The sequence below is a fragment of the Lactuca serriola genome, chromosome 5 (genome assembly GCF_051521515.1).
Source record: "Lactuca serriola cultivar US96UC23 chromosome 5, Lser_US96UC23_V15, whole genome shotgun sequence".
NCBI classification, from domain to species: Eukaryota; Viridiplantae; Streptophyta; class Magnoliopsida; order Asterales; family Asteraceae; genus Lactuca; species Lactuca serriola.
Genome location: NC_136412.1, coordinates 188,311,937 through 188,600,294, shown reverse-complemented (window position 1 = coordinate 188,600,294; position 288,358 = coordinate 188,311,937). Strand labels below are relative to the sequence as shown.

At 37.1% G+C, this 288,358-nt stretch overlaps 1 protein-coding gene across 1 annotated transcript; it reads right to left on the bottom strand.

Moving 5' to 3' along the window:
* Window positions 1–81,407: 81,407 nt before the first annotated feature.
* On the bottom strand, window positions 81,408–84,521 carry LOC145053379 (uncharacterized). Its single transcript, XM_079001417.1, has 3 exons — window positions 84,075–84,521; window positions 83,619–83,694; window positions 81,408–83,514 (listed from the first exon to the last, which is right to left on the bottom strand). The coding sequence occupies exons 1-3, from the start codon at window positions 84,102–84,104 to the stop codon at window positions 81,821–81,823; spliced, it is 1,800 nt and encodes a 599-aa protein (XP_078857543.1). The 5' UTR covers window positions 84,105–84,521; the 3' UTR covers window positions 81,408–81,820.
* Window positions 84,522–288,358: the final 203,837 nt, after the last annotated feature.

Sequence of the window (288,358 nt, the reverse complement as noted above, 5' to 3'; positions counted from 1 at the left end):
TATTTTCCTCGCCATTTTCTTTATGCATGCCAATTGTACACAATACAAGACTCAATAAACATTCGAATAAATGATTCTACCTCAAATCCACAGCCAAACGAGGAACAGGAAGAAAGGCTAAATGAGACATTCTAAGGCTATAAAATCCTAACTATGTATAATTATGTAGCATACGCCAAGGAAATAGCAATGACATATTCAATCCCATAAGAATGAAATGCTAGGCTAAAGGCATCAAAAATCAGGCAACACTATCACATCGTTCTTGTAGGACCTTTAGCTTTCCATTAACTAGCATGCAATTCGATCAGCTCTACACTACTCTTAATATAAATTGAGGTATTTTGGGAAACTACCACTTCAACTTTGGTTGATAGTACACATTGTTTCACTGGGGTTTTCTTCTGCAAAAATCTTAATTTATTTGAAAAGTTTTTATGAAAATCTTCAGATCCTTACTTTGAGTTTGGAATTACCCTAAAGTTCAACCAAATCCCTCAAACCATTGCTCTGATACCAATTTGGAACACCTTCAAGTTCAAACCAAATTTTTCACTTTTAAATTACCAAAATAACGTACATAAACCAAGTCATCAAAAACGTAAATGACAAAAACAAACATCATCACAAAATATCATAGGATCTCAAATTGTCCCAATAACAAATCTCCCAGCGAGTTGATACAATCATACCTTTGCCTTCCTACGATCCTCAGAAGTACATAAAACTCATAAGTTAACAATTATAAGCAAAAAGTTTAGTGAGTTCCCCAAAGTAGCACATACAAAAAAACATAAATAAACAACTATAGGTTATCAGTAATCTTGGGGACTATCAGCAGCCTTATAGGTTATTAGCAACCCTAGAGACGATCCACATTCTCAGTCACACATAAACGACATCATACAAAATAACAATTAGACCTAGTTGGTCACCACAAATATAATTATTCTACCACAAAGGTAAGAACACATGTGGAGACTCACCTGATACTGATGACAGATAAATCTCGCACCTGAACTACCGGAACTAAACTTTTCCTAATAACACAATAAATAACCCTAATTAATAATTAAGTTACATTAATCAACTTGCGAGTCCAAAACCTACAACTAAAACCCCTTAAGGGAAAAAAGACCATTTTTCCCCTCCCGTGGTCCAAAACCCTAAATCTTGACTGATGGTCAAAACTCAGCAAAAGTCAATTACCTAGAATATACATTAGGTGTACTCTCTTACTATACAGGGCATACTCAAGAATCAGGTGGGATCGGGGTCACACCTGGCTACACTAGGCATAGCCAGTAGTATGCGGGGTGTACACCGTCTGACCCCAAAAACCAATCCAAAAGGGTCTCAATCATTAAGACATGTATTAAAATGCAGACCTAAACTTCTTGGAACATCTTAATCCATAAAGTAAAAAACTATAAGCCTTTGTATGACTGAAAAGAGCTTGAACCTTAAAATTCTGACTTAATCCACATTCAACACCACCTAACTCGTGTATGGCTAGACAGGGACCCTCATGAAGCCATTTTTATGAATCTACAAGATATAACATGCATGAAAGGATAACTAAAACGCTCTGGAGTGCCCCAAACTCATAAAGGTCCAAACTTTGGGTCAAAAAGCTCATAAAAACCCGTCTACGAAGATCAAAAAGGAAACACATCAAGGAATCGACTTTGTACCTTCAAAATATGCACAAGGAGGAGGAGTTTATGCATCTATAAGCTCCAAGGAACACCTTCTTCTCTAATAGTCATCTTCTTAAACAAATAAGCACCAAAAATGACTAATAAGCTCCAAACTCTCACAAACAGGGCTTAGATTCGAGATTAGAGTTTATGAGGGAAGGTGGCTAATAAGGAATGCCCAAAGGAGGCATGAGGTGGTTTAAATAGGAAAGCAACCCCTTCAAATTAGGGTTATGAGACTAAACTAGTACGCCCGACGAAGCACACGTACAACCAATGTACTATCATCGCTTCTGGGATCCATTCTCATGAGTATGCTGCATGTTCCCACATATACGCCCAACGTACGGGTGTTGGATATGGTGTCTAAGTCAATAACTATATTTGGTATGTAGTTGAGCCGAACCGGTATGGTGCATTTGGGTTGCATGGCATCATGCACTTGGATAGACTAAATGAGAGAAATAAGACACTTATGGGTTATTAATATATTAAAAGTTCTAATATATTAATAATAAGATTAATAATATTTAGTTAATATTGATCAATAATTAATTTAGAATTAATTATGTGATCAAAAGAAGACTAATTAAATATATGGGTTGATTGTGTCAATCATCCATAACTTATATAGTGGGCCAAGGCTCCATGGATTATCAAGTTGGGTTAAACCCATAAGATGCTCCATGGATGCTCCATTGGGGTTACATAACCTATGGGTCATGGAAATGAAAGGTCATGACAATTAGGTTTTACATGGTGTAACCCTAATTGTAACATACTATATAAAGAAGCTATTCTTCACCATTTTTGGCCACTAGAGTGAATAAAAGAGGGATAGCCGAAACACTAAGTGTTCTTATTCTCTTAAGAGTTTATTCCAAGTATAGTTGGTGTTGTGTGAAGCATTTGAGGCATCACACTTGAGGTGCTAGGCTGACAAGCTTTCAAAGGAATCCAAGTTACAAAGATATATGTAATTCTTACTAACTATTAGAATAAAAGATCCCCATGTATGCTAGATAGGATTATGGACCTTGGAAAATCATTTTGCAAGTATCTTAGTCAAACATAGATCCAAGGTTTCTAGGGTTGCATGTACACCATAGGAGTGTTAGAATGCCCATAACCCAACAATGGTATCAGAGCCTAGGCTTGTTTGTTTAATACTTGATGAAAAATAGCTGAAAAACGCAGTTTTTTGTTCACTGCCCGCATGAACTCGCCGAGTCCAAGGGGAGACTCGACGAGTCCATGAAGAAATGCATGCTACTCGTCGAGTCAGTTCATGCACTCAACGAGTACATGATGCAGTGTTCAAATTTTTGAGTTATGCTGCTGGAAATGGACTAGAAACATTACCCTAAAATGTTTTGGTGTTTTATAACTTGTTTTTAGTTGGTGTAATATTTGTGCTAATCAATTTACAGTGGCTATTATAAATAATTACAAGTTTTATATAAGTTTGTTATGATTCTTGAAATTCTTGATAATCATGTTCTTGAACTTATGAATTTAGATGATCATAGAAATTATTTGTAACCTCCATGTTAGTTAATTCTTGTTCGTTATGTGTTTTAATGGAGTCCATAACTTGTCCTCAAGTTATGGAAAACCAAGAGTCACACTTGAATTAAAACCATTAAAAGAACACAAGAGTTATGAAAATGAAGAGTCGTCATTTTAATACTCTAATAAACTCATAAGTTATGAGAAATGAAAAGTTTTGAAAGTTTACAAAACTTGCCCTCAAGTTTTGGAACAAGTAAAGTCATATTTAAAAATTTAGTTCCAACCCTTAGAATTTTAAATATTAAAATTCAACCCTTATACTTTATAATATTATAAGTGAATAATGATTAGATATGTATAAGATAAAAGTCGTTTTACCATTAGTAGGCCTCATTCACGAAGCCGGTCTATAAGGGGGTATAAGGTTGTTGCCTATAAAATGGCAACTTAATGGGTGTCTATTCTCACCCACCGCTTCCTTGATCGGTGGAGGGTCGTTAGCCAAAAAGCTAGAACAAGGACTATAATTCTCATAATAAGTATTATGAATATACTAAAGTAACTAAACTTTTATTAATTCCCAATCTTAGTTACTTTAGGAAAATGTGAATAAGGTGCTAATCCATGAAATTACACTTTGCACTTTGATTAAGTCGTTAGTGGAGCGTGTGTGGTTAACGGGCACACTAACTTGGACTTATCAAGGTAGGCAAAGGGTGACTTAATGTTTATCATAGTATCGTTAGAGTGTGTGTGGTTAACCGGTACTTCGATTGAGGGGTAATACATTAAGTGTACCAAGTAATTTGCATGGTTACTTCAAACCTTGTTTTGTGATCCTCGGCATCCCAACCACAAAGCTTGAAGGCCACACTCGAGATTGAAACATGCCATTGAAAAGTTCAATGAATCTCAAAGAACCTAGGAATTTCTAAACCAATTAAAACCTAATAAGATTTATTCCGTTTTATGGTGGAAATTGGTGAATCATCATTCACCTACCTTCAATTATTTTATAGCTTGGATTACGGGATCCCTCTTCTAAGTTATAAAATATTGTGTTGGGTCCTAACCTTAATATAGCATTTGGGTGCATTATTAAGGACTATCCTGAAATCTAATCTAAACTTATTCTTTCTTTTCAGATGTCTTCTAATAACAATGCTTCTGGCTCAAACCCTACTTGCTCCTTCTCTCTCATGAACCTTTGTGGGAGAGTCATCTTTAATGGATCCAATTTTATGGATTGGATCAGAAACATCAGGATGGTCACTCGCTATGAGGACAAAGAATATGTCCTTGATAGGGAGCTGAAGGAGATTGATGAGTCAACTGCTAACCCAGAGGAGATTGCTGCATTTCAAGCACATGAAAGGGATGCTACCAAAGTAGCATGTATCATGACTGCCACAATGACAGTTGAGCTCCAAAAGTCCTATGAGGACTATTACCCTTTTAAGATGCACATCGACTTGATGGAGCGATACCATCAAAGTGCTCGTCAAGAGAGGTATGAAATAATCTCCTCCATGATAACCACTCAAATGAAGGACAACGGGTCCCTCATGACCTACTTACAGAAAATGCAAAGGTTTGTGGATCGCTTGAAGAAACTAAATGTTGACTTTCCAAAAGAGTTAGCAACAGATATCATTTTTCACTCCTTACCTTCTTGTTATGATCAATTTAGAATGACATACCACATGAATAAGGAAGAAGTTACACTTAGTAAACTTCAAGGACTATTAAAGACTGCAGAAAGTAGTCTTAAGGGTAAGTCGGGTGTTACTACTCCTCCTACTCCTACTGTGGCCAATGTCTTGGCAATCGGGCATTGGCAAAGGGAAGAAGAGAAAGAACCCTTCTAAGGGTACCAAGGGTAAGACCCTTGAAGGCTCCTATTCAAGAAAAACTAAGAAAGGTTTTGTCACTCCTTCTGCTAACCCTAATGAGGTTGAATGCTACTATTGCCATGAAAAGTCGAACTGGAAGTGAAACTGCCCTAAATACCAGCAAGATCATAAGAATGGGAAAGTAAAACCCAACCATGCATGTATATACACTATATTGTCTAATAACTCACCTCATTCTAAGTCTTGGGTCCTTGATACAGGTTGTGGAATTCACATATGTTCTGATTTGCAGGGACTAAGAAGAAGTAAGGATTTAGAGCATGGAAAGATAAACATAATCATGCCGAATAGGAAAGTTTCACATGTTACCAAGATTGGAGTTAATTCCTTGTTACTAGATAGTGGGTTTACATTAGACTTGAATAAATGTTGTTAGTCTCCATAAATGGCAAGAAATGTTTACTTCCTTTCATGCATTGTATAAACAAGGTTTCACCTTTTATTTTGATAATAAAAGTGGTGGTATTAATGCTTTCTATAATAGTGTTCTTTATTTTAAAGCATTACCTTGTGATGGTGTGTATGAAACTATATTTGTTGTAGATAACTTAGGAAATAATGTATTGTGTATCGATTCTTCCACTAACTAAGATAAAGCATCTTTATGGCATTGTCGTCTTGGACATGTAAGCAAGAAACACAAAGGTCAACTCCAAAAGGATGGAGTCTTGGAATCATTCGACCTAAATTCGGATGATAGTTGTGAATCTTGTCTACTTGGAAAAATGACAAAGTCACCTTTTACTGGCAGTTGTTCTAGGGGTGAAGGTTTGTTGGATCTCATACACACAAATGTGTATGATATGTCTACTAAATCAAACATAAGTTGGAAACCTTTGATAAATTCAAAGAATTTACGCAAGAAGTGGAGAATCAGTTGGGCAGGAACATTAAGATGCTTCGATCTGATCGAGGTGGTGAGTATCTTAGTACCGAGTTCCTTGACTATCTTAAGGAATGTGGGATAGTCTCACAATTGAAACCACCCAAAACACCACAGTTGAATGGTGTAGCTGAGAGGCGCAATCGAACCTTGTTGAACATGGTTCGTTCCATGATGAGTCGAGTTTCTCTACCAATCTAATTTTAGGGGTATGCCTTAGAGACTATCGCACATATCCTTAATCTAGTCACTACAAAGAAGTTTGCTAAAACACCTCACGATACGTGGATTGCAAAAGTTCCAAATCTAGAACACGTCAAGGTTTGGGGTTGTGAGGCTTTCATGAGACGCGAGACTCACGACAAGCTCGAAACTCGAAGTGAGAGGTGCATTTTCATTGGCTACCCACATAAATCTTTTGGTTATATCTTTTACAGACCCAGTGACAATGTGGTCTTTGTAGCAAGAAGAGGAGTCTTTCGAGAGGTAGAACTCATAAGCCAAGGAGATAGTGGGAGGCAAGTGGATCTTGAAGAAATTCAAGAGTCGAGCGCTGAAGGAACCTCAAACCCTAGCCCTCAACCTGAGGAGGAAACTCATGTTGAGCCGACTAAAGAGTCCGTACCTCTGAGGCGTTTCACTAGAGTCAGGAATGCACCTGAGCATTATTATGGTTTCCATATTACTACAGAAGGTAATACCTTATCAGTGATATTACACTGATAAATCTGAAAGAGCCTAACAGCTACAAGGAAGCCATGGCATGCCCTGAGTCTGCTAAATGGAAAGAGGATATGGATAGCGAGATACGGTCCACGTATGACAATCAAGTTTGGAACTTGGTTGACAATGTACCAGGTCTTAAGACAGTAGGGTGCGAATGGATCTTCATGAAGAAGACCAGCAGGGATGGTAATGTACACACCTATAAGGCACGACTGGTTGCAAAGGGTTATTCTCAAACTCCGGGAGTTGATTATGATGAGACCTTTGCACCAGTGGCCAAGATTAAGTCTATTAGGGTTCTGTTAGCCATTGCTACATTTCATGACTATGAAATATGGCAAATGGATGTCAAAACCTCTTTCCTTAATGGAAAGTTGGCTGAGGATGTTTACATGGTTCAGCCAGAGGGTTTTGTAAGTACAGAATACCCTAATAGGGTGTGTAAGCTTGAAAAATCCATATATGGATTGAAACAAGCACCTCGCAGATGGAATCTTTGCTTTGATAAGAAAGTCAAAGAGTTTGGCTTTTCGAGATGTGAAAATGAATCTTGTATATATGTCAAGGCTAGTGGGAGTATAGTTAGCTTTTTGGTATTGTATGTGGATGACATACTGCTCATAGGAAATAACATCCCAACCTTGCAGGAAGTGAAATCCTGGCTTGGGATGTGTTTCGCTATGAAAGACCTAGGAGAAGCTGCCTATATCCTCGGGATAAAGATTTTGAGAAACAAGAGTAAATGACTAATTAGACTTAGTTACAGTACTTACTTGGACAAAGTGCTGAAGAGGTTCAGTATGGAAAATTCCAAGAAAAGAGATTTACCTATTTAGTGTAATGGCAGACTGAGTAAAACTCAGAGCCCGAGTACAGATGAAGAGATTGCTGAGATGAGTCGAGTCCCATATGCTTACATTTTAGGCTCGATCATGTATGTTATGACTTGTGCTTGTCTTGATGTTGCTTTTGCTTTAAGCATGGTTAGCAGATATCAGAGTAATCCTGGCAAGGTTCACTGGACTGCAGTAAACAATATTCTCAAGTACCTGCGAAGGACTAAGGACTGGGACCTTACTCTTGGTGGGAGTGATGACTTGAAAGTAGCAAGGTATAGTGATGCTAGCTTTCAGACTGATATGGATAATTTCCTCTCTCAGTCGGGCTGGGTCTTTACCTTAAATTGAGGGGCAATTACTTGGAAAAGTTGCAAGCAAGATACAGTGGCTGATTCCACTTGTGAATCAGAGTATATAGCAGCAAGTGAAGCAGCAAAGGAGGCTATATGGGTAAGGAACTTCATCGGAGACCTTGGAGTTGTACCAGCTATTAAGGAGCCCATGGAAATTTTCTGTGATAGTGAAAGTGCAGTTGCCTTAGCAAGGGAACCAAGGGATCACGGGAGATCTAGGCACATCGATAGAAAATATCATTTCATCAAACATCGAATAGAAGAAGGAATCCTCGTGGAAAAGAGGGTATCATCAGATGAGAACCCGGTAGATCCCCTCACGAAGGGACTGAGTAGGGTTAAGCGTCTTCAGCATGCTAGGAGCATAGGGCTAAGAGATGATATTAGTTTTTAGAAGTTAGATAATTTTGAAATATGTATAATGTAATTGACATTTGATGATAAATAAAAGTTGTTATTTATGAGTAAAGTGTTGTTATCTCTTGTCAATCACTTACTAGTATTTCTTTTTGCATGTTTTGACTTCCAGAATAATTATGTTATGGTATATATCATATTATTCAAATTCTCCACAGTCAATCATATGTTGGAAGTACATATGAATCAAGACTATCATGGGTTAGTTTGTAGAGGTCCAAGATGTTGGATAAAGGGGGCTACAACACTCATGAGTGCTCATAAGTTCTGAGTATTGGATTCATCCCATGCTCACTGGTATCACTTCATGGAATTTATCTCGAGTGATCATGATACAGTAATATCATATAAGTCTTCAAACCTAGACATATGATTTGTTACCTATGAGTTGGTTATGCATTGATTGTACGAAAACACATTGGTAACTCGATGTTATAAAATGTACATTTGTGTGTAATTCAACAAGTAGTAGAGCAAACATATGAGTCAAAGTTTATCTGTTCCTTCTTGGATTAAAAGCGATATTTGGGCCCCTCGATGATTTTTTACCAATGTACCGGGCCCGGTCAGAACTAAATTGATGTGTTCAACTAAGTTCTATGTCAAACAAATCGGAAATCGAGAAACAACCGCTAGAAAATAGAAAGACATTGTTCCATGTGTTTGTCCGACTGATATCTAGAACAAAGGATTATATGATCACTTAGCTAAAATGGCACACCATCATCTTCTCAGTTCCGAGAGACCTTGAAAGAGATACGATTGTTGACGGGTTCCTGAAGTCATACTTGCAACTATAGTTATTAGACTTATCCAAGTGGGAAACTGTTGGATATAGTGTTGTAAGGTACTGGGAATGGATCGTATCGATGATCAATAGCAACACAATCATAGAAACGAAAATAAGAGTAGAAAAGGAAAAAGGAAATCAAGCTTGCACACATTCTATTACTGAAGACATCTGGTACAACTCGATATACGACCGTGAACAACTAGGCATCAACAACCAAAACACTACTGACTAACCCTCTATATATAGGGAACCACGACTGGAAAGAGTTTATGGCCGTAAGGTGTTTACGGCCGTAAACTCATTGCAGACTCGTAAACAAACAGTAAACCTACCAAAATACTCTATCAACCAAAAACCACTATTACAATGCAAAGCCTAGACCAAACCACTAATTGGGCCCTTCAATCTACCCATTGGTTTGGTGCTAGCTTGAAGTTAACCTTTATTGAATTCCATAACATCTGCTTGCCCCATCGCCCCATTGCACATACGCTTATTTAGAATCTCAGCAACCATGGTCGTATATACTTTCGCAGCATCCTCAAAAATATCCTCTGCAACCAATATCTGAAAATTACTCAGGTGATGAATGTCCCACTTTCAAAATTGTAACAAATCTCTACGATCATAGAGACAGATGCATCCATTCTTGAGCTTGATTACAGCAGCTGATGTAATCTCATCGAATACCCAACACTCCATTGAGCCTAGAGATCCATCTTGATAGTTCTGAAGCATAGGGAACTATTTAACCTGTTTAGTTGCAGGCCACATCACAACTTGCAGAGGTTTGTCAGACTTAGGATCAATAATATGAGGATGCTCCAACATAATGGACTCAACAGTGTTCATGGCAGGAAATCCCTTTTTAACTTCATCCTCAAGGAAGTGCTTGAACTGGTTCGCCTGTGGATTATCTGTGAGATTCGAAAAAGGAGCTCGTGACAATTCAGTCAAATCTATCCTAGTCCATGAGTTGAAATCATGACGATCTTTGTAAAGCTCAAAATTGCCACTCTTTCTTAGCACAATCCACATCTTAAGAGGATCATGAAATCCCCAAGAAGCAATTCCAGATCTATCACCGAATGTATCTCTAAACCGAACAACCTCAAGATCAGTAACAGTAATTGTTGGTTCATCCCAAGAAGCATTCTGGTTAGGGTTTCTTTTAAACAACAGTTTTCCCCTCTTAGAAACTTCTTCCTGCGCATCACGTATTATTGTTGAAACATGAGGAGCTTGGGAAGGCTCCTCCTCAACGCTATTAACAACCCTTGATGTCTGAGCAGTTGGCATGGTAACCGGAAAGGCTTGAGTATGTAGCTTAATTTTATATTCATCAGCACACGTTTGATATTATTCGCCGAGGTCTTCTTCAAGCTTCTTCTTTAGCTTAAAATAACTTGAAGTCAAAAGATTGAAATAGTCTTGAAGATCATAAATCTGCTTTGACTTTAGCGCTTTGTCTTTAAGAAGATCAGCTACTTGCACACCAAGCTTTGAATTGTCTGATTGAAGTTTAGAGACTTAAACATTGAGCTTTGTATTTTGCACTTGGAGATCTGAAACACGAATATCAAGCTCAATATTCTTCTGACTGAGCACTGATATCTCCTTCTGCAACCCATGGATAGTGAGATTTTCTTCTCTAGAACTACCGTCCCCAATAGAAATACATTTACCACGAGGGGGAGGCATTAAAAATTGCTCTTCAGCCAAATGCATGGCTAACATTTCGAAAGCAGCATCATGATCAGGTCGAGGAGGAGAAAACCCTGGTGGAAAAGAAGATCCACCAACTTTAAAATTGGTGTCTGGTCCTACAGTAAAGAGCTTGGTTGTAGTAAGACTAGGAGTAGTGGTAGGTGGTACTGTGTCACACCCCGAAAACCAAAGGCGGAAACATTTACGGGGTTGACTCCGCGTTGAGTATCGAATCCAATGCACATGGTAAAGTAGTAATCACAAAACATTACATTACACAATATTGTTTACATCTGTTTGAGAGTAGAGTTTTACATGTGTTTTACATATGTAATATACAAAAAAAGTAAAGACGAGTCTTCGGAACGCTCCGTCTTCTCCAAAAAGATTGCGGTGTACCTGTCTATCGCTGACCTGAGAATACAAGCAATTTGAAAATCAGCATAAAGCTGGTGAGTTCATAAGCGGTTTAGTTTTGAAAAGACGAGTTCCTTTACGTTCTGGAAAAGTTGTTGATCAAGAAAATCCCATATTTTCTTATGAAAACAGTTTAGTTATCCTTTGTTACAATTTCGAAAACAGTTGGCTATGTCGATCCAGGAAAATCCCATATTTTCCTTATAGTTTTAGTTATTTGTTTGTTATTTTATCCGTTTATGTGCTGTTGTGTTACCCAGGAAAATCCCATATTTTCCTATGTGTTGAGTTGTCTATTGGTATTTAGGTTCGCTACTTATTGTAATATTATCCCAGGAAAATCCCATATTTTCCTATGAGTTGTGTTTTGTTCTTAAGTCTAATTTCGAAGTACTAGTAATTACCATGTGAGTAGTATTAGTTATGTGTTCTACTTCCTTAGTTATTCTACATTCGAATAACTATAATCTACTAACTTAGTTGTAATTTCGAATATTTGGAATCACACAGAAGCGTATATTTCAGTATTTTCAAAGTTCTGCTGAGTTCCAAAAGAGTATATTAGTTATGTATTCGAAGCTCTGTCGACATTCTGAGGCGGATATATTAGAAACTCAGTAGAGGTCCAGAGGCGTATTTTCGTAATAAATTCGAAACTCTGGTGACACTCAAGGAGCACACTAACTGTATATTCGAAGTCTTAGTGTCAACTAAAGGCGTCATTTCGTATTCGTAGTTGTATTCGCATTCATATTTGTATTTGTATTCGTATTCGTATTCGTATTCGTATTCGTATTCGTAGATCTTAAATATGATTAGTATGATTTCTTATTCAAAGAGAATATAGTTATAACATTCTTATAAGAAACCTATATTTAACCTGCAATTCGAATCGTCAGTTATCACAAATCTTTGGAAATCAAAACATTTAGTAAGTAAAACCGATGAGTTGAAAATTAGTTTAAGTACAAAATACACTTGTACTTTTGCTTGTATTCCCCCTGAAAACATTGAAAAACCATTGAAAACATAGAAAAAGGGTATGGGTATGAACTCACCGGACTCGAAAATGTGACGATTTCAGATACTAAACGTCGGTTCGGGGCTTGATTACTCGTGATGTCCCTATGTAAAATGAAATAATGTCCATATATATCTAATTAGATTTACAATCACTAACTATATGGAACATTACACTCCAATGAGATTAAACACCTCAAAACGAGTGTTTGGAGTGACCGGGGTGACATCTACGGATGTGAAATGGTACTAGGGACTTGGGATTTGAGTTTACTCCCCAAGAGTAAACATTTTAGGGAGTTTACAACCATAAAACACTTACATACATGAGTTCACGGCCGTGAACTCATGTTGGTGTGATTTTGAGTGCTTAATGGTTTGTTTGGACTTGGGAAATGTTGGAATCGACTTCTAAAATGTCTTGGATTAAATTAAAGGGACATATACTATGTTTAAGGGAGTTCACGGCTATAAAATTGGAGTTTACGGCCGTAAACTCTCCCATGGTCATGAGAAATTGATTTAAGGCACATAGGGAAATCACATGTGATTCTAGTTAATTTTCCAAGCCTTGATATGATTTAATGGCATCATTTAACACATATTTGGGAGTTTACGGCCTAAGGGCATGATCTATGGCCATAAACTCTCATATCCCCTTGATCAAGTGTTTTTAAGGTTGCAAAGTTAATCACATGTGATTCTAAAAATTCTTACAAGCCTTAAAATGATTTTTGGACATAATTTGACATACTTTTAGGAATTTACAGCCATGGAGCACCTTCTATGGTTGTAAACTCTCAAATGAAGAGTTTTGATGTGTTTAAGGTCCTTAAACTATTTTTGGTTGGTTCTATGATTTATTCCAAGGCTTTTGGTGGTGTTGGATGGCTTTCTAACACCTTAGAAGTGAGTTTACACCCATATTAGAGGAGTTTACGGCCCAAGCACATGCCTTGGCCGTAAACTCATACAAACCTCTCAAAATTCATCTTTGAAGTTTTCTAGTTCCATAACCAATATTCTAAAAGTCGTATCCATGTCTTGTTTGAGCCATGGAAGGGTTTTAGGGCTTAAAAACCCTCTAAGTTAGTGTTTACGCCCTAGACACCTTCCAGGGCCGTAAAATCTTAAACATGGCTCTAAATCATGTTTCAAGGCATTCTAAGCTCATTCCATAAAGTAATCTAGCCATATCTAAAGTCTAATTGTGGTTTGGAAGGGTTTTGTTGCTCCAAAAACCCCATTTATATGAGTTTACAGCCTAGGATAGTTCTAGGGCCATAAACACATGATAATGGTCCTAATCCATAGATTATACTCGAATTTGAAGGCTAAAGAGGTTGTATAGCATGCTAGGGAAGTTACCTCAAAGATTTGGAGCCTTAAACTTGAGATTTGGACCTTTAATTCTAGTTTGAGGAGAGAGGTTGGGGTGATAGTTGTAGAATGAAGCAAAAGCTTCAAAATGAAGTCTTAGAACACTTTAAATAGTGTTCAGGATTTGGACACGATGAAATTCTACCCGATACCGGCTTTAGACGGGGCTTTTGGTCGCACCCGGCCAATTTGCCGTAATCCGATATGGTTGATTTTAAACATGTTCCGATCACCATTACGAGGCGTTAAAATGAGTTCTAAGGGCATTTGGGCACTCATTAAGTCCTAAAATAAAATATTCAATAATGACTTAATAAAATGCCGAAATCGGAAACGAAATCAGAAACGGCGATTGGATGATTGGAACGAATCGCGAAAAGGGTTACATTTAGGTATATGAATTTCGGTTTGTTACATTATCCCGCCCCCCCCCCCCCCCCCCGTTAGAGGGAATTTCGTCCCAAAATTCAATGATTACGATACAAGTCATGAACTTGAATGAGATACGGGTGGATTCGCTGCTTCGGGTTTTCGTGCTCCCAAGTGGCATCGGGTCTCCGCTTGGCGTCTCAGTGAACCCTCACTATCAGGACGCGTCTTGGTTTTGTTGGGTAGACACTTCTCAAGACTGAGACGTGAAGTATCAGACGGGTGCTACTAAGTTCCAAGGGTAACCGGAGTTTCAAGCTTATGAAATCGTTCTTACAAGTATCGCATAGGGTCTAATGTACCATGAGGGAAATATTTCGCTTTTCCAAAGCATTCCATGTTTTCCCTAGGATAAGGCTTCCAATAGAAAACAAACTCCAGCAGGAAGGTACATCTTCATGTGGCAGAGTAACTAAGGGTTTGATGATCCTGAAAGAGAATTCTGGGACCTGTGGGTTATGGGCCCACGGGTATGACTGCTTTGTTTACTACAAGATCAAGGAAAATGATTTGACTGAAAGGTACTACTATGAACTTGTGGTGATCATATCAGATCCTGATCGCGGTATTGGATACATGATCTTCCAGAGGTTCGGCTACGAGGTAGCTCCAGGAACTAGATTAGTACGAGACTTGACTAGACGTTCGGAAAAGAATTTTCGAGGATTCTTGGAAAGGCATTAGGGAAAAAGTTACAGACTTCCCGTTTTTCCCGAATATCATACGGACGGGGACTGGATGGAAAACTTTCTAAGCTTTTGATGCACAAAGAATATGAGAGTTGGGTCGAAGGAAAGTTAAGAACAGACGACCCTTTCGAAGACAAGACTAACCGCATGAATGAGACTAAGTCATTCCATGCCGAGTTTGCATCAAAGTTTTCCATTTCCATTAAAGGTTTACCTTTAGATTAAATGGAAAGGGATAACCATCCGAATTAAGAATACGATCTAAGGGTATGACGTTAACGCTTTCTTTCTCACTGGTTGGTCATCTCGACGGTGCACGTTTCGATTATTAACGAAGGATTTAATTTAGAAAGATATTTGAATGAATGGTTATCAAATCATTTTATCATTAGAATCGAAAAGAATTACGGGCACAAGATTTACCGAAAAGAAGTATACATGTGGCAACGGTGCGATCGGCGGTTGTCCTTTCTTGCCCTATAGTTAAGACTCTCCCGGTGTTGCCAGACGTTACCGTCTTCAGACAGTTTCGCTTATAGTGCCCGACCTCTCCACAGCTGTAGCAGGTTTGACCAATACCTGCTCTGGAAGCTTGACTAGTTGACGGGGTTGGGGTTTTGCAGGTTCGTGCGAGATGACCTTCCTGGCCACAGCTTCTACAGAACTTTCCACGATAAGGGCCAGGGATGCGATGGTGGTTGTTACATCGGTCGCACCAGGGGAGGGTACCGGCGTAACTGGTAACAGGTGCTTGAGATGTGGAATTTACAACAGAAACAGCAGCAGGGATAGTGGCAGCATGGACTGCTACTATTTGCTGTTTCTTCGAGGGTTCTGGGGAAGACTGACTCTTCTTCTTCCTTCTCCAAAACTTTCTTTTCTCGCCACTCTTTTCTGTTGGCTCGGGAGTGGTGTCTGCTTCTTCTTGGTTATCATTGTGATCGATCAAAATTTGTGCCAAACATTTGGAGCTGTCATAGGTATCTGGCTTTGCTGCTATAACATTCCCTTTGGTTGGCTGAGTTAATCCCCTTATGAACCTTTCTACCTTTTTGCTTTCCGAGGTAACCATTCCCGGACAAGGGAGTGCCAGGTCATCAAACCTTGAAGTGTAAGAGACGATATCAGAACCTTTCATCTTCAGGTTCCACAACTCATTTTTCAGCTTCTGGATTTCACCCCGAGGGCAATACTCCGCACGTAGTAGTTCGTTCATAACTTCCCATCCCATAGCATTGGCTACAGGTAAAGTCAGGGATTTGACTCGGCCGTTCCACCAAGTCAAAGCCTTATCGGTAAGCGTACAGGCGGCAAATTTTACCTTATCGGATTCCGAACAGGCGCAAATCTCGAAGATAGATTCGATTTTCTCTAACCACCAAGTCAGAGAAATGACACCTCCTGTGCCATCGAAGAATGTGGGTTTTACATTCATAAATTCTTTATAGGAACACTCCTTCCGGTGTCCTTGATTATCTTCCGTGTTTTGGGTACCACCCCCTGAACCACTAGGGTTTAGTTGAGGTAGGAGAGCTGATATGGTGGCAGAAATGGTTGCCTGAAGTGTTTCTAGATCGATTTGGATAGGAGGTGGTGGCGGCGGAGGGTTGTTGGTCTTTGAGCTGGGTCTTTTCCTCGGAGGCATCTTGATCTAAAAAGATCAGGAAAGAGAGGATCATAAATCCTCTGAATTGAATCAATAGATATGGATCAGGGGATATCTGATCAATACAGATATAGCACCATATTAAGCGATAAAGCAGGAAAGAGTGATCAAGGCAGAAAATTTTATCGCTAGAGGAATGATCAAGGAACAACATGTATACGAGGATTTCTACAAAGGATCGGCTCGAGAAATATTCCCATAGTATTTCATGGTTCGCTGCAGCGACGACTCGTTGTTTGGGATATTAGGTAAGTTTTAGGTATGTTGTGTACCACAGTCACTCCCAAGCACATGTTGGCCGTGTCTCGAATGAATATAGTTGGCCAGGATATATTGATCCTAGACACGACTACATAACTGCCCAGGTTTAACCGCAGCGTACAACACCCATTTACTTATATTTTGTTCTACTTGTAATTACGGATTTCGAAGGTCGGTATACTAGTATACTTTAGAAAATACTTATATTCGTAGAGTATACTTTTAGTTCAGAGCACTTAGGCCCTTTAATGTTTATAGTCTTATACCATGTAAGCTTTGGTATACCAGCTCACAATAAACAAGGGCACTGATACCAATCTGTCACACCCCGAAAACCAAAGGCGGAAACATTTCCGGGGTTGACTCCGCGTTGAGTATCAAATCCAATGCACATAGTAAAGCAGTAATCACAAAACATTACATTACATAATGTTGTTTACATCTGTTTGAGAGTAGAGTTGTACATGTGTTTTACATATCTAATATAAAAAAAAAGTAAAGACGAGACTTCGGAACGCTCCGTCTTCTCCAAAAAGGTTGCGGTGTACCTGTCTATCGCTGACCTGAGAATACAAGCAGTTTGAAAATCAGCATAAAGCTGGTGAGTTCATAAGCGGTTTAGTTTTGAAAAGACGAGTTCCTTTACGTTCTGGAAAAGTTGTTGATCAAGAAAATTCCATATTTTCTTATGAAAATAGTTTAGTTATCCTTTGTTACAATTTCGAAAACAGTTGGCTATGTCGATCCAGGAAAATCCCATATTTTCCTTATACTTTTAGTTATTTGTTTGTTACTTTATCCGTTTATGTGTTGTTGTGTTACCCAGGAAAATCCCATATTTTCCTATGTGTTGAGTTGTCTATTGGTATTTAGGTTCACTACTGATTGTAATGTTATCCCAGGAAAATCCCATATTTTCCTATGAGTTGTGTTTTGTTCTTAAGTCTGATTTCGAAGTACTAGTAATTACCATGTGAGTAGTATTAGTTATGTGTTCTACTTCCTTAGTTATTCTACATTCGGATAACTATAATCTACTAACTTAGTTGTAATTTCGAATATATGGAATCACACAGAAGCATACATTTCAGTATTTTTGAAATTTTGCTGAGTTCCAAAAGAGTATATTAGTTGTGTATTCGAAGCTCTGTCGACATTCTGAGGCAGATATACTTGAAACTCAGTAAAGGTCCAGAGGCGTATTTTCGTAATAAATTCGAAACTCTGGTGACACTCAAGGAGTACACTAACTGTATATTCGAAGTCTTAGTGTCAACCAAAGGCGTCATTTCGTATTCGTAGTTGTATTCGCATTCGTATTCATATCCGTATTCGTATTTGTATTCGTATTCGTTTTCGTATTCATATTCGTATTCGTATTCGTATTCGTATTCGTATTCGTATTCGTATTCGTATTCGTATTCGTATTCGTATTCGTATTTGTATTCGTATTCGTATTCGTATTCGTATTCATAGATCTTAAATATGATTAGTATGATTTCTTATTCAAAGAGAATATAGTTATAAGATTCTTATAAGAAATCTATGTTTAACCTACAATTTGAATCGTCAGTTATCACAAATCTTTGGAAATCAAAACATTTAGTAAGTAAAACCGATGAGTTGAAAATCAGTTTAAGTACAAAATACACTTGTACTTTTGCTTGTATTCCCCCTGAAAACATTGAAAACCCATTGAAAACATAGAAAAAGGGTATGGGTATGAACTCACCGGACTCGAAAATGTGACGATTTCGGATACTAAACGTCGGTTCAGGGCTTGATTACTCGTGATGTCCCTATGTAAAATGAGATAATGCCAATATATATCTAATCAGATTTACAATCACTAATTATATGGAACATTACACTCCAATGAGATTAAACACCTCAAAACGAGTGTTTGGAGTGACCCGGGTGACATCTACGGACGTGAAATGGTACTAGGGACTTGGGATTTGAGTTTACTCCCCAAGAGTAAACATTTTAGGGAGTTTACAACCATAAAACACTTACATACATGAGTTCACGGTCGTGAACTCATGTTGGTGTGATTTTGAGTGCTTAATGGTTTGTTTGGACTTGGGAAATGTTGGAATCGACTTCTAAAATGTCTTGGATTAAATTAAAGGGACATATACTATGTTTAAGGGAGTTCACGGCTATAAAATTGGAGTTTACGGCCGTAAACTCTCCCATGGTCATGAGAAATTGATTTAAGGCACTTAGGGAAATCACATGTGATTCTAGTTAATTTTCCAAGCCTTGATATGATTTAATGGCATCATTTAACACATATTTGGGAGTTTACGGCCTAAGGGCATGATCTATGGCCATAAACTCTCATATCCCCTTGATCAAGTGTTTTTAAGGTTGCAAAGTTAATCACATGTGATTCTAAAAATTCTTACAAGCCTTAAAATGATTTTTGGACATAATTTGACATACTTTTAGGAATTTACGGCCATGGAGCACCTTCTATGGCCGTAAACTCTCAAATGAAGAGTTTTGATGTGTTTAAAGTCCTTAAACTATTTTTGGTTGGTTCTATGATTTATTCCAAGGCTTTTGGTGGTGTTGGATGGCTTTCTAACACCTTAGAAGTGAGTTTACACCCATATTAGAGGAGTTTACGGCCCAAGCACATGCCTTGGCCGTAAACTCATACAAACCTCTCAAAATTCATGTTTGAAGTGTTCTAGTTCCATAACCAATATTCTAAAAGTCGTATCCATGTCTTGTTTGAGCCATGGAAGGGTTTTAGGGCTTAAAAACCCTCTAAATTAGTGTTTACGCCCTAGACACCTTCCAGGGCCGTAAACTCTTAAACATGGCTCTTAATCATGTTTCAAGGCATTCTAAGCTCATTCCATAAAGTCATCTAGCCATATCTAAAGTCTAATTGTGGTTTGGAAGGGTTTTGTTGCTCCAAAAACCCCATTTATATGAGTTTACAGCCTAGGATAGTTCTAGGGCCGTAAACACATGATAATGGTCCTAATCCATAGATTATACTCGAATTTGAAGGCTAAAGAGGTTTTATAGCATGCTAGGGAAGTTACCTCAAAGATTTGGAGCCTTAAACTTGAGATTTGGACCTTTAATTCTAGTTTGAGGAGAGAGGTTGGGGTGATAGTTGTAGAATGAAGCAAAAGCTTCGAAATGAAGTCTTAGAAAACTTTAAATAGTGTTCGGGATTTGGACACGATGAAATTCTACCCGATACCGGCTTTAGACGGGGCTTTTGGTCGCACCCGGCCAATTTGCCGTAATCCGATATGGTTGATTTTAAACATGTTCTGATCACCATTAGGAGGCGTTAAAATGAGTTCTAAGGGAATTTGGGCACTCATTAAGTCCTAAAATAAAATATTCAATAATGACTTAATAAAATGCCAAAATCGGAAACGAAATTGGAAACGGCGATTTGATGATTGGAACGAGTCGCGAAAAGGGTTACATCTAGGGATATGAATTTCGGGTTGTTACATACTGGAAGGCCACTAACAAGATTCGCAATTAGATCACTCTACCTTGGATCCCTTCTTCTTCTCTTCAATGAGGGTTGACCAGTCTGCGTTATTGTAAGATCACTCACAAATGGCTCTATAATAGGAGGAATAGAAACAGGAGGAGGAAATCCAATAACCGTCTCCATTGGAGTGGAAGTAGTCGCCATTTGGTTTGTGGTAGGAGGTGTAGTTTCAAGAATTTCATCAGGCTTCCTTGTCTCGGTCGTTAGAGGAACGACTTCATCGACGTTGTTGAAGATCGAGTCAAGGTTCTCATTTATCACAAGATTAGAACTACTTGCAAGAGACGCAACAATATCATCATTGTCAAATCCGGTAAGATCAAGATCGTCAAAAGAATAATTTTAATATCTTTCAGCTTCCGTCTCAGTTCCCACAGTCCTTTCTTCATAATCAATTTGAACATGAGCAGGTATTAAATCATGTTCTTCCGCCACATTAGCTTCAGGAGTCGGAGTCTCTTCTTCTTCCTTATTCTCATCATCAGATATGGTAATAACATTGTCATTTGGAGATGATTTCTCTGAAGATGCAAGCTTAGAAGATGCCTTTTCAGACGATCCATAAGACTCCGAGGACTCAGTTAGTTCAGTAAACTTTCCAAATTTCTCCAGAGGATACTTTCCTTGAAAGGTAATTTTTCCTTTACGGTTCTGCTTGATGAGCCCTATAGTGTGAGGACCCAGAGATTTCATATCAAGAGTATCGCCTTCCTTCACCATATCTGGAAACTGAGTATTGATAAACATTTGAACGAACCTAGGATACAATAAGAAAGTATCCTGGGTTGAGGCTCTAATGATTATAACAAACTCATCCAAGATAAATCTTGAAAAGTTGAACTTTACTCCAGCAGCAAGAGAAATGAACGCACCAGTATTCCTCAGAGAAATTTCATCAGCTCCTGGTCTTCTTCCAGAAATGCAACTAACGAACACATGGGCCAAAAATCTCCAGTATTCCTCTGACAAAGTTCTCAATGATCACAATATTGCGTCCTTTTACGATGGATTTAATAGTAACAAGACCAGTATCATCCATTTCCATCTTAGCAGTCGACCAGAACTCTCTGATCAAATTCTGGTAGATAACCAAATTCACAGTGATGGCTGATGCCAGGCAACATTCCCTGAGTCTGTGGATCATGGACTTGAAGTCAGAGTGTGCAACTGCTGGATCCGCCAAAACAATAGCCAGATTATGCATGTCTGCAAATTTAAGGTTCGCCATTGATCTGCACTAAACATGCGAAGTAAGACAAGAGAGCCGAACGAGCAATAAAAATTTTAAATGATTTAATTTTGACCCCCAAAATGAAACAACAATTTTTTAAAAAAATTAGGTCAAGATCAAAATTGCAGTCAACGTCAGAGTTTGCGGTCAACAAGGGTTTACGGCCGTAAACCCTTGGTCGTGAACTAATGACCATTTGGGGAATTTACGGCCGCAAACACCTTCCGGCCGTAAGCTTCGACCGTAAAATCCGAAGCCCATTTTTTGTCGATTTCAGCTTTAAGAATCGGTTAAACACAGAACGAGATGCATTTCCCAAGTCGAAAACTCATTACCTCCTACAGACCTAGTTTATGAGAATTCCCCAGTCACCCCATCCAACCGGAATTAAGGACAAAGTCCGCACATCGAGGAAAAGTGAATCCACAGTTCTAGATACAGGTTATTTTAATGTGACCGGTAGATTCCCATGTATATCTCCCTGCTCAACCTATCCGAGCGTCGTTATGTCAGGCTAAACAGATCTAACTAGGTCAAAGTTTGCCAAGTCCTTAAACTCATTTGGTTCAACTATCCCTAGTCAAGTCCATTTAAAACTTTTCGTGCCTACCAATGCATCGAGCACAGAACGTAGACGATTCAACTTAGGTACGTTACGCAGATTCAGATTGCCCGTTATCACTTGCAAATTTCATTTCCCGTCACAACACCTACAAACAAGACTAACAGCAATTATTTTTAATTTTCCGGATTTTTAATGTTTTTGGATTTTTTGATTATTTCTCCCCCTAAATTTGGGCATGAGTGAGAATTAAATAAAATAAACTAAAATAAAAATAAAATGCGCAAATTTAATCTATCCTACCAAAAATAAAGATGAAGAATTAAGAAAAAAAAAACTTAGTCCTCGAAACAAATCATTTTTAGAAAACCCACAAGCACATCGAAACGAGCTTTGTTAAATAGCTTTGTGAACAAATCGACCACATTATAAGCAGTAAGTGTTGCATTAATGTCTAAGTCCATAATTATAATTGGTAAGACTTGACCCGACCAGGCATGGTCCATTTGGGTTGCATGGCATCATGCACTTGGATAGACTAAATGAGAGAAATAAGAAACTTATGGTTATTAATATATTATAAGTTTTAGTATATTAATAATAAGAATAATAATATTTAATTAGTATTGATCAAGAATTAATTTAGAGTTAATTATGTGATCAAAAGAAGACTAATTAAATATATGGGTTGATTGTGCAAATCATCCATAACTTGTATAGTGGGCCAAAGCTCCATGGATAATCAAGTTGGGTTAAACCCATAGGATGCTCCATGGATGCTCCATGGAGGTTACATAACCCATGGGTCATGGAAATGAAAGGTCATGACAATTAGGACTTACATGGTGTAACCCTAATTGTAACACACTATATAAGCATCATATTATTCACCAAAATCGGCAACTAGTGTGTGTAAAAGAAGGGCTAGCCGATTTCATGAGTTGTGGATTTCTCTCAAGTTATTCCAAGTGTATTTGGTGTTGTGTTAACCATTTTAGGTGTCACACTTGATGCACTAGGCACTCAAGCTTCATGAAGACATTCTACATCAAAGAGGTATGTATTCTATCTTGTTATATTCATTGTTTTGTATGCTAGATTAGGATAATACCTTGGATGTTCATAATCGCATGTATAATTGAGAAAACATAGATCCAATGTATTTAGGGTTTCATGTACACTTAGGAGTGTTAGAATGCTCAAAACCCAACAGTGGTATCAGAGCCTAGGCTTGTTTTCTTGTTATACTTGCAAAACTGCTTAAAAACTCGAAGTTGTTTGCTGTCTGATCATCAGACTCGGCGAGTCCATCAAGAGACTCGACGAGTCCATGCCTAAAAAGTGATCAAAACGATCCAACTCGCCGAGTTGGTTCATGCACTCGACGAGTTGGACCCCCAGACAGGATAAATTCGATTTTTTTGGCTGGAATTGGACTAGGAACTTTACCCTAAGATGTTTTTGAACTTATAAACTTGTTTTTGATGTGGTAATGTTCATGCTAATCCAATTTCAAAGATAGTTTTCAATAGATTCATATTTTGTATTAGTTTAAGGTTTAGACTAATTACATGAAAAAGTTTGATTTGAATTATCATGTTCTTATGAGTTGCTTAGATTAATAGGAAGTTATATGAAATTGTTGTTCTCAATCCAAATTAATCTAAGAGTTGATTCTAAAATGTGTTTTTGTAACTTGTCATCAAGTTATATGAAAAGTCACATTTAAGTTTCATAAAACTCATAAAAGTTGGCAATGGTTACAAAAAATGAAAAGTCTTGTCCTCAAGTTATGGAGGTTCAAGAGTAACTTCATTAAGTAATAAAATATGTAACCTTAATTAACTCCATAAGTTACAAAATAAAGAAGAAGTTACATTCATTAATAATTTAAAGTCTTCCATAACTTGTCCTCAAGTTATGGAACTTGAAGAGTTTTTTAATTAAAACTACTTTAAACACATAAGTTATAGAATTAATTAGTTTTGAATAGTTTCAAAACTTGCCCTCGGGTTTTGGAATTTGAAAAGTTTTCACTTATGAATACTTTAATTCCAAGTTAGCCCTTAGAATTTTAAAAAAGTTAAAATTCAACCCTTATACTTTATAATATTATAAGTTAGTAATATATATATATATATATATATATATATATATATATATATATGTATATATATATATATATATATATATGTATGTATAAAAGTAAAGTCAGTCTTACTATTAGTAGGCCTCATTCACGAAGCCGGTCTATAAGAGGGGTATAAGGTTACTGCCTATAAAATGCCAGTTTAATAGGTGTCCACTCTCACCCACCGCTTCCTTGACCGGTGGAGGGTCGTTAGCCGAACGGGTAGGACAAGGACTAGAATTCTCCCTTCATTAAAAGTATTAATGATAAATACTAAGTACCTAAACCATTTATTAATACCCAATCTTAAGTACTTAGGAAAATATGAATAAGGTGCTAATCCATGAAGTGTCTCCAATAAGTCGGAATATCTCGAGATTTGCTCCCGCGATAACCAATACCGAAGTTCTGAAGCACTTACAAACTCCTAGCATGAAGCTATACGATGGAACTACATATCCTGAAGAGCATATAGCCCAATACAGAGAAAGGATGGAGATCATTCCCATCCAGGGAACATGAAGAAAGCTTGACTATGCAAAGGATTTGGTTCGACCCTTACAGGATCAGCCCTCAAATGGCTGCTAAATGTTCCCCAATACTCTATTACTTCATTTGCACACTTAGTCAACATCTTCAATAACCATTATTCTTATAGTAGAACCTTCGATAAGATCACTAGTGATCTCTACCGGGTGGTTCAGGATCCTATGGAAAAACTAAGGGATTTTGTTAACAGGTTTGGCAGAGAAGCTCTGAGCATCCCCAACATCGACATGGCCACCGATGTAGAGGCCTTTAAAATGGGACTAAGAAAGGACTCACCTTCTATAAAGACCTTCAATGACCCCATGCAAAAGATTGGATGAAGTCAGGTGCCGAGCATTAAGGTTCATAAGGCTCGAAGAGGATATAGAAATCCAGAAGAGTAGCAACCCTTTGAATCAATACGAGAATCCCAATAGAAAGGCCGAATCCTCGACGTCAAGATCCTACAAGTCGAAGCCTTATTCCAAACCGGATCGTCACAGGGTCAATGCCCTCGAAGATGAGGGGGAAGAACAATAACTTCCTAATATTATTGACTATTGTTTTTCTGTGGATGTTTCAAGTGTAATTATGCTATGCAGGATCTCAGAGACAAAGCAAGATGGCCAAAGAGAGACAACAAGTCCACCACATGGAAAGATACGTCCAAATGGTGTGCTTACAATGAAGACTTTGTCCACGTGACAAAGGACTACATAGCCCTAAGAAAAGAAATCAACTACCTCCTTAGTAAGGGACACCTCAAAGAGATCCTCGGCAGAAAAAGAGGAAAACCTAAGGAGAACATCCAGGATGGTCACAGAATCCCAGAGAAACCAGGATCTCCGCCCTCTGACGCTAAGATAATTAACGTTATATCAGGCGGATCTAACATTTGTGGTACCTCTTATTCATAGGCTAAAAGAGACACCAAGGTCTCTAAAACAGAAAAGGAAGATAGACCACGGAAGAATACCCTGGTTAGCAGTGAGAAGGAGATCACGTTTGATGAGACGAACAAGGAAGGAATTCAAGATCTCCACCATGACGGACTCATGATAACACTGTACATGGCCAACCATTTTGTAAGAAGGATCCTTGTTGACGGAGGATCCTCGTTCAACATCGTACTCCTTGACGCACTAAAAGGGATGAACATCCCAGAAGTAGATATAATCAAGAGATCCTCGATCCTCATAGAATTTACCGTGGAAACAAAACACACGAATGGAGAAATAAAGCTACCAATATACATATAAGCGGTAAACTATATACAAAATTTTTGTGTTATTAACACCTTATCTTCTTATAATGTGATACTAGGCAGACCGTGGATCCACGAGATGAAAGCAGTGTCATCAACCTATCATCAATGTGTGAAATTGCCTACTCCATGGGGAACAGTAAAGATCAGGAGATACCAACAAGAATCGAAAGAATGTTATAAGACCTCTATGAAATCTATGACCAAATCTCAACAACCATAGAAATTAAGGCAATTTCACAACACGTCTTGCAAACGAAGAAACAAGATGTGAAGGAAGTGCCCCTGGGCATCAAGGATCCTGAATCTAAAGTCCTCATAGGATCCTCAATGCCTAAGCAGATCGAGTAGGATCTATTGAATTTCCTAAGGACCAAAAGCAAGACATTCTCATGGAAAAACGAAGATATGACGAGTATAGACAAGAGTATTATCACTCACACACATAATATTGATCCTTCTTTCATACCAATACATCAAAAGAGAAGGAAGTTTGCACCCGAAAGGAATCAGATCATCCAAGAAGAAGTTGAGAAGCTCCTCAAGATAGGAACGATCAAGGAAGTGAAGTTCCCAAGGTCGCTAGCTAACATGGTTGTGGTACAAAATAAAAACAGAAAATGAAAGTATGAATAGACTATACGGATCTCAACAAGGCTTTTACTAAGGATCCTTTCCCTCTACCACATATTGACTATATGAGAGATGCGACGGCTAGCCATGAACTCCTGACCTTCATGGATGCTTCAGCATGATTCCAACAAATTTAGATGGAACCATCAGACCAAGAAGATACAACATTCATAACACTAACATGTATATATTGTTACAACGTAATGCCTTTTGGTCTTAAAAACGTAGGTGCAATATATCAAAGATTGGTGAATCAGATGTTAAAAGACAAGATGGGTGACACCATGGAAGTCTATATCGATGACATGGTGGTGAAGTCAATGAAAGTTGAAGATCATCTCATGGATCTTAAAGAAGCATTTGACATCCTAGACAAATACAACATGAAGTTAAATCCACTCAAATGTCACTTTGGTATGAAGTCGGGAAAGTTCCTTGGATATATGGTAACCAAGATAGGAATCAAGTCAAGCCTGGAACAGATCAAAGCAATCATCGAGATGAAATCTCCATCTTCAACGAATGACATGCAAAGGCTAACCAGAAGGGTAGCGGCACTCAACAGTTTGATTTCATGATCCTAAAAAAGATGTAAACCCTTCCACGACATCTTGAAGAAGAAAAAAATGTTCAAATGGGTTGAAGATCACGAAAAATCCTCTCAGGAGCTCAAAAAATACTTGAGTTCAACGTCGTTACTGGTAAAGCCCATAGAAGGGGAACCACTCCTCCTCTACCACTCAGTATCCTCAAACGTAGTAAATGCTTTCTTGGCCAAGGATCTTAACGGAGAATAACATCCTATCTACTTTGTAAGTAAGAGTCTCCTGGATCTTGAAACCAGGTAGTCTCACCTCGAAAAATTATTTCTTTCCTTAGTAACTGCTTCTACTAAATTAAGACACTATTTTGAAACATACACTATACATGTAAAAACTAATTATCTTATTAAGAATGTCATGAGAAAACTATAAATGTCAGGAAGGATAGCAAAATGATTAGTGGAGTTAAGCATGTTTGACATCAGATATGAACCAAGATCAGCCATAAAATCACAAGCATTATCAGACTTTGTGGCTGACTTTAGTGATGATCTACAAAACGAAGTAGACATCGAAGCCAAGTAACTCCTAGAAGATGAACACTTGGAAAATGGACATTGTTCACAGATGGAGCTTCAAATCAAAAAGGAACAGGGCTAGGATCATACTAAAGTTTCCACACGGGGGACATCATGGCCCATGCAGTTAGTAGTGAATTCAACACTACCAACAACGAAGCAGAATATGAAGCACTCATCATGGGACTACAATTGGCTAAGGATCTTCAAATCATGGATCTTCATGTTTGATTCTTTATTACTAACCAATCACTTTAATGGATCTTATGCAGTGAAAGGAGAACGATTAGCATTATATTTAGAGATCCTCAAAAAATTAGCTTCTGATTTTGAAAATTTTAGCCTCACCCAAGTTCCCAGATAAGAAAACATTGAAGTAGATGCGTTAGCCAATTTGGGATCCTCCTTTAGGATCCTACTAAAGATGAAAATTCATATAACCTATATAATAACACCAACCATAGAAACCCTCTCCGACAAAGCAAAAGATCCCAAACATCCGACAGGTGTGACAACTCGATATTTTGAGACAATAAAATGTAACACCAGTCAAATTTAGGCCAAAATATAACTTTCCTAAAAATCTTATTTGGGTTAAATAAAGTAGTAGAAATCGTATCAAGGTTTTCGTACATATAAAGAACACTAAAATCCGAGTTATAATGAAGAAGTTATGATCAATCTAAGATTCACGGCAAAAACCGGCAACGCTGATAGACGTAAAACGCAAAGTTTCGATACAATAATTTTTAGCCTTATGTATCTAAACAAAAGTCGTAGATTACATTAAACTGTGATCATGCATAAAAAGAACACCCAAAACGGACTTCGTATGAAGAAGTTACAAATTTTCTAAGTTTCGTAACAGCGGTAGACAGCTAAAAACTCAAAATAAAGATCAAACGATTTTTTAGCCGACACAACTTAAATGAGAGTTGAAGGTCTCGACAATAGTAGTTCGATGGTAAAAAGATAAACGAAAACGGACGTCGGATAAAAAAGTTATGGATTTTTAATGCAGTTATCGTGTCCTGGCCTATTAATTAAAATATAGTTAAAAATAAAGTCAAAATTAGCCGACGGAGTCTAAATGAAAGTTGTAGTGTATTTTCTCACCTTCGTGTGGATATAAAGAATGTCAAAAACGGAGCCCGTATGTGAAAGTTATGGATTTTACAAGTTCGAGGCACACACACCAAGACGATTTACGCCCAGCGTACTCGGGTGCTAAGCCTCGGTTCATCCACGTCGCTCCGGGTCCCATCCAATGCTCCACCCGAGGATCCGGTAAGCGCTGACGTCGCGTATGCCCAGCATACTCCGAAATTACGCCCAGCGTACTCTGAATTTACGCCCAGCGTAATCCCTCTTTCAGCACCCTATAAATAGAATGCGAGGGTGCCGGCCATCCTTGCTCATTTTCATCACTTCTCTCACATTTTAACCTCGTTTTTTGTGCCAACCATATCCCGACTTCCCGGTTTCATATCTAAGCCCCGACAAAGGTCCGAAGCCTCAAGATTCCCGAGAATCTCGTCACTTTCCGGTCGAGGTGCCGCCCGAGAAAATCTCGTTTTCTTCAAATCACGCGCTTTCTTCGATGAGTTCATACCCCTATAAACTACATTTTCAAATATGTTATCAATGCTTTTTATACACTTTTAAGGGGGGGGGGAATACAAGTAACCACACGGTTATTATCGTGTGTAACCTACAGTTTCATTATATACTCTTTTTATCAAGTAAACCATATGAGATTCATAACTACTACATAGAAACTTTCGTACACAAAATATATCACGATAACATCTTGTCTTTTTGAATTAGATATGTTGTTATACATATACGAATCAAACACTTTATCTATACTTTGAGTATATATGTTCATTTATATCACTACAAAAGTTACACTTTACATAATGAGTGAGCATTTCACTAGGGTTTACCATACAAATGAAACAAACTTTTGGAAAAACTATAATAGTTTACGACAAACATTTTTACATGTTAAAAAACTCTTTCTCAAACTGTATTATATACTTTATGATTCCTTTCAAACGCTGTTAGAATCATGTTTCTAACAAAGGTCTTCCTATATTTAAAATTGTTCTTATCAAACAAACTGCTTTCAAATCATTTTATAAACTGACATCAAGTCATCATTTCTTATTTATCAAACTTTTCAAAGGTTTTACAATACTTCTTTTATATTTTTATATTGGCAAATGCATACCTATATATGTATAGTTATATAAGTAATGTTTGAAGGACTTAGGACGACTAGCTGGCTTTATTTCCTTTTCCTCGTTGGGATGTGGCCTTAGGGCATCGGTTATTCGTCTGAATGTCGTCTAAATATTAGTTATATATATCATATGTACATATATAGATATAAAAGTTTCCGTCAGTTGGTTCAGTACCTTTGAGTAGCAATGGCATATTTCGGTTATACACATACAATACTAAAAACTATAATAGCTATATTTAGGAGATACTACTTACCATTCCAAGTACAAGGGATCACACAAGAGTCAGTTTATTCATGAGCCTATACAAATACATTACATACTATATGAGGAGATACGATTACATACAATTACAAGGCATACAATTTCAAGACATACAATTACAAGAGATACGATTACATAAGATAGTGTACTAGATATTCATGAAATTTTACATACTACAAGTACCAAATCAAAGAGATATTTTCATATACAAGAACAAATGGACATTTTCATACGTAAATCTGTTTTATACTAGGTTTTGTGAGACATTTCACGTACTTTTGAGTATGCATTATTAAGTCCTGTATTATATACCATAATCCCTTGTAGGGGGAGTGTGATACTTATGTATAGATCTATACGGGATTGATAATCCCGCACCTAAACTGTTAGGTACAGTTAGACTGGCAGGTCTGGGGTGACAAACGTCATAACTTTCCAACGCCTGAAGAATGTTGTTACAGGCAGTCTGGGTCATTAGCATGGTTATAAAACTCACATGGAGTATTAAAAACACGTTGATTTTAGGGTTATCAAATACCTTAGCGATTATATACGTACACAAATCTACTATTTTAGACATGAAAAACACCATGTTAGTTCATTTTTGGGACTTTTAAACTACCAACCACTTATAAGAAAATATTGGATTTCTAAAAGCAAACATTCAAAACATTCGGGTCTTGGTAGAAGGCTACTTTTTATACTAGTAGAAAATATGGGATTTTCGAGGGTTTTCAAATGTTTACAATTACTTACAAACATGTTCATTGGTACAAACTTTCCTTCAGACATTTACAGGTCTTTCTTTATAGCTTTACAAATCAAAGTCACATAAATACTTATGAATTCACCAGCATTATTGCTAATACTCGCTTTCAAAATAACTTGTATTCCCAGGACACAGATAGACAGGTACGACTACCAGGTTCTGTGAAGACGGAGCGGTCAAGATTCGTCTTTTATTTTGAATATTCATTTTCTAGAATTATACTATGAAAGAACTCAAATGTAAATAAATTTTTCTATTAATACAATGGATGATGTTGTTGCTTGGTTACTACTTTGCATTGTTGTGATACATTACATGACGTCCTTCGCCCCAGAACGTTTCCGTCGTTCTCGGTTTTGGGGTGTGACAACAGGTGTAGTAACTATTGATGATCCTGACCCTTGGATCCCTCCTCAAAGGGGCCTAGACGAACAGGATACTCGAAGAAGTCCACGATCATGGACCCAACCCATTATTGAGTATCTCCAAAATGGCAGGTCCATAGATGCTTGGAAGATCTTGAAGCAACAGAATTCTTGAAGGACCTACATGAAGGAGATTATGGCAATTACATTGGGGGCAGATCCTTATGCTCCAAAATACTAAGAAGAAGATACTACTGACCAACCATGAAGAAATATTGCTTTCTACATGCCCAGAAGTGTGATGCTTTCCAGAGACATAGCAACATCCTACATCAACCGGCAGAACCTCTATATCCTATTATCTCTCACTGGCCATTCATGAAATGAGGGATGGATAGTGTAGGAAAATTACCAATGGCCCCAGGAGGAAAAGTCTTCATGCTGGTGATGACTGATTACTTCTCCAAATGGATCGAAGTTGAAGCCTTCGTTCAGGTAAGAGACAATGAGGTAGTATCATTTATTAAACATAATATCTTGACGAGGTTCGGGATCCTGTCCGAAATCATATGCGACAATGTATCCCAATTTATAAGTAAAAGGACAATAGACTTTTGTACAAGTTGGGGAATCAAAATGATAATGTCCACTCCTGTTCATCCCCAAGCTAATGGTCAAGCGGGGTCTAGCAACAAAATCATAGTTATCAATTTGAAGAAAAGGCTGGACAAAATGAAGGGAAGATGGGCAGAAGAATTTCATTTCGTTTTTTGGGCATATAGGACCACTTCCAAAGTGGCCACAGGTCAGACCCCTTATTCTTTGGTGTTTGGGACAGAAGCAATAATCCCTTCTAAAGTAGTGATCCCGATGGCAAGATACTTACTACAAGACCAAGAGAACAACGATAGGATCCTAGCGCAGGATCTTGAAATTATTGATGAACTTAGAGATCTTGTCAAAATACACATGGTTGCCCATCAACAAAGGATCACCAAGGCTTATAATAAAAACGTAAAAGTCAAAAGGTTTCAAATAGGGCACTTGGTATTGAGGAAAACATTCCAAAACACCAAGGATCTCAGTGCAGGTAAATTAGCTCCCAAATGGGAATGATCATATCTTATAGATGTTGAAGCAGGTAAAGGAGCATATGAGACGCTCGTATGCGAGAGTTATGATTTTTCTAGGTTCGAAGGCTAACACGCGATAGGGGTGACGTGGCACCACCCAGAATTTGACACGTGGCACCACCAGAAATCCGCCACATGGACCAACTCGGCGAGTAGGTGTCCCCTACTCGGCGAGTATGGACCAACTCGGCGAGTAGGTGTCCCCTACTCGGCGAGTACATCAGATATTTTCACTATAAATAGGATGCGAGGGTTCAGGGTTTATTTGCTCATTTCTTCTCATCTTTGTGCCGAAGCTCTGCATTTTTATACCCCGAAGCCCCGGTATCATACTCTAGCCCCGAGGCAAGTCCCGAGATACCGAAGATCCCGAGAAGTGCGGTTCCCGAGTCGAAGCTCTGCCCGCGAGAAGTTTGATTTTTGAGGAGATCTTCCAGATCTGCTGTGGATTACTACTTCTGCAAGTCGTAGTGTTGTCCGATCGTCTTCTGATCAAGTGAGTGTATACTACCTTTCATAAACACGATAATAATACAAGTGCGGTTTGAGTGTATTAAGTAAATTGTGGTTTATATGTGTGAGGGTATAGTTACTTTCTTCTAACGAGTAACTATGAAGTATCTTATATGATATACTTGTTATGTGTATATTTTGTGATTGTACGCGTGAATGGATATTCACTTTATTCTATCTCATAGATCTGAATTGTTTTCTATGGAATACGTGTTATGTGGTATGCCTCATCTGTTATGTGGAATATATATTGAATGAAAATGATATACAGGTTTTAAACTACGTATCAAAATATATATTCTTATCTACTAATATGTTGGGTAGAACATGGGTAGATAGTTGGTGTGTAATAAACAGATGAGAGGCCTCGATGTTGTTGTTGTTGTTGATCTAGTTATTCAGCGGAGTATGGATAACGACCACGGACTCTTTCTAGACAGTCCAGTGGAACGCTAGCAGGTTCATAACCTGTAGGTGTTGTGAACGATGTGTTCATCGGTGTACTCTATCCCCCTCATGGTTGCCTTTAGGATATCTATTGTTGAGGAAACCCCTTCGCAGTGATGTCCGTCCCGATGAAAATCCTAGATTAGGTCCCTTGAGATAGTTGTTGTTTTAGGGACGTAAAGTGAGGATAACGGGAATGGGTAATCGGGATAGTGATTGGTTGGTGAAATTAAATATAATTTATTTATTGTGGGTTGAAAACCCTATATTGTCACCACGCTCCCAAGCCTGACCCACTCAGTTTTATTTGTATTACAGGAAGTGGCACAAGGGCGTAAGATGGATGGATCATCTTGTTGTTTTGTTTACAAGTCCGTATATGTATATATTTGTTGAATGACTTGTAATGTTTATCGTTTATGCTTTATGGTATGTATCGGAACATGACATCCCGAGTTTTGATTATATAATGAAATGCATCTCTTGATGAAATGCTTTGATAAATATTATTTTATCATGTTTTGTTTTGGGAACAAATTCTGCAACTCTTTCAAATCAAAAGGATTTACTCTGAAATTATTTAAAAGCATAAATAAAAATCGGTCTTTTCTGGCTGAGATTTTGGGGATGTCACATAAGGTTTATAACATTTTCATGCTATCAAAGATTGGGATCTTGCCCAAGAAATTACATAAGATCTATAACATCTTCATGTCACACCCCCAAACCGAAACTGCAGAAACGTTCTAGGGTGGAGGACGTCATGTATAGTATCCAGACAATTGCATCAAAGTAATCAAAGTAAACACAACTATTACATTGAAAATATAGATATTTACATCGGTTCATTTCATAGTTTGTATACATCAAAAGTATCACAAAATGTAAAGGTGTGACTCTATACACTCTATCTTCTCAAAATGTTGCGGGAGTACCTGTTTACTGATTTCTTTAGAATACAAGCACTTTTGAAAAGAGTATCAGCGTAAAGCTGGTGAGTTCATAAGAATATTTTGTAATGAAAACCTACCATTGAAATCTGTATAAAAGTGTTTGTATGCTTTAAAAGAAAAATCCAATATTTTCTAACATATAAGTTTGTTACTGTGCTTCATATAGTATTTATTCGCATGCCTAGTTACTACCAGTTGTATTGTATATTGTTGCTTTGAATGAAATCCTTTGTATGAAAACCAAGGTTATTGCCAACAATGTATGAAATGTTCTAATTGAAAACCCTGGTTACCACCAGTATGTATAGTAGTTTTATTACTTAAAGTAAAACCATGAATTGTATTCCCTAGAATCCTCCAGTATATTATATAATAGTTTTATTAATTACAATAAAACTAATGAAGAATGAAATCTCGTAAACAATGGTTAGTTTATACTATTGTGAGTCGTATAACCATGCTTGATATTTCTGATGACCTCTATGACGTTATTCAGGCGTCGAACGGTATGATAATTGTCACCCCAGGCATGCCTGCCTAACTGTAGCTAGCAGTTTAGGTGTGGGATTGTCAGTCCTGGATAGATCTATTCATAATTCTCACGCTCTCCCTCCAGGAGACTCTGGTTACACTAAATGTGAGGATTTAACATGTACCCTGAAACATACATTTGAAGAGTTGTTTCACAATCCTATATTAACTAGTTTACGTGTGGTTTCGTATCGTTCTCTTGTATTTGAATTCATTTGTAGAGTAGTAAATAATAATTTAGTAATGTACTCTTGATAACAGAAGTATAGCATTGAATATCATAAAATAAGTCAATCATAGTTTATATGTTTATTAAGGTAATTTCGTGTATTGAACACCCAAACTATACCTATTATAGTTTGCATAAATGTTTGTACTTGATTTGTGTTTTGATTCGAAAACTATGAAATCCTGATTGTAAATTTGAAAACGTCCCTTATGCTCAGCAAGTTACAAAAGGGATAAACATCCAAATATTTTATAAAAATGTGGGAATCCTTTGATCGTCTCTATTGCAAAAGTTTAAACAGTTGAAATTCTTTTATATACGTTCACCAAATCATTTGTTTTTGGCTTGTATTCCCCCTCCCCCGCTGAAAACGTTAAAATAGTAAAAGCATAGGGGTATGAACTCACAGATAGATGCGTGAAAGTGTCGAACAACGAAACTGGAGATGAAGGTCCTCGAGTTGTTGTACGCGGAACTTAACGAGATCCTAATAACAATTAAACACATATATTCATTTTATTAGCGAAAACATTATTTATAGTGTTGGAAAAACACTAGCTTTTGGTTTAGGAATGTTACCGGGACTTGAATCGGAGATAGAGGGTTTTCAGCCATGTTTACTACTTAGTAAGGGTTTAAGGCCGTGAAGGAGATTACGGTCGTGAACTGTTCTCGGTCGTGATCTAATCTCGGCCGTGAACGGTTTACTGCCCTTGAAGGGTTCACGGCCTAAAATATGAAGATTTGAAGGGTCCTCGGTCGTGAACTCAAGAACATCAGCACTTGATTGTGATGAAAAACTAATGTTTTGATGCTCCAAAACGAGTTCAAAGGCGGATAGAGTGATAGATGAAGAGAAATCTCGTGTTTTCTTGGGTTTTCGGGTGAGAGTTTTTAGAGAGAGAAAGTGTGTTTGCTACGAGAAAATATGAATGAGGGTAGGAACCACGTATTTATAGGGAGGTTTATAGTCGGTGGTGGGGTCCAGCCGTGAATGGTTCATGGTCGTGATCGGGTTTACGACCGTGATGTTGTTCATGGCCGTGAACATCAGTCAAGCCGGTTTCGCTGATTTTCTAAGTATCTCGGGTTTTCGTGTGATTTCGGTTCCGACTCTTATACAAAAATTTAGGTATATAACTTAAATGATTTTCTAAATCATAAGTATTTAACGGAACTAAATAACATTCAAATTTATTTAACAGAATCAGCTAATGTTAACTGAAATATATTCGGGTTGTCACATCATTCCCCTAATCGAGGGAATTTTGTCCCGAAATTCTAACACATAATACAAATCATGGACTCGAAAAAAGATGTGGCTACTTCTATTGCATTGAATCTTCTCGCTCCCAGGTGAATTCATGTCTTCTCTTGGCATTCCAGTGGACCTTCACTATCGGTATCCGACATTGCTTTGTTCGCTTGACTTCCCGATCCATGATTTCAATTGGTTCTTCCACGAAATTTATGTTCTCATTGATCTCGATCTCATCAAGAGGGATCACAATGGTTTCTTCAAATAGACAATTTTTAAGGTTCGATACGTGGAAGACGGGATGAATGTTGCTAAGCTCTTGGGGTAGATGAAGTTTGTTTACGACGGGACCGATTCTAGCGAGAATCTCGAACGACCCAATGTATCTCGGATTCAGCTTCCCATGCTTCCCAAAGCGTATCACGCCCTTCCAGGGTGAGACCTTCAACTTAACACTATCACCAACCTGGAACTCCAAGTGTTTTCGTCATCTATCAACATAACTCTTTTGTCTATCCCTGGATGCTTTTAGTCGTTCTCTAATTAGCACAATGTTTTTGGTGGTTTCACGAATGATTTTAGGGCCTATGAGGGTGTTTCGGGGACTTGAACCTTAGCCAGCTGTGTGTTTCCCATCTCAGCCCAGCACATAGGCGATCTGTACTTACGGCCATAGAGGGCTTCAAACGATGCAGTCTTGATACTAGTATGATAGTTGTTGTTTTAGGAGAACTCGACCATGGGTAAATGGGTGTCCCACAACTTACCAAAATCTATAACACATGCTCTAAAAATGTCTTCCAGTGTCTAGATGGTCCTCTCACTCTACTCGTTGGTTTGTGGATGGTAAGTTGTGCTCATATCCAACTAAGTTCCAAGAGCCTTCTGTAGTGACTGCCAAAATCTCGAGGTGAATCTTTTATCCCTATTGGAGATAATGGATACAGGCACACCATGTAGACGGACTATATCTTGAATGTAGATTCGTGTTAGTCTCTCCATCTTGAAGGTTTCTTTGACTGGAAGAAAGTGGGCAGATTTAGTCAATCGATCGACAGTTACCCAGATGGTATATTACCCACTCAGAGACTTGGGCAATTTAGTGATAAAATCCATCGCAATCCCTTGCCACTTCCACTCAGGTATTTCAGGTTGAAGTAGACGTAAGGGCTTTTGATACTCCACCTTCATCTTGGCGCAAGTCAGGCACATGCCCACGAAGGTAGCGATTTCTGCTTTTTGAGATCCAGATACATCTTATCCGAACCTAGGTTCATGATATAATAGACTCCGTATCCCTTGATCTCTAGGTTCCTTTCCATTCCCCTTAAACCTTCATCTGACATGTTCTCTGGTTTCAAGGCTTCCAGCTGTGCCTCTCTGATTTGATCAGATTGATGGGAGTGGATGATCATTGTCAGTGCCTTCACCCTACGACCTAAATATTCTTTTCGGCTGAGAGTCTCTGCTACCACATTGGCATTGCCGGGATGATAGCGTATTTCACACTCATAATCATTGAGTAGCTCCACCCATCGTCGTTGCCTCATATTCAATTCCTTCTTATCAAAAAAAATTTGCAGGCTCTTATGGTCGGTGAAAACAGTGCATTTGGTTCCGTAGATATAGTATCTCCATATCTTTAATGCAAAGACCACTGCTCCCAACTCTAGGTCATGAGTTGTATAATTGGCTTCGTGTGCCTTCAGTTGTCTCGAGGCATAAGCGATAACCTTTCCTATCTGCAGGAGCACACAGCCTAGGCCCTGATTAGACGCATCATAATAGACAACAAAGTCTTTTATCCCTTCTGGCCGAGACAGGATAGGTGCGCTACATAAGGCCCGCTTCAATGTCTCAAATGCAGTGCCTTTCTTTTCTCCCCAACAGAAGGGTGCACCTTTCTGAGTTAGGGTGCTCAGAGGCTTAGCAATCTTGGAGAAATTCTGGATAAATCTGCAATAGTAGCCAGCGAGACCCAAGAATTAACGGATTTCTGTGGGCGTCTTCGGTGCTGACCAATTCTCAATCGCCTTGATTTTGGAAGGGTCCACGTGTATGCCTTCCTCGCTAACCACGTGACCAAGGAAGGTTACCTTTCTGATCCAAAATTCGCACTTTGAGAATTTAGCATACATTTTCTCTACCCGCAAGGTTTCTAGCACTAATCTCAAGTGATGCATATGATCTTCCTCGCTTCGATAATAGAAAAGTATATCATCAATGAATACTATCATGAACTTGTCTAGAAAGGGGCGGAACACCCGATTCATCAGATCCATGAATACAACCGGTGCGTTGGTCAGTCCAAAGGGCATTACTACAAACTCGTAGTGATCGTATCGAGTCCGAAAGGTCATCTATTGAATCTATGGTGTTACACAAGACTTTTTCCAAAGTCCATAACCTAAACAGGTTATCCTAAGGAGAAATTTTCCACATACGACCTGAGATCCTTATTTTTAAGGATCTCTGACAGTAAGGATCCTTGCCCTTAAGGATCCTCATTGACCTTCATTGGTAAAGAACCTCATTCTTAGCAGTGAACCAATGTTCTCTCCTAAATTGGAATTTATCTTCAGTAAATTATAAAATTCGAAGACTTATGAAGCTCAAAGAAAAACTTGAAGACAATCAGGTTCCATCTTTCCTTGTTCTTAACATTAAAATTTTAAGTAAATCAAAGATCCTAAACTTTCCAGGATCCTAAATCAATCACTTATTTATGAACTTTCATCTTTTAAATTGATATCTTTAAAGAAGTTTTAAGGATTACGAGTTAATCATCAAACTTCTAAAGAAAGTTTTAAATTACTTAAAAATTAAGTTCTTGTTCAAATCCTTATCAAACAGTTTCGTCTTAAAAATTATCCACTATTTTTAGGATCCTAATTATGCAAAGATCTTAGTATTGTATTATGCAAGAAACATAGAAAGACAAAAGGAAGATTAGCCATTATATTCGAAATAAAAGGCTTACAGCCTTACAGGAGTCGAATTGTTACATCAAAAAGCTCCCCTAGTCACCTAAAAAGGCCTAGACCTTAGCCGGCTCATCATCGGCCTTCTTCTCCCCTCCCTCAGTATGTTGCAGTACATGATCCTAATTGGTAGCAGTAGGCTTTCCAGTCATCTTAGCTAGTGCCTCGCGCCAACTGTCCATGTCCCAGGAACATGCATTTTTAAGATCCTCCGAAAGACGGATCTTGGCCTCCCAAATAGCCACTGCAACGCTAACCTTTGCGTCGGAGATCACCACCTCCATCTCATGTGCATGCTCATCCTCTCTCTTAGCCTTTTCTTTGTTGAGCAACTCCACCCTCTTTAGAAGATCCTCATCGTTCGCCTTCCACATCCTCTCCTGTCCCTGAAACGCTTGTTCATCCCCCTCCGCCCAGATCCTTAGATCAGCAGAAACATGATCAGAGACCTATGGCGAAGGTATAATGAGTTAGCAAAAAATGAAAATTTGAGCAAGAATGAAGTCAACACTTACAGCTTGGGAGAATGAGACTAACTTCTAGAGTTCTTCCTCAGCTCCAAGGGTCTCCGAAGATAGACATGTGGACTCAGCAGTTTTCGTTTTTCAGGATCCCAGAGTCTTCACTATCAAGTCCACGGTTGATCTTTTAGGAGGCAGAGAGGACAAACTCGTCTCCTTCTTCATCACCAGTTGATCCCCTTACACGGCCGTATCAAGATCAGCAAGAGTGAAGCGAGCACTGGAACAAATGACTTTGGATCCTGTACATAGCAAAATATTGTTAAGATTGCTCACCACATACAAGAAAAAATTAAGGATCCTTACCTGTCGACATAAGGTCAATAGCGGAGGAGCTTTCCTGCAGGATGGCTTGACCAAATCGGAAGGATCTCTCAGCTTCAGACAAGGTCAAGAACTTCTCAATCTTCTCCTCAGAATCCTCAGTGACGGGAACAAGTTCCTCGAATTTGAAGGCTGCAAAGAAACAAATAAAATAAGAATAAGATTCCAGGATCACAAGGAAATGCATTGAAATCCTACCCTTCTTAAGCCAATATGTGGGTAAGAGATCCCCATTGGGAACAGAGTTATGCCTCAAAAAGAGGTATCTCCCTTTCCAGGCTCCATCATTGTGCTAGGTTTTCAATACTAGAGAAGAATCTGAGGGTTTTGACCTTGAGGAGGAAATGAGAATTCCCAAAGGTTGTAAAATTGTATACGCAAGCCAATTCAGAAAGGCCTATGTCTAGACCTTTTGATTGATTTATCTTGTCGACCCAATATAGGATCCTCCAAACAATTGGAATGGCCTAGATATACAAAATCGCAGTCGCCCTGAAAAAATCAGAGACGATCTTGGGGAAAGGTTATTTCAAGCCCAAGGAGAAAGGGTACTCAGGAAAGCAAACCCAAGTGGGAGAAACGAAATCAGGCTGAATGAGAGGATTGAAGGGCCTGAAAACATCTTCGGGAGGAAAGGCTCCATTGAGTCTTAGAGACTCAATGTCATCATCGCCAAAAGAACATGTCTCCTCGTAAGAGAGGATCCCTTGGTCGGTAAAATCATCATCAGAAAGGGCCAAAATGCTTTTACGAAAGACAGCTATTTTTCAACTCATGGTAAAAAGAATAAAAGCCTGGAAGAAAAATTACCTTCTAATCGCAAGATAGCACGAGAAAAGCGAAGAAGAAAGGATAGAAGATTATGGAACTAATCACTCATATTTATACTGGACCGGTGAATATGACTCGACTGTTAACGGCTAGTAAACTATCTGTTGGATTTCAAAATTACCTAGCCGTTAAGCGTTAAAACTGAAAATTACTATTCTCTCTCCTTTTAATCACTCTTATTTATACTGGACCGGTGAATATGACTCGACTGTTAACGGCTAGTAAACTATCTGTTGGATTTCAAAATTACCTAGTCGTTAAGGGTTAAAACTGAAAATTACTATTCTCTCTCCTTTTATCTATGCACTTTAAGTTATTCCTTTAATATTCACGAAACTAACTCCTATATTTTCAAGAATAACTTGGGGCCAATTGTTAGGGCCAGGATCCTTGCAATATTTTGGATCCTCAAATATCCAGAATCCTAAGCTACCTCAGGATCCCGGTTAATTACCGTTATTATTTTTATTAATATTTATAAAGGTCATATTTTTTTATATAACTAACACGTGTGGAGAAGTAGTCAAGGGAACACCAATTCTCAACGAAGAATCATCTCAACTATGTTAAAGATCTGGAGTACTTGGTCAAATAACGTTCATGAAGCTAGTCATAGAAGATCCCGGAAATAGCGTACATCTTGTTGGCTAGGTTAGACTATAAATTGACACTTGTACTCTGTACACAATACATCGTTCTCTAGTCTAAACTTACTCTACGAAATTTTTCACCTATTCTTACTAAGAATTCACTATAATCATCATTTTATATCAATAAAATCGTCAAGACATGTGATCATTATCACCTCCCAAGGTTTTATGTCGGAGATCCTAGCAAGGTTCAAGTGCTTTCCTTGTAAACCATTGTGTCACTTTCTTTTATCATTCGTCATTACATTAATCTGAACATCACAGCCTCTCATTCAAATTGGATGATTAATACTTGTGTAGTTTTTGATCAAAACATATATATGTATGAATATATATATATATATATATATATATATATATATATATATATATATGTATATATATATGTGTGTGTGTGTATGTATGTATGTATGTATGTATGTATGTATGTATTTGAAAGACAAAACATGAAAAATAATCTAGAATGTTGATTCTGACCCTGGTATAGAAAAATTCTAAGAAAATGGAGTCGAAATTAGGATCCATTAACTCTCAAGGTTTAGAAATTGAGTCCACTTTGACTCCAATATTTTCCCTAACCTGATATGAACCCTAACTAAGGTGTAAATGACTGTTTTTACAGACTGGTCCGAAAAAGGACTCTAATGATATGCACTTTTTGAAAAATGATAATATGTTGTATGAAAACTATATGAACGTGCGTGAGTAGTCCTTGAAAAGGTATCAATTTGAACTATATGCATACACAATAGTTTAGCAAACCATAGGGTTTAATATGGGCAAAATAGATATTGAATGGACCATAATTTTTTACATAAAATCATAGCATTTTGCAGTATGTTTCTCAAGTATTTTTGCATAAAAGAAATATTTGAGCACATGTATCCCCCCCCCCAAAATATATATATATATATATATATATATATATATATATATATATATAATGGGTCCATAAGCACTCTCCTTAATGTGTGGTTTCCAATTTTGAGAATGTAATTTTTTCTGGAAGCACCACGACATAGCACCGATTAGTAACTAACTTTGAATCGGAACTTTGGACTTGAAACACCCACCAAATTAAAAATAAAACTGGCAGAACATAGAAAATTCCATAGAAAATGGCAGCAACGTGGTGGCCATGGGTGGTGTTTGATCGCCAAAACCGTGGGGAAGAGGGTGGGTCCGGTGGTGAACTTCGATGGTGGAAGGGTGGTCCTCGGTGGTGTTTCTAAACTGAAAGAGAGATCAAGAGAGTGTGAGGGTGTTTAATAGATCTTGTGTCGGATGATTTTTGTGGAAAATAGGAAGCCAAGGGCTTACTTTTATAGCCCAAGGAAGCCTCACATGTCCATGCAAGGCCATGCCTCCTTAGAAAGTCAAACACTTCATCACACCCATACTTGTACACTTGTTTAAGTGTGCACTCAACCAAGGAGGGGGGTATCTTCGACATAGGGAGGAAGGAAAGGATATAGTTGGCTGATTTTGATCATGTAATGCTAGCCTTGCAAGTACAATGGTGATGCCACACCCTCAGAAAGTCCCAAAAATGCTTCTAGATTTGTTTGCCAAAATCCAAAAGTCTAAATTTTTCTTCAAAGTGATGTATGATAGAGTAAACATGTACTACGAGATTAGGATTCCAAAAACCCTAACAGATTAATTTTTCGAGTTTTATAATTTCGGGATATTGCGTTGAAATATTTGCATCGAATTGACCCGAAACATCCTTCGACTTTTTCAAATATTTTTACTAAAAATATTATGAATATGGAATTAAATATTAGACCATAGTTTGAGTCAATAAACACTCTTGGAATTTCCATCTACGGTGTGCCAGTACCTCAACGGATAGAAACGGTTTTAGAAGTTTTAAGAAAATCAATATTATACTCGTTTTGTGTCCTATAACGGCCGTATCTTTTGCATACAAACTCCGTTATGGACGTTCTTTATATTTTCAAAAATAAGTAAACATGTACTACGAGACTAGGGGGTTTGCTTCGCTCACAACTGCTTAATACGAAATTTCATTTTCCAAACATATTAACTAGGGTTGCAGTTTGATTTGTTTGATGTGTTTAAGATTTTCCACATTTGGAAGTAAGATACCATATGGTATCTTATAATATTTCTAATGAAACTATATATTATTCAAAATATACAATAAATATCAATAGGTCAAATTACAAAGAGGTTAACAGTGAACTGATTGTCTATAGTTTAAGACCCAACTCTCAGGATGTCACAAATAAGGATGTAGGTGGTCCTTTCAATCCCATGAATCGATATGGTGATAGATACTTAAGAGACTTCACTAAAGACTTTTATTCATTATTGTTGGAGCATTGATATCTTCAAACTGTTTCATATTGAAAATGAAATAAAAATTCAATGAGACCATCAAAACCCTTTATTCTAATAAAGGAAACAATTTTAAGCCAAGGTTTCTTGGATCATCTTAGGAGTTTGGAATTGGATCACAAATTATACCATCTAGTACGTCTTTTATGATAGAGATAAGGAATAAGACCTTATAAGATGTGGTCTACCTAATGATGAATAAAATAAGTTTTACTTTATAGATTTGGAGTTATGCTCACTCCAACATACATACGTTGAATATGTTTTCCAACCAAACAAGTAGATAAAATATCTAGAAGAGACTTAAGATGAAGTTTTATGTACTTATCTAAAAGGTATAGAGTTACGAATCTTATGTAAGACGAGAAGCTGAAACTAAACCTACCACATTCAAAGAGCATTTATGAAGAATATCCTAAAGAATTTAGTACGATAAATTTTCTACAATCCCCCCCCCCCCCCCACAGTAGAAAGAAGATTGCAATTGTCATTCCAGAAAACTAGTTCTTAAAAAGCAAGCCTCCAATGGGATCAATATGAAACTTAAAGAAATTTAAGAACCATAAGCTAAATGCATTTGTTTTGTCCCTAGCAAACAACAATAGTTTGTTGAACATGTTCAATTAGTTGATCAAAAAATTAATAAAAGGCCAGGTGTTCATACATATTGTAGAATTAATCAAAGCACAAAGATATTTGGCTTTAATCCATGAACACTGAGATATAATCCATAAAAGATTATCAAGTATAAGACTTGATTGATCTTTCTACCTATTTTAAGATTTTCAAGGTGAAAATGACATGGATGAAAATTGTGTTTACGAGAAAGCTAGTGGGAGCACAGTTAATCTTGTATGTGAATAACACAATAATTGTTGGAATAAAGATCTATACAAATAGATCATGGAAACTTAATGGATTCAGTAAAGCTGCATTGATTGTCAATATCATGAAAAGATTCAAGATGTAAGACTTTAAGAGGGGTTTTCTTTCCAATGCAACATGACGCGATTTTGAGCATACCTCTTAATCCTAACATAAAGGTTGAGCTAGAAAGTATTAATATATTCAATATGATGCTACAATTGGATATATTTTATGTCATTTTATACATAAAGACCAGATATGTCATATGCTAGGAGTATTACAAAGAAATACCAGTATAATCTAGGAGTAAGTCATAAGATGGCTGATAGGAACATTCTAAAGTACTTATAAAGAACTAAAGAAATAATCTAGATCTACGGAGTATTTAAAAGAAAACTAAGTTTAAATTATTACACTCATGCTAACTTCCAAATAAATTGAGATGATCATCGATCACAGTTAGGCATATCCTCATAATGAATAGAGGAACGAATTCGTGGAAAAGAGTTACTAGCACGATATAGTTATGCAATACACTATATAGTCAGAATACACCGTTGCATAGGAAGTGACACAAGAAGCTACTTAAATGAATAGTTCATTAGTGATCTTATGGTTGCTATTGATATTTAGGACCCCATAATGATCTCTTATGACTATGTGAAATCCATTATGCAAGTATTGGTACCAAAGTCATATCTAAGCACCCGAAACATTATCGGGAGTTTTCAATATATTAAGATATATGTGAAGAAAAAAATGTTAGCATTCGCAAAATTTATACAAATCGCTTTTCAAGAATCTTTTAACTAAATCACTATAACTAGTTGAGCATGAAAGTCTTGTTAAAGCTACAAGACTTCGTCATTCTAGTAATTGGATTTGATTCCAAATTAGTATTTAAATATTAGAACAATGTACACAACAACTATTACAATGATTTGATATATTAGATATGTTCTTATCATTAAATACTTGTGTTCTATATTAACATGTTTATTCCTTGAATAATCTAGATATTATGAATTTCCATAGTCATTCATAGTTGTAGGAGAAAATATGATATAAGACTAATATGAGTTAGATTGTTTCATTATCATGGAGATGAAAATAGGAAATGGTTTCAACGAAGTCCATAAAGAAGAAGTATTAGACATGACTCGCTTCAAGATCACTTCATGGATCGTAATCATGAGTGATGCTTGATCAAAGTTACTATCTTTATATTCTTCAACCTGAGATGCATATTTGGGATTTGAGGTTGGAGATACTTGTGATTTAATATGGTTAACCGTTGTTAATAATAATTAAAAAAAAAGCAACCACAAAGGTCGTTATTGGGTATAACATGAACTACATGAGAGGCGTATGTAGTCAAGATCACATTTGTTCCTCTTATTTATTAAGAATTAGACATCTAAGGCCTTACTAAAAGATGAGCATCATATAAGATTGATTAGTGTAACACTTGTTTTATAGAGCAGGTATTATTATGAGAGATGTATCTCATGGATGGGGTAAGTGAGACGCAACACAATGAATTACCAAAGAGAATGGTAAAAGCGAGTTTCTTTAATAGAAGGAGGGCAATACAATTCAGGTTCGCGATGTAATTGAGAAGTGATTCACATCACAATTAAGAAGTAGGTCGCCATATTTAAAAGACTAATCAAAACTCGCGACGCAGCTTCGAGCATTATTGCAATGCAATGATGCATTAAGAAAGAGAGAGAGAGAGAGAGAGAGAGAGAGAGAGAGAAAGAGAGTGTGAGAGATTCATGGCGGAAGAAGAATGACACGTGGAAAAAAAATATGGCACACATGTGACATCACTACGCGAACTTGTGATACGAGATTGCTGCATATACCCACCATAAATAGAGTTCACATATTCTTTTGTAAATTTATTTGACAAAACGGAAACTAGAGCCTATAAAAATGGTTCATAGTTGGATAAGAGAAATCATGATGTTGGTATATGAGTGTATGTGAGTACCAAGTGAATTAAGGTATTGTCTTATATCATTTTTGTAATCATACTTGCATAATAATATTAAGTAATTGAGTATCAGATAGAATTATAAAGTTGAACACATACACCAAAGATATTCTCAGAGAAGAACCATATCCTTCTATGGATGATTGTAATTAGATATTTAATATTTTATATGTATATAAACTATAATATATAAGTATTGTCATTTGATATTATATGGGTTGACAAATACTATAACTGATAATTGTAGTTAGCTAATGCAATATGGGTCATTGAGTATTGTAGTTGAGAATTATAGCAATTTATTGCTATTTGAGTAAATAAGTGAATGCAAATGAGCTATGCAATTAAGTATTACTATGCCGGTTATTAAGCAAATACCATCTATAGATATATATATATATATATATATATATATATATATATATATATATATATATATATATATATATATATAGTGTTATTATGAGTATATGGAGAAAATGAAAAGATATAGAGATACAAAGAGAAAATGATAAAGAGAGAAAGAAAGTAACACAAATAAAGACATAGATAGACAAAGAGAATAAGAATGAGTAGAGAAAGATCATAAATAGAGTTAAGAGAGTAAGAGAAAGAGAGAGTATGAGAACATTAGAGAAAGAGATTGAGCAGAGAGAGAAAGAGAGAGAGAGAGAGAGAGAGAGAGAGAGAGAGAGAGAGAGTAAAGAGAGTAGGTGAATGAGAGAAAAAGATAATAAGCATAAAAATTGTAGACAGAGAGAGAGAGAGAGAGAGAGAGAGATAGAGAGAGAGAGAGAATGAGTATGATTATATATATATATATATATATACAGAGAGAGAGAGAAAAAAAAAGAAAAAAAAGGAGAAAGAAAGAGGGAGAGAGGGAGAGAGATGGAGAGATTATGAAAGAGAGAGAGAGAGAGCTTGAATACAAACAGAGAAAATTTATGAGTTCAAACAAAGAACGGGAAGGAGTATAGATTTTGAGATAGAGAGGGAGAGAGTATGTATGTGTGAGAAAGAGAGAGAAAGAGAAAGAGTATGTGTATAATAAAAAGAGAAGGAGTACCTTGTGAGAGGCTAATGGTAACTCGTGAAGCTATACACCCATTATTTTTGTCATTATAGAAATCATAGATTTGTGAACTTTAAATAATAAAATAATTTTGAGACACTATACATAGTGTATTCGAGTGTTATATACATTATGATTATATAATGAGCTGTGTGAAAAGTATCTATAGATTAGAAATGAGTTTTTGTCATATTGTTCATATAATCATTGTTATGATTATTATTATTATTATGTGCACTGTTGTTAGGGGTTACTCATTAATCTCTTTGTAGCTTACCCTTTCGATGTGTTCTTTGAAGGTAAATTTATTAAGAAGTGAGAATTGAAGAAGAAAAGTTGTAATACCCAAATTAGATCATTTTATTTTAATTCTTTGATGTGATTATGTTGATAACTACCCGTGTTGGATTGTTAATGTAAACATACACCAATATATTTTATAAATATAAAGAGAAAATATTAGGTGTGAATTGGGTTTAAAAGTTAGGTGTTACAAGTTAGTATCAAAGAAGTGGTTTGAGTGAATTAGGTAGAGAAGAGGAGTATAAGTTGACTTAACGATATGAGTATAAGTTAGTTAACTATTATATACAGTTAGAGAATCTTTTGGTGTTTATGCCTTAATTCTTATTGAATTGTATTCTAAATGTGAGATTTGAGTAATAAGAGTAGGAGTTTTAGTTAATACTATAATAAGAGTACGATAAGCACAATTTGAGCCATCTGTGACAATATCTGGTGAGTAGGGAGAGTGAGTTTGGTAACATACATGACAAGTACTTTGTGGCAATACCATTTAAGTAAGTGTGATGTTGCTATATTGTAGCTTTATTGTACAACGAATTGAGTATGACTACTATACGTGTTAAGAATAGAGAGTGTATATTGTATATCACGGTGTAGAGTTATTAAATACAACATATCATATAACGAGTTTCTTGGGATATCGAGTAACAAGAGAATTAAGGTCACATAATGAGTATCCTATGACGATTTTAATGGTAGCTTGAGTAGCTTTAGATCCATTACTGATAACTATTAAATAAAATGACGGCTTAAGTAGCCATAAAAATGTTACCATTATAAACACATTTTTGACATCATAGAGTTGTTTCCTAGACTTATGTGAACATTATGTGTTAGTGACATTGAGATATTAATTTGACTATAAATGTGATTTAGTCATTTCTGTGAGTATGTGAATCAATTTTGATATGTTTAAAACTAGTAGTAGTGAGAATATTTTATAGTTATCTTAACTTGTTTTGATAATGAGATTAATTTGTTAAGAGTACAAATACAATAGTAGAGTTAAAAAGTGACAATATACTTTAGTATAACACGATGTGAATAGATTTGGCACACAATGTGTCTAAAGTAGAATGTTATAGAAGTATAATCCAATATCTGGCACATACGGAGAGCATACGCAACACCTCTCACGTATCTGAGTAGGTGGAATAACTTTTCATTATCAAATTTTCTAAGTTGTGATGTAATTATGATTTCTACGGGTTGTACATGAGATAAATTATTTATATTTTGAGTAACTAATAAAACTAACATATTTTAATAGAGTGAGGAACATGCTCTAAATATGGTCAAGTAGAGGTGATACTATAAATTTTGGTCATGACAGTTAAAGTTACCAAAAAAAGAAATGAGTATATTTGGGTTAGAGTTACTGAATGAACATACACATTGAGCTATATTTTTTGAGGAGTATATTGAGAATGATGTGTTTATTTTACTACATATTTAACTAGATTTATATGTTGAGTCGAGATGAGTGAATAATAATGGCTAAAAGTTGTGGCTAATAGTTAGAAAAATGCTATTAGTTGAGAATAGTCAGATGTTATAGTTGATTGTGAATGGTAGTAAGAGAAATAGTACCACTTTAGAAGAGTCGGTAGTTGTGATTGATAGTTAGAGAAATACTATTTGTGAGAATAATTAGAGGCTGAGAGAAATGAGATATTGAGAAACTCTGGTGATAATAGAGAATAAACTTCAAAACCCTCAGTTGGGAATAGTTTGCTAGTTTATATCCCTCTATGTATGGCTGATTATAATCCTTGAATTATGGTCTTATCACATAGGGATATTGGTTATTCTTAATATTGAGAAGATATAAAGAGTTGACCTTTCTTTCGTAATTCTGATAATGCTTAAATGGTATTGTTGAAGAGTTGTTGCAGTTATGTGTTAGTTGATTTAACTACATTGTAGTCATGTTTATTTTTGGAGGTTTACCTTTGAAATATCATCAGTTGATTTACCAATCATTATGCTTTTCAATTGTAGAATGGTTTTTAATGACCAAAGTTCGGAGATTAGTGAGTATGTTTGATATACATATAACTTATTTGTGATAGAGTGAGTAGTGAATAATTATAACTTATAAGTCGAAGAGACAACTTATTTAAGTTACTATCTAAATAGAGAAAAATTGCTAGTTAGTTACTTGGAGAAAGTTTAGGAGAAAATGATTTTCAATTCCCTACGAGTATCGTATGGTACACGAAAATCATTGAATGTGTGAGAAACTTATGTATTTTGATGAGACACGAGAAAAATCTCATATAAATATAAAATGAGATCATGACTTGAGATTATGATAAGGGACTGAGATTGGAATACCCTTACTTACCAAGATTCCTAGGACAAGGATTAATAAAAACAAAAATTGTGAATTAATCTCACATCAAACAACAAAAGATCAATCAATTCTTGATAAACCAGTCAAGCCTTGAAGTAAATAACTTAACAAAGTGTTTAAGATAATTAATATAAAGTACAATGAATGAAAGTAAAGAAGAATAAGAAGAATGTTAAATAGAAATGATTGAATGAATAATTCTTGATTTGATAGAAGTGAAGTAATTCTCAAGTTGCACACATATTACAAAGGTTGATAGTCCTTTTGTAGCCAAGGAGTAACTAAAGACAAATTCTTGATAAAGTGCGCGTGGACTGAAGATTAACAACCTGACACAACAGTTTCTACTGATCTTCTCGGTTGTACTATACTACGTTACAAACAGAAAAAAAAAAAAAAAACAACCAAGTAGTTTCACTTCTTACACATTGACTAAACTTAAACAATATTATTCAGAAATCTAAACATCTCAGAAACTACTCTTCGTCTTGTAGTATGCACCATCTCGGAAAGGCACATCTTATCGGATTGACTAAGGTTCACTTTCATGTACTAACAATCTCCCCTAATTGTACTTATCAATCCTTAGCAATCCTACTTTGATTCTTCAAAGGAAAAGAGGTAGGCTTTCTACACCTAGCTTCGAACTTCAATATACCACTTCAGTTGATCATCAAACTCTTTCCAGATTTCTTTGGAAGTTGTGCTCTTTTCTGTTTTGGAAATGAATCTCTAAAAAATTATGGTAGGAACAAGATGCTTGTCTCTTACTCTGAAAAATTCCTTATTGCCTAAGATTTTCTTCAAGTAAACAAATACGAGCTCATGTTCTCTGATAGGGCCTTCATCAAGGAGATCAACTCCATCACGATCAGTAGAGACAACAACAAGAATATTGTCATTTCGGAATAGGTGAGCGAAATCCACATTTGATATTCCGAGCTCAGCAACATAGTCTTTCAAGTAGTTGAAGTCAAGTTGTATGTTCTTGTACTAAACTTAGATGTTTTTCGGTCCTTTAGGTGAGCTGCAATGACAAGAATGTCATTCATATTTATCGAAGGAAAATCAGCATTTGAGATCTTGATTTTGTCTTGAGTGTTCTGGTAGATGTAGTAGTAGTAGAGAATGTAGCCAATATCAAATTTTCTGAGGATCTTCATTCTGAAACCACTAAACTTGGTGATCATGTACTTACAACAAGCTTTATCTTGAGGAAATGCATTGGTGGGATATAATGTGTTTAGTCTTTCTCTCTCAATTCGGATAGGAGATTCTTTGTCGTCAGTGGGACGAAGAGGAGAAAACTTAACATAGAACTGGCTATGATGAGAAATTAGAAGATCTAGTTTCTCGAAGGTGTTAGATGGAAGAGCATATCTTTTGTAAGGAAAAAAGTGATCATCATATATCATTCCTTGAGGATAGTAAGGAGAGATGCCATAGAAAGGATACAGATTGTCCTTCAGAGCTTGAATTCTAAGGCTCTCTTCCACTGATTTGTTGAATTAATCAAGAGACCAACCATCTTTTTTTCTTAACGTCTTCACAAGACAGATTCTTCAGAGAGAGATTCCATTTCCTTTGTCTTTCACATAGGCGTTCAGAGTGATCGTGCAAGAGATGATCTTTTGGCCGATTGGTGTGATGAAAGTTTCCGAGGGAGGAGGAATCAGAGGCTCGATAGGAAAATCATATGTTTTCTTCATTCGAGAGCCTTCATCAACATGAACGATTCTCATAGTAGGAATAGGAGGAGGCATTGTTGAGTAGCTTAGAACGTGTCAGCAACCAACTTCGTTTTTAACTTAGCCATTTCTCTGGTTTGTTTAAACATTTCGGCAAGATTTTATGGCCAACAAACAAATTGCCATTTTTTCTTATCCTCTTTTAAGAGGGTTTTTCTTATACAGGGTTACTCATTGATAGCTCTTCATCCTTGAATTGCATTGATCACTTGGTCATTTTCATCAAAATCATCTTCTTTTTCACATTCGCCCTCAACAACTTCAATTTCTTCATCCGATGTTTCATCTTGGAGTTTGAATTTCAAGCTTGGTTTTTATGTAGTCATCATTTATCCCCCTCTTGAATTGGACGACCCTACTTCCGATGCAAGCAACGCATCAGGATTCAAATCATCAAGCTTTTCGAACACCGGTTGGAAGCTCATATTGATTTTCTTGGTGAGTGTGTCATATGCATCAATCGTCGGAGCCTGGGCTTTGAAGGTGTCAAGGTTTCTTCGATTATTAGAACCTCGTCAAACTTGTGATTCAGAGTTTCCATAAAGTGTTGTGCAGACTGAATGACCTTAATTAGAACCTCTTGAATTATCATATTCATTCCATCATTTTATGTAATCTCCTTCTCCAATCATTGAATTTGTGTTTCATGTTGGATATAAGTTTGCTTAATGAGTTCGCTGGTAGTAGAGATCATGTGATGTGAGTTCGAATTGATAAATGAACACGAAATCAATCAAATAAAGAAGTAACAACACATCATGTAAATAAGATCTGGTTGGCTCGTATTAGTCTAAAGACAGTACAAAGTATTCGAGAGTGTTTACAAACTAAAGAGCACAAAAGTTACTCTCAACTCTAGTACCTACCCTATTTATAGGGTAAAATAGACTTAACAGAAAAATACAAGGACTAAACGTTCTAACTTCGAATACAAACAATGCCTTGTAAATACATAAAGAGTTGAAATCATTTTGGATTTCATACCCTTACAGACTCAACCTAATTTGGCTCCTCACTATATACGTTTCGACCCCTACAATCACCTCTTTAGTGAGAGTAGTCTAAATTATCCCATAAGCTTCAAAGTTTGAAGAAGTACACTACAAACCTCCATATACCACAAAATAGTCTTTCGTATCACTGCATCGTCTTCAACATCATTCTTCTTGCAGTTGTTAATTTGAACGAGTAGATTGGAATATTGAGCATTCATATACCTCTCTAAAGCACGTACTTGAATAAAAAAAATTGTAATCTTCCCATTCATGTTCTTCCATTGAATTATGACCCCAAGAGGCTAATGAATTATTTCCCCATCATCATACTTTCCAATATTAATATGTCCTTTCAGCAAAGATTGAGGGACTTTCGAAGGCTTTTTTGCAGCTAAAGCAAGCTCAATATTCGTGATTCCAAAGTGATCATAGAAGTTGTTTATGAAAACCTTAATATGAGCAAAACCAATGATGAGATCATCCTATTTTGTTTCAGTTAGCTTTGAAACATCCACATTACTCAAAATCCTTGTAACAGTGATCAAGTCGTTTAAGTTCATCAATGGGAAGTCTGCAATAGAGAACTCAGAAGCTACATTGTTAGCTCTTAAAACCACATAGCAAAAATTTTGCAAAAGACCTTCGAACAGGTTGTCACACATTATGGTCATCACCTTCACAATCTTCACAGATGACCATACCTCTTCTTTGCTTTTTCCCATGATTGCATGGAAACAAATATCCTGTCTTTTGAATTCATCTTTATCATTAAAATTTTCAACAATCTTGAATTGGGAAGATGTGACCAACATGTGGTGTATTGGTAAGTCAAGCTAATAGAAATCAGAATTCTCAATATCATAGCTCTTCTTAGGAACCTTTCAAATGTAGTCATTCAACCCAATCAAAACAATATCCTTAATCATTTCGTAACACCACTGCTTGTTTGCTTCTCGATTTATAGAGTTTTTTTCTTTTTTCTTTTCTTCTTCTAAAAGAACCACATAAATAGATTTTCCTTTATTACTTGGATCAACATTCAAATTTAGAGGAAATGAACTTAAACTTGAATATCCCATTCCTTCATTTATTAAGATCCCTTTTGACAGTGGCCGTGTAGTTGTTGTTGTAGAAGTCGTGGTCAACGATATGGGAAGTGAAGTTGAATTTGAATTAAACTCACCTTCCCAACAACAACCCCTTTTTCAGAATCTTTTGAGGAACCAAATCCAGCACATCCTTTCTCTTACCCTTGTGACACTTGCACCGCACGTTGAGCATTAGTTGGCAATCGAAGAACCAACACAAGGATGGGAGCAAGTTCTGCTTTGATATTGGTCTCAATAGTCGAAATGAATTGAGAAATTGACTCTTAAGAAACTGATGATTGATTCGAAATATGAACTTTCACAATAGAATCCTTGATAGTGGTAAAAACTCTTCCAACTTTTCAAACACCTGAGAATCCTTTTCTAACTTCGCTTCAAGCTTGGTTGAATACTCAGTGTTGAAATCAACTAACTTTGTGACAACAGTCACAATGACATCGACTTTTCTATGCAACAAAGTGTAATTTTGATCCCTCTTTTGAACTTCTTTTGACATCTCTAAGTTAAGTTCAAACTGTTTTAGATCCACATATTCCTTAATCTTCATCACTTGTTCAACAAATATATCAAGACGTTCATTTTCAACGTCACGAAGCTTCTGAATCTTGTAGTCAAAGCTTTTGGAATGAACTGCCAACCTTTTGACTTGTTTCTGCTCAATTCTTTCAACCAAACTTTGAAAGTGATTTTCTTGAGATAACAACAAATACTCCATCTCAACCCCGGTAACAAAATTCCTTCCCCCAGTATCTGGTTGTATTTGAAGAAGAGAATTTATTCTGGAGTTGAGGATTTTGAATTGTTTACCTGACATAATTAAATCATCAGGAACATTTTCCTCCTCAAGATCGAATTGAAGATCAGAAAAAAAAACCCCATGATCTCATCATCATTTAGTTCTTCTACATGGAGCATTCTCTCAGCTTCAGTAGATTGAGAAGGAAAGTGGGTGGTAATTGGTTCATGCATGATCGTGGTGTATGTTGTTGAGATAGTTGAAATAGGAACTGAAATTGTTACAAGTGATGAAATAGGTCGTATAGTTGTGGATTTGTCAACTATATAAATTTCGAGTGTAGATGAAATGATGGTTGAAATGGGAATGGTGGATGTTTCAAAAGTAGAAGTAACAAAGAATTCTTTGTTCTACATCCCTTCACCCATGTTGACATTTTTGTCCTTATCAAATAAGTTTGTGGGGATTTCTAGAGTTCGAACCTCCTCCATATTGGACTCGGTATGCAAAACCTGGGTGGGATGACCTTATTCTACTCAAGGATGGATGTTGTAGTTTGATCATTCGAATTGATGTTCTTATCCATATTAGATACGTTTACAGTGACATCAGGATCCCCTATCGCCTTGAAATTCGACTTGAGAGGAGAATCCCTTCGAGGTGATCCAAGCACAGAATCTTCTATGTGAATATCATTGTCACTGTAGTTATCAGTTTCGACTGTGACTTGGTAAAGTGGATTTTGGTGCTTTATTTTCTTCTTTTGCAGATTTTTAGCTATATTTGGGGCTTGACGCTTCTTTGACGCATGTGAGACTGGAACAGATACTTCTTGAAACACACTCCTTTCCTATTGAACTAAGGCTTTCTTATCTTCTTGATACCCTTCTGAGAAGAATGAGTATGTGAATAATCAACATGCGTTTGCTCAGTAGTCTCGATTTCTGGTTCTGGAACAGATTGTTTGACTGGGGAATCATGGGATTTCTTTTCTTGTTTCTTTGTATGCTTGAAAATTCTTGATTGCAAAGGAAGAATTGCTTTCATAACATCCTCTAGCATAGTTGGTGGTTTCTTAGCTTGCTTTTTCTTCTTTGGAGCTTTAGAAGCTTTCCAAGAACCTATAGCCCCCTTTGACGGAAAAACACCAATAGACATAGTAGAGTCAATAGAAGATAAATATTACACAAGAATGTGATTTTAAGGGTCAACTAGCTTGAGCATGGCATCCGGAATTCGAGCAACAGTAGGAAACACAGTTGGATCATCAATGAATATCCTTAGGGTAGCCATAATCAGAAACTCAACAGTTTCGACAATAAAAGGAACCAAAATTCCCTCTTGTTGATAAACCTCTTTCAAAATCAAGCTCCAATATCTAGCACTCGAGCCACTATTAGCAAGATTGGTGTGAGTTATTGGACGTCCAAATTTTCAAAGGACATGGAGAGGTGCTTTAACTTGTTTAGTCAAAAGTAATAAGAATCAAGGGGGACAATCTAACTAGTAGTTGCATGGGTGCTTAATGGTTAAAGACCCATTACATGCTTTAAAAAGGTGGAGAAGGATTTAATTTCTTGTTGGTTCTTCTCTTCAAAACCATAACATAAAGACGGTAAACACTTTCTAATCTTTTGTTCATGCTTTTAAGATTACTTGCATATCTTTTGCTCTCTTGGATAAAATACTTGGTTGTTTTATCATAACCTTAAAATTTCACTGCCCCTAACAACATATGATTTTGAACCATTCTATCAACTCCAATTTCCCAAAAGCAAAGGCTACAATTGGTGTATATGGTAAGTGTATCAGTTATCCCTTTATCATAGACATCATATTGAACATCAGATACAGATCGCGATCAATCTCAATAGGTGTTCAAATTCTGTTAAGGCGTCTTAGATGTCTAACTCTCAACACATAAGAGGAACAAATCCCACCTTGACTATATAAGCCTCTTTCATAGTTCACACCATACCTAAAAAATGGCTTTTATAACTGCCCAGTTAAGGATCAACATTTGACCATATCAAAGAACACATACCTTATACTTAAGTCCCACTATGTATCTCATGTCTTATGGACACAAAGATAGTACCTTTTAATCAAGTATCATTCATGATAGTGATCCATGAGAGGATCATGATGTTTGTCAGTTCAATACTATTTCTATGACAAGTACCTATGAAACTTGGTTACAACCCATTGCCTACCTTCATCTGGTGAAATTCAACCAATCAAATCCATATTAGTCTTAATTTATAATTTCACCCATAATTATAACTGACTTTGGACTTTTAGAATAATATGATTATTCATGGATTAAACATGTTAATTGTTTTGGTCAAAAAATACACAACTACTAATCAACCAAATTGAATGAGAGGTTGTGATGTTCAAATTGTGTAATAGCAAGTAGTAAAAGAAAAATGACACGATGGTTTACAAGGAAAGCCCTTGATCCTTGCTAGGATCTCTGGCATAAAACCTTGGGAGGTGATAATGATCACCTACCTTGATGATTTTATTGATATAAAGTAAAGCTTACAATGAGTTCTTAGTAAGAATGAATAGAGAATTTCGTAGAGTAAGCTTAATCTAAAGAACAGTGTGTTGTGTGCAGATTACAAGTGTCAATTTATAGTCTAATCCAGCCAACAATATGTCTGATATTTCCAGGAACCTCTATGACCAGCTTCATGAATGTTATTTCACCAAGTATTCCGGGTCTTTAGCATAGTTGATATGATTTTTCGTTGAGAATTGGTCCTCCCTTGACTAGTTCTGCACACGTGTTAGTTATAGACAAAATATGACCAATATAAATATCGATAAAAATAATAACGGTATTGAATTGGGGTCCTGATGTTGCTGAGGATCCTGGATATACTAAGGATCCTGGTCCCAACAATTGCCCCCAAGTTATTTCTGAAAATATATGGGTTAGTTCTGTAAATATTAAAGGAATAACTTAAAGTAAATAGATAAAAGGGATTTACATTTAATTTTTGAGAGATAAGTCTTATCTTTATTGAGATAATCAAGAAATGGTCAGATCATCTCCGTCATCTTTATCAAGCTCTAAATGAGTGCTTTCACTTACTCCTCTTTTTACTCTTTCAAGTCACTATCATCTCCTTGTGAAGGTAATCCTTTTTCCCTTTCATTCGTTCTCCCATTCTTTTGATTTTCCTTGTCACGGCTAAGAAAATCAGCCGTTCTCAAGCTGGCATTGTTATTCCTTCCGAGAATGATTTTAACAATCAAGGAATCTTAAGCTATGACGAGGTTTTTTCTTTTGACAAGGAATACATGGAATCATTGAAAGCCATCGAGGCTTTCCCTTCTTATGTGGTTTTGTCCTTTCAAGGCTTCCATTCAACCTAATTTTGTGTCTCCAACATGGTTTTGTTTTCCTGAATACACATTCACTCTAGGTTTAACCTATCCTTTTACTGGTATTGTTCGTGATTTCTTTCTGTGTACCCAAATCTCCTATATCCAAACTATGCTTGTAGTTTGGAGGATCCTCTATTGGATTGATCTCCTGAATCAGTCCAAAAATATAGACATTGGATTACCTGATTTGGCCTCTATCTATCATCATTCCACTTTTGGTTCTTCTCGTTTCCTATTAAGCGTTAAGACAAATAAACCCCACCTCATTCTGAAATCTAAACAAAACGACGGCGCTTGGAAAGAATCAAAATTCTTCGTGAGGGGCGATTCGATTCCTTAGGGGATTCCTTACCAAGATCATGGGTTAAAAAGGGTAGGAAATAAATTTAGATATCACAGATCCTGAAATTTACTTCCCTTATTTTCTTTGTTTCGATGCGGTGTTTAGGTTTGAGGAGCTAATTCCTGCCACCGGCGATTCTGAGGACAAGATATCCAAATTCATCACACTTCCTTCGGTGGAGAGGTCGTTTAGGCGTGAATATTCCATTCTTCAAGAGGGTTCATCCACTACTAATTCTATGGCCACTGGTAACACTATTTTTCTTGGATATATCTTTTCATAAGATCCTGACTTGATAGGGATCTCTGGCAGGTTGTAAGACTACCCGGTCCAAGGCCCGCTTTGGTTTGGCAGATCTTCAAGATGATATGACCAGTGGCTCAATCAAAGCTAAACAATAAAAAGGTGCCATTATCCTCCTCCGAAAAGATCTCATATAGATCTTACGGTTAAGGCTTCGGGATCCCAAAAACAAAAGACTTCTGAGGCTGTAGATTTCAGCTTAGAGAACCTCAACATCGAGGATGCTCTAAGGAAGCTATCTTCGCTTTCTCAAGCTGTAATAATAGAAACTATTCTTATTAATTTATCATACCTGTTATTTTTCATGCTGATGTTTATGTTTCCTCTAGGTCTTCGCTTATGTTTCTCATGTTACCAACGACCTTAGGGTCCGTGCTGATATAGTCGAGATTGTTCTAAAAGAGTAGGAGGAGACATGGAGGGTCGCCAATGAGGATGTTCTCCAAAGCGTGGAGTTATTGAGCAAGCGTAAAGTCGAAAAGGAAGAAAAGCATCTGGCGGATCTAGAAGAGGTGATTGCTTATGCCAAGATAAGCGCTGCAATAGCTATTCTACAGGCCAAGACCAAGCTGGCTGAGGATATGGAAAATGCAAGTTCCTAGGATGTGGAGGGATGGCGTGAGGCGTTGGCTAAGCTGATTGATAAGCCTATTGTCTCCAGTCAGGATCCTATGTTGATGTTGACCGGAGGAGGGGAGAAGGAGGTCATGGTCGATGATCACCAGACTAAGGTCTAGGCCTGCAAAAAATAGGTTTGAGTAGTTTTTCTTTTGTTAGTGATGTAATACAATTAATCTTTTTCTTGTGTTGATATACAAATCTTTTTTCTTTTGGATGATATGGTAGCATTTTCCTTTTGCATCTCTCCTATGGTTTTTCTGCATGGCCGATTGCCTTCGAGTTTCTCTTTAAGCTTCATGAGTCTTTGAATTTTAGAATTTACCGAGGATAAATTCCAACTTAGGATAGCACTTTGGTACAACGTTAGGAACCAACAAAGGTTGATGAGGATCATTAATGGTAAGGATCCCTACTGCTAGAGATCCTAAAGATTTTGGATCTTGTAAAGGAAATTTCGCCTTAGGATAACCTGTTTAGATTATAGACTTATATAAAATAGATAACACGTCAATGTTATATTATAGGGAGGATCCCTACTTGAAGTATAATTCATTGGGTAGCTAAACATGAAGATGTTACTATCTGACCTGATTTTCTGGGGAACATTCCCAACATGTGATAACACGAAGTTGGTATAGGTCTAGTGTAATTTCTGGGGAAAAATCCCAATCTTTGATAACATAAAAATGTTATAAGCTTTAAATTTAACACTAGGGTAGGATCCCGATAACATGAAAATGTTATAATTCTTAAGTAATCACTGGGGTAGGATCCTGATAACATGAAAATGTTATAATCCTTAAGTAATCACTAGGGTAGGATCCCGATAACATGAAAATGTTATAATCCTTAAGTAATCGCTGGGGTAGGACCCCGATTTCTGGATAACATGTAAATGTTATAAACCTTAAGGATCTCAACTTGTGTTCAAAGATAAGAGGGTTGGCAAGCCACTGATTCGTGAAACGATCCTTGTATCAGTATCCCACAGTTACATATCACGCACCCAAGCAAGGTGTATAAACCTTAGTTCGTGTGAAAGAGGTAATTAGCTCTTTAAACCTTAAAGGGGATTAAGTACCCTAATGCGTAGGAGAGATGACCAGTCTCTAGCTTACGTACATGATACTTTAGGGATTATATTCTTAAATAATGGATTTTACCAAGTATTGGGATCTTTATGTGTCAAGATCCTTGTACTTCTGGGTGTTCAAAATTTAAGGATCTGATCGTTTCGGGATCTCCGATTGTGAGGATCCCGATGTCTCAGGATCTTCACTCTCGAGGATCCTCAACCATATGTTTCTCTGCATAGCAAACGTTAGCTAAGGTGGGCATTAGTCTAGCTAACGCACCTCCGATGCTTAAGTTAGTAATGTGTTCGAGGAAATCAGTGATAATAAAAGTTTTAAGGTAAAGGAAATGTGTACCTTGGTTTTGTTGTGGATCATTTGATCCTACTTACATGTAGTATGCTTTAAGTTATATGGCATTCCATGATCTTGGCAGAATGTCTCCTTCAAGTGTTGTTAGCCAATATACTCCTTTTTCCTGCTTCAGCATCTACAAGATATGGTCCTTCCCATTTGGGAGCCAATTTTCCTCCGCTAGGATCCTTGGTGTTTTAGAATGTCTTCCTTAATAACTAGTCCCCTATTTGAAACCTTCTGACACTTATATTCTTATTGTAATCCTTGGTAATTCTTTGTTGGTGAGCAGTGATGCGTATTTTGGCAAGATCCATAAGCTCGTCAATAGTGTCAACATCATGTGCTAGGATCCGGTCATTATTTTCTTGGTCTTGTGGCAAGTATCTTGCCGTTGGGATCACCACTTTAGTAGGGATTACTGTTTTTGTCCCAAACACCAAGGAATAGGGGGTCTGACCTGTGGCCACTTTGGAAGTGGTTCTATCTGCTCATAAAACGGAAGGAAGTTCTTCTGCCCATCTTCCCTTCTTTTTGTCCAACCTTTTCTTCAAATTGATTACAATGATTTTGTTGCTGGACTCCGCTTGAAAATTAGCTTAAGGATGAACAGGAGTGGACATTATCATTTTGATTCCCCCATCTTGTGAAAAAGTCTCTTGTTCTTTTGCTAATAAATTGGGATCCATTGTCGCATATGATCTCAGTCGGGATACCAAACCTGGTCAAGATATTACATTTAATGAACAATACTACCTCTGTGTCTCTTACCTGGACGAAATCTTCAGCTTCGATCCATTTGGAGAAGTAATCAGTCATCAACAACGCGAAGACTTTTCCTCCTGGGGATACAAGCAATTTTCCTACAATATCCATCCCCCATTTCATGGCAATGAGGAGATAATATGATGTAGAGGTTCTGCCGGTTGGTGCAGGATGTTGTTGTGTCTTTGGCGAGCATCACATTTTTGAGCATGTAGAAAGGAGTATTTCTTCATGGTTGGCCAGTAGTATCATGTTCTCAATATTTTGGATCATAAGGATCTGCCATCGGTGTGATTTCCATAATCTCCTTCGTGTATATCCTTTAAGACTTCCGCAGCTTCAGGATCTTCCAAGCATCTTAGGTATGGACATGCCATAGATGTTTTTGTAAAGTTTACCTTAGATTAACACGAATCTTGAGACTCTACTCCTGAATACTCTCACACTTTTTTCTCTTGTCGAGATTATGCCATTTTGGAGATATTCCATAATGGGTTGGGTCCATGATGGCGGACTTCTTTTAGGATCCTGTTCATCGGGATCTCTTGGAGGAAGGATCCTAGGGTCAGGATCTTCAATAGTTTTTATGTGTGTCGGACGCTTAGGATCTTCTGACTTGTCGGAGAGGGTTTCTATGGTTGGGGTTATTATGTGAGTTATAGGAATATTCGTCTCTGGTGGAATCCTAAGAGATGATCCTAAGTTGGCTAGTGCATATGCTTCTGTGTTTTCCTCTCTGGGAACTTGGGTCAGGCTAAAGTTTTCGAAATCAGAAGCTAATTTTTTGAGGATCTCTTGGTATAATGCTAATTTTTCACCTTTCACTGCATAAGATCCATTGTAGTGATTGGTTAGTAACAAAGAATCAACAAATACCTAAAGATCCTTGATTTGAAGATCCTTAGCTAATTGTAGTCCCATGATGAGTTCTTCGTATTCTGCTCCGTTGTTGGTAGTGTTGAATTCACAACTAATTGTTTGGGGTATGATGTCCCCCTGTGGCGACTTTAGTATGATCCCAAGGCTTGTTCCTTTCTAATTTGAAGCTCCATCTATGAACAGCGTCCATCTTCCCAGGTGTTCATCTTCTAGGAGTCGCTTGGCTTCCATGTCTACTTTGTTTTGTAGATCATTACTAAAGTCAGCCACAAAGTCTACTAATGCTTGTGATTTTATGAAGGATCTTGGTTCGTATCTGATGTCAAATGTGCTTAACTTCACCGACCATTTTTCCATCCTTCCTGACATTTCTGATTTTCTTATGACATTCTTGATAGGATAGTTAGTTTTTACATGTATAGTGTGTGTTTCAAAGTAGTGTCTTAATTTGGTAGAAGAAGTTACTAAGGCAAGAATTAATTTTTTGAGATGAGAGTGTCTGGTTTTAGGATCCAAGAGACTTTTACTTACATAGTAGATAGGATGTTGCTCCCCATTAAGATCCTTGACCAGAATAGCGCTTACCGCGTTTGAGGATACTGAGAGGCAGAGAATAAGTGGTTCCCCATCCATAGGTTTCATCAGTAGTGGAGCAGAGCTTAGATATGTTTTGAGTTCCTGGAAGGCTTTTCGTGTTCCTCCATCCACTTAATTTCTTGTTCTTTTTCAAGATATCATAAAAGGGCTTGCACCTTTCTAAGGATCTTGAAATGAACCTGTTGAGTGCTGCTACTCTTCCAGTTAGCCTCTAGATGTCCTTTATTGAATACGGGGATCTTAGTTCCATGATTGCTTTTATTTGTTCTGGGATATCTTATATCCCTCTTTTGGTTACCATGTATCCAAGGAACTTGCCTGACTTCATTCCAAAGTGACATTTGAGTGGGTTCAACTTCATATTGTATTCTTCTAGGATGTCAAATGCTTCCTTGAGGTCTCTACTGTGATCTTCGGCTTTCATCGACTTCACTACCATGTCGTCAATATAAACTTGCATGGTGTCCCCCAGTTTGTCTTTAAACATCCAATTCACTAATCTTTGATATGTCGCACCTGTATTTTTAAGACCAATAGGCATTACGGTGTAACAATATATACCTACACATTCATCGGGTGGGGCTCACTCATCAACAACTCGGCCTCCGTCACGTTCTGTTTCTAAATCAGGTTAGGATACGGCTCTAGAAGCTTCTGCTTTCTTGTCTCATGAGAGGCCGTATAAAATGCTTCCGTGAATGGAGCAGCAGAAATAGCTAAGTAACACTTTCATCGATGATTCCTAAAATCCTCTCAAGGCTTAGAAGGGAGCTGAACCATTTATCTCTATGAAATTTTTGGCAGAGGGACTCTAAAGGGAGGACGTGAAGCTACTACGGGAGAAAGGCAAGTAGAAGAGGGCTTATGCTTGATTGTAGAAAGTAGAACTCCCAGCCAGTAAAGTGAGACTTCTTGTTATCAACTGGATTATGTAGCTGCTACCTTATTTTTCAATATATGGTGGTGACTCCACTTTAGTAGAAGGTCTACCTCCGGATCTGTTATTGTCCATGCCCTAACCGTTGCTTCCGCTAGATCAATGGGATCCCATAGCAGTAGTTCTAGATCTACATTAGGAGTAGGGGGCTCTATCTTAAGGAGGTACGGACCCCTCCCATAATACGGTACGATGCAGCTGAAAAACTTAATAGGCTACCGTGGCTCGCTTCGCTTTTGTTGCGGAGCTCACTGCTTTTGGAGTAGTGCTTGCAGCTTGCTGCTTTCTGTTCAAGCAGAGCTCGCTGTCTACTCTACGAGTTGCCACAGCTTCGCCTACGCCACTTGTATATAGATAACAATAGCGCCCAAGATTTCCCCTTCGCGTAGTTCATTGAACCTTCTAACTTCACTCTGTGGCCTGTGCTAAAGAAGTGTGTCTTAACTAATTCCTTTGAACTCATTTCACCTATTCTACCTCTCGATATCGCCTCACCTTGCACCTTTTCTTTCTTTTCCTCATCCCATGATCCTTTCCCATGTCGTGGAAGTTTTTCGAGCCTCAACATATAAGCAACCTTCTATCTGGCCTCTGTACTAGTAGTGGAGTGGCTTGTTATTTTCAATCAGAAAAGGAAGATTGAGCAATGCAAAGGAGAAAGAAGTTGTCCCCTCTTATCTGGTAACCCGCCGCCGCATATGTCGAAAAAGAGGGAGCGGGGAAGGTAGAACAACTGTTTTACTTTGGCACATGAGGTGGCGGGTTGGTTCCATTTGGATTTGTTGAAATCCTGATGAAGCATCCATGAAAGTCAGGAGTTCATGGCCAGTCGTCGCATCTATCATAAAGTCGTTGTCTGGTAGAGGGAAAGGATCCTTAGGACAAGCCTTTTTGAGATCCATTTAATCTACAAACACTCTCCATTTTCCGTTTTTCTTTTGTACGACAACCACGTTAGCTAGCCATCTTGGGAAATTTACTTCCTTGATCATCCTTGTTTTGAGGAGCTTCTCTACTTCCTATTGGATGATTTGATTCCTTTTGGGTGCAAACTTCCTTCTTTTTCGTGTATTGGTCTGAAAGAAGGATCAATATTAAGCTTATGAATAATAATATCCTTGTTTATAATTGTCATATCTTCATGTTTCCATGCAAATGTCTTGCTTCTGGTATTTAAGAAATTCAGTGGATCTTGCTCGATCTACTCAGGCATTGAGGATCCTATGAGGACTTTGGCTTCAGGATCCTCGATTCCCATGGGCACTTCCTTTACATCTTGTTCCTTTGTCTCTAGAACATGTCATTCCCCCTTCCTTAATTTCTATGCTTGTTAGGGTTTGGTTGTAGATTTCATAGAGGTTTTGTAGAATTATTTTGATTCTTGTTGATCTCCCATGATCTTCACTGTCCCCCATGGAGTGGTCATCTTCACACACTGATGGTATGTTGATGGAAGCGTTTTCATCTCGTGGATCCATGGTCTACCTAGTATCACATTATAAGAAGATGGGCTATCAATAACACAGAAATTTTGTATGGATTTTACCCCTTCTATGTATATTGGTAGCTTTATTCACCAACTATGTGTTTTGTTTCCCCGCTAAATACTATGAGGACTGAGGATCTTTTGACCATCTCCGATTATGGGATGTTCATTCTTTACAGCGTGTCTAGGAGTACGATATTGACCGAGGATCCTCCGTCAACGGGGATCCTTCTGACGAAATGGTTGGCCATGTATAGTGTTATCACGAGTCCATCATGATGAGGATCCTGAATTCCTTCCCTGTCAGTCTCATTAAATGTAATTTCTTTTACACTGCTAACCATGGTATTCTTTCGTGGCATATCCTCATTTTCTATTTTGGAGACCTTGGGATGTCTTTTAGCCTGAAAATAAGAGGTGCCACAGATGTTAGATCCACCTAAAATAACGTTAATTATCTTAGCATCGGAGGGTGGAGATCCTGGTTTCTCGGGGATACTGTGATCGTCCTGGCTGTTTTCCTTAGATTTTTTTCTTTTTCTCCCAGTGATCTCTTCAAGGTGTCCTTTGCTAAGGAGGTAACTAATTTCTTTTCGTAAATCTATGCAGTCCTCCGTCATGTGGCCAATGTCTTCATGGTAAGCACACCATTTGGACTTGTCTTTCCAGGCGGTGGACTTGTTATCTCTGTTTGGTCATATTGCTTTATCTCCAAGATTTTGCATAGCATGAATTACACCTGAAATATCCACAGAAAAACAATAGTCGGTGATTTTAGGAAGTTCTTCTTCTTCTCCTCCATCTTCAAGGGCATTAAACCTATGATGATCCGGTTTGTAATCGGGCTTTGATTTGTAGGATCTTTGAGTCGAGGATTCAGCCTTCCTGTTGGGGTTCTCATATTGATCTGAAGGGTTGCTTCTCTTCTAGATCTCTCTATGCTCTTCGAGCCTTATGAACCTCAATGCCCGACATATGAATTCATCTAATCTTTTGCATGGGGTCATCATAAGGTCTTCGTAGAAGGTTGAATCCTTTCTTAATCCCATTTTGAAAGCTTCCACAGTGGTGGCCATTTCAATGTTGGGGATGCTCAAAGCTTCCCTGCCAAACCTGTTAACAAAGTCCCTAAGTTTTTCCTTAGGATCCTAAACCACCCGATATAGATCACTAGTAAGTTCCCCAAAATACCACACATATCTCATTAGTCTCTCATGGCTATACTCAGATAAGACCCTCCGTTCAATGTGTCTCAGTGAGACCCTCTGGTCCCACAACTCAGTTGGACCCTCCGGTACCTCAACTCGGCAACTCAATATAATACACAACATATAAATCACAAAGACAACAAGCAGGATATATCAATACACAGTATATGCACATAAGACCCTCCGGTCACACCTAGAATACCACTCAAGGTAAGTACAGTGAGAAGACTCAACTTGTAGAACTCGGATAATGTCAAACTTGAATCAATGGTCTAGCCTCCGCCTAACACAACGATAGTAATACCTAATTAATAAGGCTCTCACTCAAGCTAAACTAACCCTTCTACAAACTCACAGAAGGGAAAAAGACCATTTTACCCCTCTATGGCCTTATAGTCCACAAATTGACCAAACCCTAAAAGTCAACCGAAAGTCAACGGCATGGAGTACGCTGCGCGTACCAACCCTCTACGTTGGGCGTACTCAGCTGCCATGCAGACATCGGGGATACAAAACCCCTACGATGCGCATACTGGGATTACGCCCAACGTACGTCTCAGTTTCACTCTCCTCACATTTTAGGTCTTAATCAATTAAGACATTGACTCATATCATAGATCTGGACTCTCTAACATCTCTTAATCCATAAAGTCAGTGACTTTAGTCCTTTGCATAGCTGATTAGGTCACAAACACTCAAAGCATCCATCCTCTTTCCTCACGAAGCTCATATCTCATGCATGGCTTACTCCTAACGTCCAAGATTGGATTTTTATGACTCTACTCCACAAAATACACTAAAAGGGGATAGATCAAGGTCTCTTGAGCTTATTATCTCATAAAGTCTCCATCTTTTGGGACAAAAACCTAAAATACTCCATATAAATACACAAACCAAAAGAATGAGAAAGCATGAAGTTTTATACCTCTAAGTGAAGCTTTCCACACAGCTAAGCTCAGATCCAAAAGCCTGGACTCTCCTCCTTCTTCTCCAAAGCTTCTTCTCCACTTCAATAACACAAGATTCTTCTCACAAGCTCTCCGATGCACTCACAAGCTATAAGAACGAAGATTTAGGGTTAGGAGGGTTTGGTGTCTGGGAATGGTGGCCAGGAATAAGGCCATCATATCCTTTATATAGGGTCACACCCCAAATTAGGGTTTCTACTATGGGCCTAGTATCCCAGCGTACCCTCTGGTACGCCCAACGTACTAGGTGGCCTCCGCGTCAAATGCACACATATGAGTACGCTGAGCATACACTCTTGTACGCCCCGCGTACTCATTTACCACCTTTTCTCTACAAAGGGCCAAAATGGACAAATGCTCAATAGATCAAGGTTTATAAGGTATACCTGGCCTTGGGATGTTACAAAATAATTCTATTTTTATGATAATAAATGGCACATAAAATACGTATACTTCCTTCCATTCTACCCCGAGCACTAGTAGTTTCATAATAAAGATGAATATTTTCTCACCAATATGTAGTCCAACCATGTCATTTTTTGTTAGTTGAATTCCTAAAAATTAACTTTCTTTTCATGACAAATCTCTATAATCCACTTTCATTTATCCAAACTCCCTAACCCCCCAAATATTTATCGGTAACATATTCATTAGAAATCATCATCACCACTCATCCTTCTAATTATCTCTTTTAGATCACTTTCACAACCTTTCATATTGAACCTAATGCTTTATTAATGTCAGAGTGTTTACCAACTTTGTCAATGATGGAAAACCCACAACGTAGGTTTTGAAATAATGTTCCCAAGGAAAAAGCATATTGACCATTTATTCTTTATTCATTGGACGTTTTAGATATATATTTACTTTAGTTGTCCGTAATAATAAGCTTAAATGAATACCCTCTTTCTCTTATACCAAAATTGATCGGCACACCACCTGCTATGCACATGTAGCTAAAGGAATGAATCAACATGATTCTCTTTAGTTGACTATGATATCCTCACAATCGTGAAAGTACTTACTGAGTATTTACCATGTGATCTTATGTGACTTGGGATCTATACTCGAGGTAAAGTCACCATTTAGTCACAAGAAACTTTAACACAACAATCAATGATTGAATATAACACTGGGGTCACTAATGAATTTGTTTTTGTCACATATTTTGTCTTTGAAATCTAGCTAATTGCAATATACTCTAACATGATTATCAAATCCACTTAGATGTATTAATTAGTAGTCTTCCAAGCTAGTTATTTACTGAGAACATGAACTCCGACTGCTAAATAAAAATGTCTCTATTAGTAAGGAACTCACAATCAATGTAACTCTTTCATTAATTTCTTCCATACTATTAAATTTATCTATTTCTTCCTTTTAGGATTCTAAAGAATATTCTTGATTCTTTGATTAAATCCAAAATGATCTTATCAGACTTTTCATGCACAAGGCATAAAAGTCATTGCATTTACTAGGACGAACTCTATTAAGAATTATGCATATCAAGTTTCCTTAAGATTCCAAGTATTTGGCTTAAATCAATGATTTACTTAACTCTATAGTATATATTTCCTTGTTCCTCCCATGTGTTTCATAGAGAGACAATTCCTAAGATATGTAAATCTGTTACACTTAGCAAAGTTAGGACATTATTTCCTATTCAGTACAAGGGACAACATTGCTCCCACTAGCTTAGACATTTATATGGACTATCTTTTGTTTCTCGTAATTCAACTTTTTAATTTCCCATTGAAGCAAATGATCCAAACATGAGATGCTAGTTAAAATCGATCAATGGACTTCTCAAGCCTACATATCTTTCACAACCAGTCTTGGTTTGAATATATGTGTGTTTCTATTCATATTTGTCATCATTTGAATATCCACAAACACTAAGTTTTGGATAAATTTAAATTTCAAACAACATAGACTGAATCCCATTCCTCATAGCTTCCTATAATTTTGGCTTATGGGCCTTCCATAGCTTCCGATAGACAATAGACTCTAATCACAATCTATATATGACTCGTTTCCCATGTGACATGGAGTCAACAAGGTTAATGATGTCTTATATTAAATCTCTGTGGAAGAGGTAGAGAGATTTTATTTTTCATAATAGGTTTTAGCCTTAAGTTAAGTGTTAGTATTTTCTTTAGGTTCTTTGTTAACTGGTTCTTGAGTCTTATCAAGATCAATGTGGCTCCCACTATATTGCTTATAGAAAAACTTAGTTTGAGATGAATTGTGAAACAATATCATAATTCCATTAGATGATCGTTAACCTTTGATCAAGATTTTCACTATCCTATTGGATCTGAGTTTCTTATCATTTTGCCCAGTTGACTCTTAACTTTGTTTGTGACCAATTTGAACAGACAATTAGCATGAACTAATTCTAACAAATGACAGCATCGTGAGGTTATTTGTTCATCATTTATCTTAATATTATGAGATATGTATCAGTCAAAAGACTTGTGGTCTAATGACTTCCAAAATTCTATACAACTGAATATTTGGTGATGCACTACTCATTCACATATTCAAGATGATGATTAAACATTTTGGACCAATATGCATAGTGGTTAATCTAAATGGCCAATTAGTGTAAACTCCAATAGATATTCTGCCACTTGATGGTGTCATTTTCATCATTCTTCGCAATTAAGATTTGCATTCATCATAAGACTTAGGTTCAAATGATTTCCAAAATTCGATCCAACTAGATATTTGGTAATGTAACTCTAATTCATATGTTCGAGAAGATGATTCCATAATTTCACTTAATCTAACCAATGAATCTACATTGAATTATTGTTACTATACTAGTTTCAAAGACTTCATTGACTTACTTTTAAATAATAAAACATGTGAAACATTCTATATTTAAATGAGCTAGAACAATCTTACGAAACATTATATATAATATGTCAATCATAAGACTATAGATTTAACATTTAAGAGAACAAGTAATCTTATGATCCTAAGGACAGTAAAAGGAATCGATTTGATGTCCTTGATCATAATCACTTCTCTATGTTATAGTCTATTACTTCCTTTTGGTCACTACACATTCTTACAAATGTCAGTACTCATCCTTTAGTGAAGACTCCAGGATTTGAAGTAACATACGAATGGTGTTGTGGAGTAATTATTCTAATTATAGGGTAAACACTTGGAAGAATGAGTAGACTCTTGATCTTTAAGAATATTATAGGACCTCATTATTGATATCAATCAACTCTTCTTTAGGTTTTAGTGTAATTTAGATACTTTGAGCATATGTTCTTTTCTTAGTCCTTTTCTTAGTAATCAATTTAGCCTATCAGAATACGTCTCAGAATGGGCCAATCTATAGTCCTCGAAATTTGATGTTCAATTGGCTTTCTTCTTCTTGAAACTTCTTTCATGATTTCTAACCATAGGATAATTTGAAGCTTTGAGTTCTATGATTAGTTGTGTTAGTTCCAAAAGGTTCTCAACATGTTATGCAACTCAACAATGGATCTTTCCAAGTTGTTCATGCCTAGTCAAAATCACCTGATCTTAGCCAATTCCAACACGTGGAATTCTACATGTCTTTAATCTTATAAATGTACTTAATTATTTTGAAGTTTGTGGTCTCTTTACTTTTCCATGTTATTTCAAAGGAACTCAACATGCAATGTAGTTCCATAATGGATTTTTCCAGATTACTCATATCAGAATCACCTTATAGTATGTACTAGTTGGCTAGTTAGCTATGCTACCATAGTCAGCTCCCAACATGATGGAATCCCATATTACTTGAATTTTTACACATATATAACATTTTCTAATATGGATCTTTCCAAATTGTTCATATCAAATCAGAATCATCTTATTATATGCATATGTTAGCTACTTATTTATATTTCCATAATCGAATCCCAACTTTATGGAATTCCATGTAGCATCAAAGCTATCAAATTACTAACTTTATTTCATACTTGCTCCTTTCTATAGCTAAAGGTATGATCTTTCTTTTCGTCTCAAACCATGAACAAGATTGGTCAATCCTTCTAGCTTGTCCTTTTAGAGACTTTCAAAGCAGTTAACGTTTTATTGGATACTTTTAAGACATCAGTCTTTTAGTGGTTATACCTAGTTTGTTTTATTGATCCTTAATGAATAATTACCCAATTATAAAATTATTTCAAACAAGGCTATGATCGATATTTCACTTCATGATGTGAAGTGGATTAGCCGAAAATCACACCAAAAAGCTATTTAGGTAGACAAACGATTGTTAATCGCAATCTTTATGATATTCCTAGATCTTTCAAGATTTATTGACACTATGTCAATAGCATGTTAATCTCTTCTTATCCTCATTTAGCATTCATGATTGGATTAACAGAGGATCATGAATCTAAATGGTGAAACCGATCATGCGAAGCTACATCATATTCGGCTCAAGTAACGCTTGAGAATCACAACTGCCATATACTTTACTTTGAGAATTCTCATTTGACGTGCCCATAAACCACCCACATATAATGCCAAAAAGAAAACACGACAAGACGTAATTTCCATGGGAAGCATAAGATTCACATTTTTATATAAAGAGGGATTTTGTTTTAATACTTATAATGTTAATACTTTTAACAAGCCAAGTTTCCTATCAAACCTTTTCGGTAACTCTACTCACAAAACACAAGATGGTGGTGAGGTTGTTGAGCAAGAAATGTCACTTAAAAGCCGACCTTATTAGGAATCGAAGAGACCTCCTTAAATCTTAGCATTTAGAGTAGGTCAGCCTAGTCGTGGTCAGACTAACAATGATTTTAGAGCATGCGAGGATGCAATATTTGTATTTATGTCATATATATATATAAATACAATTTTACCATATATATATATATATATATATATATATATATATATATATATATATATATATATATATATTAAATTATGACCCGCGTTAAACGCGAGGAACATAAATTAAATACATATCACATTAATAAATGGTTTTGTCTTAGGTTGAATTTTAATAAAAAAAAATGTTAATCAGATTCATATTTAGAGTTTTTGAACCAAAATTATTAGATAAAAATATTTAATATTTATATTAGAGCAATTTGGTTTTTTAATATAGTAACTTTTAACATATATGATCTATGTGATCTTTGTTTTATCACAACATAATGCGACTTCTTGATTAAACAATGTTGTGTAAGTAGCTTTATGAATTGACTTTGTTCGGTGTACCAACCCCCATGGAGGCTCATATGGCTCTTTTCATATTGGCCCTGTAAAACCAAAAGCATCAATAAGTTGTTACATGTACAAACAACATTAAATTCTGCAAAGAAATTCGATAAACATTAAAAATAAAGTGAATTGTCATAACCATAAACATCAAATTCAGACATTGTAATTTGGTTGATTTCAAAGTATTTTTTCCTTATAAAAATTAAAATATGATTTTTCAAGCTACACCCAATCACATATACATATCTTCCGATCAAATAAATTATTACAAAAAGAAACATGTTATTAACAAAAATATAATATTAGTTTCATAATTTGCTAAAGGTTAACACTAATAAATAATAATGAACTTTCACAAATCTTGCATTTTGGTCACTACATCCAACTAACAAATGAAATTCGATTTAGAGGATTGATTCAAGAAGTGCATCCATAACTTCTTGTAGCTGAATTTTGGGAAATGTTAAGACCTACTGAGATATGAGGGAATGGTCTGTAAAGCTACGGTTGGTTTCTAGAGGGAAATAGAAATTCAAAATCGTTAGCACATATCTTTCATACCTGCTTCAATTATCAAATTTAGATCAAACTTGTCAAAATCAACTTATATATATATATATATATATATATATATATATATATATATATATATATATAACCCAGATATGTAACCTAACAATCAAACAACATATTTTTCATTGAAATAATTATCATAAATCTACAATTTACTCTTGATATATTATTCTTAAATTATATATTACCTTTTCATATTTAATGGTCACTAACACCTCTTTCTGCCTTACTGTTGTGACATGCATCTATATCGAAAATAAGAGAAGGAACTATAAAGAAGAATGTTGATAGAGTGATACTTCATTGAAAACACAACAAAATTATTCATAAAGCTGCTAGGATTCTTCTATAGACCGCTAGATGGTCTATATAGTGACAACTAATGTGGCATCCATGAGAACGCACCACTTAAAATAATAGTTTTGATTAATTTAAGTGAAAAAATCATTTAGAATGCTTACCAGTTGTAATTGTTTCTAGTTGGATGTAAACATTAACATTATTGCAGAGAAATGGGACTTCAAATGAACCCTACATAGCCAAATCAACATACAAGACAACACAAAAAGAAGCCTCACTTGGCATATACCCAAATTTCCAACAAATTTCAAAATTTTAAGGTTTTGTTGAACAATTTTTTCAATTTATCAGAATTTTATTTTATTACAACCTTATATAAGTAATCAAGAATCTAAATCAAGTGAAAGAATTAATTGTTCATTTAAATCTAGTAAAAAAATTACAATATTATGAAAGTTGCATATATTTTACATGTTTACTTATTGTCTTGGAGGTACCTAACCACTTGGATATGTACTATTATTTGATTAATTAATGCATAAATTACATTATAGAATATGACATTTAACGATTGTTCAAATTCATTTACACTTGATTTAACAGTACAAAATAGACAAATTTATACTCATAAAAGTATGCTTAATTCAACAAATTAAAATTAATAGAAAACTGAGTTTCTTGAAGAAACAATCAAATACATAAAAACGAATAAAAAACAAAGAAGGTTTGAAAATCATGTCAAAAAGGTATGACCAATAAATCTTTTTGGCACTTTTCAATATAGACATGGTTAATCTTTTCTCATCTTCAGGATAATAAGTACAAGTAAGTATAGAAAATAAATTTATAATCATAAAAATATGCTTAATTCAAAAAATTTGTTATCAAAGTTAATGGAAAGTATCTTTGTCGAAATAATCAATTATTAAGTATATAGGATATTACCACTAAGGGATTTTGAGTTTTGTATCATCCTCAAGCTTCAATAAAAACATCAACTAATGCTCATCACTTTCAAGTAAAAATCTATGCAATTTAAACTTAATTATAGTAAATCTAATCAATAACGTTATAGAAAAATGTAAGGTTAAGAATAATTACATAAAGTTATTGAGTTAGATAGTTAGAAATCGAGCAATTGTAATTTAACATGTATGAGACCGATTATTATCTTCAAATTGGAAGTATTTACTATATTAATAAGAATTAAATACAAGGTGATTGTTTTGACCTTGATGAATTTTGGTACCATCGATGTACACTGAGAAAGAAATAGAATAATTAAGAAGATATATCATGTTGATTTGCAAACATATAGGATGTTCGATGCATAAGTTATGACTTTAAATTTGGGGAGTATTTGAATTTTATTTTAGGGATAACAGAAATTGGTGAAGGTTTGAGGGGAAACATTGATGGACAACGTGTTTGACCAACCATTGGTCAAGATGACGTAAACAATTTGATCTAAGGTGGAAAAGGTATAAGTGAAACACAATCAAAAATATTTATTGCTTTAGATGATGAAATAAAGTTTCTCTTTTATAGAATTCAATCTTTTATTTTTTAAATATAAATGCCTTACACTTGGGTTGTGGTGACTTAGTAAGACATGTGGAAGATATGTGGATAACCTATTAACCTATGTTCAAATCATGGCACTACTCGCCTCTGTGGCCATGGAGATTCGCATGCAGTGACTTAAGGGCATGAAGCATAGCCTCATGTTCGCATCGGGGGAGTAGTCGGTGCGCGAAAGCTAGGCTAGAAACCCTCGTTAGAGAAGTTTCCTTTCCAAAAAAATGTAAACATCTTAGTCTTCGCTTCTCTTTAGCATGATTGTAATGAGTTTTATTATTTAAATCTGTAAAATTGTGGATATCATTAATATCTAAAAAATAATAATATTTCAATGGTAAAATTTTACTGATAAATTTATCAATGAATTCACAAGGAACTATAAATAATTGTTTTAGAACGGTTAAAAGGTTTATAAAAGTTTATAATTTCATAAAAAGTTGTAGTTTGCTAATATTAATATTGAAGTTGTAATGAATAACATTGTAACAATGCTGATAAATTCACATTCAAACGAAATAATAGAGTAAAAAATTATTAAAACTCTAAATTCATATGATTTGGAACCCAAAAGGTAAATAGATGAACATTTCATAAAACTCAAAATGTATTTAAATGATCAAAATTCTAACCCAAAAAACGAATAGTATGAAACAAAATAATCAAAAACCAAATAGTATGTAAACATAATATGAAATCAACTATACTCAAATCACCCAACTACTTATATAAAATCATGAAAATCATATATTGTTTTTCTTTCTTTGGTATTAACAGTTTTGACTTGTCTTCTCTACAAGTACGATATGTCATTGATGTTAATGATTGCTTGGTTGAGGACATTGTTTCCAGAGTATCAACATCGTAAACATCTTCCAAGTTGTGTTTTAATTCTTAATGTCTAGACACTTTTTTAAAGGATGTCCAATAAGTTAGTGCACTTGTTGCAATACTTTTATAAAGATTCGAAGCGGGTGTGACGTTATCACCAGTATACAAAACTGCATCCTAAATATAGAAAATAAATTCATATGTCAATCTAAAAGTTAATAATATTTTAAAGTATTTAAAATATTAGATTTAGTTATATTATATTTAAAACCTTTAAATTTAATGTGACTTGACATCCGAATTTAGTCGATAAAACGTTAAACGAATCGAATTACGGCGCCTATATTTGTAGTACATAGAAATATGTTAGTTGATCAACTAAAATATAAAAAATGAATCTAATAAGTGTAGTGTTTGTAGTATGTTTCGTAAAAGAATGTTACATGTTCGATGTTAATTTTTCTTTTCCAATTCAACAGTGATTTTATTATCAACATTGAAGTTTGAGATTGCATAACCATCAACATTGTTCTTCAAATTATAATGAGAAATTTGAATTTTGAACGCCAACTTTTTATCCAAAAGTAATTTCAAAGCAGACAGATAAATCTTCATATTACCCTCCTAAAAATGAAAAAATTAACGGTTATAAAAATAGACAGACAAAAAGTAAAAATTAGTTAATATGCATCTATATTTATAAGGAATGATAAAAAAAAAAAAAAAAAAAAAAAAAAAAAAAAAATCCTTAGAAGATAATTATCTAGTCCCCTAATAATTATCCATATAAATGGTAATTATTTTACTACTTAAATTGTCATCTTTTATCCTCCTGAAATTTCACTTAATTAATTAAAGACTATTAATTAACTAGGTGTAACCTCGCGCGTTGCACAAGAATGCATTTAAGTGGTTAAAATAATTATGGGAAAAAATAAAAATATGCTGAAATTTACGTTGTAGTCATGTTTTGGGCATTAACCGAATTATCAAATAACATAAAAATTCATCAACTTATATTTTGATACTATCTAATATAGTTATACCTTATAAATTTATTTTTACTTTTATAATATCCAATATATATTATAAGTTTTTGTATAAAATTAATATAAACTACTTTTATTATGTCCGATAATATTTTTTGGATAAAATAAGAAATAAGTTGTTTTGAATGAGCTATTAATAAACAATATTGAACTAATAAAATTTGTATTACACTATTTATATTACACTAAAACTTCTAAGGTTTCATATATGAACTTTCAAATATTAAACATTGAAATTAAGAATGAAGTTATACAAAATATATCATTATATATAAATGTCATCAAGAGTTTTAAAATAAGTCGATTAGTAAATATGATATTTAATTTTAATTACATATTTTGCAAGGCGTACGTTTGACTTTATGTTGGTGCGCTGAGAATGTTCTTCCTTAATTTGTACCTAAAAAATTAAGGTAAATAGGAATATAAAATAGATATTAGTAAACATTAATATAAAAATAATTAAAAAGGGTATGTGGATCTCCTACCACCGATTAAAAACAACATACATCTCTAGTGGTATCGATTCATATGTGAAATTAAAATAGTCATTCTATATACACCTTGTTTTCTAATTACATAAACAAATATGAGTAACCAAACATAAAAATGTTATCTTTATGTAGGAAAAATATTTTAGTTAACTAACAAATTAAATAATATAAGTTTAAGAGTTAGGAGTTTCAAAACATTAATATTTTTATTAATCAATCAATTAAGTAACACTTGTTGAAAATTTTACAATCATTATTAAAAAGCATTTGAAATATTAGATTTTAAATGAATTTTGGTTGAAGTGTTTAGACCTCTCTCTCTATCTATCTATCTCTCCCTCTCTCTCTCTCTCTCTTTATATATATATATATATATATATATATATATATATATATATATATATATATATATATATATATATATATATTGAGAGAGAGAGTGAGAAAGATGGAAAGTATAACATATGTATGAGTTTTAATAAATTATCCTTTTGAAACAGTATAATTACAAAAAAAAAAAAAAAAAAAAAAAAAAAAAAAAAAAAAAAACATATTTAAAATATTTAATTAAATATTTTCGACATTACCCTATATAACATATGATCAATTTATTAAAGATTAAACCACAATATACAACGATTGTATTACAATAATCCAAAAACGAAGAAAATATAAAAACGAATTAGTATAACAAACTTACAAATTAAAAGCTCTAATATAATAGCATATCTCCAAAACTGGTAATAAGAACTCAACCAAACACAAAAACTTTTAAGTTTTTTTCATTCTGAAATTTGTATATGATTTGTATGCATGTTTTCCTAAAAGATTGATCATTTTATAGTAAATTTTTCACTAAATGCTAATTAAACATAATATAAGTTATAAAACTTTTGAGTGTTAAATTATAATTAAGAAAACTTTTGAGTTGCATTAATTAAAAAAAAGGGTTTCGAATGAATGTGGTTTGAGAAAGTTAAAAAAGGGGGTTTCAAATGCATGAGATTCAAGAAAAAAAAAACTAGTTTTATAAGTATGTATGATACACAAATCAAGTCCCTATAAATTTTCATTGTCCTTTATTGCTTATGACTATGGGTACCATTCTCCATCAATAAGTTCAATGTTGCCTTTTCATTGGGTTGTAAATGTTTGTGCTCATTATTTTCATCCATAGGGGTTGAAAAATGACCAATCGACTTAGAGTGAGCTCCCTTTGTAGAAAGTCCTCATTTCTTTCCATCTCAATCTCTTTATATACTTTAGTATCTTCTCTTTCTGTGAACATCAACAAGGTTGGGTTGACATTGTTGTTGAAGCTTTATGTCATACGAAATAAATTTTAAATCCCCTTCGTCCTCCAATTATCCGCTTTATCCGGCTCATCACCGCAATTATTAAACACATGCTAATCTTTCTTTTCTTGTTTGGCTCTTTTATTCATAACAAAATTAGGCAATCGGCCATTCACCTCTTTGACACGAATACTATGAGATATCCCATCAACTACTACAACAAGAGTTTTCGACATTAAATTCATATAAGAAGAACGAACACATACCCAAGTATTACACGCAATAGACTCTTGCGAATCATCAAAGTGAACAAAATGACCCCACTTAATCGTGATTTTAAGAAGAGAGTCATTGCACCATGCCTTTTGTGGAATGCCTTCTACTTCAATCCAAATCAAACTCTCCGTTAGACAAAAATATCTACTCCATGGTATCATTCTATAAAAAATGATTGCATTCAAACACTTGTTTTATAATTATTTTGGGCGTGCTATGAATGGGACTCTAAAAAAAATCCACATCCCCTAATGTAACCTTCATTGTTGGAAATAATAATGATGTTTTTAACAGAAAATATCTATTTAACATGCCAAATAAATAGCAAGACACCAACTAATGGTTAACCACATAGTCACCATAGTCCAAAAGAACTACCGAATACGATTCCTCCTTCGTAGCATTAAAAAAGTGTCCCCTTGTTAAAGCCCTCTTTGTAGCCAAGATTTTACCAAGTTTTCAGCCACTTTAATAAATCCAAGAAAACCTAAGATGCGTTTAGTTATGAAAATTTATTTTTATTTTCTAATTAAATATTTTCAAAAAATATAATTGAGTTTTATTTTTAGTTTTCAATCAAGTTTTAAAAAATACATTTGTTTGGAACCCATAGAGTTTTCATTTTTTATCTTAGAAATTTAGAAAACTTTAAAAAAATTATAAAAATCACTTTTTTAATTTAGATACAATCTCGAAAACATAAAATTTTCATTTTCTTGTAAAATTTTTGAAAAGTGAATAACCGAATGTATTTTCAAATTTTTCATTTTGATTTGAAATTTTCATTGAAAAAACTAAAAAAAAATCCGAAAGATTTTACTAAATTTCATCACCTCTCTCCATATAGACGTCTTCTACCATACCTTATTTTGCACAAACATCCCATAAATCACGGTTACTACATTTTAGGATGAAAAATATTAATTGCTCGGTAGCCATGAAGTTTTGGCCAAATAAACATCTAAAATAATTTCCAGTTAATAACGAACTTCCATACTAGAGTGGGAATGCTACATAAATACAGAAAACATCTTGAACAATATTCAAGTTCACTACTAAAACATATCACATGACTTTTTTGGAGGTACAAAGAAAAATTCAAAATTCTATAGACAAATATCGTTTCAATAAAGCAAATAAATTTTGTTTTGTAATTATCTAACACAGATCTAATAGATGAGTACAATATTCTCACCAGAAAAATAGTACTTAGCACCACAAGAGTAGTACCATACCCCTATTAAATATGGCAAGTGCACCAAAACCAATAATCTCACCTTATTGCACTCTTCTTTATAATGGTACATATATAGATATATATACATATAGGTATAAACTTACACATATTAAAGATAATGGGTCCCATATCATCACTACCATTGGCCCCACTTGTTTTGTGTGGCCCCACCACATTGTCTTCCATCATTTCAACCACATTTACTAATAACTAATTGCTACTTTGAATTGTTTTCAAATTTAAGATCGAAATAACTAGATTGATGCCCAATATCAGAAAAGAAAACCAATAATTTAATAACAATCACTTCAAAAAACAAACTTAAAATGGGGAAGAAATGGGGGAAACTTTCTTTTGTTTCTTAAAACCCCCAATCTCATTTTATATTATTTCTGTTTTTTTTTTCAACATATGAACACATATAAACATCAAGCTCATAATCCATCATCATAACCATGATCATCATCGTCATCATCCCCCACTCACTAGTGTCACTAACATCTCATTCTTCCCCTAAGCTTTGATAAAATATTATCATCTATATATTACTCCCCTAAGATCATAATTTAAAAAACCCTAATCCATCTTCAGGATCAAGTAAAAGTAAAACAAAAGGGAAACAACTAAAGCTAAAGAAAACCCCATCTCTCTTGGTCCTGCTTGATGGAAACTAGTGGTGACGGAGCCGCCATGCCACCACCATCCACCGCCACCCACCGCCATCCGCCTGAGGTTTCTTCTCACATGATGCTGCAACTTGAGGTATTTTCATCACTGAAGTAGTGTGTGATAGGGTCACCCTGTGGTGGGTGGGGGTAGGGGTAGGGTGGGTAAGGTTGATATGGTGGTGGCTGCATATAGTTGACCGCCGGTGGTGGCCGGGCATACATCATTGGGTGGAATCTTTCATTACCGTTCGGGTTTTGCTGATTCATCATTGCCGCCATTTGTTGCTGGTAATAAGGGTTATTAGCCATGGATTCCGGTGCACCACCTTGGAAATATCCACCAGCACCGGCGGCACCACCGCCGCCACCGCCACCGTGCATTCCAGCACCAGCTGGAAGTCCTTGAACAGCTTGCATGTTACCCATATGACCCATGGATGCATTCATTTGACCCATTTGACCCATTTGATTCCCCATCTGTTGTTGACCCATTCGAGGACCCATCTGACTGTTCATAGGCATGTTTCCCATGAGCCCCACATTACCCCCACCACCACTCATCGCCATCATGTTTGGCATGCCATGTATTCCATCATTCATCCCACCTTTCTTACCTCCATTAACGTTCATGTTCATGTTGCCACCACCACCGCCGCCGCCGCCGCCGCCGCCCCCACCGCCTTGGCCGCCACCACCACCATTATTCTTATTTTGACCGCCACCACCATTCTTATTTTGACCATCTTGAGGAGGTCCACCATTTTTACCACCATTCTTACCTCCTCCGCCACTCTGATTTTGGTTTCCACCATTGTTTCCGGCACCACCTTTCTTTCCACCACCATTCATCTGTACAGGAACACTACCACCACCACCACCACCACCACCTCCTCCTCCTCCTCCTCCACCTTTCTTTCCACCACCGCCGTTATTACCCATCTGGGGAGCCGGAGCACCTTTCATCTGCTGCTGAGGTGGCATCTGACCACCCTTCATTTGCTGCTGTGGCATCGGACCACCACCTTTCATGAGATGCGGTGGTATTTGTCCGTTCTTCATATTCATAAACTGTGGCGGAATCTGCCCACTTTTCATGAGCTGTGGTAACATATTAGCCATCTGACCTTGAGGACCTCCGCCACCCATCATCACCGGTTTCTTCACAGGAACGTCATCCAAATCATCATCAAACTCATCATCATCATCATAATCATCATCAAACTCATCATCTTCATCATCGTAATCATCTTCACTCCCATCATCCTCAATAACTTTCACATTCTTCTGTGCATTCTTTCCGCCGCCGCCACCACCACCACCTCCGGGGTTGTTACCAAAAGGGGGCATTTTCATGTCCTTAAATTGGGGATGCATCTTCAGATCTTGAAACCCTTTCATTTGTTGAAGCTGTTGAAACTGTTGAAGTTGTTGTGGCGTCGGACCACCGCCTTGCTGCGGTGGTTGCTGGTGGCCTCCTCCTTTACCTTGCTGCTGCTGATTATTATTGTTATTATTGTTTCCACCGCCTTTCTGCCCCTGGTTTTTGTTATTTCCGGCACCACCGCCACCACCACCGCCTTTACCACCGTCAATCTGCATGTTCTTAAATTGATTGTTGATCTGTGGATTTGGCTTCGTCGTCGGAGCACCCCAAACCTCCGCAAGCTTTCCGCTTTTAGCAAGCCTCTTGATGAGTGTGTCTGGATCAACATCTCCCGATACTGTCACCTTCCCCTGTTCTGGATCTATTTTGATGGTGTAAACTCCTGCTCACCAAAGTAAAATTAAACCAACAAAAACATCAAATAACCATAACCCAATTCAGATTCAACATTAAAATCATTAAATTTACAGGATTTAATCAAAATACCCTCGATTTTCTGAAGGATTTTCTTCACTTTTCGCTTGCAGCCATCACAGTGGATGTTCACTTTCAGAGAGGTAGTCTGCATGGACAAACAAACAAGAAAACAATGGCTTGATGAAATAAACAAGAGTGAAGTTCAAGATTCAAAACACCATTGAATTGAAGAAGAAATTTTACTGAAATCCGACAAAAAGAAAAAGGGGAAAGAGGCATCTTTTGTTTGTATACATTTTAATTGAAATTAATTGTGAACAGACTGTTTGGTGAGAGAAAAAGAGAGAGATAGAGTTGAAAATCAAGGCAAATGTAAAAGCGAGTCTGAAGATTTTTGAGTTCAAAACACGCAAAGCATTGAAAGAAGCAATATACAGATATTCATAAACAAATTCGTATAATAAAAACACACTTTTTTCTTCACACACTAACAAATTTAAGAAGGTTATGTTATTATGTATGTACCTGAATCTTCACGAACTCTTCTTTACTCATACTTTGAGGTAACACAAACAAAATCCAGAAAGAAAAGAGAAAAGAAAAATGTAAAACGAAACTGAGGAAATGTGATTGTGGGTTTTACAGATCTGAAGTGACAAGAAACAAAGAAGAAACAGAAAAGGGAAGAACAATCAAGAATTTGTTGTGAAAATTAAGGAAGCTAAAAATGGAGATATTTTAGTTTCTTTGATTTGAGTGAAATGAGGAAGAGAGAAGCCAAAAGGGTTCTTCTGGTTATACAACAAAGAGAACTTTGACAACAAGATTCAGAGGCGGTGGGTAGACATTAAAAAACCTCTCTCTGTGGTTTTCCTATTTCAGAGATGGAGATGATGCACAGAGACCTTTCTCTCTCTCTCTCTCTATCTCTATCTCTCACTGGGTTTTTTTAGGTTTATTTATTTGAGTTTTCTTTTCAATGGGTTTTATTTATAGTAAATTAGCGGCTAAGCCGGCTATTGTAAATGACTCGGCTATGGCTCACTCTCTTTTTTGATGAATTCACATTATCTTATTTTGCTAAATATATGAAACATGGTAATCCATCACCAGATTTGAAAGTACTTAAATGTCAGATCCCTTTCCCCAAAATTATGAAATTTATCTCGCTGGATTTCATTATGAAATTTTGAATAATCGGAATTAGATGATTTATTGTAGTGGTATTCTCACTAAAACTGGCTATTAAAGTTGGTAGTGGGTACTTACAAAATACCAAAAATAATTTTTTGTGACATACAATAAAACAGCAATAATGTCCTTTGCGAGAATCATTTTTTTCAGAGGTACAACAGTTAAAACTTGCTATGTCATCGTCGGTAATAAATGAAGTTCGTGATAAGAATTATATCATGTGTTAATTTTGTTTATTCTCTATTTGCAATTGTGTATTCGTAAGTATATATATTTTTTTTCTCAAAGCATTAAGAAATTAAGAACGTTTATAGCTTGAGGCACATACTTTGATATTTTTGTTTACTTTAGGGATTGGAGATTTTAGGATTTGTTGCATATATATGAAATTTGCAATGTAACTCTTGGCCTTGTTTGATTTTGTGGTTATTGATTTATTATCTTGATTTGATTGTGTTTTCATATATTAACTCATAAGTGTGTAGTGACCAATGTTTAAAATCCAGTAGATAACTTGTTGACTAATATTCAAATTATGTTATCCTGGTATTACTCAGCACTTACGATTGTGGCATAGTTTCATGTTTACAACAGAAAATTAGTAGGTACACAAAAGCTATTCCGAAATCCTTGTTAGGGAAATTCCGATTGCAAAAAATAATACCTATAAACAAGGTTTAAGTCCGGTAGTAAAAAAAGCAATTCAAACGATAAAATACATGGTATGACATTTAAAACAAAGTCCAAAAAGGAACTTAGAATGACATGAGGAGCATGATTTCACTTCAACATGGTTATCTATAGTATATATTATTATAAGTATTTTGAATTAATCAACACTTATCAAGAGTTATTTTGGTTAGTTTGTTGATACAAAAGTTGGTTTTTTAATTCAATATTGTTATGGATTATTTTTATGGCATTCGCATTTTATGTAGTTATTGAGATTAAATACAGGGTTAATGTCATTTTAGTTCTATTAATTTTTTTCATTTGCTTTAAAATGTTACTAAATTTTTTTTTCATTGAAAAGAAATAAAGTCCAATTTAAAATGTTTAAAAAACCATTTTTGATGAAACAATCGGGTAAGCCGGTTGTTTGTAGGCCACACAGCTTAAATAAAATGTCATGTAATCTTTTAGGTTTAATTTTATACTGAATGGAAACTAAAAGGAAAAATAAAAAAATAATCCCCCTCCCCAACCAGACAGTGCCTACGTTCCCATCTTCTTCTTTGATTCTGACAATAGAAGAGTTGTAGATATGGGAAGATTCAATTGGATCAAAAGGAGCTGACAATTCATGTATGGAGTAGCGAACACAATAAAAACAATAGCTAAAAAGTTGTTGAATTCGCACCTGAGAGCCAAAATGCAACGAATATACCGCCTGAGCACTTCCGAGGCATGTAGAGTTATCGACGCTCTACGGTGGAACACGATGGTCAAATCTGTCGACCTAAAATCGATTACATTTCGAGGAAGAAGAACGAAGATAGGGAGGGATGGATTGATAGTGATCTTGCAGATGATTAACACTAATCAAAGTGTAACGAGATTAGGGATATTTGAATATCATAGTTTATGACCACAAGATATAATTAGAATTTTTAAGAACTTTGGGATAAATGCTAGTTTGAAGTGTTTTTCATTGCAAAGTTGTAAAGGGGTTTATGGTGATTTAGTGTTGAAGACGATAATGGAGACTTTACAGGTAAATCATTGGAAGAAGAGTTTAAACTGAGCAATACAATTCCAAACAGCACCAATAAACATGTTCATGTCTTTATAATTAGGGATTTGAATATGTCTTTCACCATTTTCATTAATTGAAGAACGAATAGAAAAACAGATTTGAAGTGAACAGGTAAAAACGAGAGTTGGTGGGTAAGGTGTTTCTCCACATCAGTAGCTCCTATTATGTGTAGCACTTTAACTTCTTACACCGATATAGGGATTCAATTAACATGTAAAAAACGATTTTATTCCCTTAGAGTTTAAAAAAAGAAATAAATAAATAAATAAATAAAAACCTTGAGCGGCCTTTTAAAATAAATAGAAAAGTTTGTTGCGTTAAAATGACATTAACCCATTAAATACACATTTACTTTTCACAGATGGTGGTGAGGTTTCATTTTCATGGGTTGTTTGTATCACAAATTGAACGTTAAGAAACATAATTTTACAATTTTTTTCATAAAAGTTTGTTTTATATCTAGGGGTGTGCTCGACAAAACTAACTGGAAAGTGGGAAGCGGATAGCTGGTAGTCGGTAGCGTCTGGTTAAAAGCTACGTGAGATAACTTTTAGATTTGAAACATTTTGTTTAAACTAAACGTTAGAATCTTGTAATGTTAAACAATGTTTTTTGTTCAAAACAGAGTGTTTTGTTGAACTCTAAACTCTAGAAACTCTCAAATATTTCGTACCAAACATGCCTAAAACTAAGATATAAAATAATAATTATGTATAGTAATATAAAATATTGATATAAAACTTATCATGGTCTTAATTTTTATTGTTCTTAATGGATTAGAAATGGAAATTTCGTATTAAACTATAATCCAACATAATTAGCATATAGATGTAAAGTTATTATGATAAGACAAAATTACAAAATGTTCTCTATAGTTTGCCAAAATTAAAAAAGTCAGTTCCTAGTCTCTATTATTTTTTTTGATGCAAATGGTCCTTGTGGTTTGCAAAACTTGCAAAGTTGACCCTTTTTACTAACATCGTTACTAAAACGCCGTTAGAGACTGAATCTGTAAGGATATTTTTCGTCTTTTCAAATATAAATGGACTAAATTCATGACATTTAATAAACCATAGGGACTATTTTTGAAATTTCTTTGAAAAACACAATTAAATTGTTAGAGGAGGGATTGAACTCTTGACCGCCACCTTTTTATTTTGCCCACTTAACAATTTGAGCTAAAGGTTCACTTGGTTTTAACCTTCTAAAAGTCATTTACATTATAATAAATCAATAAAACATAAACAATAAATAAATTAAAAAAACATTTTTTTACATAATTTTTTTAATAAAACAAAATGTATTTTAGCGTATTATAAAAAATATGTTTAGAAAAAGTATTTATTTTTATGTAGTATTTTACATAAAATGTTTTTTTTAATAAAACGTTTCTTTTACATATTTTATTTTTATGAATTTATTTTATATAAAATGTTTTTTTATGTCTTTAAAAAAATATGTTTTCATATAAAATGTTATTACGTAGTAATGAAAGACAAAATCGGTCGAATTGTTTTTTTTTTTGCCCAATCGATTTTCGAAAAACCGTTTTTCGGTTAAAAAAAACTTAACATCAATTTTGTTATATGTATTTAAACAATTAGTATTTTTTTTTTATTTCAAAAGTAGTGTTAATTATTGTTATTTTAAGAAAATATATCTTTATTTCTTTTTATCGTCATTTTAACCATACGATTTGGAACTAGCGGTTAAGTTGAAATACGTATTTTAAATAAGACATATAACCAAATAGGTTTTATAAGTGTTTTTAAATACATATAACCGAAAAACGATTTTTAGAAATACATAAAACAACATATTTTACCTTAAATAAATACATAAAAATATGTTTTATTTATTATTGGGTAAATTACACCTATTGTCCTTCGTGTATATGCTAAAAAACATGTTTAGTCCCTATTTTCAAAAATTAACTCAGACCATCCCTGTATTATGTTTTTTTCACTCGGGCAGTCCCTGAAGACATAAAATGACTATTTTACCCTTAGTAATTTCTTTTTTATATTGTTATTATTTGTTTATCATTTTTTAAAATTGAAAAAAGAATAAAATAAAATAAATATCCCCCCCCCCCCCTCAATTACACGTTCAACCCTACTCTTTCCCTTCAGTTCCCAACATCCCCTTACACCTTGGCCGGGCACCAGAAGGAGTGTAGATGGGAGCACAGAAGTGGCAATGACGACTCCATCTTCATCAGTCTTCTAACAACCACCAACCTTATTTTCTGTCCCTTTTTCCCTCTCTCTCTCTCTCTCTCTCGTACCATCACACATGAAATCCCCAAATAGAGCTCCAATCTTACATAGACGATGGTTCCGACACCCTATGGTTCTTTATCTCACACGGATGGAGGCATTTCAGAAATCAAGATTGATTCATTTGAAATCGAAGAAATAGTTGTATGCTTCTTTTATTCAAACTCGTTTGAGACGGTGGTAGAATATACGGATATCGATAGGGAAGAAGATGATGTTGGTGGCAACAAAGAAGGTCTCGTCGAAGCCTTACCAGAGACACTCCACGTAGTAATCAGATTTGCATCACCGTCACTCATCTCCTCCCCCATCTTTCCTGCCGCCTGCTTTCAGGTTAAGAACCTTAAATCCTTTCCTGATTTCGAATTAAACATTGCCATGCCCAAATTCTTCCTTCCTTATTTGCCTTGATTATTCATTCCTAATTTGCTGATGGATTTTCCGATGGAAGCTGTTGGTGGTGTTAACAGTAAATGTGGATGGTTCAATGGTGGCTTGAGTATAGGTTGCTAGTTTGGTGAATAAGGTGGTAGTTTCTAATTTTTTTTAGTGAAACACTTGCTTTGAACAGAGGAGTGAATGGGATGAAGTGAGGGGTGGAAGTGGTGCTCTATTTTCCGGTGAGGGTGGTGATGATGCTATAATTTCCGGAGGTGGTGTAGATTACCTGTGGTGATGGTGGTCAGGTCTTCAACAAAATAGAAAAATAATTAAAATAAAATTTAATAATTAAAAATGTCAAAAATGTTAAAAATAAATGAAAAGGTAAAGGAAAAGGGCATTGTAGTCTTTTTATGTGTCATAAGGGATTAAACGTGCAAATTTAAACTAACAAGGGATGAAATGTGCAACTTTTAACGACACGAGGGACGGTCCGAGTTAATTTTTGAAAATAGAGACTAAACACACTTTCGATTGGTGTAATTTACCCTTTATTATTTATGTATTATCGGTTTTATTATTGTATATATGAGTTTTAGAAAGAAAAAAATACGTTTGTTTTATTTAAAATGTTTTTTTTTTTTTTGTAATTTACTTATTTTTTTATAATACGAAAAACACGTTTTATTTTATTTAAAAAAAGTATATGTAAAAAAATGTTTTTTGTAATTTATTTATTGTTTACGTTTTATTAAAAAAACACATTTTATGTAAAATAAATACATAAAAATAAATACTTTTTCTAAACGTATTTTTTTATAATATGCTAAAATACATTTTGTTTTATTAAATAAAAACTATGTAAAAAATGTTTTTTTTAATTTATTTTTTATTTTTTAGCGGTTTATTATTATATAAATGAATTTTAGAAGGTAAAAACCAAGTGAGCCTTTAGCTCAAGTGGTTAAGTTACCGGGAAAAATAGAATGGTGGAGGTCATCCCTCCCCCTAGCAATTTAATTGTCTTTTTTCAAAGAATTTTCAAAAATGGTCTTGTGGTTTATCAAATCTCACGAATTCAGTCCCTTTATACTTGAAAATATGAAAATACCCTGACAGATTCAGCCCCTAACAATGTTTGATGAGTTCAAAACTCTTAGATCGTTTAGATCTTTCACAAGTGCGATAAAAGAATTCTAACAGTTTAAGAACAAATTAAGAACGAACACAGAACAGAATCAAATAAGAGCTTATGATTCAAAACTGAGTCACGCCTCAGCAGAGCTCGATGAAGAACTTCCGCTGTAGAGGCGAGCTAGGGTTTATAGAATAGTAAATACGAAAAACAATGAAAGCGCTCTCTTCTAAGCCTGCATGCATGCAGCTTAAATACTAAACCCTAATGCAAAATAATGCACGGCTGGACAGGCCCAATACCAGCAACTAAACTAGGCTATGGACCGAGCCCATTACGCAATCCTCTAGACTCAACAATCTCCCCCTTTGCATCAAATGAGGCGAGAGATTATTTCTTCTGAGCAGGTCTCACCGTCTTTATAACTTTGAACAATTTAGGAATAATGGCGAGAAGAGTCTGTCGGAATAGAATGTACCACCTCAGCATGTCGACGAACAGCTTTTTATCAGCAGCAGTGTTCTGGTCGCACCTTTGTATAATCTCCAATACATGCTCGAGACAGGACGTCTAGAAAAGGTGTTTTTCAACAAGTGCGAACATGCACTTTTGACCTTCGCCCCTGAGAAACATTACTGTGTGATACTTGGAATCAATCTTCCCCTTAATCATGGAATTAACATTGCCAGCTCTGCCCATCGGTTTGATCGTTAGTCGCTTGTGTATGGCAGATGCAATTTCCTGGTCCATCTTCGCTACCTCATGTATGTAGCAAACAAGCATACGCTTGACGTGATCAATAATTGGCTGATACTCCTGAGGATTTAATAAAAGTATATTGTTTTGGAGTATCCAGTCATGGGGGTTGAGGTTCGATAGATCAACAAGGGAAAAGTGGTGAACAGAGCCTTCGGTTCCTCTAGTCACTCTGAACTTGACATTGATGAATTTCGCTGCTGAATAGGGCTTCATCACCTTGACGGTGGTTATCTTCTTCAAACTCCATGTCTGGTATTGAGGTTGAGCAAACTCCAAGTAAAACTCTAACAGATCCATGTCTACCTTCGGGTCTGGAGATGGAATGGCAGCAGTGGAGTTGAAACAATGGAAAACGAATGCCTTTCTAGTGATTGGCATATCAAACTGCGCATCCCTAGAGTTGTCAAGGCTGAATGACATTATAGGTTCGAGCCATAGAGCAGCTGGCTCGTCAATCGCACATCTCTGAAGCGATTCTTTAGTCCATTTAGGGAACATGGCCTTTTTCTTTTCAAGGAGCTCCGCCTCCTTTTCGCTTCTGTTCTAGCTCAGCCCTCTCCTTCATGGACATTTCTCCAATTCGTTTTTCTGAAGAATCAACCTTTGGGACAGGCTTCCTAAGAACTTCAACGTAGACATCATCTTCTTCGTTGTCGGTATCATCTTCACCGATTTTCTTCTCCTTATTACTGACCGAAGCTTCATTACCCTTCGGTTCAGCAGCTGGCTTGGAGGTAGACGGAGGAGGTTGATTTGTTTCTTGCTTTTCTTGCTTCAACTCTTTCTCTCCCCTCTGTTGCGGTTGGACACCAGTCACCGGAACACCCTCGATACGACTGAGGACGTCTAGTGTCGGTCGGAGCTTTTCTGCCAAATGCCTTCGGGTGTTGATAGTGACAAGGGGATCATGACCTTCAATTAGATAAAGAAGGATGGAGTGAACATCTGCAGCAGAGCTACTTATAACCTCCCTCTCTGACATGAGGTCATCAATCTCAGCATGAGCAGTTCACAGCTTGTGAGTTTGCAATTTAAGCTGATTTGTGCGTCTGGCAAGCTCATCCATAACACCATTTTCCATACCTAAGTCCGCTTGTAGTTGAGATAAGCATTCATTGACATTAGAATGGAACACGTCATTCGCCTGTTCAATAGCAAGGCGTGCTGCTTCAACCTTCGAGCATTCAGACTGAAGAGTCTGTTGAAGAGTTTCTATAGAAGAAGTAACTGTAGTAGCATTCTTGGCAGCAGCAGCCTGCAAAGAATCTAAAAATATTTGAGCCTGGGAAACTAGTTTATCAACTTTTGCGGTCGCTTCCTTGCACTCCTTTGTAGAGGCATCAACAGCACGAGAGGCCTGTTGACACTAAGAAGTGGAGGCTTCAATAGCCTTGGCTGCAGCAGTTAAGGAGGCTGAATGTTCAGTAGCAACTGAGGAGAAAATGGCCTTCAATGTAGCATCTGAATAAGCCTCGGAGGAAGAGGAGGAAAGCAGTTGATCTAGCTTGTTGTTTACTGCTTTGAGATGACGTTTGGTGATAGGCTCATCATCATCATCCTCACTCTGGACTCGATAAGGACTGAAGTATGTAGAGTCGAACTCCAAGTCCTCACCGCCCAAAACTGGGGTTGTTTATGTAGAAGGTGTGGGAGATAAGGGTTTAGAAGTAGTTGGAGGTTTGGTTGTAGGTGGAGGTTCGGTTGTAAAAGTAGGTTCGGTTACTGGTGGTTTGGGAATAGTGAAGGTAGGCTTTGTGGTGGTGGTAGAGGTTGTATCTGTGAAAATGGGAGTGGGAATAGGTATTGAAGTGAAGGGTTGAGAGGTGGTTGTTTGAGAGATAGGAGGGATAGAAGCAGAAATTGTAACAGGTGGAGGTGAAGTAGGCAAAAAACGAACCATAATTTCTGGAGTAGGGGTGCGAGGTGGAGTATCGCCTCGACCCGAAACCTCTTCATCAGAACTTTCGTTCTCAGAGTCTAAAGATGGAGCGTTCTTCTGCCTAGGAGGAACATATTCTGAATCCGAACTGCTTGAGGATTGAAGAATAAGTTTCCTAGCAGGCTTCTGCTGCTTTTTAGGTTGAGGTTGAGAAGGAGCAGCTTTATCAGTCTTCCTCTTCTTAGGGGTCTGCCCCTTGGATGGTTTTGTTACAGGTCCCTCCTTCTGTGATTCAGGTTTGTTGCCCCTTTTGGTTGGTTTATCAGCTTCTTCAATTGAACGAAGCATCGCCGGCGTAAGTTCACGTGGACCAACAACTTTACGCTTCTTGTACTGCTGAAGTACGTTACTGGTTGCAGAGATACAACCAAGCATGGTTTCAGGAATTGAGCCGATGTACGAAAACTTTGTGGGGTCAGTAACGATGATCTTCGTCGTATGAAAGGTGGCGATGGAGGAAAGCAAGGAATCCGCCATAATAGGGACACGATTACGATCCATTGCCCACTTGGTGATAATGGTCCAGAAACGCCCACATGAAATTTTTGAGTGCTTTGACGAAGAGAGTAGACTTTGAACTAGTTGCTTCCAAATTATAGACCCATAGTCAAGGTTGAGCCCGCTGTACAACCCATACATCACCGTCATAAAGGCTTTGCTAGCACCATCAGAACCAGCACTTCACTCAGATAAACCCTTGAATAAAAGAGTGAATAGGCCATTCCATTGAGGAGGAAGGCAGGACTTCTTGAACTTCGTGACGGTAGTTAGGGTTTCAGTATACCCCATCTGATAAAACATGGTAAACAGGTGACCAGTAGTAATGGAGTCAGGGTTTACCAGTGACATATCTTGTGAGAGACCGATTAGGGCATAGAATCCACTCTTAGAGATAGAGACCTTCTCATCGTGATGCTCGAAGTGGATACGTTCATTGGCCTTGTCGTAGAACACCGTAGAGTAGACATGGGATAAGAATGACATTGGCACAATTTCAACCTTTGTCAGTACATCGACGAGTGGAGAGTATTTGAGACACTCAACCACATACAACATGTACGACTCATAAACAAAGGGAGTGAGATCGATGATTAGGTTTTGTTGGGGTTTTATTGTGAGTAGGGGTTGACGAACTGAGGTATCATGAACAAATGAAGAATCTGCCATTGTAGGAGCTTGAGAGTGATGATAAACAGTTGCAGAAAATAGGCGAGTTTCTTTGAGAGCTTTTTGGAAGTGATAAAGGTTGAGAGAGCCCCGTTCCAATTCCTTTTATACGTACAAGGAAGAGAGAGAAGAATCCGGCTGAAATCTTGGATTATCTCTAAAATCGCGTCTGAATTGATGTGTGAACAGTTGGCATGCCGAAGATGACGCAGGAGAGAGAAAAACGTTTCCCCTTTTCATGCCTTTTCATAAAATCACCTTTTTCAAATCGCAAAAGCGTTTGAATTTCTGCTGACTCGGCTACCTTTTCATCCCTATCGTTTCACCTGACGACGCTTGAGTTTTTGTGCCTTGATAATCTGTGTAAAACTTAGAGTTTTGGAAAATTAAAAATTTTTGTGCAAAGGGTGTAAAAGATAAAAAAATAAAACAAATATTTTGGGATTATCTGTGATGTCGTTGTTAGACATAAACCAATTGATTCTGGGCAAAAATCACTTCCTTCAACGTCAAGAGAGACATTGAAGTGCTTGCTTGGTTTCCCATGAAATAACGATCAAAAACTTGTTGAGAAGTTTTGAAAGGCATCTTTTAAAGGTTAAAGTGGGTGGCTTTCACTTCAATTCATAATTTCGATACTTAACATAAGATCAAAAAGAGAATGAAGTACTTGTGAAATCGTTGAGATCTGTTGAACAAGTAGGTGATAAATAATTTTATAGTGACGAGAGAATTTAAGAAATCTCAAAAAAAAGATAAACTGGATCTTTTAGGGTTAGAGAAACCTTGGTGAAAGGCAATCTCATAAAGATCACTCAAAAAGAAAAAGAGATTCCATTAGGTAACAAGTAAGATCTTGAATTTTTGAATTCACGGTCAATGCATTAGTGGTGTTGAATTTTGGGTTTCACTTAGTACATAGTAGCATGAGACTAAGATCATGAACATAGATTTTGTATAACCATAAACCTCAGTGGTTAAAACTGAGAGTCTTAGGGGTTATAGTGATGAAACGAAATATAATGGAGAAAGATGATGGAGATGGTACAAGAAGCGAATGTACCTCTGCTTATTAAAGAAGAGATGGTCTAAGCAGACAACTCTAAACTCAGTGTGAGTAGAGTAAGGTAGCTCATGATTAGAGTGAACTTGATAGCCTAGATTGGGAAAACATGATTGGTGTAGATCATGTTATTAAGGCTTCACTCAGAATCAGTTGAGGCTTGAGTCTACATACAACAGCATGCTTCTAGGGACTCCTAACTAAGGGAAAAAGATCTACCTGCCGGAGATGCGTCATCGAGAATCACACTTAGATAGAAAAACGTTAGAAATACAAAAAATAGTAAAAACACAAAAAATATTTTTGGATTTTTGTGAAAATTGACCAATTGAAAAAAATATTTTTTGGATTTTAGAAATAGAAAGGAAGTAATAAAAAAGATTTACAAAAGAATACATTTGAAACGCCTAAAAAATAAGGAAGTTCAGAAGGACCGAACCCGAAATAGACCGAACGCTCGGTTCATTTCGGTTCATGGACCAACTTCACCCGAAATACACCGAACCTGAAATGGACCGAACCCGAAATAGACCGAATGCTCGGTTCATTTAGGTTCATATATGTTCGCTCTATTTCGCTCGTTACCTTTATGAGAGCGAAGGCGATTTCGGTACTGACTCAGCTTGCATAATTCCTAGGGCTTGTAAGATCTTATTGAAGCTTGCTTCAGGTAAAGCCTTTGTGAATATGTCTGCCAGTTGATCAGTCGTTCTGACGAAGTGAATTTCGACGTTGCCATCTTCGACGTGATCGTTGATGAAATGATATCTCAGTGCGATATGCTTAGTCTTTGAGTGTTGCACTAGATTGTGACAAATTCTGATTGTGCTTTCAGAGTCACAGTACAATGGGATTTTCTTCATGTTTCAGCCATAATTTCGGAGTTGACTATGTATCCATACGACTTGAGATGTACAAGATGCTGCACAATGTATTCGGCTTCTGTAGTGGATAATGACACGCAAGTTTGTTTCTTAGATTGCCAACTTACTAATTTTCCATCCAGAAATTGACATCCTCCTGTGGTGCTTTTACAATCTAATCCACAGCCAGCTAGATCGGCATCTGAAAAGGCTTGCACGAAAAATCCGGAATTGGCTGGATACCATAGACCGAGAGAGGAGGTTCGCTTCAGATAGCGAAAGATGTTCTTCACTGCTTGAAGATGAGGTTCTCGAGGGTTGGCTTGAAATCGAGCACAATAACATACTGAGAACATGATATCAGGTCTGCTGGCTGTAAGATACATCAAAGACCCGATCATCTGTCGATAAAGCGTTGTATCAGCTGCTGGTTTCTCCATTGATGGTGTGAGTTTCGTTCCAAAAGCCATCGGTACTTTTACCTTGGAGTCTCCTGTCATTCCAAACTTGGTGAGCAAAGTCTTGGTATATGCTTCCTGAGTAATAAAAATGCCTTCGGGTCCCTGTCTAATGTTCAATCCAAGAAAGAAATTAATAGGACCCATTGAGCTCATCTCAAACTTAGTTTCCATCAACTTTCAGAATTCAGCTGTTAAGCTAGGATTCGTGGAGCCAAAGATGATGTCATCAATGTAAATTTGGACTATCATAAGGTGGTTACCTTCTCGCTTGCGAAAGAAGGTTGGGTCAACCGAACCTTGTTTGAATTTAGACATCTTTAAGAAACGAGTAAGAGTTTCATACCATGCTCTGGGAGCTTGTTTCAGGCCATAGACAGCTTTGTCGAGGATATAGCAGTGATCAGGATACTTTTCGTTTACAAATCCCGGCGGTTGCTCAACATACACGGTTTCTTCAAGTTCACCGTTGAGGAAGGCACATTTGACATCCATTTGATAGACTTCAAAATTCTTGTGAGCAGCGTAGGCTAGAAAGATCCGAACAGATTCCAATCTAGCCACTGGAGCGAAGGTTTCTTCATAACCGATTCCCTCTTCCTGACAATATCCTTTGACCACCAGCCTTGCTTTATTACGAATGACATTTACTTCTTTGTCCATCTTGTTTCGGAATACCCATTTGAGACCGACAACCGAAGCATCATTTGGTGTTGGAATAAGACGCCATACCTTGTTTCTTTCAAACTCATTTAACTCATCCTGCATGGCTTAAACCCAGTCTGAATGATCAAGAGCCGAATTAACAGTCTTTGGCTCGATTTTGGACACAAATGAATTGAACATGCAGAACTCGACTTTTGAAAATAGAGCAATCTGTTTCGCTTTGATTTGAGATCGTGTCAACACCTTTTTAGAGGATTCCCCAATAATTTGAGTCTGAGGATGATCTTTGGTCCATTTCACAAGTGGAGGAAATTTTGGATCCTAGATGGGATCCAATTCAGTTTCTTCTTCGAGTTCAGACAAATTGTCATCTTCACTAACTGTTTTCTTCCCCTCGAAGAATGATTCCTGTTCAGGACCAGCATTTGTACCTCCTTCATTTGTTGGAGTTTCAGTGGAAGTGGATGTATTTGTTGATGAGTCCTCCCCCTGGAAAGAAAAACCTTGATCATGATGAGGAGAAGAACCCTCCCCCTTGACAGTAGGATGGTCGTCAGAAGGTTGGCTTCCAGCTGTATCTTCGGTTCTTTTGGATTGTTCATCAGCCATTTTCCTAGCAGCATCATCTATAACTTGTTTCATATTGTCAACTTTGTTGTCTTTAGCAGTTGACTCTGAGTCGATCGCTTTCTGAGGTTCATCAAACAAGAGCATGAATTGGTCAAAAAGATTTGAGATTGAGATAGTAACCTGACCGTTCTTTGGAAATATGTCTTGTGATGCATCTTCGGTTGCCCTTAACTTCTTAACATAACTATCATCAAAAGTGACATAGTATGTTTCTTCAATTTTCTTCGAGCGTTTATTGAGAACTCTATATGCCTTGGAGTTCAGGGAGTAGCCTAAGAAAATTCCTTCATCCGCCTTAGCATTGAACTTGTTGTGATTCTCTTTGGAGTTGAAGATGAAGCACCTAGAACCGAACACATGAAAGAATTTCACGTTTGGTTTTCGGTTGTTCAGAATTTCGTAAGGATTAATGGAGAACCGTTTATTCAAGTAAGATCGATTCTGAGTATAGCATGCAGCCGCAATTGCATCAGCCCAGAAGTATAATGGCAGGGATGCGAAGCATAACATGGTGCGAGCAGCTTCACACAAGGATCGATTTCTCCTTTCAACAATGCTGTTTTGTTGTGGAGTATAAGGGGCTGAGAAATTGTGAGTTGTCCCCTTTTCAGCAAGAAAACTTTCAAAATCTTTGTTTTTGAATTCCAGGCCATTATCGCTCCTTATATTACGAACAATCTTTCTGAGTTGTGTTTCTATCTGTTTAATGAAGAGCTTGAGCGTTGTTACTTCTTCTGACTTTTGCTTGAGAAAGAAGGTCCATGTGAACCTTGAGAAATCGTCTACTATAACCAGAATGTATTTGTTTCCTCCAATACTTTCGATGGACGATGGACCACATAAATCAATATGTAGTAATTCCAATGGTTCTATTACCTTAGTGTTGATAATAGAAGGATGGCTCTGCCGACTCTGCTTTCCCATTTCACATGCTGCACAAAGATGTTCTTTATCGAATTTCAGAACTGGCAGCCCTCGAACATGGTCACCCAAAACTAATTTATTGATGTCCTTGAAGTTCAGGTGGGAGAGCCTCATGTGCCATAGCCAACTTTCATTGGAGTGAGCCTTTGTGAGCAAACAGATTGCTGGTTTTCCCTTTATCGGATTGAGGTTCAGTGGATACATTTCTCCTTTTCGCTTGGATCTTAAAAGAACGTTACTTGACTTCTTCTCGACAATTTCTGAGCCTTCGTCGTCGAAAGATACTTTCAACCCGGTACCAACCACCAGCTATGATACACTTATGAGATTTTGTTGGAGCCCTTTAACGTATGCTACCTTCCTTATGGAGAATTCGCCGTTAGTGATCATTCCGTAGCCTTTAATAGTTCCAAACGAGTTTTGCCATACTTTACAATGCCTCCATCTTTTAGAGAGCGAAAATCCCTTAGTTCCTCCTTCCTTCCTGTCATGTGACGCGAGCAGCCACTGTCGATGTACCATTCTTCGTCAAACTGCTCGTCACGTATAACCTGCAAAAAATTAAGCAGATTTAGGAACCCAAAGTTTCTTGGGTCCTTGTGAGCCTTTTACAGGACATGGTATTGTAAGAGAAATATCAACCATATATGTATGTTTAACTAAAGTTGTTTCATCCTTTCTTTTAATGGTGAAAACTTTAATTTTTGTTGACTTAGAAGGACTAGGGTTTTTGACAGACGGACTAGGATTTAGAGATTTGGAATTAGGAGAGATGTTAGGTTTTTGGTTTTTGAGATCAGACTTGTAGGCTTGAGGACCGAAACTTTTCTTTCGGTTGTAGTTGGAAGATGAACTGAAACCACCCTTTTGGTTGTATTCACTTGAGGGACCGAAACTACCCTTTCGGTTCCAATCTTTTGTTGGACCGAAACCGCTCTTTTGGTACCTGTCATAACTATGCTTCTGGTTCCCTGAGTTTTCCTCCAATTTCGACTTTCTTTCAATCCTTATAAAATCAGGATTTTGAGAGTTCCAGAATCGTTTTCTTTCGGAGAGATTCTTCTTGTATCTTACGTTCTGTTGATGCTTTCTTCGGCAACCTGTTTGGGATTTCTATGAATGTTGGCCTTTCTTTTAGAAGCATGAGCACAACATTCACTCTTTGTTGAAGAGGTATCACTCGTGGTTTGTGTCGGTTCATCCACATATGGTTTGGTTCCACTTGTGCTCGACACATCGTACTTTGTAGGGTCATTTAGTGGTTCAGGTATATATCTACCTTTCACTCTCCATGAGGTTTTCTGAGAGAGGCCCTTCGTCTCGTATGCGTTGTCGATTAGGGCTGACCAAAAGTACTCATCACATCCACCAACATTGTCTTCTTCTACCATCACTGTTAACTCTGCAGTTTGTTGTGGAGTGACCCCCGGTACAGTGTAAACTGGATTTGGGGTAGTTTGAACCTTTTGGTACATAACAACTTTAGCTTTGAGAGTTTTGGTCTTGTCGGTAGTGGAGCGAGCAAACTCAACAGAGTTTTCAGAAATGAGGTTTTTTGGACTTTGGTTCATTCTTGGCTAATTCGGAACAGTCTACCAATTCTTCTACATAAATTTCACTCATATCATCGTCGTCATTAAGTTCAGATGTATTTTCAACATCAATTTTGTTATCTGAACTTATGTTGGCATTCAATGAGTCAAATTTTTGTATAGTTTCGGCTCTTAGTTTCAATCTATCATTTTCATCAAGTAGATTTTTTAGCATGTCCTTGTGGTCCTTGGGCTTTATGTAAGATTCAATTTTGTCCAGACCTATCTTATATGCTGGGGACACTTCATCAGAGGACACAACACTTTCACAGTTGTATGCTTCTGCATCGATTTCATCCTCCTTTAACTCAAGGAAATGTAAAATCATACGTTGAGTTTTCTTTCCTATTTCACAATCAAGATGCAACCGAGTAATGTTAAAATAAAGCCTCTTAGCAATTAAACAAAAAACGTTTCTTTGTTTGAGAAGTTTAAGATTGTCTCTTTGCAAATAAATCGAATCATCTTTTGATCTAATTAATTCCATTTCCTTTTGCTCGATCCACATTCTTCGTTCCTCACTCTTTGATGAAATCCTGCTGATTTGATCAGTTAGGTTAGAATTCGTGACACGGGTTTGGGTAAGACTGCTACTTATGCTACAGAATTTTAACTTCAAATTATTTAATTCCTTTTCATAATTATTAGTAGGTAATTTTAGAGAAGCAAGAATATCTTGTACCTTTTTTTTTATCAACTCATCGCATTCGTTGATCTGAGCACTGACAGGATTGGCAGCGAAGCATCTATCCTTTCGTTCTCTTTCTTCTTCAACTCCCCCATCAGTTGTGTATCCTCTCATTTGGGACACACCCTCGGTCACTGCAAAGCATCTTCCCATTGACTGCTCTGCTTTTGCCATCATAGCCTTTACGTGAGTAGGCTTCCTGACTTCATCATCCTCCGAATCTGTGGACCAGACTTCCACACCTCCAAACTCATCACTGTTGGTTGAACCCTGCACAATTAAAGCATTCATAGTAGAGTTATTAACAACACAATTTCTTTTCTTTATCTCCTCCAATCTTCTCAGGAGGCTCGCTTCCTCATCATCTTCGCCTGTCTTCTCTTCTTTCTTTCTCAACATGCAGTCTTTGGCAAAATGATTTTTGCCTCCATAGTAATGACAATCAAAACCTGAGTCTCCTCCAGTCTTAGTCTCCTTCTTTGACTCTTCGGACTTTGATCCCATCTTCGGTTCCTCCTTGACCCGTTCGGCGCTATAACTTCCCTGCCAATTTTGGTTTTTGTTGGCTGGGAATTTCTTCTTGATGAATTTTCTTGGGTTTGACACCATCATTGCATATTCCTTGCCGGTTAGATCAAAATCAACAAGATCTAATTCTTCTTCGTCTTCGATCGAACTCTTTCCTTTAGAGAAAAGAGCTAGAGAACCAAGACTCGAAACAACATCCGTTTCCTTCGATAAGGCATTCTCATGGGATTTTAAAATACCCACAAGCTTTGCCAAAGAATATGACTTGAACTGTTCATGAGCTTTGACAGTTAACACAACAACCATCCATTCAGGTCTGAGACCATTCATGAAAGTGACCTTTTGTTCAATCATCTTTCTTTCAATACCATGCTTTATCATCTTGCTCAAAAGATGATTGAAACGATCGAAAGTTTGGATCAGCTTTTCTTCAGCCTTTTGCTTAAAATCACCAAACTTTGATAACAGGAGGGTTTGGATAGAGTGTTCCAGATCTTCATCTGTGGAATATAATTCCTTCAATCTATCCCAGATCTCCTTGGATGTAGCACATGAACTAACCAAACGAAATGTATCTGATTGCAGCGCAAACCTTATCATCCTTAGAGCTTTGATGTTGCACTGAAACTTCTCTTTTTCATCCTAAGGAATGTCTTTGACGTCATTAACGAGCTGATTGTATTCCTTCTGCGTTTTAACAATCTTTGACGTGCTGGAATGAGCGAATGGGCCTGAAGTGATTGCTTCCCAGATTAGATACCCATTGTCCTCCGATCCAATCACGTAGTCTTCAAAGTGATGCGTCCAGACTTCATACTCTTGCGTATACAAGATCGGTATTCTTGTTATAGACCCTATGCTGTTGGATATATTGATCGGATTGGTTTGAGAATCATCCATAGACATCGTGAATACTTTTGATCGAAAACCTGTAAAAGATCGGACTTGTAATTTTTCAATTAGGGTTGGATTCACAATTAATGAGATACGTCAATAAAGAGTGACGGCTCAATAAATATCAATCAATGCGGATTAAAAACCCTAAGAACTTCTTCGACAGAAGATGTGTGTATAGATTACACAGTCTCCTGCTCTGATACCAATTGATGAGTTCAAAACTCTTAGATCGTTTAGATCTTTCACAAGTACGATAAAAGAATTCTAACAGTTTAAGAACAAATTAAGAACGAACACAGAATAGAATCAAATAAGAGCTTATGATTCAAAACTGAGTCACGCCTCAGCAGAGCTCGATGAAGAACTTCCGCTGTAGAGGCGAGCTAGGGTTTATAGAATAGTAAATACGAAAACCAATGAAAGCGCTCTCTTCTAAGCCTGCATGCATGCAGCTTAAATACTAAACCCTAATGCAAAATAATGCACGGCTGGACAGGCCCAATACCTGCAACTAAACTAGGCTATGGACCGAGCCCGACGCAATCTTCTAGACTCAACAAATGCTAGTAAAAAGGGCCAACTTTGCAAGTTTTGCAAACCACAAGGATCATTTGCATCAAAGACAAATTAGCAGAGACTGACTTTGTGACTTTTGACAAACCACAGGGCCCATTTTTTATTAAAAAGTTGATCGTGTTCACTTAACCTATATATATATATATATATATATATATATATATATATATATATATATATATATATATATATATGTATATGGAATATTTTTTTGTAATAAAACTAAGAGTAAATTACAAGAATGGTCCCTATGGTTTAGGGTAATTTGCGTGTTTGGTCTGTAACTTACTTTTTTTAACTCGGAAGGTCCTTATTTTTTATTTTTGTTACGTGTTTGATCCATGTCTTACCTAAAAAGACAATTTTGTCATTTATTTTTTAATTTATTTAAATAAACACACCCTTAACCCGACCTCCTCACCTTACCATATAGTCTTTTTAAATAATAGTCTTTTTAGGGAAGACAAGGACCAAGCGCATAACAAAAACAAACAGTAAGGACCAAACACGTAACAAAAGCAAATAGTAAGGATCTGACGAGTTAAAAAAATAAATTAGGAACCAAGCGCGTAAATTACCCCAAACCATAGGGACCATTCGTGTAATTTACTCTAAAACTAATATATATAAAGTTTTATAATAAATCTAATTTACAGGATATATATATATATATATATATATATATATATATATATATATATATATATATATATATATGGAAAACAAAAAAACTCTAAAAAAACCCTAAAAATCATAAAAATGCATAAAAAAATACTTAAAGATCACAAAACGTTTTTTTTGAAAAAATCGCAGCTTTTTATACAAAATCGGTAAAAAAAATTTTGAAATTTTTTGAAATTTTTTTACAAAAAAATTCTTTTTTTTTTATATTTTTTTCAGCGAATTTTAACAAAAACCTGCGATTTTTTATAAAAAAAATTTGTGATCTCTAAGTATTTTATATATATATATATATATATATATATATATATATATATATATATATATATATGTTGGTTTCTTTAAGATTAATAAAAAATTAGAGATTGTGGGATAGGTGGATAGCCCTTTGATGTTATGATCTTTATTTGTAAAATCTGAGGGTGACATAATTGTAAATACATAGGTAACTATTCAAATTAACGCCGTTAATAACCATTATAGGGCTAGTATTGTAATTTTACAAAGAATCATATCAGTTTTGTAGAGGCTAGAATACTATAACCATCTATACTATTCATTTTTTTCTCGATCAAAATTTCACTTAGAAACCCTCACGAATACCCTCTTTTTCTTTTTTATCGCATTTTGCCCTAGTTTTCGTTTGTTAGTTGTGCAAATTAAGTATGAAAAATCACTAAATGTCTTCGGGAGAAAATCTAAATGAAGTCGCATCTTCCTTAATCGAAATGAAAGGTTAGAATGCGAGTAATTTTTCATTTTATTGATGATGCATGTTTGTTTTAATTAGTTAATTGTAGTTTGATGTTGATAATGATGATTTAATTTTGTTTTGATTCAATAGTTTTTTGGTCATTTTTACTTGATTTTTATGATTTTTGCCGTTTACAGTTCATCTGTTTTTTTTATTATGTTTGTTTGTGGTGGTTTTTGATATAAGTAGTTGTTTATATTTTCACAGATAAGGATTTCAGAAGAAACTATGCTCGAAAAAGTTCAAAAATCAAAAAAATATCGAAGGCGGTAGAAGTGGTGTTATTTCTAAAGGTACAGTTTAAAAAATCGATGTTCAAAGAGGTTTCTGTGAGCTTCTATTATTTTTTTTATTCATAATTGATTATCATATTTTGTGATTTTGTATTTCTATGAGTCAAACGTGAACATGAAGATTTTTCTGACGAAGTTAAAGAGAAAATTTCAAAGAAAAGAAATGTTAAAGGTATTTTTTGTAATCATAACTGATTTTGTGATTTTTTCAATGGATTGAGCATAACCTTTAGTTATATGTTTATTTCTAGTTCTAATCATAAATGATTTTATATATTTGTTTATAATCATTAGTAAATAATAATGATAAATGTCTGTTTTTATAATCATTAGTGATTGTGAGATTTAAAATCATAGTTTATTAGTCATATGTATTTTTGTTCTGTATTAATTACTAATTATCTTAACTTTTTTTGTGGTAAATGCTTCTGTTTATGAGAAGGAAAGTGAAGATATTTTAGAGAAAAATTCAAAGGTTAAAAATGATAAAGTTATGTTTTTGCAATGATAAGTGATTATGTTTCTTCATTTGTAACTGACTATATGTATTGTGTTTTCTGTTTTACTAACACTATTTTTCTAATAAAAATTGTAATTAAAAATGGTAATTTATAAAGCTCTACGCAGACACGATCATCTTCCAAAAAAGAAAAGGTCAAAGAGATGGTCCAAACACGATCAAAAAAATAAAAAAAAACGGTTATTAAACAACCAAAAGTGAACCTGACCGTTAAGGGAAAGAAATTAGTTTTTGAAAGGTCAAAACTGTAAGTAAGAAACTTGAACTATCAGATGAAGATGATTTTGATTTTCAGAGTCGTCCTGGATCTTCAAAGAAACGAAAGAGAGAAGCTAAATTCGTGAAGATAGAGAAAAAAGTTGTTTTTAAAAAAGAACTTCCTTCATTGAAGAACAGATGTTCACCCAGGTCATTTTTGGATGTTATTCAAGGTTTAAGTAGAGAACAGAGGGAGTGTGTTAGGGCTATGAGATTTGAGAGTTTGTTACGGATGAAGATGATTGATGTATCGTTAAATATTGTTTATTTTGTTCTTGATCATTTTAATTTTGAAACTTTGAAGGTGGAGTTTGAGAATTTTCAAGTTAGTGTTGATAGTAAATTTGTTCATGAGATGTTAGGATTACCATCTGGTGGCTAATTACTTTCAAACATGGATTACATTTCCGAGAATAATGAAGAGAGTTGTATGTTTGAGTAGAAGAAACAATATGGCAATATTGATAAAATGAGATTGAAACAACTAAAGAATGAACTTGTTCGAACTAGTGCATCGGATGATAACTTTAGAATTGACTTTTTGGTTCTTTTTATTAATACATTTTGTGAGTCTACAAGAATGGGTAAATGTAATCTAAATCCATTGTATTTTATCAGAAGTGATACTAATTTAAGTAGCATTGACGGGTGCGATTTCATTGTCAATTGTTTGGTGAGGACGAAGAAGATTTACAACCTAGAGAAAGAATCATCTTTCTTTTATGGACCAACAACATACCTTATGGTACGTGAGCTAATTTTTAATATTAAATCTTTTTTTAGTTGTAAAAATATGTTGTTTTTATTTTTAAGCATATATGATTGTATAATCATATATGATTAATTATATATCACACAACATAATCATATATGATTATTCATATATATTACAATTAATGATATATTTGATTTGTATAAATCATATATGATTGTATAATCATAGATGATTATATAGTCTAATTTTTGTTTAATCATGTATTACACTTCATAATCATATATGATTATTCACATATATTATTATTAATTCTATACTAAAATGTATAAGTAAATCTTTTAAAAAGTTAACTTATTTGATATATATGTTTTTTTTAGTTGTTGCATGTGGACAGTTTCAAGTTTGATCATTTGCAAGTCACACATAAATGTCCAACTATTTTTTATTGGACATTAGAGAAGATAAGGTTTCTTGAGGATATTTTACAAGAGAATGGAGGATTTGGATTTGGGGATCTTAATGAACCATATGTTGAAGAAGAATGTCAAGAATCTGAGTATAATGAGGAGGAATCTGGTGGTGATGAGGATGAATGTCATGGTGATGAGGATTTATCTGATGTGGATGAAGAAGAGTTTGATGTTAATAAAGTTAGTGTTGTGGAGGTAATTTTGTAGTTTTATTCATTTATGATTTTATTAGTGTATTCATTTATGACTTTTTATGATTAAGTATTTTATTTTTAAGTATCTTTTTTCTTATGTAGGTTTATGAAAGTAAAATTTCATATATGTATCGGAAGATGGAGGATTTGAAAAAGGGTCTTGTTGTAAAGATAGATGAGCAAGTGTTGAAGATTCCTCAAAGTCAAAATTTGAAAAATTGGAAATTATTATTTCATGTTGAAGGTTTAAGCACAAAAAGTTTTGATTTCCATAATATTTCACAACAAAGTAGAGAGCCAATATTGACACCTGCTTTTGGTAAAGTTAATGATGATGATGAAATCATAGAAGTAAATCATGATGAAGATTATGGGAATGATTTTCTGAATCATCATGAAAATGTTGAAGATGATGATCAAGGGACATGTGGTGGTGCTTAGGGGGATGGAAATCGTCCACATGAGGACCATATTGGTTAAAATTATGTTGAAGGTAATGTTTATGGTGCTGAAGGTGATGTTAAAGATTATGCATATAAGGACGATATAGGTAAAAATAATGATTTGTTGAATGAGAAAGATGATGAATATGATGAACAAGGAAATGGAAGTGGATGCAAAGAAGAAGAAGTCATGAATTTAAATTCTATTGTCAAAAATGTTACTAAGAGTGTTGGTCTAATTAATAGCCAAGAAGGTATATCTTTTAGTCAATTTATGTGTGATCTAATTGTTGAAAGTTTTCTTAAAAGTTTGGATCAAGGTAAACATATGTTTTTATTATATATATAGTTAAATAATATATGATTTTAATTTTTTATATTTGAATTTTATAGGTACTGAAAACTTGGTTGATGATTGTATAAATCATAAACGAGTTGAAGATTATCTGAATGACAATTTAGCTGGTTTTGAGAAAAATGAATTTGATGATGGTAAGTATTTATTTATGTATTTTTTATACCTAAAATATATATGAATATGTTATATAGATGATTCACTTATGAATTTAATAATTTAGGGACTGCAAATTTGGGTGAGGATGATCATAACAAAGAAGTAATTTCAGATCATACTGTTGATATAGTTATTATAGAAAAGAAGAAAGAAGATGAATTAATTCATCCAAGTTTATTGAAAGGTTTTGCTGAAGTGTTTGTTGAAATTTCTAAAGAAAAGAAGGGTGGAGAAGATGTGGTATAAGGTGAAGGTGTTGAAGTTGATTCAGATTGAGGGAAAGAAATAGAAGATTGTTCAAATAAAAATAAAGATGGAGGTAATTAGTTTATAATTATTGTTAATTCATATATGATTTTTATAATTTTTTGGGTAGAAACTGCTAAAGAATGTTTACAAATTATACAATGGAAGGATTCAAATGAGACTCAATCATTGAAAAATGACAAAGCAGAAGGGAAAGTTAAGAAGTTTTGTGGTCCAAGTTTTAGCCTTGGATTTAGTCAAGATTCTCAAAGTTCCAAGAAGGCATCTCAAAGTCAATGTTTTCCTGAAGGGATGACAAGGAAAAAGATTAAGGATAAAGTTTATTTGGGAAAACCAAGTGCTAGGCCACAATGTGTTGTTCAAAATGTTGATGTTATTGATGCTAGTCCAGTTTCTTTTGCTCCACCTTTGGGTACATTAGAAGTACCATCAAAACCAATTTTTGAGCAAGCGAGAGTGATAAATGAAAAAAGTCCATCAAAGGCAAAGTCTGGCAAACCTAAAGATATAAATGAAGAAGGAACATCAGAAGTAGATGTCAAAGGACAGAGAGAAATGAAGTTTTCTTATGTTTATGAGTCACCTTTTAAGGAAAGGTCAATTGATTTTAAACCAAGTTTAACACAAGTAGAAAATTTTGTTTGTTAATGGCTTTTCAGTCTTCAAGGAAATCCAGGGTAACTTTTTAAATATAATTTTTTATTTCTATAATTATAATTTTTTTTATTTTTAATAACATTCAAATAAATCTCTACATGGATATGGTCTTGCTTATGAAATCAGATCTTATGAGTTTTAGAGCTAATTATGAAAGTCTTTATAAAAAAACCTATTTGCATGTAAGCGTTCCTAATTCATGGTCTTGTATACTAAATCATGAAGAGAAATTCAGAGATGTTGTTAATTCTCCACTCAGCTTGTTCATGAATGTTGATACTGTAAGATTTTATTTTATGTTTTTCTTTTCATATTTTGATAATCATTAATAATTTTTTATTAGATATTTACATTTTATTAAACAATCATTTCTGATTTTTTTTATATTACAAACTTTGTCACTTGAATATAATCATTTGAAGGAAATTGGAAAATATAAAGTTTTCAAGGACAACTTCTCTATTAGTGTTTCTGGTGATAGAGACTTGAAGGTTTTGAAGGATGTTGATATGGTATATTTAGTTTTTTTTTACACACACACACACACACACATATATATATATATATATATATATATATATATATATATATATATATATATATATATATATTAATGTTTTCTTTCTAATATTATACATTTTGACGTCAGGTATTTTTCCCTGTAGTGAGGTAAAAGCACATATAACTTATTGTTATAAATCTAAGGAACCTGCTTTTGAGGTTATTGACAATGGTACAGATGATGTTGATTTCGATGATAAGTATGGTGCGGTATTTAAACCTCTTGTAAGTTTCAAATCATATTTAATCTTTTGATTTGAAATCATATATGATATGCTTTATAATTATAATACTTATATTTTTCTAAGTTCAAATCATATATGATTTTCAAAAGAAGTTTTTTTGAAGTATCTAAAAGAGATCAAGCATGTTAAAGCAAATGAAATGGCTGATAAAAATATTACACCACTAAGATTGATAATGCCTTAGAGGACAATTTACAACAAAATGGATTGTGGTGTTTTTGCTATGAGACATATGGAGAGTTATTTTGGAGAAAAAGGTTCTAATTGGAAATGTGGTCTTCCAAACGAAGGTCCTTCTTAAGAAAAATTTCTGGAGATGTTGAGAATGAAATATGCAACAACAATTTCAACTTCTGAGATTAATACGAAGCATGATGATGAGTTGAAAGCTGTGTATGAGTATCAAAAAGTTGATCCAAATATTTGTGGTAAGAATTCATATAATGCTCAATGGAATATAGAAACATGGTTGTCAAGTTTTTTTTTTTATTGAAGATTTTCTGATTTTAGAAGTAAATGGATGATGGATGATTAGATGCTTTTTTTAATGTTTATGTTTTAAGAACAAGTTTGCTTATATTGGTAGATGTTGTGTTTATGGTTATGGATATTCTAAAGAATGTTTGTTTTTTATGGTAATGGAAAACAAGTTTATATGTATTTTGATGGATTTTATTATGTAAGTTTGTTTCTAAGAATTATGTTATTGAATGTTAATCATAAGTGATTATGTTATATTTCATATGTAATTATGTTTTTAGTACCCATTATATGTTGTTTATATGAAATCATTAGTGATTGTATATATGTGTTGAACGATAGATAGCATATATTGAACATCAATTAATTTTTTCTTTCTGTTTTTGTAATCATAAATGATTACATATGTTGAACACCATATTATAATTTATTATATCTTATCTTGAGTGCATTGACTACATCACCATGCAAAATCTTATCTTTTTTTAGATTTTGCTTTTGTTTTCTAGTGTTTGTAGTGAAGAATCTTGGGTTTATAAATCAAAACCATATCAGTTTTTTCATTGAACTGTGAATATATTTTTATCAAGGGGGATTTGGTCAAAGATGAGTGGTGAATATGTAAAACATATGAATCAAACATTGAAGTCTTATTTTATGATGTTAATTTTTGTCTCACTTTTGAAGAAAATCATTCTTATACTTCTCCAATGGTTAGTTTCGTTTATTAATTTCTTCAGTTTTTAATTTAATTTTGTTATATATCATCCTTACTTATTTATGATGTAAACAACTTCCATTTCATTTCAGGTAAAATATGGACTATATAAGTCAAAAAGAACTAATTTTTCTGTATCTAATAACATGTCCCCATTTTTTCAAGATTCTTGTTCTTTTATTTGTAGCTAGATTTTCATACAGATTGTAGCTGACTCCAAGAACGCCACTTCCACCATTACTTAAAAAGTTCATCTTCATTGAACATATCAGATCATTACTAGATGTCTTTAAAGTAGAGGAATGTAGTTCATTTAAAGAAGATTTCTTTTTAATGAACAAAATTTCTCTACATCAGATATGTAGTAAAGATTTGGTATGTTCAATAGAGATTATCTTTCTAAGTAATGATGGAAGTGTTCTTGGAGTCAACTACAATCTGTATGAAAATCTAGCTACGAACACGAAGAACAAGAATCTCGGAAAATGGGAAACGTGATATTTGAGGCTTGTGAAATTATTTGTTATTGAAGATTTGATCACGTTTGATGTTATTCTGTGATGGGTGATTAAAATTTGCTTTTCTAGATGAATATGGTTATGTTTATATGTTGTATATTTTTTATGAACAATGTTGTTGTATATGGTTATATGTAATGAGATTTGTAGTACAACTTAGGTGTTATTTATATGTAATCATAAATGATTAGACATATTGAATAACAATTTATATGTAATCATAAATGATTACATGTATTGAATAACAGTTAACAGATTACGTAATTATTTCTATTTGTATAATGATAAATGATTATGTAATACCACTTCATATGTTTTCTTTAATCATAAGTGATTATATACTTTTGTAACCATAAGAGACATAAAGTTAGATAGAAGAAGGTTCAACATAGAAGAAATTTCAAGAAAACTGATTTGTTGTACTACTAATAAAATCAAAGAAAGAATTTTTAAAGTAGATAGAATTCAATAAACAAAATCATAGTACATTCTTTCTTGTAAAAAGACTAAAATGCATCAGACAAAAAGTATATTATTTAGAAAAAAAATCATGATTTATTCATTATTGATTAAAGTAGTAATTATCTATGTAGCTTTTGATGATTGTTCTGCTGCAAGTTTGATATGACATGTATGTAAGTTATGAGGAGCCCTTTCTCCACATCCTGAGCATCTTCTTGTTTGCTTGTTTGAATTTTTATATGCTATTTATGCTGACTTTGAATTCTAATTTTCTTTCCACTTCCTTTATTGCTTTGAACATTTGGAACATTGATGTCAATGTCTTTTGGAATAGAAACACTCATAATCTTTCCTACCTCTTCAACATTTGTCCTATTTTTCTACAATTCACTGGTAGGATCGTTCTCGTATTCCTTCAACATGATTTCTATTTTCTTATCAAAAATATCCATTTTGTCTTTATTTTTTCTTACACATTCCAAACATGCTTCAAAGTTGTAGTATGCTTCATTGACATATCTTTTAATTTAACTACTCCTGTATCATTTACATGCCTACCAAAGTGATAATGCCTTGATATCACATCCTTTCTCCAACAATTCTCAATGTACTATTAAGGTATTTCCTTAATTCCATGTTTCATGAGTATGTTGAATGCGTGTCTGCACAAAGTCCCAAAGCGGTTGAAGTGTTCACATGTACATTTTACATCATTTTCTGGAAGTTTTATTTCTACATGTTCAAAATAAAATTAAAGCATTAAGTGTTTTTTCTATTGAATTAAATATAGTTGTATATATTGTTTTATAATCATAACTGAATATGGTTGTATTTTACGTTGTGATTCATTAAAATTAAAAAAAATAATATATTACCTCATTATGTTTTTTAATCGTTGTTTTTTGTCCAGTTGTTTCACTTTGTATAACTCTCATCTGTTGTTTTTTCCGACATGTTTGTAATGGCAGTACCAAGAACCTTTGTAGATTTCGTTTTGTACTTCATAAAACAATGTGCTTGTATAAACTTTTATAGCATGTTTTTCTGTCGATTCTGGTGAAACAAATTTATATACCGCCTTCTTTGTTTCATGATCAAGCTCCTTTTGTGTATTTCTTAATTTTTGAATTGCAGTTTCATAGTTCATCATGAAATGTAAAAGTAAATTTCCAGATTGCGAGTAAGTGTTAAAGAAGGAATTCCTACTTTCAGATCTTGAAGTGGTTTTCATCAGTCCAGACATTCTAGTGTCATTGAAGTACGCAGGTATCCATTTGTCATGTAATTCGAACATATCATTGAACCATTTTATATCTTCCAGATTGAATTCATTAATAATCAACTCTCACTTCTTTTCAAATTCATCAGGTTTGATATGCATGTTCCAAACAAGCTTGTTAAATCTCTACTAAAAGTCCTTGTTTTTAAATAAATCGCCAGTAACCTATGAATAAGCAATTTTACCTATATAATTATAAATTATATACTTATTTGGATACATCATATATGAGTAATCATATATGATTATGTACTCTAATGTATGATTAATCATTTATTATAATGTACACGCATATATGACTAATCACATATGATTATACCCTATGATATCTGATAATTCATATTATTAGAATACTTAATCATATATGATTAATCATATATGAATGTATATTATATTATACTATTAATTATATTTATAGTCTATAAGAGGATATGGTTTATCATATATGATTACATAGTTTTTTTTTATAAATCATATATGATTTATATTATAGTTTTATTTTTGTTATACCTTTGCTTGCAGTTTTTTCATTATGTGCCACATGCATAATCTGTGTCTTGAATTTGGTAAGACAGACTCCAATGTTTGTTTTATTGCTAGATCTTGAACAATTAAAACAATTTATGGTGCTTTCCCTTCATAAGATCTAAGAAAAGCTTTAAGTAGCCATTCAGAGGACTCAACTGTCTCTCTACTCAGCAACCCAGTACCAACAGTAACTGATTTCTGTGGTGGTCAACTGCTGTGACTGGAACAAATAACATTTTATACCTATATAAAGAAAAAGTGTTTAGTACAATCATATTTGATTAATAGTATGTTTAAGTTTAGTTGTATAATTTTTTTATTTTACTCATAAATGTATAAATTATGTAAAGTATATATATTAACTTACTTGTTAGTTCTAAAAGTTGCATCAAAATATATAACTTCACCAAACTCTACATAAGAAGCCTTTTCTCTTTCATCTGCCCTAAACATAACAGCCAACTGATCTCCATCATGTAGGAACTCAAATGAATAATTTGGGTAATGATCTCTACGATCATTCATTTTGTTTATCATTATTTGAGCATCCTTGTAACATTAGATTCTATTTACTTCTCTCCTCAAGTTTTTGTAGTCTGTTACCTTCGCCACTACGTATTCATATCCTCCTTTCAAAACTACTCGTATTTTGTGAGCCATCGTTTGACCAATTTTTGCTTTTGATGTGCGTGCTACAAACTCTTTTTCAGAATATGACATCTTTCTTGCCTTTTCATATATGATATGTCCTCAAAACGTTTCCAGTGGGTGGTTGTGCAATTCAATGAATTGCTTATGTAACACCTATAGATTTAGACTAGTCAATTGAGAGATAATAAGCGTTAAAAATGCTTTTTATTATAGATGATTAATTAGAATAAATAATCTTAACCAAAGTATAATATATGTCACAAGGATTCTGTATATATAAAGAACACTGAAATCCGACTTATAACGAAGAAGCTATGACCCGTCGAAGTTTTGCGACATTACTAGCACGACGTTGCGTATCGTAAAAAGTGAATTTTTGATAAGCTACTTTTTAGCCTTAGCGATATAAACGAAACTCGTAGTATATGTTAAACCAAGAACTTATATAAAAAGAACGTCCAAATATGACTTCATTTGAGGAAGTTATGATTTTTCTAAGATTTAGCATGACACTGCACAACCCAGAAATCGAATTTTAGATCGATCGATTTTTAGCCGACACAATCTAAACGAAAATTGAAGATTTCGTTAATAGGAGCTCAACGATATAAACACAATCGAAAATGGACGTCGGATGACAAATTTATAAATTTTTCTCGGACTTTAACTGTACAAGTCTATTAAAATATAACTTTAAAAATAAATCAAAGTTAGTCGACGAAGTCTAAATGAAAGTTGTAGATTACGTTGCTACCGACGTGTAGATATAAAGCACATCAACAATGGAGGTTGTATGTGAAAGTTACGGATTTTAGAAGATAATTAGTTTTTGGAGTAACCAGCAAGTGACACGTGGCGCAATCTAGGCCGCATCTTCTTCCCTACGGCTTGGAACAAGATGGTGACACGTGGCATGGGAACGCCCAACATTTAGCTCCTGAACGCCTTGCGTTCGTGGCTCCTCCAGCCTATAAATAGAAAGCCCAAATCACTCCAATCTTTACACCTCTTCACCCATTTCTCTCTCAAACACCCCCAAACCCTATTTTCCTTTCCCTAGCACCTCCTAGGTGTTAGTAGCTAGTCCTAGAGCGCCAAAAGGCCCCGAGTAGAAGAGCTTTCGGCTTAGAAGTGCTGCCTGTGCAGAGCCCGGTTCCTCGCTAAACCCCCTTGTAAGTGAGTTATGCTTACCATACTTTAAGTATAACTTATGTTTAAGTTCATTATCGTTATTATGAACCTATAAACAATAATCATCAGAGATTCCAAGTCGTTATACTGATTGATCTACTTACAGGGATGATGTCTAGGCTGTGATTTAGTGAGGTGTTTAAAGTGGGATTTCCAAACAGTATACTTCGTATACCAAACGAACCCTACCTATGATATGATCCTACCTGCTTGTTCCTTACTTGATAGGTATTGAAGTAGACTTTGAGTTAATGAATAATCTAGACTAATAATTAGTCGCAATAAATATTAGACTAAAACTTTGCGATAATAATACTAGGTTACGTCAAAGGAAAAGTGTCACACCCCAAAACCGGAACGGCGGAAACGTTCGGGGGTGGAGGACGTCATGTCAAGTATCACGAGATATGTATATGGTAAGAAAGTAATGAACAACCATTTCATTTAGAAAGAAAATGTTTACAATGTATGTGTTCACAAAACATAGAAGTCATCAACAAATAACAAAACAAGACTTGAAGCTATAATGCTCCATCTTCTGAAGTCCCAGCACGAGCACCTGTCTAATAGTCTCTTGAGAATACAAGTTATTTGAAAGAGTTGATCAGCAATTAAGCTGGCGAGTTCATAAGATTTTAGTGATGTGAGTAAGCTGTAAAAATGTGGCTGAAAATGTATATGTAAAGTACTGTAAGCTGTAAAGTGTTGTTTTGTAAAGTTTGCCTGTTCCTCTAGAAAATCATATATTTCCTACTTAAAATGGGAGTTGAGTAAAATGACACTACAAGCCTTTCTATGCGTAATAAGTGGGTACAAGTTATATATACTTGGAGTAAACAAATAATTGATTATGCGCATCTGCCCTCAACCTACAACCCGACAGGGTACAGTAAGTAAGGCGGATAGCACATATTCCATGGGTTGTTAGATCGTTGTCATATATAACCTTGGTGTATTCACTTGTTACTCATGGAGTTATTTGTAATGGTTCCTTTATATCTAATGGAGAGTTCCTTTTAAGAAAACCTATATTTCTTATAATAAAATATTGACTATGGTGATTACTTTTGTAATAGCTTTGTTTATACTGCTATATATAATTTGATATCGGGTAGATAGTAGATTGGGTGACCTCGGTGTAAGCCCACATCCAACAGGAACAAGACGTACATCGAAGAGCACACATCCTACTAGCTGTCGGATACTAGTCTTATATACAAACATGGTGTAGAAACTAAGTTATTATAGAGTTAACTCACTTAAAGTCTTTAAAACTGTACTGGCTTAATAAAATGGATTAAGCCCTTAACTGGGAAACCGCTAGTTTTGTATATCAAAAGTACTGACTTTGAAACGAAAGTTTTGTACTAGAAAAACTGTGCATTGACCTTGTGTCCTATTACCTGATCCATACCTGGTACCCTTATGATGACTTAATGTATACTAAGCATAAATATATATAGATTCGGGTAGATAATAGATTGGGTGACCTCGGTGTAAACCCACATCCAACGGGAACAGGACGTACAACGAAGAACACACATCCTATTAGCTATCGGAATCTACTTAACATATATGTATCCTATAGTGTATACATTACGGAATCATAAGGTTAGCATCATGGTTCTAACTTTTTAAAAGTAGCCTTCTACCAAGACTCAATTGTTTTGGAAGCAGTCTTCTACCAAGACCCTACTGTTTTGAAAGTAGTCTTCTACCAAGACCCTACTGTTTTGAAAGCAGTCTTCTACCAAGAATCTACTGTTATGAAAGCAGTCTTCTACCAAGACTCTACTGTTCATTTGTCAACAGAAAAGTACATTCTCCCTAGTTTATAACCTATCTCGATTAGAGAATAGATCAACCTTCAAGTGTTACCGACACTTTATGAAAGTAATGGGAGAAATGAGTACCCTGATGTCGTTTATAATCACATACGGAGGTACTAACAACCTAAAAACATATGTGTGTTTTATTATGGTCATAATGTGAAAGCTGGAACCCCTACTAACCGCTCTCATGTATGGAGATTGAGGGAACCATACGCGACCCAAGCAAATCCATGCAAGCCGTGTATTTCACATTAAATATAGATCCTATCTGTGTGTTATCATGCTATAGCAAATTTAATTGTTTGTTATGTTCTGTACTGGTATTGTTCTGTTCTGTTCTGTGTGTGCTTCATTGTACTAGAAGTAATGAATAACATTCTCCTAAACTATACCTATAATAGTTTACTAATGTTCTAACTAGACTTATACTGAAAAGACTCATTTATCTACAAAGTTATGCTTATACTTTAAAAATGGAGTTTTGTATAACTATAAAGTAACATAACCTTTAGAAGAGTTTTGAAATGTTTTAACAATTTATAAATAACATAAGTAACATTTTGAAAGATGTTTATAACAAACATTTACACAATTAACATTGTGTTCAACTTGTATCCCCCCTTAAAACAATTAAAATAGTTAAAAGATTCGTTACGGGGTATGAACTCACCTGATGTGGGTGATTCAAACAGGTATGCGCGTACGGATGAGAAGTTCCACGAATGAAGTTCCGAGACACAATAAGTCCTAAATGATATTTAAGGACACATAATGACATGAATATAGTGTTTATAAACAACTATATGAAAGATAACACCTTCCGGGACTTGGAAACACCTTGGCTAGGTGTTGGAATCACATGTAATTCAACAAGGGAAGTGAAATGGCACTAAATGGTGTTTACGGTTTTGTAAGTCACTGTACTTGAGTTTACGGTGGTAAACCCATGAGTTTACGGTCGTAAACTCATGGTACCTTGACCATGTGGTGGTTTGAAGTCCTAGAAGTCCTTTTGAAGCATCCTAACTTCAAGTTTTAGCCTTAGGGAGTGCTTAGGGCAACATATCACCCCTTTATAGGGTTTACGGTTTTTGGACCATATGGATTTTGAGTTTATGGTAGTAAAATCAAATGGTTTATGTTCAAATGAAGTTTTCAAGTCCAAAACACTTCTAGGTAAAGGTTTAGGCTAGTTTCAAAGCTTAAGGAAGCAACATGAGGCATTAACACCCTCATTGGGGTGTTTACGGTTTTGGGAGCTCCCCAAACCGTAAACACCAAATCATGGGGCAGTTTTGTGGTTTTCTTGTGCTAAACACAACAAAGGAAGGTTCCATGTTTGCTTCTAAGGTTTGGCTAGAGTTTAAGGCACTTTGGCACACTTTTAGCAACCTTTATAGTGTTTACGGTCCAAGGAGATTCTTGGACCGTAAGCCCCTTATCCTTGTGGTATTTGGGTGTTTTCTTGAGGCTCTTATGGTTTAAACATGTTAGGGGTTGCTTCTATGCTTGTTCTAAAGGTCTAAAGGGACAAAAGGCACATTTAAGCCTTACTTTTAGTGTTCACGGTCCAAGAAGATCTTGGGCCGTGAACACCTTGTTCTCGGGGAATCTTGATGATTTCTTGATGTTTAACACTTGATCTAATGATAATAGGGCTAGAAACACTTACTAGTTGAAGATCTTTGAAGAAAACAGGATGATACTTGAGAGAGAAATGGCCTTAGTCTTTGGAAATGTGAAAAAGTGATTAAAATAACTAAGTCACACTTATATAGCCTTTTGGGTTTACGGTCCCAATTCCATTTTGGACCGTAAACTCAAAACTCTTAAAGTTTTGGGCATGATTTGCTACTTAGTACACCCTAGGGTATCCACTCTCCTTATATCTCTTGAATCACTAACTTTAAACCACTCAAACTTATTCCTAAAAGTTGAAAGTTAGTAGAAATAGTTTTAACTCATATTGAAGTGAATGGTTGAACAAAATGGAAAGTTTTGGGTTGTCATAAAAAGACAATTGCTAGAAGCGAAGTGAAGCTCAAATTTCGAGTCGTCACTTTAACAAGTGAGTGCATAGTCCATTTCATGAATACGATTTTAATACATGTATTAATAAAAGAATTAAATATATGTTTAAAGTTTATATGTGAGTTATATGCTTATTATCTGGAAATATGTGTTATATGTATATTGGATGAAATACGCTATGCGAACCAGACATGGTTCTATATGTGTTGAGATGTATTTACATGATAATAATAATAGAAGTATTATAAATGAGAAGATAAATGTATGTTAATACTTAATACTCTGTATAAAATATTACACTAAATTAGGATAGTTTTGTCGAAATAGAGTTAGTATTGAAAGTTGATTATAAGAATTGTAAGCTTGCTTAGTGAAGAAATAAGACTTAAAATGCTTAGTTGAATTATGTTTGGATATTGGGTAGTATCTTATTAAGGGTACATGTGTGATCGGAATAGAGAGTAGAAACTCTATTCGATGAGATTGATGATTGATGGAGTATGTCCTACGTATAAAAGTACTTTCTAAGTACTAAGTCTTTTTCAACGCTCTATGTCTTAGGTGCTACTTGTGTCAGGGTATTATTGTGTACTGGGGTGTGAGTCCTACTCATACCAGGCTACTATAATGTGATAGAAGTGTTATCATGTACATGGTCTTTTTTGACACTATTTTGTGTCAGGGTTCGGGAGTGTACGAGAGTACTTTCTTAGTATTTCCCCATACTTTTTTGACACTAGGTATGTCTGATGTTGTATTTTCGGATAGGGTGAGTCTGGGGGTAAAATACCTCACGGTGTCAGACCACTGTTAGGCATAATTATCTAGATAACCACGCCTGACTTAATTATCTTATTGTTTTTACGAACGAAGGTTCGTGGTGAAACTTGTTCCATTCCCCTCATTTGATGTATTTATTGATCCTCATTTGCTGGCAAGGAATTTCCGAAGCAACGTCGTCAGTTTGTTGTTCATATTGACCCTTTATGCTAGATCTTTGTATAGGATCTATAGTGGGAATCGACTGGATGGGATAAATTTTTCTAGAGATATGATATATTTGTGTTAATGATAATAGTTGGATTTGAAGATTTTGAGATATACAATATTATCACATTGTGGGATTGAAAACCCTATGTACTCACCAAGTTTCCCAACCTGACCCACTCAGTTTATTGTATCACAGGTGGCAATATGAAATATACATTTTGCTGATAGATTCAAGGAGTAGTAGGCCACTAGTTTAATTACTGTAAGGCTTGTAATATTTCGTTATGCTTATGTTTCTGTATTGACGATGATATCCCAATGTTTTATATATAAATAAAATACATTTGTGTCACACCCCCAAACCTGAACGGAGGAAACGTTCGGGGGCGGAGGACGTCAAGTACAGTATCATAACAAATGTAAAATAGTAATCAAAGCAACAACAACCATTGTATTGATAATGTTGAGAGAAAAAACTTGAGACACACTTGAACAAACGTTAGAACAGGTATGATTGCGGAATTAGTTAATCTCAAAGGATCTAAAAGCTTAACAATAATAAGTTAATATGTTAGATGGTTAGATAGTTAGTTGCGGAAATATAAAGAAACATAAATGACAGCAGGTGATATATCAAGTAAACACATAAGTTGATTCATAACATGGAATGCATTCAAAACAAGTTAGTGAGTGAGATCAATCTTAATGATAAAGTCACAAATGACTTGCTCCGAAGAGAGGTATTAATCAGTTGTGTTCGAGAGGATTTCAGAGAGTAAGAAAGATATGCGATGTGTAAGGATAACTTGAAGATAATTAAGATCTAAAGATGAGTAAGAAGAGATCTGTATTGATTGATAAAGCGTAGTCTCTATTTATAGAGACTAAAGAGATATAGTAGATTTACTCTGTAAGAGTAGCCATGCAAGGCATACTGGACAATAGAGAGTATTACAAGAGATACATATAAAATAGACTAAGTATTGAAAGAAAGACTGCGGTAGCTTTGACGACTTCAGATGTGATTGCTGAGGGAGCTTGACTGCGGAGAGCTGTAGACTGCGGTAGACAAAAAGTAAGAGGGTTACTTTATGTATCAACAATTTGCCCCTAAGTGACCTTTAATTTTCTTCACTTATCAAGTTTAAGGAACTTGATCAGGATCCACCAAAATTTCTTGACATTTTCCAACCAGGTGATCCTTCTTAAAATCTCAAACTTGACTTCGGCAATTGTATGCTTCGATTTTTCCACTGCGGTTCGACAAATTTCAAGTTGTTTCTTCATGAGGCAGTTCATGGAGGCCATGGGGATGAAGTACTTGACCTGATCAGTCTTCCTTTTGAAGATAACTCCAAGTTCAGGAAAGTTTGTAGCACCAACGGATCTTTCCTCGTAACCTTCGGTTGGCATCGGTGCGGGATCAAGAGGAGGTAGATCAATCCTTTTGGAAATGATTGGGTGGATCTCCGCATCAATCTTTACAAAGTCACACACAGTTTCTTTCAGATAAGTACTTGCCCTTTTAAGTGCTATCTTCATCTTTGGATGCTTTTCACACTTATTCTGGAACACCTTTGCTATCAGGAAGACTTCTTCTGGGTTCATGCAGAGGAAGTCAGATTGGGTGCGGACATAGTCCTGATTCCTTCTTGTGAGTGTGTATTGCACAAAATCAGCCTTCATAAATTTGCGAGGTTTGAAGTTCTTGACTGCTGAAGGTATGTCGTTGGACCAGATTTTCTCAATGGGAGACACATGCTTGGCATAAAATCGGTTAAGTCTCTCGAACTTCATTGGCAGTCTCTTGTGATCAGGAAGGTTGTGCTCAAACTGCTAAAATACAGTGAAGTATTTAGCGTTTGGGGAGATAGGGACATCCCAATATCCATCCGAAGGAGGTTCAACATACGTGAGGTATGGTTTGTAGTCGTCATCAAGAAGTCTGTGGTGGGGATTGATCCAGGAGTTTATTAAGGATTCATCCATCACAATTTCAAAACCGCACTGTCTCCAAATGAGCTCTGCAAGTTTGGCTGCTTTCCAGTCAGCTTTCTTTTGCTTCGTTACAGGGGAGTCATTTGATCTTGGAGAGGACATGTGATATGCATGATACTTGAAGTGTGGGGGAGTTTCAGGTCTTTTAGGGGAAGGAATGATTTTGTGTTGCGGTGGTGGAGAGTGGTGTTGCGGTGAGGGATTTTCTGAGAAGCGCTGTTGGAATGATGTTCTTCTTCATAGTCTTCTTCTCGATGTACTTCTTCTTCACTTCCCCCTCTTGAGGAGTTCAGATCCGGAGCCTCCTCAAGCCATTGTTTAAGGCCATCGACTTTAGCACAAACTTCCTGTAACTGGACTTTGAGAAACTCAGCCAGTTGCTGATTGTCAGGAATAGAGGTGCTGAAGAGCAGTCGATGTATTTCCTTTGTTAATTGGAGAATTTCGGAGCCATGGAAGTTGGATGACAATAAACGTTGGAGTTTATTGATTGTTGTGTGGAGAACTGAGATAGTGGATTCATATGCAGTGTGAGTCTCATCTATTAGTTTCTGAGACCGAGAAGATTGATCCGCAATGGCTGCCTGCAAATTGTCCTTTCTTGCGGATACCTCAAATATAAGGCGCTCCGCAGCAGCCATAAAATCATTGTGATCCTCTTGACGATTGTTGTCAAGGGACCTTATCCCCATTTCAACTTTGAGAGAAATTCTCTCAGCAACCATTCGTTCCCTTGCTTCTAGTCGTTCAATCCTTTCGATTAAGGACTGTGGCACAACATTGTCGTCAGATTGCGGTTGAGTAGACTTGACTGCGGACAAGATTTGATCAACCTTGGATTGAAGATTGAGAAATTCTTTTCTTGAGACGGCCATCTTTTTCTTCTTTTTCTTCTTCTTTGGCTTGGAGGTTGAGTGCTGAGAGCCACTCGATTCTTCTTCTTCAACATAAATCATAAGGTCATCATCCAAAGGGATTAGTTGATTGACCTCTTGAAGATCAACATCGTCAAAACCGAAGGTAGGAGCAGAACTAACTTCGATCTCGGTGCCTGCATCTTGGGAGTCTCTGGCAGTTGGAGATGGAGGAGGCTTTGAGGGAGTCTGATCAACAGTTGCCTCTTGAGCCTTGCGGATGGTATCAGCCATGTTGTCCATCAGGGCATGGACTTTGAAGAAAGTAGCTACAATATTGGCATTGTTGATTGCGTCTGCCCAATACTTAGCCACATAGAGAATTTCTTGTTGTTTCTGCTGAAGCTGCTTTGTTTGTCTTGCCTTTCTTGCTTGGAATTCCCTACAGAAAGCAACATATTTCTTGGCTTCGGCTTCATTGGATGGTTGATACTTACTCCAAGAGTCATTCAAATCAAAGTCGTCAATTCCTTGAAAGCGCACCGAGGTGTCCCTCGGGTTCACGGATCCTTGCACATTTGTGCTCACCGTCCCTAAACCTCCTGTTACTGATGTAAGCAGAGTAGGATTTCCTGAGCTTCCTTGGTATCCTTAACCTAAAGTCAAGTCTGGCCTCGGCTCAGTTCTGGAAAAGGCTGAAGAATCACCTTGCGGTTGGGATGGTGTTTGAAGTGTTTGGGTGACAGACAAAAGAATGGAGTGCAGCTCCTCAGGGGTAAAGAAGTGAAGACGGGAAGCCCTGGAGACCTTAGGGCGGGAGCCTGAGCCATCCTCCTGGGATTGACCTAGGGGGGAGTCTCCACGTTGTGGTGAATCAGATGCACTGCTTGCGCCTGATTGGTATAGGATGGTTGTTTCGAATGGATGTGTGGCCATCCCAAGGACTACCAGATCCTGTTGAGAGGCTGAGGTATCAGTCCTATCATGTATATGGCTAGTGGGATCAGATTTGTGTTTCTTGAGGATTGCAATGGGTTGATCATCCTCATCAGAGTCACTGCTAGAGATACGATTTCTTGGTTTGACTATAGTGATTACTGGTGGAGTTTTTCTTTTCTTGGAGGGCTTGGAAGGCTTGGAAGCATCCTTTTTTAGGAGTTCCTTGTTTCTTGGTGTTGTGGGGGCCTTAACGAGCAGAGACTAGCTGCTTGCGTCTTTGGGATAAGGAAATGTTGGAAAGAGTTGTGGAAGATGGGACTACGGTACTAGCAGGATCAATGACTGCGGATTGGGTTGGAAGAGGTGGGGGTAGGAAGGTATGGGGCAATACCTTCCGTAGCCTCAATGTGATCTGAGACATCAGCTGTCTCAGGACTGAGGGTAGAAAGAATGTTAGTGGGCAGTCTTCTTATTGGTCCAAAAACAGTCTGATCAGAGGAAGGATTGTACCTTTTAAGATCCTTGGTGATAAAGAAGTTGATGTCGTTGCCCATGCTGATTCCTGCATCCGCATGGAGGTCGGAGATGCAGAGAGACCAAAACCTTGGAAATGTGAGTTCAGTAGGGTTCTCTCATAGGCTTTCTTTTGGAATGTACTACAAGATATCATCCCATAGGATCTGATCATAGTTGACATCATGCCCTGTGAAGATGCTCCATACGAGTTATAGGAGCTTTAGTCCCAAGTTGTCTGTGCCTCCGGTTCTGCCAGATAGACTGCGGATGATGAAGTGACAAACGAATTGCCAGACCGCAGGCAGTTGGTTTTTCTTGAATTCCCCAATTCCCTTGATTATCTTCTTGTATCCCATTTGGTAGAGCGCTGGCAGTATATCCGCCATTGAAGGAATGAAAACCTTGATGGATGGATGAACAAGGAGATTTATGGCAGTTAGAAATTTCTCCTTGGTCAAGATGACAAGAGAATCGTTGACTAGATTGAGATGCACTTCTTGAAGGTTTTCGAGTGGTCGATAGGCTGAAAATGCACACTTGAAGAGGGTTGAGAGAGGGACAACGTCTGTGAATGAATCGAAGGGTGCAAACAGTGGGTGATTAGACAAGAACTTGATCATCAGTTTTGTGGGGGCATTTTAGAAAGAATGTTCTTCAAACACGACCCTGAAGTTGCTTGAAGCAATCATCGGTGTGAGATGTCTTAAAACAGAGTCTGAACCAGTGGGGTTCACTGATCCAGATGCCTTGTAAAGTTTCTTGGATACACCAGATTTCACCATTGTTGAGTTTTTCTTAGGAAGCTTTGAAGAAGGAAAGTAGAATGCAAGAGAAAAGTTTATGGTTTAGAGAGCGTAGACTTTTCTTTGTGGAGAAGAAAGGGGTTTTATAGTGGCTTAAGGGAGCGGGAAACATTTTTGCCCTAAGTGAATTTGGGTAAAAATGTTTGGCTGTTTATTTTGAATTAAGAGTATTAATCTCAGCCACAGATTATGAAAAGAAGGATTAAATCTGAATTTGGGGTTTACCAAAAAGGTTTGCATTTAATGAAATGTCAGATATGTGACCACGTCTGGTGAACGCGTGGTGAGGGTGAGATCAATCCGTTGGGTAAAGGTAAGTTGTAACGGATTTGATGTTTTAGGGTAATAGGAAGAGACATATTAAAAGGATTTGATTTGGAAAATCTTTCTTTTTGTCATCATACCTAAAATAGGTCTGACACGAGGTTTATTCAAAAGAATGAGATAGATGCACAATGAATGTTTTTCTTTATGTTTTCTCTATTTAATGAAGGATCATTAAATAGCACACCATTTTTTTTTGTTTTTCAAAAGAATGTAACAATCTGAAAATCAATTAAAGTGACTGCGGATAGACACTTCATTGCTGATGGATCATATGTCGTCGGATGGATGACTGCGGTAGATGAAATGAGATGAACACTTGGAGCAAAGATTAGTAATAACAAACAATAAGGACCATTGAAGTATAATTATGATATATGGTTGCGGTACATAGAATATACCAAAACCATCTAACATAAATAACTTCAACTAGAACCGCAACAGAGACCAATGATGGTCTGGGGTACCTATCAATTCAAAAAGAATTATGGGTCCGGATTCATCATTCCTAACATTTGTAAGAGAGTGTTGAGTTTTGTAGAGTCAAGTGCCTTTGTAAATACATCATCAATCTCTTCATGAGTATGGACAAAAATTAGTTCAATGTTACCTTTCAGGATGTGGTCTTTGATGAAATGATACCGTAGTTCAATATGCTTAGTCTTGGAGTGCTGAATAGGATTGTGAGAAATCACTATGGCACTTTCAGAGTCACAATAGATTGGTATCTGCAGCATTCTGTATCTGTAGTCTAGCAGTTGTGTTTTCATCCATAAGACTTGAGAGAAACAGCTGGCTGCGGCCACATATTCAGCTTCTGCGGTAGACAATGATACACAATTTTGTTTCCTTGAGGACCAACTGACTAGTCTTCCACCCAGAAATTGACATCCACCTGAGGTGCTTTTACAATGAAGTTTGCATCCAGCATGATCCGCATCTGTAAATGCTTGAAGACTGAAATCATTTCCTGCGGGGTACCATAATCCAAGAGTTTTGCTTCCTTTTAAGTATCGTAGGATTTGTTTGGCTGCGTTCATATGAGACACTTTTGGGTCAGCTTGGTACCTTGCGCATACACCTGTGGCAAAAACTATATCTGGTCGGCTAGCAGTGAGGTTCATCAGAGAGCCAATAATACCTCTATAAGACTTTTGATCAACAGATTCACCTGAGGGATCAGCAGAAATCTTATAACCGAAGGCCATGGGGACCTTAGCCGAAGAACAATTATCCATTCAGTATTTCGTCAATAGTTCTAAGGTGTATTTTTCTTGATGAATGAATATCCCTTGTGGGACTTGTTTCACTTGAAGTCCTAGAAAGAAGTTAATCTCTCTATTCATGCTCATTTGGAACTTGTTGGTCATGAGCTTAGCAAATTCATCCACCATCTTTTGATCAGTTGAGCCAAAAATGATATCATCCACATATATTTGTACAAGCATCAGATGATCACCATTTGCTTTTCGAAATAAAGTGGGATCAATCACTCCTCTTTTGTAACCTGAAGAGATAAGAAATTCAGATAAAGTCTCATACCAAGCTCTAGAGGATTGTTTTAGACCGTAGACTGCCTTTTCAAGCTTGTAGCTATGGTCTGGGAATTCAACGCTTTCGAAACCCAGAGGTTGCTGAAGATAAAGCTCTTCTTTTAATTCCCCATTTAGAAAAGCACTTTTCACATCCATTTGATGAACCTTGATGTTTTTGTGTGCTGCGTATGCTAAGAAGATCCAGATGGCTTCCATTCGTGCTATCGGAGCATACGTTTCATCATAGTCAATGCCTTCAAGTTGACTATATCCCTTGGAAACAAGCCTTGCCTTGTTTCTGACAACTGCACCAGATTCATCTAACTTATTCTTGAACACCTATCTTGTGCCAACAATGGTGTGGCCTTGCGGTTTTGGAACGAGCTACCATACCTTGTTCCTTTTGAATTCTTCTAGTTCTTCTTGCATTGCGGAAATCTAGTTTGGTTCAAGTAACGCTTCTTTGATCGATCGAGGTTTGACTGAGGACAAGAACACTGCGTAGTGGCAGTGATCGAATAAGTCCTTGGATGACCGAGTTTGGATTCCTGCGGATGGGTTGCCAATAATTTCACCTGGTGGGTGGTCTCTCGACCATACATGTAGACGAGGTATCAGATGATTAACAACTGCGGTGGAGGGAATGTTTCAATATCATAAGACTCAGCAGTTGGGGAGGGCAGTTCCCCCTGGACTTAAGAACATCCTGCTAAAGTGTCTTGAACTGGGAAGGCGGGATTAGATTTATCTTGGGTAGATGGCGAAGGTGTCCTCTGGATTCCGGATGGGAGTGTGATAATCCTTGAATCTGTTCTTGTGTCAACATTTTCTATGTTTTCATCATCCGAATCCTTGAAACTCTACGAATTTGAGCTGCGGATTGGAGCTTCATCTTCTGGTACAAGAACCTCGATGGTTGTTGTATGGTCCGGAGTGGAGTTTTCCCCTCAACCAGCGAGGTGGAAGTATTTAGCGATACTTGTTCGGATGCTATTGGACCAGATACGTCTGCATGTTGTTGCTGAGCTTCTAGAGACACGAGAACTTCAGATAACTTGGCTGTATCAACAAGATCAAAGAGATCAACATAGTTTATTTCAACTAGATTTAATGTACCCGAAGAGGCAGGAATATCACTTTCTAGAATTGCGGTGGTTTCAGTTGATAAAGCGGAGTTGCGGATGTGATAGTCATCAAACTTTACACCGAAGCTTTCACTTATCAACCTTGTGCGTCTAATGAGAACTCGATAAGTAACTTTGTTAGTGGAGTAGCCAAGGAAGATGCCTTCATCAGACTTCGGTGCAAATTTATTAAGGTGATCTCTGTTGTTTATGACGAAGCATCTACACCCAAAGATATGAAAGAATCGAACATTTGGCTTGCGGTTGTTAAGACCATCATATGGTGTTTTGTTGAGACGTTTGCACACAATGCTTCGATTTTGAACAAAACAGGCTGTGGCCACTGCTTCAGCCCAGAAGTAGAGAGGAAGATTTGCAAAATTAAGCATAGATATGGCAGCTTCTACTAGAGTGCGGTTCCTTTGTTCTACTACGCTATTTTGTTATGGTGTGTAAGAAGGTGAGAAGTTGTGTGTAATCCCTTTGGAGACCAAGAAACTATTTAGAAGATGATTAGTAAACACGGTTCTATTGTCACTTCAGATACGTCTGACTGGTAACTTGATCTGAAGTTCAATTTCCTTGATGAAGTTGATCAACACCTACGGTGTTTCTGACTTGAGTCGAAGAAAGAAGACCCATGTGAAACGTGTGAAGTCATCCACAATAACCAGTATGTATTTTTTGTGATGAAGACTGGCTACGGTAGATGGACCGCAGAGATCAATGTGTAAAAGTTCCAATGGTTCAAAGATTGTGGAATCAATCACCGTGGGATGACTTGCCTTGAATTTCTTTCCACACTCACATGCAGGACAGAGAGTATCATTGCTGAACTTGAGGATTGGAAGACCTCTGACTAGTTCTCCGATGACCAAGTTGTTAATGTATATGTAGTTAAGATGAACGAGCTTGCAGTGCCATAGCCAGCTGACTTCGGATACGACTTTGGATAGAAAGAATAACTGTGGTTTGCCTATGATCAAAGATATATCCAGAGGGTACATAGTACCTTCGGATTTGGACTTGATCAGACAAGTGCTTCTATCACTTGTCATTACATAGCAAAACTGGTCATCAAATTTAACACGGCGGTCTGCTTTACATTGTTGACCAACACTGATGAGATTGTGTTTAAGGCCTTCTACATAAGCAACCTTTTGAATAGAGAAGTTTCTCGTAGTGAGAAACCCATAACATCGGATTATCCCATTAGCATTGCTTCCAAAAGTGACATTTCCACCGTTGCAAATTGGCCTGAAATATCGAAGGTACTCTAACATTCCTGTCATGTGCAAGGAGCAGGCACTATCGAATAACCATTCTTCTTCTTGTTCCTCCTTGCACAAGGCCTAAAAATTACACGGTTAATTTAGGCATCCAAACTAGTTTGGAGCCTGGGACAATAAATGAGCTTCTGATTGATGCATGAAAAGAGGTTGCAGGGATTGGTTTCGTGTCAACTTTTAATCCTAGTCCTGGGTATTTGTGAGTTTTTGGAGCGTAGTGCCTTTTTGAAAAGTTACGAGGTTTCTGAAAAAGGTCAGTTTTGCCATGAGAAAACTTTTTCTGACAACTACATTGACATTGACATGTTGAAATTTTGTCTTTTGTTTTGGCTCTTTGTTTGGTCAGCGGTCGAAAGGGTGTGGTTGATTTGTGACTGGTCCGAGGTTGGTAAGATTTGACACGTGAACTGTTGGATTTAGAAAAAGTTTGTCTTGAAGAAGATGTTGCACATGTAGACACTTTGGACCTATTCTTGGGATTTGGTAAAATGCCTTTCCATTTGTTGAAACTTTGAGGTGATTTTAAAAGTGTTGGAGTGGGTAAGATACCCTTCCATTTTGGATCATCTGAGGAATAGATTTGAAAACCATTGTTTTGAAAAGACCTTTCTTTCTTTTGGGTTTTATCAGATGAATTAGGAACGGATGTTGAAACTGCACATTCCTTTTTGCATGGTTTCTTGATGGGAGAGTTTTTTGAAATGGTGAGCAAAAACAAACTTTTCTGGACTCTTAGATTTTGGAAATCTGATATGGATTTTGTTTTTAGAAAAGATTTGTCGATTTGCGCCTTGAGATCGAATATCCTCTTTGAAAGCCTTTTTGCTAAAGTTTTTGGAGATCCGCAGTCATTAGTGTTTAACTGCGGTTTCGTGGAAGCCTTTGAAGAAATTTGACACCGAGGGCTTGACTCATCAGAACTTGAAAATTCAGGATTTTGAGAACATTGACCTACTTCAAAAATTTCTATGGGTAGTTCATGGTGACTTGGTTGAAGAGTCACTGAACCTTTGATTGTGGAATTTGGTAAAGAAGACTTAGCTACCATAGCATAAGTGTGGGTTGTGATGGGAATGGGATTTTTCTGAGAATCATGACAGCAGTGAGAGGCACTGCGGTCTGAGGACAAGGGTGGAAAGTCCTGTGAGACTTTGGGACTTTCTATGACTATTTCTTCATCAACAATAGATGAGATCTGAGAATTTGGACTGATTGTGCCACATATAAAAGGTTGATCACATGTGTGATCCGAAGCCTCAGGCATAATTTCCTCAATGACACAATTATTACTTAGATTATGAAGTCTACCGAAGTGTGTTTTGATATCTTCGGGAAAAGTCTTGTCATTGACTGGAAAATGAAATTCTCGGTCCTGAGGGACATAAAGTCGATCTTTGTTAAACCGGGGTGAGGAATCCTCTATGCTAGGATATCCATTGGACCAACCCCAATTGTATGTATTGTCCATGGTTCCATTATTAACTAAATTTTCAATAGCTTCACTTTCATTGAACAATTTTTCTATTAAAAGATTTAAACGTACAATCTCACTCTGAGCTAAATCTCTTTGGTTCAAAGCTATTTCTAGTTGGGTTTCACTAAACATTCTTGCAACTTTTCTAATTCTAAATCTCTTTCTAACATAGCCATTTTGAGTCTTTTTTTGTCCAGTCGTCCTCTCACATGAAACATCTCTTGGGACGCTATGTTCTTCTCATCTAAGGCTTTGTTGTAGTCTGAAAGGATGGCAACACATGTGTCATTAAGATTATCTATGAAAGGTTGACAGTCATGCATGTTATTGTTTAGAGTTTGAATCATGAGTTTTACCTGATCGGCGATGCTTAGAGTTCCATCCTTTGCCATGTAGCAGTAGTTCCTTTCCAGCTTCGTAGAACCATCATCATCAGCAGTTGCTTGCATGCAGATTTTGCCTTCTCCTTTGATGTTGCTGATGTTTTCTTCTTCATCTCCAGATGACCAAACTTGATGGTCTCTTTTAACATGAGCCACATACGCCCTACCCTTTTCCTTTTCTTCCAGTTCTTGAGCCATTCTAAGGTAGAATGCTCTATCTTTTACTACATTGGCTTTGCAATCCTTTGAAAAATGATTCTCTTTGTTGCATTTGTGACATATTACAACATCACTTTTGTCTTCTGAAGGGGTACCGGAGTCAGAGGTTTGCATGGACTGCGGTGTCTCCTTTGGTTGAGTGTTTTGAGATTGCGGTTGTGGGTGTGAATTTTTAGGATAATGAGAGTGATTGCTTTGTGGGTTGAAGTTACGATTGAAAGGAGGTTTATTGAATAGTTGATTCTTGCGAAAAGAGTGGGGTGGTAGTCGGTTGAACTGTTTACTAACTAGAGTAATAGCCTTTTGAAATTCTTCTTCATCATCATACTCTGAGTCAGCTTCGTATGACTGTGGTGTAGTGTCATACGAGGGAGAGTAAGACTGGTTGTGAGGAGCTTGTGCTACAAGAGCAAGTGGTCCTCCGAAGTCAACACGGTCTTTGAGTACGGTGGATTCTTGTGCTTGCAATTCCGCATATAGCTTGTAAAGACACATGGAATGAATTTTTCTATCTCCTTGAACTATTATCTTAGCAGTAGTGCAATGTCTTCCTAACCCGTTGAGAAACTGAAGGTTTGTTTCATGGTTACTGTGGATGGTGCCGGCATCTGATAACATAGTAACAATCAGAATCAACCTTTTGAAGGAGTCCTCTAAACTTTCACCAACATGAGCTTTGAAGTTGTTGAATTCATTGAGTGCAGTTGTGAGCTTCTTATCTTGAGCTTGTTCTGAACCTTCATACAAGTTCTTGAGAACATCCCAGATCTCTTTTGTTGATTTACAGTTTATGATAATGTCGAAGTTGTCAGGAGCAACTCCACAAGAGATTTCATAAAAAGCAACAACATCATTTTTCATTTTATCAAGATCATCCTTGGTGGGACGGTTCAAGACTGGTTGTCCTCCTCCTAGTCTGGCTATGGCGCCATCAGTTTGAACAGGTGTAAGAACAGGTACATGTGGTCCTTCTTCAATAGATCGCCAAACATCTCTACCAATTCTCCTTAAGTATCTTTCCATTCTTTGAGACCAGTGATGGTATTCATTTCCAACCAGTATTGGAGCTCGATTTGAACCACCAACACTATTGGAAACTTTTAGAGAAAGTGCTTGTGCCATTGTGTTTTTTTTAAATGAGCTTCAGTGGTATAGAAGGCCTTTTGAAAAATCAGAGTTCTGTTTTTCAAAAAACAACCACTATGGCTCTGATACCAATTGTTGAGAGAAAAAAAACTTGAGACACACTTGAAAAAACGTTATAACAAGTATGATTGTGGAATTAGTTAATCTCAAAGGATTTAAAAGCTCAACAATAATAAGTTAATATGTTAGATGGTTAGATAGTTAGTTGAGGAAATATAAAGAAACATAAATGACAGCAGGTGATATATCAAGTAAACACATAAGTTGATTCATAACATGGAATGCATTCAAACCAAGTTAGTAAGTGAGATCAATCTTAGTGATAAAGTCACAAATGACTTGCTCCGAAGAAAGGTATTAATCAGTTGTGTTCGAGAGAATTTTGTCACACCCCAAAACCAGGAACGGCAGACTATGTTTTGGGGTGGAGGACGTCATGTACAGTATCATAACAATGCATAATAGTAAAGACAAGCAACAACATCCATTGCATTAATATATTAATTGTAATACAAGCGTGTTCTGTACAGTTTGTTAGACACCAAAAAATATAATCAAAATAAAGAGGAGTCTTGTATGTGCTCCATCTTCCCAAAAGCTGCATCTGTACCTGTCTACTGATGACCTGAGAATACAAGTTATTTTGAAAGAGTTTATCAGCATAAAGCTGGTGAGTTCATAAGTATTTAGTGTCATTGCTTGTATAAAAATGTTCACAACAATGTAGTATAAAAGAGAATTTTTGAAGTTTGAAAAATAGTATAAACCCTAGAAAACCCTATGTTTTCTAGTAAAAAGTAGTCTTCTACCAAGACCCGATGGTTTGTTTGTTCCTTTGAAAATGTACAAGTTTTCCCAGTAACTAATAGTATAAAAATATAGTTTTAGACTTTATTCATGTACAGTGATGGGAAAAAATAATGTTTTACCCCAACAACATCGCTATCGACTATATGTAATGAAGTGCAGGCCCCAGGTAGTATTAATGTACAATACACCCCAGGGAGTCTGTTTTGCCTTTAATTCTTAATGTATTAATTAAAGGTTTAAATGTGAACTCGTATGTAACCATGCTGATTGACGATCGAATCCTGTTGACCCTCCGAGTCATAAGTAGTAAGGTAACATTTTGTCACCCTTTGGCCTTTCGGCTCGAACTGTAGCTAGCAGTCAGTATGTGGGAGTGTCTGTCCCGTATAGATCTATACACATATTGCCCGCTCTCCCTCCAGGAGACTCTGGTTACACGGTGATAGCACAATGATGTGTTGTATCGAGAAATAGTATGTCACATTCTATTTTAGTATGTTCTCTTGTAAAATGCATAATGTACTATCTAGTATAATGTATAGGGTGTTCTCTTGTATAGTATATAGTATTCTCTTTGTATAGTATCTAGCATGTATTAACTCATAACTGTATTGACTCTGGTAATTGTCATGGCAATAGTAATAATGAGTAGTAATCCTTAACTATACCTATTATAGTTAAATAGTAATGTTGGTTGCATGCCTTTAATACACAAAGGCACTGAACTGAAATGAAGACTTTTATATCTAACATAAATATATATGATATATAACTTAGAATTCAACAACAGTCGGACTAATAACAAGGTACCCTAAGCCCACAATCAAACAAGAACAGGAAGTAAGGTGAGCTATTAGTCCTAATTCCTTCAAGTCTTACTTATATAAATATATTAGTGTAGACATGATTTGCAGATAAATGAAGTTTAAAAGAGTTTTAGAAATAGTTATATAATGATTTAACATGAAATGAGTTTGATAAACATTTGAAATAGTTTTGTTGGCAAAGCAGTTGAAAATATAGAAAATCCTTTTTGGTTGCAAGTTATAAATCACATGTGGTTTATACTATAACTTGTTTGATTCAACTTGTATTCCCCCCCATAAGAGCAGTTAAAACATTTAAAAGGTTAATAAATGGGTATGAAGTCACTTGTAGTGACTGAAGTGGATGGAAGTGCTGAGTAGGATGCTAGGTGTCAAGTGAGGACTTGAACACAGCCACAGATCCTATGTAGCATATAGTGATACATAGATGTGTCTAATTAGTTATTTAATCACTAATTAGGTAAGTAAAGACACTCTAATGCATGAAAACACTTTGTTTCAATTGCTAGGAGTGCTAAGGGTTGCTTCTAAGGAGTGTATGGCCTCACTATGGAGTTTACACTTCAAATGGTCAACTTAATGTGAGTTTACGGTTGAGAGACCATTTCCCCCATGAGTTTACGGCCGTAAACTCATGGGAATGGTGGGTTTGGGTGTTTAAAGGTCTCATGTATCACAAGATAGGCTTCTAAGATCAAATCAAAGGCTTGAGAAGTGATTAGGGTTCAAAAGGGTACTCCCTTGGAGTTTGCGGTCCGTGGACCATTCCTTGGGAGTTTATGGTCGTAAACCCTCAAGAGTTTACAGTCGTAAACCCTCCACACTTCATCCTTTTCGTGTTTTGTGGTCCATAGATCAATCATGCAAGTCCCTAGTTCATTTGCTAAGCATTGGAAGGAGTTTGGGGCATCAAAACCCCTATTTGGGGTGTTTACGGTTTTGGGAGATCCCCAAACCGTAAACACATGTTCTTGGGGGGTTTTTGGGTGTTTAATACAAGAATAATAAGTGAAAAACTAGCTAGATGAAGCATACTTACTTATAGGAAGCTTGTAGAGGTGTTTTAGGACTCAAAAACACAAAAGTGTTCTTGATGTTCTTGGTGATTTGAAGATTCTTGAAGATCTAAGTAAAAATCGGAAATCCTTGGATGAGAAGATGTATAAACACTAGATTAAGTGTTTTTATGAAAGAATCTAGTGAAGAAAACTTACAATTTTAGTGGATTTGTAAGAAGAAGATGATGATACTTGAGAGAAAACTAGTGTTCTTGAGTGGGGAGTGGTAAAAAGTGAGGACAAGGGGTAAACTCATGCTATATGCATGAGTTCTTGGGGAGAAGGGTGTTTACGGATGAAACTCCCTAGTTTGGCCGCAAACACTTAGCTAGGGGGTCGGGTTGTCCGACTTATTACACACCCCTAATTGCGTAACTTCCATTTAATAAATCGTTCAACGAAAAATAAATTAAAATAAAACACCAAACGGGTTTAAATCCGGCCAAAATGTATTGGAATGTTTTTGAATATTATTTGAAGTGTTTGACTGTGGAACTTATACAAATAAAAATTTCGGGTTGTCACCTATTTTAGAGAGTAAGAAAGATATGAGATGTGTAAGGATAACTTGGAGATAATTAAGATCTAAAGATGAGTAAGAAGAGATCTGTATTGATTGATAAAGTGTAGTCTCTATTTATAGAGACTAAACAGATATAGTAGATTTACTCTCTAAGAGTAGCCATGCAAGGCATACTGGACAATAGAGTGTACTACAAGTGATAGATACAAAATAGAATAAGTACAGAAAGATAGATTGCGGTAACTTTGAGGACTTCGGATTTGATTGTTGAGGGAGCTTGACTGCTGAGAGCTATAGATTGCAGTAGAAAAAATTAAGAGGGTCACTTTATGTATCAACGTATAATATATATAATTTACATTGAGTTCAAAATATTACATGAATTAAATTAAAACTATAGCAAATGATAAGACGTGATACGACTATGCTCCGTCTTCAAAACACCTGAGGAAGTACTGGTCTACTGTTTTTCCTAAGAATACAAGTGATTTTGAAAGTGTATCAACATTTAAGTTGGTTATTTCATCAGCATTTTTGTGTTTGAACAGTACGTTCTTTATTCTTAAAGAATGAGACTTTGAAATAAGAGATGTTATTCGTTTCCAGAAAGTTGAATTATAAATCATTTTTTTGTTGAGTAATTGTATTTATCCCAGAATATTCTATATTTTCCATAAATCGATTTGTAGTCTATTATAAATCAAGACTGAAAAGTATAAGTACATTTCCATACTTAGATTAATAATTTGTAGTTTTATTCGTTTATAAAACTATTTGAAAATATATGTTTTTACGTAAAAGACCTCGCATAGTTGTTTATTCGATTACTTGTGAAATACTGACGTTTATCATGGAAAATCCTATATTTTCCTTTAAATGGGAGTGTAGTCTAATGTGAATCAAGATCGAAGAGCATAAGTAAATATGTCATACTTAGCTTGAATAACTTGTAGTTTTATAGTTAAATAAAGCTAGCTGAAGATGTGTTTACTCTACATTCTGAATGTAATAATAATATCCTACTATGATTACTTAGTACAAACGAGTTATATACAAAGTAACCATAAAGATACTACCCCTTAAGTTTATTTGAGAAGCATATTACTACGTGCATGAATCATTTTTTCTGTGTGCCAGTTCTTATAACCATACTAGACGTCAGTATCGATGTTGACATTTGTCACCTTGGGGACTATAGCTAACAATCAGGGTGCGGAATCATTAGTCTCATATAGATCTATACACAAATTCATGCTCTCCCTCCAAGAGACTCTGGTTATAAGTGTGGACTTTCGTTGGATACTAAACAAAGCCACTGTCTCACAAATATACTGATAACAATGAGTTCACGAGTAATATGGTGAAAACATTTTAGTAAATAAAAATACAATAATTTTTATTTAAACCTATTTATAACGATAAATATTTTGAACCGAAACATAAAGTACGCCCGCAGATCCGAGCTAGTCAATTTAGAGACAATAAGTGTCGAAAATGACTTTTCGGCAAAAAATTATTTATAATAAATAGTCTTAACCAAGTTCTAGAATATGTCTCAAGGTTTCCGTACAGATAAAGAACGCCGAAATCCGAGTTATAACGAAGAAGTTATGGCCCGTCGAAGTTTTACGGCAAAACCGGCACGACACCGGGAAGCGTAAATAGTAAATTTACGATGGAGCGATTTTTAGCCTTAGTGATCTAAACCAAAGTTGTCGTATACGTTAAATAGAGAACATACAAAAAAAGAACGCCCAAATCTGACTTCGTATGAGGAAGTTATGATTTTTCTAAGATTCGGCTTAGCAGTGCACGGCCAGAAACTCGAATTTTAGCTAGAGCGGTTTTTGGCTTACGCGACCTAAATGAGAGTTGAAGATCTCATTAATAGGAATTTAATGGTAGAAAGATAGACGAAAACAGAGTGCGTATGAAGAAGTTACGAATTCTTCGTAGTCATTTAACATTCTAAACACCTCCTACTGTTAAATTTGAGATAGGTCGAGAATTAGCCGATAGAGTCTAAATGAGAGTTGTAGATCTTGATTTTACCTACGTGGTGAAAAAAAGAACGTTGAAAACGGAGCTTGTATGCGAGAGTTATGATTTTTCTAAGTATGAAGGCTGATACGCGATAGGAGGTGACGTGGCACCACCAGAATTGGACATGTGGCACCACCAGAAGGCTGCCACATGCCCCACCTCGGAGAGTACGTCCTCCTACTCGGCGAGTCCATCAGGAATTCAGCCTATAAATAGAGGTGTCGGGCATTCCAACTTCCTCACACCTCACCCTTAAACTTTCTCTCTCTAGTTTCTCTTTCTAACCTCCCTTAAGCCCCCTAAAGTCTAGGTAAACCCCCTAGCACCCGAAGGAAGCATCAAGGCTCTCAGAGTCCCGAGAAAAGAGCCTTTCGGCTCGGGAACGCTGCTCCAGCGAAGCCCTGTTTTCAAGAAAACCCGCTATAAGTGAGCTGTACCTATCATATCTTTAGAATAGCTTATGTTTCAATATAGTAATGTTATTAGGACCTTATAAGGAGTACTTGGGCTATTATTATGGGTTATATAAGTATCATTTAATGCTTATATAATAGTAATAATAGCTAGACTATTAATTAGTATCGGTGAATATTAGACTAAACTCTAGTGGTAATGATACTTGGTTTTGTCCGAGGAAAATTGTTTTAAGAGTAACGAAGTGATGTCCGAGTACCGACTCACCACCGTACCAAGTGAGTGCATAGTTACTTTCATCTTACACATAGATATGAAGTATTTTATATAAATTACGTGCTATGTGTGCATATTACCTGAGTACTTGCTGTCTATGCTGGATGAACGATTTTATACACGTTTTAAATGATTTAAACTGTATATGTATTTTATATCTATGAAAATGTTGGGGTAAGACATGGGTAGATGTAATAGATGAAATATGAGTTGGATGATGAGTTGAGAGGTGAAATAGACCATGTGGTGAGGGTGAGAGGTGGATGATGTGAGAAGCCTTTTTCCCAAATGATTGCCCCGTCATTCAGCAGAGTATGGATGACAACCACGGACTATTCTAGACAATCCAATGGAACACTAGCAGGCTCGCAACCTGTAGGTGTTGTGAACGATGTGTTCACCGGTGTACTCTAAAAACCCATTGATATGTATTGCGAGTGGACTCTCGAAAACGATACTGTCAATAAAACCCTGGCAAATGCACCTAAAGGACTCTACCGGCAGAAGCACCTGATATAGAACCTCATAACCCTGGTAGGTGCGCCTAAAGGGACTATTCCGGCAGATGCGCCTCATAGAGAATGTCACAATTTTGGCAGCTACACCTAAGTGACAAAACTAGCAGTTGTGCTTGACAGATGTGTCATTTATATATGATGGAATTCGTACCCATTCCTTAGGATACTCCTTAGGAATGAATGAACAAGAAATAGCTGATTCTTAGGGTAGATCCTTAAGAATAAAGAAGATAATGGGGATGGGTAATTGGGTTAACTGTTTGATGATTAAACATAATAATTATATTGTTGTGGGATGTAAACCCTATGTACTCACCAGGTTTCCCAACCTGACCCACTCAATTTATTTATATCACATGTATCGATATGAAGTGACATTACACTGAGAGATTAAAGAGATGTAGATCACTAGTGTAAATAAATGTAAGTTATGCTTATGTTCCTATATTGACAATGACATCCCAAACGTTTTAAAATGAATAAAATACGTTTCTTCGAAAATGTTTTGATAACGTATTTATCGTATTTTTCTGGGAACAAATTCCGCAACATTTTTATGAAAAGAAGTACTCTGATTTTTATAAAGCATAAAAAAATTGGTCTTTTCTGGTCGTGAAAATGGGGATGTCACAGCTGGTATCAGAGCATTAGTTTAAGCGAACTAGACTTAAACTTAGAATGCTAAGCAATGATGGTGAGGAGTGTGTCTTAGGTAATACACCTGAATAGACACAAACACTTGCTTATTTAGGGAAAATGCCTAACATGCTTTTATGTGCTAAATGATTTATGATGCTAAATGTATAATCGGATCTATGGTCTGTTGCCGACCGGATCTGGAAATTTTATGTGCTTAGGTTTCTAAATGTTTAATTACGATATTAGAATTGGCATGTGACTTTTCGGAGTAATAAGGAGGATTATACGTCTAAATCTTCTCTATCCATATTCTCGTCTTGATGCACTGAACGCATGCTTCCGTGAACGTAACGTCATGGTGAAGGTTGGTAGCAAATCGTGTAAATCGTGGAAATGAAAAGGCTTATGATAGTGAATGACATCTATTGGAAGATATCGTAAGAGTGGTATCTTTCCTTTAGAATATGTATGGTAAAATACCAGTGTGTTTAGAAGAGTACGGTACATCCAATGTACACCTTCGATCGGCAGGATGATGGAACGATTGGTGTAATTCCTGAAGTTGTCCCATCATATGGAGTTTCCATCGCAAACCGAGTTGAAGTAGAATTAATGATTGAACATACGCATGGAAGAAGTCCTAGTAGAGTCTAGGGAAATTTTTATGATTGTTTGGACACATTTATATGTGTTATTTTTTTTGTGATAACGACTTGGAAAACTGCGAGACAATACTTGGGACGAGTATGAGTAGGTGTGAATGGTAGTAGAGGCCTATACTACCGGAAGCACAGGACTCACACTTGGATCAGGGAAAGTCACAAGGTTACCAAGAAGCTAGTAATTGATTTCGTTTTATTCAAGTATGTCGTTGCCATTGTTTTGGTAATGACTAAGAAGATTGTTGTTATCCTGATCCTAGTGGTCATACCACATTGAGTCCGACTACGATGTGTAGGTTATGTGGTTCAGAGAACCAAGTTTGATGTAGCGTCCGAATTAAACCAAACGATTGAAATCAAAGCGATCAATAGAAGTATCGCGTTCGTTGTTAAAGAAGTTGGTAGCTAGAAATGCTACATGTTAAAATGTGATTATATCACATTAGACCATGAAGGAAGGCATATTCCATTCTGAAATTTGACTCTAAGAGACCTGAGTCTAAGCGTTGCTACATACGATGATAGGTCATTAGAATATGAAACATCGGTCAATGGTAGTAATCAAATTAACTTATCCTAAGTTTGTTAAGAAGAAGATTGTAGAGTATGCGTATTGTAAAAGTCGAAGTGATTGTATCTTTTGTAGTTTCACATATTAGTTATTTTACTAAGTCACAGTTTTATGTGAAATGTATTGTATTAGACTTAGTATATTTTTTGTACACTCAAATTTCCTATAAATAGGGACTGAGGTTAGAAGTAGAATGATTTGAGAACTCGACTATTCTTTCTGCTTAAAGCATTGTAATCAGTCTTCATCAATATAAGATCTGATTAATATTTACTCGTTGTGTTCTTACTTTTCAATCATTCAATCATAACTGCTTTCATAATCTCGATAACAATTCTCATCAATTGGTATCAGAGCAGGATTTAAACTACTTCGATCTGATTTTCGTGTTAGAATCATTTGATTTTTGAGTAGTAACTTTACTCAAAATTTTCCGCGCATTTTGGTTTTGAAAATCACTTTTGATCTTCAGATTTGAATTGATTCTGCATTCGTATTGTTTAGTCGAGTAATCGATTAGCAATTTGTGATCATTTCATTTGATCAATTCTCAAATTCATCAAGTTTTTCGAGCTTTCTGAAATTTTTGTGTTCATCAATGGCGAACTTCAACATGAATACGATGACTTCTTTCTCTCACTTGCTTGGTTCTTCAACCAAAATTCCGATGCTAATCCTTGAATACTATGATCAGTGGGCTGATAGAATTGAGGATTACTTAAATGGAATAGATGAAGAACTTTGGAATTGTATCAATGGAATAGTTCAAGCTCCTGCTAATGTGCAATTAATTGGACTGTCTACTAATTCTGCTGAAGTTGCTGAACAACAAAACCGTCTGAAGAAGAATGAAAAGAGATGCATGAGGGAACTAAGAGGTGCTCTACCTCCTGTGGTTTACAATTACATCCGTAGTTGTAAGACAACTAAGGAGATCTGGATCACTCTAAAAGAGAAGTATCAAGGTAGCGAAAAGATGAAGATCAACTATGTGAAGCAATGTCTTGTTGAACTGAAGGAATTCAGACAAAAGGATGCTGAAAATCTTGAAAGTTACAATGATCGTCTGAATGAGCTTGTGTATCGCTGCAATAGGTATGGAATCACTAGGGCTCTCAAGGAATTCAATTTAACTTTCATCACGGGCCTTCGCAAGGAATGGCGAAGTGTGAGTATGATGATTAAGAATCAACAGAGTTTTGATACAACCAACTTGAATGATCTCTACAATCAGCTGAAAACACACGAAAGTGAAGTTTCAGAAATGTATGAAGAATCAAAACAAAGTATAGGAGGACCTTTGGCTCTTGTTTCAAAGGTATCAGAAGTCGAAATTAATGAAACAGATGGTTCAGACAATGAAGGTTTCTTAATGAACTCTGATGATGAAGCTGTGGCATTCTATTCAAACAACAGAGTTAAGAAATTTTTCAAAAAGCCTTTTAATCCAAAAGGAAAGGAAAATGATGCGAAGAGTGGAGTCGCAAAAGCTGGAGGAGAAGAGAAGAAGAAAATGGAAAAAGTTGATGAAGAGCAAAAAGAGGCTAAAGATGTGAAGAAACTAAAAGGTGATACTGGAATCTACTGCCACTACTGCAATGGTGCGAATCACTTCGCAACTGATTGTATGTTGCAAAAGAAAGAGGAGAAAAAGAACAAAGTGAAAGATGAGGCTTACTATTCGGAAAAGATTGAAGAATTGCGTACAAAGACTAAAGGAATGTCACTAGTTGCGAAGGGTGAGTCTGATGAGGAAGAGAGTGGAACATATCAGATCTGGTCTTCAGGATTTGATGACGAAGAAATGAGGCATCCAACTCATGGAGCTATGTTCGCAAGCTTTGAAGAAAATGCGAAGAGGATGTTTCAGGTCGGTGCTTCGTATCCAAATCAACAGACAAATCACCAATGACCACTAAGGTACAGGCTATTCTTGAATCTTTTAATATTCCTTTATCTGCTTATGATGCTGAAATTACTTCTTTTGATGATATTGTTGCTTATTTTGATTCTGTTATTTTGTCTGCTAGCACTGAAACTCAAAATTTAAATATGCAACTAGTTGAGACACGAAGAGAGTTAGAAATAAAATGAAGTAGAGTAGACAAACTTGAACTTCAAATCAAAAATGTAAATTGTAATAGGGACAATCTTGGAAACGAAGTTAGGTTGTTGCTAGCACAAAGAAATATATACTGTAACTTTGCTAAGCGTTTGTATGCAAAATTGACAGCTTTACATCATTCATCTGACATTAGAAAAGAACAACATAGGAAACTTTTACCTTTTATTGAATATGATCGTGAAAAAGTTGATGTTGTATCTTATGATTGCGAAAACACAATTGCTCAATTTGACAAAATACCTGATGATAGATTTGCATATGGTATTGTCAAAATTGATGAATTTTTGAATTCTGATGAGTTGGTTAGTATTGTTAATGAAAGTTTGACAAAGAATGAACAAGTGAAAATTTTAAAGAAAACTAAAACCTCAACTCTTGATTCTCAACTCAATTATGCTGATGTCGATGACAATTTAGATAATGTGAATGAAATCAGTGAGATTGAAGAGGAAGAAGAGGTTGATTGTTCTCACTTGTCGATCATTAATATCACATCTAAGATCAAAGGTAAAGAAATTATAGCTGATTTGATAGTCAAAGATGAAATTGAAAAACCCTCTACTTTGCAACATTGTAATTTTGATAATGTGGAAGTTGAAAGCTAGAAGTCTGATGACACTGATGAAAACAAAGAAGATGTGAAGGATTCACATGAAATACCTCCACGAGTTGTGGTTGATCAAGTGTTTGGAGATACAAAAGAATTTGACAAAATTCTTAGTGACAAAGGTGCACATTATTTGGAAACCAACACTGTGGTTTATCCAAATTTTATATGCACTGATAACACCATTTTTCCAAATCAGATTTTTGTCACTACTGGGAATGCTGAGAAAATTAACCCTGAATTCAACAAAATGGTTGAAAAAAATAATCAAAGGTCAACTACTGAAGGTTTCTTTGCAAATCAAAACACAGTAGCAAACAGTTTAACTCAAAATTCTTATGTTTTTCAAAGACAAAAATCATCACAAAAATGGGTGGTTAAAGGTGAAAAAGCAAACAAAGTTTTTGAAAAGTTGAAAAACCAAAGGTTGGAAATTATTCAACAGAAAATAATGTTTCAAAAAGAAAAGCAAGTTGTGTCCAATGATACATCAAAAGTTGGCAAGTTGTGTCCAATGATACATCAAAAGTTGAAAAAGAACGAATTTCAAAGTCAAAATCATCAAAATTTCAAAACAGAAATAAACAAAAGGATACAAGTTTTCTAAAACCAATAAATTCTGTTGAAAAAATCCACTGAAAAATAATGATAAACTTGTTCGCAAATATGACAACAATCGAAAATTTGAGACTTCGCAAAAATTTGTGAAAAATCAAAAGTTTCATAATGTTGACAAATTCACGAATATTTCATCATCTTTGAATGTCACAACTCAAACAAAAATGAAGTTTTCACCTAAACAACCAAATTTTCCAAATCCTTTAGTCTCAAAACCGACCAAAGTTTCGTATACAAAAGGAAAATCTGATGTTTGTATGATCAATCGTTGGCTTGAAGGGAAAGGAAGACAATATCAAAATGGGATGTTTTCAGAGCAACAAATAAAGAATGCATTTGACAAGTTCGCAAATAACTCTTCTACTGGTAGTTCATCATCTTATAATTCTCAAGTTCTAGTAAAAAATGGAAACCAGTTATCAAAGTTGCGAATGTTGTGAAAGATGAGATGAAACTCAATGAAAGTCCAAAACTGTTGAACAACTATATTTCAATATCTAGATTAGATGATGTTGATATAATTGATAGTGTCACAGACAAAGTGAAAACATGGTTTTTAAATTCAAAGCATTTGTTTAAAAATACTAATGGGGGACCTAATAAGTCTTGGGTTCATAAATTTTTTCAATAAATGAGGTGATGTGTGACGAGCAATATGATGCGAAATGGTATATTGATAGTGGTTGCTCTCATCACATGACTGGAAGAAAAGAAAACTTGTGAGATTATCGAAGCTTGGAGAATACTGGAGTAGTTAAATTCGGAAATAATCACAAATGTCAAGTAAAAGGCTATGGGAAAGTCACAAATGGACAATTCACTGTTAACAGGGTTACTTATGTTGAAGGTCTTCAACATAACTTGATTAGTGTTTCACAACTTGTTGTGGGTACGGGTAATCAGGTTGTGTTTAATGAAGAAGGAAGTATCATCACAAATACGAACACAAATGAAGTACTTCTTAAATCTAAAAGATATGGTGACATGTTTACACTAGACATCAAACCAATCGTGGGCAAACCTGCAGTGTGTTTACTATCAAAAGCTTCTAATGATGTTAGCTGGCTTTGGCATCGAAGATTGTCGCATTTGAACTTTCGCAACATTAACAAACTTGTCACTGAAGATTTAGTTCGAGGTTTACCTGTAATAAAATTTGACAATGATACTTTGTGTGCAGCTTGCGAACAAGGAAAACAACATAGAAAAGGTCATCCAATTGTAATAGATTCAAAAATCGTGGAACCACTGGAACTTCTTCACATTGACTTATGTGGACCGTCGACTGTTGCTACAATCAATAAAAAGCGGTACATTTTAGTTATTGTTGATGATTTTTCTCGATTCACATGGGTATTTTTTCTCAGGTTAAAATTTGAAGTTGCTCAGACGATGATTGATTTTATCAAAAAGATTGAGATTAGCCTTAAAAAGAGTGTTCGCAGAGTTAAAAGTGATAATGGTTCTGAGTTTAAAAATCAAACACTTGATTCATTTCTCACAGGCAAAGGAATTTCGCACAATTTCTTGTCACCATATACTCCACAACAAAATGGAGTTGTAGAAAGAAGAAATCGATCTCTATGCGAAGCAGCTAGAACCGTGTTAACATATGCGAATCTACCTCAATATCTTTGGGCTGAAGCAATTTCTACTACATGTTTTACTCAGAATCGATCATTCATTCATCGAAGATTCAATGTTACTCCATATGAAATACTCAACAATAGAAAACCTAATGTCAAATTCTTTCATGTTTTTGGTTGCAGGTGTTTCATAATAAATCTCAAAGATAATTTGACAAAGTTCCAAGCTAAAGCTGATGAAGGCATATTCTTAGGATATTCGCAAAATTCAGTTGAATACAGGGTGCTAAACAAGCGAACAAGAAAAGTTGAAGAAAATTTGAACTTAACTTTTGATGATTACTATCTTAAACAAACGGATAGTAAATTTGAAAATAAATCAATTCTTGTTGATTCAGATACTCAAATTGATAATTCTGAAATAAATGATTTTGATTATGACTTAATTTTGGAATTCCTGATAGGGCAATTGATGCGGAAACTAATGCTCCTGATAATCAAACATCAGAATCCTCAAAACATACTGATGATTCAACAATCACTACAAGTTCAATATCTTGCGATAGTATGCCTGAAGTTCGTATGGAGGGGGAGCATACAATTAACAATGAACACAGACACCAAACTTTCGAGGGGGGGGGGAATGAAAATATGAATCATCAAGTTGAGGGGGAGCATTCGCAATCTCAACAAAATCATCAAGTTGAGGGGGAGAATTCACAAATTCAACACGATCATCATTTGGAGGGTGAGCATCAAGATGAACATTATGTTGAGGAGTAGCATGATACCACAGAGACAATTAATCTTGATGAGAATGATGAATTTCAGGAATTAAATGATAATTTTTCTGTTGCAGGATCTGAGAATGAAGATATGTACGAAGATGCACCATTGGAATTTATTCCTGAGTTTCCACCACTTGAAAAATGGACAAAGAAGCATCCAAAAGAACAGGTAACTGGGAATCCACAAGATGGTGTGTTGACAAGAGCTCAAATTCGTGCGAAAAATGAGGTACTAAATGCGAACCAAGAACTGTGTATGTTTAATGTCTTTATTTCGAAAATAGAGCCAAAGACAGTAAAGGATGCTATGGAACACTCAGATTGGGTTATTGCTATGCAATCTGAACTGGCTGAATTTGAATGAAACAAGGTTTGGAGATTAATTCCTAAACCTTCTGATGTTTCAATTGTTGGATTAAAATGGATTTTTAAAAATAAAACCGATAAAGATGCAATATTATTCGCAATAAAGCTAGACTAGTTGTTAAAGGTTATTCACAACAAGAAGGAATAGACTATGAAGAAACATTTGCTCCTGTTGCAAGAATCGAAGCAGTTCGCATGTTTTTATCTTATGCAGCTCACAAAGACTTTGATGTTTTTCAAATGGATGTTAAGTGTGCATTCTTAAATGGAGAACTTGAAGAAACAATCTATGTTGAACAACCACCAGGGTTTATAAATGATGAACATCCTAATCATGTCTACATTCTAGACAAAGCAGTGTATGGGTTAAGACAAGCACCAAGAGCCTGGTACGCAACACTTACAAATTTCTTGAAACAATCTAAATTTAAACAAGGATCAGTTGACCCTACTTTGTTTCGCAAGAAAGTTGGGGATCATCTTATGATTGTTCAAATTTCTGTTGATGATATTATTTTTGGCTCAACTGACCCAACATTGTCAATTGAATTTGAAAATCTAATGAAGAGTCAATTTGAAATGAGTATGATGGGAAAAATTAATAATTTTCTTGGGTTGAATATAAGACAGAACAGGGATGAAATTTTAAACAATAAAGAAAAATACACGAAGAACTTGCTTGAAAAGTTTGGAATGACCAACAGCACGAAACTAAGAGTACCAATGGCAGTGGGAACAAGACTAACTCCTTCGTTAGATGCTCCTGCTATTGATTTAACACTTTATCGAAGCATGATAGGGTCTTTATTGTACTTAACTGCAAGTAGACCTGATATTATGTTTTCGGTATGTAATTGTGCTAGATATCAAGCTAATCCTAAAGAACCTCATTTGAATGCAGTGAAAAATATTTTTCGCTATCTTAAGGGGACAGTTTCGTTAGGACTTTGGTATCCTTCGAAATCGGGATTTTTCATTCAAGCTTTTGCAGATTCAGATCTAGGAGGATGTACTTTGGATAGAAAAAGTACAAGTGGTGGTTGTCAACTGTTGGATGGGAAGTTGGTGAGTTGGCAATCGAAGAAGCAAACTTGTGTGGCTATATCAACTGCTGAGGTTGAATACATTGCAGCTGCTGGTTGCACTTCGCAAATCATTTGGATTCAGAGTCAGCTTCGTGATTATGCTATCAATATGAAAAAGATTCCTTTGTATTGTGATTCTCAAAGTGCAATTCGCATTTGTCATAATCCAGTACAACACTCAAAGACAAAACACATAGCTCTTCGATATCATTTTATCAAAGATCATGTGGAAGATGGGAATATTGAAATTCATTTTGTTAAAACCACTGAACAACTTGCTGATATTTTTACTAGACCTCTTGATGAAAAATCAATTGTAAGAATTTTAACAGGTTTGGGGATGATTGATGTGAATTCAGTTTCAAAATCAATAATTCAAGGATGAAAGGTCCGTTCAGAAGCTCTGAGTCGGAATTGTTCAGAAGTTACTGTTCATGCAGAGGCTTCACATCCACATTTTTTCGCATTCGCAAACATAACAACTAAGGTTAGGTTTACAGTTCATTTTGTGTTTTTAATTTTTTTTTGAAAAACTTGAAAAATCAAAAATATTTTCTTTTGATTCAGTTTTATTTTCAAAAATCAAAAACCCAAAAAGATTTTATTTTGTTATGTTTTTATTTTTGAAAAATTTAAAAATTTACAATTTTTTTTTGTTCTTTAGTGAAATTTTCACAATTTTTTTTTTCTACTAGTTAGGATATCCCTAGAAGCATGCTGCATCATGTTGACTCAAGCCTCATATGACTCTATGTGTAAGAAAAGAAAGCCTTAATGAAATTTTCACATGAAAATTTCTTCCCAATAAGGCTTGTATTCGCGTTAGTCAAAAGAGCTACCTTACTCTTCTCGTATGAGTTAAGAGTTTTCTGTTTGGTCTACAAATAACGGACGTACATTTGATCTTATAACCAATCTTTTTCATCACAAAATTCTTCACACAAATCACACACAAAGACGTATGTCCGAGAGGTCTCTGATCAAACCCATCAAGACTTAGATATACAAAAATTCTATGTTTATGATCTGACATCATGAGTCCGTGATGAAAGTGAAACCCAAAAATCTTAAACTTTGAGGAATTGACGGGGAACATTGTTCCAGAAGTTGACGAAAGTTTTGTTTCTGTACTAAAATTCGAAACTCCAAATCATATTCAATTTTCATGCAAGGTCTTGATCAAATATTCGCAACCCAAGATGTTTGTTACCCAACAAGATCCAGTACAACAATTTTTTTTTGAATATGGTTTCAGTGTGAGTTTCATTCGCATATCCTAGTCATGATAAATATTTTCAAAACCTGACTTGTCATTGACTACACTGGTCATACAAGAAATTTCAGTTACAATTTCTCACCTTATGTTAAGGTGGATATGTAATGAAATTTGAATCCAACCCAAAAATCACTTTCAAAAGAAGCCCTTTGATACTTATCAAAAAGTATTCGATTATAATTCATGGGAACATACACAAGCTGTTGATCATCTCTCTTGATGATTAACGAAGCAACCTTTGCCTGGGGTTTTACTGCCTTTGTGTCAAATTGTATTTTTGACATCACAAAATTCCAAAGTTTTTTTTTACTTGCTTCTCATCTTATTTCTTTGGAACCACTCACGAAGTCCTTGAGGTTCTAAGTAATACCAACTCAGGCTGATGATTTCGCAAGTCTGGCATATGACTTCGCTTCTCATCCCAAAAGCGAAAAAGCCTAGCCTCCATGCGAAGGGTTCTAACGGTTACAATTCTATAACGAGAATATTGACAGGCTGTGTACTCTTGACGTCTGGTATTCTGCCCGATTTTCAAGCAGAAGTGACTGTTGCTTTTTGACGCATGGTTACTTTTTGCAGTAAAAGTCCGGTTTTCAAGGTGCCACACCGGATAACATTAAATACATCCCGCTTTAATTTCAAATCGATTTGGGTTACCTATAAAAGGGGGTTCAAGATCATTATATACGGTTACGCGAATAAAACTCTCACAATCCTCAATTTCTTCAAACTTCTTCATCTTCATCTTGTTCAAACTCTAACAATGGCTGGTACTCAATCAAACACCGATGAAGTTCTTTCACAATCACTCATGAAGATCCAAAGCACCTACTATCAGGTTGATCCCAATGTCTCATCCTACCCAGAAGGATTGAAGATGTTAATAGTAGCACTGAAAAGATATCCTCTATCCACCGCCATGTTTAGTTCCTTTTTAGTTCCGATGACATGGTTGTCATGGCAGCATCATCGGCTTCATACAACTATGCCACTGATGTTATTACATTCAGTCTGATAAACAAAAAATGGGTTAAACGTACGAAGAAACTATTCATTGAGTTCTTGAACATTCCCAACAACCCTCCATTTTTCAAACCCATTAATTCCCAAATCATCTTTATGTTCAATGAGATGGGTCATCAGCCAGCACTTGAGAAGATCAGTGATTTCCGAAAATCTGGATTACCCTGTATGTGGAACTTTCTATTCAGCATTTTTCTCATATGTTTGACAGGAAGAACAGTAGGTCTTGACAGGGGGCGTATGGAAGTATATGCGATGATGATGATGGGCTTATACTACGATATCAGTGTGGATTACGGAACTCAGTTGTGGAAGGAGTTCGTAAAGAGTCTAGAAAACACAAATTCAGAGAAAGGCATCTCTTGTGCAAGATATTGGAGTCTGATTTTGGAGAAGGTGTATGAAAAGAGGGAATTCAAGTTCCAGAGGGTGCAGAAGTTGCTGAATTTTCATTGTATCAATCCCCGAAGGTGGTTGAAGATGATGAAAATATATTTACACATGTTGCTCGCATTCCGGATGCAATGCTTCGCAATGTCTCTTCAACTCACAAAGTTTTGGTCATATACATGAAGACGTTTGATCCAACAGTACAGACTGGAGACGTCTTCAAAAGTTCAACCTTCAAAACAAACTCAAGCATAAGAGGTTCAGATAGAGGAGACGTCTTCAAAATTGAAGAAGGAAACAATACCCTCAAAATCCGGGGTACTGAAAAAGATTCGCAAAACCGAAGTAAGCAGTAAGGGGGTGACAATTCGCAGTGTTCCAGCTCCTGTTTCTCTAGGATCGAAGCGGCAAAGAGCTCAGGATGTTGCGAAATAGATGCAACAAACTCTTCTAAAGAAGCAAAAGTTGATCATTCGCAATGAGTCTTCTGATGAAGAGATTGTACCAGAGACTCCACCTGTTTCTACTCCGGTAATTGTTTCTCTTCCACTTGTTTCAATAACACCTACTTCGCAAATTTCTACCACAACCCCACAAACCATTCCACTTGAAATAGTCACTACCAAATTAGTTTCTGAGGAGGTACCTGTTTCTGATATGGTTGTCAATGTATCTGATACGGGGGCACATATCACAAGTGTTGAAACTACCCTATCTGTTTCATTACCTTTTTCATATGCAAAGGTTTCTACTTCCTTACCACCATTTTCACTTCCAACTCATAAACTTTCTATCTCATCCATTTTTTATCATCCTCTACAAAATCCATTCACAACCTTATTTCCATCAAAATCACCTGAAACTCCTCAACCTTCGCAACCCATGTCCGATGATGAAACCGAAGGAGGAGGTTTTGGAGGAATATTTGAGGATTTACACTTTGATTCAAAGGAGGAGGAGATACATGATCATATGCTTATGACAGGAAAACAATTCGAAATTCTGAATCAAAAGTTGAATGCCATTATTCAGTCACAAGCTGATACTGGTAGAACGTCATCTATATCAGGATTGGAGGTTGATGTTATGATCAAAGCTGCTGAAAAGAGAATACTTGATATAGTTGATCAGTCAGACAAAAATAATGAACTTCGCATTAAAGCTCAAGGAAGTTCGTTCAATGGAGTTGTAAATGGGTTGAAATCTGTTACAAAAGAACGTCATGTTCTTTTTGTGCAAGATGTCAAGAAGGTCAGGGAGGATGTTAATTTTAAAATCGAAGAATTGAAGAATGAAATTGAGAAAGAACTTCAAGCAATTCATTCTCAACATTTGGATTTCCAACAGAAGGATTGCTGTAGTTGCTACTGATTTTCACAAACTTCTTGCAAATTCTCAATCTCTTGCTCTTATCCTTGAAGCAAACCACAAAGAAAACAAGGAGAAGTTTGATCAGTTGATTCAGTTGGTGACTGAGTTGAAAAGCTTGGTTTCGCAATCTTCATCTACGTTCATTCTCACTCCTGAATTATTTTCTCTCAGAGTCAATACTTTGGAATAAGCAATTCAGAAGGCACTTGCTCCTATTGCGAACTTTACCTCTTTACTACCGAAGAATGCCCCACCTGCTTTCACAGGGGTGCAAGGGGGAGAGAAGAATATAAGTAAAGAGGATGATGCGAAGACTGTGTGGAAAGTGATATCCACTCAGCTCAAGACTACACTTCCAATCAAAACTATGCCGATTTCCTCAACAATAATGACCACGAGACCAATAACCAAAGGAATATCTATTTGGTCAAAAGAAGGAGGAAGTTCTAGTGCGAAACCTACAACTGATGATGTGGGAAAAGGGAAAGGGATTTTGTATGAAAAGTCGAAGGAGGAGAAGAAAGCTGAAGCAGAGGCTGAAATGGAAAGGCTGAGGCAAATTCAAAACATAATGAGGCAAAGGGCAAATGATCCTCCCACAATGAATAAAGGAGATCCTGCGAAGCTTTATTCTTACGAAACTATAGAGTCGAAAGTGGTGGGAAGAGAGATGTACGAATTTGAGAAAAAGCCAAAGAGGATCTACGACATTGCGAATTCAGACAAATGCCAGTTGGATTTTCCGATTAATGAAATGCTTTTCATAACGGCTAAGTACAAGATTAGCGAGAAGTTTGATAATACTGATGACTACATACACATCAAAATCAGATTTCATGCTGTATTAGGAAAGAATCCAGATGAAGTATGGTCCTTAATGAAGATTAAAAAGGTGTTGACGATTAAGAAGGATACAATGTTTGAAGACATGCTTCAGAATATTCTCTATTTTGTGGTCCGAGCTGATAACAAACAATATGATTTCACCATAGCTGACTTCCCTCTGATGAACTGCAATGATCTCATTCAAGTAGCTCTTATTTTGAAACACATGGAAGATCACAAGCTCAAAGGATCTGAAACTTAAGTGTTTAGAATCGGTTTCGCACATTTCAAGACTTTTATTGATAACTACTATGACTGTTTGGCATTAACCGATGAAGAACTCGCAATGACTATGGGAAGGGAAGTGAATGTTCCTTGGGAAGATACCTTGACCCAGTCAGCATTATCAAAATATGTTGTTGGTGAAATATGTCTGAAACCTTTTGGCATGGTATTTTCAAGGAAAGACACGAAGGGGAAGCCCAAAAAAAATTTGTATAAGGTCTCGGAAGTTGAAAGATATACATCTTCGCAATATACGAACTTTATTGTTCGTATGAATAACTGCAAGAAGAATAACGAAGGAGACAAGAGCGAGCTAAAGAAGGTGATTTCCTGGTATAGTGAAGTGCGAAAGACAATTCACTCAGCTGTTCAGAGGGTTATGGACTGAATAGCTTCGACTGTTTACAAAGGGGGAGATTGTAGAGTACGTGTATTGTAAAAGTCGAAGTGATTGTATCTTTTGTAGTTTCGCATATTAGTTATTTTACTAAGTCATAGTTTTATGAGAAATGTATTGTATTAAACTTAGTATATTTTTTGTACACTCAGGTTTCCTATAAATAGGGACTGAGGTTAGAAGTAGAAAGATTTGAGAACTCGAGTATTCTTTCTGCTTAAAGCATTGTAATCAGTCTTCATCAATATAAGATCTGATTAATATTTACTCGTTGTGTTCTTACTTTTCAAGGAGTCCAAGAGTTAGATACCCCTTCGAAGAAACATAACAGTTACAGTTATTACCTAGGATGAAGAGATAAGGTATGGAGTCATTATACAATCCTGTTTGGTTGATGATTCCGGGACGTAATCATCCTAAGGGGGAGATAATTGTAACGCCCGCAGATCCGGGCTAGTCAATTTAGAGACAATAAGTGTCGAAAATGACTTTTCGGCAAACAATTATTTATAATAAATAGTCTTAACCAAGTTCTAGAATATGTCTCAAGGTTTCCGTACAGATAAAGAACGCCGAAATCCGAGTTATAACGAAGAAGTTATGGCCCGTCGAAGTTTTACGGCAAAACCGGCACGACACCGGGAAGCGTACATAGTAAATTTACGATGGAGCAATTTTTAGCCTTAGTGATCTAAACCAAAGTTTTCGTATACGTTAAACCGAGAACATACAAAAAAAGAACGCCCAAATCTGACTTCGTATGAGTAAGTTATGATTTTTCTAAGATTCGGCTTAGCAGTGCACGACCAGAAACTCGAATTTTAGCTTGAGCGGTTTTTGGCTTACGCGACCTAAATGAGAGTTGAAGATCTCATTAATAGGAACTTGACGGTAAAAAGATAGACAAAAACGGAGTCCTTATGAAGAAGTTACGAATTCTTCGCGGTCATTTAATAGTCTAAACGCCTCCTACTGTTAAATTTGAGATCGGTCGAGAATTAGCCGACAGAGTCTAAATGAAAGTTGTAGATCTTGATTTTACCTACGTGGTGAAAAAAAGAACGTTGAAAACGGAGCTTGTATGCGAGAGTTATGATTTTTCTAAGTATGAAGGCTGATACGCGATAGGAGGTGACGTGGCACCACCAGAATTGGACATGTGGCACCACCAGAAGGCTGCCACATGCCCCAACTCGGAGAGTACGTCCTCCTACTTGGCGAGTCCATCAGGAATTCAGCCTATAAATAGAGGTGTCGGGCATTCCAACTTCCTCACACCTCACCCTTAAACTTTCTCTCTCTAGTTTCTCTCTCTAACCTCCCTTAAGCCCCCTAAAGTCTAGGTAAACCCCCTAGCATCCGAAGGAAGCATCAAGGCTCTCAGAGTCCCGAGAAAAGAGCCTTTCGGCTCGGGAACGCTGCTCCAGCGAAGCCCTGTTTTCAAGAAAACCCGCTATAAGTGAGCTGTACCTATCATATCTTTAGAATAGCTTATGTTTCAATATAGTAATGTTATTAGGACCTTATAAGGAGTACTTGGGCTATTATTATGGGTTATATAAGTATCATTTAATGCTTATATAATAGTAATAATAGCTAGACTATTAATTAGTATCGGTGAATATTAGACTAAACTCTAGTGGTAATGATACTTGGTTTTGTCCGAGGAAAATTGTTTTAAGAGTAACGAAGTGATGTCCGAGTACCGACTCACCACCGTACCAAGTGAGTGCATAGTTACTTTCATCTTACACATAGATATGAAGTATTTTATATAAATTACGTGCTATGTGTGCATATTACCTGAGTACTTGCTGTCTATGCTGGATGAACGATTTTATACACGTTTTAAATGATTTAAACTGTATATGTATTTTATATCTATGAAAATGTTGGGGTAAGACATGGGTAGATGTAATAGATGAAATATGAGTTGGATGATGAGTTGAGAGGTGAAATAGACCATGTGGTGAGGGTGAGAGGTGGATGATGTGAGAAGCCTTTTTCCCAAATGATTGCCCCGTCATTCAGCAGAGTATGGATGACAACCACGGACTATTCTAGACAATCCAATGGAACACTAGCAGGCTCGCAACCTGTAGGTGTTGTGAACGATGTGTTCACCGGTGTACTCTAAAAACCCATTGATATGTATTGCGAGTGGACTCTCGAAAACAATACTGTCAATAAAACCCTGGCAGATGCGCCTAAAGGACTCTACAGGCAGAAGCGCCTAATAGAGAAACTCATAACCCCGGCAGATGTGCCTAAAAGGATTATTCCGACAGATGCGCCCCATAGAGAATGTCACAATTTTGGAAGTGCGCCTAAGTGACAGAACTAGCAGTTGTGCTTGACAGATGTGTTATTTATAATGATGGAATTCGTACCTATTCCTTAGGATACTCCTTAGGAATGAATGAACAAGAAATAGATGATTCGTAGGGTAGATCCTTAAGAATAAAGAAGATAATGGGGATGGGTAATTGGGTTAACTGTTTGATGATTAAACATAATAATTATATTATTGTGGGTTGACAACCCTATGTACTCACCAGGTTTTCCAACCTGACCCACTCAGTTTATTTATATCACAGGTGTCGATATGAAGTGACATTACACTGAGAGATTAAAGAGATGTAGATCAGTAGTGTAAATAACTGTAAGTTCTGCTTATGCTTATGTTCCTGTATTGACAATGACATCCCAAACGTTTTAAAATGAATAAAATATGTTTCTTAGAAAATGTTTTAATAACGTATTTATTGTATTTTTCTGGGAACAAATTCCGCAACATTTTTATGAAAAGAAGTACTCTGATTTTTATAAAGCGTAAACAAAATCGGTCTTTTCTGACCGTGAAAATGGGGATGTCACAAATAATTCGTGAAGGTTTCAAAAGATATTGCACTCTTCACATAAGCACTTCGGGATTTTGAAACGAGAGACGATTTGAGAGTTGTGTCGGTTGGTCGTTATAGGTTGAAAGAGTTCCGTTAGTCGACGATTAAAGCGGAGGGTCTTTTCGTAGCACATGCAGCTGGTATAGTGAGGACCAAGCCAATCCATTTCTAATAGCTACTTGGGAACTTCTGATCGTAACGGCCGTTAAATCGATTGCTTAGAGTGATGACATATTCTATGCATGTGTCATTAGTGCCTTCTGTTTTATTCTTGTTATTACTATTGCGAATATTTGTACAACATTTATAACGAGTATAGGTAGGAGGACTACTTTGGTAATTACTGGTGGAATCTCGCAATATGATCCCTACAAAGTCCCTCTATAATCGTTTAGTGTAAACAAATCGTATATAGTTAAGATTTGAGAAGATAGTAGATTGAGCAACTCTGCCCTAAATCCAAAATCAAACAAGAAACTGGAAATAAGGCAAAATTACTCACTCTAAGTCTGCAAAATTTTAACTATGTATGACTCTAGTGTTACACTAAGACATCATAGCTCACCCGTAAGGATCCTAAATCTTTAAATAACTGATGTTTTAATTTATGATTTTGATTTAATTGTCTAAAACTTTTATGAAAATTTGATGCTTAATTATTGTTATTTGGAAAACGTACCAAAATTCGAGTAGGTTCCTTGTTGTTTCTTTATGTCTTATCGTTAAACTCCCCTCGTTCCTCAATTGTTCTTTTCTGTCGGGAAATCTCTCTTAAAGTGCCCCATTTCACCGCATAAATTGCATACTGGATTTACTCCAACATTGGGGATTGGAGTGATGCGTTAGGTTGGAGTCCTACAGTGATCTTCGATGTGCCCTTTCTTCTTGCACCTATCACAATACAACTCCTGATAGGCTCCATAATGATGGTAGTTGCACCTTTTGCATTGTGGGAGGCTTCCTAAATATGGTGTTGTCGATGTTGAGGGAGTAGGGCCAGTGGGGGTAGGGATTGCTACCTCTTGTTATCTTTTGATAGTCCCTTGAGTCGAACTGCTCCCCTTTTTGTTCTAGAACTTTTGTTTCATGTTTTTAGGTTTGTGGGTTGGAGTATTCTTGTAGGTAGACACTCGTTGGTTTTCTTGGTTGTTACTAAGATTTCAATTGTCGACACCATTTCCATTTTTACTAGCGTTACTTGCATTATGATGTGCCATGATGGCTGTCACAGTGGCTGTGACCGCAGCTTGAAAAGTAGCCGAGTCTATCTGTAGAAATGGTGTTTCATTGGTTGGCCGGTTATTTCCATGTGAAGACATGATTCTGCAACATGATGTAAAACGAGTTGGTTAGATAGCTATGATCGTTGTTAATTGGGCTCTATAAATACAACTTTTTCATTTTGTTATTCGATTTTTAACGTTTCAACCTACATCCTTATGATATATTTATGGTAGGGAGTTAAAATAGGTATTGTACCAAACTTAAGTTTTAGCAAAATAGAATATAGATGTTGAAATCTCAAGTTGATCTGGTTTCATGGGTTTTGGAAGGGGGTATCTCTCTTGATTTTTACTGCTACTAGTTACGAAGAAAGATGTGATATACTTATCACATATCATGAGTAATATAATTACCAATTCACTAGGTAATATCAAATTTTGTTATTAGTATAACGCATCAGGTTCACTACCACCTCGCATGTCTCATGAGTGGTTTCCTCTGTTCTCTGTCCTATTCTTGGTGGTAATGATTTGTTGTCTCCTGGTATCTATATGATGTCCTTGATCTTCTCAGGCTTGTTGAATCTCTGTTCTGTCATTCTTCAGGTTTTGACAGAGATCCCCATTACTTCGTAATGGAGGGTTTGAATCTGAATGTTTGGGTGAGCTTCTCACATATGCTCTTGATAGGTTAAAGGTCCTTGATTATTTCTCTATTTCTTTGATCCTCATCTGTTTCCTTCTCGAAATTCTCCTTCTAAATATCTTTCTGATCTTCCTTGACTCCTCTGTTGACTGATGTAGTTGAGTGGTTATATCTAACTATGTTGTTCGTGTTGGATTAGTGTCTAAGTCCATAACTATTTTGGTATGTACTTGACCCGATTATAAGCATGGTCCTTTTGGGTTGCCTTCACCATAGAAATATGTAGGATGAATTAAGGAGAGAAAGGTTTAATGATGATTTATTAATATATTATAAGAATAATATATTAAAGGAGAAATCATATTGCTTAATTAATATTAGTCAAGAATTAATTAAGAATTAATTTTGTGGCTAAAAGAGATTAATTAAACTTAGGGGACTGAATTTGTAATTATGAGATAATTACAATTGGGCTATGGATTACTTAATAATGTATAGGTTGGACGAATTCTATGGGGAAGCCCATTAGAAATCGTCCAAGGGATATGTTAAAGGAATCCATGGGCTGCTTAGGGCTTAAGCAGTCATATTAGGGTTTCCTAGTTGAAAACCCTAATAGCCTACCTATATAAAGGAACCCTATTGCCCCAAAAACGTGGCTAAGACTCCCTTTAGGGTTTGTAGACGTTTTTTGGCTGCCTCCTCTCTTCTCCTCTTCGTCCAAGTTGCTCTTGGTCTTTGTGACTCCATTAGAGGTGCAACATTTCAGGCACTAAGCTTTCTGAAGCCAAGGATTGATTGTTATTGCTATATAACAATCAAAGGTAAGATCTAAACCCTATTTTATGTTAATATGATTAATTGTATGCTAGATCTAGGGTTTATAGCTTTGGGTATTTAATTGCATGTTCATTGGACAAACTAGATCCAAAAGCTATAAGGGTTTGCATGTACACCATAGGAATGATGTATTGCTCAAAACCCATCAGTGGTATCAAAGCCAAGGCTGTTTGTTTGATGTATTTGATGCTATTATGGATTATTCTTGCTTAAAAATCGAAAATTAGGGTTTCTGGGGGCTAGACTCGCCGAGTCCATGGTTGAACTCGCCGAGTCCATGGTGAACTCGACGAGTCCATGCCTGACTCGAGGAGTCAACTCGTCAGAAAGAGGTAATTTCGGGATTTTGTGCTATTTTGGCTTAGGATTATTACCAAAAACGTTCTTGATGAATAAAATCCGGTTTTTATTGATTTTGGGTGAATATCCTTACCAAAATAGAAGATAATTATCAATTAATCAAATATTTGTTGCCTTATAAGACAATGTTTAATTATTTGAGTTATTTGATGAATTATCTTGCAAGAATTTGGACTAGGTCAAATTAGATAACCACCAATTAATTATTAATTGCCTTATTTGAATATTGTGATCTAGAATATTCTTGATAAAGTTTGGAAAAGTTTCAAATTACTCCCTTTAGGTTTTATAGTTTAAATCTGAACTTAAAAGTTTTGTTTTTGAAATTTAAATAAGTTAAACCCTAATGTTTTGAAATGTTTCAAAACTTTCCCTCAAGTTTAGGAATTTAAAAGTTGATTATAAGTTTAATTTTGAAAATGTTAAATTCTAAAACCCTAGTATTTTGAAAAGTTCAAATTACACCCTTATGGTTTTATTAATTAATTAAAGTGTATAATTAAAAGAGATTTAATAAACCCATAAAGTTTTGGTTTACATTTAATTAAATTAAAAGTATAATTTATTAAATTAGACCACCTAGTATTTCAAAAGTGTAAAATACACCGTATACTATATATAACATTAAAAGTCTAGTATTATATATGTATGAGTAAAGTGTCAGTCTTACCGTTAGTGTGCCTCATTCACGAAGCTGGTCTATAAGGGGTGTTTAAGGAAATTGCCTATAAAATGGCAATTGAATGGGTATCCACTCTTACCCACTGCACTCTTGACTAGTGGAGGGTCGTTAGCCGAACGGGTAGGATACGAAAAGTACCCTTTCCATTAAAAGTATAATGAAGTATAAAGTAACTAAATTACACTTTATGCCCTTGCGAAGACGTTAGTGGAGCGTGTGTGGTTAACCGGCACACTAAATGGTTCTAAGCAAAGGTAGCAAAGGGTGACTCATTGTTTGTCATAGTTCGGTGGAGCGTGTGTGGTTAACCGGCACATCGAATAGGCGAATGTAACATTGTGGGCACCATGTAATTTTGCATTGGTTATTCACACCCTGTTTTGTGATCCTCGGCATCCCAATCACAAATCAAGGGGCATATCGAGATTTAAACATGCCATTGAAAAGTTCAATGAATCTCAAAAGATCTAAGAGTTTTCAATACATTTGAAACTTAAGTTTCCTTTTTCGTTTTTCATGGTGGAAATTGGTATATCGTCATTTACCTACCTTTAAATATTCTTCAACTAGATTACGGCATCCCTCTTCTAGGTTGTAGAGTATTGTTTTGGTTCCTAGCCTCGATGTTTCATTTGGGTGTCACTTCAGGGATTCTAATCAACTTAACTTGAATTTTCTCCCGTTTTGTAGATGTCAAAGTATGACAACTATGGTCTTCCCAAATTCCGTGGAACAAGCTTTCCACATGAAGATGATATTCCACGATTCGATCGAGGAACAAAAGATCATGCTTCACCTCCTCCAATTTTTCTCTCTACCCTAAAAGTTCAAACGCTTCAAAAGTTCAAGCTCACTCAATCCCTATTGGAAATTAAGCACGAAGATGGGAAACCTGTGTGTGCATACGTCTTAGAGATGAAGTCACACATTGACAGGTTAAGGATGTTGGGTGTCGAGATTTTAGGAGAGTTGGCTATTGACTGGGTTCTTCAATCACTTCCTGAATCATATAGTGAGTTCGTTAGAGATTACTATATGATGGATCACGACGTGACCCTCATTGATCTCACCTATTTGCTTATAGCTGCTGAATCAGAAATGATTTGGCGTGCTGGTCATGCAAATTTGTCTGGTATGTCAAACTCCCAAACTGCAATGGACATCGGAAGTCTAGAAAGAACTAAGTCTATGATTGTCCGATGTGCTGTGCCAAAGGAGTCTATTTGCTTTTATTGCCAAGAGAAGGGGCATTGGAGACGAAGCTTCCCTAACTACCTGAGAGATCTAAGAGATGGGAGAGTCAAGACGTATGGATCTAATTCAGGTAAAATCTATGTAACATCCCAAAATACGAGCCAAAAATTTCATTTTTTTATTTAATTGATTTGCAAAACGTTTGTAACAAAATACCATACGATCATATCATTTAATAAAAACATGTCTCGTAACTATAAACCAAAATGTAAAACATAATATTGTCAGAGTACGAATCCCAAAATATCTCATAGTGCCGAAAAAAAAGAGCGTGTGTGTGATATGCCGCTACCGCGCCAACTCCTTCCCCTTGGCTGAAGAGGCACCTGAAACAACAACTGAAAACCGTAAGAACGAAGCTTAGTGAGTTCCCCCACTGTACCACATACCATATAACCACATAACATACATATATTATCAGGCATATCTGGGTGCCCGACCTACCCCTTCGGTCCTCTTGGCCGGATACTGACTAGCATATCTTGGTGCTGGTCTCCCCTTCGGTCCTCTCAACCGGATGCTGACTAGCATATCAGGGTGCTGGTCTCCCCTTCGGTCCTCTTGACCGGATGTTGGGGACTATTTCACTCCCTACTACTACCACATAACATATATCACATAATCTATCTAGCATGGCTGGGAATGATTGCCCCTTCAGACCTATCGACCGGTAATCTAGGGACTATCTCCCCTACTGTCACTAGCAGATAGCATCATATCATACTAGCACATAAACATATCACAGGTAGTAGCAACCCTAGATGAATATCACAGAGACAATCATCTAATCATACAACTCATATTGGTGGGCCGACATTGTGGCCGTAGACCCACTGCTACTGGAAGGTAACTCACCTCGAAAAGTAGCTGCTGAAAGTCTGCTTGCTAAGCGCCTGACTGCTGAACCGGTAATCCTCCGGCTATAAATCATAAACATAGATTATCCACTCATAAATACCCTTAGGTCAGATGACTGACCCACCCCTGGTCCATGGTCAACTTTTTGGTCAAAGTCAACTTCCAGTTGACTGGAGTCGCCGAGTCATGGCACAGACTCGCCGAGCCCTTCTCCTACTAACCCGGTCCTACTCGACAAGTTCCTTTTCTCACTCACTGAGTCACCCTTAACTCACTACTTGGGACGATAGAGCCGACTCACGATCCTACTCCCCGAGTCCAAGAACAACTCGCCGAGTCCCCACGAGCAGATCTCATACTCGCTTCCAAATCCTCACCAGAGCATCCTTTATGAGGATTTGGGTTTCTAGGACTATTGCTACATGTTAAATTGCTAGTTCTGCATGCAGAAACGAAGGGTTGGACCTTCAAAATCCAAACCCCTCTTACTCAGTAACAGTTCATATGACTCGTCGAGTTTGAAGAACAACTCGTCGAGTTCCAGGCAATCTTCATAAGACTCGCCGAGTTGTTGATCCAACTCGCCGAGTCTAAGACCATCTTCATAGAACTCGCCGAGTTACACTTTGGGGCTTGCCGAGTCCCTTCGACCCACTTCCCATACAGACCAAATCAGAGACATGCATCGCTTCCAAACTATAGATCTATGTTCCTAGGGCATGCTTATCACGTAAAGTTGCAAACTTTGCGTGCATGCATGGCCCTATATGCTCCAAAAGACAAATCCAAGCTCTTTATGCGGTCATACACTCAATAGGGACCTCAATCACTTCAACCACAAAGACTTTATACTTCTAATACGTCCATAAGGTCTAGATCTGAAGTCCTTTCGGATCATAGAGCACAAACACATGGATTTTGGTGTTTTAGGGCTTGAAAACCACCAATTAGGGACAAAAGGGGATCTAATGAACTAGTGATCAAGGTAGGGACTTTTCTACCTGAATGGATGCCTCTTATAGGGTAGATGTCGGATCTACTTCCCCTCCTTGCACTCTTCCACCTCCTTCTTCTTCTGTTAAGCTTCAAACTTCCTTCACAAGGCCAAAATCACTCACAAGGACAAAAAGGGGGCTAGGGTTTCGCCCTACAGCTCTTCTGGAAGTGTTAGGGACAAGGGAGGCCGAGTTAGAGTGTTTAAATAGGGTGCAAACACCCGGGTTAGGGTTTTTTCCCAAACAGGGCCTACTCGCCGAGTCCAAAGCTTAGACCCCACGTCTCATCCCGCTTGTACTCAGCGAGTTGGTCCTTCAACTCGCCGAGTCCAAGGCAAAATGCATTATTTAAGAAATATTAATTACAAGGAATATGTACCAGGAACCAGGTGCTACAATCCAGTAACTAACCCTTTTAAGTTCCTATTCTAGATTCTTAATACATGATGTGATAAGATTACATTTTGATGTTTTGTAGGATCGAAGAAAAGAGAGGAAGCTTAAGGGAAGAAGTGAGCGGAATCTAATCGTGAAGAAATGGATTTTGATCGCATTGCTTGAAGATTGGATTCTTAAGCTACTACATGGAGTTAGAATAGATTGCTAAGAAATATGCATTAACATAATTTTCAATTGAATTGCATTGTAAGGACAAAAATTTCCGCAATAAAATAAATTTTGATTTTATATTATTTATTTATCCTTGAAATGGCGTGTATGAAAAATTGATGTTTGAATGTTTCTATTATTAGAAATAATGGATTTGATTCTTAATTATGTTATTTGTGGAAATGTCGAGAATGTACCAAATAGGGAGAGTTTCTCATCGCCCAAATTTCAATTGGATAGAAACTTGGAATCATGCAACGAGTATTGTATGATGAATGAAAAACTTTCACATTTGGGAAATTTAGACTAATTCTTTGACAAAGTGTCAATTGAAGGACTAGGAGATCGAGTACACTAGGTCGTACGTTGATCAAGTCTACCACAAGAATGATAGAGATATTCATCATGATTTACTAAAGTTTAGTGAATATGATTATACTTATAAGATTAAGTGTAATTCTGAGTTGATTAAAAGAGTTTCAATCAATAGCATAACGAATAAGAAGAATCAAGCAGGCAGAAAGATAAAAGTTTCTCTATTCTAAGAAGAAGGGAGAGTACCTTTTATTATGTTTTATGATAGGTCTTAATGATTAAGAACCATATCTCAATTGATCCTTCTAAGTGAGTCTTAGTACAATTGTATGTCTGAGAAGATGAATTGAGAATTGAAGAAATGGTTAAATCAAGAAGTCAATCATACTTCGTTCCAAAAAGAAGTCTGAGAGTTAAGATTGTGACATTGAGTGACAAGTCTTAAGAAGGTTTATGACATTCATCAAATGTGGAATTTGGAAAAGGTTTTCTTATTCTTGCACATTTGAAATTGGAAAGTTGTGATGTCTTGGATAAGACAAAGACCAACTAGGACCAATTTTGTGAAGTGTTTTGTCTTGATAAAAGCTACACTAACTCTTGAATATTTGTTTGTCGAGAAATGTTTATTGACAAGAGAATCTTATATGTCAAGGAGTCAGTGAGAGTCTTAATGATCTTGAAAGGTTTCAAAACAAATCAAGAATAAACCTTATCGATCATCTCTAACACACGACTTGAGGTTTATAACCTATCGTATTGACGTTATTTTGTTTCTGTGCCTTTCCAATTGAGTTAATTATGCATGTGAATTCTATGTGTTCTCATTTGAACACATAAAAGGAAAGAACCTTGATCAATGAAAAGTACATTGATAGGAAAGGGTGAGCTGCTTGACTACTTGGAAGAAATGGTGGGCACCCATGTTACCATAAGGCAAGAGATCAAGATTGAGAAGTTTCGGTCCATATGAGTTTGGATTTGTCGCAAACTTTGGTTTTGGAAAATTCACATGGATAGGAACTCATACACCATAAAATCTAAGTGTCATAAGATTACCTCCTTCATGAAAATGACGGTGAGGAAATGCTTTCACTAAGAGAGATTTTAAGAAGACAGTAATTGTGAAAAATTGTATTCTCGAATTCGATTATGGTTACGGTATCCCTTTCCATAATTTGAATTGTGAGCTATGGCAATTAGTCTGAATTGTTTAGACACACATATGAGCTATCTAAGGCAAATGTGTATAAGTTTAAGAAGCTTAGATAAAGGATTATCAAAGCATTAGGTATTAGAAATATGAACTTAAGAAATTCAATAGGTATTGTTTTCTGGAAGTTCAGTTGTTTTCTAAAAACATGTCAAAGCTAGTGGGAGCATAAGTGTTATGCATATATGATAATGGTCATCATGATAGTGGGTGCATAAATGTTATGCTTGTATGATTATTAAGGCAAGTATTGCAAGTTATCAATATTAATTATAGAAAACAAGAGTTATACTTTGCAAAGTCGTAAGGGTTGAAAAATTGTTTTGCTATAATTAAGGGAAAGAATATTGTACTTCGTTTCAAAACCTAAAGCTTAGATTGTGAGATTTTAATAAATTTAGTCAAGGATACATAGTGTGTTCTCAAATTTTGATTATGATTATCGCATCCCTCTTCATAGTTCGAATTGTGAGAACGTGACACATAAAATATTATGGCATAAGATTGATAAAGTATCACATCTTCATGTAAGACATTATGCATCGTGTCCCATACGATTCGGGTATAGGATTGATTGCAAATGCTATAATATTTGACCATTCTAAAATTTTCCAAATGTCTAGCGCATTAAGAGGGAAAAAGGACTAGAACCGGTTTTGACTAAAATAATTAAACAACTATCAAAGGACGATCCAAAGTTTGCTGAAGATTGGTTGCTTATGAGTAGTTGGAAGTATGGTATTGGATGGACCATATCGACATTATTATGAATAGATAAGATTCTATTATGAATGAGTTGTCATATGGCAAATATGGAAATGTTTCCATATTGGGAGTTGGATATTGAATGTCTATGACTAGATTAGAAAATTTTATGCAAACAGATGTTCAAAGGAATGTGCTTTGAGTGAGAGACATCACATCTATGGAATTGTTCTGTTACAATCTCCAATAGAGGACTTTGTAATTTCATTGGCAATAGTCATTGTTGTTGGAATAGTGTCTAAGGCTGCAACTATATTAGGCAAGTATTTGACCCGATTGTGCATGGTCCTTTTGGGTTGCCTTCACCATAGCAACTTGATAGGATGATTTATTAAGAGAGAATAAATATTATTAATATATTATGAGAATAATATAAAGAATAATAATATTGTTATTTGATTAATATAAGTCATAAATTAATTGGTATTAATTTGGTGACTTAAAGAGATTAATTAAATAAGAGGGTATAAACTGTCAATTGTTTGATAGTTAAACTTTAGACTGTAAATCCATATTGGATAGGGGTGGACGGATTCTAGAAGCTAAAGGATAGCTTAAAATCGTCCAAGGCTATCTAAGGAATGGATTTGGATTGCTTTAAGAGAAGATTATCCAACTAGGGTTTAAGTTGTAACCCTTAAGGAGTCTACAAGTATAAATAGACCCTATGGCATAGGGAAATCGACACCTCTTAAGAAGAAAGAAACCCTGGCCGAATCTTCCCTCTCCTCTCTCTCTCAAATCATCCTCCTTGCTATTTGGTGTTTGTAAGCCATTAGAGGAGTTACAATTGTGACTCTAGAGCTCCAAGACAACAAGATCAAACAAGAGATTCAAAGGTATGATTCTAGATCTGATTTTATGTTGTTCTTATACCTAATTAGTCATTAGAAGTATTGGATTCAAAACATGTTTAATTAGAAAGCCTAGATCCAAGCATTAGGGTTTTGCATGCGCACATAGGAAAGTTCTTATGGCTAAAACCCATCAGTTGTATCAGAGACTAGCTTGGTTTCTAATAAATTGTTGCTTGTTTGTTTGAAATTTATCTGCAAAATTCGATTTTTTGTGTTTCTGAGTCATGGACTCGGCGAGTTCCATAATGGACTCGGCGAGTTCGCCTGACTCGGCGAGTCCCTTGGTGCACTCGGCGAGTCCAAGCGTCAGGAATGGCCAGATTCGGGATTTCTTCATGATTATCTTATGGAAACTTACCTTAATCATATTAGATCAACCCTAATCCAATTTTTTGATATATATGACTATAATCTTGATCTAGTTAAAGATATTTATCAACTAATAAAATATTTAATTTCCTTATATGATAATTAATTAATTATTTTGATTAAATTGGTAATTATCTTGCAAGAAATCTTGAATAAATCAAATATAGATAATTAGGAAATTAATTGTTAATTAGAATTATTTGTTATTTGATCCTCCATGTTTTTAAATGTTTAAAACTTGTCCTCAAGTTTCGAAATTTATGTATTGTGATTAAAAGTTTTAATTTAGACAATTTAAATTTCAAACCCTAAGTTTTTAAAAGTTTAAAATACAACCCTATACTAATATAATATTACAAGATTAATATATATATGTATAACTAAAATGCTAGTCTTACCGTTAGTAGGCCTCATTCACGAAGCCGATCTATAAGGTGGGTATAAGGTTGCGGCCTATAAAATGGCGCTTAATGGGTGTACACTCACACCCACCGCTTGCTTGATCGGTGGAGGGTCGTTAGCCGAACGGGTAGGATAGGGCAACCTCATCCTCTCATTAAAAGTATAATAGGAAATACAAAGTAACTACACATATTTTAAATTTCCCAATCTTAGTTACTTTAGGAAAAGTGAATTGATGCAATCCCATGAAATTACACTTTGCACCCTTGCTAAGAAGTTAGTGGAGCGTGTGTGGTTTACCGGCACACTAATTGGTTCTAAGCAAAGGTGGCAAAGGGTGATTCATTGTTTATCATAGTTCGATGGAGCATGTGCGGTTTACCGGCACATCGAATAGGTGATCGTTACAATGAAGGCACCATGTGAATTTGCATGGTAATTCACACCCGCTTTGTGATCCTCGGTATCCCAGTCACAAACAAGAGGGGCATATTGAGATTTAAACATGCCATTGAATAGTTTCAATGAATCTCATCCGAACCTAGGAATTCTCAATACATTTAGGACTTATAGTTAGGTTTTTATGGTGGAGAATTAGTGAATCGTCATTCAGTTACCTTCATATTATTTGCATGTTGGATTACGGCATCCCTTTTCTAATATGTAAATATTGTTGTTGGATCCTAGCCCTAATTTTTCTTATTGGGTGATAATAAGGGATTCATATTCTAATCTATCTTTGTCCTTTCTATTTGTAGATGTCGAACGTAAACAACGCTACTGCTAGTTCTTTCACATTGATGAGCTTTTGTCAAAAGGTTACTTTCGATGGGACGAACTTTAGCGAATGGATAAGATACATTCACACCATTGCTCGCTATGAGGATAAGGAGTATGTCCTCGATGAGAAGCTCGATAAAATCAACCCTGAAATCGCTACCCCGGCTGAAATGACCGCTTTTGAAACTCATGAGCGCGATGCAACGAAGGTACATTGCATCATGATAGCCACCATGAACTCCGAATTCCAAAAGTCCTATGAGGACATGTACCCGTACGAGATGCATCAAGACTTATTGGAGAGATACCACCAAAACGCGAGACAAGAGCGTGATGAGATTTTCACTAACATGATTTCCGCTAAGATGGGTCATGGAGAGTCTCTTACCGTGCACCTGCAAAAGATGCAAAGGTATGTCGACCGCCTTCGCAAGTTAAATGTTGACTTCGGGGAAGACTTGGCGATCGACATGGTGCTTCACTCTTTGCCTCCGAGCTACAATCAATTTAGGATGACCTACCACATAAACAAAGAGGAGGTCACCCTAAGCAAAATCCAAGGTCTCTTGAGAGTCGCTAAGAGCAACTTCAAAGACAAGTCTGTTGCACCAACTCCCCATCCACCCGCTGCTCTTGTCTTGGCTATTGGTCAAGGGAAGGGAAAGAAGAGGAAGGCTTCGTCTAAGAACTATCGCAAGGTTAAAGCCTGAGATGGTGCCTCTTCTAGTGGGACCAAAGTTGATCCTGCTAAGCCTTGCCCTAACCCAAAGGAGGCAGAGTGCCACCACTGCCATAAGATAGGACATTGGAAGAGAAGCTCCCAGAGTACCTGCAAGCCATCAAGGAAGGAAAGATCAAGCCATCTTTCGCAGGTATATACACAATTAAATCTAACGATTCTAATCATGCTATTTCTTGGGTTATTGATACCGGTTGTGGTTACCATATTTGTTCTAATGTGCAGGGACTAAGAAGAAGTAGGGATGTGGAGCAAGGAAGGATCAATCTAATCATGGGGAACAGAAGATCGTCGCCTGTGACCAAGATTGGAGTGTATTCTTTAGTGCTTAGGAATAATTTATGTTTAGATTTGAACAATTGTTGCTATTCGGCAGAAATGGCTAGAAACATCATTTCATTTCATGGTTTGTTTAGACAAGGTTTTAGATTTTCTTTTAATAATGAGAATGGTTTTATTTTAGCTTATCTAAATGGTGTTTTTTTTTATTTTGAAGCTATACCATGTAATGGAATATATGAAACTGTTATGATTGTTGATAACTTAGGAAATGATGTTTTGAACATAGATTCTTCCAATAGTATGGATAGAGCATCCTTGTGGCATTGTCGTCTTGGACATGTCAACAAGAAACGCATAGCCCAACTCTAAAAGGATGGAGTGTTGGAGTCATTCGACCTTAGGGAAGATGACACGTGCGAGTCTTGTTTACTCTGAAAGATGACTAAGTCACCCTTCACAAGTACTTGCGAAAGGGGTGAGGGTCTATTGGACCTTATACATACCGATGTACGTGGACCGTTTAGATCAACCACGAAGGATGGGAACCGCTTCTACGTGACTTTTACTGATGACTATAGTAGATATGGGTATATCTATTTAATCAAGCAAAAGTCAGAAACTTTTGAAAAGTTCAAAGAGTTCAAGAATGAAGTGGAGAATCAATTGGGCAGGAAAATCAAGATGCTTCGATCCGATCGAGGACGAGAGTACCTAAGTCTTGAATTCCATGATTATCTCAAGGAGTGTGGAATAGTTTCACAATTGACGCCTCCTAGGACACCACAGTTGAATGGTGTGGCAGAAAGGCGTAATCGAACCTTATTGGATATGGTTCACTCTATGATGAGTCGTGCTTCACTACCAATCCCTTTTTGGGGGTATGCCTTAGAGACTGCCGCCCATATCCTTAACCGAGTCCCTGCTAAGAAGGTTGCCAGAACACCTCACGAGATGTGGACGGGGAAAGCTCCCTCGTTAGCACATATCAAGGTTTGGGGTTGCGAGGCTTTCGTAAGACGAGATACTCACGACAAGCTCGAACCTCGTAGTGAGCGATGTATTTTCATTGGCTACCCGTAGAAATCCTTTGGATATCTCTTTTATAGACCGAAGGACAATGTTGTCTTTGTTGCGAGGAGAGGAGTTTTCCGAGAGCGAGAACTCATAAGCCAAGGAGACAGTGGGAGGCAAATCGAACTTGAAGAGATTCAAGAGTCGATAGATGAAGCAACCTCTGCCGCTGGCATTCAACCCGAGGAGGAAACTCCGGTTGAACCGATTGATGAGTCCTTACCTTTTAGACGTTCTGATAGAGTTAGAGTTCAACCCCAGTTTTATGGTTTTCATATTACTACCTAAGGGGATACGTATATTAGTGATGGTACACTAATAAATCTTGATGAACCTAATAGCTATAAGGAAGCCATGGCAGGCCCGGAGTCTGTGAAATGGAAAGAGGCAATGGATAGCGAGATCCAATCCATGTATGATAACCAAGTTTAGAATTTGGTTGATAATGTTCCCGGACGTAAGACCGTTGGGTGCAAATGGATCTTCAAGAAGAAGACCGACGTGGATGGAAGAGTACACACATATAAAGCGCGATTGGTCGCGAAGGGCTTTACTCAAACTCCTGGAGTTGACTATGATGAGACCTTCTCACCAGTTGCGAAGATAAAATCTATTAGAGTGATGCTAGCTATTGACGCATTTCATGATTATGAGATTTGGCAAATGGATGTCAAGACCGCTTTCCTTAACGAAAAGTTGGCTGAGGATGTTTACATGGCTCAGCCAGAGGGGTTTGTGGATCCGAAGCATCCGAATAGAGTGTGCAAGCTTGAGAAGTCCATTTATGGACTTAAGCAAGCGTCTCGCAGATGGAATCTTTGCTTCGATGAGAAAGTCAAAGAGTTTGGATTTGTACGAAGCGAAGATGAATCGTGTGTATATGTCAAGGCCAGTGGGAGTATAGTAAGCTTCCTCGTTCTATATGTCGATGACATATTGCTCATAGGAAACGACATCCCGAATCTGCAGGAGGTTAAGTCCTAGCTCGGGAAGTGCTTCACTATGAAGGACCTCGGAGAGGCTTCTTACATTTTGGGAATAAGGATAGTAAGAGAGAGAAGTAAGAGACTAATAGGACTTAGTCAGAACACTTCTTAGAGAAGGTACTAAAATGTTTTAGTATGGAAAACTCGAAGAAGGGAGAATTACCGATACAAAGTAATGCCAAGTTGAGTAAGACTCAAAGTCCGAGTACCGAAGCTGAAATAACAGAAATGAGCCGAGTACCATATGCTTCCGCAGTTGGCTCAATCATGTACACTATGACTTGTACTCATCCTGATGTAGCCTTTTCTTTGAGCATGGTTAGTAGATATCAAGGGAACCCTGGCAGAGGCCATTGGATTGCGGTGAAGAATATCCTTAAGTACCTTCGGAGGACGAAGGAATGGTTCTTAGTCCTCGGAGGGAGTGATGACTTGAAGGTGCGAGGGTATAGTGACGCCAGTTTTCAGACCGACAGGGAGAACTACCGTTCGCAGTCGGGCTGGGTCTTTACCCTAAATGGAGGAGCAGTGACATGGAAAAGTTCCAAGCAGGAAACCGTAGCTGATTCAACGTGCGAATCAGAGTAAATTGCAGCGAGCAAAGTGTCGAAGGAGGCAATATGGCTGAAGAACTTCATCGATGATCTTGGAGTTGTACCTGCCATAAAGGAGCGCATGGAGATTTTCTGTGATAATGAAGGAGTGGTTGCCTTGACCAAGGAACCGAGAGATCATGGTAGATCAAGACATATCGACAGAAAATATCACTTTATTAGACATCGTGTAGAAGAAGGACAACTCGTAGTGAAGAGGATATCATCAGAAGATAACCCAGCAGATCCGCTTACGAAGGGACTGAGCAGGGTTAAGCACTTGCAGCATGCTAGGAGTATTGGGCTGAAGGATGATATTAGCATAGATTAGATAGCAGTAGAAACGTGTAATAGATAAATGTAATTAACATTTGATGATTAAATAAAGGAGTTTTATTTATAAGTAATGTTACTATCTTATGTTAATTGTTTAACTATTGTTTCATTTTGCATGTTTTGACTTCCAGAATAATTGAGTTTATTAAGAATAATCGAATTATTCAAATTGTCCATAATCGTTCATATGTTGGAAGTAGATATGAATGAAGATTGTCGTGAATTGGTGCGTAGATTGTCTAAATGGTATTAGACATAGCAAAGGGTTGCTGCAACGTTCATGAGTGCTTATGAACTGGTTTTGAGCATTGGAACAAACCCGCGCTTGCTGGAATCACCTTATGGAATATGATATAAAAGGGTGATCGCAAGACGATAACATCATATAGTCTTAAAACCTAGATATATGGTTTGTTATTTGTTAATTGATTATACATTGATAATGCGAAAACGCATCAGTAACTCGGTGTTATAAAATGCATTGTTATGTATAGTTGGTTAATGAATAAGTAAATGCATATAAGTCAAAGTTTATCTGTAACTTTTATCCTAAGTACGTAAAAGCGATATCTCGGCCGCTCGATGATTTGATTTGACTTATGTGTCGGGCCCGGTCAGAACTGAATTGATGTGTTCGATTAAGTTCTATGTCAAATAAATCAGAGATCAAGAAACCTAAATGCTAGACTAATCATTCCATAGAATTGTCAGCATGATATCTAACAGAGGACTGTACGATCCCTTATCTAAAGGATAAGATTGATTAGATCAGAGTTTGACAGCATCTTTGAGAGCTACGATTGCAAATCGAGTCGTACTTGTGCATATAGTTATTAGACTTATCCAAGTGGGAGACTGTTGGAATAGTGTCTAAGGCTGCAACTATATTAGGCAAGTATTTGACCTGATTGTGCATTGTCCTTTTGGGTTGCCTTCACCATAGCAACTTGATAGGATGATTTATTAAGAGAGAATAAATATTATTAATATATTATGAGAATAATATAAAGAATAATAATATTGTTATTTGATTAATATAAGTCATAAATTAATTGGTATTAATTTGGTGACTTAAAGAGATTAATTAAATAAGAGGGTATAAACTGTCAATTGTTTGATAGCTAAACTTTAGACTGTAAATCCATATTGGATAGGGGTGGACGGATTCTAGAAGCTAAAGGATAGCTTAAAATCATCCAAGGCTATCTAAGGAATGGATTTGGATTGCTTTAAGAGAAGATTATCCAACTAGGGTTTAAGTTGTAACCCTTAAGGAGTCTACAAGTATAAATAGACCCTATGGCATAAGGAAATCGGCACCTCTTAAGAAGAAAGAAACCCTGGCCGAATCTTCCCTCTCCTCTCTCTCTCTCAAATCATACTCCTTGCTATTTGGTGTTTCTAAGCCATTAGAGGAGTTACAATTGTGACTCTAGAGCTCCAAGACAATAGGATCAAACAAGAGATTCAAAGGTATGATTCTAGATCTGATTTTATGTTGTTCTTATACCTAATTAGTCATTAGAAGTCTTAGATTCAAAGCATGTTTAATTAGAAAGCCTAAATCCAAGCATTAGGGTTTTGCATGCGCACATAGGAAAGTTCTTATGGCTAAAACCCATCAATTGTGACTTTTGTGCTATGACATTGCGAAAGGATTATTGCATAAAATGTTAGAATCTAGCATATTTTATAAGCGGCAAGAATTTGATATTCTTACACTTGTGATAAGGATTGGGAGTTGTGAAATGAGTATGATTGGAAATGTGTTCATTTGATCTATTTCACAAAGTAAGGACCGTAGGTAAACATTGTGTGCATGCTGAGAGCATGGGACAAGTGTAGTAATAATTCAAGTAATAAGTTAATTAACAGAAACAACAAATAATGAGTAATCGATATGGTGATGAATAAAAAATGTTTTATTTATACTCAAAGGTTTAGGACCATATAGGATTAGTATTATTCTTGTGTTTCACTTTGCATGTTTTGACTTCCTGAATAATTAATTATTTCAGAATAATCAAATTATTCTAATGGTCCACAGTTGTTCATATGTTGGAAGTAGGTATGAATGAAGACTGTCATGAACTGGTTTGTAGATTGTCTAAAGTGTATTAGACATAGAAAAGGTTTGCTGCAGCGTTCATGAGTGCTTATGAATATGATTTTGAGCATTGGATTAAACCCACACTCACATGAATCACTTCATGGATTCTATCACGAGTGATTGTGAGGCGATAATATTGTATATTCTTAAAACCAAGATGTGTGAGTTGTTATTTGCTGGTCGGTTGCACATTGATAATAAGTAAACGCACCAGTAACTTGGTGTCATAAAACTTATTGTAGTGTGTGATTCGATGAGTAAATGCAAGCAAGCATTGAGTCGAAGTTTATCCGTTCCTTTTTCCCAAACTGGGATAAAAGCGATATCTTTGAGCCCCTCGATGATTTAGTGATGACACCTAAACGCTTGGCCAAGCCGGGACTAATTTGATGTGTTCAATTGTAGTCTGTTGTCAGTCGTCATAAATCGAAAATCGGGAAACAACACATAGACTGAGAGAATGATTTCAATCCATGTCTCACATCTATACGATATATAGAATGGAGGAATATATAATCCCTTATCTAAAGGACACGCTTCTGATAAGATCAGTGTTTACAGCGGCTTTTGAAAGCTACGATTGCTAATCATGATCTGAAGTTATACGCATAATAGTTATTAGACTTATCCAAGTGGGAGACTGTTGGATTACTGTCTAAGTCCATAACTATTTTGGTATGTACTTGACCCGATTATGAGCATGGTCCTTTTGGGTTGCCTTCACCATAGCAATATGTAGGATGAATTAAGGAGAGAAAGGTTTAATTACGATTTATTAATATATTATAAGAATAATATATTAAAGGAGAAATCATATTGCTTAATTAATATTAGTCATGAATTAATTAAGAATTAATTTTGTGGCTAAAAGAGATTGATTAAACTTAGGGGACTGAATTTGTAATTATGAGATAATTACAATTGGGCTATGGATTACTTAGTAATATATAGGTTGGACGAATTCTATGAGGAATCCCATTAGAAATCGTCCAAGGGATATGTTAAACGAATCCATGGGCTGCTTAGGGCTTAAGCAGTCAGATTAGGGTTTCCTAGTTGAAAACCCTAATAGCCTACCTATATAAAGGAACCCTAGTGCCCCAAAAACGTGGCTAAGACTTCCTCTAGGGTTTGTAGACATTTTTTTGCTGCCTCCTTTCTTCTCTTCTTCATCCAAGTTGCTCTTGGTGTTTGTGACTCCATTAGAGGTGCAACATTTTAGGCACTAAGCTTTCTGAAGCCAAGGAATGATTGTTATTGCTATATAACAATCAAAGGTAAGATCTAAACCCTATTTCAAGTTAATATGATTAATTGTATGCTAGATCTAGGGTTTATAGCTTTGGATATTCAATTGTATGTTCATTAGACAAATTAGATCCAAAAGCTATTAGGGTTTGCATGTACACCATAGGAATGATGTATTGCTCAAAACCCATTAGTTTGTGCGAGAATGTGGATGTCTAAAGAATATTAAAAGTTTTTATGGTGATCCTTGTTGTGTCCTCCTATAATTATGCAGTGTATACCAGCTGTATATAATTGAGATTAAATAGACCTCTCAATAAGTGATGCTACTCTAAAACCACAACTAGACAAGGAACATGTAGTAGTGCGAATACCACAAATTCTAAGTTTATGAAGTCTTAATCATATATAACCTTAGGGCATACACTCTGCAAGGATAGACCTGCCGATAAAGGTCTTTTAGTTTTCTCATAAGTTATTTTATTGCACTTAAAATAATCCTATAGTATTCTAACTTTATGTTTGGATCTAGGGTTTTCTTGGTATACGAATTTTATAGGCTTTTAGACTTGTTGTTATTGTATGGCATCATAAAATACTCCTATAGTATTTTAAATCTTTATGTTTCGTTCCTGAAGAAGGTTTGGTAAGTTTTAGACCTTGTTGCAACACCAAGACCATTCCTAGGCATATGCTAATCACCTCTCGAATAAATATAGTTAATCAGGCTATATTCATCCCAGACCTGATTATATATCCCAAGGTCTACTCGTGTTATTCAACAATCTTAATACTTTTTGTTTTGTTCTTATTATGATATTATTCTTGTATATATGTATGCGTGTATACTTTTATAAAAATATTTTTATATTTAAAAGTATAACTATTGGTCAGAGTGTTTTAGTCCCATTGTATTTATAGTTGTATATCTTTTATAATTTGATATACTTAGTTTATTATAAACAATGCTCTGATACCAATCTGTCACACCCCCAAACCTGAACGGCGGAAACGTTTGGGGGCGGAGGACGTCATGTACTATATCATAACAAATGTAAAATAGTAATCAAAGCAACAACAACCATTGTAACTCCCGTATTTATGGGCTAAAGCATTAATGATGGTGTAATAGTTTAGCTCAACCTTTGTAACTCATTTTGAAGTAATAAAGAGGAATTATGTGAGTATTATATTTGAATTATGTGCTTATCTGCTTAATTATTATGTAATGAATTAATGATAAAAATAAGCGTCGAAAATAAATATTAAATAAAGCCGATATCTAAGGATAAAGCTGTAGTGGTCGAAACAAGGATTTCGGCGATATAAAGAATACCGAAATCCGAGTTATAACGAAGGAGTTATGACCTATCGAAGTTTCGACACAGAACCAGCACGACACTGCGTGACATAAATAGTGAATTTACGATAGAATGAATTTTAGCCTTAGTGATCTAAAAGAAAGTCATAGAGTTCGTTAAACCGAGAACATGCATAAAAAAACGTCTAAATCTAACTTCGTATGAGAAAGTTATGATTTTTTAAAGTTTCGACTTAACGGTATGCAACCCAAAGTTCGAATATGAGGTCGAGTGGTTTCTAGCCGAAACAATCTAGACGAGAATTGAAGATCTCGTCGATAGTAGTACAATGGTAAAAATACAGACGAAAAAGGACGTTAGATGAAGAAGTTATGAATTTCTAACAGAGTTTTCCTGTCTCGGCCTACTTAAAATAATATAATAAAAGTAAACTCAAAATTAGCCGACGGAGTTTAAACGAAAGTTGTAGAGCATAGTCTTACCTACGCGTGGAAATAAAGAATGTCAAAAACGGAGTTTGTATGCGAAAGTTATGGATTTTTGAAGTTTGGAAATGGGAGTACGCCCAGCGTACTCGTGTACGTAACCTGTAGTATGTCACCTCCCCTACTCCTTTGCATGAATGTCACGTATCATAGCCTTGCTATGTCCGGAATTATCCTTTCGTATGTCCAGCATACTCTAAGTGTATGCCCAACGTACTGCTTGAAGAGGGAGTATGCCCAACGTACTCTAAATTTACGCCCAACGTAATCCGATGGTTCAGCCCCTATAAATAGCACCCGATGCCATACGGATTTTGCTTAAAATTTGGAATCCTCTCACCCTATACTTTCTTCTACTTTGAAAAAATTACCCCTAACCCTATTATATCATCCTACCATCGTAAGAAAGTCCCGGAGAGCCCGAAGATCCCGAGAAAAAGAGTTTTCGAGCCGAAACTCTGCTCGCGTGAAGCCCATTTTTTTTTTTAGAAAACTTCCAGGTTTCATCCAAGAATATTATTTTTAGAGCCGAAGTACTGTCCAATCGTCTTCTTAACAGTTGAGTGTGTAGTCACTTTTATCTTACACATAGATATGAATTATTTTCTATAAACTATGTGCTATATGTAATTATATTGTTTCTTTATTTGACATGAATGTTGAATGAGTGTTTTATACAGGTTTTAAAATGTATATGTATTTTTATCTTCAAAAATGTTAGGTAAAACATGGGTAGATAGTTGATGTGTGATGAAATAAAATGATGAGAGACCTCGATGTTATTGTGATCCAGTCATCTAGCGGAGTACAGATGACGACCACAGACTTTTCTAGATAGTCCTATGGAACGCTGGCAAGCTCGCAACCTGTAGGTGTTAATGAGCTTGGGTGTTCATTTGCTATACTCTATCCCCTACATGGTTGCTTTATTTGACATAAATTGTTGGGAAACCCCCAAAGCAGTGTTGTCGCCCCGATGAAAATCCTTAGACTAGGTCCCTTGTGATAGTTGTTTTAGGGACGTAAAGTGAGGATAACGAGAATTGGTAATCCGGTTATTGTTGTTTGATGAAATTAATAAATTAATTTATTGTGGGTTGAAAACCCTATATGCTCACCAGGCTCCCAAGCCTGACCCACTCAGTTTTCCTTGTATTACAGGTAGTGGCGCGAGAGCATAAGTTGAACGACTTATCAAGATATTTTGATTATAGGCCTGTAGTGTATATAACCGTTGTAAGGCTTATAATGTGCCGTTTATACTTTTGGTCTTTATCGGAACATGACATCCTGAGTTTTGTTATATAATGAAAATACATTTTTTAAGAAACGCTTTGCTAAATCTTATTTTATCATATTTCGTTTTGGGAACAAATTCCTCAACTCTATTAATGAAAGGATTACTCTGAAATTATTTTTAAAGAATAAATTACACCGGTCTTTTCTGGCCGTGAATTTGGGGATGTCACAATTGGTATCAGAGCATTAGTTTAAGCGAAGTAGCAATTTTTAGGATTTCTAGACTTAAACTTAGAATGCTAAGTGAAGAATGTGAGATAAGTATTTGTTGTACTTTAGACGCGAGCACTAGTTTATTTTAAGAAAGATGCCTAAAATGCCTTTATGTGCTAAATGTTGTATGTTGCCATATATGTTATTATTTTTTCAGATCTATGGTTTGTTGCCAACCGGATCTAGAGACCTTATGTGTTTAGGATTCTAAGAGTAGGATTACGGTATTAGAACTAACATGTAAACGTTTCGGAGTGATATGGATAATTTAATTGTCTATCGTGAATAAGGATCTAAATCCACCTTGTTCGGTGTATAGATCAACAATGGCAAGAACAAGAAGCGAAGTTGGAAACGTGAATGAAAACAAGAATCAACCACCTGTAATCGAGCAAATACTTGTTGTAGCAGCAACACCTGAGACAATGACAATGACTGGTGTACAATTGATGATTCAAACGGTGTTGGATCGTTAGATGGAAGAAACGAGACGTCTGCTTCAACAGAATCGTGAAGAACCTTCAATGCCGATTGTATAGCCCAAACTAAGTGAAGGGCAGTCAGAAGGAGGAAACTATAGTGGGACTATTGGTCAAGCCAACCCACCGATAGTTAGACGAAAACATCAGAATGAAGGAAATGACGGACGTGGATGTAAATACAAGGATTTTATGGCATCCAAGCCACCGTGCCTATCTGGAAGCCCGACACCCGTGGATGTCATGAAATGTATCTCCGAAATGGAGACAATTTTTGAAAGTTACGAATGCAGCAACAGACAGAAAACCGCTCTCGCGATTCCTCTGTTAAAATCTGGAGTACCGAGCTGGTGGAAGTTACAAGCTGATTTGATGCCTAAGGGAGAAGCTAGTAAGATGTTTTGGGAGGATTTTCTGGTATAGCTAAAAATCCAATACTGCTCTGAGCAGGATCTTCTAGAAATCAACAGAAGAAGGGAAAGACGAGTGTCACTGAATATGCTGCTAGTTTTACGGAAAAGATGAAGCTTGTTTCTTATCTACATTCGACTGAACTCTCCAAGGTCAACAAGTTGCCGACGGATTACTAGCGGACTTTGGTCCGATGGTCAAGTAAGCAACCACTTTGAAAGCCGCCATCTAGGCTGCTAAGAATGTTGAGACCTAGATCAGAGAGAAGGGTCTAGAGAGGGCAGAAGTTGGAGAAAAGAGAAAGTTTGAAGGAACTTCAGGTTCCAACAAGAAAAGCAAATTTTCAATGTCTAAGAAGTTTGGATGAAGAGGAGGAGGCGAATCGAAATGGTGTGAAAAGTGCAAGAAAAAGCACTCTGGGAAATGTAGTGAGGAAGTGACTTGCTACAAGTGTGGAAAGACGGGGCATGATGCCAACGAGTGTCCATCCAACAAGAGAGTGTGTTTTGGATGTAACAAAGAGGGGCACATTTCGAAAAACTGTCCTAAAAAGAAGGAGGCGGCAAGACCCAATATTCCCCCAAAGTCGAAAGCAAGAGCCTTCCAGATGACACTAGAAGCTGCTAAAGAAGAAGTTGATGTCGCTTCAGGTACTTTTCTTGTAAACGAATTGTCTGCCCAAATTTTATTTGATTCTGGAGCCAACTACTCCTTTATATCACATCGATTTTGGTAGGAAACTAGCTTTTCCTGTTGATAGACTAGATAATGCTTTATTAATTGAAGTTGCTTGTGGCAAGTTTATACCTATTAGCCATCGTATGAAAAACATATTAATTGATTTGAATGGGAATAAGTTCCACGAGGAATTATTGCCTATTGAGTTAAATGGTTTCGACATCATGCTGGGAATGGATTGGCTTAGTGCCAATGATGCCGAGATATTATGCAAGAAGAAGATAGTAAAAGTAAACCTGCCAGGGAAAGAGTCATTTATGGTATATGGGGACAAACACATGGTAAATTTTGGAATCATTTCTCTAATGAAATCCATATAGTGTTTGGACAAAGGATGTACATCATATTTGGCATTCGTGATCGATGCTAAGAAGGAGAAAAAGGAAATGCAGAGCATTCTTGTGGTGTGTGATTATTCAGAAGTATTTCCCGAAGATCTTCCTGGATTACCGCCTGATCGACAAGTAGAATTATGTATTGACTTGTTACCAGGAACCAAGCCAATAGCAAAAGCACCGTACCGATTAGCACCAACAGAGATAAAGGAGCTGATGATGCAACTTCAGGAATTATTGGACAAAGATTTCATTAGACCTAGTTCATCACCCTGAGGAGTTCCGGTGTTATTCGTGAAGAAAAAGGACGGGAGTATGAGAATGTGTATTGATTATAGAGAGCTGAATAAGGCAACGATAAAGAATAGATATCCATTGGCAAGGATTGATGACATGTTCGATCAGTTACAAGGTTCAATCTATTTCTCGAAGATCGATCTTAGGTTAGGATATCATCAGCCGAAGGTGAGAGAGCAGGATATCGAGAAGACTGCATTCAGAACAAGATATGGACACTACGAGTTTTTGGTTATGTCATTTGGACTAACCAATGCTCCAACAACATTTATGGATTTGATGAATAGGGTTTGTAAACCATTCCTCGATAAATCCGTGATAGTGTTCAGAGATGACATTCTAATTTACTCAAAAAGCCAAGAGAAGCATGGCAAACACTTGCGAGAAGTGTTAGAAGTCTTAAAGAAGGAGAAGTTGTATGCAAAGTTCTCCAAATGTGATTTTTGGATTCAAGAAGTCGAATTCTTGGGTCATGTGGTCAACCAAGAAGGGATAATGGTTGATACAACAAAAATTGAAGCTGTGATGAAGTGGAAGCAACCAAAAAGTCCCACTGACTTTTTGGAGCTATTTATACTTGGATTGATAAGCACAAAGAAGCATTCGAGTTGCTAAAGAAGAAATTATGCGAAGCACGGTGAGAACCCAAAATTGTATCGTGTACAATAGACCAATTTAATCAAAGTTAGACTCGTTTTGCTATCTTTTAACACAGTTTAAGGTCTATTTGAGTGTTGTAAACTTAGTACAACTAAGATAGGAGCCTAGAAATGGGATAACACAATGCATATCAAGCAAAATCGGGCCAAACACTCCAACACCTGGATTGTGCAGCCGCACACTTGAGTGTACGACCACACACAAGTGTGTGCGGCCACACATCCATCCCAACCACACTCTCTTGCCTATATATGCCACCCTTAGTCATTTTTGAACACTTTTCCCACTCCTTCAAAGCCGGAACACGTTTCTCTCTCAAGTACCATCCAAATCTTCATCTTGATCTTCATAAAAGTAAGTAATCCTTCCTTTGATTAGTTGATACTTGAACTTAACTAGCCTTCTTCCCTACTTTGATCCATGAAAAACACATTTTTGGTATTAGATCTTCAAGAACACCAAGAACACATACTACACTTTTTGGAGTTTAACCATACTTCTAAGCCTCTAAATCGTGCATACACTTATCATAGCTTGTTATATGCCAAGAACACTTGAAGATATGCAGGAATAACGCCATTTCTCATAATCTCCAGGAGTGTACGGCCGCACACACCATGTTCAACCATACACACCCTTTTTAGGTCCTAAAATGGCAATGAACTCCATATAAGTCTAGAGCATGAAGTAAGAAACCTTCCTAGATGAGCCCTAAGACCTTAAAATACATTTTAAGACACTTCATGAGGAGTGTGCGGCCGCACACACAACCTGGCCGCACACACACACACACAAATGGTGTATTTTGACCATACACTTCCATGTATAGCCATATACCCCTTATATACAATCATATATGGTTGTAACACTTTAATATAAGTGTTTACTAGTCCCTAAGGTGGTCCCAATTCAATAATTAGTTTTTACCAACACTAATTGTATACATACATATGTCATTATATGCTTGATAGGATTCGTTTGTGCTCAAGTCCGCAATTAACACTCAACTTCCTAAACCGATCTTACAGTTGCATCACTCACTACAAGTGAGTTCATACCCCTTAATTAACCTTTTAAATGTTTTTAAATGCTTTTATGGGGAGGGTTGAATACAATTTGAATCACTTTAGTTATAATATCAATCACAGGTTATTTATCACTATCAAACATGTGGATTTACTATACTTCTAACGGTTTTATCAACAAAACTACATCAAAATGATTATCAAACTCTTTAACATGTTAAACTTATTATAAAACTTGTTCTTAATAACCAAACCGTTTGTTTCAATTCTTTAAACTTATATATTGTCAAAACCATGTGCAGTACATATATAGTTATATAAGTAAGGTTTGAAGGACTTAGGATTGACAACTCGCTTTAATTCTTGTTCCTTGTTTGGCTGTGGAGTTAGAGTACTCTGTTGTTTGTCCGAGTGTTGTTTGATCCTTAGTTATATATGATGAATATATGTATGGATATAAAGCTTTCACTTCAGTTCCAACACCTTTGGGTAGCAAAGGTGTATAAACTTGCTAAGTCATTCAAACAACAGTTCTAGTAAACTATAATAGGTATAGTTTAGGGATATACTACTTGCTAATTTCTAGTACAATGAAACATACAAAGAGTCAATTCATACATGAGTCGATACATACTATACACTATGCAGAGAAAACATACTATACACTATACAGAGGGATCATACACTAGTACATACTATTCATACACACTATATAATATATAACAAAACGTACTATGATGAGAATCAGAGAGGACATACACTACACTAGTACATACAATACATACACACTATAACATAAATGTGAGGCACTACTTCAGGGCATGGCATTTGTCATGGATCATCTTGTAACCAGAGTCTTCTGAAGGTAGAGCGTGGATTCTTGTATAGATCCATACTGGACTGACCGTCCTACACCTTGCTGCTAGCTACAGTAGGACCTGCAGGTCTTCGAGGGATGAATGTCATACTATTTCGACGTCTTCATGCGTCGTGTTTTACTAGGTCGATCAAGTATGGTAACAAATTATATCACATTATATACCTTAATTAACAATTGGTCTAAGGTCGTTAGTACATCAGTAGTTACTATAACATAAAACTACAATACTTCATTATTTTCCCCATTATATTTACTTTGTGATGTTCACATAAACAATAATGTACAAACTATATTTTATTAATGATAGTCTCATTTGGGAGGAATACTCACTCTTACAATGAACAAACACACAACACACTTGATGCCTTGGTAGAAGGCTACTTTTAGTAGAAAATATAGGAATTTCTAAGAGATACAAACAATTACTACAAACATTTAAAAACTCATAAATTCAAAAATTTTCATACAAAAAATGACACTAAAATTCTTATGAACTCACCAGCTTTAAAGTTGATAAACTCTTTCAAAATAACTTGTATTCTCAGGTCGTTAGTAGACAGGTATCGAGGCCAGCTTTTGAGAAGATGGAGCACTTTCAAGACTCATCTTTTATTTTGATTCCTATTTTTGGTGTCTTATAAACTGTACAGAACACACTTGTATTAAAATACATTATGAATGCAATGGATGATGTTCTTTGCGTTTTGCTATATTTCTGTGTTGTGATACTGTACATGACATCCTCCGCCACATAGCGTTTCCGCCGTTCCAGTTTTGGGGTGTGACAGATTAGTATCAGAGCATTGTTTATATTGAATTGAGTATATCAACCCATAAAAGATATACTAACTAAAAACACAATGGGATTAAAATACTCTGACCAAGAGTTTATAATTTTAAATAATAAAATGTTTAACTAAGTATACAAACCTGCATTCATACTAAAATCAGTGTCACTTGGACAGAACGAAAGTATTACGATTGTTGAATATCACAAGTAAGATCGGGGATGTGTGGTCTGTTCTGGGAGTGGCATAGCCTGATCAACTATGTTGGTCCGAGAAGTGATTAGCATATGCCCAAGAATGGTTGTGGTATGGCAACAAGTCTATAAACTTACCAGCACTGCTATAATGAAAACCATAGAACAAAACATAATTCTAAAATACTATAGGAGTATTTTGTGTTACAATAATTCTTATTTGAGAACTAAAAAGGTCTTTATTAGGAGGTTAATAGTTTTTAAGTGGATACGGTAAGGTTATATGAGATTAAGGTGTCATAGACTTAGAATCTGTGATCTTTGCTTTACTTCCTGTTCCTTGTTTGGTTGTGGATTTGGATTTAGGGTCACTTATTCAAAGTTCTATCTTGTTTTGATTTCATATAATTGGTATGTACTATACAAGTATTGAAGTAACTGATATCATGGCTGGATCCCATCCTCCTGGCAACCCATACTTTCCAAATCAAGGCAATGCTGAATGGCTTGAAGATTAGCCAAAAGATGGCCATCCAATCCCTTTGGATGATCACCTCGCAGAAGGCTTTTCTTATAGTTCTGACTCCGAGCTAGAAGCCAACAACCTACCCCAAGAGGGTCAAGTCCCAAATCTCAACCCCCGGCCAGCATTTCAAGGTCCCACACCCTTGTGGGCGACAAACTTGAATCGCTGGAGTAATGAGCAGGGTCAGCCCTTACCCTTCAATGAAGACCGAAGCTTTTACAACCTAAGCGAGGGTGGCTCAGCTGACCTAGTCCTACCCATCATTGTCTGTAGAATTGCTCGGAACATCGAGCAAGGTCATGCAGCCATCGACCGAGTCATGGAAACTGATGCCAACTCTGGTGTTAACACGGTCCGCATTCGCCATCTCGAAACAGCTATGGAAAGGTCTAGGAGAACCAATGAAGCTCTGCAGCAACAACTAGCTGCATCCCAAGCTGAAGTCAGAGAACTTCGAGCTCGTCAGGAAATGACTGAAAGGCGCATGAGAGAGATGGAACACCATCTGTCAGATTCAAGGGCTCATTCTAGTGGTTCTCATCATAGATAGAGCCTACTCAACTCTCTGTTTTGGATATAACTCAGTTATGTAGAAACTCTAGTTTAATTTTCCTATTTTGTAAAGACTTTGTATCTGTCAAGTCTTGATTAGGTTGTACTTCTGTCAAAATTTTCCCATCTTGGTTTGATGTAAGACCTACTTTTAGGTCATTTTTCCTGAACTTGTTACATCAATAATACCAGTAATATTGACAGATATCTAACCTGTTAGAAAGGATGTACTGTTGTGTCTCTCTACACTCCTATTGTGTCTCTATTTCAAAATATACACTCATTCAACTGTTGGACTATGTCAATTTAGCCCATGGATCACTCTCACTGTGCTTACAATTGATTCTTACTATCATGTTCATCTTTATAAACTTATAGTTGAAAGATGCCTCCTCGCAAGTCGGCAAGGCGTAATCCTCCTATTATTCCAACTCCAATACCACCAACTCCTCCACAAATCGATACGGCATCTGTAAATGTTGCAGTAGCTGCGGCTGTGGCAACAGCCATGGCTCAATATAATTCTACCGGTGCCAGCGGAGGTGGAACACCTGTTAATTCTACTCAAGGTGAAATCCTTGTGCGCTCGAGAGAGTGCTCCTACAAGGACTTCACCAATTGCAAGCCAAAGTCCTTTAAAGGGACTAGCGGAGTCATTACCCTCTCGTAATGGTTCGAAAAGATGGAGTCAGCCTTCAAGATCTGCTCCTGCCCAACTGGGAGTAAGGTCAAGTTTGTTGCTTGCAGATTTGAGGAAAAAGCCCTGATGTGGTGGAATAGCCATGTCAAGTCACTAACCCTAATAGTGGCAAATGATATGGGTTGGGAAACTCTGAAGGACCTCATGATTGAGGAATACTGCCCGAGGGGCGAGATCCAAAAGTTAGAACAAGAACTATGGGGCCTATCCATGAAGGGCTCTGACATAGTTTCCTATACTGCCAGATTCAGTAAGTTGGTGGCCCTCTGTCACAACATGGTTCCCACGGAGGGAAAGAAAATAGAGAGGTACATATGGGGGTTGGTGCCTCCATTTCAGGGAAATGTCTTATCTTCAAATCCCTCTCCCTTCGATAGTGCCAAGCGATTGTCACAACAACTCATTGACCATGGGGTCCGTACCCCATCGTCAACAACAACCCTAGCCATCTCTGAACCTTCCAAAGCCACTGACATCAAGCAGAAGTTATGGGATGACAAAACGAAGCAGAAAGCTGCCAAAAAGCAGCAGGTTGTGACGGTTCATGCTGTGATAGCACCTGTCACTGCTGCTCCGATAAAGCAGTACTCTGGAAGCTTACCAAAGTACAACAAATGCAACTTCCACCACAATGGACCCTGCCGAGATTTGTAGTGCTCCAACTGCAACAAAAAGGGACACACTGTCCGCTTTTGCAGATCCCCAGCAAAGCCAATCAACCAGGTCCCTGGAGATGGTGTGGGCCAGGCTTGCTACGGTTATGGCGAGGTGGGACACTACAAGAGGAACCGCCTGAAGGTAGGGAATGCCGGTGGGGTAGGCAGAGTTTTGGACATAGGCCATGAGGAAGCAGTTGTCGACCCCACAGTGGTCATTGGTAGGTTTCTCCTCGATAACTCTTATGCATGCATTCTATTTTATAGAGGAGCGGAGAGGAGTTTCGTGAACCAAAAATTTGCTTAATTAATTAAGCAAAAATCACGAGCACTTAAGGAACCGTTCACTGTAGAAATGGCTAACGGAAAAACTGAGAGCACTAGCAGTATATACATAGGGTGTACTCTAACTCATGATAATCATTCATTTAAAATTGACCTCATACCGGTCTCAATTAAAAGTTTCGATGTTATTATCAGCATGAATTGGTTGAGTCTACATCGTGCCGACATCATGTGCGATGAAAAGGCTGTTTGCCTTAATCTTCCATCTAACGAAACTCTTATTATCTGCGGCGACAAACCCGACACGCGCCTTAATCTCATTTTGAGTATTCAAGCTCAGAAGTACTTATGTAAGGAATATCGTTCATTCATTGCACACGTTGTTGATATGAGCCAAGAAACGAAAGACCTGAAGAACATTCCCTTAGTACACGACTTTCCTGATATCTTTCCAGAAGAACTACCAGGATTACCTCCCCAACGACAAGTCGAGTTTAGAATCGACTTAATTCCAGGAGCTACCCCAGTAGCCAAATCGCCCTATCGTCTAGCACCAGCTGAGATGCAGGAACTATCCGACCAACTTAACGAAATGCTCAACAAGGGCTTTATTAGACCAAGCTTCTCACCCTGGGGAGCACCGGTCTTGTTCGTCTCTTTTCTGAATAGTTGGTTGTGTTGGATGATTGATGGGTAGTCTTAGATTTAGGTTCTTTTTTTTCATGCTTTTCCACGAGGTCTGGAGAAAGCTGAAATTAATAGGATTTCCCTACTCCTCCCTTACCGAAAGGAAGAGCGTGAAATTCTCTTGCGAAGATGGTCTTCTATAGTTTAAAAATCTCGACTTTCGAACAAAACTACTTTCTTTCTTCCATGCCGCCGTCGAAGGCCCGACTTAAGACATTGACTTGAGTCTTGCAGTTGCCAACCTTCAAAGTAGGAGTTCGGGATCTTGTCATGAGCATGCTCCAGAGAAGGCTTTTTCCTTTATTTATCTACCCAGAAAGACGGATCGTTTCATATGTGCATCGACTACTGGGAGCTCAACAAGCTAACAGTTAAACCTGTTACCCTTTGCCTCACATAGACGATTTGATTGAGCAACTGCAAGGGGCGTCTTACTTTTCAAAGATTGATCTGAGGTATGGGTATTACCAGTTGCGAGTGTTGGAGGAGGATGTTCCGAAGACAGCCTTCCGAACTCGTTACTGACACTCCGAGTTCGTAGTGATGCCATTCGGATTGAAAAATGCGCCTGCAGTATTTATGGACTTAATGAATCGGGTATGCCGTCCTTACTTGGATCAGTTCCTATTCGTCTTCATCGATGACATACTTATCTACTCTTGAAGTAAGGAGGAACATAGTGATCATCTGTGACAAGTCCTAGGAACCCTACGAATAGAGAAACTCTATGCAAAGTTCTCTAAATGCGAATTTTGGATCCGAAGGGTCGAATTTTTAGGAAACGTGGTTAGTGAAGAAGGAATCCACATGGACCCTTCCAAAATTAAGGCCATTGAGAATTGGTCAGCACCGAAGACGCCTACCAAAATTCGATAATTTCTAAGCCTCGCTGGCTACTACCACAAATTCATACAGAACTTCTTGCGAATAGCGAAACCCCTTACAACACTGACCCAAAAAGGCGTGGCCTTTGACTGGGAAGAGTAACAAGAGAAAGCATTCCAAACGCTAAAGCAAGCCTTGTGCACCGCACCTATACTATCCCTCCCAAAAGGAATAGAAGACTTTGTGGTCTATTACGATGTGTCAAATCAAGGGCTCGGTTGTGTTCTGATGCAAAGAGGAAAGGTCATCACCTATGCCTTAAGCCAGCTGAAGACACACGAGGTCAACTACACCACACACAATCTTGAGTTAGGAGCAGTCGTGTTCGCTCTGAAGATCTGGAGACACTAACTGTATGGTACGAAAAGCACTATCTTTACAGACACAAAAGCCTACAACACATATTCAACCAGAAGGAGCTCAATATGAGACAATGACGGTGGGTCGAGCTACTCAATGACTACTAATGCGAAATTCATTATCATCCGGGTAAAGCCAACGTAGTAGCAGATGCCCTAAGTCTGAAAGAATATTCTGGTCGAAGAGTTAAGTCATTGACTATGACTATCCATTGTTATCTGTCCACACAAATTAAGAAGGCTCAGCACGAAGCCTTGAAGCCTGAAAATGTGGCGGGTGAATCCCTGCGAGGAATGGATAAGAACATGGAATTCAAGGGTGGTGGAGCTTTGTATCTCATGGACGGATCTGGACACCGAAACACGGTGGCATTAGAGACTTGGTCATGACCGAGGCACACAACAATCAATATTCCGTCCACCCGGGATTAGATAAAATGTATCTGGATCTTAAAAAGTTATACTGGTGGCCTAACATGAAAGCAGAGATTGCTACCTTCGTAACTAAATGTCTTACTTACGCTAAGGTCAAGGTCGAATACCAGAAGCCCTCAGGGTTATTACAACAACCAGAGATACCGGAGTGGAAGTGGGAGTGGATCACAATGGACATCATAACCAAGTTGCCCAAGACATCGGGTGGACTTGATACCATTTGGGTCACCGTCGATAGATTGACCAAATCCACACACTTCCTGCCCATCAAAGAAATTGACAAGATGGAAAAGCTTACAAGAACTTAGATCAAGGAAATCATACGACTTCATGGTGTTCCTATATCCATTATCTACGATAGAGATAGTAGGTTCACTTCAAGGTTCTGGTAGTCGCTACAAAATTGCCTAGGGACGAGACTAGACATGAGTACAACCTACCACCCACAGACCGACGAACAAAGTGAGAGAACTATCCAAACACTAGAGGATATGTTGCGAGCCTGTGTGATCGAATTTGGGAGAGCATGGGATACTCATTTTCCCCTTGTCGAGTTCTCCTACAACAACAGTTATCACACGAGCATAAAGGCTGCTCCATTTGAAGCCCTTTATGGGCGGAAGTGCAGATCCCCTCTGTACTGGGCTGAAGTGGGTGACTCACAGTTAGCTAAAGGACAAGTTCCTGACAGCGCTCTCATAGGTCCGGAGATCATTCGGGAAACGAAAGAGAAGATCGTTCAGATTCGTGAACGATTGAAAGCCTCTAGAGACCGACAGAAAAGCTACGCACACAAACGAAGGAAACCTTTTGGAATTTCAGGTGGGAGACCGCGTTCTTTTGAAAGTCTCACCCTAGAAGGGCTTGATACACTTCGGAAAGCGTGGAAAGCTAAATCCAAGATACGTAGGGTCGTTCAAGATTCTTTCTAGAATCGGCCCTGTAACTTACAAACTCAACCTACCCCGCGAACTCGGTAACGTACATTCTACATTCCATGTCTCGAACTTGAAAAAGTGTCTGTCCGACGAGACTCTTGTAATCCCACTCGACGAGATCGAGATCAATGAGAGCCTCAACTTCGTGGAAGAACCTGTAGAGATCATGGACCGTGAGGTCAAGCAGACGAAGCAAAGCCGCATCCCGATAGTGAAGGGTCGCTGGAACGCCAAGCGAGGTTCAAAATTCACATGGGAGCGCGAGGATCAAATGAAATTGAAATATCCTCATCTTTTTGTTTAGGTAACTGTAACTACTTAATTGCTTAAACTCTATTTTCAGGACGGAATTCTCTCTAACGGGGGGATGATGTGACAACCTGAAATTTCTATCTTGTACAATAGACCAATGTAATCAAAGTTAGACTCGTTTTGCTATCTTTTAACACAATTTAAGGTCTATTTGAGTGTTCTAAACTTAGTACAACTAAGATAGGAGCCTATAAATGGGATAACACGATGAATATCAAGCAAAATCGGGCCAAACACTCCAACACCTGGAGTGTGTGGCCGCACACTTGAGTGTATGGCCACACACAGGTGTGTGCGGCCGCAAACCCATCACAACCACACTCTCTTGGCTGTATATCCCACCATCTAAAGCTTCTTCTTGATCTTCATAAAAGTAAGTAATCCTTCCTTTGATTAGTTGATACTTGAACTTAACTAGCCTTCTTCCCTACTTTGATCCTAGAAAAACATATTTTTGGTATTAGATCTTCAAAAACACCAAGAACACATACTAAACTTTTTGGAGTTTAACCATACTTCTAAGCCTCTAAATCATGCATACACTTATCATAGCTTGTTATATGCCAAGAAAAGTTGAAGATATGTAAGAATAACACCATTTCTCATAATCTCGAGGAGTGTACGGCCGCACACACCATGTTCAACCATACACACCCTTTTTAGGTCCTAAAATGGCAACAAACTCCATATAAGGCTAGAGCATGAAGTAAGAAACCTTCGGAGATGAGTCCTAATTCCTTAAAATACGTTTTAACACACTTTATGGGGAGTGTGCGGCCGCACACACACCATGTCCGTACACCCTGGCCGCACACAGACACAAATGGTGTATTTTGACCATACACTCCCTTGTATAGCCATACATCCTTTATATAGAATCATATATGGTTGTAACACTTCAATATAAGTGTTTACTAGTCCCTAAGGTGGTCCCAATTCAATAATTAGTTTTTACCAACACTAATTGTATACATACATATGTCATTATATGCTTGATAGGATTCGTTTGTGCTCAAGTCCGCAATTAACACTCAACTTCCTAAACCGATCTTACAGTTGCATCACTCACTACAAGTGAGTGCATACCCCTTAATTAACCTCTTAAATGTTTTTAAATGCTTTTATGGGGGGGGGGGTTGAATACAATTTGAATCACTTTAGTTATAATATCAATCACAGGTTATTTATAACTATCAAACATGTGGATTTACTATACTTCTAACGGTTCTATCAACAAAACTACTTCAAAATGATTATCAAACTCTTTTACATGTTAAAATTATTATAAAACTTGTTCTTAATAACCAAACCGTTTGTTTCAATTCTTTAAACTTATATATTGTCAAAACCATGTGCAGTACATATATAGTTATATAAGTAAGGTTTGAAGGACTTAGGACTGACAACTCGCTTTAATTCCTGTTCCTTGTTTGGCTGTGGAGTTAGAGTACTCTGTTGTTTGTCCGAGTGTTTTTTGATCCTTAGTTATATATTATGAATATATGTATGGATATAAAGCTTTCACTTCAGTTCCAACACCTTTGGGTAGCAAAGGTGTATAAACTTGCTAAGTCATTCAAACAACAGTTCTAGTAAACTATAATAGGTATAGTTTAGGGATATACTACTTGCTAATTTCTAGTACAATGAAACATACAAAGAGTCAGTTCATACATGAGTCGATACATACTATACACTATGCAAAGAAAACATACACACTATATAATATACAAGAAAACGTACTATGATGAGAATCAGAGAGGACATACACTACACTAGTACATACAATACATACACACTATAACATAAATGTGAGGCACTACATCGGGGCATGGCATTTGTCATGGCTCATCTTGTAACCAGAGTCTTCTAAAGGTAGAGTGTGGATTCTTGTATAGATCCATACTAGACTGACCATCCTACACCTTGTTGCTAGCTACAGTAGGACCTGCAGGTCTTCGAAGGATGAATGTCATACCATTTCGACGTCTTCGTGCGTCGTGTTTTACTAGGTCGATCAAGTATGGTTACAAATTATATCACATTATATACCTTAATTAACAATTGGTCTAAGGTAGTTAGTACATCAGTAGTTACTATAACATAAAACTACAATACTTCATTATTTTCCCCATTATATTTACTTTGTGATGTTCACATAAACAATAATATACAAACTATATTTTATTAATGATAGTCTCATTTGGGAGGAATACTCACTCTTACAATGAACAAACACACAACACACTTGATGCCTTGGTAGAAGGCTACTTTTAGTAGAAAATATAGGAATTTCTAAGAGATACAAACAATTACTACAAACATTTAAAGACTCATACATTCAAACATTTACAAACATTTACATACAAACAATGACACTAAAATTCTTATGAACTCACCAGCTTTAAAGTCGATAAACTCTTTCAAAATAACTTGTATTCTCAGGTCGTCAGTAGACAGGTACCGAGGCCAGCTTTTGAGAAGATGGAGCACTTTCAAGACTCATCTTTTATTTTGATTCCAATTTTTGGTGTCTTATAAACTGTACAGAACACACTTGTATTAAAATACATTATTAATGCAATAGATGATGTTATTTTCTTGTTTGCTATATTTATGTGTTGTGATACTGTACATGACGTCCTCCGCCGCAGAACGTTTCCGCCGTTCCGGTTTTGGGGTGTGACAAGCACCTATTCTTTCGCTACCCGACGGAGTTGAAGACTTTGCTGTCTATAGTGATGCGTCTGGTGTTGGGTTGGGATGTGTTCTAACTCAAAGTGAAAAGGTGATAGCATATGCATCTCGACAATTAAAAGAGTATGAAAAGAACTACCCCACTAATGATTTGGAGTTGGCAGCGGTGGTGTTTGCCTTAAAGATATGGAGGCCTTATCTTTATGGTACTAAATGCAAACTTTTCACTGATCATAAGAGTCTTCTATATGTCTTTAATCAGAAGGAATTTAACATGAGGCAATGACGTTGGCTGGAGTTACTCAAGGACTACAACTGTGAGATACTTTACCACCCTGGTAAATCAAATGTTGTTGCTAATGCTCTCAGTCGGAAGGTAAACCTTGAAAAGAAAAGGGAAAAAGTGTTGAGAATTGAAGTTTTCTCGACAATTGTGGACAGTATAAAGAAAGCTCAGGAGGAAGCTTCAGAGAAAAATGACCGAAAGGAAGAACATTTAAGCAAAATGTTAGTGTTCGATACAAACGGTCAAGGACTGAAGGTATTCCAAGATAGGATTTGGGTACCTAAGACGGGAGGGATAAGAGATCTTTTGGTGGAAGAAGCTAACAAGACCATGTACTTGATTCATCCAGGCAACACAAAAATGTATAGGGATCTGAAACCCTACTACTGGTGGCCGACAATGAAGCTCGATGTTGCAAAGTATGTGGCCGAGTGTGTCGCATGTGCGAGAGTTAAGGCACAACATCAGAAACCGTATGAGAGTTTAGAACCTTTACCTGTACCCATGGGTAAATAGGAAGACATCACTATGGATTTTTTAACTAAACTGCCCAGGACAAAGAATAATAATGACATGATTTGGGTGGTCGTTGATCGGTTCACAAAAAGTGCACATTTTTTAGCCGCCAATGAGAAGTGGTCTATGGAAATGCTTACAAAGGTTTACGTGAAAGAGATAGTGAAAGCACATGGTGTTCCCTTGACGATTGTGTCATACCGCGACAGTCGTTTCACGTCGAGGTTTCGGAGAAGTCTATAAGAGGAATTGGGTACAGAATTATGTTTAAGTACAACATACCATCCGCAAACTGAGGGTTAGAGTGAACGAACGATTCAAACATTGGAGGATATGTTGAGAGCATGTACCCTAGAATTCCAAGGTAACTGGAATGAACATTTACCTTTGGTATAATATTCCTATAATAATAGTTTCCACTCAAGCATCAAGATGGCACCTATATGAAGCCTTGTAAGGACAAAAGTGTTGAACGCCATCATGTTGGCTTGAAGATGGGGAAAAGCAGTTTATGGGACCCGAGATAGTCCATCAGACTGCTGAAAAGATAAAAATGATTAGGGAAAGGATGTTAGCAACTCAGGATCGTCAAAAGAGCTATGTTGACAAGAAAAGAAAACCAATAACATTCGAAGTTGGTGATTCGGTTTTGCTTAAAGTCTCATCGTGGAAGGGACTTATAAGATTTAGTAAAAGGGGAAAGTTGACTCCAAGGTTTATTGGACCATTTAAAGTTCTTCAGAGGATTGGGAATCAAGCTTACAATCTAGAACTACCAGAAGAATTAGATGGTATGCATAACACTTTCCACGTGTGTTATTTGAGAAAGTTCACATGTGATGTACCTGAAATAATTCCAATTTCTGAATTAAGGTTGGATGAAAACAAGAGATTAATCGAAGACCCAGAGGCAATCGTTCACCGTAAGACTAAAAAGTTGTGATGCAAGATGGTCGATTTAGTGCTTGTGCGTTGTAAACATACGAATAGGCCAAATCTCACCTGGAAATGGAGAGTGATATGATGAGTCACTACCCACATTTGTTTGCTGATGTGTGATTCCGGGGATGGAATCATCCTAAGGGGTAGAGAATTGTAACGCCCGTATTTCTGGGCTAAAGCATTAATAATGGTGTAATAGTCTAGGTGAACCTTTGTAACTCATTTTGAAGTAATGAAGAGGAATTATGTGAATATTATGTGAATTATGTTCTTATCTGCTTAATTATTATGATCAATGAATTAAGGATAAGAATAAGCGTCGAAAATAAATATTAAATAAAGCCTATATCTAAGGATAAAGTTGTAGTGGTCGAAACAAAGATTTCAGAGATATAAACAATACCAAAATCCGAGTTATAACGAAGGAGTTATGACCTGTCGAAGTTACGCGACAGAACCGGCACGACACTGCGTGACATAAATAGTGAATTTAGGATATAACGATTTTTAGCCTTAGTGATCTAAACAAATGTCGTAGAGTTTGTTAAACAGAGAGCATGCATAAAAAGAACGTCTAAATCTAACTTCGTATGAGGAAGTTATGATTTTTCGAAGTTTCGACTTAGCGGTATGCAGCCCAAAGTTCAAATATGAGATCGAGTGGTTTCTAGCCGAAACAATCTATACGAGAATCGAAAATCTCATCGATAGTAGTCCAACGGTAAAAAGACAGACGAAAGCGGACGTCAAATGAAGAAGTTATGAATTTCTAACGGAGTTTTCCTATCCCGACCTACTAAAAATAATATAATAAAAATAAACTTAAAATTAGCCGACGGAGTCTAAACGAAAGTTGTAGAGCATAGTCTCACCTACACGTGAATATAAAGAACGTCAAAAACGGAGTTCATGTGCGAAAGTTACAAATTTTTGAAGTTTGGAAATGGGAGTACGCCTAGCGTACTCATGTACGTAACCTGAAGTCTGTCACCTCCCCTACTCCTTAGCATGAATGCCACATATCATAACCTTGCTAAGTCTGGAGTTATCCTTTCTTACGTCCAGCGTACTCTAAATATACGCCCAACGTACTGCTTGAAGAGGGAGTACGCCCAACGTACTCTAAATTTACGCCCAGCGTAATCCGATGGTTCAGCCCCTATAAATAGCACCCGATGCCATACGGATTTTGTTTAAATTTTTGAATCCTCTCACCCTATACTTTCTTTTACTTTGCAAAAATTACACCTAAACATATTATATCATCCTAGCATCGTAAGCAAGTCACAGAGAGCTTGAAGATCCCGAGAAAAAGAGCTTTCGAGCCGAAACTCTGCCCGCGTGAAGCCCGGTTTTTTTTAGAAAACTTACAGGTTTCATCGAAGAAAATTATTTTTAGAGCCAAAGTACTGTCCAATCGTCTTCTTAACAGGTGAGTGTGTAGTCACTTTCATCTTACACATAAATATGAAGTATTTTCTATAAACTACGTGCTATATGTAATTATATTGTTTGTTTATTTGACATGAATGTTGAATGAATGTTTTATATAGGTTTTAAAATGTATATGTATTTTTATCTTCAAAAATGTTAGGTAAAACATGGGTAGATAGTTGATGTGTGATGAAATAAAATGATGAGAGACCTCGATGTTATTGTGATCCAGTCATCTAGCGGAGTACGGATGACGACCACAGACTTTTCTAGATAGTCCTGTGGAACACTGTCAGGCTCGCAACCTGTACCTGTTAATGAGCTTGGGTGTTCATTTGATGTACTCTATCCCCCACATGGTTGCTTTATTTGACATAAATTGTTGGGAAACCCCCAAAGCAGTGTTGTCGCCCCGATGAAAATCCTTAGACTAGGTCCCTTGTGATAGTTGTTTTAGGGACGTAAAGTGAGGATAACGGGAATGGGTAATCTGATTATTGTTGTTTGATGAAATTAATAAATTTATTTATTGTGGGTTGAAAACCCTATATGCTCACCAGGCTCCCAAGCCTGACCCACTCAATTTTCCTTGTATCACAGGTAGTGGCGCGAGAGCATCAGTTGAACGACTTATCAAGATATTTTGATTATATGCCTGTAGTGTATATAACCGTTGTAAGGCTTATAATGTGTCGTTTATTCTTTTGGTCTTTATCGGAACATGACATCCTGAGTTTTGTTATATAATGAAAATACATTTCTTTAAGAAATGCTTTGGCAAATCTTATTTTATCATATTTTGTTTTGGGAACAAATTCTGCAACTCTATTAATGAAAGGATTACTCTGAAATTATTTTAAAAGCATAAATTAAACCGGTCTTTTCTGGCCATGAATTTGGGCATGTCACAACCATTGTATTGATAATATATATAATTTACATTGAGTTCAAAACATTACATGAATTGCATTAAAACTATTGCAAAAGATAAGACGTGATACTAGTATGCTTCGTCTTCAGAACGCCTAAAGTCGGAAGTTTGTGCCCCAAACTTCATAAATTCATATTCATTCAATAGTGTGTAGAAGTAGGAGAGAGGATGGATATCAACCACCAAATTCGGAAGGCTTCGATTTCTATATATATCCTAAATTTCGAAACTCACATCGTGAGTTTTACATAACTCACGTCGTGATTTTGATCCTAATTCGTTCATGGCTTGCGTCATCAGTCTATTTGCACTGGAAGGGTCAATCAAACTGTTCACGTCGTGAATGCTACACTCACGACTAGAATTCTGACATGTGTCGAAGTTTGTGCCCCGAACTTCATAAATTCATATCTTTGCATACAAGTTCCGTTTTTGACGCTCTTTATATCCACGCGTAGGTGAGAGTATGCTCTACAACTTTCTTTTAGACTCCGTCGGCTAATTTTGGATTTATTTTAAATATTATATTTTTAACAGGTCGGCACAGGAAAAGCCCGTTAAAATTCATAACTCCTTCATTTGACATCCGTTTTCGTCTGTCTTTTTACTGTTGCTCTACTATTGTCGAGATCTTCAATTCTCGTTTAGGTTGCGTCGGCTAAAAGTCGCTCGATCTCTATTTCAAGTTTTTAGCTGTCTACTACTATATCCGAAACTTAGAAAAATCATAACTTCCTCATACGAAGTCAGATTTCAACGTTCTTTTTATGTACATTTACAGTTTAATGGTATCTACGACTTTCATTTAGATACCTAAGGCTAAAAAGTATTTTATTCAAATTTCGCGTTTACGCTTAACAATGTTTTATTGGATGTGTCGCAGATCTTTGATTGGTCATAACTTCTTCGTTATAACTCGGATTTAGTGTTCTTTATATTTCCAAAGACATTGCTATGATATCTACTACTTTATTCATCCCAAATCAGATTTTAGAAAAGTTTAATTTTGACCTAAATTTGACTGGTGTTACAATTTGTTCAGAAATGCTTTGATAATATCATTATCATGTTTTCTGGGAACAAATTCTGCAATATTATTCTTCAAAAATGACACTCTGATTTTTAAATAAACATAAACTAATTGGACTTTTTTGGGCATGAAAATAGGGATGTCACAGATTAACTTTGTAATATGTTGTTCCATAAACATTTTCAAATATACTCTTTGTTGTACACCCAGTAATTATCTTGTTTGAATTTGGTTTCCTCTTGACAGAACTTGTAGCCAATGTATCATAAGGTTTTGGTTTATCCTTTTCACCCCTATTGCATATAACATATTTGTTTTTTTTTATTATTTGGCTATTGTATTTTGATTGACTACTCAGTCTTGTATAAAAACATGGCATTTCTGCATAATCAATATAAATTTTTACTGCCAAATTTAGTGATTTGAAAACATTGTTTGCAACTGGCACAAATTCTGGAGGGACATTTGGTTTATAATCAGATTCTTCAGTTATGTTACTGCAATATGATTCATCTGTTGAATTGAAACTTTCACCTGATGAAATAAGGTAATGACAAATATGTTATTATATAATCTTATGTTGTAATAATCATATTTTATTAATGATATGTATTTATACAGTGTAATATATTATTAATCAAATTTTAGGATGAATAATCATATATGATTATAGAGGTTAATATATAATTAGTTATATATTTCAATGCCCAATCACGTATGATAAATATGATTATACATTGTAATATATAAGTAATCACATGTTTAATTTGTTTAATCATTTATGATTAATCATACACATTTATACTTTTTAAATTATGACTAATTATATTTTAGGATGTATAATCATATATGGTTATAGATCTTAATATATTATTAATTATATATTTCAATGTAGAACCACATATGATAAATCATATGTGTTTGTACTATATCTTATACGATTAATCATATATTGTACTGTATAATCATAAATGATTATACGTCTTAATTTATAAGTAATCATACTTGATACTTTTTAATCATGTATGATTAATCATATGTATTTATAGTATTTAATATATTATTAATCATATTTTATGATGATGTATAATCATATAGGATTATTCGTCCTAATATATGATTTCTATATATATCCTAAATTTCGAAACTCACATTGTGAGTTTTGCATAACTCACATCGTGATTTTGATCCTGATTCACTCATGGCTTGCGTCATCAGTCTATTTGCTCTGGAAGGGTCAATCAAATTGTTCACGTCGTGCACGCTGCACTCACGATTAGAATTCTGACATGTGTCAAAGTTCGTGCCCCGAACTTCATAAATTCATATCTTTCTCATACAAGTTCCGTTTTTGACGCTCTTTATATCCACGCGTAGGTGAGAGTATGCTCTACAACTTTCGTTTAGACTCCGTCGGCTAATTTTGGATTTATTTTAAATATTATATTTTTAACAGGTCGGCACAGGAAAAGCCCATTAAAAATTCATAACTTCTTCATTTGACATCCGTTTTCGTCTGTCTTTTTACTGTTGCTCTACTATTGTCGAGATCTTCAATTCTCGTTTAGGTTGCGTCGGCTAAAAGTCGCTCGATCTCTATTTCAAGTTTTTAGCTGTCTACTACTATATCCGAAACTTAGAAAAATCATAACTTCCTCATACGAAGTCAGATTTTAACGTTCTTTTTATGTACATTTACAGTTTAATGGTATCTACGACTTTCATTTAGATACCTAAGGCTAAAAAGTATTTTATTCAAATTTCGCGTTTACGCTTAACAATGTTTTATTGGATGTGTCGCAGATCTTTGATTGGTCATAACTTCTTCGTTATAACTCGGATTTAGTTTTCTTTATATTTCCAAAGACATTGCTACGATATCTACTACTTTATTCATCCCAAATCAGATTTTAGAAAAGTTTAATTTTGACCTAAATTTGACTGGTGTTACAATTTGTTCGGAAATGCTTTGATAATATCATTATCATGTTTTCTGGGAATAAATTTTGCAATATTATTCTTCAAAAAGGACACTCTGATTTTTAAATAAACATAAACTAATTGGTCTTTTCTGGGCATGAAAACAGGGATGTCACAGATTAACTTTGTAATATGTTGTTCCATAAACATTTTCAAATATACTCTTTGTTGTACACCCAGTAATTATCTTGTTCGAATTTGGTTTCCTCTTGACAGAACTTGTAGCCAATGTATCATAAGGTTTTGGTTTATCCTTTTCACCCTTATTGCATCTAACATATTTGTTTTTTTTTATTATTTGGCTATTGTATTTTGATTGACTACTCAGTCTTGTATAAAAACATGACATGTCTGCATAATCAATATAAATTTTTACTGCCAAATTTAGTGATTTGAAAACATTGTTTGCAACTGGCACAAATTCTGGAGGGACATTTGGTTTATAATCAGATTCTTCAGTTATGTTACTGCAATATGATTCATCTGTTGAATTGAAACTTTCACCTGATGAAATAAGGTAATGACAAATATGTTATTATATAATCTTATGTTGTAATAATCATATTTTATTAATGATATGTATTTATACAGTGTAATATATTATTAATCAAATTTTAGGATGAATAATCATATATGATTATAGAGGTTAATATATAATTAGTTATATATTTCAATGCCCAATCACGTATGATAAATATGATTATACATTGTAATATATAAGTAATCACATGTTTAATTTGTTTAATCATTTATGATTAATCATACACATTTATACTTTTTAAATTATGACTAATTATATTTGAGGATGTATAATCATATATGGTTATAGATCTTAATATATTATTAATTATATATTTCAATGTAGAACCACATATGATAAATCATATGTGTTTGTACTATATCTTATACGATTAATCATATATTGTACTGTATAATCATAAATGATTATACGTCTTAATTTATAAGTAATCATACTTGATACTTTTTAATCATGTATGATTAATCATATGTATTTATAGTATTTAATATATTATTAATCATATTTTATGATGATGTTTACTCATATAGGATTATTCCTCCTAATATATGATTAATATATATCTCAATTTAAAAACACATATGATAAATTATATTTGTTTGTACAATGTCTTATATGATTAATCACATATTATACTGTATAATCATATATGATTATACTATTTAATATATAATTAATCATATATTTAGATCTATGAATACATATGATAAATCATATGTTTTTAAAATTGTTATATATGATTAATCAAATATTATTATGTATAATCGTATATGATTATACATTGTAGTATGTAATTAATCATAATTTGTACTGTATAACAATGTATGATTAGTTGTATTTTTTATATATTACAATGCATAATCATATACGATTATATAATATAATATATGATTTATCATATAAGAAACACGTATGATTAAATCATATGTGTTGGTACATTGAAATATATGATCAATCATAATGTACCACATATAATCGTTTCTGATTATGCAGTGTAATATATTATTAATACAATATCAATTATGTTTGTTGGTTAGGACTAATAAATAAAAATCAGAATCTACTTTCTAAATTGTAATATAATATGTAGTATTAAAAAGAATTATTTGTACGTTCAGTATGAATGTATTTTGAAGTTCTTCGTGTTGATTTTCAGAAGTTAAAGAAATTGAATTGATTTGTTTGTCGTTACGAGCTGAATTGATTTCAACTATAATAGTATCAGTTGCGATCGACTCGACAATTTCTTTTGAATTCGACATCATTTTGATTCAATTTTCAAATGCTCTGTCCCTCTCTTGAATTGTGATGATGAATGCGATGTTCTTGTTTCTTCGATTTTAGGATTATGCCTCGTATTTATGAAAATATGAACTGATGCTCTGTTTCAATCGTTTTTTCGATTTGAAGATTGCAATTAATTTGATAACAGATTCAGTAAAAACACGAACTTTAAGATGATAATTAATGATTTTTGAAACTTGAATGATATGATTATGTGATTGATACTAAGAATCGATGATTTAGCGATAAGATGGTTTTTAGAGAAGGAAGGTGTGCGTTTTCTAAACATTAAGTTGAAATTTACTGTTATACCCCTGCATCATTTAACATTTGACGAAAGTTAAGGTTAAATTCCATTGACTGATGTTTAATCTCACAATCACTATTTCTTTTATTAATCTCAAGGGAACCATCCTCCCTCTCCCTCTCTCTCTCTCTCTCTCTCTCTCTCTATATATATATATATATATATATATATATATATATATATATATATATATATATATATATATATATATATATATATATATATATATATATATCTTGGAACACACCCAAGTTATGAAAAAAAACATCTAGAAAAATATATTGGCGGTTGTTATGTCGCCTAGCCAATACCAATATTCGTTCGGGTGTAGTCTCGAAACAGACATTGTCGCCTCGCGACAAAAGGCAACAGATTCAGGCGCCAAGAGTAACGCTCAAAGATTACCACCGAAGCCGAACACAAGACGTGCATGATCCTACAATCAACGTCACTATCTCCTGCCAGATCTGACGCCCTTATCCCTTGTGTGGGACCAATAGCAAACCCTTACTATAAAAGGCCATTGGTAAAGGACATGCTCTCATACCCTAACTCTCGCAACAATCCTCTTCTCTAGACACTAACCTGATCGTCAGAACGTTTTTTGGGGAATCTTTCTCGAAAAATGGCTGACAAGTTTCTTTTTCCTTGTGTGACAACGGATCGCTACCGTAGTAGCTTTTCGACTACGGCCTCCACGAGATCTTATAATACTTCACACACACACACACACACACACACACACACACACACACACACATATATATATATATATATATATATATATATATATATATATATATATATAGACACACACGCACGAAACAGTTGTGTATCATATGTAGCATAGGTTAAAAAAAGGGAAATTGAGTAAACAAACCATTATAAACGATGTTTTTAAAGAAAAAAAAATATATATTTTTTTGTTTTTGAAAAACAACCATTTACTTCATAATATCTAATTCCAAAGTATTGTTCATATTTTTTCTGTATTTTTTTTAATTTTCAAAGAACTTTTTTTTTGGGATACCGGATGCTACAATATTTCGTAATATTTAATGTCATCATTTTTCAATAAGATGTCTAATTTTAACCATTAATATTGTATATAGTTTTTATTACTATCTTTATTTAAGTTTTTGTTAAACTAAAAAAAAATGATTTTTTTTTCTTGAAATTTTTGAATTGTTATTCGGAATTCGGACTTGTTTTTTAAATTCAGGAGTTTTTTTTATTGTTTTCCAAAATCCAAAATTTTAGTTTAGAATCTGGAATGTTTGGAATTTTGGTCTGAAATCTTGAATGTCATTCCGGAGTTAGTGAAAAAAATTGTTTTTCTTGGTCCACAATTCCTCATTCCGGACAAAGTGATTATTTATTTAAAAAAATTGGGTTATTTTTTCAAATACACATTAAAAAGTGGTTAGATTACTTAATTTATCTTAAATAAACCTTTGAGTTATAATGCTTCATTGTAGCTGTGAGTTTCAAATAAATATTGTTGAAGTAAAATGACATATATTATAATAGATACTAAATAAATGTATGCGTGTTGCATACTATGCAGTTATCGCGGTCAAAATTTTAATAGCGGTCACATGCCGCTATTTGAGATCGCGGTTATCGCGGTGGTATAGCGGTGATATAGCGGTTTTTTAATATTACGTATAATTTATAATTTTATATTATATTTATATAGAAGTTATATATATTTGAGTATTAATACTATAAGTCTATATAGAATTAATATCATAAACCTAAAAAGTCATATAAAAACATAACATAATATTCTATTATAGTAATATAGAAACTAGGTAGCGTCAAAGTGTCAAATAGAGTTTAATTGCATTGCCCGTGTTCAATATCGTATTAGTAGGTCATGGTTGATATAAAGAGTAAAGTCCCAAGCTGTAGCCTCATAGGTGTGGGTCAATTTATAAAAAGCATTAATGGAGTCCGACCATAGCAGCTCAAGTCGTCGTGAGTACAAAAAGAGATGAGAAAGAGAGTTGTCGGTAGACGTAGTTGTTATGAATGCTTTTAATTATGTTAGTTGTTTGGGTATTTTAAAATGAAAGTGTACTGAAATCATTAAAACTAGTTTTTCATTGACAAAGTAATCAAATGACCCAAAATGTGAATGAAAATGGAATAGCGCCCGCGCTGTTATTGAAATAGCGGTAAATAGCGGTGAATAGCGCCGCTAATAGTGGTACCACGAAATGAAAACGCTAAGTTGAAAATAGCGGTTCCTGACCTCCGCAAAACGCTATAGCGCCGCTATAGCACCGCTATGGCGCACAATTGATAGCTTAGGTTGCATACAATACAATTGTACGTTTAAAATAATTTCAAATTATATTTTGAACTATATGATTAAGAAGACGTCCATTTAAACCATATAATATCAATCGTTTATGTGGATGGGTTGCTTGTGAAAACATAGAATATAATTTTGAATTAAGTGGATTGTGTGTAAATAAAGGTATACAATATTTGGTTTATTGTTATTTTTAAATATAGTTGAGTAATTTTAAAATAACATGTTATCGAACTTTTAAAAATTTATCATTATTAATATCAAACATTGTTATTATATTTAAGATAAAAATATAACTTTTTAATTTTTATTGCTTTGAACTCATGTTATTGTTTGTTACAATAAATGTAGAAAGTGATATCATTAGTTAATAATAAAAACTGCATCATATAATACTTACTAGAGAACAAACTCTCACATTACCTCAACAACCTATCATTAATATAACACCCCACATTTTATATCTCATTTGAAACGTCCAAAAGATATGGTAAAGTATGTTTGATGTTGGGTATTAAGATGAAAACTTGACAAAGTCAAGAACAACGATATGGGTGGTTATGCTACTAATGACTAAATAAGAATACAAAAAATTAACATGGTTCACTTGATTGGTGTAATGAAGCTACGTTTACAGGTAAACTAGAGAGATTCTTTGTTGATAATGAATGTTATACAAGATATATGTATTTACTAGACAAACAATGATGACATTGACATGGATTTCAAGGTTAGGCCAATAGGCCTCTAACAAACTGTCATAAACTCAAATTTCAAGTCCCAGATTATACGAACCATACCGAAGCTTCAAGCCACTTTGCTACCGCTTCATACTAAAGCTGTTAAGAATTATGAAACATGTATTATGCTTCAAAACTTATTATGAGGATGCACTTCTACTTCATTTTTGACGAATGTCTCCAGTCTTTGTTGAAACCAACTTCATTTTAAAATTATTGCTAGATGTCATTTTATGCATCTTTTTTATTAGCTTTTAATAGTGTTTTGTACCATATTTTATGCATTTATGTGCTCATTAGTGTAAGTAATGGTCATCTCATGTTTTTTCACCAGAATTCTTGTATTGCTAATATTTTTGTTGTTTTCACGTATTTTGAAATACTCTTGAAGCTTTTGGAAGTATATTAGATGCATATTTGGAGCTTAATGGAGCTAAAAGACTCTCAAAAGCGAAATTAAGGTTAGGGGTGACAATAGATGACCCGACACAAAAAAATACACGAAACGAAACGAAATTGGGATGAAACTGAAATTCGATTTCGTGTTCGTGTTAAGTGTGAAAAATACAATGTTGTGTCGTGTCGTGTTCGTGTTCAAAATTCAATATGAAATTGACACAATTTAGCATTTGTTTGTTGTGTTTTTCATGTATGTCGTGTTATGTATGATTAAATATTAATTAAATAAACTAATTGTTATATTATTTTATCTTTGTCGTGTCGTGTCATGTTTGTTGGTTTTTCTAATTGGTTCATTTTTGTGTTTGTTAACAAAACACGACATCGTGTCGTGTTGTTTCCGTGTTACATAAAACATTGTCGTACCGTGTCGTGTCATACAAAACACGACACGATTTGCCCGATTTTGCCATCCCTAAAACATTGTCGTGTTTTCATTCCGCAACAATTTTGGACCTCCTAAAACATCTTTTGAATACCACATGAGAGTTACACGATCACACCAAGTGATACTTAGTCCGAAGGTTTTCCTGAGCCTTAAAATCTATTTTTTGATGTTCGAAAGAGTCACACGATCCTAAAACTAGTGCAAGTGTCAAAAATTTGGAACAACCAATGTTTTAACGTGTAGCTTCCGTGATTCGACTAAAATCTCAAGGGAAACTGCCTATGCAAACTGAGCATAATCTGAAACATAATGTGAGTGCGGTTACCTTGGGAAGTGGGAAAATTTATGAAGACTCATGGTAACTACAAACAGAAAAATATAAGGGAGTGGTTGACGAAGAAATTGTGGTTGATGAAGAAGTTGAGGAGGTTGAAGAAAAGGAGACTTCAAAACAAAGGAAACCAATTTTGAAAGAATACAAACCAGTCCCGCCATTCTTGCCATTCCTGTGAAGACTAGTTCCACCATTCCCGTCAAGATTGAGATGTACGAATCACGAATGAGAGGATGAATAAACCATGGACACCTTCCGAAAGGTGGAGGTAAATATTCTTTTATTAGATGCTATTAGACAAATACCCTGTTACACCAATTTTTTAAAATAATTGTGTGTTTTAAAAAGAATATAAAAGATAACAAAATTATAAAAGTTAGTGAAAATATTTCTTCTATTTTACAAAAAGGTATACCTCCAAACTGGAAGGGTCCAAGAATTTTCTCGGTTTCATGTAAACTGTGAAAGCTTAATTTTCCAATAGTCATGTTCGATTTAGGAGCATCGGTTAATGTCATCTCATTTTCTATTTTTAAATCAATAAATTTTATACCTTTAAATAAAACCAGGACTACACTCAAAATGTTTATTGAAGAATGTTTAGTCCAAGTGAATGAACTAAATTTTCCCACTAATTTTTCTATTTTGAAAATGGGTGATGTGGATGTCTTTTTTTTTTTTTTATAAAAATTTAAATGTTTTAAGAAGAGCGTTTACAAAAACTGCTAAACAAAAAACTGATATTTTTAATGGTACACTTTCTATGGAGTTTGATGGGGATGTGGTAAATTTTAATATTTATGATGTTGTAATTCCAACAGATAAATTTTCTGCGATTTTTGTGGATACAAACAATTCTTTAACTAAGGACTATTGTGAGCAATTTAGTTATGTTTTGCAAGATTCAGTTTTAGACATGAATTTTAGTTTTGATGAATTTTAGAGTTGAAGCATCAAAGTAGCTGATAGAAAAGGCAAGCTTAGGGAGGAGGAGTTGGTCGTTGTTAAGGATTTATGAAAAAGAATAAAATTCAAAAATCAAAAAAAAAAAAAAAAGAATCATTCAATAAAAACCAACAGTTTTTTTTCGCTTTATTGTACAACTATCGGATCAAAAAAATTATGTCATACTTTAAGGGATATGGAGTAAATTAAAAAAGAGATGAGTTGATGAAGAGCCCGACCCATACCAGTAAAAAATATGGATATACAAAGTCGATCCAATAACTTTAAAAATGACAGCTTTTTGGAAGGCAATTTGATTCATAGTTTTATTTTCCGTTTACAATAAAAGTTGGTTGTAGCTCCAAGAAAGCCTGGGGATATAAGATGATCTTATGAATTGCTGAAATACATATTTTTCGTCGAGAGCTTTGTCAAAATCAATTTTTTTTGTAATTATTAGGTACATTCTTTCCTAGTTGCAAACTTTTATATTTATGTCATATTGAACTGCTCTTTCGCTCTCGACAATACTTAATTTTAAGCATGAAGAGGGGGTTTGTCAAAAAAAATTTCATTTTTGTAAAAATTTTAAACACAAATTTGCATTTTTGTAATTTTTTCCAATTATTATTGCAGTTAATTGTTCAGCTTGTCAATATTTTTTTATTAATTTTAGTTATTTTCTGCACTACATTTAAAAATTCAAAGAAAAGTACAAAAAAAAAAAGAAATACTTTATGCTTACTTTTCTATTTTTCTTCGTTATAAGGAAAATTTGTACTATCCAATGTAGTAATGGTTCTCCATGAATAAGGAGTTGTAAGATACACTTAGTTGTTAAACCAATCATGGTTCTCCATGATTAGGGAGTTGTAAGATACAATTAGTTGTTAAGCTAATTATGAACCCACAAAAAATCGTATTCTAGTCTTGGAACTAATTTCTCAAAACTTTTAAGCAAGAACCCGGATCGATAAGTCTTGACACCACATAACTTGATCCTATTTGTTGACACGTCTTACCATTTTCAGTAAATCGAGAGTCTTATATTATACTCATCCAGCCACCAAAAACGAAAAAGTGAGTATAACTGTCACATCCGAGCTCATAGTGGTACCAACTATCAAACCTGGTAACCGAATCAAGATTTAAAGAAATTAATCAAAGAAATCCTCAAGAAATACACAAAATGTCAAATCTGGCATACGAGAAGAATTTGTGTTATGTGATATATGATACTTTCAAAATAGTTAAAGTATACGTGTCGGGCCCCTTGGGTGGGCTGATTGTTTAAGCGAAAGTTGATTTGCGTTGTCGGAGTCTCTAAAGATAAGTCGAGCCAGGTAATATGGTGTAGTTAAAAATAAATAAAATTCTAAAATATATAATTTTTGTGAACAAGGTAAATTAAGGGATAACTGCTATTTAATTTTATGGTTGCTTTATCAGTATACACAGTTAAACACTTTTATGACTTTGGGTTCGGAGATTACACAAGAGGTATTGAGATTGGGTTCAAGTTCGTAATAGTATCGGAGTTTCATCGATGTGAAGTATGATCATTAAAAAAATAGAGTGAAAGTGTTTTTAATTATTGCAGTTTCATGTTTTTTAATTTTAAGTTTTTTTATGTGTTAATTCTAGGTTCCTTTTTATGTCGTCTATATCTTTTCATCTTGTTTATAATGTTAAATCTTTTTATTACTCAATGGAAATTAAGGTTTAAGCTTGAAGATATTTTTTAGATGCCATTTTATGCATTTTTCTATTAGCTTTTATCATTGTTTTGTACTATATATTATGAATTTATGTATGTATTAGTGTAAATAGTGGTTAACCATGTTTTTCACTAGAATTCTGATATTTCTCATATTTTTTTTTCGTTTTCAGGTATTTCAAAGTGGAGTAGTACTCATGAAGCTTTTGGAAGCATCTTGGATGCATACTTGGAGCTTAATGTAGCTAAAATGTAACACACGAGTTTTCGTTGTGTTTTTCCATTCTTTGATTGGTGGTTCTAAAGTTCAAGAAAAGGTGCAAGGAATAAACGAATTAGGAGACACGAATGAATTAATTACAAAATTTTCAAGATTTATCCTGGAGGCATGGGCGCCTCTATTTATTTAGGCACAACTATTTTGTCGTACATGGACGTGGGGCGCCCATAAGGAGGCACAGAGTACCCAAACCCATGGATTGTTGTCATTTTCTTCGGATTTGGGCCTATTTAAGAGCATGGAACTACATGGTTTCCTCATTTTCACTCTCTACCGGCCCAAGAAAACATCTAATGAACCCTAGCTTCCATTGTAGTGTTTGGAGCTCATCCTCTCTCCTACGTCCTTTTTGTGCTCTTTTGGTGATCCTTTAGTTCTCTAGAGTGAATGAAACAAGAAAGTTTTTTCAAGGAAGCTTTGATTTGATGTTTTCAAACTTCTTATCATTTTTGGACCATTGTAAGTTCAAAAGGTCCGTGTTTTATTGCATATCATCCATAAATATATGAGTTGGTGGTGTTTTGGTCAATTTTAATGAGATTTGGTACCTTTGAGGCTTATTCCATCGAGTTTGAAGAACTCCATAAGCTTTGATTCATGATTAAGTCCAAATCTAAACATTTGGTGTATTAAAGAGTGCATGTAAGAGCTCTCTTTGCTCCATGCTTGAAGATAAATGCTTTTTTTGACATTTTATAAACTAGGGTTTTAGATCTTAAATGTTCGGAGAATTTTGATGGATAAACTTGAAAACTTTATTCATTAAGACACTAAGGAGATTTAGATATGAGAGTTGGAGTCCTTGACTTATTGGTTTAAGTAAAAAACGAAATGCGACATGTAACAAATGGTAAAAATAAGTCAACGTTTGCCAGTCAAACTCTCGTGAACTCTCTTTTAATAGGACCTATTGTATAGTATTCCTTATTTTTGAATGCAAGTGAAGTTATTACACTTGGAATTGCATGTGGAACACTCTCTTTGTCTCTAATTTATGTTGAACGCTAAAGAGGAAAACACAATTCACAAAAAAAAGTATTAATTAATGCATTAAAAATAAAATTTAAGAGTTAACTATACCATTGAGCAATGGATACTTAAATTGGATAGAACATGTTCAAACGGTTTCGTCGATATAAAGAACGTTAAAATCGAAGATTGTACCCAAAAGTTATGCCCTTTTTACAGATACAAATCAGTTATATAATTGATTTTCCCATAGACAAACATCGTAGTGTTTCATTGGGATAGCTACAAATTTTGTTAAGTGTTTTCGAGCATGTTTTTGAACTCAGGCTATATGCTAATATTTGATTCCATATTCGGAATATTTTTAGCATGAAATTATAGCACTTTCGCTAAAATTATCGTAACGAGAAAAATATGAAATTGACCGAAATAGAACTTTGAACACGTTTTAAACATAGTATCTCCTTTCAAATGAAATTTTTTTACATTTTTGGATTCAACACACTCGGTACAATCTAAAGGCACATTCGAAAAATCTTTACGAAATCGGAATCTAGGGCACGATATACGAGGCAACACGTGTCGTTAGGAGAGGTATGATGATATCACCTTTGTGACATCATCTTTTGCTATATATAGAAGCAAATTAGCCTTAAAAACAATACTAAATCTCTTTCTCTCTCTCTCTCTCTCTCTCTCTCTCTCCTCTTTTTCTCTATCGGTTCATTATCGTCGGGTGCAAGGAGGACCGGCTACCAGACCACTCCCCTCAGCACATCCATGTCATTCTTTGCCTCATGAATACGCTCCGACAAAGTCCAGCCAACGGACACCTGATCGAAGACACAAAGCAACTAAGAAAAGCCTTCACCGACAGCCAAGCGCCATCCTTGACGACAACGAAGCTCCGAATAGTTTCCAACAACTGTTTTGGTAGGTCCCGATCAATGTGAAGAATACTTTCCCTTGTTCCTAACAATCAGATCTATAAATGCTCAGTGTCAATTCGTTTAAAAATCTTTCTGTTCAGGATAACACGAAATCAGATTCAATCTTGAAAACGAATGTTCCATACGCTTCATGGGTGAGTTCTACGGAACCTTTTATGCTTTTTATGTTTTCGGTGGAGAATACGTGCACATCTTGTCTTGCATCTTTATAAATTGGTTATTGTTTTTAAAAGTTTATGCTTTTCTTATTTACACCCAGTTTATATTTTGTGTTGTTAAAAAAACGACTAGATTAAATATAAACTTACATCACGAACAAAACGTAAAGATCTACTGTTTTATGTCGTGAAACGACTAGAAACTATATTATTGTTATATTTATAAACATTAATCATCTTTAATTTGTTTATAAAAGTAAAGGGGTAGAAGAAGTTGTTAAAATGTCATATTTTATGCTCTAAAGACTTGTACATTTGCTCCGTGTTTTTTTCACAATGGATGAAACCTGGTTTTGGTAAAATGCAGCCATTATGTTGCTCGATTTTTGTTAGAAAACTTTAATGGATTAAACGAACAACAAGTCTAATAGACTTTATAATTTAAGGTTTAAAGCGTGAACTTAGATTTTTGAACAATATGAACTCAATGAACGAATAACAGTCTAGTAAACTTTTTTACTAAAGTTTAGGACACAAATACACACAATTTTAGATATGTTAAACTTGGGATCTACATCAGTTATACTCTACATCAACTAAGACCATAGAAACTTAGCAAAATCCTTTGTGCGATAATCGTTAATCTTTAAGGAGCGAGGAACGTTTGTATAGATCTACACGAGGTGACCTCCCCACCTGCGGTTTCTATCTACAACCTACGTCCGACGAGTAGAAACAGGTAAAATCTTTCATTCTCTAAATCTCGTTCATAACATTGATGAAGCGTTGGCGATGTTCTCAGTACGACCCTTGTAGGGCTTTACAAAGGCTTATACGTCATTTAGCTTGGTTATAGGCTCATGATACCCCCAGAGTACACTCTAAAAGCACTCACATAGAACTAAAATAGTATTTATATTTAACTAGAACATACTTATAGAATTCAAATAGTATTTATACGTAGCCAAAACACTTGTATAGAATCGAAATGGTATTTATATGTAGCAAAAGCACTCGTATAAAATTGAAATAGTATTTATATGTAGCCAAAACACTCGTATGGAATTGAAATGGTATTTATACGTAGCTTGAACGCTCATATGAGTTGAAACAGGATTATATGTAGCGCGAATACTTAGAATGATAGATAAGTGTCAGTAAATTATTTAAGTAAAATAAATACTTAATAATGATACGACACAAACAGTTATTTTTTTTTATAAACTTATATTTCATAAGTTAATCAACATAAACAATATACTCACTTGTAGAATGATGCAATCATTAAAACAATAAGATATGTAGACTTATACTCTACACACACGTTTGTACGGGGTTACAAATAAGCTGATAATCAATCATATTTATATAAAACATATTTTTGGTTATAAAAGTAACGCATAGTCAAAACCTGTGGGACCTATCAACATTATTGTTGATGTATTTTAAAGCACATGTATTCTTAGGAACTTAAGAGCTATAGTACACCCACCGTATAATATTGAAAATCGTATTATCCATCATAGTTCCTTGCTTTTGTTGTTGGCCTATCTGTTTAGGCATTTGTTTCGTTTTGAATTTTGTTTTATTGAACTCGCATTGTTTTAACGCACTTTTGGAATTTCAACAATGTAAACCTTGTTCTAGATTAATGAAAGTATCCAATATTTATTACGAGTTTTTGTATTCTTCATTTTGTGTGTGTTATCTATGATCCAATGTTATGTCCCTCACCCCGACGCATCTGCCGCCCGACCGGGGGTGTGACACGATACGTCTTCTAGAGGGCACAATGCATCTATGAGTTTTTCCAGATGTACGTCTAATTTTCTAAGAAGTCGACTATTTTGTCATTTTCTAGCACGGTGCACCTTGGTGGGGAGTGAAACGCCTCTAACTATTAAAATGTTGTCTTTTTGACATTTTGATCATGTTTAACTTTGGGTCAAACATTTAGGTTGGACCATAGTGTAACAATCGAATCTAGGTATTTCCTTTTAAGTCTTTTAAATAAAAACATAATTACAAATGAGGTCCCTCCGTATGCTGGGTGTACGTATATGTACGCTTACCGTACATGGGCATGTTGGATTGGGGATCTAAGCCACGTACCGGGGTATACGTAGCCAAAAGCTAAAATCGTAATTTTAGGGCATGAACCCTATTTAAGCTTTAGCCACCTACCTTTATCAACCTCCGTAACTCTTAATGTCCGTAAAACCCTAGTTTTCCCTTGAGTGTGATATTTGAGCTTGGAAGTAACTTTAATGGCCTTATTGGTGTGTTTGCAAGAAGAAGAACTTGGTAAGAAAGCTTTGGATGTGGTTTAGCTTCAAGATCCTGAATCTACATCATCTTAGGAAGCTTTTGAATGTAAAAAGCTCATACCTTGTTGATCCTTTTGATAGTTGGAGTTAGGGTTTGTTTACGAGCTCTTTTGGGTCCATGGATTCTCTTTTGTGAGTTTGGGCAACTCCAGAAGCTAGAAATGCTAGATCTCGGTCCCTATGATGTGTTAGAGACATAAAAATGTTATCTTGGTGATGATATAAACCCATGCATGAATCTAGGTCCTTAATGTGAGTTTTGATGAACAAATATGGATGTTGGACTCCCATAAGACATGTTAAGGCATAAAGTTGCCAACTTTATTCCCTAGGACCCCCTAATGACTGAGACTTGGATGTTGGAGTAAGTGGTTGCATGGATTAAGCACCAAATAAGTAAAGGTGTTGAACAACTCAGTACTCTGAGCGTACCAAGATGTACGCAACGCATACTACATGGTGCTCGAGTACGCCGAGCGTATAGAGAATCACACCGCACGTACGCCCTAGTGGGCTTTTGGACTTTTGTTGGACTTTTGGATCATTGGCCTTATTTGGTATTAGGCCTTGATCTGTTTAGAGTAGATGGGACTTTGAATTTTACTAATGGGCCAGAAGTGGTATAGTTGGGCCTTTTGGACCTTGGATATCGTTATTGCGGTTTGTACCAGGAATGGTTAGGCCTATTATGAGAAAACGCATTTAAGCCCTTATTTTAGGAGTTTGGACATAGGGCTTAGGCTCTTGATTTGAGATTGTGAACTAATTTTGATTAGGGCTATTTGTTTGTGTTAGTGTGGGATCTTCTTGTTTAGCAGTCGAGCATCTTGTTCTTCCCAACAGACTGAGGTAAGTTTCTCACTGTATCAATGGGTCGAACGCACCAAATCTGGCCCATCCTTTGCGTTACACTATGTGAATTATTTGCGTGAAATGTGTATGAAAGACCAAGATGTGGCCCCTGGAAATTGTATGGAAGACCAAGATATGGCCCCTGACAGTTGTATAAAAGACCAGGATCTGGCCCTTGCTACCTGTATGTAAGACATGGATTTAGCCCCAGACAATAATAGTAAGACTATGATTTGGCCCATAGCATTAATTGTTTGTTGGTATGTAGTGCTTTGGAAAAAACTCACTAATCATTTGCTTATAGTTTGTGTTTATGGTTTCAGGTACTTCCGGTACTAAGGGGAAGGGCATGACATGATGGCACAACATACTCTCCTGTTATTTCTGCATCTTTGATATTGTACTCCGATGAAACAATAATTTTACATTGTGATGGTTTTGGATAAATTTTATATCTATGGTACTTGTTTATTTTAGAAAAATTAAAAGAAAAATTTTTATTCGGGTTTTTTGGGTTGTTACACATCGACTGAGTTTTGGTCTCTTTTTGGTGTTTAGGCGGTTCGTGAGATTGTTTCTTGTTATTTGTATTTGTAGATGTGTTTCTTTGGTATTTTGGTTTATGTGAGTTTCTCACTATACTATGTGGATAGTATATATCCTTGGATACTTGGATATAAGTACTGTTAGAATAGAGTTATATGGATACACTAATATAGTTTGTAGTATGTTTGTGTATGATTTGTTCATATGTCTCTATGAAGAGTTGATGGAAAACAATGAGAGGCCGTAAATCCAGATATACGTGTTATAAGCGAAACAACGAAAGGCCATAAGCCTTGATTTGTATGTTATTGTTGAAACGACAAGAAGTCGTGATTCATTGATTTGTATGCATTATATGTATAATATAATATGTGGTATTTTGGGAACTCACTAAGCTTTGGCTTAAATTTATGGATTACATGTTTTCAGTCACTCCTTTTGTTGGGGAGGAGGGGGGAGGAGGTGAAGGCTTGAATCTAAACTCATATCAACAACTTTTAAGTTTTAAGGCATGGTCTTGAATTTCGGATTATAGTTTTATATACAAAGAGATTTATCTTGATTATGATTTTATTAAGTGTTAGATGTATATGCTCAATAATCATTATTGAATGATACTGCTAATAACATATGATCATATAGAGTTACACCTTAATCAAAATTTCACATATTGAATATTTTTTATTAATATGATTATTAATAATATAATATTTAATTAGAGAAAATTATTTTTTCATAAAAATAATATGCCAAAATATCATAACTAGATATTATGTCATAACTTATGATATTATTAGTCATGTACAAGTTTTTGGGCACATTATATACCATTATACATGTGCATGAGATGCTAGTTGTTTATTAAAAAAAGTCAACACTTTTTCCTTCTTCTTTGACCCTTGTTTTTGTAGATCATAAGAGGCATGGGAGGTTGCTTGCCAACCTCCCTCTTAAACCACCTTATTTGTAAGTCACCACGTTCTTGCATTAAATGTAGGTATAGGGTTTAAGTGATGCCTATACTTATAAGTAGAGGAGTAAGGCTTTAATGTTTACTACTTCTTCTTAGAAAAGAACCAAAGTCGAGATCACCTTATTCTCTCTCTTTCTCTCTATCTATCTCACACACACACACACACTTGCCCTTTTGAAGCTAGTTACAAGTAGTTTGTATTCATAAGTCCTTTAGTGCTTATTTGAGCTAAGAACTTAAAGGCTTAAGAAATCACTCTTATACAAAGGGAACTAGCATTCCTTCTACCTTGCTCTTGGTGGTGAATACCAATAGAGAAAATCGAACTTCTTGTCTTTTTCCATCTATATCAACACCCCAATTCTACGTGGGTTCAAAGGGTCCAAAGTTTTTCACTATAAAACACCCTATGATTATTTTAATATCATTCTAGCCTATGTAAAAGAATCCTTGATGTTTTTGTTTTAAAATGGTCTAAAAGAAGCTATTTATTTTATTAATGCTTCTGTTGTCGTTTTTTTTTAAGAAAAACTCTCTATTTTATGTATCGAAACCCATAAAATGGGTATTTATCTTATTTAAAACTGAAAAAAAATATTGTGAAAATTTGAGATGTTACAAGTTGGTATCAGAGCCTTAGTTTGAGGAATTTTGATGAACATTCGTGTGATTCAAATTCAAACAAATATGTAAAAATTTTACAAACATTTTCGAAAAAGAATATAATAAAAAAGGAAGAGAGATGCAATGTGTAAAGTCATCCGGAGCCAGAAAGGAGAGTAATCCCCAAAATATTCGTATTTTTATATATCTGTTGATATGTGAATTTTAGAAATGCATGCTAGTGTGTGTAAGCTAAGGAACTTTTTAGGAACTGGATATTAGAATTGCTTGATATTTGTGATGCCTTGTTGCTTTAGAGTTTTCTTGATATGTGCTTTTTGAAGTTCATTCTAATGTTACTGGTTGTTATATGAATGCTTTAGAGTTATACATAATTAGTCTTAGATGGCCTTATAATTCTTTATTCATCCTTATTGCATGTTCTTGTGTGATGAAGGCCATATGGTAGAGACATCTGCTCGAATCTCTATCTTATCGCTGATTATGTACAACTTGTAGTCACGAGAGGAAAATCGAAATTAGTAAAGGCTTTCAATGGTACGATAGCAAGGGTGGGGGAAACCTAAAAGGAGAGTCTTGGAAGTTTAGTGTGTGCTTGTTCGGGCACATATGTGTATGCTAGAATGCCAAGTAGTAGTGGTGACTTGGGAACTTTAGGGAAATTCTTGGGATAGGTATGGATAGGTGTTTAAGGCAGTACACGATAGTACTAACAGAAGCACATGATACATATGTCGATCAGGAAGAGTCACAAAGTTACTAAGGAGCTGGTAGATGGTAGATATTGTGATATATAACTATGATTTGATAATAGCATGTTTCCATCAATCATACGATAACATCCAATTTTTCAAACCAAAATTTTCAATTTTAATTATCTAAATTCATTGTTCATAAAAAACTATCTCAAGAAAATCACAACTATCAAATACAAATCATCATCATAATATCAGAATGTCGCAAAATATTTGGAATTAATAACTGCAGGCGAATGTGTACAATCAAGCCTTTGCCTTCACACGGCCATTACAAGTACCTGAAACACATTAAATAAAGAATTGTAAGCACAAAAATTAGTGAGTTACCCAAAGTATGACATACAACACATCACAAATAAACAATTATGAGTTATCAGCAACCTTGGAGACTACCCAAAGTCTTAGCGGGAAAACAACACGCCATGTGGATTATTAGCAATCTTGGAGACTATCCGAAGTCTTAATACACACAATAACACATATCACAATAACAAAAACTATAAGTCACTAGTCAACACATATATTCTACCACACATGTAACTATAGCGAGGAGACTCACCTCACATAGATAACTGATACAACTCACACCCGAACTGAAGTAACTAGACGCCGCCTATTAATTACACCAAATAACCCTAATTAACAGTTATGGTAATTTTCCATACCTAACGAGTCCCAATCTAAGTTTAATCTAAAATTTAAAAATACCATTTTGCCCCTTCCAAGACCCAAAACCCTCACAAACTGACTAGAAGTCACACTTTGTAAAAAGTCAACAAAAGGTAAAGGTCAACACTTTTGACCTTACACGTGGTGTACTCAAGCTCTACGCTGCACATAGAGCACACAGTTAGAAAACGGGTTCACAGTTGGCTACTCTAGGCGTAGCCAAATTTACACACGACATACTTTGTCTGAACCCACAACTTAACTTTGAAGGTCTTAATGATTAAGACACTTTACCTAATCCTCAGCTCTAACCCTAAAAGACATCCTAATGAATAAAGTCTCCAAGTTTATGCGTTTGCATTTTTATGACACTATGCACTCAAAAATATGTGAAAGGACAACTTAAATGGTCTGGAATAATCTATACTCACAAAGACCATGGTTTTGGGACAAAATGAACATAAACTTAAGCTTCAACAAGATCTAGCAATGCAAGCCTCAAGGTATGAAATTTATAGCATCTGTAGATGAACAATGAGGTGTAGATTATGGATCCAAGAGCTTGAGTGCACCACCACTTCTTCAATGATCTTCCTTCACCACCAAGAACACTAAAATAATACTCAAAGACTTCAAGATTTACTCTCAAGGGCTAAGGTTTTGATATTATGGTTAAGAGGAATGGAGGTTGGTCATAAGAAGGTCTAAGCTGGAATAAGATGCTTAAATAAGGGACACAAACCTAAAAATTTAGGGTTTGGGAACAAAACGAGTATGCTTGGCGTACTCACATGTACGTCCAACATACTCGACCTTGGTCGTGATTCTTTTGCTGACTTACGCTTGATGTACAATCCATGTACGCCCAACGTAAGGGCTTAATTTGAAAATAATTAACATATTAAGGGTGGAAAATTGAAATAGCTGGCAATGGGTGTTAAAATTCTCCTCCACTTAAATTAAACTTCATCCTCGAAGTCATATGGTTCGAACAGATCAGGATAGTGCTTACGCATCCCAGCCTCATGCTCCTAAGTCCACTATGAGCCTTTCCGACGTTGCCATTGAACTTTGACCAAGTTCACTACCTTGTTTCTCAAGGTCTTCACCTTCCTATCTAGAATCGCCATCGACCTCTCTATGTAATTCTGGCAACTATCGATCTGAATGTCCTCTAAAGGAACCACAGCTGACTTATCAGCCACACACTTCCTCAACTAGGAAACTTGGAAGGTGTCATGAATCTGACTAAACTCCTCAGGCAGCTCTAACTGGTATGCCACCTTGCCCACTCGGGCTAACACTCTTAGAGGGCCAATAAACTTGGGGACCAACTTGCTTCTCTTCCTGAATCGGATGACACCTTTCCAAGGTGATATCTTCAGGAGAACCAAATCTCCAACTTGAAATTCCAACTCAGAGCATCGCCGATCCATGTAACTCTTGTAGTAGCTCTAGGCATTAGAAACCTCTGTCTAACTTGCTGGAAAATCTCTTGCATCTTGAGCACTATCTCAATGCTCCTTATGACTCTCTGTCCAAGTTCACCATAGCAAATAGGAGTCTGACACTCCATCCCAGACAGGAGCTCAAAGGGAGGCATGCCAATACTAGAATATAGTTGTTTTTGTAAGAAAACTCATCCAACTGAAGGTAGGAGTCACAGCTCCCACCAAAATCAATGATGCAGGCTCTCAACATATCCTCGAGCATTTGAATAGTCTGCTTGCTTTGACTGTCCGTCTGTGGATGGTAAGAGGTACTGAAATGAAATCAGTTACCAAGTTCCTCATGAAACCACTTCCAAAATCTAGAAGTGAAATGATCATGCCGGTATGAAACAATGGAAGTCGGCACCCCGTGGAGAGCCACCACCTCTCTGATATAAATCTCGACCAATTTCTCCACAAAAGAGCTCTCACTTATGGCTAAGAAGTGAGAACTCTTCGTCAAATGATCAAATATCACCCAAATAGCTTTAAAACCACTCACATTCTTTGGCAACTTTGTATTGAAATCCATCGTAATCTACTCACACTTCCATAGTGGTACCTCCAAAGACTGTAACTTGTCATGAGGGTGCTTATGTTCGGTCTTGACCTTCCGCAAAGTCAAGCTTCGTTCCACAAACCATGCCACATCCCTCTTCATACACGACGACCAATAGCCATGTATCAGGTCATGATACATCATCCTATCCATCGATTGAATGGAAAATCTCGTGTTGTGGGCCTCATCCATCAATACCTGTCAATCCACACCAACAGAAGGTACCTAAACCCAACAATGCAAAGTCAATAAGCCCTTGCTATCAATATTGAAGGCTGAAACCTGATGTTGAGAGAAAAACTTTGAGACACACTTGAACAAGATGGTTAGAACAAGTATATAGCGGAATAGTTAATCTCGAAGGATCTGTTAGCTCAACAATAATATTAATAGTTAGAAGTTAGCGAGTTATATGCGGAAAGTAAAGTAATGTAAATGACAACAATTGTTATATCAAGAATACACGTAAGTTGATTCATAACTTGGAATGCATTCAAACCAATGTTAGTAAGTGAGATCAAACTTAGTGAATAAGTCACAAGGACTTGCTCCGAAGAGTGATTATAATATGATATGTTTAAGTAAGAAGTGGAGAGCGAAGAGTGATAGAATGATAACTTTAGAATTTGTATTCAGATGAAATGCATAAGTTATTAGTGAGCAGGAGAGGTATCCATTACAGAAGAATAAGTCTCTATTTATAGAGACATAGAACTACACTAGATTACAACTATATAAGTAGGCATGCAATGCATACAGGATAATAAAGTGTATTACATAAAAGACAAAAACAAAGTAATCTAGCTAATGACTGTGGTAGCTGACTTTGGGTGTTAATGTGGTTGTGGTAGTGAGATGGTTGCGGTAGCTAAGTTCAAGAGGGTCACTTCTATGATTCAACAATTTCCCCCTAAGTGACCTCTTTAACTTTGGTTCAGCTATCAAGTTTGAGGAACTTGATCAAAATACACCAGAACTTCCTGACGTTTTCAACCCATGTGATTCTTCTTGTAATCTCGAACTTGACTTCTGCGGTAGTATGCTTCGATCTTTCAAGTGCGGTCTGGCAGATGTCAAGTTGTTTCTTGGGCAGGAGGTTCATGGCACTTATGGGAATAAAGTATTTGACATTGTCGATTTTCATTTTGAAAATGATGCCAAGCTCTGAGAAGTTAGTTGCACCTAGTGATCTGTCAGCAAAGCCTTCGGTGGGCATAGGTGCGGGGTCGAGAGGTGGAAGATCAAATTTCTTGGAGATGTTGGGATAGATGTCTGCATCAATTTTGGCAATGTCGTACAACATTTCTCTAAAGAAGTTGTTGACCCAATCAAGTGTAGTATTCATTTTTTGGATGCTTCTTAGCCCTATTATGAAACACTTTGGCTATGAGAAACACTTCTTCCGGATTCATGTGGGGAAAGTCTGCTTGAGTGTGGACATAGTCATGTCCCCTTTGGGTGAGGGTGTACTGGAAGAATTCAGCTTTCATGAATCTACGAGGCTTGTAGTTCACAACTGCGGATGGCCTGTCATTGGACCATATGTGCTCTATGGGAGAGGAATGTTTAGTAAAGAATTGAGCAAGTCTTTCAAAATCCATAGGCAGTCTCTTGGTATCAGGAAGGCTTTGGTCAAACTTCTCAAATACTGTAAAGTATTTGGCATTGGGTGAAATAGGAACATCCCAGTAGCCATCCGAAGGAGGTTCTACATAAGTGAGGTGGGGAATATCGTCTTCGTCTAGCAACCTTCGGTGAGGATTGACCCAAGAGTTGATAAGGGTTTCATCTATGAGAGTGTCAAAACCACTTAGCCTCCAGATTTCTTCAGCAAGTTTAGCTGAACTACACTCTCTTTTCTTTTGGGCTGTGGTAGAGGAATCAGTTGGGCGTGGTGAGGACATGTTCTCCTCAAGAATTTTGAAGTGAGGAGGAGTTTCAGGCTTTTTGGGAATATGCTGAGATGATTGCGGTGAGGGTTGCGGTGTGGGAAGTTTGTTAGTGATGATGGGGGGACTCTGATGAAGGGCATTATCAGAGTGATGGACTTCTTCTTCTTGTTCACTTCCCCCTCTTGAGGAATGTAGCGCAGGTGCTTCCTGAAGCCATTGCCGAAGTCCATCCACTTTGGCGAAAACTTCTTGGAATTGAGATTTTAGGAGTTCTGCCAATTGGGAATTGGTTGGGGTGTAGGAGCTAAAGAGAAACTTGTGGATTTCTTTGGTAAGTTGGAGGATCTCAGGGCCATGGAAGTTGGAGGAAAGAGATTTCTACAGTCTGTTGATTGTCGTTTGAAGAACAGATATCGTGGACTCATAAGCATTATGAGTCTCATCTATAACTTTCTGAGACTGAGAAGCTTGATCCGTGATGGCGGCCTGGATATCCGTTTTGATTGCGGTCACCTCCGAGATGAGGCGTTCTGCTGCAGCCAAGAATTCTATGTGGTCATCCATGCATTCCCTGGTTTCCAGAAGCTCTATTCTTTCAATCAGAGACTGAGGTCCTAGAGTGTCTTCAGGTTGCAGTTGAGTTGGCTGAACCGCAACCAAGATCTGATCGACTTTGGCTTGAAGGGATAAGAATTCTTTTGTGGTCACCGCATTCTTCTTCTTCTTCTTTTTGGGTTTGGAGGTGGAGTGATGGGAACCACTTGATTCTTCAGCTTCATCAAACATCATGAAGTCATCATCTGAAGGAGAGGGTCTGTTCACCTCCTGAATGTCGTCATCATCCAGACCAAAAGTAGGAGCAGGGCTGATTGAGATTGCGGGTTCTTCATCTTGTGATGGATTGACTGGGATGGAAGTTGGAGTAGGAGGAACTTTGGAGGGACCTGCGGGTGCACCTGAAGCTTGTGCTTTGAGAAGTGTTTCTGCCATTTCATCCATCCAGTGTTGAACCTTTTGAATGGTTGCTACAGTATAGGCATTACTGATTGCATTTTCCCAAGACTTAGCAACGGACTGGATCTCCTGTTCTTTTTGCTGCTTCTGGTTGATTTGTTAATCCTTGCGGGCTTGGAAAGCCCTTTGGAAGGCTTCATATTTTTGATTTCAGCTGCGGTTGTTGGCTAATAATGACTCCAAGAATCGCTAGAGTTACTTCTGTCAATTCCTTGATTTCGCACCAAGGTGTCCCTTGGGTTCACGGATCCTAGCACATTAGTGCTCACCGTGCCTAAACCACCTGTAAAAGATGAAAGCAAAGTAGGATTTCCTGAGTGTCCTTGGTCTCCTTGACCCGTGGTCAAGTCTGGCCTCAACTCAGTTCTGGCATGGGCTGAAGAATTGCCCTGCGGATGGGAATGTGTTTGCAGTGTTTGGCTGACAGAATTAAGGATGGAGTGCAACTCCTCTGGAGAAAACAAATGCAGTCGGGAAGCCCTGGAGACCTTAGGGTGAGAACCAATATCATACCTTTGGGGTGATACGGGAGGGGTGCCTCCATGATGATTAGAATCAGAATCAGACTCACTTTCTGAGTCTGACTGAAAAAGGATGGTGGTGATGAATGGGTCCGCGGCCACCCCAAGGACTACTGGAGCCTTTTGAGAGGCTTCAGCATCGGTACGGTCACACATATGGCTAGATGTAGTGGCGGTTTTTATTTTCTTAAGGACATATATCGGTTTCATGTCCTCTTCTGAATCACTGCTAGATACAGTGGTTAGTTTGGTTTTGCATTTCTTGGTGGGTGCGGTTGGTTTGGGAGCATCCTTCTTAGATGTTCTTTGTTTCTTCTTGGATGCTAACTGCTTTCTTCTTTGAGAAAGGTTGGATAAAGTAGTGGTAGAGGGGATTGCGGTACCCTCAGGGTTAATGGTTGCGGATGGAAGAGGAGTGGTAGAAGGGTATGGGGCAATACCCTATGTAGCCTCAATGTGGTCTGAGACATCAGTAGTCTTAGGACCAAGAGAAGAAAGGATATGAGTGGGAAGCCTGAGGATTGGTCCAAAAAGAGTTTGATCAGAAGAAGGGAGGTACCTTTTGAGATCCTTAGTGACGAAGATGTTGATGTCACTACCCATATCTATCCCAACGTCAGCATGTAGGTCTGATATGCAGAGAGACCAAAATCTTGCAAATGTGAGCTCGGTTGGGTTTTCCTTCGGGTGCTCCTTGGGAATATACTGGATGAAATCATCCCAAAGGATTTGCCGATAGTTGACGTCGTGTCTGGTGAAGATGGTCCATACCAATTCCAAGAGCTTGAGTCCCATGTTGTCAATGCCTCCGGTTCTGCCGGATAGGCAGCGGATGACAAAGTGGCATACAAACTGCCAAACCGCAGGCAGCTGGTTCTTTTTGAATTCACCAATTCCTCAAATTGGTTTTCGATACCCCATCTGGTAGAGTGCGGATGTGATGTCAGCAATGGATGGTGAGAAGAATTTGATGGATGGATGAACCAGAAGGTTAATGGCTATGAGGAACTTTTCTTTGGACAAGATGACCAAAGAACCGTTAATGAGATTGAGATGAACTTCTTGAGGGTTTTCCAGTGGGTGATAAGCAGAAAAGGCGCTCTTTGAGAGAGTAGAAACTGGAACAACGTCTATAAAGGCATCAAATGGACCAAACAGAGGGTGGTTCTTGAGAAATTTGATCATGAGCTTGATGGGAGCATTGTGTGAAGGATGATCTTCAAACACTGCCCTGAAATTGCTTGATGCGATTGAAGGAGAGTCTGAGCCTGTGGGATTCACCGGACCAGAAGCCTTGGATTGCTTCTTTGAAACTCCTGATTTCACCATTGTTGAAGTTGGAATGTGTTTGAAGAGGAAGTAGAACACATAATTCTTGATGGTTTTGAGAGGGAATGATCAATATTCAGAAAGAGAAAAGTGGATTTAGTGAAGGAGATGAGTTAATAAAAGGGATGAAAAAAGAAAATTTAACCCTAGGTAAATGGTATAATAGGGTAAAACGTCGATTGGGGTTTTTTTTGGGGGGAATCGATGAATTTTGGATTGAATCTCAGCCACATATATTAAAACGGATTGTAAAAGATTTTGGGAGTTTTTCCAAAAAGGGATTGCATTTAATGTAAGGTCAAACGCATGTTTATACGTCAGGTAATCGTGAGGGTGATGGGAGAGGAAGATGTAACGGATGGGACGTGTTTGGGAGAGGAAAGGACAAATTAAGGATGAGTTTATTGGAAATACGTTCTTTTTGTCATCATCCCTAAAATAAGTCTGATAAAAGGATTACTCAGAAAGAGAAGATGATAGTTTCTAAGGAGAATGTTTTATTTTATTTAACGAAGGATCATTAATTAACACACAAAGGTTTACATGTTGATAAAACAGTTGAGAAATTATCACGAAGATTGCGGATGAAAACTTCATTGCGGTTGGAAATGTCATCGCGGATGACTAAGGTAAAGACTGCAGTGAGAAGCTGTGAGAAACACTCATATAAAAATTAGTAAACACAAACAAGAAGGACCCATGAAAGATAGATATAATATATGGTTGCGGTACATTGACTGTAGAGCAGGGGATGTTCCAAAACCATCTATTATAAATAACTTTCAGTAAGGACTGCAATGGGGACCAGGAAGGTCTACAATACGAGTTAATTCAAGAAGAATTTTGGATTCGGATTCATCATTCCCAACATTTGTAGGAATACATTGAGTTTTGTAGAGTCAAGTGCTTTTGTAAAGACATCAGCAATCTCGTCATGAGTAGGAACAAAGATGAGTTCAATATTACCTTTAAGAATATGGTCTTTGATGAAATGATACCGTAGCTCAATATGTTTAGTCTTGGAGTGCTGAATAGGATTATTAGAGATCGTTATGGCACTTTCAGAGTCACAGTAAATTGGTATCCGCAGCATCCTGTATCCGTAGTCTAACAATTGAGTCTTCATCCAAAGGACTTGGGATCATCAGCTGGCTGCGGCCACGTATTCTGCTTCTGCGGTAGATAAAGAAACACAGCTTTGTTTTCTTAAGGACCAACTGACAAGTCTTCCTCCTAAAAATTCACATCCACCAGATGTACTTTTTCGATCAAGTTTGCATCCGACATGATCCGCATCAGTAAATGCTTGAAGACCGAAGTCATTGCCTGCGGGGTACCGTAGACCCAGAGATTTGCTTCCTTTTAGGTACCGAAGAATTTGTTTAGCTGTGGTCATGTGTGATACTTTTGGGTTAGATTGGTACCTTGCACACACACCGGTTGCGAAGACAATGTTAGGTTTGCTTGCGGTGAGATACATTAGTGAACCAATGATACCTCTATATGTCTTGTGATTCACAGATTCACCAGAGGGATCAGTAGAGATCTTATATCCGAAGGCCATAGGGACCTTAGCAGAAGAGAAATTGTCCATAGAGTATTTATTCAGAAGTTCAGTGGTGTATTTCTCTTGATGAATGAATATCCCTTGCTGAATTTGTTTGACTTGAAGACCTAGAAAGAAGTTAATTTCTCTTTTCATGCTCATTTGAAATTTGTTTGTCATGAGCTTAGCAAATTCATCCACCATTCCTTGATCAGATGACCCCAAGATGATATCATTCACATATATTTGTACAAGCATAAGGTGAGTCCCGTTTGCTTTTCTAAATAGTGTGGGATCAATCACTCCTCTTTTGTATCCTGAAGAGACTAAGAATTCAGAAACAGTTTCATACCAAGCTCTAGGGGCTTGTTTCAGACCGTAAACAGCTATCTGAAGTTTGTAACAGTGATCAGGGAACTCGATACTTTCAAATCTGGGAGGTTGTTGAAGATAAACCTCTTCTTTTAATTCCCCATTGAGAAAAGCACTCTTAACATCCATTTAGTGTAGTTTGATGTTTTTGTGAGAGGCATATACTAAGAAAATTCTGATTGCTTCCATTCTAGTTTGATGTTTTTGTGACTATAACCTTTAGTAACTAGCCTTACCTTATTTTTGATAACTGCACCAGATTCATCTAGCTTGTTCTTGAAAACCCATCTTGTACCAACAATAGTATGACCTTGTGGAAAGGGAACAAGTTTCCACACTTTGTTTCTTTCAAATTCTTCTAGTTCTTCTAGCATTGCAGAAATCCAATCTGGTTCCAATAGGGCTTCTTTGATAGATCGAGGCTCGACTACGGACATAAATGCTGCATAGTGACAATGATCAAATAAATCTTTGGCAGATCGAGTTTGGATACCTGCGGACGGATTGCTAATAATTTGGCCTGGTGGGTGATCCTTTGTCCATACATGTAGACGAGGCATCAGATGATCAGCAGCTGCAGATGAAGGAATGTTTTCAATATCAGAGGTTGCTTCGAAGTGGGAAGGAAGTTCCCCCTGGATTTGAGAACAGCCACCTGAGTCATCCTGACTTGTTGGAGTGAGAGACATTTTCTTTGATAGGTTTCCCCTGGATTGTTGAAGGGAGTCTATCTGGAACCTCAAAGGGTTCCCCTTGGACTGCGGATGGGAGAGTGACAATTCTTGGATCGGTTCTAGTGTCAATATTTTCTATGAGTTCATCATCCGAATCCGAAGATACGTTTGATGGGACTGATTCTCTACGAGCAGGAACGTAAATATCATTAAGTATTGAAACCTCGATGGTTGCGGGTAGATCTGGAGTAGAGCTTTCCCCCTCAACCGGAGAGGTGGAAGTATTGAGAGATACTGCTTCGGGTGGAGATGGTCCAGAAAAGGTCAGCATGTTGTTGTTGAGCTGCTGGAGACACAAGAACTTCGGATAGTTTTGCTGTTTCAACAGGTTCGAAGAGATCATCATAATTGACTTCTACTAAATTTAAAGGACCAGAAGAGGCAGGAATGTCACATTCCATGATTGCGGTGGTTTCAGTGGATGAAGGGGCATCGCGGATGTGAGAATCATCGAATTTCACATCGAAGCTTTCAATGATCAGCCTTGTATGCCTGATAAGCACTCGATAAGCAACCTTGTTAGTGGAATAACCAAGGAGGATGCCTTCATCAGACTTAGGTGAAAATTTATCAAGTTGATATCTGTTGTTGATCACGAAGCATCTACACCCAAAAATATGAAAGAAACGAACATTCAGCTTGTCGTTGTTGAGACCTTCGTATGGTGTTTTGTTGAGACGTTTGTACACAATGCTTCGGTTTTGGACAAAGCATGCAGTTGCTACAGCTTCTACTAATGTGTGGTTTCTTCTTTCTATGACACCATTTTGTTGCGGAGTGTAGGGTGCTGAGAAGTTGTGAGAAATATCCTTGGACACCAAGAAATTGTTGAGAAGATGATTAGTCAACTCGGTTCCATTATCACTGCGGATGCATCTGACTGGAAGCTTGATCTGAAGTTCTATTTCTTTGATGAAGTTTATGAGAATCTGCGTTGTTTCAGATTTGAGTCTGAGGAAGAAGACCCATGTGAAGCGAGTGAAGTCATCAACAACAACCAATATGTATTTCTTGTGGTGGAGACTGGCTACAGTTGAAGGACCATAGAGATCAATGTGCAATAATTCAAGTGGTTTTGAAATAGACGAATCCATTATCAGAGGGTGACTTGCTTTGACTTGTTTTCCACATTCACAGGCTGGACAGAGAGTATCGTTGATGAATTTCAGAATAGGGAGACCGCAGACAAGCTCTCCAGCGACCAGATTGTTAATGTATTTGAAGTTGAGATGAGCTAGCTTACGGTGCCATAGCCAGCTGACTTCGAATACAACTTTAGAAAGAAAACACAGTTGCGGTTTACCAATGATGAGAGAGATATCCAGAGGATACATTGTGCCTTCAGAGCGTGACTTGATTAAGCAAGTGCTTCTGTCACTTGTCATTATGTAACAGAATTGATCATCAAACTCCATTCGATGGCCTGCTTTACATAGTTGGCCAACACTGATGAGATTGTGTTTAAGGCTTTCTACATAAGCAACCATCTGAATGGAGTGTACATCAGCAAAGGTTTTCGTGAGTATACATCAGCAAAGGCCTTATGGGAAGCACTAATAGAACTCTATGAGGGCAATGAAGACATGAAACAGAGTCGCCAAGACATGTTGCAACAAAAGTTCAATATTTTTAACTATGTCTTGGGAGAAACACTTAAGAATCAGTTGCAAAGGTTTATCACACTCACCACAGAAATGAGTTCTGCTGGTGTAATGGTTACAAAATCGGAAATCAACAAAAAGCTTCTGAACTCTCTTCCAAAATCCTGGGATATGAATGTCGCAGTGATTAAGAAGACTAAAGATTTAAACCGTTTATGTTTGGATTAAACGATGGCGATCATCAAGCCTTGTGATCTCGATGATAAGCAAAGGGAGATTAACAATGTCAATTCATACTCCATAGCAAATCTTGGGATCCAAACCACCAACAACACTGCATTCTCAAGCTTTTCTACTCCTCAAGCTCCTCAAGTTCGTGTTGCTCATGTTCAACCCTATGTGACTCATCAGCCCATTTCAAGTTCCTCAACCTCAAACTCTAGCTCAACAAGTTGGTTCTAGTATTTGTTCATCCACAGCTGCACCATTTCAATCTTATGAAGTCAGTCCTCAAGTCTCATCTTAAAAAGAAAAGGAAGAAAATCTGGCCCTCGCCACTGGTCTGGTAAACTACTACAACGCTTTTGTGGTAGGAGAACTTTCTCCACAACTCTCATTTGCGGGCGGAGAACATTTAATGGGGGATATGTTTCATTCGCAGGCGGAGAAGGAGGAAAGATCACTCAGAAAGGAACCGTTTCCAATGGAGTGCTAAGTTTTGAGAATGTTAACTATGCTCCCGAGTTAAATCATAGCCTGTTGAGTGTTTCCCAAATCTGTGACAAGGGTTACTCGACACACTTCACCGATAAAGAATGTCTGATCTTAAAGTCGGGCATTGTCATCCTAGAGGAGTGGATTCTCGTAAAATCAAAGCGGGATGGGAATGCCTATATTATCGACATGAACATAAATGTACCCAATGAAGTCACTTGTCTCTTTTCCAAAGTCTATGAACAAAATGCTATGTTGTGGCATCGTCGACTTGGCCATGCAAATGCAAAGCATCTGAATCGTCTTGCTAAGAACGATATGGTCCGAGGTCTGCCTGTCAAAGATTTTATTACTTTTGAGAAATGTGTTTCCTATGCTCAAGGCAAACATCATCGGAAACCACATCTGCCAAAGCAGGTCAAATCCATCAACCAAGTGCTCCAATTGTTGCATATGGACTTATTTGGTCCGGTCAACGTTCTCAGCATCAACCGAAATTCGTATTGTCTTATTGTGATAGACGATTTCTCTTATTTCATGTGGGTCTTCTTTCTGTCCAACAAAGCTGGGATCACTGGTCTTAGCAAGAAGTTCATTGTGATGATCGAGAACCAAACCAACAACCAAGTGAAATCGCTTCATACAGACAATGGAACAGAGTTCAAGAATGCTATTCTTGATCATTTTTGCGCTGAGAAAGGGATCGTGCGTCAATTCAGATCTGTCCGAACACCATAACAGAACGGTGTTGATGAGCGAAGAAATCGGACATTACAAGACGCTGCTAGGACAATGCTTTGTGATTCTAAACTTCCATTTTTCTTTTGGGCGGAGGTGATCAACACAGCTTGTTACGTTCAAAATCGTGTCCTGATCAACAAAGCCCAGATGAAAACACCGTATGAAATTCTCTATGGACACAAGCCATCTATCAGCCATTTTCGAGTATTTGGTGGTCCTTGCACCCTTCTCCACTTGGAATCCAACCCAAAGTTTAATGCCAAAGCTGATGATTGCTATTTTGTCGGATACGCTGCTTGTATTGCTTATCGGGTTTACAACAAGAAGACGAAGCAAATCGTGGAGTCTTTCGATGTTCGCTGGCTTGAAGAGAATGAGACAGACGCTAGGGTGGGTGCTAATTGGCTATTTGACTACACATCTCTATTCAAATCTTTTAGTGTGTCATCTGATAACCAAGCTGGGTCTACCTCTAGCTCGAAGACTATCATTGAAGATGAAGATGAAGAGGTTGTCTACAGACTGCCATTGGTTTCTGCTACTGATTCCCCGGTGGTGTCATTTGTTCCAATAAACTCTTCCAAGTCCTCAACACATCAATCTGCTCCAGATGCTGATGCTACTCCTCTAACACCAGTTGAAAGAGAGTTCATGAATCAAGATGCTTCTGCTATCACTCAAAATCTAATGGAACTTCTCTTTCCTGAACATATCGCAGATGAGTCTGTAGCGAATTCACCGCACGAAGCTGGTATGTCTACCATGAATTCTTCAGCACATGACAGAGCTGTTAATATTCAAAATCTTCCCTTCTCATTCAACGACATTAGTTACGAAAATCCCCTCTTGCATACAACACGATCATCCGATAGAAAACATCATTGGCCAGCTGGGCGACGGAGTTCAAATGTGATGTCAGAGTGGAGACGTCAACACATGTCTTTATTCTTGCTTCATTTCTCAAATAGAGCCCAAGAACGTCGATATGGCTTTGAATGCGCCCAGCTGGGTAGATGTCATGCATGATGAGCTCAATTAATTCGAAAGGCTCGGGGTTTGGAAGTTGGTGGAGTTGCCTAAAGACAAGAAATCTCTTGACACTAGATGGGTGTTTCGGAACAAGCATGATGATTCGGGTGTTATTTTACGCAATAAGGCGATATTGGTTGTCCGTGGGTTCAGGCAAGTTGAGGGTCTTGATTATACAGAAGTCTATGCTCCGGTGGCACGCTTGGAGGCCATTCGTATCTTCCTCGCTTACGCTTCCTACATGGACTTCACCGTATATCAAATGGACGGCAAGACGGCTTTCCTGTACGGCAAGGTGAAGGAGGAGATTTATGTTGACCAAACTCCTGGTTTTGTTAACTCAAAACTTCCTAACCACGTCTACAAGTTAGACAAGCCTTTGTATGGGCCGCATCAAGCTCCCAGAGCCTGGTATGCTACCGTCACAAAGCACTTGCTCGACCATGGCTATTGCGACATCACTATTGATCAAACCCTATTTATAAAGCATGTCGGCAAAGACCAGATTCTAGTCCAAATATATGTGGATGATATCATTTTCGGGTCGATGAGTACTCAGCTTTGCAAAGAGTTCGAGAACGTCATGAAAAAGCATTTCGAAATGAGTTCATTGGGGGAGATGACCATGTTTTTGGGGCTTCAGGTCAAACAATCTTCTGCCGGAATACTGATTCATCAAGCCAAATAAATGGACGATATGCTCGAGAAGTTTGGGTTCAGAGACGCTAAGCCTGCCTTGACGCCCATGGCGGAGAGACCACTATTGACTGCTGATCTAGAAGGCGAATCCGTAGATCAAACGGACTACAGATCGATGATTGGATCGCTGATGTACCTAACTGCAAGTCGCCCAGACATCATGTTTGCGGTCTGTCAATGCGTGCACTACCAGGCTAATCCTAAACTATCTCATCTTACTGTTGTTAAAAAAAATTTCGTTATCTCAAAGGCAGCCCAAAACTAAGTCTTTGGTATCCGAAAAATTCCGAATTTGATCTTTATGCTTTTGTAGACAACAATTATGGTGGTTGCGAACTTGACAGGAAATCGACTTCAGGAGGATGTCAATTTCTAGGAGATAGGTTGGTATCTTAGCAATGCAAGAAGCAACATACTATCTCGACCTCAACAGCAAAAGTAGAATACGTAACTGCGTCTGCCTGTTGCACTCAAGTCATATGGATCCAACATCAGCTGTTGGATTACGGTTTGAATTTTCAAGAAATCCCCATATTCTATGATAATGAAGCTGCAATCCAAATTGCTAAGAATCAGATCCAGCACTCAAAAAACAAGCACACCGACATCAAAAATCATTTTATCAGAGATTTTTATGAGCGCTTGCTCATTCGGCTAGAACAGGTTCCCACTTCTAATAATGTGGCGGATTTGTTCACAAAGCCGTTTAACAAAGCTCGATTCGATGTGCTGGTAAACTATTTAAAAATGATTCGCTTTGAGGATTAATTTTTGTTTAGGTTAGTTTAAATTTGTGCATTTTAATTTCATTCTCTCCCATGCACAAATTTAGGGGGAGAAATAAACAAAAACCAAACAAAAATTAGAAAACCAAAAAAATCCAAAAACATTAGAAAATAAAAAAAATTAAAAAAAAATATTTATGTTAAGTGATGTTTTGGGAAGTGATATCAACAAGTGATAATGGGCAATCTGAGTCTGTGTAAAGTACCAAAGCTGAATTGCCTAGGCTCTTTGTTCGATGCGCTGGTAGGCACGAAAGATTTAAATGGACTTGACTAGGTGCAGATGAACTTAGGGAATCTAAAAGACTTGATAAATCTTGACTTAGATGGTTCCGTTTAGCCTGACAATATGACGCTTGGGTAGGTTGAGTAAGGAGATATACATGAGAATCCACCAGTTACATTAAGAGAACCCGTATCTAGAACTGTGGCTTAACTTTTCCTCGATGTACGGATTGTCTCCTTAAATCCGGTATTGATAGGGCGACTGGGGAATTCCGATAAATTAGGTATGTAGAAAGTTATTTTCTTTCTTTCTTACTGTTAGTCATATGTTTCCTCCTCTATGTGATCGAAAGATCCGGCCTGGACTGCGACATATGCAAATCTGTCTCTCTGCATCTTCTATCTATGCTATTCTTTCTACCTGTTAGCCATATGTTGTCTCCTTTGCGTGAATAATAATCTGACCTGGTACACAACATATGTAACCTTCTGCTTCTCAATCTATCTGAAACTCTAGTTAGTCATATGTTTCACCCTTTACGTGATTGGAAGAGATCCGACCTGGGTGTACAACATATGCAGTCTAAATCTATCCTCTCTTTGAATAATAGTCTGCTCACCTAAAGTAAGGAGTATCTCGGAAGTTCTTGATTATTGGGGTATGTCAGGAAGCGGGAAACACGTTCTAGTACATATAAAATTAAACAATTCTAGATTGTCTGTAGATATCGCTGCTCAACTTAGGTGGACAACAATACCCTTGGTCATCGTCAGATAAATGGTCCTTTGGAAGTTATATCTAGGAACATAGGATTAACTTGTCTTGTAACTCATAGCTTGTCCAAAATTTGTCACAATTTTTCATGCTTAAGTGGACCACAATACTAGCGATCGACCAGATCTGTTCATGAAAGGAGAGGTACTGAAAAATGGAGAATGATTGTCTAACAACTTTGATCCCACATCTCAAAAGGCTATCAACTTCATATAAAGACAAAGCTTAGGTTAAAATTCAAATTTTAGTATCCTTTTAAAATTTTAATTTTAATTTTAATTTTATTTTTATTTTTAGTTTTATTTTCTTTTCATTTTAGGATTGGTAAATCATAGAAAATATTTTATTTTAATTTTTTATTATTTTTAATTTTAATTTTAATTTTATTTTCTAATTAATCCTCAAAATGTTTTATTTTTAAATATATTTAAGTATTGGTCTTTTACTTTTAAAGAATGGTAAATGGCAGCCCATTATTAAACGGTATAAAAGGGGTGTGCGGTCAAAATCCTTTCACTTTTTCAACCTCCTAAGTACGATCGCACACTGCTCCCTCCTCTCTCTCTCTCACCAAAATCCTTAAAAACTCTCATTTTCATGAAATCGAAGCCTCATAACAGTAAGAACTGTAAAAACGACTCCCATAATGTAGTTTTTGAGCAAAATCGATCTTGAACTGATGGTCAATCGAAGGTTTTCATTTCCGACTGCGCGTGTGCGGCCGCACACGCCGTGTGTGGCTGGTGCCGTGTGCGGCTGCACACCCCCATGTGCAGCTAATCTGTTTGCGGTTGCACACCCCACGTGTGCAGCTGGACCCGTGTGCAGCTGGCATTGTACAGTTGGAACCCATGTACGGTTGTACATCGTGTGCGGCCGCACATATTGTGTGTAGCTGGTATTAGGTGTATGGCTGTACACCTAAAATTGACAGATATTTTTTCAATGAAAATCTCTCAATTTTTCATATGCTCTGATGTATGCTTGTGTTTTTTAGATCAACATGGGAGATCTTGAGTTTGCAAAGGTGCACAATTCAGCCATTTTTCTAGAAGATCCTCTTACTACTCACAACGATCTCAAATTCATCATTGATGGTCTAAGAAAATGCTGCTTAGTTTCTGCTTTCACGACTGGTCCGGTGATCTATCAAAGCTTGATCAAGGAATTTTGGAGAAGCGCAATTGTTAAGAGAGATGACAAAGAAGAGAAATATCTTGAGGCATCTATGCAAGGCAAGAAATTCCTGATCACAGAACATGTCGTTCGAAAATCGGTGCAAATCAGTGATAGGCCTGAATTCTCCATGGAAATTGATCTGGAACAAACCCAAGAAATCCTGGACCACATGGGTTATGAAGGATCATTTCCTCCAACCATCAAGAAATTACTATCTCCGTGCTGGAAGTACTTAGCTCATGTGTTTGTGAGCTGTATTTCCAGAAGGAGATCAGGACCCAACGAGATTTCTCTCTTCAACACAAGAGCCATTGCAGCCTTGGCGTCAGGGATTGAATTTAACTTTTCAAAATTTATTATGCATGAATTAATTCTCAATATTGAGGGAAACAAGAGGGAAAAGTTTTTGAAGTACCCGAGGTTTCTATAGATCATCTTTAATGTCATGCATCCCGAGATCGAAAGAGGAAATGAAACTCTGGATCTCAAGTCTGTTGGTCCAAGTGCTTTTGGCTTAATGAAACAGAATAGAGCTGGAAAATTTGTCTTCGAAGGGAAATTTCCTTTGATAAAATTTGGAATATTTGCTGATGATAGTGATCAATCGGAATCAGACAATTTTTCTAATCCCACAGAAACTGAGGATGTATTGATCTCAATTTTAGAGCCTGAGAATGAAGAAGTTCATGTTTCACATGTAGCGACTATAGCTGAGGAACATGACCAGCTACATGATGTGGAAGTTGAGAGACATTTTGATCGAGAGGTAGGTGATGAGGACTTCAGTGGAGATGATGATTTCCTGAAAGATTTGGATTTTACTGGTATCAACAATGACGACATTTCTTCAGGCCTTGATCTCAATCTAGATGATGATGAGGATTTTGGTCCTTTGCGGGGATTCATTGACAGGCACTTTAGAAAGGTTGATGAAGTTGCTCAACCAGCAACTAAGACCATGGATGACGTTAACACTCTCAAAATTTTGCTTCCCTCTTCAAAACCAATGGAAGATTTTTCAAGTCAAAGAAATGTGGTTTCAGGGATTCCTCCCCTTGATACCAATGTCTATACTTTTGTTCCATCTCTGAGTGAACCGACAAAGCCAAAAACCTCCTTGCCTTGTCCGGGGCAGGGAATGTTTATTCAAAGTCAAGCACCACTGGTTTCATCGATTGTCACCACCACAACTATCTCTACACCGACACTTCAAACTGAAGAAGGTCCAAGCACAGTGTATGAAGTAGGCGGATCGTCTTCTATTCCTGAATATATCCCCACAAGGCCCTCGCTTGATGAAGCTTCTATCAGGCTTGCTAAGCATTTGGCTCAAAACATTTCAGATTCTCTTTCCCGAGGAAAAAGCATATCTTTGGAGGAAGAGCATTCAGGGGATGATAAGACCTTAGTGTCTAAGCTTCGAGATGAGATTGGAATGTTGAGGCAAGAAGTCATTGAAAAGAACATTCTTCTTGAGCAACATGATTCCTATATCACTGACCTTCAAGAAGGAGATGAACTAAATACTGAACAGATCACAGATCTGCAAACAAATATTGGTTCTTTAACTGCCTTCACTTCGGATTGAAGAACATCTTGTATGACGCTTTTGGTGACAAAGTCAAAGCTCTTTTTCAGCAACCTCATGGGATTGAAGATCCTCCCATGGCTCCCAACCAGTACTCAGAAGGCGACTTTCCAGTAGATCAACCTCCTCCAAGGACAACAACCATTGTTAATCGTTTCGACAAAGAGCCTGAAAATGCCAGATCTCGGATCACGATTAGCATGGAAAAGGATCGTCACTGCCAATAAGAGTGAAGGATTACTCTTTATGAAGAATTCAAATGAAAACCACAAAGCGAAGGATCCAGTATTGACAGTGACAGATCTCAATAAAAGAAAGTTTGGTGACGAGTTTGGTGATAGCTCTGGGATCAGGATGTGGGCCTTTGATCATGAAGTGAACGCGTGGGTCGTAAAGAGAAACTCTGGAGTTTCCGAATACTACAAGAGCATCCATGACTTCCACTCATGGACAAAAGTTGATCTTGCCAAACTTTCAAGGGCCCCATTTCACAATACTTCACAATCTCCCAGTGCAACCAACTTCAAACGATTCCTGGACAGGAAAGTCAATGAAAATTTCCCATTGATGAAAGCTGCAAAAGCCCTATACGTAAAAGATACGGATGTTATTGATCCTAAATCTGGGAAGCCAATGAAGATCATACTATGGCCAACAACAAAGCAACTGAAGGAAATTCCTATCCCTGAACACTTTCATGAAGGATTTCTTAACGACATGGAATTTTGGGCATATGATGATGAAACTGCTACTACTGCCATCAAGTTCAAGAATAGTGAAGATGTTCTAAGGCTTATCAGTGCAAAAGAACTTCTCAGATTCAGAGAAAGAGACACTCGCACCTTGGCTCGTCACCAAATCATCTACATAAAAGAAGTCATGGAGGCTGCTGCCAAGGAATTCACTGGAATGGTCGCCATAATCATCAATGGAAAATTATGGATGGAATCCATGGGAAAATCCGACCTGAAGTTGTATGAAACTCCTGGAGAATGAAGACCAAGTCAATGCTATGCATAAACCAAGGGGGAGATTGATAGGCTATTTTTGTGGTTTGGGCTAGGCATTGTCATGTATAGGTCGTGGTAGGGTGTTAGAGTGTATTGTGGTGGTCACAAGCATGTTAGTAAGTGTGTATGCGGCCATACATGTGTGTGCGGCCGCACATGCTGTGTGTGGCCGTACACGTGTGACGTGTGTGTGGCTGCACACTTGTGTACTGCTAATTGTGGTATAAATAGGAAGTGTCAATGTGTCAGAAAAGAGTGACGTATGTATGTGTGTGTTTCAAGGTGTACCTGACATGTGTGCGTAATATATGTGTGCATGCTTGATGTTATTCTCATTCTCCTCCTTCTACACTCTGTTTGATTGCCTTCAATTCATTGACTACTGATTTGGATCTATAGATTGGGGACTTACATTGATGCTCCTCATGTTGTTCCTTGGTCTTTGAATAGATGATGATATCATCGTTGAACACAATCACTGACTGGCCCAACATAGGCCAACACACTCAGTTCATGAGGTCGATGAATGATGTTGGTGCATTGGTAAGCCCAAAATGCGTCACCACAAACTCATAATGCCCATAACAAGTTTGGAAAGCTGTGTTGTGATTATCTTCCTCTCGTACCCTCATCTGATGGTAACTAAACCTCAAATCGATCTTGGAAAATCAAGATGCCCCCTATAGCTGATTCAAGAGATCATTAATCCTCGACAATGGATAATGGTTCTTCACCGTCAGCTTGTTCAACTACCGATAGTCAATACACTTCCAGTGGGAACAATCCTTCTTCTTGACAAAAAGGATCGGTGCTCCCCACGGAGAAATGTTCAGCCGTATAAACTCCTTTGCTAAAAACTCCTGAAGCTAAGAGATAAGTCACGCATCTCGGGTAGCGCAAGACGATATGGTTCCTTGGAAATCAGCAGCGCACCAGGGATCAGATCGATCTAGAACTCCACCTGCCTCTTCGGAGGCACACCCGGTAACTCATCCAGAAAAACATCAGGAAAATTATGCACAATAGGAACATCATAGATAGAAACTGATATTTTATCATCTACCCGAGTATCCACAACATACGCTAGATAACCTATGCACCCATGCTGTAGACACTGTCTCGCCTTGGCGGCAGAGCAGAAAGCCAATCTAGCCCTCGTAACCTCGCTGTAGATGGTAAGAACTCCCCCACTTGGGTCTGGAATGGTCACTAACTATCGCTCATAGTCAATCAGATCCCCAAAATGGCTCAACCAATCCATACCCATAATAACACATACATCTCCCATCTTAATTGGAATAAGGTCGATCGGATATCCAAAACCAAAAATCTACAGTACACAATCCCGATAAATTTCGTAGAGGAGACTGTACGCTCATCAATTATAGAAATCCTCAATGGTCGACTCATGGACTCACATTCAATGATAAAACCACGAAGAAAGGATGATGAAACAAAAGACAGACTCGTACCCAAGTCAAACAACACTAGAGCAGGTACATAATTTACAAGAAAAGTACCTAACAAAAGCAATATCATAAGTAAAAATAGATCAAATCAAAAGAAATAATAAAGAAACACATACCAGCTATAACGTACAGTGCTGCTCTGGCCTCCTCTGCTGACAGTTGGAATGCTCTACCTTGATCACTCGGATCCTCAACCTTCCCCTGTCCGCCATCATTAATATACAAGCTTGCAAGAGCAGGAGCCTGGACCGCCCTCTAAGTAAGTTGAGGACCCTCAGACCTCATATGACATGTCTAGTTGCAATTGAACAAAACCCGAAACCCCTTGGGGGTATCCTTCGCCATATGTCCCTCCTTTCCACACATGTAGAAAATAGTCCCTAATCAATAGGGTCCCTCATGACCTTTTCCACACTTGCTACAAGTGCGGCCCATCTATCCTCTACCTCTTGAATCAGCAGCCTTGACCACTTATCTACCAGTAATGACTGTACTGGCCTCCTATCTCTCGCCTGAGTCTCCTCTCTCTCCTAGGTCTCCAGCTTGATCTATCTCCTTCTACATTGATCTGCAGCTTAGCCAATGTCTGATACGAGGTGTTTGCCATGAACTCACAAATATCCTTCCTCAAGATACTCAAATACCGGCTCACTTGTGCCTGATCAGATGACACGTGCTCAGGGCTAAAAATGGATCTCTCATGGAACATCATGATGATCTCAATCACCGTCTCTGGCTTCTGCTTGAGAGAAAGGAACTCCTGGCCTAACCAGTCTGTTTCTCAACCAATGGCACAAACTTATCTCTTAACATCTCAGTAAATCTCTCCCATGTCACTGCGGATTGCTCGACATGAGAATAATCAACCGTCACAAACTTTGTGACAACCCGATATTTCAACTCTATGTAATGACCTAAAAGTCAACTATTGTAATCACTTTTGTGATAATGAAATTAACTTCGAAAATAAAATGTCCAAAAAGTTTCTATTTAATTACCTACTATGTTTGATGTCATTAAACCATGATCGTACGTAAAAAGAACGCCCGAATCCGACTTCGTATATTGAAGTTATGATTTTTGCAAGTTCTGCTTAGCGACAGACAACTAAAACTCGAATCGGAGATCGAGCGACTTTTGACCGGAATGACCTAAACGAGAATCGAAGGTCTCGACAGTAGTATTTCAGCGGTAAAAAGTCTGACTAAAACAGACGTCAGATAAAGAAGTTATGAATTTCTAAGAAATTTTCTTAACACGTCATTTTAAAAATAAATAATAAAAATAATTTCAAAATTTGCCGAAGGAATCTAAACGAAAGTTGTAGAGTATAGTCTCACCTATGCGTGGATATAAAGAACATCGAAAACGGAGTTCGTATGAAGAAGATATGAATTTTAGAAGTTTATTTAATAAATAAAATATAAATTTTATTATTTAACCTTGGTATTATCCGAAGGCGAGTCATCAGATAGGGCCGCTTTACGCCCAACGTAAGCTCGTACGCCCAACGTACTCAAGGCCTAGGCCTCGGATCGTCCATGTCTCACCCTATGCGAAGCTACACCCGTCCCATCCGAACTCCGAGGCAGTGGAGGATCCGGTCATGCGTGACGCACGCGTACGCCCAAATTGGTAACAGAGCAATGTTTATAGTGAACTAAGTATATCGAACCACATAAGATATACAAACTATAAATGCTTAAGGGACTAATACTCTCTGATAAAACATTTTTTTTTTACGCTTAAGCCGCGTTTCGTTTAACTTATAATGTTAGTTCATTCAAGTACAAATACTTGCATACAACAAACTTATTTTCTTGATTATAACTATACAAGAAGTATTTAGACAAGTTGGACACTACGATTAAGACTCGATATATGTAATCGGATTTGGGACAAATATAGAATGATCAATTATATTTGTCTGAGATCGGACCAATATATATCGAGGATTGCTCTTAGTAAAAAACAAGTCAAAACTTACCAAAACATCACGAGAGTCAAACACACGAATTTAAATACTATAGGAGTATTTATTACTTAGAATAGCATCACATACCTGTTAGTCTTCCATGTTCCAAACATTATTCGATTCTTATAAACCCTATTCTCGTATAGTCAAATGGCGGGATTTCACCACCCCGGCGACCCCTACTATCCCAACCAAGGCAACGGGGGATGGATCGAAGAGGATCCCGAGGAGGACGAAGAACCCATAGAATTGGATGATGACTCCGGTACCGACTCAGAGCCGGAAGTGATCAACCCACCACCCGCACAACCTCCCATCTTCGTAAGGAACTTTCAAGGACCGACTCCCGTATGGGAAAGTCACCTCCACCATTGGAGCCAACAACAAAACCTACGCCCTCCCTACGGCATGTGACGAGACGTCTACGATGTTCGCGGCGGAGGTTCGGCTGATCGGGCACTCCCAGTAATGGTGGGCAAACTAGCCAATCAGTCCTACCAATCCGGAGTTCAAGCTAGCCGGATTCGGGATGTCAACATGGAAGTACAGGTTCACACTTTTGACATCCGTAGGCTGGACAAAATTCAGGACAATGCCCAACTCCAGACCGAGGCATTCCAATCACAAATGATTGCAACCCTCGCTGAATTAAGGGAACAACAAGTCGCCTTTGATAGGCGTCTAATGGAATCGAAGCAATCAGATGCAGAGTCAAGCTCCAAGCGCAACCTATGTCACAAGTAGTGCTTGCCAAAATCTCAAATTTTGTTATAAGTTAGGACCTCGGCTAAAATTTTTTAAATTTCTTAAACTTTGTAACCGGAGACCCTTATAGGGGTCAAATTTTCGTGATCATTGTATCAACTATTATATTAATATAAGTGGCATTATTATTACTACGTGGGGTATTTCATTCAATCCTTAAAAAGTTATGGAAAAACCAAATGCTTGTTTCATATTTTCAGTCTTACAAATAACTTTCATTCTTCTATTTTGAGACTCGTACTATCATCTGTTTTTGGGCTATAGCAATTTAGTTCATGAGACACATACAGTTTCTATGCTATTGAATTCTTATCTGTATCTTTTCAACCTATAGTTGAAGGATGCCTGCTCGTAGGAACCCAAGACGAAACAACGGCGGGGAAGCAGCTATACCACCACCACCTCCACCTCCTCAATTTGATGCTGTCATGTTCCAAGCAGCAGTCACCGCAGCTATAGCAGCTGCCATGTCACAAATCAATGACTCGAGTACTACTGGCTCAGGAACTGGCACACACCCATCCAACCATGGCAAGAGTCATGGGCAATCCCGAGAATGCACCTATAAAGACTTTACTAATGCCAAACCCCGGATGTTTAATGGAACTGGTGGTGTGATGACTCTGAGGCAGTGGATCGAAAGGACAGAATCAGTCTTTGAAATCTGCTCCTGTCCCGAGCATAGCAAAGTCAAGTTTGCAACCTTCACACTTACTGATAGGGCTTTAACTCGGTGGAATGGCCACGTTAAGGTACTTACCCTGATAGTGGCAAACTCCATAAGGTGGGAGAGCTTAAAAATCATCCTGATGAGAGAACACTGTCAACGAGGAGAGATTCAAAAACTCGAGCACGAACTCTGGACTCTTGGAATGATTGGTACCGACATAGCAACGTATACCAAGAGATTCTGCAATCTGGCAATCATTTGTCCAGATCTGATTGCTCCTGAGAGCAAGAAAATAGAGAGATACATTTGGGGACTGTCGCCCCAAATTCGATCATGCGTGTTAGCTTCAAAACCTGACACTTTTGAAAGTGCCAAGGAACAGGCACAATCTCTTGTTGATTACGGAGGTCATCAGAACTCAACGGTTTCTACACTAGAACCACAAAAGGGAAACAACAACAACAATAACAGGAAGAGAGTATGGAATAAAGGGAAGGGTGGGTCTTCCCAAGAATCCGCGAAGAAACAACAACTGGTTTTAGTGAATGCTGCTACTGTACCTACTACCGTTCCTACAAATCCCTACCCAACAAAGCCTTATGGGGGTAACCTTCCAAAGTGCACCAAATGCACTTATCACCATCATGGACCTTGTCGGGAAATGCAGTGCTCCAACTGCAACAGAAAGGGAGACACTGTCCGTTTCTGCAAGGATCCCGCAAAGCCGATCACTGAAGTTCCCAGCACGGGTGTAGGCCAAAATTGCTACGGTTGTGGCGAGGTGGGCCACTACAAGAGAAACTGCCCAAAGGCAGCAAATACCGGCGGGGTGGGAGGAGTTTTGGCTATAGCCCATGATGAAGTTGTAGTTGATCCGACTGTAGTTGCTGGTACGTTCCTTCTCGATAATTCATATGCATGCATATTATTCGATAGTGGAGCGGAGAGATGCTTCGTGAGTCAAAACTTTATTCACTTACTTAAACATAAACCTAGCAAGTTAGAAAAATCATTCACTATAGAGATGGGAAACGGAAAAACGGAAAACACTAACTGCATATACATGGACTGTACGTTAACTTTAGACGGTCATTCTTTCCCAATCAACCTCATGCCGGTCCAAATTAAAAGTTTTGACGTCATAGTCGGCATGGATTGGTTAAGTCTTCTTCGCACCAACATCATGTGCTTTGAGAAAGCAGTTCATCTTAGTCTTCCTAACGACGAAACATTAATGATTTACGGCGACAAATCAAGTACAAACCTTCGCATCATTTCGTGCATCCATGCTCGAAAGTGTTTGCGGAAGGACTGTCATGCATTCCTGAAGTAGGCGACTTTCCCGATATCTTTCCAGAAGAACTACCGGGATTACCACCACAACACCAAGTCGAATTCAAAATCGACTTACTTCCAGGGGCTACCCCGGTAGCGAAATCGCCTTATCGCCTAGCACCAGCAGAGATGCAAGAACTTTCCAGTCAGCTTAACGAACTCCATCAAAAAGGATTCATTAGACCAAGTTTCTCACCTTGGGGAGCACCGGTCTTGTTTGTAAAGAAGAAAGACGGATCGTTCCGCATGTGCATCGACTACAGAGAACTAAACAAACTTAGTGTCAAAAATCGTTATCCTCTACCCCGCATTGACGACCTATTTAATCAACTTCAAAGAGCAAACTACTTCTCAAAGATAGATCTACGATCCGAATATCACCAATTACGAGTACTAGAGGGGGATATTCCCAAGACAGCCTTCCGAACTCGTTATGGACACTACAAATTTGTAGTGATGCCGTTCGGATTAACCAACACACCAGCAGTATTTATGGACCTAATGAATAGGGTGTGACATCCTTACTTAGATCAGTTCGTCATCATCTTCATCGATGATATACTTATCTACTCTCGAAGTAAGGAAGAGCATAGTCAGCACCTACGAAAAGTCTTAGAAACATTGCGATCGGAGAAGCTCTATGCAAAGTTCTCTAAATGCGAATTTTGGATTCGAAGAGTCGAGTTTTTGGGCGACGTTGTTAGCGAGAAGGGGATACATGTGGACCCCTCCAAATTTAAGGCCATTGAGAACTGGTCGGCACCAAAGACACCTATAGAGATTCGTCAATTTCTAGGTCTCGCTGGCTACTATCGCAGATTCATAAAGAACTTCTATAGCATTGCGAAACCTCTTAGTACATTAACCCAGAAAGGCGTGGCCTTTGACTGGGAAGCGAAACAAGAGAAGGCGTTCCAAACACAGAAACAGGCTTTGTGCACCGCACCGATACTATCCCTTCCCGAAGGGATAGAAGATTTTGTAGTGTATTGCGATGCATCAAATCAAGGACTTGGTTGTGTTCTTATGCAGAGAGGGAAGGTTATTGCTTATGCCTCCCGACAGCTTAAGACACACGAAGTGAACTATACGACACACGATCTTGAGTTAGGAGCAATAGTATTTGCTCTGAAGATCTGGAGACACTACTTGTATGGAACCAAGAGTACTATATTCACTGATCACAAGAGCCTTCAACACATTTTTGATCAGAAGGAGCTCAACATGCGACAACGACGATGGGTCGAGTTACTTAATAACTACGAATTTGAAATTCATTATCATCCTGGCAAGGCCAATGTGGTAGCTGACGCCCTCAGCCAAAAAGAATACACTGGGCGGAGAGTCAAATCTCTAACTATGACTATCCATTCCCACTTATCCACACAAATTAAGGAGGCTCAACTGGAAGCATTACAACCTGAAAATGTGGCGGGTGAATCCCTAAGAGGAATGGAAAAGAATCTAGAAATCAAGGGTGGTGGAGCGTATTATCTCATAGATCGAATTTGGACACCGAAACATGGTGGTTTCAGAGACGTAGTCATGACCGAAGCACACAACACGAGATATTCCGTTCACCCAGGTTCAGATAAAATGTATCTGGATCTTAAGAAACTGTACTGGTGGCCTAACATGAAAGCAGAAATTGTTGCCTTCGTAAGTAAATGCCTTAGTTGCGCTAAGGTTAAGGTCGAGTATCAGAAACCGTCAGGATTACTACAGCAGCCGGAGATCCCGGAATGGAAATGGGAACGGATTACTATGGACTTCGTAACCAAGTTGCCCAAGACGACGGGTGGACTCGATACCATATGGGTCATCGTCGACAGATTGACCAAATCTGCGCATTTCCTACCAATCAAGGAGACTGACAAGATGGAAAAGCTTACAAGAACTTATTTAAGGGAAATAGTGCGACTGCATGGTGTTCCGATATCCATTATCTCTGATAGAGATAGTAGATTCACTTCAAGATTCAGGCACTACAAAGTTCCCTGGGGACTAGGCTAGACATGAGTACAACCTACCACCCACAAACAGACGGGCAAAGTGAGAGAACAATACAAAGTTTGGAAGATATGCTGAGAGACTGTGTGATTGACTTTGGAAAAGCATGGGATGTCCATTTACCCCTTGTCGAATTTTCATACAACAATAGTTATCAAACAAGCATAAAGGTTGCTCCGTTTGAAGCCCTCTATGGTCGAAAGGAGCAGGTCCCCTCTATGATGGACGGAAGTTGGCGACACACGGTTAGCTAAAAGACGAGTTCCTGAAAGCACTCTCACCGGTCCGGAAATCATACGAGAAACGACAGAGAAGATCGTTCAAATTCGTGAACAATTGAAAGCCTCTAGAGACCGACAAAAAAGCTACACTGACCAAAGGAGGAAACCTTTGGAATTCCAGGTAGGAGACCACGTTTTATTAAAGGTCTCACGGTGGAAGGGCTTAATACGCTTTGGAAAGCATGGGAAACTAAATCCAAGATACGTAGGGCCTTTCGAGATTCTTGCTAGAATCGGCCCTGTGGCTTACAAGCTTAATCTACCGCGTGAACTTAGTAACATACATCCAACCTTCCATGTCTCGAACTTGAAAAAGTGTCTGTCCGATGAGACTCTTGTTATTCCACTTGACGAGACCGAGATCAACGAGAGCCTCAACTTTGTGGAAGAACCGGTAGAAATCATGGACCGAGAGGTCAAACAAACGAAACGAAGTCGCATACCCATCGTGAAGGTTCCCTGGAACGCCAAGCGGGGACCTGAATTCACATGGGTACGCGAAGATCAGATGAAACAAAAGTACCCTCATCTTTTTCTCTGATTCACTAGTATCTTTACTACTTTAAATTTCGGGATGAAATTCCCTCTAACGGGGGGATGATGTGACAACCCGATATTTCAGCTCTATGTAATGAACTAAAAGTCAAGTATTGTAACCACTTTTGTGATAATGAAATTAACGTCGAAAATAAAATGTCCAAAAAGTTTCTATTTAATTACCTACTATGTTTGGTGTCATTAAACCATGATCGTACGTAAAAAGAACGCCCAAATCCGACTTTGTATATTGAAGTTATGATTTTTGCAAGTTCGGCTTAGCGACAGACAACTAAAAACTCGAATCGGAGATCGAGCGACTTTTGACCGGAATGACCTAAACGAGAATTGAAGGTCTCGACAATGGTATTTCAGCAATAAAAGGTCTGCCTAAAACCGACGTCGGATAAAGAAGTTATGAATTTCTAACGAAATTTTCTTAACGCGTCATTTTAAAAATAAATAATTAAAATAATTTCAAAATTTGCCGACGGAATATAAATGAAAGTTGTAGAGCATAGTCTCACCTACGCGTGGATATAAAGAACATCGAAAACGGAGTTCGTATGAAGAATATATGAAATTTAGAAGTTTATTAAATAAATAAAATATAAATTTTATTATTTAACCTTGGTATTATCCGAAGGTGAGTCATCAGATAGGGCCGATTTACACCCAACGTAAACTCGTACGCCCAGCGTACTCAAGGCCTAGGCCTCGGATCGTCCACGTCTCACCCTATGCGAAGCTACACCCGTCCCATCCGAACTCCGAGGCAGTCGAGGATCCGGTCATGCGTGACGCACGCGTACGCCCAGCATACCGAGGCGGTTCCCACCCCCTATAAAAGGGATGCGAGGGTTCTGAAGAAAAGGGCCATTCTCTCTCATTTCTCTTGCGTTGTTGCCTCGTTTTCCGTGCCCGTGCTAACCCGAAGCCCCAGTCAGTTTGCTCAAGTCCCGAAGGTCCTTTGTACTCCCGAGATTCCCGAGAATCCCGAGAAAATCCGTTTTCCCGAGAAGAAATTCTGCCCGGTTTTCATCTCGCCTTTCTTCGATCTCTCAAGTGAGTTCATACCCCTTAATTAACCCTTTTAAATATTCTATAAATGCTTTTATATGCTTTCAAGGGGGGAATACAAGTAAAACACCCGACTATTATCGTGTGTTATATAAAGTTTTATTATACACTTTTATTCAACAGAATCATATGTGATTTATAAACTTTATAGGGAACTTTCGTATGTAAAATATATCAAGATAACACTATATCTTTTGAAACGAAAAAAATGTTGTTATATAGGTATAAATTAAACACTCTATTTTAGATTGCATGTATATGTGTCCAACTTAGACACTATAAAAATCTATACTTTCATAACAAGGGATTCATTTTTTAGGGATTTCTAAACAAACGAGACACACTTTTAGAAAGCTATAATAGGTATAGTTTTACGAGAACATTACTAACTTTTACATACTAAAAACACGATTTTCAAGAAGTCACTTTCACATACAAGAACAAACGAGCATTTTAACACGTAAATCTGTTTTTATACTAAGTTTTGTGAGACATTAACTTCACGTACGTTCGAGTACACATTTCAAGTCCTGTATTATATACCAGAATCCCTTGGAGGGGGAGCATGGTGTTTGTGTATAGATCTATACGGGCTTGACAACCCGCGCCCTGATTGTTAGCTACAGTCCACCATTTGGGGTGACAAACGTCAGAACATTCCAACGCCTAAAGAACGTTGTGTATAGGCAATCTGAGTCAATAGCATGGTTATAAAACTCACATGGGGTATTAAAAATACATTGATTTACGAGGTTTTTCAAACATATTGGATATTTTATACGTACATACATTTTCTAGAAACAAGCATTAGTCTTGATAGAAGGCTACATTTATACTAGTAGAAAATATGGGATTTTCTAGGAACAAACAAACAAAAACAAAACATTTCATTTCATACAAACATTGTCATTTAATACTTATGAAACTCACCAACTTAAATGTTGATCTACTCTTTCAAAACTACTTGTATGTCCCAGGGATTCAGTAATTATAGGTATCAAACAGCTATTGAAGAAGGGACGCTGCGTCGTCATTTTAACTTCATATTTTGGCATCATATTGTAATTGGTTTTGAACATGTACTTTTTAAACAATGTAAACTTTCAATTATATATATGATGGTTGTATTGCTTTCTTTACTATGTATTCATTTGTTATGCTACCACATGAAGTAATCCGCCCCTGAACGTTTCCGCCGTTCTGGTTTGGGGGTGTGACAAACTTCCACCAATCCTTCACTCCCAAGCGAAGTAGGTTCAATGCAAAGCGAACCTTCAGATTCTCTGGAAAGGATTAAGTGTAGAAGCAACCCTCAACATCAAAAATCCATCTCATCACATAAATTGGCTCGTTGGTCCCATAAAACTTTAGTTGCTTCGTGTTGTTGAAATCTCGGTACCACAAAGAATCACCCTCTTGCGGTGTCATCACAGCAATGACTATGGTGGCTGCGGCAGGAGCAGCCTTAGTGACGACGACATACCTCATGTCGAGATTCTCGATCATCATGGACTTACTAGACCCAAACATCTCTGGTATAGCCTTTGATTGCCGCATCCACCTTGGCGGGAACGATCGTGTGGATTTCATCATTACTGGCACTCGACCTCTTAGTGTCGCTGGATCGTGAACCTCGGGTAACCACCATACTAAAACACACAAGAAAAATGATTAGAACTAGGCTAAAGTTAAAACACAAATACTTACACACTCCTGTAAGTTCCTTAGTACCCTAAGACTCCTTCTTGAGTCTCATACGAATTTGGTGCCTTCAATAGTGCAGTTACACACTTCTGCAAGTTCCTTAGTACTCTACTTGATTGCACACAATGCTTCATCCAATATTTCTCCTTTGAAATTCTTTGTTTTTTTATGAAAAGTTTTTGTAAAACCTCTTAGATCCTTAGTTTGAATTTGGAATCCCATAAGTATTCATCCAAATCCGTCAAACTTGGCTCTGGTACCAATTTGTAACATCTAAATTTTCAAACCAAAATTTTCATTTTTAATTAGCTAAAAACATTGTTCATAAAAATACATCTAAAGAAAATCACAAGTGTCAAATACAAATAATCATCACAATATTATAGTGTCCCAAAATATACGGAATCAATAACTGTATGCGAATGTGTACAATCAAGTGTTTGCCTTCCCACGAACATCAGAAGTACCTGAAACACATTCAATCAACAACTATAAGCACAAATCTTAGTGATTTCCCCAAAGTATCACATACAACACAACACAAATAAACAATCAAGGGTTATTAGCAACCGTGGAGACTAACCGAAGTCTCAGTAGGCAAACAACATGCCCTATGGATTATTAGCAATCTTGGAGACTACCTGAAGTCTCAACACACACAATAAAACATATCAAAATAATAAACAATTTGACTGAGCTGGTCGACACATATATTCTAACACACATGTAATTATAGTAAGGAGACTCACATTACACAGTTGACTGATAAAACTTATACCCAAACTATCGGAACTAGACGTCGCCTATTAATTACACCAAATAACCCTAATTAACAATTAAGTTAATTATGCATACTCAACTTGTCCCAAGCCAAGTCTAATCCACACTTTGGTCAAAAGAGGATTTTGCCCCTTCCAAGACCCAAAACACTCACAAATTGACTTGAAGGCACACTTGGTCAAAATCTCAATGAAAGTCAAGGGTGAACCAAATTGACATTAAACACGGCATACTTAAGCTTTATGTTCGGTTTACTCGGTCTAAACCTACAACTGAACTTTGAAGGTCTTTATTATTAAGACACTTTACCCGATCCATAGATCTGACCCTAAAAGACATCCTAATCCATAAAATATCTAACATTATGCCTTTGCATGGCTAAAAAGAGATTAATCCCAAGATCCTAATTTCTAACATCACCGAAAACTCCATAACTCATTCATGGATGAAATGAAATGACCAAGCATGCATTTTTATGACACTATGCACTCAAAAAACGTCTGAAAGGGAATATCAAATGGTATGGAGTATCCACACACACAAAGACAAAGGTTTTGGGTTAAATGAACATAAACATAAGGTTAAACAAGATCTAGAAAGGCAACCCTCAAGGTATGAAATTTATACCTTCTGGAGATGAACAATGAGGTGTAGATTCTGGATCCAAGAGCTTGAGTTCACCACCACTTCTTCAATGATCCTCCTTCACCACCAAAAACACTAAAAAATCACTCAACGGCTTCAAGATTCACTCCCAAGGACTAGGGTTTCGATATTAGGGTTAAGAGGAATGAAGGCTAGTCATAAGAAGGTCGGAGCGAGAACAAAATGCTTAAATAGGGGACATAACCCTAAAAATTTATGGTCTGGGAATAGCATGAGTATGCCTGACGTACTCACTTGTACGCCTAACTTACTCGACCTTGGTTGCGATTCTTTTGCGGACTTATGCCCGTCAGACAATCGATGTACCCCCATTGTAAGGGCTTAATTTGCAAACCATTTAAATATTAAGGGTGGAAAATGGAAATACATGGCAATGGGTGTTACACATATGGCTGGTTAGGCAAGCAAAAAACAATATTTAACGTAAAATGGTGTATATTATATATATATATATATATATATATATATATATATATATATGAATAAGTGTGTGTGTGTGCCTATATATATATATATATATATATATATATATATATATATATATATATATATATATATATTCATAAATTTATATATAAGAATAAGTGTGTTCATATATTAATACATATATGAACAAGTGATTATTCATATATGAATATAGCAATAGTGTTTGGTGGTTAAGGTGGCGGCAATGACAGCGGTTAATAACAGAGGTGGTAGGGGTGGCGAAGGTGGAAGTGGTGCTTGGTGTTGGCAGTGGTGGGGGAACGGATGTGATAGATTCCTATATGAATATACTTACATTTATATTCTATATGAATATTACTCATAATCCATCATGTCGGTACGACAAAGCTTTTTACGGCAATAATTAATGATTGGCTGATAATGATTTTCTCATTCTCGACATTTTTATATTTCTCAATCAAAATTGTCCCTTTCTCTATCTATTTCTCTCTCACTCTCTCCTCTCTTTCACTCTCTCTCTCTCTCTCTCTCTCTATATATATATATATATATATATATATATATATATATAGAGAGAGAGAGAGAGAGAGAGATGGAGAGAGAGAGGTTCATTTGAGACCATATTAATTTTGTGAGACATGATGACGCTATTCTAGCTACTCATCTTGTAACATCCAAAATTTCAAAACAATTAAAACTTTTCAAAATCACCCATTTTATTAACGTTGTTACAAAAAGGTTTTCAATACATTATTAAACAGAGCAATTTCCCAGGTTCATATCATAAAACACCAACGCGAGGAACGGTACGATCACGCCTTTGCCTTGCCACAGACTCTTGAGAACCTGAAACATAAAACCACAACTGTAAGCCCGAAAGCTTAGTGAGATACCCCCACAATACCAACCACATATACGCCTTTCCAGGCCCTGACCTTCCGATCCATGTGTCTCAGGGGACTTCCGTCCCTGCTGGGTAAACCTTCCGGTCCTACCCACGCCGACCTTCCGGTCCATCACACAATATAATCTCCTTCCGGCCCATAACATATTGCCTTCCGGCCCATAACATATTGCCTTCCGGCCCATAATATATATTGCCTTCCGGCCCATAAGCATAAAATGCATATACAACATAACGGATAATCATATAGCAGTTCAAAGACAACAATCGATCAACAGATTACATATCATAGCATTACTCTAACAAGATACCGGTCTAGCCGGTCACTATCATAACATTACCCTTTGAATCAGTTAACATACTAAATGCATACATACGCCTTTCCAGGCCATGACCTTCCGGTCCACATAGCAAAGCCTTCCGGCCCATAACATGTAATGCCTTCCGGCCTATATCATAACAATGACAACTACCCGGATTTCCATCCGATAAAAAGGGTCGGCCTTGGTGCCATAAACCCTAGCGATATAGTGAGGATAACTCACCTCGAAACTGTCGACTGAACAGATAGCTCAAGCTGCTCCGATCACTGATACGATCTCCACCTCTGGACAATCACCAATGCACTGAACTCAAACAATAAACAACAATTACCAAAATACCCCTGGAACCACTGGTCAATCCTTGGTCAAAGACAAGGTCAAAGTCAACCGCTGACTGACCCTACTCGCCGAGTCAACCCTATGACTCGCCGAGTCCCCATACTCAGAACTTCACTTAACCCGCGACCTAACTCGCCGAGTCACCCCAAGACTCGCTGAGTTCAAAGACTCTGAGTCCACTCACCCTTGACTCACCGATTCCTTAAGATTCCCTTTCTACACGTCGAGTATCCCCTTTTTACTCGACGAGTTCCTCCTGGAAGAATCCCGGGGCCACCCCGACTCAACTCGCCGAGTCTGAAGAACAACTCGACGAGTCCCAGTAAATCTTCAAGCTCCTCGCCGAGTCTGTTCATCGGACTCGGCGAGTCCATGCCATGCAACCGCTCAAACTGCTTTCTAATGGCAGAACTGCTCCGACCATTCATAGGCCTGGCCTTCCTAGACTGGTACATCACGTAAGGTCCTCATTTTGGTGCTCATGGTACACCCCAAGACTTATAATTTACATATTGACCTAAGGCATAAGGATTCCAATCCAAAACCTTCATCAATTTCCGAAATGCACAGGCATGGGACATTTCTGACCTCCAAAGGTCCTAATACAGGGTTACAATCGTTTGGGGGACTAGGGTAACATTCAATCTAGCCACAAAAGGGTTCCACCAACCCTAAATCCATATACACATCAACATACCAGAGTATAACTCGAATTCTTACCTGAATAATGTGCTCTCTGTGTCCCCAATCGTCAGAACGTGACTTCCTTTGTTGCTCCCTTAATCAAGCCTTCTCTTCCTTGCACAATAACTCTTCTAAAATCAACAATGGCCTTCAACCTTGTTCCAGACGCTCATAATCAATTTAGGGTTTCTCTCAGAAGGCTAGAGTGAACAATGACGGCCATAAAGTCCCTCATATACGTCCCAAACCTGAACGGTTAGGGTTTCGCTAAACAGCGTGGACTCGCCGAGTCCATATCCGGACTCGTCGAGTCCAGTCGCGAACCCGCGACCAGATCTGCGACCCTACTCGGCGAGTCTGAGCTCCAACTCGCCGAGTCCCCTCTTAAAACACCCCAAAATCATAATTATATCAATATCTGGAATTCCGGGCTGTTACAACTCTCCCCCACTAGGACTAGACTTCGCCCTCGAAGTCTCACTCTAAACATAGCTCCGGATGCTGCTCCCACATCTCACGTTCCAGCTCACAGGTCATTTCCGATCCCCTCCGGTGCTGCCACCGAACTAACACCAGAGGTATCTCCTTATACCTCAGAACCTCGATCTTCCGATTTCTGATGACCACTGGTGTCTTGGCATAATTCAGGCTCGCATCCACCTGAATGTCTTCTAATGGGACCACTGCTGACTCATCGGCTATATACTTTCTCAATTGCGACACATGAAAAATGTCGTGGATTTGTCTAAAATCCGTGGGCAACTCCAAACGGTAGACCATCCGGCCTACCCCCGCAATCACATGAAAAGGCCCAATATACCGGGGCCCCAACTTGCCCCTCTTCTTGAATCGAATCACTCCTCTCCAAGGAGAGGCCTTCAGGAGTACGAAGTCGCCGACCTGAAACTCAAGCTCGGACCAGCATCTGTCTGTATAACTTTTCCTGTCGGCTCTGGGCGGTCAATAACCTCTGCCTCATCTGCTGAATCTGCTCTGTCGACTGAAGCCCGCTCTCTTTAGTATCCATCGCTCTCTGTAACCGAGAATTACCCAAGATGCAACTCTGCTCTAAATCTCAACAATCACTCGACCCATAAGGGTTAGGAAACCATGAACCACCGGATCCCCGATCCAAAGCCCACTTTGTCCATTCCGGACCGACTGAGGGACCCATTCTCACTCTCGGAGCAACTCTCACGAGTTCTCCTCTTGCAATCACATACACCTGCTGAACTAGCCCCCAACACCCGCAGGTTGGGACACCCGATACACTGCTGATATCCTCGAACATCTCCTAGGATGAACCACTAATATCCACCCTATACCCTGATCGGAATCACACCAAGAATTCAAGATTCTCTCTCCCCCTGCATCCCTTCTGCCTCGACAGACATCCCAAACCGGATGGTTTCCTACTTCGCTGCCGCGAACACGATGCTCAAAGCCATACTCGAAATACTCTAACCATAACTTCTGCTCCGCAGCTTTCACTTTCGTGAACTTGCACTCCCCTTCGGAGTTACACACCTTTCTCTTTTCCTTTTTCCAAGGAACCCTCTTGGCCATAATACCACTCCAACCAGTGTCACAGTGCTCGCCCCAAGCGACACCACCCTTTTTGCGCAACCGCTATTCACATACTCTGGCTCTCATTGCAGGGGCTCTCAATCTCATGCACTCTCTCCACTCATCAAAATCACTGCCTCAGCTAAACAAGATCACTAACCCGGGGCCAAACCTTCCAATGCAATCACACTGCAACATACACAATCCGCAATCTCAAACTGATCCAGCCATACCAACAGAGTCTCCAGCATGACTGGACCGACTCTCATAACACATACTAGCCACTCGAGGCTATATCTCTGTGGGTCCGTACACCCAAACTCTGCGAACCCTCAGGTTCTAACTCTGGGAACCTTCCGGTTCCAACTCTAGAAACATGCACAACATAAATCCCGTGAGATTAATGCAGTACAGCCCATCACGTACATCAAGCATACAAATACTCTGATCGCATAACCCCGGTTACTTACTCAAACTTGATCCCGGCCTGCTCTCAGGCCTCCACAATCAAATGCCCTAGGTCTGTATCCCGCCCCGCATACCCGACACTCGCTCTCGTCGGCCTATACTCTAAGCTGACAAACACTGCTGAAGCCCAACAGCTAAGCACCCTCACATACTCATCGATCTCCCGGAGAATTCTCCAATTCTCCCCCACTTAAAGCACTGACTAACAGCCACCAATCGCCATTAACGACTTTTCAGAACAATCCTGCCCAAAGAGAACATTTACACACTGACTGCTTCCTACAAGCATAAGCAACCCTCAGCAAAACACATCTCTTCCCTGATCAATCCGCTCAAAAGAATCCGGTCTTTCAATTATACACTCCACAACTGCAGAGGCTACCCGACATTCAACCTAGTGCCGCATCTCTACTATCAACCCTCACGAACGATAACCCACGGAATTCCCAAACAATAACCCGTAACCAAACCCACAACCTGCAAAAGGATGAATACCGCATCGAAAACCGTACAAGGCTACCGGCACCAAAACACTAAACTATAACCATGCCAAACCCGCGAAACAACGAATACCACATCGAAATCCACACCAGATACCAGCACAAACAATACGCCACAATCAACGCAAGATAATCAAGACATCAAGAAAGCATTATACCCGCAGCTGCCTCCGGCACCGCTCCGTCTCCCTCTGCCGCAAGCTGATAAGCACGACTCTGAGCCCTTAGGGCTCCGCTCCATCCTGTCCTTCTCCTGAACTCCTTAAGGTGGCCGGTGCTAGAGCCTGCACCGGTCCTGCAGAAAGCTGTGGACAGTTGACCCTCAAATGTCCAACCTGCCGACAATGATGACAAATCCTCAAATCCCGAATCGGCACTGACTGCCGACAATCCCGCGCATAGTGCCCCTCTTTTCCGCACTTGCGGCATGCACCACCGGACCAGCAACTCCGGTGTGACCCCTCCCATACTTCCCACAAGTGTGGCCGCTCCGATCCCCCATTCTAACATCAACGGTACTGGACCGTTTCGGCGCTGGCTGCGACTGCATCGGAGCCTGCCTCAGCTCACGCAACTGCAACTCAACCTCTAACTCACGCCGCATGGCGGCCTCCTGCAACACCAACAAGGTCTCACACCTCTGCGCAGACACGAACTGTCTGATATCCCCCTTGAGCATACTCAGATATCGGGACATCTGAACCTGCTCCAAATCTAACTCAGGGCAAAACATCGCCCTCTCAATAAACATCCTGGTGATCTCAGTCACCGACTCCAAATCCTGCTTCAGCTCAAGGAATTCCCGAGCCAATCTCTCCTTTTCATCCCGCTTAACATAGCGAGTACTGAACATCTCTCTGAACTGATCCCATGAAACCGCAGCTCTTTGCACATCGGAAAAATGACCCCGTAGTCAATCTCTACCAATCCTTCGCTCCGAGCCTCAATAGGTTCAGAGCACACCTCACCCTCTGATCAGCAGGGCATAATTCGTGGAGAAACACCCCTCCACGTCTGATAACCATCTCATAGCAACAATCGGGTCCTAAACTCCATCGAATGTGGGAGGCTTCGTATAATAGAAGTCCCGATACTGAAAGCCCGGACTAGCTCCTCCCCTTGCCACTGCTACAGCCGCTGTAGTCGCCGCGACAACCGTCTCTGCGAGAGCCGCATATCGCTCATCAAAATACTCAATCATGGCGGTCTTGATCGACCCAAACAATTCCGACAACTCAGCCCGGAACAATGCAGCAACCCCATCGCGCAGGATCTTGCGAATCCTCGCATCCAACTCGCTTGTGCTCGTCTGATTGATAACCTCCGACAGCACCGATCCACCCGGAACTCGCTCTCCAGCTCCCGATCCTGATCCGGATCCACTATCATCATGCCTCAAAATCTCCATACTGAAGACACCCTACCAATCTCAGACACTTCCCACAATCCTGGGATCCAACTCTCTCAACCCTACCCTAGAGACCATGGTTTCCCTGATACGCGTATGGGTCCTGTGCTTTCAGTAGTACGGGCCCATACTACCTTCCACACCTACCCATATTTGTATGAAGTACTACCACAATACCCTAGGGAACATGCATAACAACTATCAACCCTCACCACTAGAGGAACACTGAGAACATCCCATAAGGGACCCTAGGCTACAGGCATCACAAATCAGGCAACATTATCATGAATTCCTGAAGATCCCTAGCCTAACTCTAGCATGCTGTGCTATCAAGCTCAAATAAACAAATATCATGTATGGTATCTTGGGGTTACCTACTGGCTCCGGCTGATCGTACCTCCGCGTCCTCCTTTTACTAAATGTGAAAACCATTTTAAATTTCTCTTTTTAAAATCCTCCTCGATTTGAGACTGGAGTCACACGAATATTTCCCCCAATTCACTCAAACCAAGGCTCTAATACCAACTTGTAACATCCAAAATTTCAAAACAATTAAAACTTTTCAAAATCACCCATTTTATTAACGTTGTTACAAAAAGCTTTTCAATACATTATTAAACAGAGCAATTTCCTAGGTTCATATCATAAAACACCAACGCGAGGAACGGTACGATCACGCCTTTGCCTTGCCACAGACTCTTGAGAACCTGAAACATAAAACCACAACTGTAAGCCCGAAAGCTTAGTGAGATACCCCCAGAATACCAACCACATATACGCCTTTCCAGGCCCTGACCTTCCGGTCCATGTGTCTCAGGGGACTTCCATCCCTGCTGGGTAAACCTTCCGGTCCTACCCACGCCGACCTTCCGGTCCATCACACAATATAATCGCCTTCCGGCCCATAACATATTACCTTTCGGCCCATAACATATTGCCTTCCGGCCCATAACATATATTGCCTTCCGGCCCATAAGCATAAAATGCATATACAACATAACGAATAATCATATAGCAGTTCATAGACAACAATCGATCAACAGATTACATATCATAGCATTACTCTAACAAGATACCGGTCTAGCCGGTCACTATCATAACATTACCCTATGAATCAGTCAACATACTAAATGCATACATACGCCTTTCCAGGCCATGACCTTCCGGTCCACATAGCAAAGCCTTCCGGCCCATAACATGTAATGCCTTCCGGCCTATATCATAACAATGACAACTACCCGGATTTCCATCCGATAAAAAGGGTCGGCCTTGGTGCCATAAACCCTAGCGATATAGTGAGGATAACTCACCTCGAAACTGCCGACTGAACAGATAGCTCATGCTGCTCCGATCACTGATACGATCTCCACCTCTGGATAGTCACCAATGCACTGAACTCAAACAATAAACAACAATTACCAAAATACCCCTGGAACCACTGGTCAATCCTTGGTCAAAGACAAGGTCAAAGTCAACCCCTGACTGACCCTACTCGCCGAGTCAACCCTATGACTCGCCGAGTCCCCATACTCAGAACTTCACTTAACCCGCGACCTAACTCGCCGAGTCACCCTAAGACTCGCCGAGTTCAACGACTCTGAGTCCATTCGCCCTTGACTCACCGATTCCTTAAGATTCCCTTTCTACACGTCGAGTATCCCCTTTTTACTCGACGAGTTCCTCCTGGAAGAATCGCGGGGCCACCCCGACTCAACTCGCCGAGTCTGAAGAACAACTCGACGAGTCCCAGTAAATCTTCAAGCTCCTCGCCGAGTCTGTTCATCGGACTCGGCGAGTCCATGCCATGCAACCGCTCAAACTGCTTTCTAATGGCAGAACTGCTCCGACCATTCATAGGCCTGGCCTTCCTAGACTGGTCCATCACGTAAGGTCCTCATTTTGGTGCTCATGGTACACCCCAAGACTTATAATTTACATATTGACCTAAGGCATAAGGATTCCAATCCAAAACCTTCATCAATTTCCGAAATGCACAGGCATGGGACATTCTGGACCTCCAAAGGTCCTAATACAGGGTTACAATCGTTTGGGGGACTAGGGTAACATTCAATCTAGCCACAAAAGGGTTCCATAAACCCTAAATCCATATACACATCAACATACCAGAGTATAACTCGAATTCTTACCTGAATAATGTGCTCTCTGTGTCCCCAATCCTCAGAACGTGACTTCCTTTGTTACTCCCTTAATCAAGCCTTCTCTTCCTTGCACAATAACTCTTCTAAAATCAACAATGGCCTTCAACCTTGTTCCAGACGCTCATAATCAATTTAGGGTTTCTCTCAGAAGGCTAGAGTGAACAATGACGGCCATAAAGTCCCTCATATACGTCCCAAACCTGAACGGTTAGGGTTTCGCTAAACAGCGTGGACTCGCCGAGTCCATATCCGGACTCGTCGAGTCCAGTCGCGAACCCGCGACCAGATCTGCGACCCTACTCGGCGAGTCTGAGCTCCAACTCGCCGAGTCCCCTCTTAAAACACCCCAAAATCATAATTATATCAATATCTGGAATTCCGGGCTGTTACAACTCTCCCCCACTAGGACTAGACTTCGCCCTCGAAGTCTCACTCTGAACATAGCTCCGGATGCTGCTCCCACATCTCACGTTCCAGCTCACATGTCATTTCCGATCCCCTCCGGTGCTGCCACCGAACTAACACCAGAGGTATCTCCTTATACCTCAGAACCTCGATCTTCCGATTTCTGATGACCACTGGTGTCTTGGCATAATTCAGGCTCGCATCCACCTGAATGTCTTCTAATGGGACCACTGCCGACTCATCGGCTATATACTTTCTCAATTGCGACACATGAAAAATGTCGTGGATTTGTCTAAAATCCGTGGGCAACTCCAAACGGTAGACCATCCGGCCTACCCCCGCAATAACATGAAAAGGCCCAATATACTGGGGCCCCAACTTGCCCCTCTTCTTGAATCAAATCACTCCTCTCCAAGGAGAGGCCTTCAGGAGTACGAAGTCGCCGACCTGAAACTCAAGCTCGGACCAGCATCTGTCTGTATAACTTTTCCTGTCGGCTCTGGGCGGTCAATAACCTCTGCCTCATATGCTGAATCTGCTCTGTCGACTGAAGCCCGCTCTCTTTACTGTCCATCGCTCTCTGTAACCGAGAATTACCCAAGATGCAACTCTGCTCTAAATCTCAACAATCACTTGACCCATAAGGGTTAGGAAACCATGAACCACCGGATCCCCGATCCAAAGCCCACTTTGTCCATTCCGGACCGACTGAGGGACCCATTCTCACTCTCGGAGCAACTCTCACGAGTTCTCCTCTTGCAATCACATACACCTGCTGAACTAGCCCCCAACACCCGCAGGTTGGGAGACCCGATACACTGCTGATATCCTTGAACATCTCCCAGGATGAACCACTAATATCCACCCTATACCCTGATCGGAATCACACCAAGAATTCAAGATTCTCTCTCCCCCTGCATCCCTTCTGCCTCGACAGACATCCCAAACCGGATGGTTTCCTACTTCGCTGCCGCGAACACGATGCTCAAAGCCATACTCGAAATACTCTAACCATAACTTGTGCTCCGCAGCTTTCACTTTCGTGAACTTGCACTCCCCTTCGGAGTTACACACCTTTCTCTTTTCCTTTTTCCAAGGAACCCTCTTGGCCATAATACCACTCCAACCAGTGTCACAGTGCTCGCCCCAAGCGACACCACCCTTTTTGCGCAACCGCTATTCACATACTCTGGCTCTCATTGCAGGGGCTCTCAATCTCATGCACTCTCTCCACTCATCAAAATCACTGCCTCAGCTAAACAAGATCACTAACCCGGGGCCAGACCTTCCAATGCAATCACACTGCAACATACACAATCCGCAATCTCAAACTGATCCAGCCATACCAACAGAGTCTCCAGCATGACTGGACCGACTCTCATAACACATACTAGCCACTCGAGGCTATATCTCTGTGGGTCCGTACACCCAAACTCTGCGAACCCTCAGGTTCTAACTCTGGGAACCTTCCGGTTCCAACTCTAGAAACATGCACAACATAAATCCCGTGAGATTAATGCAGTACAGCCCATCACGTACATCAAGCATACAAATACTCTGATCGCATAACCCTGGTTACTTACTCAAACTTGATCCCGGCCTGCTCTCAGGCCTCCACAATCAAATGCCCTAGGTCTGTATCCCGCCCCGCATACCCGACACTCGCTCTCGTCGGCCTATACTCTAAGCTGACAAACACTGCTGAAGCCCAACAGCTAAGCACCCTCACATACTCATCGATCTCCTGGAGAATTCTCCAATTCTCCCCCACTTAAAGCACTGACTAACAGCCACCAATCGCCATTAACGACTTTTCAGAACAATCCTGCCCAAAGAGAACATTTACACACTGACTGCTTCCTACAAGCATAAGCAACCCTCAGCAAAACACATCTCTTCCCTGATCAATCCGCTCAAAAGAATCCGGTCTTTCAATTATACACTCCACAACTGCAGAGGCTACCCGACATTCAACCCAGTGCCGCATCTCTACTATCAACCCTCACGAACGATAACCCACGGAATTCCCAAACAATAACCCATAACCAAACCCACAACCTGCAAAAGGATGAATATCGCATCGAAAACCGTACAAGGCTACCGGCACCAAAACACCAAACTATAACCATGCCAAACCCGCGAAACAACGAATACCACATCGAAATCCACACCAGATACCAGCACAAACAATACGCCACAATCAACGCAAGATAATCAAGACATCAAGAAAGCATTATATACCCGCAGCTGCCTCCGGCACCGCTCCGTCTCCCTCTGCCGCAAGCTGATAAGCACGACTCTGAGCCCTTAAGGCTCCGCTCCATCCTGTCCTCCTCCTGAACTCCTCAAGGTGGCCGGTGCTAGAGCCTGCACCAGTCCTGCAGAAAGCTGTGGACAGTTGACCCTCAAATGTCCAACCTGCCGACAATGATGACAAATCCTCAAATCCCGAATCGGCACTGACTGCCGACAATCCCGCGCATAGTGCCCCTCTTTTCCGCACTTGCGGCATGCACCACCGGACCAGCAACTCCGGTGTGACCCCTCCCATACTTCCCACAAGTGTGGCCGCTCTGATCCCCCATTCTAACATCAACGGTACTGGACCGTTTCGGCGCTGGCTGCGACTGCATCGGAGCCTGCCTCAGCTCACGCAACTGCAACTCAACCTCTAACTCACGCCGCATGGTGGCCTCCTGCAACACCAACAAGGTCTCACACCTCTACGCAGACACGAACTGTCTGATATCCCCCTTGAGCATACTCAGATATCGGGACATCTGAACCTGCTCCAAATCGAACTCAGGGCAAAACATCGCCCTCTCAATAAACATCCTGGTGATCTCAGTCACCGACTCCAAATCCTGCTTCAGCTCAAGGAATTCCCGAGCCAATCTCTCCTTTTCATCCCGCTTAACATAGCGAGTACTGAACATCTCTCTGAATTGATCGCATGAAACCGCAGCTCTTTGCACATCGGAAAAATGACCCCGTAGTCAATCTCTACCAATCCTTCGCTCCGAGCCTCAATAGGTTCAGAGCACACCTCACCCTCTGATCAGCAGGGCATAATTCGTGGAGAAACACCCCTCCACGTCTGATAACCATCTCATAGCAACAATCGGGTCCTAAACTCCATCGAATGTGGGAGGCTTCGTATAATAGAAGTCCCGATACTGAAAGCCCGGACTAGCTCCTCCCCTTGCCACTGCTACAGCCGCTGTAGTCGCCGCGACAACCGTCTCTGCGAGAGCCGCATATCGCTCATCAAAATACTCAATCATGGCGGTCTTGATCGACCCAAACAATTCCGGCAACTCAGCCCGGAACAATGCAGCAACCCCATCGCGCAGGATCTTGCGAATCCTCGCATCCAACTCGCTTGTGCTCGTCTGATTGATAACCTCCGACAGCACCGATCCACCCGGAACTCGCTCTCCAGCTCCCGATCCTGATCCGGATCCACTATCATCATGCCTCAAAATCTCCATACTGAAGACACCCTACCAATCTCAGACACTTCCCACAATCCTGGGATCCAACTCTCTCAACCCTACCCTAGAGACCATGGTTTCCCTGATACGCGTATGGGTCCTGTGCTTTCAGTAGTACGGGCCCATACTACCTTCCACACCTACCCATATTTGTATGAAGTACTACCACAATACCCTAGGGAACATGCATAACAACTATCAACCCTCACCACTAGAGGAACACTGAGAACATCCCATAAGGGACCCTAGGCTACAGGCATCACAAATCAGGCAACATTATCATGAATTCCTGAAGATCCCTAGCCTAACTCTAGCATGCTGTGCTATCAAGCTCAAATAAACAAATATCATGTATGGTATCTTGGGGTTACTTACTGGCTCCGGCTGATCGTACCTCCGCGTCCTCCTTTTACTAAATGTGAAAACCATTTTAAATTTCTCTTTTTAAAATCCTCCTCGATTTGAGACTGGAGTCACACGAATGTTTCCCCCAATTCACTCAAACCAAGGCTCTAATACCAACTTGTAACATCCAAAATTTCAAAACAATTAAAACTTTTCAAAATCACCCATTTTATTAACGTTGTTACAAAAAGGTTTTCAATACATTATTAAACAGAGCAATTTCCCAGGTTCATATCATAAAACACCAACGCGAGGAACGGTACGATCACGCCTTTGCCTTGCCACAGACTCTTGAGAACCTGAAACATAAAACCACAACTGTAAGCCCGAAAGCTTAGTGAGATACCCCCAGAATACCAACCACATATACGCCTTTCCAGGCCCTGACCTTCCGGTCCATGTGTCTCAGGGGACTTCCATCCCTGCTGGGTAAACCTTCCGGTCCTACCCACGCCGACCTTCCGGTCCATCACACAATATAATCGCCTTCCGGCCCATAACATATTGCCTTTCGGCCCATAACATATTGCCTTCCGGCCCATAACATATATTGCCTTCCGGCCCATAAGCATAAAATGCATATACAACATAACAAATAATCATATAGTAGTTCATAGACAACAATCGATCAACAGATTACATATCATAGCATTACTCTAACAAGATACCGGTCTAGCCGGTCACTATCATAACATTACCCTATGAATCAGTCAACATACTAAATGCATACATATGCCTTTCCAGGCCATGACCTTCCGGTCCACATAGCAAAGCCTTCCGGCCCATAACATGTAATGCCTTCCGGCCTATATCATAACAATGACAACTACCCGGATTTCCATCCGATAAAAAGGGTCGGCCTTGGTGCCATAAACCCTAGCGATATAGTGAGGATAACTCACCTCGAAACTGCCGACTGAACAGATAGCTCATGCTGCTCCGATCACTGATACGATCTCCACCTCTGGATAGTCACCAATGCACTGAACTCAAACAATAAACAACAATTACCAAAATACCCCTGGAACCACTGGTCAATCCTTGGTCAAAGACAAGGTCAAAGTCAACCCCTGACTGACCCTACTCGCCGAGTCAACCCTATGACTCGCCGAGTCCCCATACTCAGAACTTCACTTAACCCGCGACCTAACTCGCCGAGTCACCCCAAGACTCGCCGAGTTCAACGACTCTGAGTCCACTCGCCCTTGACTCACCGATTCCTTAAGATTCCCTTTCTACACGTCGAGTATCCCCTTTTTACTCGACAAGTTCCTCCTGGAAGAATCGCGGGGCCACCCCGACTCAACTCGCCGAGTCTGAAGAACAACTCGACGAGTCCCAGTAAATCTTCAAGCTCCTCGCCGAGTCTGTTCATCGGACTCGGCAAGTCCATGCCATGCAACCGCTCAAACTGCTTTCTAATGGCAGAACTGCTCCGACCATTCATAGGCCTGGCCTTCCTAGACTGGTCCATCACGTAAGGTCCTCATTTTGGTGCTCATGGTACACCCCAAGACTTATAATTTACATATTGACCTAAGGCATAAGGATTCCAATCCAAAACCTTCATCAATTTCCAAAATGCACAGGCATGGGACATTCTGGACCTCCAAAGGTCCTAATACAGGGTTACAATCGTTTGGGGGACTAGGGTAACATTCAATCTAGCCACAAAAGGGTTCCATAAACCCTAAATCCATATACACATCAACATAGCAGAGTATAACTCAAATTCTTACCTGAATAATGTGCTCTCTGTGTCCCCAATCCTCAGAACGTGACTTCCTATGTTGCTCCCTTAATCAAGCCTTCTCTTCCTTGCACAATAATTCTTCTAAAATCAACAATGGCCTTCAACCTTGTTCCAGACGCTCACAATCAATTTAGGGTTTCTCTCAGAAGGCTAGAGTGAACAATGACGGCCATAAAGTCCCTCATATACGTCCCAAACCTGAACGGTTAGGGTTTCGCTAAACAGCGTGGACTCGCCGAGTCCATATCCGGACTCGTCGAGTCCAGTCGCGAACCCGCGACCAGATCTGCGACCCTACTTGGCGAGTCTGAGCTCCAACTCGCCGAGTCCCCTCTTAAAACACCCCAAAATCATAATTATATCAATATCTGAAATTCCGGGCTGTTACACATCTTGGAGATCAAAAAATAAAAAAAATAAATCTAAAACACAAAGTAAAAGAAAAAATCCGAAAATTCTTTTTTTAGTTATTATTTGAGTCATTTTATTTACCAAAAAAAAATACAAAATAAAAAGATTAAAAAAATAAAAAAATTACCGTTTTCTTAAATATACGTGCAATATTTAATAGAATATTGCATTGTAAATATTCAAATGTAATTTTTAGATTTTTAGAATATTCTTGTATTCTACTCGAGTTGTTAAACATGTTAAAAATATTATAATATACAACTAAAATTGTTAGAATTTGTAAAATATTTTCATATTTTATTAGAATTGTTTAAATATTTTTAGTCTAATATTCTAGTATAATATGTGAATATTCTAATAATTTTGTTATAATTTTTATACTAGAATATTTTATTAGAACTTTTCATAGATATTTTAAAAAAACTATATTTTTTTATTTCAATTTTTTGGAAAATATAAATGATGAAAGTAATATTTAAAAAACAATTTCGAAAATTTTCAATTATTTTGCATTTAATTATTTTTTTATATTCAAAATGAGTGGTCTCAAATGAATATATATGTGTGTGTGTGTATATATATATATATATATATATATATATATATATATATATATATATATATATATATATATATATAAAAGTTCAATTGAGAAAATAAAAAATGTTGAAAATGGGAGAATCGTTATCAGCCTCTCATTTATTTTTGCCGCAAAAGCCTCCACCGTACCAACGAAAATAAAAAAGGATTAGACATGTGTTTCCAACAAAACATGATTTCTTAAAGTATGTTAATCATTACCTTAATATATACAAAAACATAAGTTTTTTTTTCGTTTTTTAATTTTTAAGGAGCTATTTTTTATTGAAAAATGATTTTAAATAGATCAAAATTCATATTTTTTTTTCTGGATAAATAGACATCCATATTCATATAGTTTTAAATAATTTTTTTTTATAGTTTCAGCTATCGTTATTCAAAAATGAATAAAAATGCATTAGATATTTACTACTATACATTCGTTATTCAATTATGATTAAAAAATATGATTAATTTTTTTTACATTCATATATGAATACAGAATATATTAAACTTTTTACAGTTTACATCAACTATCGTCACATGTTATATTCACATATCAATAAAACGTGTATTAGTTTTCCTCGAAAGTTATATTCATATACGAAGAACATATTTATCATAATTTTGTTACAGTTCATTTGTTATTAATATATAAATAAGTAGTTCCAAATTTGATAATTGTTTTATTCATATATGAATATGAACGATACTTAAACTGTAAAAAAATTAAATGTAAATTTTATTCATAAATGAGTAACGAATGTATTGTAATAAAGATCTGATGTCTTTTTATTCATTTATGAATAACCAGAGCTGAAACTCTAATTTTTTTATATTTTATCTTAAAACTATATTAATATGGATGTCTATTTATAGAGAATAGAAAATTATAAATTTTGATATATTTAAAATCACTTTCCGATAAAAATAGCTTTCTAAAAATTAAAAAAAAAACAAAAAGAGTACGTTTTTATGTATATGAAGGTAAATGTTAGTATGGTTTAAGAAAACATGTTTGGTTGGAAAACACATGTATATCTATTATTCATTTCAGTCGGTATATCTATTATTCATTTCCTTCGTTACACTTAAATGTTTTGTAACAAAATAAATGTATAGTTGAGAGTGATTCCCTATTCTCAACTTTTTTTTTCAATTGAACCCTACTGTATATAGAAAAAAAAATGCTTTATAGTTCATAGTGTTTTTATTTTTTCATTTAATTTACCATTATATGTAGGCTCAATACCAAATTAGAACTTAAAAACGTTGAGATTGTAAATATTTTTTCCTTACTTAAAAAAAACAAAACAACACTAAACATAAATATTATGTACATCTAAGAGAATTGCAGGAACAAAAAAGGTATTTTCTTTGTTTTTATTTTTTAAATTTTAATTTTTTATTTTTATTTTTAATATACATGTGTGAAATTTTTTATGTAGGTTCACACACACAAATATATATATATATATATATATATATATATATATATATATATATATATATATATATATATATATATATATATATATATATATATATATATAGGTATATCGATTTCTTACCAAAATAAAATATATATTATTTTTTATGAGATGTAAATTGGGATTCGAAAGAAACATTATCGGTCTTTAGTTTAAAAGGGTCAAGTTATAAAGAAGGGAAAATGACTTAGGAAGGTAACTACCTCTTATCCGTATTCACATATTGACAACTTCTTCTTTTTTGTACATAATAAAGCAACTAACTTGTTTTAACTGTTTAAATTACACCAATATTACCAGCTAATACTTGTTTTAACCGGTAACTCAAACGGAAAATGACTTAGGAGGATAACTACCTCTTATCCGTGTTCACATATTGGCAACTTCTTATTTTTTGTACATAAGAAAGCAACTAACTTGTTTTAACTGTGTAACATCCCAAAAATCATGACCAAAAATTTCGTTTTTAATTTAATACTAAAACCAAAATTGTCAAACCATTAATTTAATACTATGGCATCGGACCCCGCCTGGCATTGAGCCCCGCTCGGTATACAAATCTGTCTCTCTTAGGCCCCGCCTGTCTCCGGACCCCGCCCGCTAAACACATACAATCATATAACATGCTAACACATAAACAAAAATACTCTACTATATCCCTCTCCAAATGTTGGGTCAAAATATGGTTTATACTTTGCTTTTCTGGGCAATTATATTTTTATGTAATATTTTATGAGCTTTCAGTCTAGTTTACGGTTAGGTGGGGTCTACGGTTGAGTTTACGGCCGTAAACCCATTTATGGCCCGTGTCCACCAAGCCCATGTCCCCCTTGTATAAATATAGGTGTTAGGGTGTGAGGAATGGATTGATGAACAGAAGAGAGTTTACGGCCAATAGAGAAGAAGAGAGGAACTTTAGTGTGTGTTAGTATGTGTGAATCTTGTGTAAGGAACTTAATTCATATCATCAATACATTCAAGATTCAACATATTCTTCTTCTTCTTCTTCTCTTCTACTTTATCTGACATCATCCGTTTGATTGGGATTCTGCACCATCAAACGGATATGATTGATACATAGACAAATTAGGGACTTACAATTGGTATCAAAGCTTGGTTGTATCAGTCAATTTTGTCAGATTTGGAGCATTATTTAAGAGGTGTAAAGAGTAAAATCCCAGTTAGTGAAAACCTTATATAACTTTGTGGAGAGAGAAATCCGGAGTAATGATTCCACCAATTTGGGAAACGTAGCCTAAAAAGGCGTGATTTGACAACTAGCAACCCCGATAAAGTAGCAGATGACGCAAGAGTGGGTAACGGTTCAGAAGCACGCGCCTTTCCATACATATCTTGTTTTCAAATCCCCAATCGTTTAGACTTCCTGCTGACTCACCCTTTGAACCTTTAATGGAATCTTTATCACCATAAGTACCAAAGGTGTTATACTGACACAACCCTTCATTTGAAAATAACTGCATTATATCGTTAGGAACTGAAGTTGTATATTTATGAATAGCTTGTGAATAACCAACCAAGATTTTTTGGAAAATCCAAGATTTTCATGCAAGATAGTGTCAAAGATAAAGAAATAAATCAAACTATTTGTGGGATTTTGTGATGTTATTTAAGACATAAAGCAGTGGATCCCGGGCATGAATCTCTTCCTTCAAAGTCAAGAGAGACGTCAAAGTGCTTGTGTGGATACCCGTTGAATTACGATCAAGTACTTGTTGAGAAGTATTGAGAGGCATCTTTTATATATAAGGCTATTAAGGGTGGCTTTCGCTTCAATTCTAGATTTTGATACTTGACATAAGACCAAAATATAACAAAGTACTTGTGAGACCGGTGTGGTCTGTTAAACAAGTAGGTGAGTGACATATTCAGTGACTTGTTGATATTTAGTAATTGGAAATCTAAAAAAAAATTGGATCCGTTGGGAAGTAAAATATTGGTGAAAGACATTTTCATAAGGATCTCTTAGAAAATAAAAGGAGATTTCAGGATACATCCACAAAAGTGGTTTCGTCAAGTCAAGGTGAAAGCTAGAACATTTATTTGTTCACCGTCAATGCATTATAGGTATTTAATTTTGGGTTTCACTCAGCACGTAGTGACACGAAACAAAAATCATAAACCAAGAAGTTGTGTAACCATAAACCTCAGTGGTAGTGTTGAAAGTCTCAAGGGTTACAATTATGAAATGAAGGATTAATGGAGAAGAACATTAAGTGAGTTAAAGAATGAATGTACCTCTACAATAAAGTAGGACCAAGCAGAAAAACTCTCAACTCATGTTAGAGTAGAGTTAGGCAGCTCATGATGAGAGTGAATTTGTCAGTCTAATTGGGAAGACATGATTGGTGTAAATCAAGTCATTAAAGCTTCACTCAAAATCTTTAGAGGCTTGGGTCAACATACAACAGTATGCTTCTAGGGACACTAAGCTAATATCAAGATAAAGAATTATACCTGTTCCTGCTCCATTATTAAGAAGGTTCCTTAAACATTAATAAGATAATACTGAATAAAATATTTTTGAGTTATTGTTATGCATTTTCTGAAAAGAGAGAAAAACATAAATGAAAAATATTTTTGCAATTTATGAAAAAAAGGAAAAACATAAAATAAATTATAATAAAAGAGTGTATATATACTATACTACTGAAACCGTCACTTGAAAATAGAGAAGTGAACCGAGTCCAATATGACTAAACCCGAAATGGACCGAGCGTTCGCTCGATTTCACTTCCAACTTTTATTGAGGCGAAAGTGAATTTAGTACAGATTCAGCTTCCATCATTCCTAAGCCTTGTAGGATTTTATTAAATCTGGTTTCAGGCAAGGCTTTAGAAAAGATGTCTGCCAATTGATCAGTGGTCCTAACAAAATGAATTTCCACATTACCGTCTTCGACATGATATTTGATGAAATGATACCTCAGTGCTATGTGTTTCGTCTTTTAGTGTTGAACTAGGTTATGACAAATCCTAATTGTGCTCTCTGCTTCACAATATAGTGGGATTTTCTACATGTTCAGGCCATAGTCTCGAAGCTGACTTTGTATCCATATGACTTTAGAGGTGTACGAAGTTGCAGCTATATATTCTGCTTCGGCAGTTGAGAGTGAGACACAGGTTTGTTTCTTTGACTGCCAGCTAACCAGTTTGCCATCCAAAAATTGGCATCCTCCTATGGTACTCTTTCGGTCTAGTCCACATCCTCCAAGATCAGCATCTGAGAATGCTTGGACAAAGAACCCTGACTTGGATGGGTACCATAGACCGAGCGAAGAAGTTCACTTCAGGTATCGGAAGATATTCTTCACAGCTAGCAGGTGAGGTTCGCATGGATTAGCTTGAAACCTAGCACAATAGCAAACAGAAAACATTATGACGGGTCGACTTGCTGTTAGATACATTAGTGACCCTATCATTTGACGATAGAGGGTCATGTCAACACTCAGTTTGTCCAGAGAAGGTGTTAACTTTGTGCCTAACGCCATAGGAACCTTGACTTTTGAATCTCCCAACATTCCAAACTTGGCCAGCAAGGTCTTCGTGTAAGCCTCTTGATTAATAAAAATACCTTCAGGACCCTCTCTAATATTCAAGCCAAGGAAAAAGTTAATCGGCCCCATTGAGCTCATTTCAAATTTAGTCTCCACCAAACTTCCTAAATTCAACTATTAAGCTAGGATTTGTGGAGCCGAAGATGAGGTCATCGACGTAAATTTGAACTATCATAAGGTGGTCACCTTCTTTCTTTCGAAAGACGGTTGGGTTAACCGAACCTTGTTTAAAATTGGACATTTTAAGAAATCTAGTCAGAGTTTCATACCATGCCCTTGGTGCTTGCTTGAGACCATAGACTGCCTTGTCCAGAACATAGCAGTGACCTAGATACTTCTCGTTCACGAAACCTGATAGTTGCTCTACATACACCGTCTCTTCTGTATCTCCATTTAAGAAGGCACACTTCACATCCATTTGGTATACTTCAAAGTTCTTGTGTGCAACATAGGCAAGAAAAATACGAACTAACTCCAGCCTAGCTACGGGAGATAAGGTCTCTTCATAATCAATCCTTTGAAGTTGGAATCAGTCTCCAGACTTTGTTTCGCTCGAACTCATTAAGTTCGTCCTGCATAGCCTGTACCCAATCAGAATGATCGAGTGCAGTGTTGATTGTCTTAGGTTCAATCTTGGAGACAAACAAATTAAAGATACAAAATTCCACTTTAGAGAATAGTGAGGTTTGTTTTGCTTTCAGTTGAGAGCGTGTGAGAACGTTTTCTGATGGTTTACCAATGATTTGTGTTTGAGGATGATCTTTGGTCCAATTGGTGAGTGGTGGGTAATTAGGATCACAAAAGGGATCCAGATTAGCATCCACTTCTTCTTTGAGTTCTGATTGAATATCATCATCGTTTGAATTTGCATTATCCCCCTCGAATGATGATACTTCTTCCAGTTCAGGCTCATAATACTTTCCCTCGACTTGGCTTTCGGTTGGTGTTGATGACGAAGGACTCTCCCCCTGGAATGATGAATCTTGATTATTTGGAGGAAACAAACCTTCCCCCTGAACATAAGAACTATCTCTGGGAGGTTCGCTTGAATTAGACTGTTTGGTTGCTTGTGGTTGTTCATCTGCCATTTTCTATGCAGCGTCATCGATTATCTTCTTTAGGTGTTCTACCTTGTTATCTGCAGCTTCAGAGTTGGAGCGAATGGCTTTTTCTGGTTCATCAAATAACAGCATGTAATGCTCAAAGAGATTTGAAATAGGTATCATAAATTGACTAGAAATGGGAAATATTTCCTCCATAGAGCCTTCGGCCGTCTTCAGTTTCTTGACATAGTTGTCATCGAAGGTAACATAATAGGTCTCCTCTATTTTCTTTGAACGCTTGTTAAGAACTCTATATGCTTTGGAGGTCATGGAATTACCCAGAAAGATTCCTTCGTCTATATTGGCATCAAACTTGTTTCGGTGCTCCTGTGAATTGAAGATAAAGCATCTTGAACCGAACACGTGGAAAAACTTTACATTGGGCTTTCGGTTGTTCAAGATCTCATAGGGAGTGATTGAAAAACGTTTTTTGAGATAAGATCTGTTCTGTGTAAAACACGCAGCAGCAATGGCGTCGGCCCAGAAGTATAGAGGTAGAGAAGCGAAGCTCAGAATGGTTCGAGCTGGTTCACATAGAGATCAGTTTCGCTTTTCAACAATCCCATTCTGTTGTGGAGTATATGGAGCCGAGAAGTGGTGAGTTGTTCCTTTCTCTGCAAGAAAATCTTCAAATTCTTTGTTCTTAAACTCCAACCCGTTGTCGCTTCTAATGTTGCGAACTACCTTTCGTAGTTGAACTTCTATTTGTTCGATAAAGAGTTTAAGTTTGGGTGTGGCCTCTGATTTCTACTTTAAAAAGAACACCCAAGTAAACCGAGAGAAGTTGTCTACAATGCCAAGTATGTACTTGTTACCGCCAATGCTTTCGATAGAAGAAGGACCACATAAATCAATGTGCAGTAATTCGAGTGGTTCAATAACTTTTGTGTTGATTCGAGAGGGATGACCCTGCCGAATTTGCTTTCCCATTTCACATGCGGCACACATGTGTTCTTTATCGAACTTCAGAATAGGAAAACCTCGAACGTGATCCCCAAGCACCAGTTTGTTGATGTCTTTAAAATTGAGATGGTGGAGTCTTCGATGCCAAAGCCAACTTTCGTTTGAATGAGCCTTTGTTAGCAAGCAAACTGTTGGTTTTCCTCATATGGGATTGAGATTCAAAGGGTACATCTCTCCTTTTCACTTCAATTTCAGCATAATATTGTTCGTCTTCTTTTCAATAATTTCTGAGCCATCATCATTGAACGAAACCTTCAACCCGGTACCAACAACTAGTTGAGAAACACTGATGAGGTTCTGTTGTAGACCTTCAACATAAACCACTTTTCGTATTGAGAAATCACCATTGGTAATCATGCCATTGTCTTTGATTGTGCCAAAAGAATTATTGCCATACTTGATACATCCACCATTTTTAAGGGACCAAAATTGCCTCAGCTCCTCCTTTCTTCCTGTCACGTGACGAGAGCAGCCACTATCTATGTACCATTCATCATCAAACTGCTCGTCACCCATAACCTACAAAAATTAACTAGATTTAGGAACACAAAGTTTCTTGGGTCCTTGTGAGCCTTTTATATAACAGGGAATTGTAATAGAAACATCAACAAGAAAGGTTATTTTTATTAGTGTTGTTTTAACTTTTCTTTTTATGGTGAAAACTTTGATTTTATCAGATTTGAGTAATTTAGAATCAGTTTTGGATTTGACATTAGCAATCTTTCGGTTCTCCAATTTAGGTTCTGACACCTTCATCTTTTCAACTCCTTGAACGAGCTTTTCATTTCCCTTACGATCATTTTGTGAGTGAGAGTGAGATTTGTGAGCAATATTAAGCTTTCGATCAATGCCATTACTTGGTTGAGGATTGAAACTATTCTCCCTTCGGTTCCTCTCCATAGTTGATTTAGGAACGAAACTAATCCTTTCGGTTTCTCATATCTTGAGCTCCGAAACTTCTTTTCCTGTTAGCATCCATCTGATGACTGAAACTTCTTTATTGGTTGCTATTTCTTTGTGGACCGAAACTCTATTTTCGGTTATTTTGGTTTTGATGACCGGAACTCCTCTTTTGGTTGTCTTAACTCTGAGGACCAAAACTCTGTTTTCGGTTGTCTTGACTCTGAGGAATATGAGAAGCCTTTTCATAGCGAACGTAATTAGGATTTTGACATTGCCGAAACTATTTCCTTTTAGTGAGATTCTTCTTGTATCTCATATTTTGTTGATGCTTTCTCTCTAACACTTGATTTGGAGTTTTATGGATATTGGCCTTTCGTTTTAGTACTTGAGCATGACTTTCTCTCTTTAGAGAAGAGGTTTCGTTTGACAGCTTGACTGGTTCGTCAGAGTCATTTAGTACCACTTGTGCTTGGCACATCAAATCATGTAGGATCATTAAGTGGTTCTGATACGTACCTACCTTTCACTATGCACGATGTTTTCTGAGATAGACCTTCTGTTTCATTGGCATTATCTATCGGTGTTGACCAGAAAAATTTATCGCAGCCATCAACGATATCATTTTCTACTAATGCCGTTAGTTCGATTGTTTATTGCTGTGTAACTCATTGAACTGTGTAAACTTGATTTGGAGTTGTTTGAACCTTTTGATATACAATAGCTTTTGCCTTGAGAACTTTAGTCTTGTCTTTCAATGAGCGAGCGAACTCAACAGAGTTTTCAGAAATAAGATTTTTATTGGTTTCAGGTTCGCTTTTAACAAATTCAGAACAGTCCACCTCATCTTCTACAGATATCACACTCATATCATCATCCTCATTGAATTTAGAAGTGTTTTCAATATGAATTTTGTTTTCAGAATTCAACTTGGCATTCAAAGAGTCAAATTTCTGTACAGTTTCGGTTTTGATTTTAATTTGTCATTCTGATCGAACAAATTTTTGAGCATGTCCTTATGGTCTTTTGACTTTATGAAGGACTCTATTTTGTCAAGACCAATCTTGTAAGAAGGAGAGATGTCATTAGAAGAAATGACGTTTTCATAGTTATATGCATCAACATCAGCATCAATTTCATCCTTGAACTCAAGGAAGGGTAAAATCATACAATGTATCTTCTTTCCTATATCACAATTAAGATGTAATTGAGTAATGTTGGAATATAATCTTTTAGCAATCAAACAAAAAACATTCTGTTGTTTCAAAAGCTTTAAATTATCCCTTTGCAAATAAATTGTTTCATCCCTAGACCTAATCAACTCCTTCTCATTTTGCTCTATCCACATACGCCTCTCCTCACTCTTCGATGATACCTTGCTGATTTGATCAGTTAGGTTAGAGTTTGTGACGCGTGTTTGAGTTAAACTACCACTTAAACTAGAAAATTTAGATTTTAATTTAATTAGTTCTTTTTCATAGTTTGTGATGGGGATATTTAAAGAAACAAGAATAGATTGTACCTTCTTTATCAACTCATCGCATTCATTGATCTGCACATTGACAGGTTTCACTACAAAACACCTGTCTTCTCGCTGTTTCGATTCATCTCGTCCCCCATCAGTGGTATAACCTCTCATTTGTGACAACTCAGAAGTCACCATCATACACTTTCTAGAAATTTTTTCTTCTTTCATCAACGAAGCCCTGCCATGAGTGGGCTTCCTTACTTCTTCATCTTTGGAATCAGTCAACAAAACTTCAATACCGCCAAATTCATCGTCAACAATATTTCCCTGCACAATTAAAGCATTCATTGTATTATGAGATCGAACTTTCTTTTTCTTGATTTCCTCCAATCGACGTAAGGGGTTCGCTTCCTTCTCATTCTTTTCAGACTTCTTTCTCAACATGCAATCTTTGGCAAAGTGATTTTTGCCCCCACAATAGTGACAGTTAAATCCTGAGTCACCACCAAGTTTTGTTTCTTTCTTTGGTTCTTCAGACTGAGAAATGCTCTTCGGTTCCTCCTTCACCTTCTCAGCACTGTAGCTTCCCTGCCAATTTCGGTTCTTGTTAGCTGGGAATCTTCTTTTGATGAACTTCTTGGGATTGGAAACCATCAAGGCAAAATATTCATTTGTTAGATCATACTCAGAAAGATCTAAATCTTCTTCTTCTTCAGCAGCATTCTTTCCTTTGGAGATTAGAGCTAATGACCCCATGCTTGAAACCACGTTCGTTTCTTTAGACACTGTGCTCTCATGTGACTTTAATATTCCCGCTAGTTTTGCAAGAGAGTAAGCCTTAAATTGTTCGTGTTCCTTCACAATGGACACCACAGCCATCCATTCGGTTCTAAAGCCATTCATAAATGTGACCTTTTGTTTAATAACTTTCATTTCTATCCCATGCTTTATCATCTTACTAAGGAGATGATTAAAGCGATCGAAATCTTGAATGAGCTTCTCTTCAGCCTTCTGGTTAAAGTCACCAAATTCCAAGAGTAATAAAGTTTGGATGGAATGCTCAAGATCTACATCTATGGAATATAGTTCCTTTAATCTATCTCATATCTCCTTTGTTGTTGTGCATGAGCTCACCAATCGAATCATGTCTGATTATAAAGAAAACCTAGTCATCCTTAAGGCTTTGATGTTGCACTGAAACTTCTCTTTCTCATCTTGGGGTATGTCTTTCACATCATTAATGAGTTGATTGTACTCCATTTGAGTTTTGACAATTCTTGAAATGCTTGAATAAGCAAATGGACGAATTGTTATCGCCTCCCAGACCAAGTATCCATTGTCTTCTGAACCAATCACGTAGTCTTCAAAGTGATGTGTCCAGACCTCATAATCTTGAGTGTACAAAATAGGAATCCTTGTCATCGATCCAATGTTGTTGGAGATATTGATTGGGTTTGACTAAGAATCATCCATTGACATGGCAATTTTTGTTCAAAAACCAGCTTAAGATCAGACTTGTAAATAACATTAGGGTAAGACTGAATAACTAAAGAACATCGTCAAAAGTAAATGACGGCTCTAACAATATCAATCAATGTGGAACAACCCTAAGATCTTCTTCAACAGAAGAGATGTGTATGAATTACACAGTCTCCTGCTCTGATACGAATTGTTGAGTGGAAAAACTCTTAGATCGATTAGATCTTCAACAAGTTAAACAGTAAAAGAAAAACAAACACAATAAACACAATATTGAATCAAGTAATGTTGAATGATTCAAAGTAGTCACGCCTCAGCAGAGCTCGATAAAGAACTTCCATTGTAGAGGGGAGCTAGGGTTTGTAGTACAATAGTCAGAATAATAATTAAAGCGTTGTTTTCTAATGATGCATGCATGCACCTTAAATACTAAACCCTAATAAAACAATCACAGTTAGACAGGCCCAAACCGGATAACAAAACTAGCCTAAGAACCGAGCCCAATGACGCAACACAAATAGACCCAACACACATCACATTCATAAAAGGGACCTCTTGTCTTGAAAGTGTTGCACTCTCTCCATAGTGGCACATTTAGCTTAAATATTGGTGCATCTAGGCTATAAATGGACACTTGCTTGAGGAATAACACACCATGCCTCCCAATGGCATACCTTATTTTCTAAGTGGCATATCCAAGCATAGAATGTAACATATTTTCCATAGATGGTGCATCCATGCACTGGATTATGTCACACCCCAAAACCGAGAACGGCGGAAACATTCTAGGGCGGAGGACATCATGTAAAGTATCACAACACAGTATAACAGTAAATAAGCAAACAACATCATCCATTGCATTAAATATATAATTTTAATACAAGCGTGTTCCATACAGTTATAGAAACCTAAAAGTAAATCAAAATAATAAGATGAGTCTTGAATGCGCTCCATCTTCTGGAAAGCTGGCCTCGGTACCTGTCTACCGATGACCTGAGAATACAAGTTATTTTGAAGGAGTTTATCAGCATTAAGCTGGTGATTTCATAAGTATTTTAGTGTCGGTGTTTGTATCAAAACGTTTGAGCGTGGTTTAAAGTATGAGTTTGTAAAGAGTGGTGATAAAAGTATGTGAATGTTTGTAAGTGTTTGTAAAAGTGTGTAATTTTCCCAAGTGTAACTATCATTGACAAAATATAGTTTGTACATTAATGTTTAAGTGAAATGATCACTAAATATATGTAAAGGGTAAGTTAATGTAGTATTTTAGTGTTGTATTATAGGAACTACTGTTGTACTAACTACCTTAAACCGAATTTATATCAAGGTATTATGTGATAAATTGTCCCATACTATCAACTATGTAACACGACAATGTAGGTCGTAAAAAGGTATGATGTTTGGCACCCGCAGACCTGCAGGCCTGGCTGTAGCTAGCAGCAAGGTGTAGGATTGTCAATCCAGTATAGATCTATACGCAAACTCATGCTCTCCCTCCAAGAGATTTTGGCTACAACTCGGGCTATGACATTGAAGACATGCTCCGATACAGTGGATCACAATTATGTTAACGTATTCATGTATATGTAATGTATTGTTACTCATTCTAGTATCGTTGTATATGTTCTCTTTCTAGTATAGTTGTAAACGTTCTCTTTCTAGTATAGTTGTAAATTTTCTCTTTCTAGTATAGTTGTATATGTTCTCTTTCTAGTAAAGTTATATATGTTCTCTTCTAGTATAGTTGTATATGTTCTTCTTCTAGTATAGTTGTATATGTTCTCATAGTAATGTAATGTATATGTTCTCATAGTAATAAGTACTGACTCATGAACGAACTGACTCATTTAACATCTCATTGTTCTAGCAATAGTATAAGTATTATCCTGTGCTACCCCGATGGTAACTTACTAATGATGTAACTAGTCCGTATGAATATGGAAGAACTTTTAGGACTATATATGTACACATGATATATAATTCATATTGAAACAACCTTCAGACGGATACCCGATACCCCACCAGACCACATCTCAAGCGCGAAAAGGAAATAAGGCGGGCGACCTTCCTAAACTAGAGTGTTTGGAGTTCAAGGGTAAACTCCTTTGGGGTTTATGGTTTTAATGACCATTACCCAAGGATTTTACAACAGTAAACTCAAGGGTTTACGGTCGTAAACTCTACTCCTCGTGACCATATGTTGTTTTGTGGTTTTACAAGTCTTTTGAAGCATTTCTACTTGGGGGTTTGGCCTTTGGAAGGCACTAGGGCAACAAAAACACTCCTTGAAGGAGTTTACGGCCTCATGGTCATTTCCCTTTGGGTTTACTACCATAACCCTTATGGAAAAGGGTATTTCCATGTTTTCAAGTCCTTAACACAACAAGGTAATTGTCTAGGTTAGTTTTTAGGCCTAAGGAAGGAAAATGACCCAAATAAACACACTTTAGGGTGTTTACGGTTTTGGGAGCTCCCCAAACCGTAAACACTTAATAATGTTGGACTTTGGTGTTTTTCAAGGCTTAAACACATCAAGGGAAGGTTTAAACATATCAAGGAAGGCTTAAACATCAAACTAGGGCTTAGATAAAGGACTTAGGCACACTTTGTGCCTTTCTTTGTGTTTACAGCCCAAGAACATTATTGGACCATGAACACCTTATTTCTTGTGTTCTTGACATATTTTCTTGATGCTAATATGTAATACTAGCTTAATAAGACTCAAGGATGGATGTACTTACTATAAGGAAGCTTGATTTGAGCTAAAAGTCCAAGAACACTTAGTGTGTGTTCTTGGTGTTTTTGGAAATCTAATCAAAATACAAAAATGAATGGATGAATAGATGCACAAACACTAGATTAAGTGTTATATCAACTTGAAATGGATAGAACACTTACAAGTTTGAAGATCTTGAATTAATTCTAGGATGATACTTGAGAGGATATTTTGAGTTTACTCTTTTGGTAAATGGGGAGTAAACACAAGAATGACTAGTCTTAGGGAGTAAAATCATGCATATGCATGGGTTCACGGTTTTTGGGTGATTTTTCGACCCAAATATAAAAGTTTGGCCGCGAACTTCTAAGACATGAGGTGTTTGCGGTTTTTAAAATTCAAAACCCGAGACGACACTTTCTTTCACCCGTTCGTTTAATGAATAATATTAAAATAATCAAACGAACTTTAAATTTGTTAAAAATAAGAAATAATGACATTAACTTATAATAAGAAGTGGTTGGCTTTTAGGGTTTGACCGATTGAAAATTCCGGGTTATCACAGATTGCTCCATTCCACTCCAAGGTGCATCACACACCCTTTTAGTATATTCATTACTTTTTCACTTTCTTGGTTCCTTTATTAGATGATCCATTCCCTTCTCAAATGAGGTGTTCCTTTCTTAGATGATCCATTCCTTTGTCACATGTTCCATGATTCCCAAGGGCTCCATGGAAATAAGATTTTCTATGAAAATGCACCAAATTTTCAAGTCATGATTAATGCGTCCCATCATATGCAATTGTTCAAATTCATCAATCAAGTCTACATATCTATAGAAAAGATCATCCACCAATCTAGATAATAGGAAGTCCTTCTACCAATATCTGAACTCGATCATCAAATGATACGTAAAAAAAGTTGTCACTATGGAACATCCATGTCATCGATCGAACCCAAAACGATGAAATATGTTGTCTTGGATCATGGTTTCATTATTGCAATGCAAGAGGAGCTTGCGAAGTTTGAAAGAAACAAACCTTAGATACTTGTCCCAAATCCAAAGGGACATACCAGAGTTAGAACTCGTTGGGTATTTAGCAAAAATTAGATGATACAAGTGTGGTTATATGAATCAAAGCCCGACTAGTAGCCAAAGGATATAGTCAATTGTTAAGAATTGACTAGGACGAAAAATATAGTCAAGTTGCAAGTCTAGAGGCGATACATATCTTTTTCTCATATACAATACACAAGAATGTAAAAATAGGATGATCTTGGATCTACAAGGTGTGAATGTACTGATTGGAGATGAAGATCAAACACTTGTCAACTTATGTTCACTACCGAATTCATAAAAGAATTTCATTGATACCATGGTGTATAGTAGGAAAATGATCACTGTGAATGATATGAAGGATTATTTGATGTACAAGGAACCAAAAAAGAAAGGTTTCAGTTAAATAAAAAGTTTCCAGTTCCAGTTTGTTTATAGGAAGAGGAAGAACATTAGATAGAGGTAGAGGTAACAAAGGGAAGTCAAGTTTCGAATCTAAAGCCAACACCAGATGTTATAACTGCAAGGAAAATGGGGCACTTCAAAACAGATTTTCCATTGCTAAAGAAAGGGAATAATGGGATTCAATCGGGAAAATGCAATAATGTTCCTGTGGTTCAACAAAAATTTTGATGAAAGGGATGATGTAGAAGTTTTGATTGTATGCCCAACTAGTTCTGCTGATGCTTGGGTCGTGGACCATGGAGCACCCTATCATATTGCATAAAATTGTGACTAGTTCGAATCCTTCAAAGTTTTGAATGTCACAATACAAATGGGTGATGATTAGGTGAGCAGTATCAAGGGCAGTGACACAGTGCATACCAAGATGCATGATGGTATGATCAGGAAACTGGATTATTGTTTTTCTCGGAGCTTTGAAAGAATTTAATTTCTATTGGATCTTTCGCAAATGGTGGATTGAAGTATTATTAAGAGGGTTACTGTGTAAGTGTCTTCAGTATGCTCTTGTAGTCATGAAGAGAAAGATGAATCATCAAGGGATTTATATCATGGAAGGCTATACTGTTAGGGTAATGGTGACTGTATCCCAACCATTGGGTCAGTGTGATGATAAAAGAAATTTTTAGGAATCATAAGTTAAGACATATGAATAAGAATGAGTTGTTTGGTGGAGATGTAACTAGAAATGATAAGCCCAGTGAAGCTTGTGTTCAAGAGATACAACGCATGGTGAAGTCAACTTCTAGAAATACATACTCTTTGACCTTTTAATGAAAGAAAAGATTCCAGTTGTGAGATGCTTGATTGATCCCATATATTGGTCTCTCAAGCTTACATACTGTATTGCGATATTTAGGATCTGTAAAAACCCTCTGGTTGGGGCATATACACATGTTCTATGAGTTTTCTATTATGGAAAGTAGTTTTCCTATCCATTTTCCATATTTCATAATCATAGAAAGAAACTATGTCATTTAATATCCTAGTATATTTAATCTTGATTATAAGTTAGAAGTTATCCTCATAATTAATCCCTTGAGTTTGTGTATAATCCTTTGCTGCCAGTCTAGCCTTAACCATGTGTACATTCCTTTCCAAGTCGGTCTTTTTCTTGAACATCCATTTTCACTAAAACAATTGTAATTTCATGTGTAGGATCAACCAAATTTCAAATTGTTCTCATACATATAATGAATCTCACTCTCTATGTGCTGTTTCCATTTGGCCGCCTCTAGGCCTTCAATCACATCCTTATAGTTATATGGATCATCCATACTAACTAATAGCTCACTAGTAATAAGTACATCTCCTTCTACAATGAAAATGGAATCCATAGAGCTTAGTAGGCAGACAAACTCTATTAGATTTGTGAAGAGGAGGTATAGATACATTAGTTTCTTCAACAGTTGCATCCACCAATGGTTGAGTGATAGGGTTACCTATATGTTCTTCTTCGATTGGATCTTGAATCTATTTAATATTAATTAAACTCCCAACGCATTTTTTGTATATGAGCCTCCTATCAAGGAAGACCCCCCCTGACTTCTTGGGTCTCACAACTAACGAAGTCCTCACAACCCTAGTCTTTCATATGTACTAGTGAAATATGGTTCCCACCTTACATCTCAGAGGGTTTCTTAGCAACTTTCTTAATTGGTCTGAGGTTTAGGATATAGGTGGCTGTCTCTACGGCGTAACCCCATAAACCTATTAGAAGTGTATCTCGACTGATCATAGATCGAACAATATCCAATAGCATTTGATTTCTTCTCTCAAAAACATTGTTAAGTTGTGGCGTTCTAAGAGGAGATAATTATGAATATATTCCATAAATATTAAGATGATCGTAGAATACAAAGACTTATTTATTCTCTACGACTATCGCATCAGAACATCTTCATCTTCTTGCCGAGTTGATTCTCTACTTCGTTCTGGAACTCTTTGAACACTTCAAAAGCTTTCAGACTTTAGTATGATCAGATAAATATCACCATATCTAGTAAAATCATTAGTAAGTGTCATTAAGTATAATTCATCAAGCCTTGCGACAGTTCTGAATGATTTACAAAAACCAGTTTGGATAATGTCTGAAAAATCATCGCCTTTTTCCCCGTTACCTGTGAATGGTGCCATTGTCATCTTGCCATGCAAGAAAGATTCACACACATCATCTAACCGCAAGTCTAATGATTGATGGATCTTATCCAATTGGTTATTGGCAATGCGTTTCTTCTTTATATGACCAATTTAACAGTACCACAAACACGATTTATCAAATACCCTCTTAGAAGAATCAACATTCATATATATAATTACAAGCACTATCTTTAAAAATTTAATAAACGTTTTTATGAAAGAAACATTTTCATATATATAATCACCATTTTGATTATCAAAGGAAAATTGAAAACCATCCTTATATAATGCAAAAAAAAAGAGATAATGTTTCGTGTCATATTAGGCAAAAAGAAACAATTCAATAATCTAATTCAAACACCACTACTAAGCATGAGATTGTAATCCCTAATTATTTTAATAGTCACAATATGCTCATTTCCAGTGACCAACTTGAGCTCCTTATACTTTAGTTTCCTACTTTTATTTAGTCCCCACATATCAAAGCAAATGTGAGTACCACATACTATATCAAAGTCTCAAGAATTAGAATGCGATGTACTATGTAGTCCAATCTTAATTATGCTTGAGGTACCAGACTCCTTGAATTTTTTCTTCTTTAGATCCTTCAGGTATTTAGGGCAACTACGTTTCTAGTGTCCCTTTGACTAGTAGTAAAAACATATGGCCTTATTTGGATCACTGGTAGGAGCTATATCAGAATCGACGTTTCTCTTCAAAAGATGGTTGAACTGTCTAGCCTAGGTCTTTGTCTCACCCCCAAACCGAGATGGCAGAAGCATTCGAGGGCGGAGGACGTCATGTACAGTATCATAACAATGCACAATAGTAAAACTAGCAAAAACATCCATTGCATTAATATAATAGTCAATACATGTGTGTTCTTTGTATAGTTGTAAGACACCAAAAATGTAACATCAAAATAAAAAATGAGTCTTTAACATGCTCCATCTTCTCAAAACCTGATCCAGTGTACCTGTCTACTCGTTCCCTGAGAATACAAGTTATTTTGAAAGAGAGTATCAACATTTAAGTTGGTGAGTTCATATGTGTTTTAGTTTCAAATGTTTGTAGTTGTTTCATGCAAAGTATACTATTCATTTACAAGCACAGAATCCCGTATCTCACATTTTAGTTATCTTGTGCTTGTAAATGAATAGTATACTTTGCATGAATAGTAATAGTATGTATGTATTGACTCATGTATTGTTCCTCTGTTCTAGAAAATAGTATGTATTGATCCTCTAAACTATACATATTATAGTTTACTAGTATGTTTGTTTGAATTGTAATTGATTTGTAGAAAAGACTCAATTGCCCAATGTTTTCAACTGAGTTAGGTATGTACTTTAAAAATGGAGTTTAGTATTCATGTATATATTTATCAAGTATAACTATGATTTAGCTGACAGTCGGACTACTGATCCTACCCTAAGCCCACAACCAAACGAGGAACATGAGTCAAGGTATTTAGCAATAGTTCTAAGTCCCTTAAAGCATACTTATACATAAATCTATAAATGAATATGATTTTGATAGTAAACATCAATCTAAAATAGTTTAAAATAGTTTTTTTTAATGATTTTAACAACTTCTAAGCATAAGAAATCCTTTGTTTGTTTGTTTTCACATGTAAATGTTAGCACAATTCTATTGTGTTCTACTTGTATCCCCCCTCCCCCTTAAAAACGATGATAATGGTAAATTTTAGGGGTATGAACTCACCTTGTGTGTGTGCTTCATTTGGATGTTCGATATAGGATGATTGTTCGACAAGCTAGATCCCAAGACAAAACAAGTCCTAAAATGCATTTCACGCGATATATAGGCATGAAATTAGTGAATATAACTTCAAAGGTGTTAAGGAAACAAACTAAGATGTAAGAATTACTTAAAAAAGAGGTGTTAGAAGCGAAATAAAGCTACTGCTTGGAGTTTACAGCTGGCTTCGGTGTTTATGGCCGTTAACAGTTCACGACCACTTGAAGATTGAAGTGTTTTCAGTTGTAAACACAAGTGTATGATCTTGGTGTTCTTGGGGTTCTTGGTGTAGCTAAGAAGATTCAAGGGTTTACAACTATAAACCCACAAATGAAGGGCACTTGATTGATGAAAAGGAGGACACTATATGTTATTAGTAAGATCCGAAGGTGGATTGGATGATCTTCGGATGATAAATGAGAGAAAACCCTTTTAACTAAGTGTTTGAGTGTTTGCGGCTCATACGAGAGAAAACCCATCCAAGCAAGGGT

Excerpts from the sequence above, each read along its gene's own strand:
- LOC145053379 (XM_079001417.1), bottom strand. The coding sequence starts at position 84,104 with ATGAGTAAAGAAGAGTTCGTGAAGATTCAG. Across the intron at positions 83,695-84,074 it reads AAGAGTTCGTGAAGATTCAG|ACTACCTCTCTGAAAGTGAA; the intron begins GTACATACATAA and ends TTGTCCATGCAG. Across the intron at positions 83,515-83,618 it reads AATCCTTCAGAAAATCGAGG|GAGTTTACACCATCAAAATA; the intron begins GTATTTTGATTA and ends TTTGGTGAGCAG.